This window comes from Phascolarctos cinereus, unplaced genomic scaffold (genome assembly GCF_003287225.1).
Source record: "Phascolarctos cinereus isolate Bilbo 61053 unplaced genomic scaffold, phaCin_HiC Scaffold_1;HRSCAF=81, whole genome shotgun sequence".
Classification (NCBI taxonomy): domain Eukaryota; kingdom Metazoa; phylum Chordata; class Mammalia; order Diprotodontia; family Phascolarctidae; genus Phascolarctos; species Phascolarctos cinereus.
In genome coordinates, this window is record NW_027555514.1 from 85714593 (window position 1) to 86002950 (window position 288358).

A 288358-nucleotide genomic window follows, 5' to 3' on the forward strand; every position below is an offset into this window, starting at 1 on the left:
CCATGTAATTTATGTTATCCTAATAAACCAGATTCTACCTCGCTGCTATACAACCTACTTTGTGTTCTCCCCCTCCCCCTTTCTTTTCTTTTTTCTTACCCCCACCCCCACCCCCCGTCCCAGCCCTCAGGTGAAAGTGCGGCGGCGGCAGCAGCAGCAAGCTGCAGCAGCAGCAACAGAAGAAACATTTTGTTGCCTTTTTGAGGGTTAAATCAGAAGACAGGCTGTCTCGCCTCGGCCAATCAGATGTGGTCCCTGCCAGCTATAATATAGTGCTAAAGGCAGGCTTCTCTCACAAGCGTTTCTAGGCTTGCTACCATTAAAATCAGACTCTTTTTGTCTTTTGATTGCTGTCTCGCGACCCAACTCCGATGTGTTCCGTTATCAGCGACCGGCAGCCTGCCATTTCAGCACCTGTCTCGATAGGGATCGGTGGATAGTTGAAGGAATCAGCAAGGGAGCAAGGGCTTATTGAGAGAGAGAAAAGGAGAAAAGAGAAAAGGAAAGAGAAGAGAGGAAGGAAGGGAGGAGAGAGAGAAAAAGAGAGAGAGAGAGAGAGAGAGAGAGAGAGAGAGAGAGAGAGAGAGAGACCTAGGGAGACAGCCTAAGATATAGACACGCGCACAGGCGCGCGCACATATATACACATACACACACACATATACACACACACACACACACACACACACACACACACACACACACACACACACACCAAGGAAGCTTTGAAGTAACTGGATTCAATGGACGAGATGCTGCTACTGACGAGATTTCTGCTGGTGGTCCTCGTCTCTTCTCTCTTGATGTCCTCGGGGCTGGCGTGCGGACCTGGCAGGGGATTTGGGAAGAGGCGGCACCCCAAGAAGCTGACCCCCTTAGCCTACAAGCAGTTTATCCCTAACGTGGCGGAGAAGACCCTAGGGGCTAGTGGAAGATACGAAGGGAAGATCTCCAGAAACTCCGAGCGATTTAAAGAACTCACCCCCAATTACAATCCTGACATTATATTTAAGGATGAAGAGAACACCGGAGCGGACCGGCTGATGACTCAGGTAGAAATCCATCCATCCATGTGTGGCGTTTAATATGTTTCTTTGAAAGGCAAGGAAAACGTGAAAGGAAGCGCTCGCAGAACGAGCCTCTGTCTTTTTTTTTCTTCTCAATTTTAAAATAATACCCCTTTACCTCCTCACCCACCTACCCCCATCACCCTTCCTCTTTTTCAAAGAATCCATATTATAAGTACAGCTAGAGAAGTTTGGGGGTAGGGATGGGGGTGGGGAGAGTGGCAGTTGAGCTCGGGTTGTATGTCATTGATTTGATTTCTGTGTTATTGGTCTGCTACTTCCTATCCTGTCTCAGCCCTGTCATGCAACTTGCTACAGAGAGCTCAGCTTTTAGGGCATTCGGCTCCTTGAGTCTGCCCTTGTTCCTTGGGGGAGGAAAGGAAGGGAGAGTGAAGAGAAATCAGAGGGATGGGAGAAGGGGGAATCCAACCCCCCCATGTACGGTGACCACCACATCATGATTACTGTCTCTTTGAGTATTAGACCTTAAGACACTTTTTCTCTATCTCCCTTTTTTATTTCCTTTCTCATCCCCACTCTTCCCACATCCCAAATAAATTCTTAATTCTGCAGGCCAGGGAAGCTGTTCTGACAAAAGGCAGTGTGGCTTCAGCCACAGCTATTGCTCTCCCATTTCTGTATTATGTAGCTTGTATTGCAATACCGTCTTTTGCAATTGTGCCCATCCGAGTGTGAATATATTGATATTTCTTTAAGGATGCTCTCTTTCTCCCGTCGCCCGTGGTACTTTAGGGGAGGGACTTATAACTTATTAGCATTGCATCACTCTCTTTTAAATCAGATTGCTCAAGAATTACAACCGAATAAATATTGGGTGGGGGATGGGAAAGGGAATAGTGGAAAGATGGAATACAGAACTATCTTGGGCTTGTTATTTATTTTATTAAAAAAAAAAAAGGAAGAAACCTCAAAACAAACGTTGCCCTCGTACCTCCTTTACCACATTGAGATGTCTGAAAAGCAAATTCGACCGCCAGTCACGGAGTTTCTGAAACTCCATAGATCTAACAAGCTGGAAATGGTTTTCCTTGCAAATATAGGTCAATATCATTTTTATTGCCCTATTAAAATATTTAAGTCCCACCTTTGGTGCTAGTAACGCAATGAGGTTGGAGGGAGCAGCACTAATGGGGGTGGAAAGTTGGGGGGTCGGAGTTGGAAATGATCTCCCCCTCCCATCTCTATTCAATCCCCCAAGTCCTTGCTTTATTGAGGGGTAGGAAAAAGAGTGCCCTGAAAGATGACTCTATTTTACGGGTGTCCTTGTCAGGCTCTCTTCCTCATCTGCTCTCGACCACCTTAAATCTTACCTAGAGCGTTGACGCGGGCTCTTGTAGGCAGATAAAAGCGTGAGCTTCAATTATGTACAGGCCATAGTGTACAGGTTGAGTGCAGCGTGGTGTACTGAGTTTGCCAGCTTGCTTGGGCAGGAGCTTCCACTCCCCCCCGCCCCATCCCCAACCTCTGTCCCTAGGCTGCCTCTGGCTGCTCATAAACCCGCTGGGGGCGGGGGACTGGGGTGGGGTGAGATGGCTAAGAATCGGAGGTAGGATGGGGTGGGGGTGGGGGTGGGGTGGGGGTGGGGGGCCTTGGGTGGGCTGTAGGTTCCTGGCTCTGAACACTATTAACAGTTGCTCTTGTTTGTGGAAGACCGACTGACAGACAGCCCAAGAGCCCGTTTCACCCATCCCTGGCCCCCACCGCCCGCCAGACCTCAGTTCCCCCTGCTTACAGTCCTCAGTCATCGCAGCCTTTTTGAAAAGCTGCAAGGCAGCGGAGCTGTGCGCCAAGTCAGACGCATTTTCAGCTCCACTTACTCCTCCTTTATCGATCGCCACGGCTAGGGTTTCAGCTTGTATCCTTTCTAACACGACAGAGGCTAGGGGGCTGCTACTGCCGCTGCCGCCGCCGCCGCCGCCGCCGCCGCCGCCGTCGTCACCGGTCCAGATTCTCCTAAACCCCAAGGAAAGAAATCCTTCCCCTCCCTTAAAAGATCACGCCCGCGAATTAGCTACATAACTAGGACGATGGTGATGATAATAATAATAATACTATAATGATAATAGTTAAATAAAGCTGCTGGGGGAGGGGGCTGACTAGGCAAGGGGCTGAGGAGGAGCAGGCAGCGGCGGCGGCGGTGGCGGCCGCAGGAGGAGGAGGAGAAGGTAGGAGGGGTGTGGTGATGATGTTTTAAAGGGCTGGGTGGCTAGCTGGAGAGGAAGCTCCGAAGGAGCGCTGGTAATAGCATTCTTTCTCTTTCACTCCTCTCCGTCTTTCCATTCTGTCCTTCCTCTTCTATCCTCCTGTGTTTCCCCTTCATCAGCCTCTCCTGGATCTTGGTCTTCTCTCCCTTCCACCCCCACCTCACTAACTCTGCTCCCCTAACCATTCCCTCGTCTACCTCTGCCTCTCCTTCCCCGCCCCCCTAACTGCTTGCCCTTCCCAGGGAATTCAGCGCCGTTCCTGCTACAGGGCTGACCACTCCCGCTGCCATTGGCTGGCAGCATTTGAACTTCTGACCTTCTGTCAACTTCCCTCAGACGAACGAAACGAAAACAAATAAGTCCCCCCCCTTCCCTTACACACACACGCACACCCTAGCGTTAGCTATTCCTGTTCCTGACACAAAAGATGGGGGAAGGGGGCAACAGCCAGAAGGATGGCTGGAGTGAGGGGAACCCAAGTCCCCGTAACACTGTTCCCATGCAAGTACCCTAAAAGAAAATGCATGGTAGTGGGAAGAAGTTAAGAGCTGAGGAATTAGTCCAGTCACTTGGTTTCTCTCTCCCACCCTAGTACCATTCCTAACATTCTGTTCTTCGGGTTCCCCAGGTGAAAAGCGTGATGGGGGGGGAGAGAGGGAAGGAAGTCGTTGTTGTTGGGGTGCAGTTGGGAGAAATAATATCCTGTTGATCTGAAGGATAGGGAGATGTAGGTGGGGGGATGGGAGCACCGAAGTGATGAGTTTCTCTGCAGAGACTTGTCTTTCGAACTGAGGTTCAGCAGGCGATCTCCCTGACTTAGACCCAACACCCCATTTGTGTGTGTGTGTGTGTGTGTGTGTGTGTGTGTGTGTGCGCGCGCGCTGCTTCACAGTCCCTCAACCATGGCGAGATCTTCCCCAGTGGAACTTTCAGAGCCGTTCCTGAACGCATTAGCTACTTACTGGTTAATATTAACTCTAGGGAAGGGGGAAGCGCAGACGGACATACATGTACAGGCTCAGGCAGGTCAGCTCCCCAGTCTTAGGGTGACGATGGTCTAAAAGGGGGACAGCGGGGAGCTAATAAGGAAGCCGGATCTGGATGCAGGGTGAAGCAGGGAAAGTGGCCTGAAATTGACGCATTTAGGAAATGTCCTGTCTGCTTTGCAGCCAGGTTTGGGAAAGAGAATGTTGAAATATGGGGGCGAGAGGAGCGGGGCTTTAATGGGAGGGGGTGTTTTTCTTGGTTGAGAAGGACAGGAGATGTATGTAGGTTATGATTTGGGGGGCTGTGGATCTTTTGCAGTTTAGGGTCCCCCATGGTTATGGGAAACCCACCAAGTTGTTTACAGTGACAGGTACCTGCTAAGTATTTCCTCCGAGCATTCATTTGTGTAGAGAGAGGTTAGGCGCTTGGCAGAGAGCTGGGACGTGTTGAACAACTTAGCCTCAGCTGACACAAAAGCCCGAGCTGAGGCGGCCCTGCTGGGCTTCACGGTGAGTGAACAGAATTGGGCTTGATTCGTGGCACACGACCCAATGAATTAATAAATTGTCTGAGCTTCATGGCTTTTGACTCCGACAATCCAGCTCAGCCAGTATAGAGTAAGAGTCCTTCAGCCAGCAGCAGCAGCAGCAGGAAAAGGAGGAGAAGGAGGAGGAGAGGAGGAGGAGGAGGAGGAGGAGGAGGAGGAGGAGGAGGAGGAGGAGGAGGAGGAGGTGATGGTGGTATTTTTCCCTTTTGCCAGAAAGAATTCAGAGGATGGGGGGGGGTCTTGCTATTCCCCCGCGTCCCACCACCACTGCCTCCATCCACACTCCCCACTTCCCCACCCCGAGCTTTCGCTCTTCGCGTGCCTCCTTGCCCAGAGTCCTCATTTCCGAACTGCCCAGCTTAAGTTAGAGATCTTGATCCTGGAGTGGGAACATTTCCTCCCCACTTCCCTAGATTGCCCCCGGGGCTGTTTAAAGGTTCACAGTCCGGAGCGAACTGAGACGGTTGAAATGCATCGGGAAGGACCTCGGGTCAGGAAGAGAAGCCGTGCGTGGGTATGCGTGTTTGTATATGTGCGCACGTGCACCCGTGACTGCGGGGCGGGCTTCCTCTCCCAGCTATAAATCCACCCTTTTTTCACTGCGGGTCTTCCACGTAAAATGCGTGTCATCCTCTTGGTGACTTCACTCACATTCTCCTTCTATTTAAACACACACACACACACACACACACACACACACACACACACACACACACACACACACACACACACCCCTAACAGCCTCAGAATCCCGCGAGGGCTAGCCTGTTTTTCCCCCTGCTGCTTCTTGTTTTTGTTTTATGTTGAACTCCCACAACTATATTGCCGTTTTTTATTGCTGCCAAATCCACAGAACTTTTCCTGTTAAACAATCATGTCAAGTTCCCTTGAAAACTGTGGAGTAGAAATAATATAAGCTTCCCATCTCCTTCCACCTTCACCACTTCACCTCCACCCCCACCCCCTCCTAGCCCCCACCAAAGACTTTGTAACATGCTGTTTTTTAAAAAAAAGGGTCTTTGTGGTGGGCGATTTTACATATTGGTAACCTCTTTGGGGAGAGTTGTCTGGGAGAAGGTCAAGCATCCTTTCTAGTCCTGGTAAAAGTCAACAGCAAACAGCCCTGGCAGCCACTGAGGGCCAGTCCAGGGCCCTTGGCCTCCAGTTCTCCCACTGTCTCTGTTTCTGTCCCTGGTTTCTGACTCTGGCTAGAAAAGACACAGCCTATCTTCTACCTCCTAGAAACACAAAATTCACCATCATCACCTCTTCTCAAACCTCCCAATCATTATCCTCCAACATCAACTTCTCTTTCAATTTTTCCCATTCATTCAGCTTAAACTTTCCCACAGCATTCTTTTAGATGTATTTCTGGCCTGACTGAAGGAAGAGTGAAGTTAGGAAAGTTACCTGGGAACCCCAGTCCCCATACCTCAAAAACATATTTAAATTTTCTTCTAGAATTCTCTGTGAACTGGGTCAAAACCAATATAACATTGCAGTAATCACAAGGAAAGCATCTTGGCATAAGCTCTGTGTGTATGTGTGTGGGGATAGATAGACGGATGGATGGATGGATGGATGGATAGATGGATGGATGCATAGCTGGTGGACAGATGGAGGAAAAAGAAGCAGAAAGAATGCTTGTCTTTCTATCCTCTAGACTTTCTTTTGGAAACATTTTCCCCTTCTCACTCCCCATCCTCCTTCCTACTCCCCCCCAACACACACACACATGCAGCTTCATCCCTCTTCATGCACAGAAGCCACCCCCTCCCTTCAGCTCTTCAGTTTGCTCTTCAAACTTGCTGGACACCATTCTAAACTGGGGCCAAGAGAACAAGAGGGGAGGGAAGGGAAAAGGTTAAAGAAAACAAGAAACACTATCAGACCACAGAAAACCCAGGCAGAAAAGAACTCCATAGAGTAAAAAGAATGTGGCTCTCCAGATAAAGAATGTTTGTCATCCCTGCCCTGGCCCATATGGAAAATTATAACTCACCTGGTTGCTTTTCCCCCCTCCTTTTTTTCTCCCCTCCCCCTGCTAAACTTTGCTATCAACTTGCAAGCTTTATTCTCCTCTCTTACCTTTGATTTAATCTTCACCTCAGAAAATCTAGAGGTGGGCAGGGAAGGTCCCAGAGATAAATGATGACTTTTCGTTCTTTAAGACATGTACAGTGTATTTTTGTCATATCTCTGAAATCCAAGGCCTCTCTCCGGTCTCACAGTAGACTTCTAATTCTGAGGGCTTTAGGGAGTGGTTTGCTTGGAAAGGAGGGTTGGTTTGGGGGAATGGATGGGGGTGGCATAGGGAGTAGGACTTTAGTTTGAGAGGGGTCCCCCCCCAGTCAGATAAAAGTCCATCCTGCAAGTATGTGGGAAGCTGTTGTGACCATAGAAGAGGAACATGAAAAGTTTCAGAGACACATAGGGCAGGAGAGCACTAGAAAGAAAGTGGACGGAGTATAAAGTATGCTTTCTGAGGTCTCTGGGAATGTGAGGTGTTGGGGTCTTCTCAAAGAGACTCCCTTTTTTTTTACTGTAACTTCTTACTGTAATTTTTTTTTATTGTAACTTCAAACTGTTGGAAGACACTTGTGTAGTTTGAAAGGAAAGATCTTAATTTGGAGTCAATGAACCTAGTTCACCTTGGCCAAGGCTCTTAGCCTCTCTGGGCCTCAGTTTCCTCATCTGTGTAACCTGAGGAGGCTGGACTAGGTGATCTTTAAGTCCCCTTCCAACTCAAAATCCTGTCACTCTGGAGTTGCTGTTTTGGTGCTTCAAAAAGCCATCCTTCCCAAGAGGAACTTGTTCTGTACAAATTTGCATCCCCAGATGGCCAACACTACAAGTGTGCATTCTGTATTGAGTCAGGTAGCCCTAAGTCCAAGGTCTCAGTTCTCCATTGCAGCCCCATCCCTCTGTCTTTTCCCACCCTACCCCAACACACACACACACACACACACACACACACACACACACAACTAAACTGAACTGACACAGAATAAGGCCTCTCTAAGATGACCTAGACTTTCCAAATCAAGGAAATTTTGCTACCTTGGAGGGCTGGACCCCTAGTGACAGAAAGTTAAAGAGTTGCTTCCTCAGTATCAGGGGCCACAAGCAAGAGAGACTCTTGGAAGGGGGATGGGATAGGGAGAGGGAGGGTGCAAGAAGCAGAAATAATTCTCGGTCCTGTTAACAACCTCTCCATCTGTCTTCTCCCTCCTCTATGACACCTCTCCCAATTCTATCCCCAGAGGTGTAAGGACAAACTGAATGCCCTGGCTATCTCTGTCATGAACCAGTGGCCCGGGGTGAAACTTCGGGTCACTGAGGGCTGGGATGAGGATGGCCACCACTCTGAAGAGTCGCTACACTATGAGGGCCGGGCAGTGGACATCACTACTTCAGACCGGGACCGAAGCAAATATGGCATGCTGGCCCGCCTGGCTGTGGAGGCAGGCTTCGACTGGGTCTATTACGAATCTAAAGCCCATATCCACTGCTCTGTGAAAGCAGGTAAGGGAGTAAGCAAGCCAGTCACTCACCCCACCCCCACCCCTACCCTGGCTTCCCATCTCTCAACAATGTGCCCTCCCCCAATAGGCCCTCCCTAGCACCATCCGATCTGCAACTGAGACTTCCTGAGCTATATTCCTGTCCTCCCCTAGGACCCTGGATGCTTTCTATGGTTGTGGGTACTGGGATGAGTGTGTGTGTGTGTGTGTGTGTGTGTGTGTGTGTGTGTGTGAGACAGAGAGACACAGAGAAATAGAGAAGACAGAGAGATGAAAGACAAACAGGCAGAGAATAGGTAAGAAATGTATCTGGTAAAGGGCTTGATGTCATTGACTAACACCTCTACTTTAAACCTCTGGCTTTCAACTTTCAGTCCCACCATTCTAGGAACTGTCTCCAACACAATGATTCTATAGTGTGTAGATACCCAAGCATTTCCAAACACAAAACTAATGGGTCCTTGGCATGGTAAGGAAGTTCCCCTCTCTCCCTCCTTCCCTTCTTCCTTCCTTCCCTTTTATCTACCCATCCTCTTCACTCCCGATTTCAAGCTTGCGTTAAGCCAGCTCTAGAAGAGGACAGGGAGAGGAATGGGGAGAAGATGGGGGCATTGAAGCAGAATGGGTCTACCCCCTAGTGAAGGTAAATAACTACCACTACAAGGATACTTTTAATATCTTAAGCAAAGGTATTAAAATAGCAACCAGGCTCAGCGTAGCCACTTGAAGAAGGCCCAGACTAGATTGGTTTTTTTCTTCCTTCTCTAAGGGGCTTAACAACCAACCTTCCACACTCAAGTCCATATACTCCAGCCTATGGAGAAGGTGAGGTCTCAGAGTTTGCTTTTAAATGAACTCTCACTCAGGTTTGTGGATTTAGAAACTATTGTAAATATGTAAGTAAATGGCAGAGCTTTCATATGCACCCAGCAAACATTAGCGCTTCCAAACATCTGGATGGCCACACTCGGAAGCCCTGATTATTATTATTAGCTCTGCTAAGATTACTTACTGCTATGGGTGAGGGCCAAGAACTTTGATTTCGTCTTGTGGTCTGCAGCTGGTATATCCCCAAACAGAGTGTTGGATTTTTTTTTTACATGTGTGGTTTTTTTTTTCCTCTGGGCTTGCAACGCCACATGCTGTTACAGAGGAGGAATAGCTATGGGGAAAAGGGGGGAAAAAAAGAAGAAGAAGAAGAAGAAGAAGGCTGGAGGGTAGGAGAGGAAAGCACCCAACCTCAACCCATCACTTGGGATCTCTTTTTAAAGGTTTCTCCACCTCTGAGCATAAGTTGACACATTTAGCAAAACAGTTAACACGAATTTCAGAAGAGTTGTTTCTCACCACTTCCCTGGCTTTGCCTGCTTGGTTTCTAAACTGTATTTTAATGGCATCTTTTAGTTAAGAAACATTTTTAAAGTGTCAAGACACACTTGGGGGAAAAGAAAATAATGACTTTTTTTTTTTTGCAACAACAGAAAGAGGGTATGGGAGGGGAGACCTGAAAATGGAGGGTGGTTGTGGTATGTGTATTTATAGCGGAGGGAAAAGGTTCTGCACAGGAAAGAAAATTAGAAATATTCACTTCCTTGGATCCAGAGATAAGAAAGTTTCTCACTTCCAAAACTCTGTTGCAATTGGGAAGGGTGGGCCAGGGTGGTATCTGAGTATGTTCACCCTGCAGGGGAACTAGTGAGCCTCTCTCTAGGCTATCCTGTCTAGACACTGAAATGACCTCTGAGGCCCTCTCTTTCTGTTTTTCATAATGGTTTTCCACTCTTTCCCTTGCTCCCTATCCAAAGCATCTCCCCCAGGAATTTCTCTTCAAGCCTACTCCCAAATGTAAAGGCATAATCTATCCTGTGGATTTTTCCTAGGGAGAGGAAGAATTCCGAGGGCCTAGAAAGCTCCTCATTGAAATTCCAAACACACTTAGGGTTTGGGGGTAATATCTAGTGCGTGTCAGGCAGGGTCGTGTGACTCTACTGTGGGGTTTTCTAGAGACCAGGTCCCATTCCGGGAACTAAAGCTGGTTTCCAGTGGTCAGAGGCTCACTTCATGACGGAGAAACTGATGAGAAGATTAAAACCTCTGTAATTCCAGCAGGAAGATTCTTTATCTCAATCTCTATTTGCAAAAAGCATGATCCTGGAGATTGGAATGCAAAGAAGAGCACAGCCCCTCTCCTCCGCCCCCTCCCCTTCCAGGCCCCCCTCTAGTCCTCCAAAAGCCTGAATTATTGTCATCTGGAGAGAGAGAGAGAGAGAGAGAGAGAGAGAGAGAGAGAGAGAGAGAGAGAGAGAGAGAGAGAGAGAGAGAGGCTGGGGTGGTAAAAGGGGGCATTGAAAATGGGCCTCGTCTATCTGGTGCTTAGAGCAGGGTCCTCCATTTAAAATTCAAATACACATCTTGAGTGCCCTGCAAAAGTGGCTTTGCTGTGCAAATAGTGCTTGTGAGGGCCTGGGTTTTTGGAGAGTATGTGTGTGAATTGGCACACGGGGGGCTCTGCACCTGAGCAAATAACAGGGTGGGTAGTGAGAGAGTGACAAAAAAAGAAGACGAAGAAGAAGAAGAAGATAGAAGAAGAGGGGGAGAAAATGGAAGTGTCCTCTCTTCCAAGAGTGCCTCGTACTTATTCAAGGAATAGAAATGACAATGCGTGGGTTCTTTATTAGATTTTAATTAGAGAACCCAAACAAACGCCGGAGTTTCACTCCCAGACCAATTCCCTGGTGTGTTTGTAGAGTTGCTGCAACTATTCCAGTTATTTTTCACCAGAGACCCCATGCAACAGAAAAACGCAGCAGGGCTTCAGGGGGTTTAGCTCCAGCTCTGCACTCTGTGTCTATCTCGCCCACCCCGACCCCCTCCCCATCAGGAAGCCCAGGATATCCACCACTGGGCCAGCCCTTCTCAGAGCCAACCTTGCTCTGGGGATCCATCCCAGTAGGAGTGGGTGCGAAATCAACATCCCCTGCCGCCTCTTTCAGTGTTCAGAGCACTCCGAGAGTGAGGAATTAGTGGCTGGAGAGTCAGCATCCTTAATTTGGAGGGAGAGGGAGCGAGGGGAAAAGGGACTTCTAATGTAAAATTAAATGGGAACCCCGACCTCCCCTCAAAAAGTAGGCGACAGCTATCTAATTCAGTGATAAAAGGGAGCAGTGGGGAGGAGCAGGCAGGAGTCCTTCGGGTGAAGATGTGACAAACTCCCCAGTCTGGAGCAATTGAATACCCTTGACACCTCCCTTGGTCTCCCCAGAGGATGATAAGGAATTTGTTCTCGGTATTCTTGCGGTGGGTGGGGGAGAAAGAGGGGCGCCCTGTGTTTTGGCCCTGGAATCTCTGACTAGTGGCCTGGCATCACCAGGATTTGCCCGTCCTCCCCCCCCCCGACCCTATTCATCTCCCCCTCGCCCGCCCCACCTCTCAAGCGCTGCCTTTCTCTCGGTACTAACCCCCTCCTTCCTCCTCTCTTTCTTCTCCCCTCTCCCACCTGCAGAGAACTCAGTGGCCGCCAAGTCGGGGGGCTGCTTCCCGGGCTCGGCCACGGTGCACCTGGAGCAGGGCGGCACGAAGCTGGTGAAGGACCTGAGCCCCGGGGATCGGGTGCTGGCGGCCGACGACCAGGGCCGCCTACTCTACAGCGACTTCTTGGCCTTCTTGGACCGGGAGGACGGCGCCAAGAAGGTGTTCTACGTGATCGAGACTAGGGAGCCCCGAGAGCGCCTGCTGCTCACCGCCGCCCACCTGGTCTTCGTGGCTCCGCACAACGACTCGGGTCCGGAGCCGCTGCCCCCGGGGGAGCCGTCGGACTGGGCATGGCAAAGGCCGCCGCCTGGGGTAGCGGCCGGACGCCAGTCGCTCTTCGCCAGCCGGGTCCGACCTGGACAGCGGGTCTACGTGGTGGAGGAGCGGGGCGGTGACCGGAGGCTGCTGCCCGCCGCTGTGCACAGCGTGTCCCTGCGCGAAGAGGCCACGGGAGTTTACGCGCCCCTCACCGCGCAGGGCACCATCCTCATCAACCGCGTGCTGGCTTCTTGCTACGCCGTCATCGAGGAGCACAGCTGGGCGCACTGGGCGTTCGCCCCCTTCCGACTGGCCCACGCCCTACTGGCAGTGCTCTCCCCCACGGGCAGGGACTGTGGCGGGGGCGGCGGCGGCCCCGGCGGGGGCGGCGGCGGCCCTCTCCTCCTGCCCGCAGCCTCGCCAGATGTGCCCGACGCTCCAGATGCCGGGGCCACGACGGCAGGCATCCACTGGTACTCGCAGCTGCTCTACCAAATAGGCACCTGGCTGTTGGACAGTGACGCACTGCACCCCCTGGGGATGGCAGTCAAGTCCAGCTGAAACAGAGGGGGAATCCTGGGCGGAAGGGGGGCGGGGAGGGCAAGGGTGGGGGTAACAACAACAAAGAAATTATGAGAGCACGGAATGAGACTTTTAATTATAATAATAATTAATAATAATAATAATGATAATAAAGTAGGACAGTCCAAAGTAGACTTTAAGGAAACACAGACCCCGGGAAGTTTTGTTGTTGTGTTTAGTTTTTATATATATTATATATATTTTAATTTTGTTGTGTTTTTTTTGTTATTGTTTTATTTTTGTTATTTTTTCCTCCTCTCCTGGCTATTTATTTGTTTGGTATCTGAATAGATGTTTTAAATAATATGAACCGGACCTTCAAGAGCCTTAAATAGTTTTTTTTCTTTGATAACTTATTATTATCATGTGAATTGTACTCACAGGGGGGAAAGATTATTTTGTGAGGCCAAGCAAAACTGCTCAGAGTCTATTTTTCTACATGTCCCGCGTGTCCTGACTTTCAGAAAGCAAAATTCTGTACTTTCCACTCCTCCTTTGCATCGTTCCTGCTTTCCAGCAAGTGTAAAGTAAGACATGCTTCGTGGGGGTCCACAAATTATATTTTTGTACGCAGAATTGTAAATTAGATTTTTTGAGAGATCAATACTTAACAGAATTACATTTTGTTTTTTTTTGAAATAGTGTAAAATATGAGAATATATTATTTTAATTTAACTAGTTTCCACTGTAACAGCCATTTCCTGTATTGTCTTTTTTGGTTTAATATTTGCATTGTCAGCACCATTATGGCCACATTTTGGAAGTCAAGACTGTTACACACACTTTTTTTTTTTTGCAAACTGCAAGAACTTTGTTATTTTTAACTTCAAAGAATTTATTAGAAAATAATATTTTTTAAAAAAGCGCACATGGTAATGAGCCCACAAAGATGGAGCCTGTAGTTTGTACAGAGAAAAAAAGGATGTTTTGCATTAATAAATTGAGAAATAACTACTGTAAATTTACTAAAATGTATTTTTAAAATATTTTGTAATAGTTTTAATAGTTTTATAGAAATAAAATGTGCCATGCACAATCTGGTTAGTATATAATAACTAAGAGTTATTGTTGCAGCCCATTTTTTTTTCTTTTTGGCTTCTTTGTTTGGGAAACCCAATGCTAAAAGGAGTTCCCGATATTATATTTAGATGTGTTGCTTATACTGTGAATTCAGAAAAACTTAAGTAGGTAACCAAATACATCAAATCAACTTGTTTAGTCTCCTCTCTGGAGAAACCTCAATCTGTTTGTATTTATTTTGTGAAGTTGTTTCTACACTCCCTTGGTTGGGTGTGGTATGGTGGTGGAGGGGGCTTTTCTCCTTGATCAAAAAAACCTAATTTGTCAGAGAGGAGCCAGCCCCAAAGGAACTTTCAGTGAACTTTCTCCCTTAATTTTCTTTTCTGTACCATGTAGTCAGGCTCAATTGGCTCCCTTTTTGGTGCCTAGAAGTAGGCCCCAGCTTGTCCTTTGGATGCCAGGAAATGTCTCATTGCACTTTCTCTGTCTCTGAGTTTTAGTGACCAGGCCCCATCATTGCCTTTCTAGATCTTCAAGGCTGCATAGCTCTAGGCCTGCATGGAGAATGGCATACTACTATCTGATTCTCCTAGCCAGTGTCCTTTAGAAATCTCCCAGGATTTCTGAAGCAGAGGGAGAACAAGTGAGCACATTCACTTATCTGCCTGGTGTTTCTTGAAGGATTAATTCTGAAAGGGGGGGCATTTTCCCACCTATTCCAATGGTTGTGGCAGATCTGGGAGGGATATTTTCCAGCTCTGTGTGGGAGTCAATGACGGCACAAAGACAGCAAGGTCTCTTCCTTTCCGTCAGTCCTTTGTGTATGCAACCTGACCTGATTTCTGGGTGGCATGGTCCCTGGGGTTCTGCTGCAGACTGTTGCAAGCAGTTGACAATGTCTCCAAAACCTCCCCAAACTTCTATGCCTGGAGCACTGAGATAGCCCTTTGCATTGTCCCAGGTGTTTGAGGTTCTTCAGAGTAGGAGGCAGCAGGCATCATATTGACCTGCACGCCTGTGGTCAGCAGCTGTGCTTTCCGGTTTGCACAGTCAGACTGTGAATCTACTTGAGCCTTGGCTACGGTGACATTAGTGGGTTAGAATAAACTTTGTCTGGTGTATGTGTCCATACCCTTGCCTTAGTCCCCAAGCTCTTGCTTACGCCATAGAGTTAGAAACTTGAGTCTACTTTATGAATGAATCCTGTCCCTTATCTTTTTCTTCAGATGTTTAGGGTATCTTCAAGAGTTACCCCAGTTGCTCAACTTTCCATTGCCCTTCACTGTACACCAAGTTCAGAGATGAGGACGGTAGAGTAGAAAGATGCTGGATTCTGAGTTGGAGGCCCTGTATTCAAACCCCAGCTCTTTCAATTAATAGTGATGTGACCTTAGATGTTGCCTCACCTATAAAATAAGGGGGTTGGATTAGATGACCTTCAAGTTTCCTTCCAACTCTAAATCTATCATCCCATGATATGATTTTGTTAACCAAAGGATACCGTTTTTGATCCTATGACCAGCCCTAGGCACTTGGCCTGTGAGGTGATCTCTGGGGTGTAGTAATAACAGGCCCGTGCTATGAAGTAGTGTTAGAGGATTGGGCCTGTGTCTTCCCCTACTCATTTTCATGCTGGGCCATATTGAAAGGATGTACAATCAATGGTTGTACAGTATCCTCTATATTGAATATTAAGAAATCACAGGCTTAGGATTAAGTTGATCAATGGCAACAGAGGCATTGGACCCATCTATGGTCAGGATAGGTTGGGTCGGGGGCTCTATCTGTAGGAGGGGGATCCTCCCCAGTAATATTTCTTTAAAGAACTATTTCCATCTTGGTGATTATCATGTTTTAAAGACAGAGTTTACAAATGCAGATGGGGCTTCAAGAGTTTAATTAATGTGACTTACAGTGACCCAGGACCTGGAGTTAAGAAAAAAACAAAACAGTGTGTATAGACCCAGCCAAGATGCAAAACTGGCAGAAATAGGGTTCTTTAAGCTCCATCACTCAGTGTGATGGACCTTCAGCTTGAGACAAAGAAGTACCCACAATTTCTGAGCACAGAATTCAAATGTGCCATGTGGGAAGCAAACTCTTTTAGCCAGGTCTCTTGGTGGAGTGTGCAAGTGGCTTGCTTCCTTTAAACATCCTTTCTCTTTTCACTCCATCTTTTAATGATACCTCTTATGTGAAGAATCCCTTTTCTTCACGGGCATTGAAAGAGCTTAGCAGGAAGGAGTCACATGGAAGAGAAGCCATGTGGGGAAAGGGGCCACCAGTTGGCTTCAACTTGGCACCATCCTCAAGGCAACAAGGTTCTCCATGTTCATGGTTGACAATGGCAATAGCTTGTATAAAATGTATGCATAGTGGTTGTTGCCGACCTAGCAAATGATTAAATACATATCTATTCCTGTTGAAAATATGTATAAGAATGTACTTGAAGCTATTACCCTTGTTCTCTGTTGTTTGAATAATTAAAGAAATTATAGAGACTTTCTGAAATGTCTGTTATGCGACAGAATCCCCCCATCCCATATTGTCAGTTATAGTTGTCATTTTCTTTCATAAAATTCCAATGGAAATAAGAAAAGGGAAAAAAAAGTTTCCAGTGGAGAATTCAGTTTCCAAGTCTCTTCAATGGGTGGATAACCACTCAACTGAGGTGCAAAGTTGCAGGTGACTCATTGCATTACAAACAACTCTGAGACCTAAAACTTTTGTGTGTGTGCGAAGGGGGTGGAGGAAGACACAGGGGAATGGGGAGCATCCCTCTCCCGGGTGAATCCCTTTACACACTTTACAATGCCCATGTGTGAAATACTGGGCTGCTGTGTCAAGAAAGCCAGTTAGTTGTGAATTTTGACACGGAAGACACAAAGAACCTATTCATACATCAGCAGAGAGTTACTGGAGCTAACTCTTCCTTCAGCTGGGTGTGGGGAAGTCTCAGCAGGTCCGGATTCACGGCTCATGCTGGAGAAAGTGCCTTTGGTTTATCCTTCCATGTAATAAAATGTTAGCCTCCACTTAGGCTAAGATGCCTACAGAGGTAACCCAAAGAGACCCGCCATATTTTGCTTCTTCAGTAATAAACACATTTGGGCACCTTCTCCCCAAAAAGAGTACCTCAAGGTATTCTTCTAGTCCTAGGCCCAGCTGGGTCTTCCCCAATGGTTAATGTCAAGCTGAAGATGATCCCAACTCTTGGAGCAATGTGGACCAGGGTGAAGTGGTTTGAAATACTCCCCCATGATGTACTTTCCAATGACAGTCAAAAGGAAATGCTAACCCCCCACTTGAACCCTGTCATTGCTCTAAGCTCAAGTCTTATGACAACTTTTGTTGTTGTTCAGTTGTGTCCGACTTTTTGTGACCCCATTTGAGGTTTTCTTGGCAAAAATACTGGAATGGTTTGCCATTTCTTCCTCTAGTTTATTTTACAGATGATGAACTGAGATATAAACAGGATTTAGTGACTTGCCCAAGGTCACACAGCTAGTAAGTGTCTGAGGCCAGATTTGAACTTAGGAAGGTGAGTCTTCCTAACTCCAGGTCCAGCACTCTATCCACTGTACCACCTAGCTGCCCAACTTTGACAACTTTGTAGTCATTTCCACCTGGTGATTTGCTTAACTAGGCAAATCTGAATGTAAATCTAGTTTCAGCAAAGCAAAACAAAACAAAACACACAGAAATGGAAAGGAACTGGAAGTGACTGAGTCTATTAGAATTGAAACCACATGGGTCTTTAGGATCTGGAACAACTCAGAGCAAGAACCAAGGTTTATTCTAGAGATAATTACTCCATCCTGAGAAACCAAGAAATCTGGATTAGGAAATAGCTTTCTTCTCTCTTCCTACAATTTAGGAGGGAAAAAAAATCCAAACACTGTGGTTTTCATCTTATTATGTAAACAAAGCTCAGATCTCCTGAAAAAGCAACTCATCTACTTTCAGTCTATCATCTTTAGGAAGAGGGTACCTGTTACTGGCTAGGGGAAAAAAATGTTGGTTCACATCAAATGTCTTAGATTAAATACGAACTCTATAAGACATGCCATATTTGGAGCAAATGTTATGCCAGAGAACACGTTAAGATTCCCCAGTGCAGTAGAGACCAAATGCCTTTGAAGAGTTTTGTTTCCTAGCCAAGGGCTCAGTGTGGTGGTCAATGGGTTTCCTGTGGCTGGGAAAGCTGTTACTTGGATGAGAAAACATGGAGCTTTGCCATTGGCCATCACCCAACTGCTTCTGCAAGAGAAGGGGATAACCCAGCTGAGGAATTGCCTTTTCTAGAGGTCACAGTATCAACTACAAGGCCTGTAATATGCTTTGGGGGAATTATTTCACCATAAGTGAGGCCTATAGTCATGGGGAAGGACTTGGTCATCTCTGGAAATGACTTTAAGCCCTAGGGTTGCATGTATATATGTGTGTATATGCATATGTGTATATATGTATATGTATGTGTGTATCTATGTGTGTATATGAGTATGTATGTATGTATGCCACAAAGGTTTTAAATATCACATTCCTAGCCAGAACCTTCATATCTCAACTGCCAACAGTTCCTTCCCCAGCTTCCCCATGCTGGATATTGCCTTTTTTTCACTCAGGGTTGCCTAACCTGTTTGCTTTTGCCGCTCTATTCTGCTCAACAGCTGCCTTCATCCAGATCTGAGAAGTGATCGTTGTGTCACTTGGAGCCCCTTTCCCCAGAGGGGATGGGATATTTATTATTATTCATTCATTCACTTAACATTTACTGAGGCAATGCACAGTACTAGGTACAGTGGAGGGAAGGGGACACAAAAGTAGATAGTTCGTATTTACTTGGCAGGCACCAGATGTTTGCATCCTCATGATGGGGTTTCTGGTTACCCCATCCTGCCCCAGGCATTGTCTCCCAAATGTGGAGCTGGACGCAAGAGCACTTTCTAAGCCATGATTGGAGCAGGGAAACTGAGACATTTCCTCAAACTGGAACCTGTGGGAAGGCTAGGGTATGGACTGGGTGCAGAACAACACACATTTCTTACTGCCTGCTAAGTGCCATGTACAGAAGGACCTGGCCTCGACTCTCTCATTCCTCCAAAGTACCAGAGACTCATGGTAGTGGTGGCTGACATCTCCCCCCGCCCCTACTCTACGCTGCTGCTGCTGCTGCTGCTGCTGCTGCTGTCAGAATCCAGACGGTCCAAGCAGCAGCTGGCCACAGGAGGGGAGGAAGTGCCTGCCTTTGGTTGGATGAGGATTTCCCAAACATGAGGTTCATTCCTCTCTCTCTAATCTGGATACTTCTCCAGCAAAGCAGGTGGTAGGGGTGGATGGCAGGCTGCCATAACAGGCTCCCCTGCTACCATTTCCTTTCCAAAAAGAAAGAGTTACATGCAGCCAAGAATCACTCTCAAGTTAGGCAATGTTGAAAATGAGAAGTAAGTCATCCCAAGGCCATCTGGGGACTCCCTTTCCCTGAGTGGAGTCCAAGCGCCCTCTAGTGGCTATCTAGGTCATCTGGTGTAGCTGCCGGTTCTCCAAAGGCACTCATCCAAAGGACAGACCTGGCCAGTGGGATGCCAGGAATGGTCAATTAGAATTTTTAGCCTTCACTAGAAAATGCAGGCTAGGGCAGGTCCCTTGCATCTATATACAGGTGAAACGTTATTTAACTGACATGCAAGCCTCAGCAACAAATCCAGCTCACCGAGCACTGGCTGAATGCGTGGTCTGCTGTGTGCTAGACATAGGAGTGGAAGGAAGAGAGGCTCCTTCACCTGCTTGGCACAGCAGAAGTGAGGGAGAGCAGGTTAAAAGAATACCTTCTATGTCTGTAGCACTGCAAGTCGGCAAAAGTGTTTCCTCATAACAACCCACTGAGATAGATGGTGCCAAGTCTATCGTCCCCATTTTACAGATGAGGAAACTGAGGCCCAGAGAGGGCGAGCGACTCCTGCAAAATCACACTACTAGTAAGTGGCAACGCTGAGAGTCCTACCCAAACCTTCAGGTTTCAAAAACAGAGTATGTTCCACCACACAATACCGCCAACTGATCATTTATATATGAGATCATTTTTTATGTCCTAAAGGAACAGCTCTACTCTAGTGCTTAACTGATCATTCCTTCTGGTTAAGATACTAAAAGTTAGAGTTAAAAGCCTCTGTTATCTAAGAGGGAGAATTACTCTCCAGAGCCATTAATACTTAAGCATTAGCTCATTAAGTTAGCCCTAAAGATTCTGGAGGGCAGCTAGGTGGCACAGTGGATAGAGCACCAAGCCTCGAGTCAGGAAGACTCATTTCTGAGTTCAAATCTGGCCTCAAACACTTACTAGCTGTGTGACCCTGGGCAAGTCACTTCACTCTATTTGTCTCAGTTTCCTCATCTGTAAAATGAGCTGGAGAAGGAAATGCCAAACCACTCCAGTATCTTTGCCAGGAAACAAAAACAAAACCAAACAAACAAACAAACAAAAACCAAATGGGTTCACAGAGAGTCAGACAAGACAGAACAACCACAAAAGATTCTGACCCTGAGTTAGTCAGCATGGAATCAGCAGCACAGTGCTTGGCACATGCTATACACTTAATAAAGGCTTGCTGATGGATTGATAGAACGAGACCCAGAATCAGGAGGTTTTGATGGGGGAAAGGGTAGAGGGAAAAGTCTGGAATATGATGGGGGAGGATTTGGGCGATAATAGGGACTGACTAGTCTTGTGCCATCCCTAGCACACTTACAGGGCAGGTAGCATCAGCCAACGAGAGAAAACAGAACAGGAATGACTTTTACAATGGGGCTGCTGAATTGAGATGGGCTTATTCAAAGCTGAAACCCATCCAATAACACTTTTGCTTAACCTTTCTTGTGTCGTGGGCCCGGTGGAAGCCTGGTGAAGCCTAAGAATCTCATCTCAGAACACTGTTTTTTAAATGCAAACAATTAAATGGAGAAAAATTCCAAAGGAAACCAAAGGTTAGGGAAAATAAAAATGTACGGGCTTTTTTCCATATCCGAGTTCACAGACCCCTGAAATCTCTCCATGGCCCCTTAGAGAACTGTGGATAGGAGAGGAAGGGGCTGAAGAGAAAATTATTTAATAGGGGCCAGAAGATTATGGACTCTAGGGTTATTCTTAGATAGGTAATGAATACACCAATCTTAGTATAAATTGAATTCCCAACTAGATGGGCCACCAAGGGATTCATTAGCTCAATAGCATGTAAATCTGTCAATGAATGACTTCTATATAATAAAAATAGAATGCTTAATAATAAGCCTAAATATAAGTCACACAATTATTCCTCTAAAGAGGATTACAATGGATTATAATGGATACTTGTCCTCAACCCTTCCTGGATATGGATACATGAATTTCTCAAGTGCTAGAAGAGGGAAAGAAGAGCTCTGGACTTGGGAGTTAGGAAGACTTGGGTTCATATCCAGCCTCTGGACACTTATTAGCTTTAGGCTCCAGGCATATCACTAAAGCTTCTTCTGCCTCAGTCGTCTCCTCTGTAAAATAATGCCGCACTGCCTTCACAGGCTGGTGGTGGGGATCAGATGAGATATGCAATGCTAAAAGCTATATAAATGTTAGCTGTGGTTGTTGCTGTTATTATTAAGAGGAGGAGAGCCAGGCTAAGTGGTTGGTTTTGTTCATCATGGGGTGAGAGGGTGGGGAACGGGGGTAAAAAAAGATGGGGAAAAGAAAGATGAGGTTTTACTTAACATTATATTTTATATTATATTATTATTGTATATTATCTATTATATGGACTGCCTTGTAGAAGGGGAGAGGAGGGATCAGCACTGCCTGTGCTCTGGAGACTCACTAACAAGAAAGGTCAAGGTCAAGGTCAAACTATGCCTCTTCCTCCTTGAAGTTGGGTTAGGTCACCTGATAGTCACTCTGGGCCCCCGGCTCCACCAGAGTCATTCTGGAAGGAGGGGAGTCATCCTCTGAGCCACAGACCTCCCACCCCACCCCCTTGCAGGGAGCTCATTCTACATCTCGTGAGGTCTAGTAGGAAGAGTCCCTCTTCTAGCCCAGGAGATCACCCCTGCCCCGGCCGGCTCAGTGGGGAAGGTGCAGGACTCTCCAGCCCACCTCTGCTCCATCCCAAGCTGCCAACTAGGACCTTAGCCAGGAAAAGGGAACTGAGGACAAAGCCCTGAAAGTCTCAGTTATTAAGTAAGACATTACCAAGGAAAATGGGGCACTCGAAATGGGGAGAACTTGTGACTCCCTTCATTGACGGGGCAATAACATTCATTGTTATGTCCACTGTCTGACCCCAAGGACATCTTTTTTTTTTGCTTTTTTTTTAAAAAATTTTTGGTAAATGAGGACAACTTTTAACAGTAACAATGATTAACTTTTAAGACATGTGCCCTACCCCTAAAGGGCCAACTCTAATGAATAGGAGTGTGGATTTATTGTTAATATTAAGAACATATTAACAATAACCCATGTTTATATGGCACCTTAATCAAAGTAGACTCCTTATAACAATCCCGGGATGTCAATGAAGGGTTGTTGTTATTGTTGTTGTTGTTGTTGAACTCATTTTACAGACGAAGAAACAGTGGTCCCAAGAGGTTAGTGAAATGACAACACTATTAGGAATTGCTGGGAACCCTGGAACATATTCACCCTGACTTGAAGAATTTTTTTGCTTATGAATAGTTAACGTCTTTAATAATAGTTGACCAGCATTTATTAAGCACCTACTGCATGCCAGGTGCTGGGAATGCAAAGCAAGACAAGAAACAGTCCCTGCTGTAACTAATGGGAAAAACAACACGTAAACATGTCAGATCAAAGAGTACATATTGGGAAATGAGGTTTAAGAAGACAGGAAAAGTAGAAAGGGGCCAGGTTATGAAAAGTTTTGAATGCCAAAGAGAGGATTTTATATTTAATGCTGGAAACATTAGGGAGCCACTTGAATTAATTGAATGGGGACAGGGTGACCTAGACAAGAAGATGACTTTGACAATCTCACTAAAGGATGGACTGGAATGGGGAGAGACTTGAGGCAGGGAAACTCACCAGCAGGTTATTGCAATGATCCAGGTTTGAAGTGATGAGCCCCTGCACCAAAGTGCTGCCTGTGTCAGAGCAGAAAAGGGGGGCTTAGAGAAGAGATAATGAGAAGATAGAAATGACAGAATTTGGCAACTGCTAGGATACGGAGGGTGAAAGAGGATGAGGAGCTGAGGATGACACTTGGGTGGCAAACCTAGATGACTTCCAGTATTATGGTACCATCAACGATAATGGGATGGTTAGGAAGGGGGGAAGTTTTAGGGAGAAAGAAAATGAGTTCAGTTTTGGACATGTTGGGTTTAAGATGTCTACAAGACATCCAATTTGAGATGTCCAGAAGGCAGTTGGAAATGTGAGATTGGAGATCAGGAGAGAGGTTAGGGCTGGATAAATAGATCTGAGAATCGTCTGCATAGAGATGCTAATTGAATCCATGGGAACCAAGAGAAACAGTATAGAGGGAAAAGAGAAGAGGGCCCAGGACAGACATTTGGGGAGACATCTCCCAAGTTGTGACCTGGAAGAAGATCCAGCAAGGAAGACTGAGGAGGGACCAGACAGGGGAGAACCATGAGAGAGAGAGAGAAAGCAGAAGAGAGAATCAAAGAGAAGAGTATGATACAGTGTCAAAGGCTGCAGAGAGGTCGAGAATTTTGAAAGGCCATTGGTTTTGGCAAGGAAGACATCGTTGCTGGTAACTTTGGAAAAAGGAGGTTCTGGAGCAACTGCTCAAATTTTTATAGGACTATAGATGTATGGAATACATATGGATGTGTAGATTTGTATAGAATGATAGATGAGAGAACCGAAATTGAGAGATGTTAAACAGACAGATGCAGCAACAGTAAAGGGAGGCCCCAGGGCTCAGTCTCTATTCTTACCAACTCTCTGGTCTTTTTTCCATAATACTATACTACCTTTAAAAAGAAATAAACTGAAAAATAAATTAAAATAAACTTAAGCTTAAAAAAACACACAAAATTCTTTTAAGCAGTTTGAACAATCCCCTTCATGAACTAAACCCTATGTTAGCTTTGCTAACCCTTTCTTCAGAAAAAGCAGGCTTTAGCCTTTCCCAGATTAAAGTCTTACATCTCCAAAAGGGACAATGCCAATACAAGCTGTATGAAGCATGTTCCTGTATCCTAAGCACCAGTGAAGATACAAACTTTGGCTGAAACTGGGTCCCTGCTGGCTTGCTTGTTTTCTTCTGAGGAGCTAAAACTGAAAGTAGTCTTTTGTATACATTTATTTTGTATTTATGTATATGTATATATGTATCATTGTTCAGTTGTATCCAACTCTTCATGGCCCAGTTGGGGTGTTCTTGGCATTGGAGTGGTTTGCCATTTCCTTCTCTAGCTCATTTTACAGATGAGGAAACTGAGGCACACAGGGTGAAGTGACTTGCCCAGGGTTGCAAAGCTAGTAAGTATCTGAGGCCAGATTTGAACTCAGGAAGATGAGTCTTCCTGATTCCAGGCTCAGTACTCTATCCACCATGCCACCTAGCTGTCCTCAATATATGTATATACATATGTATGTATGTATGTACACACACACATATAAGTGCATTAGAAAGCTACAAAATAAAGTACTATGTGAAGTCTAAGGGGGAGGGGGAGTTAAGGAGGGAGAGCAAGGAAGGCAATAATGATAATATTGATGATGAAAAGTAACCGTGTAGCTGGAATTAATTTATCACAGACAGAGAGGTTATGAGACCGTCTCCAGGTCACACAGCAATTTGGAAGAAGGAGTTCCAAATCCCAGTCTTCCCCTGCCCCACTACTTTCCTCCTCCCAGTTCTAATTTAAGAGTAATCAGCCCAACCTCCTAGACAGTAAAATCTGAGGGACTGATTCCCCGATTGCTTCAATAAACTCTGCCAATCAGCCCAAGACCTGCCCCCAGACACCAGCAGAAGCAGCTTGGGCCCCAGTGGCCCTCATCCCACTGCCCCCCTCCTCCCTTCTTTGAAGTACCAGAAGCCTATTTATAGGCAGGCTTTCTGGTGTAAGTCCTTAAAGACCCAGAGTACTCATCCTCCCTCCCCTCTGCACCACCCCAACCCAACAAAAAAAAAAAAAGTCTTTTTAGGTCAGAGAAGCGAATTTAAAAATACTTTCATTCTGTGAGTGTGCTGGGACCCAGGCCACCAGTTTTCTTTATCTTCTTCAATGGTGTGAATGCCACTGACAAACAGATCTCCCAAATTGTGGGTGACAGTGGACATCCTTTATGAGACAGCAGAGGTTTGAATTCGGATCTCCTGACCCAAGACCCCAGACATCTCTCGTTGACCCATCCTGAACCTCATGGCTATTGTTATACTTAGAAGAATAAAGGGATCTTAGGAATTACCTAAACCAAACCCCTCATTTTACAAAGGAGGAAACTGAGGCTAAGAAAGGTTAAAAGGACCTGTCCAAGGTCACCAAGCAGCACACCTGTGCTCTCTCACATCTATGATTTAGAAATGGATGGTAGAGGCCTCTTGGGCAGGGATCCCTTTTGGTATGTCCTGGACTCCCTTGGCAGGTGAAGGTGAAGTCTATGGACCCCTTCTTAGCATATTGTTTTTAAATAATTGAAGGGGAAGCTAAATTTCTGTCAGATGTTAGTGAAAATAAAGATATCCTTTTTCCCCCATTCAAATTTATACACCCCTCCACCCACCTATCCATCTATCTATCCATCCATCTAGCTATCTATTTATCTGTCTATCTGTTTGTCTGTCTGCCTATTCAGTTATCTATTTGTCTGTCTGTCTGTGTCTATCCACAGACACCTCTGCTCCCCGCCCCCAATCCCATGGACCTCAGGTTAAGAACCCCTTATCTGGCACAATCCTCCATTTTACGGTCAAGGAAGAGGAGACCCAGAGAAATAGAGGGAGACTGTTGCCTTGTCTCCTTTTCCCCAATCGTTCTCACCCTGGCCTCTCCCATTCTCATAGCTTAACAAGTGCCATATTTACTTGCCAAACTGCAGCTGATAGTTCTCATCACATCTGTTTTGCAGAGGAATTTCACAACTGATCCTGCCTACCTTTCCTGATTGGCCTTCCCCTCTTGGGCCGTGGCCCAACTCTCCAGAGCAGGACAGCTTCCACAAAGCAAGCTGGACAAATTCCTAGGATGCCAGGGCCCTAGGCAGATTTTCCAGGGGAGGCAAGTCACTGCTGCTCCCTCTTCCCCACTCCCTAAAAAATACAAAAAAAGTGCAAATTAACCTCTCCTCACAGGCTAGGGGTTAAGGAGGAGGCCACAGTGGGGAAAGGTCCTATTTGGATTTAAAGATCAGTTTAAGAACATGAGTCTAAAATTTAAGGATATTAATGGCTACAATTCCCTCTTCAAACATTTAATAAATGTGTAATCTTTACCTTCTCCCAACCTCAGTTTCTTCATTTGTAAAATAAGGGTAATAATAAGACCTACCTCACAGAGTTGTTGTGATTATCAAATAAGATAATACATGCAAAGTGCTTTGCAAAACTTAAAGCAATCAACATTTAAGAAGCACCTACTATGTGCCCAGCAATGTGCTAAATTCAGGGAATACAAAAAGAGGCAAAAGGCAGTTCCTGCCCTCCAGGAACTGACAATCTAATGGAAGCACCAATACGGTAGCCATTATTTATTATTATTTAGTTAGGATGCCAGTCTTCCCAGGAGAATGAGTGCCCTACCCCCAATCTGTCATTTCACTGTATTCAAACAGTGAAGATTCTTCTCATTGTGGTCAGAGCCTTTTAATCCCCAGGAGAGGAAATACAGGGATTTTCCTTCTCGCTAAGAAATAAATGCCCCAATACCATGGCATCCTGGCATTTCAGTGCTGGAAAACATCTTAGAAATCATCCAATTAAACTCCTTCATTTCACAGATGAGGAAATTGAGGCCCAAGACCTTTTATGAAAGCAATTTTGGCAGAGGAAGAGGTAGAGTTGGGGAAGGGACTGACCTAGCATGAAAATAGGGGAGGGGATACTGCAATCAATGAACCAAGAAGACTTTATTAAACACCTCTCATGTGCCAGGAACTGCGCTGAGTTCTGGGAATCCAGAGACAAGTGTGAGATCCTCCCTGATCCTCAAGCAGTTTGCTGGGAGAGAAAGGAATTAGACACACTCATAGATTAGTAAATGAAGGATAAATGTAAATAGATAGAAGACAAACAGGATAGATAGACAGATAAGCAGGATAGATAAGATAGATAGACAGACAGACAGAAGGTGGATAGACAGACAGATAGATGGATAGACAGCTAGATAGACAGATAGACAGACAGATAGATGGATAGACAGATAGAGAGATATAGACAGATGAATAGATAGATAGACAGATGGATAGACAGACAGACAGAGACAGATAGACAGCTAAATACACAGATAGATTCCTCCTGTGTGTCCTCATGTGTCACCTCATGAAGGTGTTGGACCAGATGACCTTTCTGAAGGTCTTTCCAGGTCTTAGTATATGATCCTATCTCCTGCTGCATCAGGGTCATCTCTAGTTGTCCTGATCTGTATCTTGCCGCTGGACCCAGATGCCTCCAGAGGAGAAAGCGAGGCTGGTGATCTTGCACCTGCAAATCATGACATCTCCTTCACAATGTCATGGTCCTCTTTGAGAACGAAGGACAAACAACAACAGTATCATCCATCAACTGACACCAAGGTAATTTCTGACAGCCCATGCAACACTCTCTCTGCCTGGTTCCAGAGAAGAGGGAGGCATATTTCATTATCTATTCTATAAGACTCAGACTGGTCATTACAACTGCTCAGAATTTGGCTTCTTTTTACTTTTAAAAACACTTTATTTTATAACACAGCATAGGTGTCTTAGCAATAACCGAACGATTTAAAATTGTTAATGGTATCTACTTTAAATCCTGTGTACTTACCATTTTTAAAAAATAAAGTTTTCCCATTAATTCCCAATAACAGTAATATATCAATAGTAGTACTAGCTGCTCAAGGCAGTGCACTGAAATTAATTTTTTTTAAATAGTAAGCTGATACAGTAGAAACTAAGTGGTACAATGGATAGAGAACTAGACTTGGAGTCAGGAAGACCTGATTTCAAATCTGGCCTCAGACACTTACTAGCTGTGTGACCCTGGGCAAGTCACTTAACTTCTGTCTGCCTGTTTTCTCAACCACAAAATGGGGATAATCATAGCAGCTACCTCCCAGGGACTGTTATGAGAATCAAATGAGATCACATTTGTAAAAAGCTCTTAATACAGTGCTTGACACACAGGAAGTATTGTATAAATGTTAGCTGTTAGCAATTATTATTAATTGAGAGTAATACCACCAAAGTCATAAGTTACAGTGAAATAAATGTGGCATGCTATAGCATAAATAACCTTTGTTGAGTTGGGTTTTTTTTCCCCTCTTAAAAAGGAATCTGTTCCTCCCACTACCTCCTACCCTCATTTAGCAAATTAAAAAGGGAAATTGAGCCTCAATCCAGTACAAGATCCAGCAAAACAAATTCCCATATTAGCCGTGGCCAAAAAGTACATCTCTTTCTGCATTTTAGGTTCAGCAGCTGCCAGGAGGTGAGTGGCCCTTCACCATTCTTTTGGAGTCCACATGATTTATCATTGTGTTGAGCACAGTTCTAAAGTCTTTCAAAGTTGATTTTCTCTTAATGTTACTACCACTGGATAAATTTTTTTTCTCCTAGTTCTTCTATTGCACCACGAATTGTTCTATAGAGGGCTTTGCAGTTTCCTCTGAAAGTGTCCACTTCATCATATCTTACAGTACAATTATATTCCCTTACGTTCACGTACCATGATTTGTTTAGCCATTCTCCAATAGGAGGACTTTCGCTTTCCTCTTAGTTTTTAATTTTTGGCTACCACAAAAAGAACTGCTATAAATATTTTTTGCATATGTAGGTCATTTTCCTCTTTATTGATTGTTTGGTGGGGGGGTGATGTTAGAGTAGTTTAGGCCTAGTGGTAATGTAGCTGGGTCAAAAGGCATGGCTCCAAATTGTTTTCCAAAATGGCTGAACCAACTCAGAACTCCATCAACATGTTTTCCCATAGATTCACCAACATTTGTCATTTTCTTCTTTTGTCATGTTTTCCAGTCTGATAAATGTGAAATGGAACCTCAAGTTGCTCTAATTTGCATTTCTCTCATTACTAGTGATATAGAGCATTTTTTTATATGGTTCTTGATAGCTTAGATTTCTTCCCTTGAAAACTGCCTGTTCCTATCCTTTGACCATTCATCTTTAGGGGAGTGCTTCTTGGTTTCATAAATTTGAATTCATTCCTCATATGTCTTAGATATAAAAACTTTATTAGAGAAATTTGGTATAAAAAATTTCCCTATTTGCCTGCAAAAAAAGTTGTTTTCCTTCTAATTTTTACACGAGACTAATCTATGCATATTAGTTTTGTATAACTAAAATTGCTCATTTTATCATGTGTGCTTCTGTCTAGGTCTTGTTTCATAAATTCTTTCCCTGTCCATATATTTTCCTTGCTCCTATAATTTGTTTATGATAGCAGCTTCTATATCTAGGTCATTTATCCAATGGGACTTATCTTGTTGGCTTCCTTTTAGTGTCTTTTCCTTTTTTCCAAACATCAGTCAAGTTGGGAAGACAGGAGAAACTACACTCCTCCCTTCCTTCTTATTATCAGGAGAAAAATGACTCATGTAAGTTGGTGTCAGGTGTTTCTGCTTCTAGGTTTTTCTTCCCAGTATCTGCTTTTACAGGCAATGGAGGAAACAGTAAGATTCACATATCTCAGAGACAATCACACATGGATCCATTGGAGCCTTGGCTATCCATTTAGAAATTATTTGATCAAAAATTTTAAAAAAATAAATAAATCATTTAATCCTAAATTAAAATACAGGAGACAGTATGGCCCAGCCAACCCCATAGCGTGCCCAAATCACAGGAAGTAGGAGAATTGTAGTTCAGAGGACTGTAGTTAGAACAGTGTAGTTAGAAACAACTATTCCCTCTGTGATCTGAATGTGCCTCCCCTCCTCCCAGTCCCCTTCCCCCCCTTTTTTTTAATACAGGAGTAGGATTAAACATTACCTTCCAAAAGCATCAACACCTAAGCAGGCATATCACAGCTAATATCTGTTGGCTACTGTCCAATGATGGTTATTAGATTCAGTCATTCGTTGTTAACTTATGATAGAATTGTCTTCATTAGTCGATGCTAGCACATCAGATTTGTATTTGTAAAGAACCGGGACAGTGATATATTTGTTTATTATTTTGTCCCTAAGGCTATTTAGTCATGATTATTTTTAAACAACTTTTGATGTGCTACAGGTCCCAACTGGGGAAAGTTAAACAAAGCAACTATTAGATTGAGAATACATGCAACAGTAGCAACAAAGTTCGTTCATTTCTCTCTGGGATCTCACATAGTACTTTGTTTTATAACTTGTATGCACTCAAGTAATATTAGTGTTTTAAGATTATTTGTAATAGTATCTTTTTATTTATGATTTTTTTAATGATAGAAAAGAATTGGAAACAAGATAAATGCTCATCCCTTGGGCAATGGCTAAAGAGTTTTGAAATACCAATGTAATGAAATATAACCTTGCTATAATAAATTATGAACACATTTAATACAAAGGAATATGAGGAGCCTTACATGAACTTTATCAAAATGACATAATAAGAACCATAAAACATTAATATATATATATATATATATATATATATATATATGCATATATATGTAAGGATGGAGAAGGATCAATTAATTGAATGAATGACCTAATCTCACTTAAATCAATTAGCAAAACACTCCAGTCCTTTTTAAAAAATATATAATTTTTGTTGATTTTTTTTTCTGTTTCTTACAACTCTGTGATGGTATCTCATCCTAAGACTGTAAGATCCATGAGAGTAAGGACTGTGTCTTGCCCAAACTTTGAATCTCTCAGTACCTACCACAGTACTCTTATATAGTAAGTATTTAGTATGTTTATTCAGTGAATAAAAGATTTAATGTCTAAATAACTGAATTCATTGAACTCTGGTAAATGTTAGCTAATTGACTGAAGTTAGCTGATTGATGGACATTAAGCACATTAAACTAGCAGGGACTAAAATATGGTATCATTCATGAAACATTCTGCTTGAATAAAAGCGACAGTTTGCCCAGGGATATTACACTAAGCTATTTGCACCCAGTAATATACTACCATGGATTTATCAGGTTAATTTGCTATTCCCTATCCCAGAGGGAAACTGGACAGAAACATGATAGGGAAGAAAGAAAGATTCAATTCCTAAGGCAAGGACAGAGAAGGGCAGGTATGGGTGGGGTCTCTCAAAGCCCTTCCTAATCTGCCCCAGCCCCCACCCCTTTCCACTATTCTTTTACTTTACACCGCCCCTACTCGCCTTCATGCCGTTTCTCAAACATGTCTCAAAATGTCTCCTGACATTTTCACTGGTCGTCCCCCAGACCTGCAATGTTCTCCCTCCCCATCTCAGCCTTCTAGCTTCCTTCAAATCCCAGCCAAATTCCACCTTCTGCAGGAAGCCTTTCCTGATGCCTTTTTATTCGAGCTCCTTCCCTCTGTTAATAATTGTTGCTGATGGTGATTATTGTCCTTCATTTTCACAGGACCAATGACATCGAGGAGTGATGTGTTGACTCCTTTGTGAATCAGATTTCAGTGAGGCAGAGTTGCACAGTCATCAGCCTCTCCCTCTCTTCCAGAGTCATTGAAATCCAGTGGCAAAGGTGCTCTGTTGTTTATCTCCAATTATATATGGCTTGTTTGTACATTGGTGCCTGCATGTGTCCCCCATTAGACTATGCGCTCCTTGAGGGCAGGGACTGTCTTTTGCCTTTCTTTGTATCCCCAGCCCTTAACACAGTGCCTGGTACATAGGAGGCACTTGAAGACAAATTTACATTAAATTTTTTATTTGAGTCGGCCTCACCCTCACCCTCCACCTAGGATGAAGATGACAGTTGGAAGAAATCCCCTTCTTGACTCTTTTTATCCCTCAAGTGTACCCCCAGCCCCACCTCTAGCTCTTTTGTGTCCACAGGGGGGCAGTCAAGCAAAGGAGCAAACAATGTTAGAGTTGGAAGGCATCCTTCCTAGTACAAACAGCTCATTTCAAAGGGAACAAGCATTTATTAAGAGCCTACTATGTGCTCTGGTAAGTGTTTTATAAATATCGATAAGAGCTGACATTTACATCACACCTACTTTGTGCCTGACGTTTTGGTAAGTTTTATAAATCTCAATAGGGCTAACATTTATATAATGCCTACTATGTGTCTGACATTATGCTAAGTGCTTTGTTGATATTAACAATAGCTAACATTTAGCTAGTACCTCCTATGCTCTGGGTACTGTGCTAAGCGCTATATAAAGATTAATCATAGCTCACATTTGTGTAGTGCCTACGATGTGCCAGGCACTGTGCTAAACATTTTATAAATATTACTAGTAAGAACTAACATTTACATAGCACCTCCTATGCTCCAGGCACTGTACTGAGTTGTTTCCAACGATGACCTCATTTCATCCTCACAACAACCCTAGGAAGTAGGTGCTGCTATTATCCATATTTTACAGATGAGGAAGGGCAGCTGGGTGGCACAGTGGACAGAGTACTGGATCTGAAGGTCAGGAAGATTCATCTTCCTGAGTTCAAATCCTGCCTCAGATACTTACTAGCAGTGTGACCCTGGGCAAGTCACTTAACCCTGTTTACCTCAGTTTCCTCATCTGTAAAATGAGCTGTGGAAGGAAATGGCAAACCACTCCAGTATCTCTGCCAAGAAAACCCCAAATGGGGTCATGAAAGAGTTAGATACTACTGAAATAACTCAACAACAACAGATGAGGAAACTGAGGCAGGGAGAGATCAAGTGATTTGCCCAGAGTCACACAACTAGGAAGTATGGGAGGCAGGATCTGATCCTCACAACAACCCTGGGAGGTAAAAAAGAAAAGGAAATGGAGTTGAGTGATTTGATCAAGGTCACACCAGAAGGAAGCAGCTGAGGCAGGTTTTATCGACCAGTCCAGTGTTCTTTCTACCACTCTGTCTTCTCAGGTCCCTCATCTTAAATCTCAGATGAGAAAATGATCCTGCCTCTTCTTCCTTCCCAGGCTGGTCTGACCTCAGGGCTTCTCTGCTCCAGTGGGTTTAATATTTAATTTCTCTCCCACCCCCATCCCATCCCCACCCTCCCATATTGTCTCCCTTCACTTTTGACAGGCAACCCCCTTGCACTGTCTTCCATGAAAAGCCCACATCTTGTTGCTACCCCTGGATGGGATGGGAGAAGAGATTTAGGTCCTTAGCTAAATATCTGGGCCCCTCAAATCAATTTTGCTTCTTCTCAGTGTCACCTTCATTCCAATGGAGAAGAAAGCTAAGATGGGCCAGGTAACCCCCTCTTGTCTGTTCTGCCCAAAGTGTTCCCTCTCTGTTAGCCTGGCATCAAACTTGGCTCCGAATTGGGGCTGGGTGTATCTGTGAAATGGTGACAGTGCAGTTTGTCTCCTTCCCATCCCCACTGGGCTTGAAGCCAAGACAGGGAAACACTTGGCTCGGCATCTGGGGCCATCCTCCCGGATTGCAGTTCAAGGGAGGGGTAAAGTTTCACCCCAAGTCCAGAAATCACTCATTTCCAGCCTTCAGAAGTCTTCCCTCCACTTGGTCACTGGTCACTGCTTCAATTTCCTTCTTTGGTCCAAAGCACCATCTGCTGGAAAGTTTTAAAATCATAATTTCACTGAGCCCTCTTCAAGAAAGGAAATCATCATGTCTAGAATCATAAAATCCTAGGGCTTCAGAGCTAAAGGACCTTTCTGAAACATTTTTCCAACTAAAATTTCCACAGAATTAAGGCCCAAAAGGGTGACTCACCCAAGGTCTCACAGACAGTAAGCAGCAGGGTGAGAATTCAAACCCAGATCTTCTGACTCATCTTCCAAAACTCTGTTCCCTATTATGTGCTGCTTGAGTCAGCAGACTCTCGGGGAAAACAGCCAAAACAGCAAATCCTTCTAGGTAGCTCAGTCTATGGCCAGGGCAGAAGAATGGGGCATATCATTATGGTAATCTAAGGTGCTAACCTGAAGCACCAAAGACACTAGTATAGAGTCAGAGTAATTTGGGTTCATTTCAAGAAAACTATTCGAGGATCACACCTAGCAGAAAATAATGGCCAGATGGACAAGGGATTGGTGGGGGCATGGGTGGGGAGGAGGAGGAGAGGGCCCAGCAGCCCTGTTGAATAGAAGCTGAATGCACACAAGCAGGGTAATGATGGCGAGAGGTAGAATAAATGATGTCCAAGGTCCCTTCAGATTTAAATAAAGCCCATGGAAGTGAGGTCTAACAACATCAAAAAAAACAGGAGGAAAACGTCACACATTAGGTGTCGCAAATGGAGAAAATATTCTCGGAAGACAAAACAGAAGGTAAAGATGAAAAGTAAACTCTTAAGGTTTCCATGACCTATTATCATTAATTGCCTTTAGAATTCATATATCATGTCAAAGTCTACAAAGCACTTTGAGCCTCAAAACAAGCCTGTAATCTGGGAAAACTTGTATGGTCTGATGCTGAGTGAAGTGAGCAGAACCAGGAGAATGTTATACATAATAACAGCCATGTTGTGCGATGACTGATATTGATAAACTTAACCCTTCCCAGAAATACAAGGATCTAAGACATCTCCAAAGGCCTCGTGATGGAAAATGCTATCCATATCCAAAGAAAGAACTACGGAGTTTGAATGCAGATGGAAGCATACTATTTGCTATTTTTTTTCTTCTGTCGTGTTTTGTTTCCTCTTTCTGGTGGTTCCTCCTATTGGTTTTAATTCTTACTTACAACATCACTAATGTGAAAATATATTTAATAGGAATGTATATGTATAGCCTATATCAAATTGTGTGCTGTCTTGGAGAGGGTGGTAGGGAGGAAGGGGGAGAAAAATTTTAAACTCAAAAACATATGGAAGTGATTGTTGATGAATCAAAATGAATTAATAAAAAATTTAAAATTTAAAAAAAGCCTGTGAGGTAGATGCTATTATGAGCCCTATTTTACAGATGAGGAAACTGAGGCTAAGAGAGATTAAGGGACTTGCCCAGTCTCACAGCTAGGAAGTATGTGAGGCAGGATTCAAACTCAGGTCTTCCTAAACCTAGGCCCTAGAACTCTCTCCATTGTGGAATAGCTGCCTGGGAAGTTGTCTGAGGCATAGAGGTTACTTGATTTGTCAGAAGTGAGACGTGAACTGACATCTTCCTGGTTCTAGGTATCCATAGAAGATCACTGCTCTAGAATCCACCTAGTCCAATCTCCTTAATTTATGGATAAGCAATCTTTAGGTCATACTGTGTTACTCTGTGGATTTTGATTTTTGCTCCATTGATGGCACATCCAAAGGGAGTTATTAAAGAAATCTGGAGGAGGGGGGTTGCTGTGGTAAAAGGGGTGTTTTTGTCAGAGTCAGGAATCACAACCTGTCTGTGCCTCAGTTTCCTCACCTGTAAAATGAAAAGGTTGAATTTGATGGCCTCTAAGACCCCTTCCAGCTCTAAATCTGTGATCCTAGGACCTACCTGCTAGTGTTCAATCTTGACCAGGGATGTTAGGAAGTTCAAGTCAGATGACTGAAGCAAAAATCCTTGCAAAGGACAAAAGGCTCTACAAGTGGAAGGGATGTTATTTCCTTTAATAATGGCTGGTGCCATGGGGAATGACCAAGCCCTTCCACGACCTGGTCCCTGGGGGCCACCTCAGCAACAGTACGCCGAGTTGAGAGGGCACCACAGAGTAGACCCAGCTTGGCTTCTCTGGTGTCTTACAGTAAACACAGGACTTGTAGGACTAGACTATACTGCGTGAGCTGCTGCATGGCCATTGTTTGAGAAGTCCTCTAAGTAGCCAGACTACTTTGACCTTTGCCAAACTAATATTAGGCAACTGGTAGCTCAATGGATATAACCCTGGACCTAAAGTCAGGAAGATCTGAGTTCAAATCCAGCCTCAGACACTTCATAGTTGTGCGACCATGAGCAAGTCATTTAACCTCTGTCTCAGTTTCTTCATCTGTAAAATGGGGGTGTTAATAGCACCTACTTCCCAGGATTGTTGTGAAGATTAAACGAGATAATAATTGTAAAGTGCTTAGGATGTTGCCTGTTACATAGTAAGTGCTATCTGTTAGCTATGATGAGGATGAGGATAATGATGATGATGATGTTGTCTGGGTAGTGTCACCCGGGTTACATGCCTCAGCCCCAGTGAAAATACTTTCCTGGTCCGTCTCAGAGGTTGTAGGTAAAATCTGTGTGGTCTTAAATGACCCGAGCTTTGCGTTAGCTCCAGGAGTCAACTTGATCCCCTTTTGAGGGTAGGCTCTCCCTTGAAGGATCAATGCCTTTGGAGAGCCTAGAGAAAATGGATAGACCCAGAAGGACCAATGACTTAGACGTAAGTCTAACTTGGCATAATGGGAAATTGGCAAGGGATTCAAGACACCACGTCACAGCCTGGCTTTGCCACAGAGTTGTGAGCCACTCAGAGTGGCTGAGTACATGACAGAGCTCTGTCAGACTACTAAGGGTTGCTTCCTACGTTTATTCAGAAGCCTGACTGAAGCAGCAGGTCAGAAGCCAGCATGTGCTGGGTACATGCCACCATCACTCTGACCATCATATAGACATAGATGGAGACAGCCCAGAAGTATCAACCCAAGAGTTGGGAATGGAATTGCCTCCCAAACCACCAGACCTGCTTCCATCCCGGCCACTTCAACCATTGTTAAGAAGGAAAACACTGTGCAAAATGGTGCTAACAATACCATAGGCAGCAAGTGCTGACCACCTGACATCAACAGGCTGATGGGCACAAGAACCCTGGGAGTGGCAGCACTCCAGACCACCCGTCCTGCCTCCATGATCCCAGGAACCAGCTCCTGCAGAGAAGGGGTCAGCCATCGCCACCAAATGCCAACCAACTGTAACCTGTAAAACAGGCAAGCCGGTCTCTTTGAAGTAAGGTACCCCAGAGGAGAGACAGAAGACAGCCTGTGCCAGGTAAGGCACATCACCACCGGCACCACCTGGACCACTCCCCTCAGACCTCGCGGAGATGACCCAGGACTGTGGGCCAAGAGCCTTGGCAATAGCCATGCCATCATCCTGGGAAGCAGCCCCTGTGGAGATGCAGCCTGGAGATTGGTCCTTAGAGTGCCGCAGCCACAGCCACAGTTATTGAAGACCCAGAAAAGGAAGTTCTTGTCGCCATGACGTAGAAACTGACGTTAGAGGAAAAACAGAAATGAAGAGGCATTCACGACCTTCTGCTTTGCTGCTGCACCCTAAGGACCACGGGACCTCTGCACCTGACTCTCATCTGAAGCTTCCCTGTGGGTTGTTTCCCCATTAAAATAGGGGCTCCTGGAGATCAGGAACTGTCATGATGTTCTATTTGTATCCTCAGTCCTTAGCACATACTGATAAATACTTTATTCACTCCTTCATATGTACATTTTCTTCCTTACCATTCAAAGCCACCTTCAGATTTCAAGCAGAAGTCCCTTGATTGGAGGATTTTAGAGCAAGAAAGAACCTTTGAGATGATTTATTTCAGCCCCTTCCCTCATTTAACAGATGAGGAAACTGAGACCCTGGGGAGTTAAATTGCTTGCCCATGGTCACATGGATTGTGAGTGGGACTAGCACCTATGCCCTCTGACTCACTGAATGCATTGCTCTCTCCACGTCCCCATGCTGTCACTCTGGATTGATTTGGAGGAGGAAAGAGTCAAGTCTACAACATTTACAAGGAAGATAAGTAAATCAGGGAGACAACAGAATATCCGCCCTGTGAATGAGTAAGCTGGGGGTCCTTGGAAGCTGCATCTGGTAACTCCTTAGACAGACCAGGTTAATTCAGATTTTGGTGGTATTTTGTAAACATGAAAGATACCTGATGTGTCTAGCTGGGAGCCCAGAAACGTCAAGATTCCAAAGTCTTCACTAGCTCCCTTTGGCCTTATCACAAGCCTTGGGATGATACCCCTGTGGCCTCAGCCATGATTCTAGCCAGGACTTGGCAACCAACTAGAGTGTGCTCCCCCAACACCTACCCTACCCCGAGCCTGAAGGATGCCTCTGTCCCCAGGATTTTGAACTCAAGCCCATGCTCCCTGCTCCCAGTCTTCTGGATTTAATGCACTGGTGGGTCTATAATAAAGACCATTCCTGCCATCCTCCATCCTATCTCTTGATAAGAGCCGCCAACACCAGCCTGGCCCTGGCACTCTACCTAGGTCTACCATGAGTCAACCTATTATATGAGACTTGTGGGACGTAAATTACAACTGCCTTTATCTACAGAGAGTCAGCATGGCAGAGTGGACAGAGAGCTGGCCACAGGATCTCGAATCCTCTGGCAGACAGGCTCAATGATCCTTAAGCACCCCAGGTGACTTTCTAAGATTACAAATTTCAGAACAGAGACTTACAGGGCAGCTAGATGGCACAGTGGATAGAGCACACCAGCCTTGGATTCAGGAGGACCCGGGTTCAAATCCGGCCTCAGACACATAACATTTATTAGCTGGGTGACCCCAGGCAAGTCACTTAACCCCATTGCCTCGCCAAAAAAACAAAACAAAACAGATACTTACCAGCGCTAATAGAAGTTTCTTCCTTTGAGTTCCGGCTATTCTAATCTATCCACTTCAGCTTGTTTATGTCTAAGCTATGTTGTCGCCTCCACCTGACTGTGAGCTCAAGGGCAGGGATTGTCTTTTACCCTTCCTTGAATCTCTAGGACTTAAGCACAGTGCCTGGCACAAAGTAGGTGCTTGATTAATGTTTGTTGACTAACGATACAATTAAGTCACGTGTCTGGCTCCACTACCACCCCATGTTTGTAGTCGCAAACATTTTCAGTTGAAAAAAAAAAAGGCAGCATCTATACTTACATAGACTATCACAAGTCAATTAATAAAAGCCATCACCAATCACACGTCCACAATTTACAGACAAATCCCATCTCCTTACCTCCTGTAAGGCCATGGTGAGGACCAAATAAGAGGGACAAATGTCTTTGGAGAAGGCAGTGAAACATAGCAGAAATTGCACTGCCTTTAAATGCAGTAAACTCTCAGTGCAGATAGATGCATTTTTTTTTTACTTTACGTTTCATTCTTTTCATTATTTTGTTTTTCGCAACGTGGCTAATATGGAAATTGATATAATATATATAATTGATACACTGCTTGTCTTCTCAATGGGTGAGGGATGGGTGGGATGGAGGGACAGAATTTGGAATTCAATTTTTTTTAATGAATATTCAAAATAAATAAATAATTTAGAAATTTTAGATCCAAGAATTGGGTTCAAATCCCTAGCTCCATTATTTATTAGCCAGGTGGCCTTGCATATAAATGGAATGGGCTAGTATTAACCAAGCAAGCATCTAAGAAAATCACAAAGGTGATATAACCTAGGAGGGCCAGTTCAGGGAGGGGCAAAATTCTGTAGAACTTAGTCAGCAAACATTTATTAAGTGCCTACTATGTGCCTAGCACTGACATAAGCACTAGATTTAGTTTCCAAAAATCTGTTGGGAGGAAAGATTTCTACTCCATTCCCTGGGCAATTGATTTCTCAGTCATGGTCTCCATGTCCTTACCTCCCCAAATGGGAACCACACTTTCACCATCTAAAGGACCATGGGGGCTCTTAGGAAAGGGGGTGGGGGGAAGGGGGTGGAATCTAACTGGGCTGCTACAGTAGGGGGACCATCTATCTGCCCTTATCCCCCTAGCAAGGCACTGAGGCAGGTGCCAGGCAAAGATTTCAAGAGAGGCATTGACACTACTTGGCTGCCAAGATCATCAGGGCCCCCTGCAGTCCCATTTGCAAATCCTCCACTCTCTAGGACAAAGGGGCCAAACAGCTAAATACCACCAGGTCTCAATAATTGGATGGCACCCATGCCAATACCCATTTCCATCTCCCAAGTTGGAAAAGGTTCCCGAGAGGAGGATGAGAGAGGCAAAAGGTGAGAGTCGGTGCTGGTCAGCTTGGGGAGTCATGGAGGCTGGAGGCTCATGAACTCAGCCTTTGCCAAGAAAGAAGAGGCAGATGGAGCTTGGCTACAACAGTCAGGACTTTCTTCGGAGGCCCTTCATCAGCTGCATTCACCCTGTGAGGAGGTACTTCACCTCTGTGGAGTGGAGGCAATTACTTCTCACCAATTAGGCTCAATCAGGGCACTATAAACAGCTGGTGGCATGTAGCCGTTATCCTCATTTACAACACTGATGGCCTTTTAGCCTTTAAGAGTCTGGAAGCCGACTCCAAGTTCTTCCCCTCCCCCTTGTCAATCGGGAGAATCATAAAAATGTATGAGGACCTGGAGAAAGACAGAGTGGGGAGGCTCTGGTGGGGACAGAAGAGGGGGCCAGGAAGGGGACTGGCATCTTGAAATGAGGACAAGAGAGATCTACCACCAGCTGTTCAAAGCTCCATGATTGAGGGTCTAATTGATTGCGGGTGATTATGTCCCCACTGGGGGAAGGTGAAGTGGGCCCTCTGTCTGGGTGCCCCTGATTATGGCCTGTGGAGCCAAAGACCAAGATGGGTGACATGTTCAATTGGATCTTAATTTTTTAATGGCTGATAGATGTATTTTTTTTTTCAGGATTTGAGAGCTGAGAAACATCTGGGGTGGAGTGGGAATGGGAGGGGGGAGAGGGAGAAAAGGAAAGAGGGAAGGAAAAAGGGAGAAAGGGTGCTGAAGGGTCCATTTGTCCCCAAGGCTTCAGTGTGACCCAGCAAAGAATAGAACTGGGAGTCGGTCCGTTGGAGGAAGATGCTCTTTGGCCCCAGTGGGACTGTATGTGGCGCTTTTGGCTTCAGGGAATGGTGACCCAGGGGAAGGATACCTTTCTTTCAAAACCCAATGCCAACCTAACCTCCTCCATGAAGCCTCCTCTATCCCCACCCCCCAGCCCTGAATGATCATCTCTCTGAACCTGCTCAACACTTAAATCTACAGCACTCATGTGCTATACTTACTGTAGACTGCCCTGTGAGGCTAGTAGATCCCGTAACTGGTGGCCTATATAGGTATATGTGTGTATATACGGTTATATAAGTGCATGACACCACCACGTATACATACATATATATGCATGTATATACACATATACATAGATATGCACACACATAGACAGTAATAGCTACACATACAGAACTTAATTCCATGAGAACAAATCCCATTCAGTGGAACAAAGGAAAAGTTTGGCAGAATTGCAAAGTTTTTCAGCCTCCCCTATTCTATATCATCTCCCCAGGCAGAGACACCCCCAATTTCACGATAACTTTATTATATATTTAAAAAGAATAGTACATTGGACATAATAGATTTGCAGTTTCATGTGCAATCATCTTTTTTTATTATATTGTATTATGGAAATGCTTGTTTTATTCCATAAAATAAAACAAAATAAATAAAAAAAAAACAACAGCTCCTGTTTAGATAGCCCTTTGCTGTTTCCAAAGCTCTTTCCTCTCAATGATTCTCTGTGATAGGTAGTGAAAGTGTTATTCTATACTTTTTTTTTAATCTCCCTTTTACCCCCATTTTACCCCCATTTTACAGATGAGGAAACCAGGGTTTTCAGTCTTGCCCATGGTTGCACAGAGTTGGAGAGAGATTCCAACCATGATCTATTGACCTCAATTCCTGGTGCACTTCCTCAGTATGTCTCTGAATAATCCCCGCTCCCTATAAGCTTTAAATTTTTCCCACAATAGCCCCAGGAAAAAGGGAGATCACCCCTCCTTCAAAGGTAGAGAAAAGAACTGAAGTCTAGAGAAGAAAACAAAGTGAAGACATGTGTACATGGTCACAGTTGTTCAGTGGCATCCGTGGACACAGAAGGATCTCTTATTTGGCAGTCCCAGGATCTCTCTATTAGAAGGTCAGCTCCAGGTGAAACAGATGACCTCTTAAACTGGGATTTAAGCCCAATGAAATACAGGATTGGAGACTTTGGGGATACCCTGTATTAAATCAGAGCCACAGAGCATGAGAACTAGAAAGAGTTTTGGTCCAACCCTTCATCTCAGAGAGGAGGAAAATTACAGATTGGCTCTATTCAGGTTTGTTTCTGTCAGGGTCTCTGAAGCCTTTGACTAATCACTTACCAATTACTTATTAATTGCCTGCTACATCGGGCACTCATGCCATAAGCACTGGAGATACAAAAACACATCACCACCACTCCCCTCCACCCCCCCAAAAAAAAGAAAGAAAAGGAAAAAGAAACATTCTCTGTCCTTAAAAGAAGCTTACCTTCTAATGGGAGAGACAATACATGCATCTGCAAGTTTATATGTAACATAAATACGATTTGAGGGCTTGGATGGAGAAGGGGGAAGGCATGAGCAGCTCCTGGGCTCCGGTAGAAGAGATTTCTTTTCTAGCTCTTTCCTGAAGCCCTGGGACCTGGTCTCCATAGCCTGCCCCATGAAACGACTGTGGTCATTTGTTACAGCCTGGCAGAGTTTCCCACTGAGTTTATCTCCAAGCACATGGCTTGTCTGTCCATCGTTGTTTGCATGTTGTCTTCTCTATCAGAACATAAGCTGCTTGAGGGCAGGGACTGTTACTGCCTTTCTTTGAATTCCCAGTACACAGTTACTAGCACATAGTAGGCACTTCATAAATATTTGTTAGCTTGTTATTGATCTGTCTCTGAAATCTTCGTGAACATGATGGGAGGTGAGGAGTCCAGAATGGGGAACTAGAACCATCCTATCTGGTCCTGCCTGATCCCTGGTTCCAGAATCCGTCCTTGGGATTCTCTGTGCTCCTGACAAATGCCACAGCTACCTGTTCCCTGAGTTTATCCTGCGATCTCCCTTCTCATCTCTGCCTGTTCAAATCCTCTTCTTCTTCCCAGGCCTGGTTAGCTCAGGGGCCCCCTTATCCATAAAACCTTTCCTTTTCTAGAGGGGCTTAACATGATCAATCCCTCATCAAATTTGTTGAGAATTCTCTCTCCTTCAATATACTTATATTCTTTCTTCTTTGGGGCTTATCTGTGTTTCTCCCTCCAGGCCCACGCTCTTTTTTCTCTTTATATCTGTAATAGATCTCTCTATACCTAGCACATGCTTTGCATAGAGTAAAATAGATTTAGAGCAGTCACATTGGTTCAAATCCCTCTTTTAGAGATAGGAAACTGGGGCCCCGGTGGCTAACTGATTTGACCAGGCTCACACAAGAAACGTCAGAGCAAAGATCTGAAACTCAAGTCTTCTGACTCTGTATTTTCTGCTGCATGCAGTAGGTGATTAATAAATGTTGGTTGAATTTTCTGTGATGAGCTCCAACACCCTTGGTCTCTAAGCTGTAGCTAGAGCTCCTCTCTCTTCCCTGGACCTGTGACTCTCATAGATTCTGTACCTGTCCATCCTAGGACAGATGATGGCAGCTTCAGAACATAGTTAATCTGGTTTGGTTTGGTTTTGGAAAATAGACTTAATTATGATCTAAATCTGTTCATTCACTGAAGAAAAACAACTTGTTTGATTCATGGTTTAATAAAGAATACTTATATTTGGTTTGGGATCCGGCAAACAAATATGGTTTGGTCCAGTTTGGAAGGTTCTCGGTTCTCTTGAAATCCGTGTTCCTAATCCAGGCAACTGTCCAATCAAACATTATGGAACCTGTGGATATGCTAGCTCATGCTAGGTGCTCCAGGGCACAGAGACGTATACCACACGATGCCTTTCTTTGAAGAGGAGGGAAGGGCCAGTGATCTAAGTGGCCAGCTCTCATCTGCTCTACCACCGACAGGGGATCGTAGCTTAGGAAGTCCAGGACCTTAGAGATCCAAGGAGCCTAAATCCTTTATTTCCAATAGGAAGAAACTGAAGGCTGACTTTCCCAACATCTCACCTATAAGCCAGCAGCGGTGGCAAGATTCAAACCTGGTTCTTCTGACTCCAAATGCAGCGTTTATTCTGCCACACCTTCAGGTGATTCCAAAGAGAATATACAAAGTGAATGTCTGAAACCAATAGTAATTGTAATAACAGAGCTACACAAAGAAGCAATGAACATATACCAGCAAGTGTTATGTGGCCCCCTTTTGGGATAGGCCAGTTTAGATGAAAACTATATTTTTAATCATATTTATGTTTTGAGTATGCCTGGGTAGATTGACTCTCTGACATTTTATGCATTTTTTGTTATTTGGAATAGAATTTTACCTTATATTTCTTCCCAAATTTTTGTTATTACCATGTAAAAATGCTATTGGTTTTTGTGAATTTATGCTGCACATGGGGTCTCAGGGCCTCACATCTGACTCTCTCCACCACTTCTATAGCTGGGGGACAGCTTTATGATGCAGAGGATATTTCAGGGACCTTCACTGACTAATGTGGAAGATATTTCTAGGCAGCCTCAAAGCACACTATGTGGGTGGCTGCCAGGGCTGCTTAAATCTGGGGTCAATCTTAATCCTCTCGGAGACTACTTGAATAAGAGATAGACTCTTTCCTGTAAATACAGTGAATTCTGCTCCACTGTTCAGGTCTGTTAATATTTTATGAGGGTCACGGAAAACAGACATGGGACAAGGAGAAAACTCTGTCCCTCTCTTTTTTTTCTGTGTTTTTTTCACAAAATTTAATTTTTTCTTTCATTTAACAAAAATTCTATCTCCTCTTCCTCCCTCCACCCCTGCCCCAGCAGGAAAAATAAATTCCTTAGTCAAGCAAAAGAAATATCTGTATTGATTGTGCATGTCCATTGGCTCTCTGGAGAGAGGAGGCATCTTTCATCATCAGACCTGTTTCATCAGGGTCCCCAAGTCTTTCTGTTGCTTGACATTACCACATTGTGGTCATTGTATACATTGTTCTCCTGGTTCTGCTCCCTTCCTTCTGCATCAGTTCATGCAAGCCTTTCCAGTTTTCTCTGGAACCACACCCTTTGTCTTTTCTTACAGAACAATGACATTCTATCCCATTCACATAACACAGCTTGTTTAGCCATTCCCCAGCTGATGAACGCTTGCATCTCAGTTTTCAATTCTTTCCTGCCAGAAAAAGAGCTGCTACAAATATTCTTATACACTTTGGATCCATTTCTGATCCCTCTAGAGTGCAGGCCTAGGAGTGGTTATCACTGGGTCGAAGGAATTCATCATGTAGTAACCCTCTGGATGCAGTTCCAAATTGCTTTCCAGAATGGGAGAACCAATTCACAGTTCCAACAACAGGGTGTTAATGCATCTGTTTTCCCACAGCCCCAACAGCATTTATTATTTTCCTTCTTTGTCAACTGTGCTAATCTGATGGGTGTGAAATGGAACCTTACTGTTGTTTTAATTTGCAATTCTTTAATTATTCATAATCTGGAGCATTTCTTTCATATGGCTATTGCTAGCTTAGTTTCTTACTTAGAAAAGCGTCTTCAAATCCTTTGACCATTTATCTATTGGGGAATGACTCTTATTCTTAGAAATTTCAATCAGTTTCTCATGTATCTTGGAAATGAGACAGAGTTGGAAAGAGATCTTTTCTCCACCAGGCTCAATGTCTTGTAGGACCTCACCTGGACCTCAAGTATTTTACAAAGAGAAAAAATGTGTGTCCAGGCTGAATTCATACAAACCACTGCCAAGCCAAGACCAGCCCCATGTTCATCGCTGACCCTGGAGGCCCCTGTTGAGTCACTGACTAAGGAAGGGCCCCTGAGGGGCTCCTCTCAGGTCTGGTTACACACTGACCAGACACTGATGTGCTGGTCCTTGGAGCCACTGGCCAGCAGCTACTCATTGGGCTGCCCAGGATCAGAACAAGCCACACGGTGAACAGCTGCTCTCTCTCCCTCTCTTCCCTACTCCCCAAAATACCCAAATTAGAAAGCCCACCACGTTGTTCTGCAGAACTATGCCAACAAAGCCGTTGCTTTGGGCATGGCTCTAAAGGCCTTTAATAGACATATATTCACCCAATATTCACCACACTTTGTGATACTCTGTTAAACTGTAAGCTCCTTCTGGGTAGGGACTATTAGGCCATTAAAAAAAATCTCTAGAGTCTAGCTAATAATAGCTAACCTTTATATAACACTTTACCAATATCTTATTTTATACTCAAAGCTCTGGGAGGCAGGTGGTTTTATAATCCTCATTTTATAGGACAGGAAATTGAGGTAGGCAAAATTTAAATGACTTGCCTAGGGTCATACAGCTGGTAAGCATCCGAGGATGAATTTGAACTTACTTTGCATGTTGTCCTGAATGTAAGTACTTAACAGTTGGTTGAATTTAATTAGCTGATGCTTCTCCCCTTTCCCTCTGCCCCCCTGCTATTCCAAGGGCAGCCCATTCATGGAATCAGCCAAAGCCACAAAAACCACGGAGGAGCCATGCTTGAATCTCTTATCTCCCTTTGGCGTTTTAATGGGGTTTTAGGGCAGATGGTGTATCACGAAAAGAGCAGTAGATCTGGAGTCAGAGGTGGTTGCTGTCCAGTCATTGTACTCATGTTTGGACTCTTCATGATCCCATGTGGGGTTTTCTTGGCAAAGATACTGAAGTGTTTTGCCATTTCCTTCTTCAGCTCATTTTTACACATGAGGAAAACTGAGGTAAACAAGGGTAAGTGACTAGCCCAGGGTCACACAACTAGTAATTGTCTGAGGCTGGATTTGCACTCAGGTCTTCCTGACTCCAGGTCCAGCACTCTATCCACTGCTGCCCTACCTGGCACATACACAGTAGGTGCTTAATAAATACTTGCTCTCTTCTCTTCCTTCTGCGTTCCCTTCTAGCTCTAAATTCTATATCCTATGAAGCCACACTAATCTTAAATCTTACTAGTTCTTTGATCTAACCCATTAAACAGAGCTGAACAGTGTTGCAATATATAAATCTTGATACTGGCCACTTTAATAAAAAAAAAATGAAACCACAGTATTTTCTGTGTCTCAACTCCGGTCCCAAGCACAATGGGAAACGTTTAAAAAAATAAACCAAAATACAATGTAGGTAATGTTAATTTGTGGTTGTCTCAGACAGTATGCAGCCACAGGGATCTGTTTCTATTTGAGTTTGACACAATTGTCCTAGGGTAGCAAACTCTGTCTTCAACTGCCCCAACTTTCATTGCTGATATGTCAAACAAACTCTAGTTGTATTCTTATGGGAAAACAAATCTAATTAGAAGTGAGGTAGCTTGGAAGAAGGCAGAGTGAAAGAGGCTGGCTGATGTCCAACAGGGTGAAAGTAAAAATCACGGAAGGACTAGAAAGTGAAGAAGCATTTCCAATGAATAAATGGTCAACCTAATTAATTTATGAAACAGGATTCAAGGAGACTTTTCAGTAATTCAAATTGTAGCATGATAAAAGAGAAAGCACATTCCTCACACCTCAGAATAAGCCAGTAGCTGCTTGTTTGAGATCTACCCTATAATTGCTACAAGGCTTTTAAATCTCTGAGGCTCATTTCTATGACACATGGACAGTACGGTTGTTTCCAAAGGCTCTAGGAAGTTTCTGAAGGAATTTTTTCTTTCCTCTGTCTCTGTCACTCTCCCTTTCTAGAAATACTGCACACTCAAAAAAAAAAGTACTGTACATTACTTAAGTGTGTGAAACTGGCAGACTCTTCAGCATGGACAAAGTTCAGAGGAATTTCTGAAATGTTCATTTTCTCATTTCTGTCAAAATACAGCAGCTACGTCATGAAATTGGCCAGAAAATGGCAGGATTTTTATCTTTTACACAGTCTACTGTCTTACTTTTAATAAGTACATTTGAGGACTGCTTTGGAAGGGAAATGTTTCTACAACAAACATAACAGATGAGTTATGCCCACAAGCTGCAATGCTCAAGGATAAAGGCTTAAAAACAAAATCCCAATCCAGATTAATTGTAATAACCTTAGTCTCAGTGAAAAGAGAAGGGAACATATTTCCCTTTCTCTTGGTAGAGGAAGTGGAGGACTTCTCTACAGGCATGAACGCCTCTACCGTCTGATGTAGTCACTTTGTTGGTTTTCCTTAATTTTTTTTTAATTACAAGATTCAATGGAGAGAGGAAGAATATTGGAAAACACTCTTACGTAAAATAAAGACAAAAATAAAAATTAGTAGTTGAGGGAAAAAGGGCTATAACAGACTCAGAGTTCAGAAAGATCTTAGCAGCCAATTAGACCAACTAATACACAAAAAGTGTCACATACCTGATAGATAGTCATTCAGTCCCTGCTGGAAGACCAATGAAGAGGAACCCACTACTCTTTAAAGCAGCCCATTTTACTTACGAATAGCTCTAATCGTTAAAAAGTTTCTCCTGTCAGGCCTAAATTTTTCTCTTTGCAATTTCTACCCATTCTTCCTGGTTCTGATCCCTGGGGATGAAAAGAAAAAGCCTAATCCCATCTAATCCCTTACCAGCTTGACAATCCTGACAATACTTGAAGCCAGCTGGATGCCCCATCCTCTCTGGCTTTCCATCTCAAGACCAAGCCTCCACTGTGCTTTTTAAACCAGCTTTCATTGGGCACAGACTCAAAGTCTTTCTTCCATCTTGGCTGCCTCTCTCTAGATACTTCCCAGTTTATTAATATCCTTCCTAAACTAGAGCTCACGCGATGAAATACTCCAGATTTAGTGTGACCAGGGCATTTCCCTTTTCCTGAAAGTTATGCCTCAGTTAATGTAGTGTTGGTCATTCTGCCTGTCATAATGAGTTTCTGTTGTTGTTGTTAAGTCGTTTTCAGAAACGTCCAACTCCTGGTGACCCCATTTGGTGTGTTCTTGGCATAGATACTGGAACGGTTTGCCATTTCCTTCTCCAACTCATTTTACAGATGAGCAAACTGAAGCAAACAGGATGAGGTGACTTGACCAAAGTCACACAGCTAATAAGTGTCTGAGGCCAGATTTCAACTCACAAAGATTAGTCTTCCTGACTCCAGGTCCAGCACTTTAAGTCAATGCACCACCTAACTGTCCCATACTTCTGCTATATCACCTGCTTATAATGAGTCTCTGAGTTCATTATAAAGCTCCCACATCTTTTCCTGGAAGAAAACTCAATCTAACCACGCTTCTTATAAAGCTGATTTTTTGAATACATGTGTAAGACTTTTACCCCTATTAAAATTTCACCATGTTAGATTTTGCCCAGTGCTCTAATCCAAGGGCTGGAGAACCCTTTGGCCTGAGGTCCAAATTTCGCCGTTGCCCATTTTTGTATAGCTCATGAGCCAAGAGGGGTTTTTCTCCATTCTTAGCTACAGCCAGAGTTTGCCTCTCCCATTCCTATCAAGATCTTTTGGGATTCTGTTATCTCAAGTTAGCTATCCCTCCCAGCTTTGTACCATCTGCAAATATGATAAGATATGTGAAGAGAGTAAGAAAATGAATCTAAACCTTTATCTTGCATTTTAAAAAGAAAAAAACCTGAAGAGTCACTCTAGTAACTTCAAGAATCTAGGATAAATCCAGGAAGTTGCCCACTAGCAAAAATGACATGTAGCCTCTGTTTACATACAACTGAACAAATACATAAGCACATTATTCTATGTGTTCTGAGTGCATTCTTGGTGGCAATGTAAAATGAAACAACACAAATGTAAAATTTTCAAAGTGGAAAATGAACATTTTATTTACATGCCCATCAAGTTACAACATATTTCAATACATACAAACATTTTCCATTATGAAATCACAAATGATACATAATTGTACATTATCAATTCTGCCACTGTGTTACTTTTTACATGTATTACTTGACAGAGTTGGTACAACGGCTAATGCAGGGTGGAGAACATAGTTTAACAAGGAAGCATTATTTTTCTCAAAGGAAGACATAATTTATTTCTGTAGGCTTTATTTGGGAGAAAGTACAAAATGGAGGAACCCAGAGAAAAGTCAGGGTCATGACAAACTTGTCTCTTTATTTGTAAACTTTCAATGCACGCCCTCCCCAAAACACAAGCTTCACAGTCCATAACAGAAGGGTACCTCTGACGTAAATGTTCCCATCTACCCAAATACAGCATGTACACTGTACAGACATTACAGGTTAGGAAGGATCACAGTCAGTGAAAGTAATAGAGTGAGGTCAAATAAGCCATCACATCCAGTGGCAACAATATGGCGCACTAATCCTATCCTGAACTCAACAAGAACCAGAGCTCCTACAAAAGGAGAGGAAATAAAAACAAAGAAAATGGGTGAGTAATTATATCTTCATCGTTATACCTCAGACAACAAGGTCCTTGCTAAAGGACCAATGCACAACCCTATAGAGAAAAGGTAAAACTGCAAAATAAGAGAATTAAAATGTTACTCCCTCTACTCGGTGACCTAGAGAAATCAATTAAGAGCAGAAACCTGTCAAAGCAATAGGTTTAGATGAAAACACATAGTGCACATTAAAATTAAAAGCATAATTTTTGTTCAAATAAAGGGTAGAAAATACAGGGATGGTAGAGAAAAATTATTTGTAACTGAAAAAAAAAGGAAGAATGCAGGGTGAATGTGAAATAGGCAGATGAGGTAGATATAAGGTGGGAAGAAAGATAGAAGGGAGGCCCAATGATAGGGAAAAGAGCCAAAATCCAAAAGGGAGTTTCGGAATGGAACGAGAGGTAGCAGAGTGAAATGACTGGCCAGTTTCAGCAAAGAAAGTGGGAAGATGCCAGGTGGAAAAAGAAGCAGCATGAGGGAGAAGACAACTTGCCCAGCTAACCCAACGGATGTTAGTGATGTAGCAAGAATGATTACAGAAAAGCCCAGAATGGAAAAACGTAAAAAGAAGTGGGAATAAGTCAGAATTCTTGCGTTTTCTTTGTTGCACCTGCAAATGAAGTAGGGGAGTTACAACTCTAGAAGTAAAAATCCTCAAAGGGGGAAAAAAATTAAAAATTCTGGATCCCCACCTGTGAAAAGCAAAGCTGAATTATTAATGTTAAAGTTGCTATTTTATTTCATCTAAAAAAACAAAACAAATAAACCCCCTAAACATCAATTATCCCTATCCCCAAACTGAATTATATGTATATACATATATATACTTAAGAAATTATTAGAGTGAACTATCTTCCTGAACAAATTATGTAAGGAAAGTGAAATCAGATCACAGGAATATATCCTAGAATTAAAAAAAAAATCAAAACTAGTTTTTAAAAAAGTCTTATTAAATGACTATATAAACAGGTCTGCTTATAGAACATATTCAATATGAAAACATGATGAAAACATCATCCCCTCATGGGGTGCTGAATTTAAGCGCGCCTATCACATTTTCCAAATGTCACTTTATACTCTTACACAACTTGGCAAAATGAATATCATCAAACCAAACCAAAATGATTCAGTTGCCCCTTTCCATTTAATTTGGTTAGATGTGAAAGGAAAGCTCTGGAGGGCAGCTAGTGTCCCTCCTCCTATGCTCAAAAGCATAAAATACTCCCCACCCAAAACAAGAAATGGAGAGTAGGTACCTTAACATTTTCTCTACAAAAAAGCAGAGTGAAACAAATGATCCTTCCCAACCATATTATACCCTAAGAAGGTGGTATACATGAGGATCCAATATGAATCGGTGTTTTTGTTTTGTTTTCACACAATACCATGGGCTTATGTGGCTAATATGTGGTAATTATTTTTAAGATTAAAAATTAAATAGGTCACAAAATACCTTACAGAAAATCCTTAGGATTTAATACTAAATTAAGGTTAGATACCTTTGGCGAATCCATATTAAAGAATGTTCAAGATAACATTTCATTCACATTAAAAAAAAAAGGTGGGGTGGGGGAAGAGTTGAGAGATCACATTGGACAGTTTTCCACAAAAATCAACTTGTACTAGTTGCAATTTGATTAGTGTCCTGTCCCTATATAGTATCTCTGGTCCCATTTCCCCTTCCTTATGCCATTCTCCCACCCCCAGAGGTTCTTTTGCATTATCTCACTCGGAGGGTTCTTTTTGGGTTGTTGTTGGTTTTTTTTTTAAGCACCAAAAACACCCTCAGGTATTTTATTGCAAGAAAAAAAAAAAGAAAAAATTGTGCTTTGATGAATAAAAGCAAGAATTTAGTCTCAAAGTATTTGAAGCTAGAACTGAAACCTCTAAACAGAAAAAGCACAGAAAAGAAACACTAGGCTACTGGAGAAGATAATACAAAAACTACTGTGGAGGAGCTATCAAGGATCAAAAATTAAGCCACTTACTTGTCACTTTTAATACACAAAGCTCTGTTGGACTTATTTCTTATTAACATGTAGTGGAACTTCGTGGAGTGGGGGATGGGGATGGGGATGGGTAAGGGTGAAGTATGAGGTCAGAAAACTAGCCACAAATAAACTAATGAGGTTTCTAATATACTCAAAAGCATAGAAAAGAAAGTGCTTCAGGCAGAAAAAAAAATGCAGCTTTGTTTCCCCCCAGTGCCATCAAATGACAAATGCCAAAGCATTAGTGAACATGGTGAGCTTACCTTCCAATTCAACAAAACAAACAAACAAACAAATGAAGGACAACAACAAAAAACAAAACAAAACACACCAAAGTGATATGGAAAACAAACTCAGAAACCCAACCCTTGTAAGACAGCCCTTCGGAGAAACAGAACAGCCCTGGGCTGGAAAGTCTGTGTATAATCCAACCTGGGCCCAAAGTATAAGGACTTCATTACATAATTCTGTTAGAGACACGGAAGTGGGGGGGTCCAGTCAATCAGCTGGAACCCTCTGGCCCTCTACATGGTAAAGTCTAATTGTGGGACAGAGTGCTCTCATTCCATTTCTGTTTGTTACCTTACAATACTAGTCCATATAGAGTTGTCATCCTTGGGTGCTAATTAGGACCCTGTCTTCTAGTATGACTTTTAAAAGCCCTTTTATTCTAAATACCTCATTTAAGATTCCATAGTTTTGCAAAATTTCTTTCTCCTGATCCCTATCCCCTCACTATGAACCTTACCCAATGCCTTAAATACTAACCCTTTCTGTTCTCATGATGAAGACGGAATGTCTTAAAAAAATTTTTTTTTGTAGCCCCATGACCAACTAGGATAACCTATTGTGTCTCAACTCAGAATTGTGAGAAAAGCAGAATGAAATGACTTTCCATCTGAGCGTCACAAAAAAAATGAAAAACAACATAACACAAACAACCCTCCCCCAGCTCTCATGCCCATAAGTGGTTTAACCCAATAAAAGCCAGTTACCTATGAATTTCATAAATGGCTTGTGCCCCAAGGGGAAAACCCTTCAAAGTTTCTTTGAGAAAAAAAGAGTGCTCCCTCCCCTCCCCAACCCCCAAAGGAAGACAAACCTAAGAATTTCCCAAAGCACATGGCCAAACCAATGCTACTGGACAGGTTTGCTTATTAGAGGTAAGGAACAGCACAGGACCAAAAAACAAAGCAATGCCAAAAGAAAAGAGGAGTGGGGGACTGGCTCCACATAATCACCTCGTGTATTGACCAAATGAGATATACTGGTATTAATTCCTAGTTAGTTTTAAGCTCTGGATTTTGTGAACAAATAATACACAGGTCAGGATAAAAGTATTGACTTACTACCGTCTTTATAAAAATCGAAGATACACACAAAAAACACATCCACATTTATGGAACGGCATCCATTCAACTTTTGATATGACAACACAAAAAACTAACAAATAGCTAATAGGGTGCTGAATAATATCCATCTTGAATAACATTTTAATTTTAAAAGGTCCATATTTACAGAGTACAATTAGATGCAACAGCTTGCATTCTGCATCTCCCTTTAAATGCATGATAAAGAAAGAACAAAGATAATGGTTGCCACAGATCTTCCAAGAGGGTTAAGCTTTAAGGGAGCTGATGTAAACTGCTATAGATGGGCTCCAAGAATGAAAACTGACATCTCTTACTAATTCGGCTTCCCTTCTCCTTTCCTTGGTGGGGAGAAATCATAACCAGGAATTAAACCTCGATTCTGTTGTTCAAGTTACTTTACGCCAGGAGAACTTATCTGCACTTGGGTAGTGATACTGACAAGTATTTCAATGAACACCCAGATTTAGTCTATCAATCATGTCGTTTTGGGGGAACAAAATATTTAAGAAATAACTTATTTATGGTTATGTGCATGATCACCAGCACATACAAGATAGCCCCCACCTAAAATACCCAAATAATGCAAAAAGTGAACTTGAAACCAACTACAAAATCTGTCGGTGTGTTTCCTATTAAGTTTTCTTTTCAATGATGACTAGAAAAAAACTGGCTTATAAGCTACTTACTAACTTGAGGAGACAATGTCCAGATTTTTTTATTTCAAAGCTAAATTGGAAAGAAAAAAAATTTTTTTTCAACTTTCAGGAAACATTAAAACTGATCAAATTGTCCCCCCAAGGGGATCACCAAGTTTCTCAAAGTTCAGCCTCTAGTTTCCATTAAAATAAAGCTCACTAAGATATAAGCTAACCCATTGCTTAGGGTGAGTGGACTGGAAGCTCTCAGGTTACTCCTACCTAAAATGATGCCTGCGATCAACATGCTCCTTTTAATGTAGCTCTCTGGGATGAGACTAATGGGCTAGGGCTCTCTTTAGTATGAGCATGAGCATCCATTCAGAGGAAGATTGTGCCTGAGATGAAAGCTGACAGCCTTCCTCAGGTAGAATAAAGCCATGTATATGGTCTTTCACACAGAAAGGTATAGTGAAAGCAGCAAGCTTAATGACCCCTGCCAGTGCTAGGATTGGGAGTGGAGGTGGTCGACCAAACCAAATGGGACCCATATTGGTTGTGGAGGCAGAGAGCTATATACTAAATTCCCTTTTGATGGAGATATGTTCCTATCTGGGTTAGTGAGTCCCCATGCCGAGATACAAATTTTTGGACATGCAGTCATTAAAAAAAGAAAACTTAAGACCACTTTCCAGTCTCAAACACGACATGACGTTCTTTCAGAATCAACCTTATTGAAAGATTCATCAAGGTCTGAAATACCATAATTTCAGGATTTAGCCTTAAAAAAAATTTTTTTGGGGGGTAACTTAATTTGAAAGGTAATACAAAATCTACACTGTGAGAAAACAGATGACAAAGGCTGTCTGAACTTTGGATACAAGGCATAAAGGACCACTCATGTTTGAGGGACTCTACAGTGTGACCCTTTTGCCAGATAGCTAGTGAACACATCAAAGTACACTGAGTTTCTTTCCACTTCTCTCATGTGACAGGCCTATCAACGTGATCAGGGAGCTTTCAGTACAAAAACTAATTCAGAAGTCCAAGGATGCCCCAACGCTCTCTACTCTAATAGTTGAGGGTCCCACTGTAATATCTATCCCAAATGATAAGTATCCTTCACAAAATATGGGAGCAAAGATGGAACTAAGGCACTTTCTTAAGGTCTGCCCAGAATTAACCTTAACAGAGCTTGCTCCTTTGGAAAGGGTAAAGCTCTCATCAAAAGGAAACAGGCCAAAATTTACTTAGTAAAAGCAATCTGAGCGGGGGGACCCACAGTTTGGGTTATGTTGGTTCTGCCTACAACAATATTAGTATCTCTTTTGTGGAATTACACTTTACATCAAAGTTGTCATTGCTGTTAAATTTACCAAATGGCAGGGCACACCAAGGCCTTCCCAAAAAGATATGCTGATGATCAGAATGGCGATCGCCAGTATATTCCCCCAACGTGTTCAATCTTAGGAAAGAAGTGGCACATACTAGTAGTGCATCAGTTTACAGGCCTGCAAATGAAGTTTTAAAATGATTCTTTTTAAGCCAATGGGAAAATCAAAGTTATGCCTATATAACTCTGGAAATGAGAAATGGGGGAAAGTGGAGGTGAAGGGAGGTACAGAGGGAAGGTTTCAGCTCGGAACCAAGAGAATGTGAGGCCAGGATTTGACTTATGAGAATGAGAACCTGTCTCTTCCATTGGTACAACTCCCGACCCAATACCCCTTATCTCTGAGCTCTTTAGGCTACATAAATACCAGATGGATCCCCAAATTTTTTGATCTATGTTTGGCATACACCTTCTGAGGTCTTTCTAAGGAATTATGAATTATTTTCTAGCCTACACTGAAGATAAGAGCAACCATTATCAAATATTCTTTGCTAGTAAAAAAAAATCTTTTAAGATGGGGGACATGTTAATGTTCTTTCCTCAATCCAAGTCACTGTGATCGCACAGTCAGATTTTGAAGAACAAAGTCTACATGCATCATAAGCACTTGAAAAAAACAAAACAAAAACAAAACAAAAAAAACCAAAACTATAGTTCCTTGTGGCTACAACAGGATAGGGAGCAAGTGGATGCCAAACTCCTATTGCTTCTGGGTCCTCTAAATTCGGCCTTCTTGGTATCCATCATGCGTTTGGCAGCTCCAGACCACAGTGAAGCAAGGTCGCAGGCTCCTGATGTGACTCTGCTCCCATCGCCTCTCCTTGGGAAAATTCCACAGTAGTTTCTATAGCATAAGGGTCGGTTATTCTTAGTGGAAATCATTCAACAATCAGTGCCACATTTATGTGGGACAAATCTATCATATGCCTGTGGAAGGTTAAAGAAATGGTCAATTGTCAGTCAACTCTGAGTACCACCAGTAAAGTCACGGAGGCCAAAGAAAGCAATATTTTAATGGTGGGCCCTGTGTTAAGAAAACTCGAGATACAAAACCAAAACAAAACAAAACAAAAATCCAAATGTACAAAAAAAACCCCAACCCAAACAGATCCAAGAAGTGCATTTTCATATTACAAAACAGATTCCATACATTCATACAAAAGGTTTCACTGACTGGTTTTGGTTTTTGTTGGTTTTTGTTTGTTCTTGTTTCAAAATAATGGGCGCCCCGACCCCCAACCCCACCCTGTGCATTTAAGAAATGATGATTCAATGAACAACTCACCATCCTCTGCCTCCCCCCGAAAAAATGAAAAAGCAAAAATTCAAATTGATACACAGCTTGACAAGAACATGTCTATTGTGCAAAGCCTGGCAATGGATACAGAGCAGATCACACAAGGGTACGAGGTCTTCCCTCCCACCCGTAAACCATGGTAACTTCAGAGGCTCCACTTAAGAATACGATGGGCTACCTGTGGAACTTCTGCTGAAATGCTAAAGCGTGGGCTGGCTCCTTAAACTTCGCGATGGCTTTCCGCTGCTGGGGAAGCATCTGTAAACTCTACATAAGGAAGAAAAGGGGGGGGGAAGGGGAAGAGGGAGAGAGGAGAGAGAGAGACGGGGGGAGAGAGAGGAAGATGGGGGGAGAGAGAGAGGAAGACGGGGGGAGAGAGAGAGAGGGATATAGGAAGAGGGAGAGAGAGAGGGAGAGAGGAAAGGGAGAAAGAGAGGGAGAGAGGGAGAGAGAGAGAGAGAGAGATTGTGATGACATCACCATTCTCACTGACAACAACATGACACATTTAAGAACAATACCTGATGGTTTCATTTTTAAGATTGGCAAACCACTTCAAATGCATTCTTATGTATGATTCGAGCCTTGCAACACGCCTGCAGGGCAGGTTCTATTTTTTATTTTCACTGTATAACTGGGGAAACTGAGAGGTTAAGTGATTTACTTAGGATACAGCTAGTAAGTGTCTTGGGTAGGATCTAATCCCCAGATCCAAGTGTAGCTTTCTCTCCACTGTGCCATGCTCTCACCAATGTATTGGTAACATCTAACCAGGGAAGGCATGTGTGTGTATGTGTGGGTAGAGGAGAAACACTCTAAATTTGGTTTTGAGATAACACAGACTACTTTTATTGGCTCACTGTGTGGTTTGTTTTTTTCATGGTGTTCTTTTTGTTTTTTTTTATCTGTGATCTCACTGGTTTAGGGAACTCTGAGGTACTGAAACTCCCACTACTAACTCAGTATCTGCACCTTTTCTGCAACTTGTAGTCTGAGAGGGCTGCCAACCTACAGCATGGAGAGGTTGAAGGCCTTGCCCTGGGGCTGCCCAAGGTCACACAGCTAAGTGTAATTGTCTGAGGCCGGATTTGAACTCTGGTCCTCCTAACTCTAGGGCCAGTGTTCTATCCACTGCGCCATCTAGCTGCCCCCAGTGTATGTATGACTCAGGCAGAATATGATGTTAGGCCTTCTTGACTCCAAATTAAACATTATATCCACCATGCCATGTTGCCTTTATTGGCAGCATCTAACTCAGGATGCATATGTGTATAGGGGAAAAACTATAATGCTGGTTTTGAGTCAACGAGCCGACCTTAGAGGTTCATTGTTTTTTGAGCTTTGTATGTAGTTAGTTCTTTTGATGGAAGTTCTTTTGATCAACGTATGTTTTCATTTTGTTTAATAAACCCAAAGGCAGTATATGCTATACTAGGTAGAGAGAGTTAGTGTTAGGTGGGGCTCAGAAGTTCTGCCTCCTACAGTTAGGGGCTATGTGATTCTGGTCCAAATAACTAATCAACTCTCTTCTATAGAAGGTGTCAACCTGCTGTGGCGGAGGGAGTTCCATATATCAAAGACGTAATAGGCCTAGGGTCTACCTTTATTCTTAATGACAGACTATCTCATGATAGTGCCGCAGATTTTCATGTGTACTGGAAAGCAAAATAATTCTATTTCCACTCTTGTTCTATTAGTCTTTGTTTAAAATCTTGGGATATAATTCTATATTATCTGCATTAACAGTTAAGTGGAAATGCACCAATTAACTGTTCAACAAGTTAACTTCCTCGTAATAAAAACAGATGACTATAGCAAGACCTGCTTAACATCAGCAACCTCTAACAATTAACTTTTCAACACATACTACTCTAAATAAAAGCAAGGCACATTTGAAGACTCCTTAAACTAGAAAGGTCCAAGGTGTAGTTCTAGTACTCTTTTACTTTGAAATATACTTGGATTAAGAAATTTGCTGGACAATTAGTTATACTGAAAATTGTTACCAGACTAATTGTCTCAACTAAGGTAAAAACATATTCATTGCCTTAAAAAATTAAATTATTTGGTCAAGGTTCACAAACACATTTTCGTAAATAACGATTTCATACTCTAGAGCAGACAGGAAATATTTTTTTTCACTTAATAGTATTTTTTTCCTAATTACATGTAAAGATAGTTTACAACATTAATTTTTTTGTTTACAACATTAATTTTTTCTAAGATTTTGAGTTCCTCTGGCCTCAAACACTTGACACTTACTAGCTGTGTGACCCTGGCCAACTCACTTAACCCCACCGCCTAGCTTAAAAAAAAAAAAGATTTTGATTTCCAAATTTTTTTCCCTCCCTCCCTCCCTTCAGAAACACTTCTTAATAAATAATGGTGTGATTTTCAGTGCACAACTTGATTTTATGAACTGGTTCAGGGAATGTCTTAATTGTGTATATTCTGCAAGTAGCATATTTGATAATATTTCAATATTTAAAAGAATGATAACTGATATTTATATTGTGTTCTAAAGTTTGTGGAATATTTAACTCATTTCCTTAGAACTCCACGAGGCAGGTACTAGGGATATCATGATTCCCATTTTACAGAAGAAACTGAGGTTCAGAGAAGTCATGATCACGGCTAGTACCTGTCAGAGAGGCAGATTTTGAAATCAGGCCATCCTGATTCCAAGTTTAACATGAACGATGATGAAATCCTTTCAAGAATCTAGAATGACTCAAATGCTTCCACTAGTAGTTCAGGTCAGGGAAACATAGGAGACATGAAAATTAATCTTCTTCCCTTCCCCCCATTTCTAAAAATTGTTCTTCCTTTGGAAATCCAAGATCTTGTCTGCATATGTGCCAATCGGGGCTAAAAAAGCACTTGGAGCCAGTGAAAAAGTATAAGGAAAAATTGTTTTGACTTCAGAAAAGCAAAACCTCCTCCAAACGGAAACTAGGTTCTACTTCCTCGTACTTGACAAACTGGTAAAAATTACCAAGAAACTCAAGAGTGGGGGGGGGGGAAGTAAGGGAGAAAAGAGGAAAAACTTTTCTGGGATGCCTGAGGATGGGCAAATGTCTTTCTTTTCAGTTTGTCACAGAGGCAAGAGCACCAAGATGTGGACATCAGGTAGTGTTATTGCTATCCAGGACTGCTCATATGCAGCTTTATTTTGAATATTAACATTCTGACACTGTCTTGAAAAGAAGGCTTCTAAAGGCCGTTCTGAGGTGGCCTCAGGGCCAGGAAAACCTGGGTTCAAGTCCTGCTGCTGACATATATAGAGGATAATAAGCCCCTTAACATCTTAAAGCTGTGGGCAACTCTAACTCTACCAGTGGCAGGGCTGATGCGGAAATGGCTAGGGAGACTCCTCCTCACTTGCTAGTTTTCTACATCAATGTAACCCTAAATTCAGTCCCTTTCCTAGAAACATTCTATTGTGAAAGGATCCTTTTCCCTTTACTCTGTTGTCCCAAAGGTCTGTCAGGATCACAGATGTAAGGGGAATGGAGCCTCCAAAATCATCCAGTACCACTTCCTAGATTTACAAATGAGGAAGCAGAAAACTGCAGAGAGAGCAAGAAGCACCACTGAGATCCACAGCCCAGCCCTTCATCTCCAGATCCAGCATTCCTCCTACCACGCTTTAAAAAACCAAAAAACCTTCACACTCCTGTGGCCAAAGGGTTTTCACAGGAATAAATCCGTATTATAATTTATAATAGCATTCGGCTGAAAAAAACAAGTGATCCTTCGCCTGTTTCATGTTACAATCTTCCCTTTGGTTCTTTCTCTTGCCTCCCAGGGTCTGACTGCTCATTCTAGGCAGAGGATTCCCAATCTAGATTTGTACCTTCAACCTCTCCTGAGAGCTAAATCTGGGAGCAGAGAATTTAGAGCTCAAAGACAGCATAGGGGCAGCTAGGTAGTGCAGTGGATAGAGCGCTGGCCCTGGACTCAGGAGGACCTGAGTTCAAATCTGACCTCAGATACGTAACACCTGCTAGCGACGTGACCCTGGGAAAGTCGCTTAATCCCACTGCCTAACCGGAAAAATAAAAAGACAGCGTAGTCCATCCCCTTCAGACAAGGAACCAAGGACCACATAAATGAAATGATTTAGAGTCACAAAGGTATTAGGCATTTGTTAAATACTTCCCAATTACATTTTGGGAGGAAGGAGACAATTGGGGTTAAGTGACTTGCCCAGGGTCACACAGCTAGTAAGTATCTGAGACAAGATTTGAACTTGGGTCCTCCTGACTCCAGGGCAGTGCTTTATCCAATGTGCCATCTAGCTGCCCTACCCAATTATATTTTAATCTGGTTGGCCCCCATTTGACACCTCTGAGCAAGGCAATTCTCTAAGACTGCAAATCGCAGGAAAGCTGAGGACCTTCATTGTTAAAGGGAGGGTTTCCTCATCTGGGAATTCATTATTGTAATAAAATCACAGGTCCAATCCCTGTCTCCCTTTTTAAGGTTTACAAAGTACTTAATAACCCCTATGAAGCAGGGACTATTATTATCCCCATTTTACAAATAGAGAACTTGAGGCTGAGAGAGGGTGACCTGCTCAAGGTCACAAAGTAAAAGGGTCTAAGGTAGAAACTGAACTCAAGTCTTCCTGACTCCAAGTCCAGCACTCTATACCCTGTGTGCCACCTAGAGGCCCCCCCCAACAGAATTCAAAACCTTTGACTTCGAAGTCTTCCCCCAAAACCTACCGGTTGACCATCTTGTCACTCTACTTCTACATCAAAAGACATCATCGTCCTTCAGGTCCTCATAACCTCTTGCTCTATTATGAAAGCTCCCTAAGCAGGTCCTTGTCTCAGTCTCATACCGAACCCTGTATCTTTCCTCCCTTTGCCACCCACACTCAGGGACCCCACCTGCTCTCCTTTCATTCTCGTCTAAACTTCATTCTTCAGCTGAAACTATTCTTGCCAGTTACCAATGATCTCTTGCCAAGCCTCATGGCCTTTTCGCTTGACTTTTCTGCAGCCTTGGACTCCAAAGCTCATCTCCTCCAGGATACTCTTTCCTCTCAAGGTTTTCATGACCCTTCTCTCTCTGGATTCTCCTCAGTCTTCTTTACTAGTCTTTCATTACTGTCACACCCACTAATCACAGATGTTTCCCAGGATCTGCCTCAAGTCTTCTCTTTTTTCTTTTTATACTCAGAAGGTGATCTTCTTAACTCCCAATTATCACCTCTTTGCAGGTGATTCGCCAATCCAGATACCCAGTCTCTCCTGAGTCAGTCACAAGCCACAGATTTTTGACCCATGCACATCAAACGGACTTGGTCCAAAATAAGCTCTAGTCCCCCACCCTCTTCCAAAATTCTCTATTACTCCTGAGGGCACCACCATCTTCTCAAGCTACCAATGTCAGTGTCATCCTCTACTCCCATCACTCCACAGATCCAATCCACTGCCACAGCTTCTTCTACCTTCACTACATCCCTCATATAGATCTCTCCATTCCCATGGTCACACCACCAGTTCAGGTCCTCAAAGGGATGTCCTGGAGCTGGCTTGTATTGGCTTTTCAGAGTCAACTGCTAAATTTTTAGTGCAAGACGGAAATTGTCAAATGCTATAAATTTGTTGATTGTCTAGACTTAAGAAAATGATAGGGAAAAGGCTAATAATGTAGACAAAACTTAAGAATGTCATGTGGTTGGTTTATTTTGGGGGCGGGGTAAAGAAACAGTTAATTGTTAAACATTTGCCAGCACACCCCTGGGCCTTCAATTCCTTATTGTCTGGACTATTACAATAGCCTTTTAACTGGTTTCCCTGCCACAAGTCCCTCTCCACTCCAATCCATCCTCATTCAGTTGAAAAAGTGATTAAAAACAAAAAAAGTTGAGGTCTAATCATGGTACACCCCACCCCCCCAATATCCTGCCCCACCTCCTGGCCTCAAGTTCCCTATTGCCTCCAGAATCAAATATGAAGTCTTCTATTTGGCATTTAAAGCTTGTTGTCATCTGGCCCCTCCTACCTTTCTAGTCTAATTCTTAAACTTGATTCCCCTCCATTCCTGGCATAGCTACAATCCTGCCACACTGGCCTTCTAGCTGTTTCTCTCTTGAGATGGTCCATCTCCTGTCTCTGCTTTTGCAACAGCTTTTCTCCATGCCTGGAATTTCTCTCCCCTCTGCCTCTTAGTTTTCCTGGCTTCTGGCCTTAACTCAAATCTCCCCTTCTGTAGGAAGCCTTTCTCGAGCTTCCTTCTCTCAGATAACCTTCCATTTGGTCTGCAAAGATATTGTATGACCCTAGGTGCTTGCATGTCTCCTCCCATTAGAATATGAGCTCCTTTCTTTGCATGACCGGGCACATAGCAGATGCTTAATAAATGCTCATTTACTCTCTCTTCTCTCACATCTGTCTTTCATGCAGCTGCCAAAATAATCCTCCCAATGCACAGGTCTAATCATTTTATTCTACTGCTTCAAGACACCACCTAAATAAGATTCAAACTGTTCAGACTTGTGGAAGATACTCCCCAAATCAGGCTCTAGGTCCCCTTGGAGTGAATTGCCAGCTTTACTGTAGACTAGCCACCCCCCCCCCATGGCACCCTATTTTCCAGGTAGGCTAGAACATCCATATTTGTGGGGGTGGATGCTGATTGCATCCTGTCATTTCCTGCCTCTGTCCACATCCCCCAAACTAGAATTCAGACCCTCTTCATCTCAGCCTGTCAGATGTTCCCTCTTTCACAAAGCCTTCTCTGATCTGGACTGAGACTGTTTTCTCCTTCCTCAAGTTTTCTTAGATTTTGTCCAACTTCTGCTTTGGCCTCATCCATCACATTCTACCTGGTCCTGCACCATTCTGTCCCTAGCTTCTCCCATCCCTCAAGGTCAAGGAATGTTTACTTTCCCATCCTTGTATTCTCAGGGCTCAATATACCTTGGGAGGAGGTGGCTTGGTGGAGCCATAGAGCACAGAGTGCTGGGCCTGGAGTGAGCTTGAAGAGCTGGCACCAGGCACTTACTAGCTATGTGACTCTGGACAAGTCAACTTAACCACTGCCTGCCTCAGTTTCTCCATCTGTGAAGTGGAGTAGTATCACTTATCTCACAAGGCTGTTGTGAGGATTAAATGAGACATCTTCCAAATGCTTAGCATAGTGCCTGACACATAACAGGTACTTAATGAATGCTACAAGTTTTCAAGGGAGTATTCTGTTCCATAGAGATCTTGAGATACTTGTGTTATCTCTGAACAATAAAAAGTCAAATGACACAGATAAAATTCATTGATACATTTAATCAGTTTTTATTCTTTTATGCTCCACTACCTAAATCACAAATTTATTTTAAGGATGCAGTAGTTCAATAGCTGCCAAAAGATAACACTCAAAGGTATGAAAATGATGTTACAAAGTGTTCTTAGTGTGAGGTAGGAGAAAGAGCATGGATGAGGGGTCTAGAGGGCCTGGGTTCAAATCCTCTCTCTGCTCCTTATGACCTATGTGATCCTGGGCCAATCACTTCATCTTAGGAAGCCCCGGTAAAATAGGGGGCTTGGACTTCTGACGACCCTTTCGTTTCCAAATGATGATTATATCGTCATATGCTTTATAGCTGATTTCAATCTCTTGCAAATTACAGAATGCTAGGAAAAGAATAATCTACCATGGCTAAGAATTCTACTCTAAGTTTCAGAAATGGGTGGGTGGCTCCCCAGAATGTGAGGAACCCTGGCCTGGAAGCTGGGGGAACTGATCTCCAGTCAGGGCACAGCCACTTCCCAGTCCTGCACTCTGACCCAATCCTTCAGCCTCACCTATCATCACGTTCTTCAGCCACAAAAAAAGATGGGAAAGTGCCACGTACACGATACGGATGTGATTCTTTGGGGGTTTACAAACTACTGCACAAAACTGAATTGTTTTTGACAGAGCTATCCTGATCCTCAAACAAATCATTCTTGTACAACAACCAACAGCTGATGTGTGTGTAATGTCAAGTTTTGTTTTTTTTAACTGCTTTTTAATTTTTTTTTACATGACAAAATTCTCAGTTTACATTTCTGCTTATAGCATGGAGGGCAGAGATTTAGTCATAAGACATTCAAGAGGCCATTTAGTCCAACCCTCCTTATTTTACGGATGAGGAGACTAGAGCGTGGAGGGGTGGCGTCACACAATTAGTCAATGGGGAGGGGAGATTCAAACTGAGATGCTTGGGCTCTTTGAAATCCAGGGGTCTCTCCACTGAGCCTCCATGCTTTCTGACCAGTGAGTAATGACATGGATTCTGATGAATGGTCTGTGCAGGCTGAAGAGGGAAGACCTGACAGAGAAGTGATCTTTCAAGGGAAGTTGGTTAAAAGTAGTGGTTTTAGGGGAAACATTTACTGATTAGGAAATTGGGCCTCTCTAATATGACCTAAAAACAAAATACCCAACTCTACAGTGGAAAAATCACAATTATCTCTAATTCACAATAAATAATAGCCATCAAAACCACAAGCTGAGTTTTACTGTTGATATCAATAGTATTGTTCCTATAGAATCAATGCAAGAGATCAATCAAGCTTCTCAGAGTTATATGCTGAAGTGCTTTTGGAATTCTGTATGACCCAAAAGGAGGGCATCTGTAGCAGGCACTTAATGTTCATTGACTATTGGCTCCTCCATGTTCCAGCTCTCAAAGAACTTTTTATAAACCAGTTTTGGATCCCAATGGATTGCCTACTTTTTGCAGTAAGACTTGGCTTTGACTTGGGGCACTGTTTGGCATGACTGAAATACACCCCCATCCAGCAGAATGTGAATTCCCTTGCGGGCAAGTATTGTTTCATTTTTTTCATTGTCACCCTAGCACCCCCTTGCAGATGGAAGGTGCTTAATCAAATGTCCACTGAATTGAACAATGCAGACTCCTCCCATTGATGGTATTCAAAATTCAGTGATGGTATTCAAAAGACCAGAAATGAAGAATGTAAGCCAATTCCAAAGTACAAGGGTAAAAAATGTCTCAGTCATATGACGAAAACTTTATGGCTTCTCAATGCAGAGAATGAAATATAAACATTTAAAGTGTAAAATGTGTAAGTTCTGGTGTGTTACAAAAAAGTATTACTTTAATCATACAATACATGCATATATGTGCAAATATGTTTGCTTCTGTACTCTGGATTTGACCTCCATGCTCTGAATAATCTTCCAGTATATGACCTACATTTTTAATATTAGATTACACTGCTATTCATAAAAGCTATTAATTCAAATTTCACTGACTAGTTTCATCGGCCAGAAGGCTTTGCTCCATTCCACAGACACAGGCTATATCTATATCCTCTTTCTTGTAAACATGAAGAATTACTCAAAGAAAGCCCAAGTAAAAAGGTGGAAGGGTTTGTACAAATCCTTGTCCAAAACAGGAAAAACTCAAAGGGCATGCCTGAGAGACAGAGGGCCAGTCATGTTTATGTTTAAACCTTTCCTCCCACAGAGCTACTTTGGACTAAATAATTTGTGTAAAGAGGGCAGGCACTCAACTCCAATGAAGTGTAGGGTCACTAGCCTTTTTTTCCCCAGGTCATAAGACTCATATGAGAGGAGAATCTTGCCTTATGTCATAAGATGGGCTCCTGAAAAGTTGGTCATGAAACAAATTTTTTGTAAATAGGTTTATTTTAAACACATGTGGACAGCCTGCTAATAAAAGCAATCTTATTGTGTATCTCCTTTTAAAGCAATTAACCATTACTTATTTTGTAATTTTTGAAAATTAGGACTTTCATATATGAAGTGTGTTTCATATATATAATTGAGGTACAACTGAATCACAAAGGAGATGAGGAAATTTAGTGAGGTCTAAAAAAAATCTATCAAAACATGAATATTACATATATTTAATCAAGAAAGCATTCAGGGGGCGGGGAGGAGTTACAGCAGAAATCTCCAATCTTTTTGGTGGAGACAGGGCTATCTTTTTTGTAAAGGCTCCAATGGAGCTGTGGATGTGTGGACATAGAGTGGAGGTGGGACAGTCAAATGCCTTCTGACTACACTCCCCAGGTTCACCCTTATAAGCCTCAAGGAGGGGTTTCGGGAGGGAAACAGGGAACCAGTTAATAGATCTACTGTGTGAAGCTGACTGATCCCAATCAACAGGGTGAGGAATTTCAACTATAACTATATTTGCACAAAAGGCACCATATTCACCTAACTGTGAAGTCAGGAGTCAAGGGAGGTACAAAAAACTAGGTGCAGTGCTTTGATTTTTTTTTAAAAGATCCATTGGATTGAAACTTCGTTTAAAAAAAAATCTCAAAAATCTCCCTGTATTCAATATAGTATTTTCTTTCTTTCCTTTTTTTTTTCCTTTTTGGCAAATCATAACTTTGCTGCCTTCGATTCTGTGATGAAAGAAAAAAATGACTGATAGAAATATTAACTTCATAACAAACTTTATTACCACATGCCCTTGTTTAAATTTTACTGATGTAACATTTCATTTTAAAGCCTCAGCAAACAACTTGCTGAAACAAGGATACACAATGTTTGGTCCTTTGGAAACTGTTATAAAGAAGTTCATTGTACAAAAATAAGCACATCAGGTTTAATAACCATAGAAACCCTATCAATAACCATAAGTAGAAGAGATGTAAAAATACTAAACCATTTCCCCCCAAAATTGACCTTGTATAAAATTGACTTTTTCTGCTTGTATAAGTCATTACATAGAAATAAATTTTTTAAAGGCTTCTAAATAAACATCACTGATAATTTGCAAATTGGTCATCACTCAAAAGTTAAATGGTTTCTAATTTTTCCATATTTATACCAGTATAAAAAAAAGCAATACAGGTAAGTAATGAAGGCAGAAAAGGGAACAAAGGGCTTTTTTTTTTAGTTCCACCATTCACTTACTTTAAAATTAAAATTGAGAGACCACCACCAAGCTTTCTCTCATTCCTAAGGAATGAAAACTTGGGAGGGGGAGAGGGAGGGGGAGAAGGATATATCAGAGGTTATCCAGACTAATTTACCACTAAATTATCAGGCAAAGTAAAATCAACTGTGGTACCTCCAACAGAACAATGTATTCTCTCTCTCTGAGAAAACCTCTGCTATGGCACTCAGGATTCAGAAGCCATATCCTCTTCTGAGGCAGCTGTCAAGCTTCCAGACCATTCCTTCCCACAAAGGACCATAACTCATTTCAGTAGCATTTGGACTGTTTGAACCTGAGGATGCTATTCTTTCTGGCCACCACAGGAGGGCAGTGGAGAATGGGTAATTCTGTCATTTCTCAGTCAGTGTTAATGAATAAGGATCAAATTCAAATCAATTTTATCTACTATGTGGGTCTCCCATTGCCACCCTCATTTTCAAGTTGTTTTTCTCTCACAGTTCATCTCTCTTTTTCAACTGTGTTTTAATTTTCTCTTTTTCTTCTGGCAGGATTTTTCCAATGCCTCTGTTGCTCCAGGATTCAGCAGTGGCTCACAACTGTAGCTAAGGCTTTTAGGTAAACACCAAGTTCAAAAGCAGCAACAGTGTCTGTTAATTTATCTTAAGGCAACAATCTGCAAAATTATCAATGAAGAGGCCAACAAGAAAAAAGTAATGTCCTGTGATCTCCCACTGAATGCTGCAGACTCACAGAACTCAAAGGGTCCTTGGGGATGGTAGTTAGCCCCTGGGTCCATTCTCTAATAAATTAAGCTCCTTGATGACAAGCATTAGGTAGTTTTCCACTCTTTGTATCCCCCGGTGCCTTCCAAATAAGAGACACGCAAGGCACCTAATAAATGTCTGCTACCTATATGAAGAAACTGAAGCCCAGAAAGAAGTGACTTGGCTCAAGGTCAGGTAGTGGCAGGGTTGGGTTCAGAGCCCAGTCTCATGCCCTTTCCAATATACATTATTTTTTTAATACATGGGTAATATAAAACCTGAGTTTAAACTACTGTGCTTCTTTTTCCAGCAAAAAAACCCCAAAAACCAAAAAACAAAAGCAACAAACAAATGAAACAAAACAATTAAGACTCCTAATCATGAATTCATTTCTCCCAGCTTAAGCTTGATGGATTATTTCACTTTCTGGGGCTCACCAAGCACCTACTATAAAATGAAGGCTTGTGACATTCAATAATAATTATTAGACGAAAAGGAGATAACTTAATTATCCATTATGTAAAGACGTTTAACTTCAATTAATTTTTGGAGGGGAGAGGACTGGGTCAAGAGAAAAAAATTCTTTAAAGTTTTTTAAATGGGAGAGGGAAGAGAGAGACTCTCAAGTTTCATGTAACCAATATCATTCATTGATGCCAGTAGCTTTTTTCAGATCCTTTTTAAATGTTATGGCCTAAGGAGCTCTTAACTGTTCTTGAGCCTCCTCCAGATCTCTTCGTCTCCTGGTCTTTTTTCCCCCTTCGCTAAAAACTATTCTTGATTGTAAAGTGTTAATGATTTTTGGTAGAAACAGTGGCAAGTGAATTTGACAAGAATGCCAATGTGAAAAGAAAAACTGATTAAAGCCATTTGCTCCTAACTGGACAGCCATGTGACACTGCATGATTGTTGAGGCAAATTTTAAAGTTGATTTTAATGATAACAAATATTTTAAATAGTCCACCTTGAATAACTGAGTGGATATGGTCAACACCACCTTATAGTGAAACTGAAGTTAGGAATTAAAATACTAACAAGTTCAGGGTAAAAAAAGCAATCAGCCCTGCTTATGAGTATTCCAGAGGGAAAAAGATACAAATGGCTTTGAATTTTGTCATGATTTACATTTCATTTTTCAGAGACACCACCTGTCCAGATGATTTCTGACAGTTTATTATATTAACATAAGCAGTAAAATACTTAAAAGCGAATGCCACTTTAGTCAGTAGCCTTTTGAATTTATATTCAATGATCCCAATTATAATCTGCACAATCATTCACTTACATGCTAAACTTCACCACTATTAGCCATGAAAATCCTCCCAATCTATAATTCTGTGTAATTTCAGGATAATTTACATGCTATTAAGAGTCTAAGCTTATTCCTATACTTAGGGCAAGTTAGTCCCATTTCCTTTAGAAATCCAATCTGCATTTTTTTGCTTGTTGTTTTTTAAATGGCCACAATAAAATTTTACAAAAAGACTAGTGATTTTGATGTCTTGAATACTACTGCTTCTGCTAACACTAACATCTCACTCCTTCAAGAAAATGTCCCTCTTACAGAAGCAAAACTATCTACACTGTTTAAGATTGTGTTTTAAAAATAAGTGAGCTACAATCTAAGGTATATCTAGTTTATAGTTATATAGTTTATAGAAAACTGGAGTAAATAAACCTCCTTCAAAATACAAGTGATCCTACATAGTGTCCATTTATCAGAATCTGAACAGAGTTGCTCTGCTGGCATTTATTGGGACCAATGTGCCAGATTGATATCATCTTCGACAACAACCTGAGGGTAAAGAAATCTCTCTCCCCTACCACATTTTAGTCACCTCTGGCAACATTTAAGAGTGGTATAACCTACAGGAAAGAAAATGAGAAGCCTCGAGGAAATAGAAAGAACAAAGTTAAAACAGATCCCACATGTTTATCCCATCACTTTGGTGTTGGTTACAAAGAAAAGGGATTTTACATACCTGGTACCAGAAACCACACTAAAAGGTTTCAACTTTTTTTTTTCAATTAGTAGAGAAAATTACAATTGCAATTATATACAATCAACACCTGCTTATTCAAAATGTTTGGGAAGTAGAAAATTCTGGTAAAAAGAATTAGTATTGCTCCCATTGAGGGATTATTATTTTTTTAAAAAATCAACATACAGTAAAAATAAACTTTAAAACTACATAAAACAATTCAACCTTTTCATTTTTTTTCAAGGATCAAAGGGTACTTTGGCATCTTACCATCATTATGCACATCAATTATTACTGTACAATAGTGTGTGTGTGTGTGTGTGTGTGTGTATTAATGTGGGGGGGATGAGTCTGCTTAAATGACTTTCTGATTGTTTAAATTTTGGATAAGTTGTAGTCTATTTTCTGACTCAATACTCTCCCCTTATCCATGTATTGGCACTAATTTGAAAGTAGCACTGTGGAAGACTTAAAAACATATTTTATTGTAACAATCACTAATTTAGAGCATTTCTCAAACTTTCCCCATCTGTATCTACTACTACTATGGACACTTTCCACACCCCACTAAACCCATCAAAATAAAAATAAATTAAAAGCCTAGGAACATCATACTCTGTGCTACTCACCACCCTGGACAAAGAAGGAACAACCATAAGCAGTTGTGGTTGCCTGAGGAAGATGGGAACATGCACCATTTTGGGAAGGATAGCATTTTGGCAGAAATAGTTGGAACCAAGAATAGTAGTCTCTAAGACTGGGAGTAGAAGGGTCCTAACAGGTAGGAAGTCAGGCACAGGACATTGAAAGGAGCTGGTGTTCACAACCTCCTAGCAACTTCTGTTTGAGGGGATGATCCCCATTTTAAGAAACAATGATCAAGAGAAAATAAAAAATTTCTATCATTCACATGGCATTTGCCAAGGCAAAATTACACAAGTAGGCTGACTTCGCAAATTAGTCACTACTTGGCTCTCTGTGAGAAATTATTTCCCCTAGGAAAAAACAAAATAAATAAAACACATCACTGTTAAATAGCCACAAAGCTTTTTGCTTGTAATCATAGGTGCAGATTTTACAGACATTCTTAAAAAAAAATTACAAACCTAGAGGAAAAGGGGAAGAAGCTAATAATTACAAATAGGTATGTAAACAAATACATATTATTTTACTAGTAGAAAAAAAAGAGCTTGCCCATTTTAAATATATTTTTTTCTTACTAAAAAATGTTTTGGGGAAAAAACCAGAACCCTAGATTGCACCTTAGTTTTAAAGATACTGAAATAGGACAGTGTGGAACTAGCTCATTTAACATTTGTTCAACATAGTCATAAATTCTGCTCTTAGAAACTGAACTTTTTTTTGTTATCTTAATGGTCTATCATCTTGACCAATTAAAACTTAGAACACCCTTCACTAAAAAAAAAAAGTATACATTTAGAAAAATGCTAACAAGTAGCTTATGTTTTCTTATCCTCTGTGTCCTTTGTTGTAATCATATAAAAGAAGCAGGTCATTTAATCATGTTTTTATTTGTAACAACCCTTTACAACAAAGAGTGTTACAAAAACCTTAGCCATTCAGAATTTTCCAGCTGTTTTGGACAGAAAACTTATTTTTAAGTCAAGGGCACAAACAAATCAAATCACTGTCCAACCAGGATTTCTGAACTTCCACGTTCACTCTTGGGACAGCACCATGTTTAGCCAATAAATTCAGAGCTGTGCTTCATTATGTTTTCAAATCTTTCTTGGTACTAATAAAGAAATCCCAAAGACAATGTTATAGTGTACTAAGAAAACTTCGAGCAAATTATTTAAGAAGTATCCACAAAGGACTTTGTAAGTAAATTATACAAAGCAAATAATCTGTCCTCCTGTTACAACATTTCCTCTTATTTGGCATATTCACATGAAAAATATATATTGGTTTAGCTCACTGAGAGGATAAAACACAAAGGTTTTTTTTTCTTCCAGGAAAAAAAAAAAGAAAATCTGAATTTTTGAGAGTAAATGTGGAAACTGAACAGTTATCCAATCAGCTGCACTCTGTCAGTCCTCTGCCTTTGGCTGCTCTGCTCTCCCCTTCCTGAGCCATCTTCAGCTCTTTAGCTAATAACTGATCCTCACAACAACGTTAGGGTTCTTTGTCTCAACTACAGCAGGGCATTCTCCCAATGTTTTAGGCTCCAGCCTCCTGTCACAACCAATTAGGGAAAAAAGAAGAAGAAGCTATATTTAGCCACTGAAAATCTTAACAATGTTGATGAATGTGATTACTTAGACAAATACCTCTATATTGCTTAGACTCAATGTACACGATGTAGTGAACTCTGAACTAAATTACAGCCATCTCCTTAATATTTGTGACTCCACCTGAATTTTTATACATAAATGAGTTGTCTTTATTAACTAATAGAATACAGCATTTAAAACAAAGGATAATATGATGCTTTTCTTTTTTCCTCCTGAAGCTCAACTGGAAAGGGAAAGTAGGCCAGAATGACACTGAATTTTGGGGTAGTTAGAGGACAAGTTCCTAAGAATGGGTGGAGAGTAAAAGGATTTCATAAGACAGAGACATGGAGAAGGTCATTAAGGTCATTAAGGCACATCTCTGATTCCACCATCCTAGCTTTTAGGAAAAATAGTATTCTATTTGGCACTGGGGATCCTTAAAGAGGTCAAACCACTAAGAACTAATACCTTCTCAGAACAGGCCATTAAATACTGTTTATCAATTGGGGAAGCTCAAGAGATGGCTCCTGAGACTGATAGTTCCTCTTCAGGTTTCCTTAAGTCAGAAAATAACTTGTGTAAGAAGCCCATGAAAAGAAGGCTCCATTCAAAACTAGAACTGAGGGAGGGGAAAGGAAAAGATATGATTAGGAGACCTTAAAGGGAAATGGTCAAAGGCTTCAGAGGAGTCTGTATATAGCTATGTGGGGTGGCAGCCGCTGTGAGTTAAAAAGCAACCACGGAAGACATAAATAAGCACTTAAACTTGACTACATTTATATTATTAAAAATTACTAACTGTGTGTGTGATAGAAATCCATTAGACAAACTGTAGCTATTTTAAGATTAACAGCACTTTCTTATTAAATGGATTTAATATAGAACAATTCTATATTATATATAATTTCAGCAAGCCTATCACCAAAAATATTTTCTACTATAATTGAACAAATGAAAATATTGTAAAAAAGGCATGATAGAATTATAAGCCCTTTTGGTTTACAAGGTCAATTATATAGAAGCAATAATAAAATTCCTAAATATACTCTGAAAGTGCTCTAAACACAAACATTTAATACATCAAATGAATACATCAACACATGACCTAATGAAAGCCACTTGCTTTTGCTAGTAAACATTTTTTTAAAAAACCCAAATATTAAGTATAAATCTAACACCAGAGAAACTATAATTAATGGAAAAGAAAAATCTTCTGAGCACAAAAGCTTACTTTAAAAAAAGGGAGAACTGGGGTATAAGACCCCAAAAGCCAGGCTAAGTTACATTACTCTGTATTTCTTCAAACCTGGACCCAGTTCTGCAGGCTTTTCAAATAATGAAAAATTTCCCAGTAAAGAACAAAAGCAGAGAGGGAAGGGATTAAATTATACATTGTCTTTTTTAAAACTAAATTTTAAAAACTAGATACCCAAGAACATGTATATGTACAAATTCATCTATTTTTTATAATATAAACCTTTTCAACTTTTGGAAATATTTCTGAATTAGGAATTATCTTAACAGCCTGGTGCACAGTCAACTTTTGATTATGTAAGAATAATCCAGTCACAGATTATTCAGGACCTTCTTTACCCCTCTGGATGCTTGCTCTCAGATGGCTTCACTGCTCATCAATACATGGGCACAGGAAATAAAGTGCTGAAATTCAAGTCAGAAATTACATCCCTTATTCGAAACTCTGATAAAAGCTTTTTTTTGGTGAAAGGGGAGACTAAAGGGAGGTTCGGGGATTATTGTCAATTGCCATTATTTATGCTCTCGCCTAGTCCCCATTAGCTCAGACAATCAAGAGTTGGCTGTACTTTGCATGTAAAAATAGCCTAAAAACTTACTTCACTAGGTTCTGTCTTTTGGATTCCAAATACAGGTGCTAGGAAAATACACACAAAATTGATTAATTCCAAGGTTAGTTAATTTGGAATTTAGAGTTTAACTTCCTATTTTCTTCCAGAAGATTTTCTTTCTATATTAATTCCATAGTAGTTACTCAATATTAATTAGAACACATATTGACTTTCAATATTATTAATCTTATGTTTATAGTAAGGCATATAGTTACCAAAATTCTATTATAGTTACATTTTTTCCTCTAAATAATGTTAAAAACCTCATATAAAAATCAGGTAAAAGCTTTAAGATTACTGGAAACGATTTTACCAGCCACATAAAACCTATCTCTTCTTGAATATCAGTTTTCATAAAACACACACTACTCATTAAGGCAATCCTATTTCTAGAGTCCACCAACATTCTGATTTTCTAATCAAACTTTTTTTTTTAAAGTAGAGTTTCATTTAATTCAGCTTCTTTCACAGCATTCAAACAACATGCATTCGAGTTGTAACTGGCACAGACTTAGAAGGCAGAAATCTGTGCTAGACTTCCAAGGGCCCTCAGACGGCACTGCTCTGACCTGCTAGGCTGAGGACCCAGCAAGGGCTCTATGGAGATCAGCACCTCCTCCATTTGCAGCATCTGCCTAATATGAAGGCAAGACTTGTTTGGGTTTGGTTTGAAAGACCATTTGATGCTCTGGTTTTGTTTCAATTCAACTGCTTTGGGGAAAATAAAAAGATAACAGCTTTGCTTACTGTTTCACTGGGGTTTTGGTGAGAGGGTAAGAGAAATAAATCTTTGTTTTTGTTAGTGGCTCCGTTAAGACTGAACAGAGGTCAGTTCATGGTGCCATAAGCTGGAATAACTCTTTCTGGGTTTGGTTTCAGTAACATTCTCTGATTCCCCAGGGGGAAGGATAAACAGAAAAAGAGGTAGAATGAATCTTCTGGTAAGCCATCTCTGAGGACTCATTTTTCTCTTACTAGGCTGAAAAAAGCCATTTACCATCAAAATAGATTTTTGGCTTTTTTTTGTCATTTAATTATGTAGTTAAAACCAGAAGGCAAAAAGCCAAAGGTACACCCTCTGTGAGGTTGACTTTCAACAACAGAGAATCTGTAGGTGTCAAAGAATCAGACTGATGATGAGTATGATTTAGTGAACCTTCAATGGTCAATTCTTTTTCACGTAGTTTTTTCAAACCAGGCTTTTTTTCCACCTCATAAAAAGGAGGAAAAGAAAACTATGATGGGAGCAACTGTTCTTTTATTTATCTTAATTCTTTAGAATTACAAAGGTACATAAGTACATTATTTCATTTGATCAACAACTGTAATGCTGTTTTATTAACCAGCTTGTACTCTTAGGGAAAAAAAGTATACTTTCCTCTCGATTTCCTATGCATTGTTTTGAATGAGCAGAACTCCCTCCCTCTTTTTGGGAGATTAAAAAAATATATAAAACCTACTAATTGTATAATTCATGACCTATCCTAGGCATACTCAAAGAGAATTTTTCGTTTTATATTACCTTTGAAAAATAGTCCATAGACCTCCAAAAATACTTGGGGCAAAGAACCCCAAAAAAGCATAAATATGGAAAGTTCCTAGTTCTATTTTAACATTTCTTTTGGACTATATAAAGTAAGATTGGAAAATATTATTTATCTAACTTAAATTTTTGGTTAGTTGATGAGAGATGGGTAAAAAAAATATTTATTTTGGAAAGGAGAGATAGTAAGATTTAAATGACTGATACAACAAAAAAGTCAATATGGAGTGATGTGTTCAAATATACAAAAATTAGAATCTATTTTCATAAAGTCAAGTTTAGACCAGAAAATTCAGTTATTAGCTTATTAAGTGTATTCATTGTGAGAAAGTCTTTAAATACTTCTCTAGTACGCAGTAATACACAGTACATATCTAAAATATAATGGGATGGAATTTCAAATGCACGTTGATCAACAGATTTCCATAAGACATGATGTGATAGAGTGATGGATCTTGGAATCAGAAGACTGTGGGTCCTTGTTCTAATTCTGTCACTAACTATAAATGTAACCTTGGATAAATCACAACCATACTCTCCTTTAATTTCATTGTCTGTCAAGTGATATTACTGAATTCTCTAAAAGTTCATCACTTATAAAAGCAGACTAAGAAAACAAAGAAATCAGATAATAATCCCATAAAAATAACCCCTGAATTCAGTGGGACTTGGTGCAGAATCAGGGTCAATAAAAACTCACCACTCTGGAAACCCCGTGAATAAAAGTACATCACATCATTCAAACCATCCCTCTGAACGTAAACATACTTTCCCATGAATATAAGGAATATAAACTCTAACCTTGGCTCCTAACATAGATTTTTGGTAAAATCTTAGGTAAAAGAGATTCCCTAAACAACTAAATTCAATCCAATGAGCTACCATAATCCCTCTGACTTAAAACAGGAAGATTTTCTTTTCTTTTCTTTTCTTTTTTGCCATACTCTATGGTTAGGAGGCATGTAAAAATATTGGTTTGCATTTTAAGATCTTTTAATATTTCTCTAGATCACACACCTGTCACTTCAGTTCTCCACAGGGCAGTGGTTCATGTCAGTTAATACGTCATAGGAGATCTTGATCTATCTTCAGGATCTCCAGACACATTAAAACTCTGATCTGCTTCAAGGCCTGGTAACATGAGGCAGAATGTGGAGTGCCATCTGCTATCACAGTATCAGCCTTAAAGAGACAGGTAGAACTGACAGAGTTCCCCCTATAATTAGGGAATGTAGCTTATTTAACAAAGGAATTGCTTCCCAACATGTGAAATATTCATTTTTTTTAAGCACAGGTCCTGAAAAGGGGATCCTGAGCTTGAACCAAAACCAGGTGTAAAGGGGATGGAACCACACAAGAACAGCAGGCACTCTGAAGAATGATATTTAGACTAGCCTGATGACATTTTACCAAATGAACCTGCCATCAAGCAGCTTGACTTTTACATGTCCTGAAATCCCAAAGGTGAATGGAGCTCACCAATGATTTACCAGCAGAGGCAATTCTCTGATCCTTTAAAATATCTATAGGGCTCACAGACTACTGCTTCAAGGGCACACTTTATATGAGAACCATGCTAATCAGTATTCAGTCTGAGAACCAAGGTATTCACTTCCTACTTAACTGGGCAGAACAGAAACTGTTAAGCAAAAAGGCACTAAAATGAGGAAAATATGCTACATGGAGTTGATCATTACACGGACAGACCTCTCCTCTAAACAGCAGAGGGAAAGAAAGGGGAAGGAACAAAGAAAGACATGAGGGAAAGGGAAGGATGTCCTTTATGTTTAACAATAGCAAAAAATGAAGTGCCACTAGCTATCACGAACATTAATGGGCTACGGTGAAGCAGACCAGTAGCTCTGAACAAAAATGAAAGGTAGGCAGCAGAAAGGTAGCAAACTGAAAGTCTACCCGAAAAATGGACTGTGAAAGTACAGTGATGCTTCTACTAACAAAATCCCTCAGAACTAAGCTCCTTTATACAAAGTCAGCTGCTGAAAAAAACAAAACAAGTCAAACACAACCACTGATTGTCATTTGCAGCAATATGACAAAAATACCCCAGAGGGTATAGCTTCTATCTGGTCAGCCCTGCTGAACCCAGGCTGATTCTGGGCAAAGCTCTCCCTATTCTGACCAGACTGGAGGTGCATGCCCACTCACCGGCCTGATCCTAACACCAATCAGCAAGGCAGCTTTCACTACCAGCTTCATTCCTGACTTTAGCAGGGTTGCCCTATCCTAGGTGCTCTGAGGGCTGACTGCCCCTAGGGGCTCACTGTATCATTGCAGACTTACTAAGACGTGATCAGCTTAGCCAACAAGTTCTGAGCTCAAGTTATAAACCAGCCTCACCTTCCCTGTTAGCAGGGATTATATTACGGTGCCACCATGCCCAGCCCAGAAGTGCTAAGAGTAGAAGAGTATCTCCTATACACCAGGGTCTTTATAACTAACCTTCTCGTGGTGTCATTTCAATTCTTGTCACCCCATACCCTTATGCTTGATTCACCTTCTCTACCCTTTCAAAATAGTAATCTACTCTTCAAGGAGTTTACTAATACCTGGTCAATTATTTGATTTACTGACTAGATGACTGTATGGCAGCTCCTTGAGGGCAGGGATTGTTTTGCTTTTGTCCTTGTAGTTCCAGAATCTAGTACAGGGACAAGCACATAATAAATGCTTAATAAATTAATCAAGCACTTGTATTTTAAACATTGTGAAAATGCACTTAATCTCATTTACTTCCTGTTTTGATCATTTTAATTTTAGATATAGGCAAGCAATAGAGAGATGTTTCAGGCAAAGATCCAGGTTCTTCTCTCCTCCCCCCATCTCAATGGGCCTATTTAGCCAGCCCTAAAGGTAAACTTAATTTAATCTTTTAAAACGTGATTTGGGAGTGGTATACCAGATCATTCTATGTCCATTTCTCACTTCCTGGACTCTTCCAAAACTCTGAAAATATTTCTACATCTATTTGCTCCTTTCATGGTTGGAAACTTTGGCCTGCCCTGACTACCTTCTTGCTGACTCTGCCTTCTAGGCTGCTCTCCTCACTCCCTATCCTCTGCCTCAATGACCTCCACATAAATATTTTCTATTTCATAGCACATCTGACATTTTTAGTTAATATCTTATCATCTTAACTCCTATAAAGTCATAGAATATATACCTAATGACACTTATATTATGAAATTTCTGATGAAAAAGATTATTAAAATTTAACCTTTATATTAGCGGTGGCACTACTGTCTAAATTCGACCAAAGTGGCAATGTAGTATTGCAGAGAACTTTGGTTTGGAAGTAGTAAGACCTGGGGTTTAACGTACACCTCAGACGTTAAGTGTGTGATCTTCAGCAAACTGTGACACGTCTGTGAGCCTGTTCCCTGATCTGCTGTTGCTGTTCAGTCATTTCAGTGGGGTCTGACTCTTCATGACTCCACTTGGGATTTTCTTGGCAAAGAAACTTCTCCAGCTCATTACATAGATGAGGAAGCAGAGGCAAACAGGGTTAAATGACTTACTCAGGGTCACACAGCTAACAAGTGTCTGAGGTCAGACTTGGCCTCGGGTCTTTCTGACTCCAGGCTCAGCATCCCCCACCAGCTCTAATCGGTAAATGGGGATAATAAACAACAACAAAAAGCAGTGAGAATCAATAAAACAGTCTGTATTAAGTGCTGACCACAGGACAAGAACTGTTCCAAGTGCCAAGAATAGAAAGAAAGGAAAGACAAACTTTGACCTCAGGGAGTTTACATTCTAATGAAGGTGACAGAGCAGGCAGAAGGATACCTCAGAGAAGAAGGCAATAGGTGGGGGTGGGGGTGGGATCAGAAAAGGCCTCCAGAAGAGGGAAAGATCACAGTTGAATCCTGAAGGGAGTGAGAGAAACTAAGAGGTAGAGGTAAGGAGGGAGATCATTCCAGGTATGAAAGAAAGCTACTGAAAAGGCAAGGAGACAGGAAATGTAGTGTCACATAAGAGAAGCTGCAAGTTGGTGAGTGTAACTGGATTACAAAGAACGGTGACATGAAAGGGGCAGTGAATGCGTAAAACATTAAGACGGCTGGGAAGACAGGAAGGGACCAGGTTATGAAGCGCTTTAAATGCCAAATGGAGTACTTAAAATTTGATCCTGACAGACCAAAATAGGCAGACACTAGAATTTACTGAACAACTGGGGAGAGGGTGCCATAGTTTGTGCTTTAGACAAAGTCTTTCTAGACGAGGTGGAGGATGGATTGCTATGGGGATGAGAATTGAGGAAGGGAGCCATGAGTCTAGGGGAATGGTGAGTGATATCAGAGTGAGCAGAGAAAGGGCTCCGTAGGAGAGATGCTGTAACTCAGAAACAACAAGGCTGGGCAAAGGAGTTAGGAGTCAAGGACAACCAGATCTTGTGAGCCTACAGCCATAAATAGTAACAAGGAATAGTAACAAGAAAAGGCAAACTGCAAAATCTTAAAAGTGCTACGTAGATGTAAGATCGTTATTATTAAAATTAAACTAATGTTACTTCCAGTACTGTTGAGGGAAGTAAAAGATTATCTCAACAACAATATTGGTTGTTTATGTGTGCTTTAATGGAATAGTTCTCAGTTTTTCCAGGCAAAACAATGTAACCTACAAATTAAAGTTACTTTGCTCTATTATTAAGATTTTCTATTACAAACTACTTAAAAAGGAACAATAGTACTCTCTAATTATGGTTAGCTATTAACATGCAATTGCCTGAAGCGAACACTAGGCAGTGCCATAAGCTTAAGGAAACAAACAAAATATTTAATAGGCACACATTTTCCTTCTCAAACAACAAAGTCTGGAGAGTCTCTTACCAAAAATCTGATGTTCTATAGCCTCAAATAATCTATCTATATTATAGTGAATTCATGTCATATAAACCACTCAATGCAGTATCCTGGATAAGTAAAATTCTTTATCTGCCATAATAATACTTAATGCTAAAAGTTTGCAACAACTTTTTTTCACTGAGAAAGCCAACATTCTGGTGCAATGGAGGTTCTTTTTTTAAAAATCTATAAAAATGCTACTTAAGACATTCTCCTGGGTTGACTGGCAAGAAATGAGATCACTGTGCTTTCTTCTTAAGGGTAAGAATAACTAGCTTCAGAATAAGAGCTAAATCCATCATTCCTCAGGGACTGTTTTGTTTGTTTTTATGATCAGTCTTTCAGGTTAGTCAGAAAATAAATTTTAATGTAACAAATGTAAGCTGGTAACTACATTAATGGTAGGAAGGAAGGAAGGAAGGAAGGAAGGAAGGAAGGAAGGAAGGAAGGAAGGAAGGAAGGAAGGAAGGAAGGAAGGAAGGAAGGAAGGAAGGAAATGGTAGTAAATGGGGGTGTTAAATTACTAAATATTAGCAATCTTCCTCTTATTATATGTTCTGCATAGCCTGGTTATATATTTTTAGAATAGAGTGTTTTCTTATTCTTTTCGGTTCAGAGAATTAGTGGATTATGATAGAGACGGAAAAGCAATTAAAAGGGGAGTGGTGATGTCAGAAGGCAATTAGGTTACAAATATACATTCTTCTATTTATACAAAGGTTTTGTCTTGGCACAAGTCAAGAGAAATACTAATTTTTACTGAGAGAAATATTAACTTCCCTTTAAGAGTTTTCAAGATCAGAGACCTCCTAAAGTAATCTTCACAATGTCACTTTGGGGGTTTAAAAAAAATCTATTTTAACAGAGTCTAGAAGACAGCAGAAGCACCTGTCTTTGGAATACCAGTTGCTCACTATAATCTGTGTATTATAATAATAAATATTTCTTTCAATGACACTGAATCCTTGAGTGAGAAACTAAATCCTTGCCTTTGCCGAGGATTGGAACCCTTCCTTGCTTCTGCCTCTGAAAGATTCCATACTTTTCTCCAAAGCTGAGGTCTGGGACCACGTCATATAGGAGGGCCTTCCTGATTCTTCCAGTAGCTAGTGTCACCTTCCCCAAATGGCTTTTTATTTTATAAACATTTATATGTGAGCATGTTGTTTCCCCACAGACTGTAACCTCCTTGTGACTAAGAGCAGTTTCATTTTTGTCTTCGTACCCTAGCACATGAAACAGTATCAGAAATAGTAGGTGAATTACAAGCTTGTTGGCTAACTGACTGAAATTAGCCCACTTGAACTAGGGATTTATAGACACTGAATAGAAAAGGATGAGCCATCACAACCAGGGATCATTGGTACTTTGTCACAATTCAGAACTATAAGACTAAGCTCCAGACCTGGCTCTGTCATTAAACTTCAAATCCTACTATATTATTATTTGTGTGTGCGTGCACATTTATGCATGTGTAGTGTGTACATGTGTGTAAGCTTGCATGTGCGTGTGCATGTAGATGTAGATATGTATGGCAATGCAAATAAAAGTTCTCAGTGCTCAGTCCTGTTCTTGTAAACTAGCATCAGCTATCTGACTCTGCTAGAGACAAAATAACTCTTATATGCACTCTTTGGACCATGATATCTAAGCATCGTTTTTAAGTCTAGCTCCTGCCAGTCTGTTCTATTAAATGAAGTTTCCAAAGACATTTTAGTTAAAACAATAATGTAAGAACAAGTTCACTCTATATGACAGGAAAATGCAACCACATTACTCATGCTGCTTAAACTGGTTCCACACTCACAGATAAATGTGAAAGTGGAATGGGGTGTGTGTTGGTGGACATTAATAGAAAAGGGCAGATCCAAAAAAAAATCAATCCATCTATCTATCTATCTATCTATCTATCTATCTATCTATCTGGCTTCATTCAAGGAAGAATCCAATGGTCTACCTATTTTTGTATTCTCATTCACATAATGGCTCCAGCAACAGTACCATGCAGGGGAATTCTGATGGCTAACTTCAAGTTTTCACAATAACAGTGCTGGAGAAGTTTTTATAGTTAGCTCAACACAATATTCTAAGGGTTAGAATAAAAAGAGTCTAAACGTGCTGGGAAAATTGTCGTAAATGTCAAAATCTTATACATCTATAAACCTAAAAGGAGTCCTCTTGCCAAGGTACAGGGTTAGACAGTGAAATATTATTTTAAAAAAGTGTTAACAGTCAAAAAAAATTTTTTTGATTCCTCCACTGCCACTAAGTATGTAATTAATTACAAACATGCTGAAGAGCTTAATATGAAATTTTAGAATGGTCTTCTGTACAAAACAACTGATTTGAAGTGATAAAAAAAATCTTATGCCTAAACTGTATACCTGCATTTATATGTAATAAATGTTCCTACTGAAATCTAGTGTTGTACAGTAACCCAGAAGTCTATCTTTCCTTTCTAGTGTGTTATTTTAAACTGAAGTAACCAACCCATAAAGAACACAGCACCTGATATTACAGAATTAATTTAGCTTAGGGGTATGAAAGACTTTTAGCATATAGATGATAAACCAAGGGTGACCTACCTGAATGGGTCCTACTGACATCAGCAGGTTTTTCAGTTGGACATCAGTAGTTGATGAAGAAAGCCCTTCAACTGACACAATACAGGGCTGAGGTTTGCACTCCACCACGCGCAGGTTCTGTTTATTTGGCATCAAGCGTCCCCGGCCCATCTGGCCTGCTACTCCTCTGCCTCTCCCATGCATAATGACCTGCCAACAACAAAAAGTAAGAGTGTTGTGATTTACTAAGTTTGAGCTTTGGTTATTTTCATAGATAGAAAGATATGAAAAGTAAGCAATTAACTCAGAATTAATCGAAATACTGTGCAGCTGACAAAGGCAAATGAGCTATTTCCTCTTTGGCAGCTTCCTGTCTACTGTCGGCTATTTTTCCAGAATGTTTTACCAGCTAATCATTAGTGTGCAGCATTTTGGAACAGGAAGGAGTATAAGACATCATCTCTAGTCAAACTTACTTGTTTTGTAGAGGAAGAAATCAAGGCCCAGAGTCACAAAGGTAAGGTTAAAACCTCTGGGTCTCCCAACTACTAGGGCTCTTTCCATTGTAACATATTGTTGCCTGAGACACATCAACATTGATGACTAGTTTTACATTTGAGAGGCACCCTGGTTGACGTAAAAAGCAATGGTTTTAGGATCAGAAGTCTTACCTAAAATTCCTAAGTAAGCAAGTCATGAAACCTCTGTAAGTTTCAGTGCTCTCATCTGAAAATTGAGGATAATGATGATGGTGATGATGACGACTCTTATACTGTCACACAGGGCTACTGCCCAGGAAACATAATCTAATACGTAAGCATTATATATAAATGTGAGCTAATATAAACTGCTGAAATGATATGCATTATGAGTTGTTCACATGGAAAAATCAGGTTATTTGGTACTTAAAGCCTATAAAAGTATATATGAACCATAAAGACACACTAAATTGAGTCAAGATCTGTCTAACTCATTTTGTAAATATTTTAATTGCCATATTGAAAACTGGATTGGGAAGGAATCTTCAGAATCTTAAACTGACAGGAAAGCAGATGGTATTTCTAAGCTTTTGGAAGAGAGTTTAGTGGACAAAGTCCCCCCTAAACCCCTATGATTAGGCATTCTTAACTAAGGATGACTTTTTAGATATAGTTCAGTTGCCCTATTCCACTAGAAAAAGCATCATGAAATTTCAGAAACGAGCACTAACACTTATTTAATAATAGCCTCCTAAGAAAAACAGAGAAGAATAAAAAAGAAAGGCAGTGGGAAAAATTTTAAATTGAACTCTGTGGCCTATGTGGATTCCAACAAGAAATAATAATTATAAAAAAACACAACATTCCTTAAAATTATAATGAAATTATTTCTTTTGAATTATGCTTAAGAGGTAATATGGAGATTTCAAAAGAAGCCAGAACTGTAGGTAAACAAAGGTGGCAAACAAGACTTAATGAAAATCAAATAATCACATTTTAATATGGTAGGAAATTGGTTTCATTCAACAGTACATGAATAAGACATGAAATTGACTATAAGAGTAACTGTGGAAAAACATGAAAGATTTAAAATCCTCATTGCAATATTAATCAATAACAGAATCATAACTTTCAAAAATCTGGGAAAAAATGGGTACAACTATTCAAGAAATAGCTGATTGCTAAAAACAAAGTTCTAAAGTCAATTTGAGCTTTATGATATTTATCCCTTCCTTAAACAAATCTGGCCTCAGACACCTACTAGCTGCGTGACCCTGTGCAAGTCACTTTACCTGTCTGCCTCAGCTTCTTCAACTGTAAAATGGAGATAATAATATTAACTATTACATATCCCCCACAGTTGCTGTGAAGATGAGATGAAATATTTGTAAAGTGCTTTGTAAGCTATATAAATGTTAAAATTATTGTTAATAACAACAATAACAACCGTAAAAAACATAGCCATCAAGATAAAAGAAATTCGGAAAGTTCTCATCCTAAAGTAGGGCCCTTCTGAGGTTTACGGGTAATAGGTGATCTCTTTAATCTAACTTATTCTGATAACATAGATCCCATACCTCTTTGTCTTAAGTGCCTAGCCAAAGGAGTTGGCTCAATAAATTGTTGTTACTGGTGTTGCTTTAAAGAAAAAAAAAAGGCCAAGAGATGCTTCTACTAATAAAATTATTCAATTCATTCTCATCTTTCCAAATCTATTTCTGGTCTACTCTCCCTTGGTCATTAGGTTCATGACGCTTCTAATTACATTTCACAGTAAAGTTAGTATCAGAGTTGACAAGCAATAATGACCCAAAAGGGAAGTCTTTGTAAAACTGCCTGAGCCTTCTCCCAAAGTACTTGAAATGTACCAAAAAGACTAACTTCCAAATATTCTAAAAAGTTTCTATAAGTCATAGGCACAAGTGAGAGGAAATAAACTGCCAGAAATGTTTAACTTAAAAATGCAACAATTAAATGTCCTTAACTAACTCTAATATAGGTTTAGATGTACAATTTCTCTATAATTATAATTGATATTTTAGATCACTTTAAGTTTTGTTATATGCATACATAATGTGTGTGCACACATATATGTATATACATCTATACATGTATAATCTAAACAACACTGTGATGTAGGTACTATGGGCATTATAATCCCCATTTTACAGATGAGGAAAGGGAAGCTTGGAGAGGTTAAGTAATTTGTCCATGGTCAGGCAGCTAGTAAAGTGTCAGAGGCAGCATTCAAACCCAGGTTTTCCTTGATTCAAATGCTAGTATTTTATCTACTGTGTCACACTGTATATTTTTTTTTCCAATGATGGGACTTATTTTTTTAAAATCAGATCCAGAAGCTATTTCAATACAGCAATTCCAAATCCAAAAGTAGAAAAAAAAATTAGACTACAAAAAACTTCATCTATGACTAAGTATTCCTTGAAGTCACTCAATCTTTTTGTACTCTAGCTTCCCATGGAACTTTAGAATTATAGAGCTTTGGGAGTTTTGAAGGGATTCTAAAGCAATGATCTTTTAGGATAATTTTTAAGCTGATGTCCAGGGAGAGAAAATCAGCATCTGCTGATGCTTAGTGTAGCCACGCAGTGTTCTAACCACTACTACACAATAACACACTTAACTTAAGCAAAAGGGTTTTGATGCTACAGAAAGAGGAGAACACACTTTAATGCCACAGATTGTTTAGGAATAGCTCATAATCCTTAGTAGAAGAAACCACCAACTGCAGTTAGATCAATTAACCAAAGCATAAATCTCAGCTATGGAGACTCTCAGGTGAAGAAGGACAGGCTGAGTATAAAGAGTTCCTAATGGGGTGTTGAAGTGCTTCATATTAAACAGAAAATTGATTTTTACTCACCATGAACATCTTTAAGAAACAGGTTATCCAGTCGTCTTGAGGAGGGATGAGGGGATGGGGGGGGAGAAAATTTAAAACTCAAAAGCTTATGGAAGTGAATGTTGAGAACTAAAAATAAATTAATTAATTTAAAAAAAAGAAAGAAAGAAACAAGTTGTCCAGAAAGCTTAGATTTTAAATTAAAAGTCTGTGGGGTTGTCTCATCAAGAAAATGTTGAAGAAAACTTATCTGTAGTCATTTTTAGGATCAAGGAATCATACAAATTTAGATTCGGAAAAGACCAAAGAGACCATCAAGCCACATCCCTGGAGGAAACTGATGCTGAGAGAGGGTGTGTGACTTTCTCGGGGTCAAAGAGCAAGTTTCTAAAGAAGGACATGAATTTATGCTCTGATTCCACTGCACAGCCCATCGAGTGAAACGCACTATGGTATGGATAGTGGAGATAACACTGATTTTAAAGAAGCATAAGAAACTTAAGGTTTAAAATATCCTTCTAACACTTAATAACTGTGTGATCATGGCCTATGACAAACTCAGAAGCCTTAGGCTGCACAACTATAAAATGGGGATAATAAAACACCTACAGCAGCTATCAAGCAATTAACAAGCATTTATTAAACACCTACAATATACTTGGCACTATGCTAGGTACTGAGGATACAAGTAAAGTAAGAAGCTTAGGTTCTCCTGGGGGGAGAGAATAACTGTTCATGAATTAATACATTTAGGGCATGGTAACAACTAGGGGGATGAGGAAGTGCCTTGATGTGCGCAGCAGTACTTGAGCTTAGCCTCCACACAAGGCAGGGGTTTGAAGAAGCAGAGGTAAGGAAGAAAGTCATTCTCAGCATGGGAGGCAGCCTTTCCAAAGACATGGAGGAAGTAAATAAAAGGCAGCGTGTGTTATGGGAAAGAACACCTAGGCCTGGCAGAGTACAATGTCGTGTACGTGAGGAAGAAGAATTGTGTAATCAATCAGCTTGGAATGGAGCCTGAATGTGAAGGGCTTTAAACCCCAAAGAGAAATCTGTATTTTATCCTAAGTAAAATGGATAATCATCAGCTTCTCAAAAAAGAGAATGATATGGTTGGAGGTATACATTAGAAATGCCAATTAGGCAGCTATGTGGAAGATGAGCTAGGGACAAGGGAGACCCTGTACTGTGCTCAGACTTGGGTGAGTGGGGCCCTGGCCCTGGACCAGGCTAGGCCTGTGGCTCAGCTTCCTTCCTGCTTTGGAGGACACAGCAGCTTCTCAGAGTCCTGCAGTCATTGAGACCTAACTAACCTGAGAAAAAGACATTGCTACCAGAATTGGCTATGTCCTTGATCTCAGCCTGGAACCTGACACCCCTAATAGAGTGGCTCAAAGAAGAAGCCCCTAGAGATCCTGGACACTCTGAGGCTTCTGGTTTAGACAGGGAATGGCCTCAGTGGCTGCTTCCTTCAATCTCACTGACTTCCATTACCTTTCCAGCGTCCTGTAAGGGAGAGGAGCTCTCTTTAGCTGTTGCCTGAACCTCTCACAGACCTGCCTACCTGTAGACACCAACCCTGGGATTTCAATACTGTAGTTGATGAGGCAGACCTGAGCACAAGCAACATCCAATCCCATCCTCCTGAAGAGACTTCACCCCTTCACCCCTACTAAGCAGTTTAAAGCTTCACCTACCCTACCTTGCCCTAGCCCATCCCACCTAGACACTACCAAGAATCTTTACTGCACTGATTGACTGGACAACAAACAAATATATTATTCATTATACTATTCTTAGTCATTATTCTAAATCTTCATTGACAAACCAGTATACCTCACATGGGCCCATGAACTCTGTAATCTACTTTTAATCAAACTGTTAATTTAGATAATTTCCCCAAAAGTATTCCCCCCACTCCTTAAGGTAAACTGTGGGGAGACCAACCTACTTTATAAAGTTGTGGGGATCAAATGAGCTAATGTATGTAAAGTACTCTGCAAACCTGAACACACTGTATCAAGCTCAGCTACTGGTATTTTACTATTTTCAGAAGTGAGACAAGAGAAATCATCAAGGTTAACTAATAGGTAATAGATATTCCTGAATTCTCGAAAGGCTAGTAAAAAAAATTCCAATGTTTATTAAATATATTCTTCACCTTTCTGAAAGGGCCAACTGATTCTAAAGAAAAAAATGTTACCTTCTTTGCTGAGTGAATTCCTTGGATGTTTTTAACTCCTGGAGGAACAGTTGAGTGTATGTGAGCTGCAACTGGAGACTGCTGTTGCTGGTGAAGTGTTGTTCCCTTTGTCAGTGTGACTTTCCGAACAGGATGCTGTCTTAGTTCTGGAGACTGAGGAAGTCGTTGGGGCTGACCCTCTGGGTGAAAAAAGCCAACATTCTCTCCCCCCTGCTGAAATCAACAAGGTATCATGCTGTTCAGTATCTATTCAATCAACTGTCAGCTTTTCAGAATACTACTTGAGAGTATAATTTTATTAATACCTGAGAATTAAAACAATTATCAAAACAAATCTGACGCTTTAACATGTGTATATAGAGGAAGGAACAGAAAATTTCCTGCCTAGTTTTAAATTATAATTAGCAATTCAACATTTAATGTAAAAACATTCATAATACTTTTATCTTTATATTAACTTCTCTACTAAGTTTTGGGGGTCTGATAAAAAAAACACCACCACTTTACATCACTCAAGATCTGCTGTAGTTTAAAGAAATAACTCGGTTTGTTCAACACAGGGACCATCTCACTCATCATTTCCTAAAGGTGCACTGTTTAACAGTTAAAACCTGGCAGTTTAGGTGACTCTGCATTTTTACCTCTTGCTCAAACCACAGATTACTATGCCATAAATACTCTCAACTCATTCCACTGCTTGCTTGCTTGCTTTTTTAAAAAAATTAAATTATAACTATCTAAACATAGGTGGCACAGTGAATAGATTAAGGAAGACCGGAATTCAAATCAGGCCTCAAACACCTGCCGGTTACTCTGGGCAAGTAAATCATTTAATTTTTGTCTGTCCTAGTTTCCTCATCTGCAAAATGAGGCTAACAGTAGCACTTACTCCCAGGACTGTTGTAAGGATAAAATGAAATAATATTTTTAAAGCACTTTGTAAACCTTAACACACTAAGTAAATGCTAGCTATTATCAGACCTACTGAATCAGCATGAAACATAAGCTTAAATCTTAGAAGTCTGTTGTGTTCTTTCTTTTCAGGTAGATATGATGAAAATGAGAGGCAACTAGGTGGCCCAGTGGACAGTGGAGTGAGACAACTTGAGTTCAAATCCTGCCTCAGACACTGACTAGCTGTGTGACCCTGGGCCAATCACTTAACCCTGTTTGCCTCAATCCACTGGAAAAGGAAATGGCAAATCACTCTACTATCTTTGCCAAGAAAATACCATGGAAAGCACCGGCACATAGTTCATGGGGTCACCAAGACTTCAGATATGACTGAACAAAATGTAAACACATGTTCTTGCACTTTATTTTATTGAACAATTCTCCTATGAGTAGAAGACTGACCTAGTAGCGATGATGGCTGACTACGCTGCAGTGTTATGAGAAGTGATTACCACCATCACCTCCATTCCTAAAGTCGCTGCATTTCTGGGATGTGCTTATTAATAAACTTAATTAACCTCACTCTACACCATCTTTCCCTCATTCCTGTTGTCTGATTGATAAGCACATATACCTCTCATGCACTAGCACTGTACAATAACTGCCTGGCAAGCAGCATGAAGGGCACAAAATGACTTTCAGACCCTTGCCCATAGCTCATCAACAATGCCAAGAGTTCCAAATCTGCAGAGCAACAAAAAGCTATGGAACAGAACTGAGAAGAGAGTCTGTGTAAAAGGTAAAGGCCAATGTAAACACTGTGCAGGCCTGACCGATGAGTAAGGTGTGATAGAATATGAATACCTGAACAGCAGGAATTGTCTTTTTTGTCTTGTGCTATGTCCCTAGTATCCAGGCTCAGAGTTTTTGATTGCTACAGAAATATGAACACCCAAAATGAGGACATTTAAAAACTTCCAGATGAAATGTCATAGAATCGCTTTCTCTCAGTTCTGACTAATAATATATGGGATTAAAAAAAAACCCACCAATAACTAAACAAAGGATGAATGAAAATAGAGAATCTTCAAGAAGATTACTGAACAACAGAAAGCATGCCTTCAAATGAGTGAAAAACTATAGCTTACACTTAAAATCAAATCAATTTATACCTGCTAGCACCCTGTACACACTTCAAAGATTAAAGATACAAGATTCTATGTACCTAAGTGCAATCTGATGATCACTACCTGGCACCCTCATCCCCAGTATCTTAGATAATATAAACACAGAAATGAAAACTCCTAATACTGACAAGCCCAAGCTTAACTTTCATGACCTCAACAATCATTTAAGTCTATTCTTAAGAGTTATGTAGACAGGAAGTATATGAAGAGAAAATCTTGAAAGTGAGTAATTTCAGGTGTTGCTAAACATTTCACAGTAGTAATTCTTGATACTAAATACACAAATGACACAATCTGTGGATTATCCATGGCTGGGTTTTCAACTGCAGGCCAGTTTCCCGTAAGTGCCCAGTTAGGACTGGTTTGCTTACCCAGGGTCATGAACCTATGCCGTAATTATTCTGGTAACATTCGATGTATGTAGTCCAAAGGAAGGGCGCAAAAGGAGCTTAGATATGATTACCATCTCTCCTTCCAAACCACAGACCTCTTAAGGACATAGTACAGCTCTAGAGACGAAAGCAGCAGGGCCTATCACCTGTAGGCGATATTTTCTGGGGAGAACCTGGATCACATTCATGCAGAAGCAGGCAACAGTAGGTCTATGCTACCTTGGCTAAAGAAAACGCTATCAGAGCCTGTATCAGATTTTGAACTGTCCTGGGAAGAGAGGGGGGAGAAAAAATTTAAAACTCAAAAGCTTATGGAAGTAGCTGCTGATAAATCAAAATAAAGTAATAAAAAAATGTGAAAAAAAAAGAAGAAAACTCTATCAGGTAAAGTCATTATTCTCTCTTTCTTCGACAGTGGCATTGGAAAATATTTTTGGGGAGAGCAACATCAACACTAAAGTGATTTTATACTGTTTTTGCTGTTGAGTTGTTTCAGTTGGGTTCGACTCTTCTTGACCCCATCTGAGATTTCCTTGGCAGAGATACTGGAGTGGTTTGCCATTTCCTTCTCCAGCTCATTTGACAGATGAGGAAACTGAGGCGAACAGGGTTAGTGACTTGCCCAGAGTGAACTCAGGTCTTTCTGACTCCAAGCCTGGCACTCTATCCACCACGGCCTCTAGCTGCCTGAACTGCACATTTATTTTTCCTTAATGAATTCTCCATCCTAGCCAAAGCGGCCTACTTGATGTTCCCTGTATATAACGTTCCGTCTGACACCTGCTTGCCCAAAGACAGGCCGCCTCCTACAGGCTTGAAAGGCTTTCCTTCCTCATTTCTGCCTTGTAGAAGCCCAGGCCGCTTCAAGACTCAGCTAAATCGAGAAGAAGCCTCTCCTGATTCCCTCAGTTGTTAGTGTTTCCCCACATAGTTTGTGTTTACTATATTTGTGCACTATTATTTATTCCCAGTAGGATACAAGCTCCTTGGTGCTCCTAGGTGTGTCTTTCTTTCTTTTGTTCCTGTCACATAGTAGGTAATTAATAAATGCTTGCTGAATTGAACTGAGTAAATTTAAGAAAAGTTAAACAATAAAAAAAACAGCAATATAGTCAGGCCACCTGAATTCCAGTGTTAAGTTGATACAAACTATATTCTAATTCATTTATCTATGAATTGTTCAACAAAAGTGGAATGAAAAAATTTTAATTGGCTGTTTAGGTACTGCTTCCCTACCTAAAAGGCCCAGGATCACTGGTGGTAATCAAGGTAACCAGATTGTGACCTCAGCCACACAACTAAAATAGACACAACATATATAAAGGTAAGTAGATATGAGATAATTTGAGGAGAAAGAGAACACTAAAAAGTTGGGAGACTAGAAGGGAAGGTGGCAGACACATGAACTGAGTCTTGAAGTAGCTTAGTTGAAGAAGGAAGGAATACATTCTGGTCACAGGGGAAAATTTGAGCAAAGGCAAGGAGGTGGGAGATTGGATGATGAAAATAAGTCTGAGGAAACAGGTAGCCCAGTTTGGGTGAAACATAGAGTACCCAAAGGGTTATTAACATGAAGTAAGTGTAGAAAGGCTAGTGCCAAATTGAGAAGAATCTTGAGCAGTAGAGTGACGTGGTCTTAAGTTTTAGGAAGATTATTCTTGTAGCTATAAGAAGATGGATTGGAGAGGGAAATGCTATGAGACTGGGAGACCAATCAGAAAGCTATTTCAAAATTGTTGTTTGTCCTTCATTTTTGAAGAGGACCAATGTCTTAACTTGCTCATGAACTGAATTTAAATGAGGCAGAGTTGTGCAAAATTGTCAGCATCACTATCTCTTCCTGAATCATCAAAGTCCAGTGGCAAGACAAAAGTCAGGACAACCGGTGATGGCCTGGGATGCAGCAGATGACCTTGCTGTCTTCAATGTCTGACCAAGCTGTAAGCATTCCACAGCACCTGCTTCAGCTGCCTTCAAATTGCTCTCCTCTGTCCATTCTGCCTGTAAAAGTCTTCACATGCTGGGTTAGATATCCCCCTAACTCACTGATAGATTTGAGACCTGTTACTCTCAAACTGGTATGGCCCATCTGCCTAGACAGTTTACCAGGGTGTGGTTCTGCACATACTACAGCTTCTTGGAGCCACAGGTGAGAGTTTTTACAATAGTTGAAGTGAAAGAGAAGGTCCTGAAGTAGAGTGGTGTCTGTAAGCAAAAAGAAGGGCAGAAGGCTCAGCTATATAGATACGTAAAGTGAGAGAAAAGGAAGAATTAAGAATAATGCTAAGGTTTTGAATCTGGGTGCCTGGAAAGATGATAATTGTCTCAACACAAACAGGAACATTTTCCTGACTTGCAGATTTGGGGGAAAATATAGGCAATATGATGTGTTTGAGAGGCTAAGATGCCAGTTCAGAGTTTTCCAAAAGGCAACAGAAATGTGGGACTATGTTTAAGAAAGAGAGAGAAATGCCAGATACATAGATCTGGAAGTGATCTATGTAAATAAGTGAACCCATTAGAGCTGATGAGGTCACTAGGTTAGAGAAGGGAGAAAGAAAAGAGATCAGGGCCCGGGAATCTACCTGGTTAGAAGGGTAGGTGACAGGTGATGACTGAGAAAGGGAAAATGAGGATAGCCTAGAGGGGTAAAGAGAAGAAATAGGCAAGGACCACATCACAAAAAACAATGGAAAAGGGGTATCCAGGAAAGGGAGCTGGTTAACCTTGTTAAAACCTACAGAGAGTTCAAGGATGAAAGATGAGAAATGAGAAAAGAGAAAAGTGTATTGGATTTACCAACTAAGAGAGCTTCAATAACCTTGTTTCAGTCAAGTCTTGATCAGAAGCCATATTAAAAGTGAATTAAGAAGTGTATGAGAGTTAGCTGAGAAGTGGAAGCAAGAAATATGCAGCTTTTTCTAAAAGTCTGACCATGAAAAGAAAGTTGTAACACCTTCTTGAAGAGGTAGCAAGTTAAGAACAGACTTGGGCAGGTCTACAGTCATAGGGAAATTAACCCCCAAGACTAAGTCAACCAGACTATCCTTTTTAAATAAATGAAGTTTTGTTGTTATATGATGCTTTTTCATTTATTATGAATGGTTATCAAGTTATTTTTGAAGATTAGTAGCAAAATGTCAGTTATGTTTTGCATACAACATTAAGTTGTTTAAAAGTAGACTCCTTCCAAATTTCAAATGAAAAATCTGACTTGGGGCCTGACTTTGCATTTCACTTATCACCAAGACATTATCAGTGTACATTAACAGCACAGGGTATGTTTTTCTAGCTGAACTGTTCAAAACTTGAAAATGTGAATGATGAAGTGTACTGTAATAGATATGGTTCAAATATGTCTGTGGGTCTTCTATATGGGTCAGTACAGAATACCCAACGAACATCAGAAGTGACCTCAAGATATTAAGCCTTTGTGTTTTACAATCTACATTCAAAATAAATTAAAGATTGGTTTTGAATTCTTAATATAGAGAAAGAATAAGTCTCTGTAATATGGAAAATGCTCCAAGTTCACAGTCCTTACAAGAGGTTATAAAAGAAAACTACATTTCACAAAATGCTATTTGCCTGTACATAATTAGAGTAGCAGTATTACTCTTTCCCTTGGAAGAGCAAGAGAGAAGTTTATCTTTCCTTCTGCTAAACCAGATTTTTCTTTCAGAAATGATGACCCTTTAATGAGCTGTGAAAATAACAATATATCTTATTGGGGGGAAGAAGGGGTACTAGTGTTTTTAAAAGAGGAAATGACTTTAGCAAGCTGATAGTATTCTTTTATCAGTTATATCATGAACAAATCTTACAAAAAGATGGTTTGTTTGCCATCAACATTAGCAGGACAAATTTATTTATAACAAATGCTTTAAATGTACAGATAAAAATACCTATTGATAGTGTCAGCACTTCTTACAATTTGACAGATCAAATCTTATTTTCATTCTTAAACCCCATGAAGGAGTGATATCACTGACTTGCATTCAGTAGTGAGCAAATTGATTAATCCTTCTCTATAGAAATCTCAACTCTTGATTACACCTATCAGACGTTAAGCAGCATTATTCTAGAGTGACAACACTTGACAAATTCCCCAACCATTTTTCTCAGCCTTTGTGGCCCTGCTAGCTTGTATTAACCCTGATGAAAAATTAATTTTCCTTATCTTCTGCTAAACCCCAAAATCCAAATCCGCCAAACTGGCAACTCTTTCTGTAAAGGTATTATGAAAACCTCTAAAAGATTAATTGCATGTCTTCAGGTGACATTAAATTAATTTCTGTACTCATGACAGACATTTGATACTCCGTACTGAGAGGACAGATAACATTGTCAGGATACACAGAAGGACAGTGGTGTAGTGTCCCAGGGCAGCCTCTTATGAATTCTCCTTTCGATAAGGCCATATTTCACTGTCATTGGCACTGTTACTGATCTTGAAGCCCACAGACCTCACTGAACAGGTTTCTATTAACTATGACAATGCTGGTCTATCTGTGTAATCTTTATAAAGCTAATTCAAAATTTTGACAGAAATAAATTAGATGTGTGCTGTATGAAGCACTTAAATTATAAAAACAAATTTATACCATTTTCTCTTTTTAAAATACTATTTTAAGGAGGGGGAAAAACAAAAGAAAGCCTTTTCCCATCTATCAACTGGGTTGATTAATCCTTTAAATGTGCTATTTCAACAGAGAATAAGATAAGACCGTCAAACGGCTGAAAATTGTAACTCAAAGCTTGGAATACTCTCTAGAACATATAATTTTTCAAATATCAAGTACTGAATAAAATGTCTATAACACTTCCTAAAAAATTATGATGGTCCTACTCAAGATTAATTTAGACAAGATATAAAAAAGTTAATAGACAACACTTCAAAAATTTCATATGAGAAGCTGAATATAGAGGCACTCCTGCTCTCAGAGTAAAGGCTAATGGGCTATCTTTTATGCAAGAATATCTATTACTGATCAATAGGCCATGTGATTCTGACTTATTTTGTAGTCAACAATCAATCAAAAGACATTTATTAGGCTCCCATTATGTGAGGCAGGCAGTATACCAGGTACTGAGAATTAACACAAAGAGAAACAGGTCCTACCCTCAAGAAGCTTAAGAGAAGAAAACACACACATATATAGCCACATACAGAACACATGAAAGAGAAACAAGGCAACCTTGGAGAAAAAGACCTGGAGGGGGAGAGCGTGAATAACAAAGTCTTCTTGTAAAAGGTAAAATTTGAGCTGAGTCTTGAAGACCAGGGATTCCCCTTCACCAATGAAGGTGATAAGGAAGTGAATTAAAGGCATGGGGGCAGTCAATACAAAAGTAGAAAGTTGAAAGATGGAGAGCTGGGTGTGAAGAACAGCAAAAAGGCCAAATCTGGCTGGAAAGTACAGGTATGGATAGAAGAAATGTGGAAAAGTAGGATGAAGCAAGGTTGTTAAGAGCCTGAAATACTGTTTTGGTTTTTTTTTACTTTCTTTGTATCTCCAGAGATCAGCAAAGCATCCGGCTATTGTTGGTGCTTAATAAATGCCTGTTGACTGACTTACTGTTGAATGACTACCAAATAGAAGAGTTATACTTGCTCCTAAAGGTACAAGAGATCCACTGGATTTTGAACAGGGGAGTGACATGGTCAGATCCATGCTTTAGGAAAATCACTTTGGTAGTTCTGTGTTGTTTAGAATGGAGTGAGACATAGATTGAAACAGGGAGATCAATTAGATGGTTATTGCAACAGTCTAGGTGAAATATGAGGCCTTGAACAAGGGTGGGTGCTGGGTTAGAAGGCAGAAGGGAATACAGTCAAGAAATGAGACATGTGAGGTGAGTGAAATGAGGAGCTGAGTACAACTCTGAATTTTTGAACCTGGGTAAACAGAATAATGATGATGCCCTTTGAGAAAAGAGGAAGGGGTGGTAGGGTAATATATAATGAGTTCTGCTTGTCACAGTGATAAGCTTACACTAATCATACATGCACAAGAAAGCATTTTTAAAGGTCTAACCAGGTCTGAAATACAACAAAACCTAGATGGTCTTTGTAAAGCATAAATCAGCGAGTTTCACCTACATGAAATCAAAACTACAGAACTTTCTCTTTCTACAACACAGCTTGCCAGTACAAGAAGGAGACTATGATTAAAAGGAAGACTCCTAGACAATACCTAGAGGACATCTCTGATATACTGAAAACGCAGAGAATAACTCTCAGCTAGACCTTGCTTATAAGGTGAGAAATATATAATCCATGGAAGTTCTCCTTAGTTATGGTTTTTAACAGTTAAGATGATCAGCAAGTGACAGAGTACAAATGCAGATCCAAGACTATGCTAAGTGATGCCCACTTCATATCACCAAACAACTGATGCATCAAAGAGAACGGACCACACTAGGCTCCACAGTTTCTATGTTTGGCAGATTATCTGGGAAGGCAAATACAGAATTCTTCAATGTGGGATACTAAAGAGAAAGTATGAATATTCTCCTTCTTTTCAACTTTTATCTACCTTCACCTTTATCCCTAAATAGGGAGGCTATATGCCTAATTTAAAAATCTGGAATCTTGGGGCAGCTAGGTGGCGCAGTTGATAGAACACCGACCCTGAGGTCAGGAGGACCTGAGTTCAAATCCGGCCTCAGACCAAACATTTGACGCATACTAGCTGTGTGACGCTGGGCAAGTCACTTAACCCCAACTGCCTAATTTAAAAAAAAAATCTGGAATCTTTTAAGTGCTCATTAATCAGTTAGAGAGCTTTGATAACATTTACATATAAAAATACCTCCTTCTCAAGAAGTACTTCCTTCTCTGAAATCTGTGTCTAATCCAAAAATCCATTATTCTGGACCTATTTAGTATTATCAATACCCCATTCCCCACCCCACCTGCCTTTTGACCATTTTGACACTCATTAGCACCTAGGTGCAACTAGGTGGCGCCATAGTGCACAGAGCGCTGTACCTGGAGTCAGGAAGACTCACCTTCCTGAATTCAAATCTGATACTAACTAGCTGTGTGTAGCAAGTCACTTAACCCTGTTTGTCTCAGTTTTCCTCATCACTAAAATGAGGTGGAGAAGGAAATGCAAAATCACTCCAGCATCTTTGCCAAGAAAACCCCCAATGAGGTCACAAACAGTCAGACAGGCCTGAAAAAAAAAAAAAACCGATTAACATCAACAGCAGCTCTAACGGGGAAGGGGGAAAAAGAAGAGGTCACATTATAATTAGTGTATTTTGTGACTCCCAGTTGTGGGAAAGTTTGGCAGAGCAGGAAGCTGAAATATCAGTTAAAATGAAATCTATTATTTTCTAATAAAATACAAACAAAACCCCTGCTCTTCTGCCCAGTTTTTCCTCTTGTTGCATTTTCATTATCATGACATTTCTCTGCCTTGTACTCTAGGTCTAAGCTCTAACTTTATTACATTCTCTTTCCAAGATCACATTACCATGCCAAATTCTGCCTTTTAATAATTCTCCCACTTAGCACCTGGTTTGTGAGAACCTTGAAGTCATACACTTTCCTAAAAGATTCTTGCTCCTGTGTTCTCTGTAAACCTGTAAACTGGATTTCCCAATTTAACTTCCTCTGCAAAACATATCTGCCTTGCTCTGACAGGTCGTACTGGCAGCTGAAAAGGTGGCTAGGCTTGTCTCTGACCTCTGTTATCCCAGGGGGCCTCACCTGGTTTGGCACCTAATACATTCATTAAATATTATTCTAATTATAGCTATCTTTGTTGTCTCATCCTGTGGAAGGTAAACTTCATGAAGGCATGGTGTATTTCCCAAATTTCATGTCTCTTCCAGCACAGGGTTTTGTACATAAATGTTTAATAAATATTTCTCTTATTTGAATTTGAACTATTTTATCTGTCCTTCATAAAGTTTGTCTAAGAATCTTAGTTTAGGGAAGTCCAGATTTAGGGGGTCCTAGGAATGAGTTCATTTCAAGGTTACTCCGAGATGGGCCCAGGAAAGCTCATCAATCCCAAGTTTCAACTTGGAGGAAATATAAAGCCTGGTTTTACCTCTAAATATACTTTAACTCCTAGCGTTACTTTTGATTGAAGAAAACTTTCCCCATTCATGCCCAGCCCTTTTCACAGACCTTACTCATCTGTACATGAATCCCCAGAGCTACCCTTGGGAGTTGTGGAAAAAAGGGACAGGGACAGCCAGCCTCCAGTTAGTGGTCAACTAAACAGCTTTCTCTAGATAATTACACAGCCTTATTATAACTTTGTTTGAGTGTCATTAAGCCACAATACTACACAATTCACTAGCAGAGACTTCTTATTCTGTGACTTTCATCATTCCAAAAACAAAAAAATCAACCAACACTAAGTCTCTATTGTGCTGACTCTTCCCTTTGGTTCTTAAAAAAAAAAGCTTATTTCCTAAAAGCCTAAATTCCACTCAATTATTACTGTAAACTTCTAAGGGAAGAGACACTATCTTCTTCTTGTCTACAGTATCTAGGATCTTCAAATAACCATCCCTGAGTTATTTTATTTTGAAGCACCTAAAAGCTTACTCAGGAAAATCTATAAAGTAACCCAACATAGGTCCCAACAACAGAATACTGTTTCTACCCAAGTATTTTCATCTGATCTATGGCAACTACTATGGCAAGAGTTTTTTCATAAACAAAGCTTTCAACTTCAATTCTGAATTATTCATGGCTGGTAGTAAATTATAAACAAACTTTTATGAAGAACAGATAAAATAACACAAATTCAAATAAGAGAAATATTTGTTAAACATTTGTTTGCAAAACCCTGAAGAGACACAAAATTTGGGAAATACACCATGCCTCCATGAAGTTTACCTTCTATAGGATGAGACAACAAAGATAACTATGTTGAATTTTTATTTAACTTGTTAAGTATTTCTCATTTAGATTTTAATCTGGTTTGGGCAACACTGGGAAGTTTTGGGGGCTTCCTGCTGCCTAGGCCCTGAAGTTTGACACTTGCGACAGTAAAAAGAGTCTCTGAGCTGATGGTCGGGGTTCAAATCCCTGCCTCTAACACACACTGGCTATGTGACCCTGAGCAAGTCACTTCTTGCTGCTCACTGGGAGTTCCCCACACTGACAAATCCAGTTTAAAACAAAATAAAACAAAACAAAACAAAACAACGTTAAGTCATATATATAGGTGTAAGGAGCAAAGGAAGGCCATTCCAGGCCCAGGGAACAGCACGTAAGATGTGAAAATGCCCCAGAGCTCTGTCCTCAGTCTTCCCTCTACCCTCTCTCACCTGGTGACTTGATCAGTGTTCCCACTGGTGTAAATGTCACTATACAGCTAACTTCCAAATCTATAATATGCAGGCCTGTTTTCTCTCCTGAGCCCCCACCTTGCATTAGGAACTAACGGCCTATTTGATATTTCCAAATGACAGTCTCAAAGGCATTCGAACTCAATACATCCAAAAGAGGTTGTTTTCCCCTAAACCCATGCTGCTTCCCACCTTTCTTATTATTGCTCGGTAACCACCACTGTTTCTATCATCCAAGTTTCCAACTTCAGTGTCATCTCTGAGTCCTCTTATTCCCTGTATCTGTCAGTTACCAAACCTTACAGTTTCTATCTCCCCAGAATGCTTTTAATCTCTCCCTTTCTTCCCACCCACATAGTCCCAATTCTTTTTCAGGGCCTCGTCACCTTCTATCTGGATTACTGCAAAAGTCACCCAACTGGCCCTGTCCAAATCCACCCTCCACATAGCTGCCAAAGTGATTATCCTATAGCACAATCCCGACCACATCACTGCATACTCAATAAACTTCAATGGTTTCCTGTCCCTCCCAGATCAAAATTCTCTCCTTGTCATTTAATGCCCTTCACCACTTGGACCCAACTAACCCTTCCAGCCTTATTACACATTACTCCCTTTCATGTACTCTCCACAATATGGCTTTCCAACTGGTCACCCTCCATGGCACTCCATTCCCATCTCCATGTGTTTGCACCAGCTATTCCCCATGCCTAGAAAATATTTCCTCCTTCAATTTCACCTTTTGGAAATCCTAGTTCCCTTCAGGACTCAACTCAAGCTCTATCATCTACATGAAGCCTCTTCTGATCCCTTTAGCTGCTAGTAGTACTCCTCCCTCTGACAAATCACCCTGTATCCTCTTCCCAGGTGGGGAACCTAAGGCCTCTGGCCTTCTGGGTCCTTGGGTGCATTCCTTTGCCCCGAGTCCAAGTTTTACAGAACAAATCCTTTTATTAAGGGGATTAGTTCTGTGAAGTTTGGATTCAGTCTAAGGGCCACACCTGAGAACCTAGAGGGCCACATGTGGCCTTGAGGCCACAGGTTCCCCACCCCTGCCTATAACTACATATGTGTATGTAATTTTCTGTGCCAGAATGTAAGGTCCTTGAAGGGTCTGTTCCCTTTGTCTCTGTATCTCCAGCATCTAAAACAGTGCCTAGCATCTAGCAGGTGCTTAACATATGCTTGTTATCAACTATACATGGAGGCAGTACATCCCAAGGCACGTTCCCAGGACCAAGAGTGACTACAACAAAGCTCTATTCTGGGGAGTACTAGGAGACAATGCTAGAAAGGTAGCACGGCACTAGATTATGAAGGGAACTGAGAAAGCCAAACAAAGATGTCTGAACTTTGATTAACAGGCAACAGGAAATCAACGGGGATTTTTGAGTAGGTGAGTGACATGATCAGACCTATGCACGAAGAATTATTATTCTGCTCTGAAGGATGCAAAACAGCAGGGGCAAGAGTATGAGGAGGCTGCTACAAGAGTTTGCAAGGATGGCAATGAGATCTTGTATTAGTCTGGTAGTAGCTAAGATTGACAGAATAGGGCAGATGCTAAAAATATTGTGAAGGTTGAATAAACAAGACTTATAATTGATTGGATATGTTAGGTGGGAGACAGGAAAGAATGAACAGGGGAAATTGGAAGAATAGCAGGTTTAGGTGAGGAGATATTTAATAGCTGTGGCTTGGGACATGTTGAGTTTGAAGTGCTAGTGGAACATACAAGCAGAAATATCCTGTAGGCAGCTGGAGAGGCAAGAGGCTCTGAAGAGAAAAGAAGGATAGAGATAAAAATTTGGGTACCATCTGTTAAATGTGACAACTGAAAACATAGGAATGAAGTAGGCTTTCAAGGAAAAGAGAATACAGACAAGGAAAGACTGTCTTGAGGCACACCCACCTTAAGAGGAAAGGACCTGGAAAGGATTATGAGGAGCCTGAGAAGCTTTTTACAGAGGTTGGAGAACCAGGAGAAAGATAACACTGGGAGGCGGAAAGGGGTTTAGAATGGAGGGGAGGAGGAAAGGGGAAGGAGAGAGCAGAGGTAGGAGGCAGACGTTAATAAATGTTATCAGAGAATTCTTTACTGAAAGAACTGGTCAATTTAACTGCTGAGTCCCTGTCAAAGCCAGGATTCAAAGATCATAGAGAACATGGGAGGTTCACAGAGGTCTGGCTAAAATATCCTGATTTTCAAACTATCTGCAAACTATAGGTCAGTGCATTTGTCTTCAATTCCTGCAAAAATTCTAGAATATATTATTAAAGAGATGTTACATACAAATTTAGAAAGAGAAGTGGTGACTCTAAAAGCCAATATGGCTTAATCAAGAACAAGTCATGCCAGACCAACCTTATTAATTTTTGGCAGGATTACTAGGATGATAGATCAGGGGAATGCTATAGACACAGTTTTCCAAGATTTCAGCAAATTATCTGAAAATTCCTCATGCTACTCTTATGTATATATGGGAGATGAACGACAGAAAAATAAAGTTTGCTGGATTTGGAACTAGTTGAATGATCTATTCTTGTGTAGCAGAATGCTAGCTCCTGTGCTATTCCACAGTTTTAGTAATAACTAGGACAAATGCAATAGATAGTATACTTATCTAACAAAAAACAAAGTTGAAAGGATGGCTCAGATGGTGGATGACAAAGCAAAGACCTTGACAGGTGAGAAAAATAAAGAGGATCTATTCGGATGAAATTTAATAGGTGTAAATAATGAATCAAAAATTCAACTTTACAAATTCAAGACTGAGAAGACGTAGTTATATAAAAAATATCTGGGATTTTTTTTTTAGTGGACTGAAAGGTCAACATGAGTCAAGTGTGAAATGGAAATTTAAAAACAAACAACAAAAAAAATTATAACCTTACATTGCCTTCAAAGGCATTCCATCCAGAACATGGTTAGTGACAGTCTTACTCTATTCTGCCCTGGTCCAACTATTATGTTCAGTTTTAAATACAACATTTTAGCATAACAGCATATAGCAGGGAACACTGGTAGCTACTTTCAAATACTGAAAGAAAAGGAGGATTATGTGTGTTCTTAGCTCCAGAAGGTAGAACTTGGAAACCACAGAGAAACAGATTTTGGCTAAATGGAAAGGAAAACTCCCATTAGAAGTTCAGAAATGAAATGGACTGGAGAAGAAGTTAGTGGGTTCTCCAAAATCTTCATTCAAAGTCTAGATCAACATTTCTTGGGTTAGTTATAAAAAGGATTCTACTAACTGGCCTCTGAGGGTTCTTTCAGTTCTTTGAAGTCTAGAGTCATCAGGACTGGAAAAAGGCCACTGAATTTTGTCATTCATAGGTCACTGGTGAACTGTAAGATTCAGAGTCATTTCAGTAGTATGGCAGAAATTTCAGTCAGATTGCAAATAGTTAAGCAGTACAGGAAAACTTTTTTCAAAAGTCTGATGGTGAGGGAGAAAAGTAGCTAGATAGGAAAAAGGGTTAAAGGAAACTTCTTCTGGATTGCCAATACCTACTCATGTTTATAGGCTGTTGGGAAAAGACAGTGACAAAGAAGAGTATAAAACTGAATGGAAGGGGAAAAAATAAATGAGAAAGGAGGATAGTTGTTAGGACAAGCTCCTGGAAGAAATGGGATCAAATAATAGGTGAAGGGATCAGCCTTAACGATAAATAGGAAATAATACTTCTGTTGTGAACAGAGAAAAATAGAAAAAATTGGTTGATGCTAAATTCTGAAGAGATAAACTGTTCATTCTACCTGGTCACATACCATCACAATAAATATCATTATACGATTTTCATTACAGACAACAACCCACTGAACAAAAATTTCATTAAAATCACAAAATGATAAAATTGTAGAGCTGTTTTTAAAGATGAGGAAACTGAGGTTCAGACATTAAGTAACATGTTCAACAGGCACACTACTAGTCATTGGAATATTTCTTGATGTAGTATTCTTTCCATTGATTTACTTCTGCAGGGAGTACTGACCCAAAGAAGGTAGAAGCACTCCTTATCTGATCACATCAAAGAATTTTCAGGAGTTTTTCTATAATTTGGTAATTGCTACTGAAAATGTGTGAAGAAGTGTGCCATCACTATGAAGTCTCTCAAAGAACTCCTTTGTGAGTTTATCTGAGAAGAACTCAAAGTAGATGGGCAAAAGGATTTACTGGCCTGAATAGTCAAGTATTTTGGGGACACAAATGTGAGCAGACCTTTAAAGGCTGGGTCAACTGTCAAAGGGTTGGCTTTGATTCACACTGAGGACAACCAAAGAGGTTGAGAGACGTTTTATACTAGCGGGAAATGGTCACCATAAGCCCCAGGCATCTGCTAGTAGAAGACTAATTAACAATAAGACCTCAACCCACAAACTGGAACACCTGGCTATGAAGTGAGGCTTCAATGACATGAGTATGAAGCTTGGTTACAAGATTCTACAGGCAATTATCTGTTGTTCTCTTTTAAATTGGATGCTGCTACATGGAGATGAATGAACAGCCATCTTGTCAAATAAGAGATACTACCACACCATTAATTATTGTTTTATATTGTTATAACATAGTTCACCATGAGAGACATTCTTCTCTATGATTTGTCCATATGTAATAATTAGCTTTCCTCTAGTTCAGGGGTGGGAAACTTGTAGCCTTGAGGCCATGTGTCGCCCTCTAGGTCTTCAAGTGCAGCCCTCTGACTGAATCCAAACTTCACAGAACAAATTCCCTTAATAAAAGGATTTGCTCTGTAAAACTTGGACTCAGTCAAAAGGCTGCACCGAAAAGGCTGAAGGTTCCCCACCCCTGCAGTTTCGTTGAACTGACAATGTAGCAGTCACCACTCCCGTTCCCATTCGCAATAATGTGCTTTTCAAATCAAAGTTCTCTCTGAGCTCACTGTCACCAGGAACAGGAGCTACGTCCGTCTACCAGTCAGCTTTCTTTTGAACAGCAGAAGCCAAAAAGCATGGAGGCTAAAAAGATCTCTGACCAGCAGTAGTTGCTGAAGCATAAGAATAAAGCAGAGTTGGAAAGACTCAGCTACTAGTATGAATTACAGTATACGGACAAAAAGGTAACCCTGAATGGCCAAATTATGTGTCAACAATGGACAATGAACGCTCAGTAGCTGCTAAAACTAATGAATCGTAATAAGGCTGTTCAGAGACAATCTGACTCCTAGGGCCACTAAAATATCAGTCTCAGCCAAGCTAGTTCTTGTTTCTATTATTACGATACCATATAAAGAGATGTCTTTATTTATGTGGAGAAAGAATTTACCAGAATCATCAAATTAACATGGATGACACAGATATAGAAAAGTCTATGACACCATAGCCATTTGAAAAGGTCTAAATATTACCTCTTACTACTCACATTCAATTCAAATCCATTTTTATTAAGTACCTACTATGAGAGAAGTGTTGGGGATGTAAAGACAAAAACAAAAACAGTCCCTGACCTTAAGGAACTTAAATATTTAAAAATGGAAATTACAAAGAAACAATGCATAGCTCTGCAATGTTAAGAAAGCTGTCTGATTTCTTGAGAACTAAAGTTCATCAACAATGAAATAAGAAATTTGGCCCAGATATTCTTTAAAGTTCCTTCAAGTTCTAAAACTAATAGGATTAGCACCTTTTTTTATGTTGGTACTAACAAATCTTAGAAACAAAAAATAATAAATCCAACTCTTCAAAAATCCTACTTCCTAGACAGAATAAAAAATGAACAGAAAACTAAATAATTAAATTCTACTAAAAACAATCAAAGAGAAAACTATGATACAACAAAAAAGGTCAATGGCCCATTTATTTTAGGCAATTTTTGATCCAGCAAATCTGTAGTACAACAAAGAATCTGAACAGTCCCACTGGAGTTGAATGCAAAAGGACTGAATGTGTATTAAGTAAATCTGGGGCTCACTTTTAAGTAGAAAAGGAAGGGGAAAATGAAGGAAGAGCTGTCAGTAGAGGTTATTACTTGATCACTTTCATTTAACCATCTACAAATGAACTAATTCTCAACCCTACAGTCACAGAAATGAACTGGGACCTCGGGCCTGCCGAGTTTTGACAGCTTTCAACATAAAGCACAGCATCAAAATAGGACAGCTTGCTCTCCTGCTGGGACATTCTGTACTTCTTTTTTTCTCTCTGATACTAATGGAATAAAGTAACATTTTATTTAGTTTCCTGCCAAATCATTAAAAAATTCATTACCTTGATCAGAGGAAAACAGCAAAATTCAATAACTGCTTTAATTTTTCAGGAAAAAAGGATAGACAGGCATTTCAGAGGGGCAAGAAAAGGAGAAAAAATTACTGTAAGTGAACAATTTATTCTGTCTTCACTCAGAAGATATAAGTTACGTTTAAAGCTTTCAGGGCACACCTGTTTTTAACACAGCAAAAGAAGATTAACATAAATTAAGCTAAAAGCTACTAAACTGATAGCTAAACATTTTATATTCTTTACCCATGCAGTGTGGGTGTTTAAAAGAAATCACTGATGTGAAGTCATATTTATGAAACCGCCAATTTTATTTAAGAATTATGCCCATTATAATTTGTATAGGAACACAAAAAGACGATCATAGGTTATTGAGGATAGTATAGAGAATCAAGGAACACCTACTCCAACACCTTTTTACAGCAAATAAGCCCACCAGAAATAGATGGAATGATGTACCCCCCAATCATGATTTCATCCTGATATGACAATTCCTTCCAACAACACATATGATCTCAATTATAATGTATAGTGTTATAACTTCAGCTGGATATGAATCCAGGTCTTCCTAAAACCAGCTTCAGCACCATGGCCCACTCTACCATGCAGCCTCTACTGGGTAAAATACATACCAGAAGCAGTTTTTGAACCTAGATCTGATGTCCAAATCCAGTCCTATTTGCTACAAGACTTCTATTTAATGTCTTAAGTTTGATGGAGAACATTTCTACTCACTGAGTTATTTTAAAAGGGGCCATATACTAAATTCTCATGTAAATATATTCAGCTTTAAAAAAAACTAATTTATATAAGGGACAAATTAGGGGTTATCAAAAATATTTTACAATGGAGTTTTTTTAAATTATAAATTCCTTCTATTTTTAAAATATAACTTGAGCTAACGAAAACCAAACTTTCCTTCTATAACTGTCCTATGTAAGAATCAATACTTGCTTGAGATTTTTTTTTCTCCAAGTAATATTTCTAAAAATTAACGGGCTCCACTAAATTCTTATATTAAAAATTACTGAACTAAGCCTGCACTGTCCTACTAATTGTTGCTCTCTTTCTTTCTTCTTGGGGGGTAAGGAGATGGGAGTAGGGGTGGGACAAAGAAGGGAAGAGAAGTGGTGGTGGTATGAGCTTCAGGATCAGAAAGGCTACATTGCCAGTGCCTGGAGTTAATAACTACAGAGTGCTTGAAGGTTTGAAAAGAACTTTACATATGTTATCTCATTTGACTGTCAACAGGACTGTGAGAAAAGTAGGTGTGTTATTATCATCATCTGACAGATGAGGAAGCTAAGGCTAAAAGAAGTTAAGTCACTTGCTCAGCGTCACCTATCTAGTAAACAGGAGTCAAGTCTTTCTAACTCCAAGTCCAGTTCTAGCCATGATACCAGGGGTTTCCAACCTGGAACATGTATTACCCCAGGGAGGTATGAGAAGCTCACCAAGGGGGGCCTGAGAACTATTTGGTAAGCAACTAGTAGGAGTGTTAGTGACAAAATCTGTGGGTTGGAGGGGGAAGGTGAATAGAGGGAAGAAAGGGAAGGAGAGTTACACAGCATCTGAAAAAAAAAATTTAAGTCCGTTTAAGAAATAATTCTAAATGCCCAAAGATCAAATAACATAAGACCAGACCATGACATTCCTTTCATACTAAGCTAGAAAAAGTCAATGACAACATCCCAGTGAAGATAAGCTAAATGATTTTCACAAGTAACCAGAAACTCCAAATTCACCTCCAGTCTACAAGGGATATAAAAATCTTTGGTGTCCCCTTGGAGAAAACATATCTTATTCTTATTAAACATGTTCACACAAGGCTTCAAGTTTAGGAAGTTTATCTCTCTGAATCAGGGCTCTCAGATCTATTCTCAATCAAATACAAAACAAGAAACAACCCGGAGGCTAAGTAGAATGCTACTATTTCTTTCAAAAATTATACAGAAAACAAAACTGTTAGTAGACAACAAATACAATTAAGAGTCTCACTAATTTGATTATATTCTATAATACATTTAACAACTTTATGATACTAAAAAGATATTAAGTATTAAATAAAGCTTACTTTATGAAAAATTAATCAATTCTATTTACATGCATATGCATGGCAAACTCTAAAATTTATTTCCTTTCATAATGAATAGGTGGTAAGGAAAGGTTTACTAAAAGCCCACGATACGGGAACTAAAAAAGGTTGGGAACCTCTGTACTAAAAGCCAGGTGACCTGACTTTGAGTTAAGATAATAGTTATCAAAGATTTAAAGCTTGAAGGGAACTAAGAGGTACAGCACCTTTATTTTTACAAGTAAGAGGCTGCTATAACCACAATAGACAACCAACAGTAATCGTCAGGCACCATCAACTACACAGACTGCTTTATCTTCATTTGGCCAACTATCCTTTAGAGAAAACTAGTATAAAAATGTAAATCAATATTTCTATTGATTTCTAAATATTACAGAGAAAATAATAGGAAGAGGAATTTTTTCCTCAATTCATTTTCTACTACCGTAATAAACACGGTCAACTCAACAAGCATTTATTAAACATGCCAGGCACTGTACTAAGCACTAGGCATAAATAAAGGCAAAAAAAGGTCCCTGCCCTGAAGCTGACAATCCAATAAAGAAGACAATATGCACATGCCACGTACAAAAATATACGGACAGGATAAACTTTAAAAAAATCTTAAAGGTGAGACGCTAATTATGGAAGACTAGGAATGAATTCCTGCAGAAGGAGGGATTTTAGCTAAGACTTGAAGACAGGAAGAAGAGATAAGAGGAAGAACATTCTAGGCATGAGGAAAATGAAACATCTTTTGCAAGGAACACAACAAGGAGGCATGGTGGGGCTGAGGAGGAATAAGGTGCAAGAATACTGGAAAAGTGGGGGGGGCAGGAGGCAGGGGAAGGGAATTATGAAGGGCTCTAAAAGGCAGAGAATCTTCTCATTGATCCTGGAGGTAAGAGGGAGACACTAGAGTTGATTGAATGGGGACTAGGTGGGGAGGCTGGTGACCTGTGCTTTAGGAAGAGCACTTTGATCATCTAGTGGAGGATGAGCAGGAGTTGGGACAAATCTGAGGCAAGAACAACCCAAAGGTTATTGCAGTAGTCCAGGGGTGAGGCAATGAGAACCTCCACCAGAGTGGTGGCAGTGTCAGAAGAGAGGAGGGGGTATATATGGCAGATGTGTAGAATCAACAGGACTTGGCAATTGATTTGATGGGGGAGGGAGGGCCGGCAAGGAGAGTAAGGAGAAAAGGATAGCACCTAGATTTCAAGCCCAGGTGATTATGGAAATAGGGATGAATGGGGATGTCCACAACACTAACAGGAAAGTTAGTGAGTGGGAAGGGTTTGGGGGAAAAGATAACGAGCTCAGTTTTGCACATATTGAGGTTAAGATGTCCAATAGGCAGTTAGAGATAATAAGACTAAAGATCAGGGTTGGATAAGTAGATCTATACAGGGAAGATAACTGAATCCACAGGAGTTGATGAGGTCACCAAGAGAAGTAGCAGAAAGGGAAAAGAAGAGAGGGCCCAAGGCCCAGGACAGAGGGATAGCCACGGTAACCTTGTAGATGTAACCTGAATGAATATACAGGAAAAGAGACTGGGGAGTAGTCCAGATAGGATGGAGAACCAAGAGAGCAATGTCACAAAAACCTAGAGAGAAGAGAGTATCAAGAAGAGGGTGACAGACTACCAATGGCTGCAGAGGTCAAGGAGGACAAGGATTGAAAGGCCATTAAATTTAACAAATTAAGAGATCATTATTAACTTCAAAATGGCAGTTTCAGCTGAATGATGAGGTTAGAAGACAGAATGAAGAGAATTAAGAGACAAAAAAAAGTGGAGGCTGATTGTAGAGAGCTTTTAGCCACAAAAGGGAGGATATAGGACAAGGGCTAGCAAAGATACGTAAATTGATTAAGGGTTAATTGAAGATGGGGTAACACATAGGCATGTCTGCAGACAGCAGAGAACCCTGCAGACAGGGAGAGAATAATGATTAGTGAGAGAGTGGGAATGATAGAAGAGGCAATCTGCTGAAGAAAAGATGGAATGGTATCATTTGTGCACGTGGAGGAGTTTGCCTTGGCAAGGAGAAGGCCCAACTCTTCATGTGAGAAAGGAGGGAAGGAGAAGATAGTGGCAGAAAGCATCTTCCAAGAGATGAGAAGAGAGGTACCTCTCAACAAATGGCCTCAAACTTTTCAATGAAACATGTGGCAAGATTCTCAGGTGAGAGGCTGAAGGAAAGGTGAATCATGGGAAGTTTGAGAAAAGATAAAAAAAGGTTTAGAAAAGACTGTGGCGAATGGGATGGTGAAATGGTTAGAGAGGTGAAAAATGACTGCCTTGCTGCAATGCAACATATGTAACATAAATTTGTAGTGGATCCAAACCAGGAGAGTTTCATGTTTTCTCCAGTTTTATTCAGTAGTACATGCAAAGCACAGTGGATAGCAGAAGTAACCCAAGGCTAGGGTTTAGGGGTTTGGGAGGGCAAGACTGGTGATGAGATAAAGGGACAAGGGACTCAAGAGAAAAGGACAGTATAGAATTGAACTGATTCACTAAAGTGATGAAAATGAGGAAGGATTAAGAGTGTAGCCAGTGCAGGCCTGGCAAAGAACTGAAGGGTAGAAGGACTGGAGGTCATAGTAAGCACGAAGAACGTAGTTAGGAGTTGGTCATAAAGCAGACAGGAAAATGGAATGATCAAAGATTATGATCAGATAAAAGAATTTCAGAGCTCATGAAGAAAGACACAGACTTTTAAAGGTGTCTAGGACACCTCAGGAGGTTACGTCCATTTAATTGTACCCAAAAGATGGCAGCCTATATTTTCAAAGGATAATATATAAACTCTACAAGATAGTTTTAAACTCATTTCTGAATAGTCGGCGAAAGTATAATACCAATAAGGATACTTGGTTTAAAAAGTACATATTTTTTTCTATCTCCTAAACTCATCTCCTAACACCAAACTAACTCATCTATGAAATATCATTACAACATCTTTGTATCAAAGAATTTTGTTAAAGAATAATTTGCATGTTAATAACAGAGTAGGTAATAATTAAAAGGAAGAACTGAAGATGATGAAACCCTTTTTGAGAAGAGAGAACAATATGGAGGCAGTAGGGAGGGGGAGAGAGAGGAAAAAAATGAGGGAGAAAAGGAGAAGAGGGAGAGACAGAAAGACAGAACAAGACAGACAAAAAGAAAGGAGTTTCTTCACTAAACCTTCCCTACACCAATGAAATCACAGGTGAATTAACATCACTATAGATAATATAACAAAAGACTCAAAAATAACACGCCTCAAGAATCATTATCTGTACCACCCCCTGAAAAGCTCAATAAAATTCAAAGCTATAAATGCTGACTATGAGCAGTTAAGAAAGGACAGAAAATAAGAATTGTTTTGATTTATAATTGACTCATTAAGTATAACTACATCTACAGCAATCTAATTAAGTTGTAAGATTTTCCCCATGTGGATGCCAGAACAAGAATTCAAAGAAAATTCTGGTTCACTAAGTGAAGAGTACACTTGAAATTTTTTAAATAGTGATCATTCACCAGAGTATAATTTCTTGGCAGGTATTGCATACTGCGAAAGTTCCAAGTTTTTCCTAGACACTGAATACTGGAAGAAGTAGATTGTTACATGCAAGGAACAATTCAATTATAGTTATTAAGGACAAGTTTGGGCTTTGTATATAGTGAGGAAAATAAAATTGCTTCTTTTCTTCACAGGCAAGGTTCATAAATACAAGATAAGAAATGACTAACTTTGTACTAAGGGACATATGGGTCACAGTGAGCTACAAAATGAATGTGAAAAAAATAAAGGAATGTTATTATTAAATGAGTAACCCAGATATGTGAAATGCCCAAATATTTTGGATCAGAACCATGATGCAATCCTTCCAACAGCTTAGTAGCAGTCAGGTACTAAGAGACTAGGTACTAGAGAGCTAGGTCCAATTCTAGACTCTGCAATCTGAATGCTACAGAACTGTCACATATATGTGCACCAACAGTCTTATAACATAAAAGATAACCCTTGGATACAGATTTGCAGTCCATGGTCAGGGGAGAAAAGGCTCAGAAATGATCACATTTTCATTAATCACAATTATATAGTGTGACTCTTTAAAATAAACCCCAAACTATCATAAGATAAACTAAGGTCACGAAAGCAATGTCACTAATGGCAGTTCAGAGGGACACAAAATTATTCTTTATAAAAAATTACTTTTTCCTATTTTAGCTTAGTCAATGTTTTATTTATGTTGGAAGGAATAAAAAAATTAACATTGTCAAGGAAAAATAAGATAAAATCCAAAGATTTACTGAAAACCTATCTTCAAAAAGATGGTTCTTTTTGGTTTTATTTTAGAAACAAAATTGTACAAGTTACTTTTAGAATCCTTCATTGTGAAAATGATCTCCAATTCTAAAGTAAATGATATGGCAAAATTCAAAGAGACACTAATAATTTTTAATAAATGAAAGGTGAAGACTACTTCTTAACACCTCCACGGTGTCTGGGATAGTGCTCTGTTTAAATAACAAACCTTATGTTCAATGAGAGCTTTTGTGGCAAAAGATGTAGATATAACTTTGCTCTACTTCTTAAAATTGTGACTCAAAATAAATCAGTAATGACAATTATGGACTATTACATGAGCAAAAAGTTATGGTGATAAAAGACAACTTTTCTCTGGAAAACCAAAAACTGTAATATTCTCTGAATTTCTTATTATAAATAAATCAACCTAAACTTAGTCATATGATTTCATCTACTGTTCTCCTGTCAAAATACAACAAAGCCTTCCTCCTCCTAGATCAGAGAACTAGTATCTGATATGGCTGATCCCATTCTTCCTGAAAAATCTCTTTTCTCTTATGATAGTATGATATTGCATCAGACTTGTTCTCTTCCTACCTGTTCCTTCTCATTTTTCTTCAGTAGTTCATTTTCTTTCTTCTGCACACTAAATGTTGACATTACCTAAAATTCTACTTTTCATCCTCTCCTTTATTTCCACATTTACTTGATGATCTGAGTGATGCCCAGACCTTCTATAAAGATAACTACCAAATCTCTACTTCTAGTTCTAACCTCTTTGCTCAGCTAGTTTCACACTGACAGCTGTCTGAGGAACATCTCCATCTAGATGTCCTACTGGCACTTCAAACTCCACAAATCAATTCAAATTAAATCATCATTTGTCCTTCCCCCAAACTAGGTCTTTTTCCTAAATTCCTTAATTCTGTAAAAAATATCACTCATGCTCAAATATTTGAGTCATCTTTAATGAATACTTCTTCTTTCATCTTCACTATGTCACCATATTCTAGAAATCATACCCTAAACATCTCCTACTTTCACCGTTTCCTTCCCATTTTTACTATACTGATTTATGGCCTCCTGGAGACCTCTCTGAAGCTTTCTCTCCCCTTTAATCAATCTTCCATTATTTCTGGGGCCAAACTAATTATCTAAAAGCATACCTCTGACTACACCATTGTTCTCTTCAAAAATTTTCAATGTTTCCTTACTATTCAGTGTTGTCTAAATTCCTCAATATAACATTCAAAATTCTTCATAATATGACTACAAATTACATTTCTAGTCTTGCCTCCACGACTTCTCTAACATATATTCTAAGCTACATTCAAATTGGACTACTAGTTCTTCCATGAACAAATAATACACATCTCCAACTCTCCTCCTCTGTTAATTATTTTCTATTTATCCTACATATAGTTTACTTTTTATGTATTTGTTTGCATGTAGTCTTCCTCATTAGGTTATAAGCTCTTTGAGGGCACTGATTTGTCTTTTGCCTCTTTCTGTATCTGCACTGCTTAGAAGAGTGCCTGGTATACAATAGGTGCTTAATACATGTTTATTAATCGATTGCTCCTATGAACTTCTTGTTCCTCTGCTCTGATGTCCTCCCTTTTTATTTCTCTTAAGAAATTTCACCCATCCTTCCAAGACAGCTGAAATGATGCCTCCCTTCAGGAAAAATAACCTGAAGCCATCTCTGCCAAATTTAATCACTTTCCCCCCCTCTGAAACACAACACTATTCAAGCATTTGCTTGTATCTACTTTGCTTGTATCTGCCTTGTTTTACAATTGTTTGTGGAGTAGTTGCTTCGCTAGTGAATTGTTAAGTTCTTTGAGGTTAGGGACTATTTATCTTTTTTGACATAGTACCTTACAAAGCATTTTGCACAAAGTAGGTGCTCAGTAAGTATTTGTTAAATTAAACTATCATGCTACTACTAGATCTGTAGCCCAAATAGATCAAAGGAAAAGGACCTATGTGCACAAAAATATTTATAGCAGTTTTTTTTGAGGTGGCAAAGAACTAGAAATTGAGGGGATGCTCATTAATTGGGAAATAGCTGAACAAGTTGTGGCATATTATTGTGATGGAGTACTACTGTGCTATAAAAAATGACCAGGGGTGGTTTCGGACATGGCAAGACCTACATGAACTGATGCAAAGTGAAGTGAGAAGAACCATGAAATCATTGCAGGACAGGAACAGCAATGTTGTAATGAAGATGAACTGTGAAAGATGCGGCTACTCTGATCAATACAATGATCCAAGACAATTCAAAGGACTCATGATGAAAAATGTTATCTACCTCCAGAGAGAGAACTGATGAACTCTGCATGCAAACTGAAGTATAATTTTCTCCCGGGGGGGGGGTGGATTTGAGGGGAGAAGAGAGCATCGATATGGCTTATATGGAAGTGTTTTGCATAATTTCACATGTATAATTAATACCATATTGCTTGCCATCTCAGTGGGTGATATAGGGGTAAAAAGAATTTGGAACTCAAAATTTACAAAGAAAAAAAGTTTAAAATAAATAATAAAATTTTTGAAATTATTAAACTATCAGTGTTTTGAACCACAATAAAAGTGGGAAAAGAACACTGAATTCAGCTACAAAAATTTTGGTAGGATTCCATTACAATATTTATCATTTTGTTACTATGTGTGCATATATATATATATATATATAACTTTAAAAACACACACATACATTTTCAGTCTATCACGCCTAAAGATGAAACAGAATTACTATCTAGAGTATTTGTAATAAAAAAAATACTTTGACTCTTATAAAGAGAAAGAAGGCTATGTCAACCTAACTTCTGAGGTTTTTAAAAATTTCTTATTAATCATAATGTTTTGCGGGCATTTAATTTCTGGTTAGTTCAAATTTTTACAATTTAAAAAGTAAGAAAAGCTGAAAGTAATTATTATTTAATAGCTTGATTAAAAAAAACCTTGCAGTAGTGTGACTTGCTCTCTATTTTTACATTAATGACACATAATAAAGGATTTTTATCACAGAACCTGACTTATGGAAAAAAGTCCCAGAGAAAGAAATTGTTTCAGAAAACTGACTTAAACCACATTGAAAAATGCTATTACTTTGGATCTTCTAGACAAAGACAATTTCTATACACATAGGTACTTGTTATAACAGGGTTCTTTATAGCTAAAAGGACCTTATTTTGTGGTACTATAAATAAAGCCTCTCTAAACTACTTAACAGGAAAATAGTGAAACTAATCACTAAATACAGTTCAAAAGTCACAAGGACGGATACATAGTAATTTTGAAAAAGAGTATAACCCTTCCCACCTACGTCATGATGAAGTCACCTATAAATTAAAATCAATTTAGGCCATAGATTCCACAGTCTTACGATTTACTTTTTGTTTGTTTTTAGGGGTGTAGCGGAGAAGGAAGTTCAGGACAATTAGATGACCCTAAATATATAATCCCTTTTCAGTGTGAAAGAATGGTTCAAGAATTTTTGGCCTCAGTGGATCTGAAGATATGACAAATTAATTTTTCTCTCTGGTACATTCTAGGCAAACTGACATTCATTAAAACACAAAAGCAAAATGAAAACAACCAAATATGAATTGGGATTAATAGCAAATTCTTTAACCAACTAAAAGTAGGTAAGCTAATTCACATGACTATAACAGAGGCAAATAGTTTCACTCAATTGTTTTATTTTCTTCAATAAAGTTTTCTGTGTATTTTAGGATGGCACTAAATAAAAGCCCAAATCAAAGAGAAACACTCACAAAATTTGTAAACTTACCCCTCCTGACAACTTAATCACCCTGACTTTGGAGCTGACATGTGGCCCATCTCCACTACCACTGTTTGCCCGCTGCATGACAGTCCTTTTCACTCCAGGTTTCATTTCCTGGGGCTGGCCTTGTACTGATGCCACTCTAGTAGTCTGTGTTGGGGTTGGCAATTCGTCCGTGTCTGGAGGCTTTGCTTGAAGTACTTTGTGAGATGGCTGGGGCTGAGTTTGAGGTACTGTTCTATTCTGTCTCAACTGTTTCATTGGTTTCATTGGTTGTCCTTGGTATTGCAAATTAGCACCAGCTTGTACAAAATTTGAAGTTTTGGGCTGAACATTTGTAATAGTGATGTCTTGCTTTTTTACAAGAAGTCTATTTTTTACATTTTGTCTAACTTGTGCACCAGGATAAGGTAGCAGTGGACTCCCATTAGTGGGTGAGAGTGACATTTGTTCCTCCTGCTGTACTGGGGGCTGTGGGGTATAAGGCTGCTGTTGCTGCTGTGCAAGTCTTTCAAGTAATTCCCTCTTTCTAGCACCAGCCTGCTGCTGCCGTCGTAGTTCCTTTTGTTTCAAGATTTCTTCTCTTAAACGTTTCTGTTCTTCTATCTTTAAACGATACAACCTAGTTTCTTCATCTTCATCAGGAAACTAAATAGGAAACACACATTTTTTGTTAATATAGTGAAATGCATGTGGGCCAATCCAAACAACCAACCAGAACTACTAAGAAAACATATCTTCCCCAAACCATTCATTATTCGTATAAAACCATTTAAAATCTGCTTTAAGATTTTTTTCCTAGGATTTATTTCCCATTTAGATATAACTTCCTTGCCTCTGGAAGGGGGAGGAAGCCCAGCTAAAGCTAATTTGGGAATCTTATCAGAATATTAAAAATGAAATCATGTAAATTTCTACTCATTTAGAAGTTTCTGAAACCAATTAAAGTACTCATTTAAGTTATCAAAATATGTTTCAAATGGAAATGGCAACAATACCAAGGCAACCCGCTGTCACACACAGGTTTTATCTTGCTCTTTTCTGACAAACTAACAAAAGGTAGGGTAGTAAATGACCTGAAAGGCCCTGATTAGAACTATTGATTTTTCTTACAGAATTTTCAGGCTGATCTCAAACTCATTTGTCACACAATAATTGGTTATAATGAACAGCACAAGTCAATCTCTCTGACCTTGAACTCATGCACTCTCTTCAGAATCAAAATGTTGCCAAATGCAGTGCTGGAATATTAATGGTATATATGGAATCCTTTAATATTCTAGTCTAAGGCCTTTCTGAAATCACTATACCGTGTGACAAATAACCTTTGTAGAGGTTTTGCAAATGAAACAAAACAGGAAATATTTAAAGAAATTTATTCTGATGATATATTTTCTTAAAAAAAACAACACAAGTTTCCCCACCTAGTGTATACATCAAAAAAATACCACTTTATCCATCCATTACCTATTTGGCAACCACACATATCTGAAACAGTCAAGAACTAGGAAGTAAGGTAAAATGGCCTTTGTGCAAGCAAAATTAATATCCAGACAATAAACCTCATGCATTTCATTCATTCTCACCAAAGGTCTATTTACTCTTACTTAAAACACAATTCTAACAAGACTACTTTGCCAGTTTCCAAGTCCATAGTGGATGAGAAATTGCACATCAGAAGGAGGGAGTAAGATAAATCTACAAAAATGAGAGATGACAGAAGCACAACAGAAAAACTATGGCCTAGGGCTGTCTGGGTATATGGTGACAAGATCTGCATCCCTCAATGGCTCCTAAAAAAGCTATTTTATTACGACGACAATAAAATATAGTAAGTTACATGAATAATGATGATACTGAGTCATCAAGAAAAAGTTTAAAACATGGACAAATCAGTGTGTTGAGCACAGAGGTCTAGGATAACATTTTAAAAAGACTTCCATCAGACGTGCTTGTGCTCCAGGGGTTAATTCTTCAGCTATCCAGAACTCATTCCCTGAGGGTGTAAGATAGTTCTGATTACACTGCAATGAGAATTGTCAATCTCCCCTCAATTATCTGTTTGTCAATCAGTCACAACAATATATTAGCTTCATTCTGCTCTCCATCACTACCAATCATTTGTGCAAGTTTTGGGAAGTGAAGCCAATGGCAAAATTAACCTGAACAAAAAAACAGGAATATTAATTTTTAAACGTCAAGTTCAAATGACGCCGCCTGGGAGCTGTTACTGTCCTCCATCACTGCAAATAATATTACAACATTTTATTAAGCTATTAAGATATTTACTGCCCAAACGAACATCTGCGTTCATAGTTAAGTAATTTCTTGTAATTTACCAGGTAAATTCTATTTAGCCCTGAAATTCTGCCTTTAACACTTACTGTTCAACACTTTCATAAAAACTTCCTTAGCAAACAAACTAAATTACTGTGGAATTGGTAGAATTATATGTAAATATTTGTTATCAAGATAAACCACACCAAAAGAGCAGTTGGGAAAAAAAGTCTAAAGGCTACTCAGGTCCTCTCTCTCATCATGAGCTATTAAAGAAGTGGTAATAATTTTTATTTATCCTTATATTTTTTCTTCACAGTTATATCTCTTAAAGTAGAAGTTTCCCAAACCAGTCTACTTTTTTAATCTTATAGGGAAATTATGGATATATAAGTACAAATTTTTTCTAAATCAAACTATTCCAAATATACTAAGGTAGCTTATAATGTAAAGTAATCTTTTGATAAAACCTTTTATAAAAGTTAAGAATTATTTCTACAAAGCAAATAATAACCAATATCCTGATTATTATATACTTGTTTAGCTTTACAACAAGCAAAATAATGCCCATCTTCTCCCATTAAGATGTTATGAATATTAAACTTGACAGCTGAAGGGTAAAGAGACTAACATTAAGCACAAATAAAATGTGTATAGAACAATTTAACTCTGAAAATTATGTTTTTGGATCTCTGATAAGTACCATAAAATTGCTATAATAGGTCCTTAGAGAATTTTTTTAACCAAAAAAGATGATTCTCATTCATGTGAGCCAAATTAAAGTCACTAGCAAAATACAAAAATATTAACTGGATATCATAAGATCAACAAAGCTCAAAAAGCATTACAGATTGCCAAAGCTCTAGGCTAAGGGGAAAAAAAAGAATTTTAGTAGCTTCCTAGAGTCTCGAATTCCAAAGATATTGAACATTGTTCATACATTATTCTTGGTGCTAGCCTTGAAATGATGTCACCAGACATCTCTGAAAAGAAACAGAAATTTAACTGTGTCAGCAGGACAAATTTCAAATGACTTTTAGAAGCTACTGGTCTCATTCAAAGTGCCCTGGCACTTAACTTGGCAAATGCATATAAATGTTACTAAATTAAAAGTTAAAAATACATCAACTACTTTCCTCATCTAAAGACTGGTCCAACATAACTACACCTATGTCTGCCCCTCCAAATTAAGTAAATCCTATAACCCCCCAAATCACCCTATCTCCTCCCTGTAAATAAATAAATCAGCAAGCAAGATTAAATTCATAGGGTATATCAAATTCCAAATTTGGAATCTTGAGGTCATTCATTTTATACCGTATTTATTCCTTTTGTACATTACTTAGCTACATAAATATCATCAATAACTTTTTCTTTAACCAAGTAACTAACTGGTGGCTAAAACTATGTTAGGTGTGACAATACACAAAAATAAGACATAAAAACCAAATACAGGACAAATATGGGAATCAAATGGAATAGTTACATATAGATGAAAGGTGTGTTATTTGATATGGTCTACAGTGATTGAAAAGAATTACAAACTTGGAGAAAGTGAAGCTAGAGAATATTATCACCAATTCATTTCCAATTATAATAGTCAGGAAAGAAATGTAAATGAGGGGAGTTTGGACTAGATGGTTTCTAAGGCTCCTTCCAGCTCTCCCATCTATGATCCTTTAACTTTATGAAAAAAGAATTTCATGGGGTAGTTAAACAAAGGAGGGAATTTACAAATTGCATACACAAAGGATTTCCATGCACAGGGTACATAATGAAAGGAGATCTGCCTGCAGAAGTAAGCCTTTGCAGGGGAGCAGAAGGGAAAAGCCTAGAGGTTGAGGCCTTAGCCATGTGACAGGAAGCCAGAGTAGTCTGAGAGTGAATGGCACAATCGAAACTACCTAGGTATTCATTCTGCTTTGACAGAACCACTCCTAGGGAAGTCAGTTTGAAAACTGAATAAAAAGAATACAGGAAAGCAGTAAAGACAGAAATTAGTTCTAGTGATTAGTAAGCTTGTCATAGCTCAATGGGTAGAAGGCCAAGAGATAAATAACAGGAAAGGAAGAGACTAACGCATGAACCATAGTCCAGGAAAAAGTGGCAGGGTCTTTTTGTGGAAAGCAAGACAGAGAAGAACTGAATATAGATAAATATGAGGTTTGGGGTTTGAGAGAGAAAAATGTATAAAAACAAAAGTCTTACCTCTGGTTCTGTTTTCACTTCTACTTTAGCTTGAACCACTGGGCTGACTGGTTTAACTTTCATTTCAGTCTTTCCCTGTGGGGCCCTGACACCTACAACAGATCTTGAAGGGGGTGGGGTACTTGTAATTGGTTTCACTTGTGCTGCAGGTGTAGCAGAGCAACGGTTGTTACTCATTTCTATAACATGGGATGGTGCTATTGGTAATTCACGCAAATTGCTATTTCTTGGAGCAGTTGGCTGCATTTGCTGAATTGGCCGCTTGACAACATTCTGTGAAGCTGCATTCTGTCATAAGAAAAAAGATAATTTCTAATCAGAAATAGATACTGGTGAAAAAGAACAAAAAATGTACATAAACAAGAAAACAATACTACAATCAGAGTAGATTCTCCTAACCCCCAACCCCACTGTTCACACTATAATTTACCCCAAATTCTGAAATATCTGACCTAATGAAGCACATAAATATTTTGTAATTCTATGCAAGCAAGGGATTTCCAGCTATGTTTTTAAAACTTATGCAGTACCAGCTGACAGCTGCAGCAAGAAAGACAATGGTAACCAGAGTGACAGACCAGCCAGTATAGATGTTCTCTATGATGGTCTCATACTTCTATCTAAATTGGAAAAGCTAATTTGTCAGCTTTAAACATGTGATTTAAACTTCATTTAGTATGAAAAAAAAAGTTCACTATCATAAGAAGTAAACCTCATTGATGGATAAGTATTTTAACAAAATGGCCACTGATACCGGCAAAAAACAAACAAAAAGCATTCAGTACACATGGCAATTTTCCAAGAAGGTATGTTTCTTAGAAGAGGAAAAATACTCCAAAGATGGGTGTCAAATACACAGCCCACAGCATGAGCCAAAAACACTGAGTATGGCCTGAACCACATTAAAATATAACTGAGATATATTTAACAAAATAAACATAAGATTATATTAAAATGTGGTTTTCTACATCATGATACAGCCTGCAGAGATGTTTATGAACAGTTTAGCCGTCCCCTCATTTCTATTTGAGTTTGATATCACTGCTTTGAAGGACATACTTCAAAATGGAAAACACATACACACACACACATGAATAACAAAGGTGAGTAGAGGATATCTGAGGATAGAAGGAAGGCTCAGGATAGGGATTATATCTTAGGAGGAAGCACTGTACTGTACAAAGAGCTCTGAGTCTGGAGTTAGATGATCTAGATTTGAATCCCACCTCTGTGACTGCTACCTGTGAGACCCCTGCAAAAATCACAACCTCCCTGGGCCTTAGTTTCCCCTTCTGTAAAATGAAGTCAATTTAATCTCTAGATCTCTCTGATCCTAATAATGACAACGGTTATACAAATAAAGGGTGTTTCTAGAAGATTCCTGAGGGAGATGGGAAACTCTGTGAAATAGCATTTTTTAACCAATGGGAATAGGAATAGTAAAGTTTATACAGGTATTTTCAGTGCCTATAACATAGCAGATGTTTAAGGGCTGCTGAGCTCTTAGATTATTCAGGTTGCGTATTTTATATACAGAACTCAGAAAATCTACCACTGTTTAAAAAAAGTTATGGAGCTTAACAATGTCTTCTCATTACAGCCCCACAAGATTCACTGAAGGGATAAAGGGGCAGCTTTTAAAGAACAGGCATAAATGATAAAACTATAGCTCAAGGTGGTCCAATACTTTAAAAAAAAAAAGGCAACAACAAATCTCTGTCAGATCTAAGACTAGAACCCAGGCACCTCTGAGGAAGCTCAGTATTCTTCCATTAACCACCCTGCTTCTTGTTCCTGACACAGGAAATCCAATAGCCTTCTCTCCTTTTGCACACTATCAGTTCTTCCAGAAGTAAGAATTGTTAATATTGACCTTTTATTTACGAAGAAATGTTTGTATTGTTTTGTATGCAGAGAAAAAGTGTTCAAAACTGTAAACCTTAAACAAATATGGAGACTCTCTAAAAAGTATACAAAAGCTTTCTAATAATATATTTTTTTGTACCTATCTCTCCATATACAGCCATTCTTTAAAAAATCTGAAGCTGAAACAAAATAACCATAAAAGTATTATTTTTTCTTCAGAAAAAGTATGTGTATATGTACATGTATGGTGTGTTATATCTACATACACATATGCGAAATGAACATATACATATATATAAGTGCACATGCACGTGCACACACACAACTGAAGCCGTCAGTTTCCTGAACGTCATCAAAGGGTAGATAGGGTGGGAAATCTAGTTAGGAGAAACGTAACAGAAGTTTGTATATCAATGACTATCTTAAATTATAGCAGAAAAGCTATTATTTTAAATTATATGACCTAAAAAAGAATTCAAAATATTGATTTATACTTACATGTCTTGGACCCTGTCGCTGAGGGCACTGCATTCTATTGTTATTTTGCTGGGGCTGAGAAGTCTGCATGTGAGGCCTAAATGGTGGCTGAGACATGGGCATCAGAGGTGGTGGTGGGACAGAAAGGTGATGGTGATGCTGATGCTGAGGCTGATGCTGCTGAGGTTGGTGCTGAGGCTGGTGTGGTGGTTGGTGCTGAGGTTGGTGCTGGGGTTGATGTTGGGGCTGGTGTGGAGGCTGATGCTGGGGTGGAGGCTGATGTGGAGGTTGGTGAGGAGGTTGGTGTTGGGGCTGAAGCGGGGGCTGGTGTTGGGGCTGATGCTGATGATGTTGTGGCTGATGCTGGGGCTGTTGTTGTTGATGTTGGGGCTGCTGCTGCTGTTGAGGCTGAGGCTGGGGTTGATGTGGTGGTGGTAATGGAGGATGCAAGGGTCCCTTCATAATTCAATGAAAAAAAGAAGGAAAACAATTTAAGATACATATTTGTACTTACTATACTCTAACATCAATTTCTTAGAAAAAGCCAATCTATTGGGACAAATTTTGGATGATCTTAATGAAGCTTCATTTTTAAGATTTGCTATGATGATTGTAATAGACTATCATTATGCCAGACTACTACCTTAAAATTTAATAATAATTATCCCTACATTAGTATTACTAAAGTTGGTTCTTCTTCAAATAAGATAAATTTCATTCTTCAGTATCTATGCCTGTTGAATCTATAAAACGTGCTGAGAGGTTGAACTCCTAGAAACCAAACATATCATCTCTCTCTGATATTTTCAGAGTGTGCTTAAAGAAAAAAAAGAAGATTCTTCTGTAAGAGAGGCCCTATAAATACAGAACATTGTAACAAATTCAAGATTCATTTTTATCAGCAGAGGGCACTCAAGACTTTCAAATAATAACAGTAAATGAATAGCATCACCAACATTTCTTGTCCAGAATATATACAAATCTTTCCAGTATACCCTTTCGGAATGTAATTTTAAATAATAACTTCACAATCCTCCCAGAATTAACTTAAGAAATCATTACAGTGGTGAACTGAATACAAAAATTTTTAATTTAATCTGCAGTAAAATAAAATCTTAACATTAACTTGTTCATTTCCAAAGGAAGTCATTGCTTTTGATTTTCAAATACTCCTTGCAATAGTTAAATTATAGGGACACAGATTTTACTTTTATAAGCACAGCAAATAATGTACTAATAAGATTTAGTTTTCTTATTATTAGGCTAATCATTTTCCCAATGTCCACAACAAGCCCCATATGGCTCTAAATGTCATATTTGCCTATATTTGTTTTAAATGAAGTTAGTTTTACTCATCTTCCATACCTGCATATTAGGCTGTGTGTGTGTTGGAAGAAATGGCTGTCCTGGGCCAGGTAAGAATGGTTGTCTGGGAGGAATGAAAGGCCGTGTATTTGCGGAGCCCGGTTGGTTGAAGTGAAGAATCCCCACTGGACCTGGAGGCTGAATGTTTGGTCTTACAGGCCTTTCTCTGGGAAATACTGGTTGCTGTCCCTGTTGATTAAAAGCTGGTCCAGGCTGAGTAAAAGGCAAGGGATTCTGGGTAGGAACAGGATGACTACTATTAAGAATCGTGGGAGGTGGTGGCGGTGGAGGGGGACTTCGTTGCTCAAACAAAGGATGGCTCGGGAACCTTGGTTCTCCTGAAACTAAATGATATTACAAGCATATTATCTTCTTGATAGGAATATGAACTTCTTAGTACTATCTTAAGACGAAACAGAATTATGTTTAACTATTGACCCTATAGGACTGAAGGTTCAATTCAGACTCAAAAGGTATAAATTTTCCCCTTTCCTACCAAATAATGTCACTAAGTATTTTCTTCTTTCAAAATAATCAGTATAAACTAATTAAATTCAAATAGACAGCTTAACATATTACTGTAATTACTCTTCTGTTACTTTTTCTTTAAAGGTTCTATATTGCCTTATGTAATTCATTTTTTCTTGATCATACATTTGAATGTTTATACTCCTTGAATGGAAATGAAAATTTTATTTTAAAAATATAAACAAAATGAAAAATTACTGGATATTTTCTATCAACTCATCTCTTTCTTGTTTAACACCCTATAAATTTCAGATCCCAAATAAAACTCTCTTCAACTGATGCTACTGGAGTAAGGCTGAACAACCTGTAATTAAAAAAAATTTCCAGATGCTGATGTTTGGTTGAACTGAATTCAAACAAAATATATCTACAGGTAATGAATTTAATACTATGAACATAACTAGTAGACTTATTATATTAATAATCTTACTCAAAAATCACATAATTTCTTATTGATGTACCTCCTAAGAAGAAATGGTCTCTGTCCTGGGGAGGTGGTGGGGCTCTCCATTGGTCCTGGAGAGGAAGCCGTGGGGGCTGATTGAAATTGGTAGGAACAGGCCCAGGAGTATGCTGTGGAAATTCTGGAGGAACCTAAAAAACAAAGAAAAAAAATAAAATTAAGTTATGAAAAAGCATGAAAATTTACCAACACTTCTAAGATACTTACACAGAATATAAAGCTTTTGTCTAAAAATATTAATTGACTTACCAATTATTTTTGATAATCTGTATAAGTAAGCAATTAAAATGGGCAATGATGCCACAATATTAAATAGTACATCTAGAAGAAAATTCAATGTTTTAATATCATTGTTGCACCACAGGAATACTACTTTTCTCAAGCTTATTGAAATCCATGCAATTATTGACCTTCTTTCCTATTAATCCAAAAGGCTGGATGTCTACTTTAGAAAATGCTCCTGACATTTATCTTCTTAAACCACGTTATTCTTTGCCATCTATTTAGTCAACCCTAAGCTATAGAAATGAAACAGCTTTAGTCAAAGGAAAAAAAATCAATTTGTAAAATAATAAAATTAAAAATATTTAATAAAACCATATGGATATTTTTGAAAATGTATATAATTTAAAAAAAAACAAAATACCATAAATATTTAGTGAATACAAAATGGTTTGACTGACAACAATAGTAGCTAACATATGCACAGCACATTTTATGGTTTACAAAGAATTTTACACATGTACATTATCTCAGTTGGTCCTGACAACAACCGTATAAGGTAGGTATTATTATTACCTCATTTTAAGGATGAGAAAACTGAGGCTCAGGGTGTTTAAGTGACCTGTCCCATTAGTTACATACTTAGTAAATTAAGGAAAAAGTCTTTTTAAATAACTAAACTATTAAGGACACTATTTAGAGATTCAGACTTGTATTAAGTAATTAGAATTGGAAGATTTTAGAGATCTTCTAGTCCCAACTGCTTCATTTTACAAAAGCAGAGACTGAGGGACATACCATGTAAACAAATAAGTAAAAATATGAAAATTTCAGAAAAGAGTGAACACAAGTGAGGTGAATTTTGAATTAAGCTGGGAAAACTAAGATGTAAGGGGTAAGATGGGAGCGCATTTCAGGCATTAGGACCATCCTACTCGTGCCAAGAAATGGATGGAATGACACACTTGAGGAAAAGTATGTAAGCCAGGTTGGCTGGAAGGCAGAGTATGTGAAAGGGGGTAAAATGGACTATAAATCAGGACAGGCAAGCTGGAAAAAGAAGGGTTATAAATGACAAGCCGAGGACTTTCCATTTTATTCCAGAAGAAACAGGAAATCACTGAAGATTCCTGAACAGGCCAGTGATAGGGTCAGTCTTGAGCTTTTAGACTAAAAAAGTCAAAATCTAGGAATGGGCAGACAAATAAGGGAGATACTACAATAAGAGGTAATGATGGCCTGAAATAAGACAATGGTTTTTGTAACTTAAGGGAAGAAAATGGGGGGAAAATAAGCGACAGAGGTAAAATTGGCATGACTTTACAAGCGATTGGTTATGGGTAGGCATTTGGAAGAGAGAGGAGTTGGGATTTATAGCAATTATGAACCTAGAAATTATGTAACTGGAAAGACGGCAGTGCTCTCAACAAAAACAGGAAAGTTTAGAGGAAGACTATGACTAGGGAGAAATGAAGAATTTCACTTTGGACATGTTTAGTTTGCTTTGCCTACTGAATATTCAATTGGAGATGTTCAACAGCAGTAAGTCATGCAGAACTGGAGCTCAAAGAGATAAGGGCCAGACATACACATCTGGAAGCCATCTGCATAGATAACTGGACCCAAAAATTATCAAGAAGGAGTTAGGACTGAGCCTTGAGGGTCTCATAATTTAGAGAGTAGGGAGTGGATTATGATCCAATAAAGGAGACAGTTATTTTATCTTTCATTCATCACACAGGCAGAAGACCTAGAAAAGAGCACTGTCATGAAAACCTAGTAAAGATACAGTATCCAACAGAAATAGTCAAAAGTTTCAAATAATGAAAGAACAAAAGAAATTACAGTGAAGAAAAGGTCACTGTATTCAGCAGTTAAAAGATAACTGGTAACCACAAAGATGACATGTTGAGTGGTGAGGTCAGAAGTCAGAGCAGGAGGGGTTGGAGCAGTGAATGAGAAAAGAGGAAACAGAAGTAAGGAGTGTAGATGGCCGATGAAAGGAAAGAAACAGGACAAGAGCTTTGAGAGAATAGTAGAGTGAAGTCAAAGTTTCTCAAGGACAGACCAGAGACCCAGGTGTCTTCACAAAGTAACTAGGTAGGAGTCAGTAGATAGGAAGAGGATTAATATCATAGGGGGAAGGAATAATACCCAACTCTTTAGAGTCAGACAACCTCAGTTGGTATTCCACTTCTGATGCTTAACATTTTTGTGACTTTGGGCAAGTCATTTAATCTCCCTGAGTGCCTCAGTTTCCAATTCTTTTAAACAAAGGAGCTACGTGATATCTGGAGTTTCTTCTGTATAGTTCTATGATCCCATGAAATGGATGGGGATATGACCAAGAGTACAAACAGAGGAAAGATGCTGGCATCAGCAATGAGAAAGACCTTCTCATAAGAGACCAGGGGCAAAGGAGGAGAAAATAGGGGAACATAAACCAAAGTTTTGAAGAACTGTGTTCCACAAAGAGGAAAAGGCACTTATGACAGTTTGTTTTGATTTTCTCAAATTAGGAGGAGAAATACTCTCTAGAAAGAAGAGGGGTGGTACAGGAAGCTTGAAGTGAAAATGTTTGTAAGAGAAAAAGCAGCAAACATGGTAACATAATTAAAGAAGAATAAAAATACTGGATTAGATAACTTCTAGTTGGACCCACTCTTTCCCCACAAGGCCAAGTCTAGGCGTTTGCCTGAGGCATCATGCCACTAATCCTCTCAACTGGCCTTTCATCATTGTGACTACTTTGATTGTGGCTACACTCAATCTTCCAATTCTGTTACCTCTGACCCAGAACAACTTTCATTGTCTGTTACCTCCCTATCTCACTTCCCACCCTCGATCCCATCTAGACCCCATTCTACCTCCCAGTCACTCCTATTAAGATCTTCCCTAGACCCCTTTATCAGGTCCCTCCTCCAGTCACCCCAACCTACTTCCTCCCTCTGGTACACTCTCCTATCTGGATTTTCATGACACTGCTCATTCCAGCTCTTCTACTTGTCTGACTACTTCTTAATTTCCTTTACTGGATTATCATCCATGCATGCTTTAAAAGTAGGTGGATTCCACCCCCATCCCAGAAGGCTCAGGTGTGGGTCTGACTCTGTCTCTCTCTCACATCTCAACTCATAAGCTCAATGATTCTTGTGCATATGACTTCCACATCTATACATACAGCCCTAATATCTCCTGAGGTTCACCCTGACATCACCAGTTATCAGACATCTCCAAATGGATATCCTGAGGGAATCTCAAACTAATCTTGTCCAAATGGAACTTAGGGTCTTTCCAACAAAACCCATCAATCCTTCAACCTTCAAATTTCCCTACGTTGGAGGATATGGCATTATGAAAAGAATGCTGGACTTGTAGCCTGAGAACCTTGGTTCGAATCCCAGCTCTGCAACCTACTGTGCAACAACCTCTACAACAACCACATGGGACTTGGACAAGACACTCAACCTCTCTGCATCTCAGGTTCCTCATTTATAATAAAAAGAGACTGGATATCATGATTTCATAAAGTCACTGCGCTAAGTGCTAGGAATACAAAGAAAAAAGAATATAGCCTTTGCTTTCAATAAGCTTACACTCTGATAAAGGAGACATGTGTAGCCTTGAAGGAGAAGGCACTAGCAGTTTGGGGACCAGGAAAGCCTCCCTGGAATGTGGTGTTTTAGTTCAAGTTTAAAAGAAAGCAGAGATTGAAAGAGGCAGAAGTGATAAAAGAGTGTGTTCCAGGCACGGAGATAGGAAGTGGAATATCATGTTATTATATGTAAGGAATAGCAAGTAGGCCAGTAATTCTGGATCATAAAGTATACCATAAAGTACACGAAGGGCTGTAATATACAAGAAAAGTGGAAAATTAGAAGGGGGTAGGTTGTGAAAGATTTAAATGTCAAACAGAAAAGTCTGTATTTGATCTTTGGGGTAAAAGAGAAGAGAACCTACTAAAGATTACTGGGGAAGTGACAAAAAGGGTGCTTTAGAAATATCATTTCCAGCACCGTGTAGACGACAGAGCTTCCTGGCTCCCTTCAAGTCCATGCTGAAATTCTACCTTCTACAGGAAGCCTGTCCCAGTCCTTGAGAACATCTTTCCTCTGTTGATAGTGCCTGACAAAGAGCAAAGGCTTTATAAATGTTAGCTATTATCATTATTATTTCCAATTTTTATGTACATATCCTGTTTGTACATAGTGGCTTGTATGTTGCAAACTTCTTGAAAGAAGACTATCTTTTACTTTTTGATGCAGCCCCAGAGTTTAGGACAGTGCTTGCCATATGTAGGTGCTTACTAAATGTTTACTGTCAGACAGAGAAGGGAAGAGCCAAGGCAGAAAGACGAATTATGAGGATACTACAAAGAGATGAAGTAGCCTAAACTAGGGTAGTGGCTGTATGGATAGAGAGAAGGGAACAGATAAGAGAGATGTTGTGGAGATATAAGCAAGAAGATTGGGTAACATGTAGGCTAGATTACAGCAACAGTCTCTTAATGAGTCTTGCTTGCCTCAAGCTTTTCTTGCCAAGTACTATAAGTACTGATCTAACTAGGGGACTAGCACTACTTAATCAACTACAATGGTTTCCAATTAAAATAAAATATAAAGTCCCCTGTTAAGTTTTTAAAGTCATATACAAAAAACCTGGCACCAACTTATCTTTTTCACTTCACTGGAATTCATTACTTCTCCCTCATTCTACAATCCAGGCAAAGTGGCCCTCAATTTGATCCTTACACAGGGCACTCTATCTCCTGTCTCTACCTTCCCACTATGCATCCACCATGCCTGAAACGCACTCCCTTCTTCCCTCCACCTCCAGCTCAGCCCTTCTTTTCTTTTAAAATGCAGCTCAGGGACCATCTTCTGCAGGAAGCCTTTACTGATCTCCCTCTCTCTTACTCTCTCTCTCTCTCTCTCACATACACACCCACGCGCACACACACACTCCCTCTCTCCCCCCACCCAGTGTCCTCCTTCCCAAACAGCCTTATATTTACTTTCTATGTGCTACTTATTAACTGCATATTTATACTGTATATTTTTCTTTACGAGGTTTTTTTAAACACCAGAAACTAACACTTCTAAGCATAACAGCAACAGAGACTACATAAAACTACAAATTGCAATGTTATTAGGCTTTCTTTAAAAAATTATATAATAATTTCTACATATTACTTTTAAAACTGCCTTGATTATCTGTGCTTCCTTATTTAGCTTTCTTTTGTTCTCTTCTTTGCATTTAAAAAATGTTAAAATGGCTCTCTTTTTCTTCCTGGGCATCACTACTGCTAACCTTTTTGCCCTACTCTTCTCCTTAACAATTAAAAATAGAAAGAGGGAAAAACCCAAACCTTGTAACAAACAGTCAAGGAAAATGAATTAATAGAGTGGCCATGTCCAAAAATGTACGGCTCTGCATGTTGTACACATCTCTCTGTGAACAGGTAGATGACAGGTCTCATGGTAGGTCTTTTGGAGATACAGTTGGTCATTACTGTCTCTCAGTGTATTTTTTTCTTTACAATGTTGTTGTCCTTGTATAAATTGCTCTTTTGGTTCTGCTCACATCATTCTATGTCAGTTCATACTACCCAGAATTCTCTGAAATCGTGCTGTAGCACAATATTTCATTAAATTTACATCACACAATTTGTTCAGCCATTCCCTGTCTTAAAGGCAAATTAAAGCACTACTTTAAATTGTGGTTCTTAACTTTTATCCATTGCCCTTAATCTACCCCTATAGGTTCAAGAAATTTGTTTTGCCTGTGAGTACTCCCTTCTAAATAGTATGCTGTCTCTTAACCACCATCTCTCTGCCTCCACTCCTGATGCCTGTCCCCAATCCCTGCTTGTTCTCCTGTTGAGCATGATATAGTTCAATACCAAACTCTGCACGTTAAACCCTCCTTTGCTTCAACAAATTGAAGTTCATCTGAGAGGGAGTTGGATGGTGCAGTAGCTAAGAGCACTGGGCTCTTAGCCCTTTCTTAGCCAAAGAAGACCTAAGTTCAAATATGACCTCAGACCCTTTATTAGATGCGTGACACTGGACAAATCACATGTTTGCCTCAATTTCCCCAAATGTAAAATGGGGATAATAACACCTATATCCCAGGGCTCTTGTGAGGATCAAATGAGACATTTGAAATTTTTAGCACAGTGTTTGCCACATAGTAGGAGCTCCACATGTTCTATTACTATCACCATCACCAACATCTGATGCCCATTCCACTCTATCCCATCCTCCATGGTTATATACTCTATTCTGTATATTCTTGTGAACCCTGATTATAAAAAAGAACAAGCTCCATCTCTTCCTTCCTTTTGTCTTTTCTTTCCCCTTTTCAGTCTTATGCCCCACCCAAGAGATCTGGTTTTTAAAATTCAATTCCCTTGATACCCTTTGAAGACACTAAACTTTTAAGGGAACACTTTTTTCTTTTCCTCTTGTTAGAATGTTACCACAACAGCTTCTTTTAGTTGCTCAAATAAGTTTACTTTATAAATTTCTCTAGAGTCCTGTGTTTGCATTTCTTTTTTTTTAATTTTAAATTAATTTATTTTTAGTTTTCAACATTCACTTCCATAAGCTTTTGAGTTTAAAATTTTCTCCACCTCTCTCTCCTACCTCCTCCCCAAGACAGCATGCAATCTGATATATGCTCTACATACACATTCTTATTAAACATATTTTCATATTAGTCATGTTGTAAAGAAGAATCAGAATGAATGGGAGGAACCATGAGAAAGAAGAAACAAAACAAACAAAAACAAAAAGGGGAGAGCAAATAGTATGCTTCCAATCTGCATTCAAACTCCATAGTTCTTTCTCTGGACGTGGATAGCATTTTCTATCATGAGTCTTTTGGAGTTGTCTTAGATCCTTGTATTGCTGAGAAGAGTTAAGTTTATCAAAGTCAGTCATCACACAATGTGGCTGTTGCCATGTACAGCATTCTCCTGGTTCCGCTCATTTCACTCAGCATCAGTTTGTAGAAGTCCTTCCAGGTTTTTTTGAAGTCTGCCTGCTCATCATTTCTTACAGCACAACAGTATTCCATTACGTTCATATACCACAGATTGTTCAGCCGTTCCCCCATTGATGGGCATCGCCTCAAATTCCAATTCTTTGCCACCACAAAAAGAGCTGCTATAAATATTTTTGTACATGTGTTTGTATTTCAAAGTTCCTTCCTTCTTCCTTCTCTGGTCTTTTCATCAGGAATACTTGAATGTCTTCTACTACATTAACAATTTTTTTATCCCCGTCTAGTATTATGCGCAGTTCTGGGTTACATTATTCTTGTTTGTAAGCTTAGATTTTTGCTTTTGGGAATGTTCTCAGGTATTGGTTTTTCAATGCTACTTGTTTGTCCTTCATTCTCAAAGAAGACCACGACATCAGGAAGGTGATGCCATGACTTGTAAGTGAATTGGATTTAAGTGAGGGTGGGCTATGCAAGAGCCATCTGGATCCAGTGGCAAGACATAAATCAGGACGACGGGAGATGGCCCTCACTTCTGTACTACAATGCTAATGAAGAATCCAATATCTCTTCTCCTTTTCAGAAGAAGCTTCTGGGTCTTGGAGATCTAGACTATTTCCTTGTCACTTTACTTGCTTCTTTCAGGGTGCTTACAATATTTTTTCTTTGAGCTTGATTTTGGCTATGCTAATCCCGGTACTCTTCAATATAGGATTCTTTCCAGAAGACTACTGGATTCTATCTTTTTTTGTCCTCTAGTTTAAAGTGATCTGAGCAGGTTTTGCTAATGATTTCTTAGCACATAGTGTGTGGCCTTAAAAAAAAAATCATGGTTTTTATAGAGTCCAAAAATTACGCATATTTTAGCTTGTTTTCCAAGTCGGTTTTTTTCCTTTTAAATAACAAATACCTTACATTTTCTTTTTTTTTCTTCCAATCTTTTGATTTTGTTCTGATACTACATCCACCTTTTGAGTCACTGAATTGTTTGGTGTATTCTGGTTTTCAGGGACTTCATTTCTTGAGTGAATTTTATTACTTTATTTTCTATCTATTAATTCTCCTTCCAATTCTTTCTTCAAGAGTTTTATTCATTTTTTATCTCTACTTTATTTCTCCTAGATATTTATGTAGTCCCGGTGGAAAATTCCACTTTTTCCTTAGAGACTCTTTATAATTATGAAGTTAATCTTTAGGGGATCTCTATAGATTTATAATCGTTTTTTATGATGATGTCTCCAGTTTTGGTTGCTAAATTGGGGCTTAAGAGATACTTGTCTGCTGATCATTTACTCAATTCTTCTCTTTCAACCTACATATAGAACCAGATATCAAGTCTTCCCCTAGTCAAAAAGTTCCAACAGTTCCCTATTGCCTCTAAAATAAAAGGTCTTATTTGGGCACTTGAAAGCCCTTCATGATCCGACCCAAGACATCTTCCCAAGTATATTTCATATTATTCCTTTTCATGCATTCTACAATGCAGCCAACGTCACTCCCTCCCTTTTCTCCACAGGACCTGCCTCTTCACATCCCTGTGTCTTTGTACTTTCCCTCTTCCTTCTACTTTTAGAACTTTAGCTGAATCTCAACTCATGGGTTACCTTTTCTAATCTCTTTTAATTGTTAACAGTAGTTTATGATCTCTGACTCTTTCAATATGATCTCCCTCCCCTCCTATGTGACAATGGAGGCTCCCTTAGGACAGAATTTTTTCATTTCTCCTCTGTATATCCAGCACCCTGAACAAACACAGGTGATTAATAAATGTGTGTTACATTGGCTTGTTCTGTGAATAATTTGGACAAATCAAATTTGGGAGGAATGCTGGGATAAATCTGTAACCTTAAATTTCGCAGGATGAAATGTGAAGTTCTATTAGATTCAAAAATTCAACTGTCAAAGAACAAGACAAAAAGTCCCAGAACAGCAATTCATACAGACAAAATCATGAGGGCTTCAGTTAACTTCCAACTTAATAATGAGTAATATAATATAGCTATTAAAAATGCCAACAGAACATCAGGCTCCATTATACTATCAACTATGATCTCAGGCCTATGAGAGAATGGAACAATGAGGCGAAGATGCTAGAAAGGTTCCGGAAAATCTAGAGACCGGAAGACAAAATGTTTGAGTTCCAGAAACAAGAATCAAAACTGATGGTGAGCCAACCACTTACTGAGGCAGGAAGAATTTTCTTGCTTCTATGGAAGAATGGTCTCAAGATATGGATGAAGACAAACAGGGACAAGAATCCAGAATAGACAATATAATTCTAAATGATCTAAAATGACATTGGGTGGGGGTGGGGGGTGGACCTCTTATCCAAAATGACAGCCTTAGGCATCAAACCAATAGTTGTTACACTACTCTATGGCAAAAGAGCAGCTCCTAACTTGTAATGACACTTCCTAAAATTCATTAAAATCCCCCCACTGAATCTAAAAAAATGAAGAAAAAACATCCCTAAGTCAGTTTAACAAATAGAGTACTATGCCTTACAGATTTCTTTATGGTAAAATCACTGATGGCAAGACAGTGCGACAGGTTTGATTTACTCATTTGCATATGCATTTGCACTCATTTTACACGAATGGGTGGCAACAGATACAACAATAAAATACAGAAAAGCCTTTTTCATAAAGAAATCTCATATTCTCAAGTTCTATTTATGCATGTGACAAATAAACCTGCATTTATCCATTTCCCTTATTTGGTAATATAGATAATAAAAATCTACATATAATGACAAAGATGTCAAGTGACCAACAGACTCATTCCGCCTTCTCTAGGTATATTCATACGGAGGCAAATAACGAAACTGCCTGGCTCAATGTAAACACTAAGATGAGGAGCAGGAAGATAAATTGGAAGAGATCAATTAATACTACAGCTTTCAGATGTATTTTTCAAGATTATTAATCCAATTTTACTAGGAATATAGTCAGTAACTAGACCCTAGGTGTCCTGACGCCCAGTGCTGTGCTGTTTTCACTATGCCACAATGCCAAATTAGTGACAGACATATGTTCTACATCTACATGAAGAAGGAGATAGATGCCTGAACAGTACATCTTTTCAAGCCCCAATAAAAATTTCCAACTCTATGAAGAAGCCAAAATGACAGGTAGAGGCAGACACGAAACAGCCAAACTTGGACCTTTTGCCAGATGGCTTCTTTGCCACTTTGCTCCCCTTGCATTAAGATACCAATAAGCACTGAAATGGCCACAAGACAGAGTACTAGGAAGATGGGGGGAAAAAATCAATAAAATGAAATGCTTTACTTCTGAATTAAAGAATGGCTTGTAATAGAATCTGGTGCATAAAAACTTTAGTCCTAAGAGACGTTCTAAAATTACGCCAGTATTTACAAATTAATAAAAAAAAAGTCATATGAGTAGATTAAAAAAAAACACCTTAATTTCTATAAAATGAGTAATACACTAGTGCGCTATACTCACAAGAATCCAGTTCTGTCCTCAGGATTTTTAACTAGGCTTCAGGGCAAATCCTTATTTATATGAAATATGCCACACAACCTTTAATGTCTGCAGAGAGCTAAAATTTTAAAGGTAATTTTTAAAGTTACCTAGCATAAAACTCAATTTATATAAGTTCAAAGGATACAGGTTTGAGTTGAGTCTACTGGAATGTGAATTTGAGATTCTGGGCTACTTAGAATTTTCAACCACAGTCTCTCAGTGTATAAAGATTTACTTAGCACTTTTTAAGAGATATATTGGAATGGGTAATCTAGAATAATACCTGCAGGCAAATAAAAGGTATCAATAAGATTTTTAAAAGATAATTAAGCCTAAAGAAAAACATGAGTGTTAGAGATTTTTAAAGGTTCCACTGAAAGAGAAAAATCTAATATACATTAAAATATGAAAGGAAGAATTCTGATAGCTTTTAAGATAGTCAACATTTATATACATGTGCATATATATGCACACATACATATACACACATACATACATGAATGTGCATATAAAAGTGCTGAATAACTCATGGATTATCAGTACATGGAAAGATGATTTGGGAAGAGATCAACAACATCAAAATTCCAAAGGATGAAATATTTACGGTCCAAAATGCATTTCAGTTCATTCAAAGAAGAGTGCTTAAAAATATCTATAGAATTTGTAAGCATTCAAATAATCTCTCAGCAAATTCCACAGTGCTTAGAAACCCAAGCAGAAATGCACTTTTGTAGCAGTCTGAGATTTTTATTCAAAGCTAATAGTGTTCTCCTCTCTGAAATTTCATTCTGCTACTTCAGGAACAACTAGCTTCAAGAAAAAGTTGAGGAGGATAAGTAGATTTTCCCCAGATTCAACCTTGAAGGTAAGTTTAAAAAAAAATGTAGCAGAATTTTTATTTACAAATGAGGAGAAGCCATTCAAGTCTTCACTGTTAAATTTTACTTTATCTATAACGAGAAAGTCTATCCTTGGGGGGACTTAAAATAAACTCTCTAATGGAAGTAACTGAAAGCAGCTGTAAGAGGGGTATCCTATAAAATGCTAAGTATGAGATCACATGTCCAATGCAGTGGAAGCTTTTGCACTAGTGCAATGCACAAAAATGAAGCCAGAGAATTCATAAATAATTATAATTTTCATTAAATACCTAAAGTAAAGCCCCATTCTTTGGATAACCCCAAAGCCATGTGACCTCTTGCAGAATTTAGATATCAAATAAAAGACAAATGCTATACATGTGTATGCATGGAGGGGAGGGAAGGAGGGAGACGGAAGAGGAGAGGGAGGGAGGCATGAGAGAGAGCGAGAGAGAGAGAGAGAGAGAGAGAGAGAGAGAGAGAGAGAGAGAGAGAGAGAGCGCAAGCACAGCACCTTTCGTCAGAGTGCACTTGGAAGGGAAAAAAACCTAGTTTAAACTATTCCAGTAGCCACAAATGGAAACAGAAAAGCAGAACTGGATACTGCCTAACTGTAGAAGGGTAAAAGATTATTATGATTTGGAATGCTAGAGAATTCAACTATATGAAATAATTTGTACTCCTATACCACCTATAAAAAGAAAAAGGCTGTTCACAAAATATAAAGCTTTTAATTAGCAGTTAACCTGGGACTCAGTTAGGTATCATACAAAAAGAATTACAGAATAATGCCTTCCTTCTGCAAATTTACAATCTGAAATGGTTCTAATGTGAACAGAGTAAATATATAGTCTATATATATATATATATGTTTTTTACAGAATAAAATGCTTTAATTACATGAATGAATTTAAATAGTATTTATAGTATAAGTATTAGTAACATAGTATAATAAGTATTTACTCTGTCTTGTTACTTTATCATCACATTGACTGACTATATCCACAAAGAAAAGTCAGAATGGAAATCAAAGACAATAACCATGGGAGTTTCAGGTCCAAACTAGATGGGTCAAAGTAAATAATTATTTGACTAACTTGGAAAGGCTTCCAAAATGATATATGATTTTTAGAAGCTTGTGACTATAAATAAATTGTACATTTTACAAGCTAGATGGTAAGGTATACAGATACAACACTCTGGAGAAGTCTTGGACAACAGTACGTTATCCTGAAAGGTTTCAAATACTCAAAAGAGGAAGTTATGTTTTATCCTAGAGGAGCTAAGAAGCCACCAAAGAATCTTGGGTAGGAGTTTGGGAACACTACTTTGGTAGTTACAGGGTTAGGAAGGGGATTGTAAACAAGGAAACCAATTAAGAAGCTGTCCTTCTGAGAAGTGATAAGGGCCTGAATTAGGGTGGTAGTCACATGAATAGAGAGAAGGAACTGAATTCTAGAGATGTTGTGGAGGAAGAATTAACAAGACATGGGAAATGACTAGATGAAAAGGAGGGCAGGGGAGAAAAAGTGAAAAGTCAAGAATGATTCTAAGACTGGTTGCCTGGAAGGATGGTGGTATCTTCAACAGAATCAGAGAAGTTTTGAAAAGGTGTTGGTTTAGGAGGGAAAATACAAGTTCCATTTTGGATATGTTATGTTTGAGATGCCCAATAGAGATCAAAGTTAAGATTCCCAACAGTGGAATTAGAATTCAGGAATGATATTAGAAATGCATTTATAAATCTATGATAACCGATCTCATGGAAGCTGACAAAATCTTCAAGAGAGGGTATGGAGAGAGAAGATTGCCTAGGTAATACAGCTAGTTAAGTAGCAAATGCAGGACCAGGAGCCAAGTTTTTTGATATTTGGTACAGAGCTTTTTGCCATAACATTATTTACAAGTTTACCATGGCAAACTTGTCTTTATGTTAAACAGTGTAAGATTAACAATCTAAAGACCAGTCAAAATGCAACCATTATTAACTTTTCTTATTTAATATGTGAGGCATAATTATATAATACCAATTACTTCTACCAAAACTATAATGCAGTTGTTTCCACAATTCATCACACAGACACAAATACCTCATTCAACATGACTTTTATACACTTAAGCAATCCTGCCTCTTGAAAGAACATAAGATAAGGCTACTTTAATCCTTTCAAAAAAATTACACTATTTTGCGTTTTCTTTTTATCCCTTTAAATATCCTTCGTTGTTAAGAAATTAACATTCTCTCTCATATAATTCTTACACAAATTGTACTTTTACTTTTCTACATCTCTTGTTAATTACATGATTTTATCTGTAATAATCTATTCATAAGGTGCTGATAACTTTGGTTACTCCCTGGACCAAAAAAGATGAAAACTTTGCATAAATTGCTTAGCACAAAGTTAATCTTATAATGCAAGGCATAAAGAGGATCTAACAGCTATTATATGACTTATCAGCTTTCCTGAAAGGGTCACTCTGTACACTTTCATAAGACTAATTAAATACCTTAACAATGTCATTGAAACTTCATGAATCTTTCAATAAATTACAGCCTTCCTCTACAACATGTTTTCATTTATTAATCTAACTTAAAATGCAAAGTGCTATATAAGAAACCTTTCTACAATTAAGTAGGGCCACTCAGTTAATTCTGATTATATGGTTTAAATGCAAAGAATAATGACCACTGTAACCTATGACACAATTAAAACTATCACTATCTGTCACAAGATGTTAATCCTCTTATTTCAACAGTGACCACAGTCTTAAAAACAAATCTCTCCCTAAAAGCCCATTTTGGAAGATATTTTATATAACTCATGGGATGGTTCTAGAAATTTAAAAATACATAGTATACACAGAAAGAAGCCAGTCATAGGCTTCACACTGTAACTAAAATTGCTTAGTGGATTGATGGTTCATAAATGAGCACAACACTCTTCTAAAGGTTCCACTAAGGATTGAAATATTACTAGATAACAGAAAAATACTTGTTAGTAAATACACAAAAAGGCATTTTTGTTTTTATTAAGTTTCATATATTTAAGCTTAACAATGATAAATTTCTTATACAATTAAGTTTCAAAATATCAGATCTGATTTTATTTCTAATTATTTCACTAAAGTACAGTTTACAATTAATTCAGTCTTCAGGTGCCTTAATTAGAAATACACACTTTGCCATATCATTCAAACACAATAAACAGAAATATAAAAACTATTAGGGTTTTTAAAGGATTCTACTTATTTTCAGGCTTACGGAAACTAAAGTTTTCAGAAAACAGCTAATAGGGTATTTATGCCTTTACTAAGTTGGTTATATTGGATTTTGGACATATCAGAAAGAGAATTTGATTTGACATAGCAGACAATGCCAAATTCAAAATAACTTCAATTCTAAATTATGGCCTAAATGAACAACATTTTTATTAGAAGAAGGGGAAAAAGGCAGAGAGGTAGCCAACAAAGCAGTTTGTGGAGACAGAAAACACCACAACATTGTTTTTATATCTTTTAAAAACAATCTTCTTTCAATGTTTGCAAAGATCATCCATCTGTGTAGCCACTTTGTGCAGAGGATTACAACTTATTAGCATCTCCTACTTAGGCCCCTTTCTTTCCTCTGACACTGCCACCACCCTGGTACACGCCATCATCACCTCAACCCTGGACTGCTGCAATAGCCTGTTGGTGGGTCAACCTGTCTCGAGTCTCTTCTCCCTTTAATTCCTCTTCAGCTGCTAAAACAATGTTCTTCAAGTTGCAGCATATGAATGTAATGGAATACTATTGTTCTATAAGAAATGATGAGCAGGGAGATTTCAGAAAAACCTGGAAAGACACCTGGAAAGACTTACATGAACTGACGCTGAGTAAAATGAGCAGAATCAGGAGAACACTACACAGTAACAGCAACATGTGTGGATGACCAACTTCGGTAGACTTAGTTCTTCTCAGCAATACAATGATCTAAGACAATTCCAAAAGACTCATGATGGAACGTGCCATCTACATCCAGAAAAAGAACTATGGAGTCTGAATGCAGATTAAAGCATACTATTTTCTCTCTTTGTTTTTTCTTTCTTGTGGTTTTTCCATTTTGTTCTGATTCTTCTTTCATAACATGACCAATGAGGAAATATGTTTGATATGATTTTACACATACAGCCTACATCAGATTTCATGCCATCTTGGGGATGGAGGAAGGGTAGGGAGGGAGAGAAAAATTTGGAACTCAAAATCTTATAAAAGTGAATGTTAGAAAAAAAATAAAAAAAATTTTTAAGAAAAATAACATTCTTAAAGTGAAGTTCTGATTATGCCGTACCTCATCTTTGCCTTCTAGCTTCACTGGCTTCCTTCAAGTCTCAGCTAAAATCCAATCTTCTACAGGATACCATTCCCAATCCCTTAACTCTAGTTCCTTTCCTCTGCTGATTATTTCCAATTTATCTCGAATACAGTTTTTTGGTACATAGCTGTTTGCATGTTGTTTCCCATTGGTCTGAGTTCCTTGAGAGCTAGTACTGTCATTTGCCTTTCTTTGTACCCTCAAGCCCTTAACACAGTGCCTACAGATAGTACCCATTACTGGGTTCCCAAAATCTATGATGTGATGGACAATGTCTAGTAATGTACCTCTTCCAACTTCACCTGGCTAGTTCTTAGGAAACAGACGCAAGTATATTGCCACAGCTATATTCAAGCTTGCTCTGATCCATAGAACTTAGCACTCACTGCCTTTGAGAATCCTAGGTCATTTCCATCCCACAATGAGACATTAAAATTAAGCTTTCGTCAACATCCTCCCCCAATAAAAATCCCAAATAATTATAAATTTTGGTGCTTCACCAATATGAGTTCTGAAGTTTCTTACTTCCTTCCACAATATGAAATTAAGCTTCAGCTCATATAAACAGCCCCACAACAGAGCTATTTATCTGCATATCCACTGGGGAAAGATCTATCATAATACACAAAAGTCCTAAATAAAATCCAGAGATCATACCAAAAATGAACTCCCACACATTCTCCTTCCTTATTAATTCCACTCAAAATATCAAATCACTAACCCACCTCCTATATACCCTTAAAGAATTTACCATAATTTTATACAGAATCTGACAACTTTTAAAGTATCTTTAGAAGCAACACCCCTAACACAAATCACTAAATTAACATCCTCTGAAGGAAAAGACATTCTGACTATGATTATTTATGGTTAAAAAATAAGAAACTATGTTTAACATCAGAATTTTTGCTAGCTTTTTATTTACATAATTTTTGCTTTAGTGGTATATGTGTATATATGTATGTCTTTTTGGTAATTTTATGCATGGTAGCATTAATAATTTCAATGTGTTTGGAAGTATATGTGCAACTGTTATGACAGATAAGCCAACTGGACAATAAGGAAATAAAATGGAAGATAATGATGACTAAAAATGCTTAGTCTACTACATGAATATCTAAACCAATATGTGAAGTTAACAAAGTCAGCTTCCCATTAAAACAGGTATGATTTTCTAGGCCAGGATTTTTCAAAGATGACCCAAAAAAAACCTCCAAACAAACCCAACAAGTAAATTACCCAGACAAACAAAAAATCAGGGACAGTCAGTATCAACAGTATTGAGAGAAGGCAAAAACACTAATACACTGTTGGTTACTGTGAATTTCTCCAACCATTAGGGGTAACAATTCTGGATTATGCCAGAAAAAATGACAAACTGCTCATACCCTTTTTATTCAGCAATCCCACTATGGGGACAATACCCCAAGGAAATCAAATAAAGAAATGAAGTTCCAACATGTAAAATATTATTCACAGAAATACCCTTGCTATATGGGGGAATGGTTATCATATACGAATATAATGGATTAATACTGTACATTAAGACACGAAGTATAAGATTTCAGAGAAACATGGGAAGGAATGTATAAACTGATGCAGAGAGAAACAGACAGAACCAAGAGACGGAGATGGGGACTGTTTCGACCTCAGGTCTGACTGGTATACAGAATTTCCAGATCAGGAAACTCCCTCTACTGATGCAGATCAGTATCTCCTTTTCAACTTACGATATTAGAGAATTAGAATTAGGTAGCACATCAACTGGTTAAGTGATATGCCCAAGTTCACAGAGCCAGGAAGTGTCAGAGATTGAACTTGAACTCAGGTCTTTCTAACCCTGAGGCCAGACCTCTGTCCATTATGATACTCTGCGTTCAGAGAACTGAGAATAAATACCATGACAATAATGCAAATTAAAAGAAAGATAAACAATAATTACTAGAAAAACCATTGCAATTCCCAAAGACCATACAGTGAAAAGTACCTCCGTTCTCACAGCAGAGAAGTGAGAGAATAGTGTATATATAATCAGACATAGTCACTACATTGGAGGGTTTTGCTTAATTGTTTTTCTTTGTTTCAAGAAACAGTTCAATCTGGGAGGTCGGAAGGCTAAAATGACTGTGATATGAAGACAAAAGGCATGACTAAAAGGTATTCAATAGAGTTATATCATTTCAAGACTACAAAATATTTGAAAATCTCTGCTATGGATTGTTTCAGCGTTTTTTACTCCGTGTTCTCTCCTTTATGGAACATACAATTAGGAAAGAAGTAGTCACACTTAGGCTAAAATCAAGAAATTGATATGTAACATACGCTTTAAAAATATTTTATTTTATCCGTTGGGGGAGAGGAAAGTCATTTTTTGTTTTTATAAAATGAAAACGCTTACCAGCACATTTAAGCAATATTGTGTATCTTCAATGATCTTTTAAATAATTATGAATAGGTAACATATGCTTGATTGACAGGAGTTGTGTATTCAATAACAGTAATTATCTTGGTTAAGAACAAGTCATGCAATTTCCCTTGTACAGTGCTGCCAGAAACTTGTTTTAAAAATCTATGAGAATTCTGATCAATACCCATATTTATACACTAATCAATAAATACTTTGATGATATTTAAGATACTCTGGGCAAAGAGTATTTGCAATAGGTTTCAGAAAATCTATTACTTGTTTTATAGAGTCCTAAATATTTTTACAATATTGTATGTTTATTTAAATGTGACATTGCTACTACTTGTTGTGTATGTTATAATGAGGATGCTTTTTTTGTAAGGACTGGAGTAAACTGACACTGAATACCTTTCAATTCTCCAATTTTACCATTCTGTGGTATTAAACTAAAAATTAAAATTATAATACAATACCTTGTTTTAAGTATATAATTTTAAAATAGAACTTAATAATAATTACTTTACAAACAACTGAGTAAGCTATAGAAACATATCTATTTCTTGGGCTTTGGATTACTAGGGAACTAAGTTTTTTTTCTGATCCTATGAATCATGTGCAAGGTATTCTGGTAAAACAGCAAGTCAAGTTAAAGGGTTACTGAATGTTAGAAACCATCTTATTTAATAGCTGTTACCATAGTGTTTAGCTGCTGCTCTTCCTCCTGCAGATGGGAATTCATTGATATGATTAAATTTGATGGTATGATAATATATGGTAATCGTGATTAATCAGAAACCCACTAGCAAATGCAGGATGTTGGGCATTATGTCACCTGCATTTTAAACTGCATTCCTTCCATGCCAGCCTGACAATATCTGACAGCTGGACAGATCCCATACTACATCTGCTTACTACTACTTATAGTTCTCATAGGAAAAAATGCCCATCATTCCTTCACTGTCTTTATTGCTATAATTACTAGGCTTTGCAGACAAGTAGTGAAAACACAAAGTGTTCCAAAAGAAAGCATTTTTTCCTCATTGTAGTACATCCTCAATTCACATCTGCAAAGACCATAATCTGAAAGAAATGTAATTTGATGCAGCAGTCTCACTCAAACATGATTTGCATGAAATGCCGTATAAAACACAATCCAAGGAATGTCAATCAACACCACCTGATACCACGTACCCTGCTAAATGAAAACAAAATAACATTAAAAACTACCTGTGATTTGCTACTGCTACACAGTAAATAGAAAGAAAATTTCATTTATTGGTACTATTACAATAGTAATGCCATAGCCGAACAGAATAATTTAAAAATCAAAGGCACAAAAGCATCATTCCTACATCTAATTTTTCAGTGTTTTAAGCAAACACACCACTATGAAACTGTTTAGTGGCCAAATTGTTCTCTTTAACTGGGCCACTGGCTTTCAAAGGGTAATCAATAGAAGGAAGAGACGCTAAAATATGGTAGCCAAGATGCTTCAAAACATCATCACTTAAAACGTATCAGATTTTAGTATCTGTAGCAATTTAAAGGGAACGAAAATTAGTCTAAAAAACCAAAACTTAAAATGCTACTTTGTAAACCTTTAATATGATGAAGATATCTCTGTGATAGTTTCAAGTAGCAAACTTTACATATGACCTTCAGTCAAAGGCCTAACAAATATCAGGAAAAAAGGGACTAGGAAACTAAGTTTTAACAAGAGAAAATAATCATTAATAAATTAGGTGGAAAAACCTGAATTGTAAATTCATTATTTTGTTAAAAACAAAGAAAGCTCCTTGGAACTGAAAGCAAAGCTCACACAGAAACGAACATAGATGTTAACTAATGTACAGGCAATTCAAAGTAATTAGGAAAATATAAAATGGGTCTGGGAAATGAGATTTCGAAGCCTAAGTGGGTCACATAGCACATTTTAACCCTCAGGGGTATATGCTAGCTGCCTAAGCCAATCAGCCATGCTAAGAATCTGTTATTTAAATAACTGGAGTATATCTACGCCTTCCCAAAAAAGATCCAGCTCTCTGATAGTATGTTTCAAAACATTAACTGATCTACAAAAAGATAAGATCACAAGGGGCAAGGAGGATGCTTCTACTCTCCTAGTACATTTATTTTGTGGAAAAATTCTAACTTGTACTATGTCCTTCTAGACACAATTATTTAAATATACATTTACTCAGAATAAAAATATGTGTATAAATAAGAAAAGATTTTAGTTTCTGAGTCCTTTAAATGTCATAGTCCCTGAACAGAATATGGGAAAGTCATAATAAAATTCCAGCAGAAGCACAAGGCTCTGATAAGGAAAATTCCCATATTTCTAAGCATTTTTTCTCAAATATAATTTTTCTTTCAAACCACTTAGCAAGTATTTCTAAAGCATATTTATTCAAACTTCTAAATTTCTAATTCAAATTTCTAAAAACTTTGGTTTTATGTCAACAGAACTAAAACAAAATCGTTTTAATATTCCGTATTATTTTGAATAAACTGGCGATTTAAACTTAAATGGTAGTTATTCCTAAATAAATAGTTACAAACACAAGTATACATGATAAAAGTAATGGAATAATAATTCTTCCTCCCCAAATTTGTCATAATTACTTAGTACAAAGATTCTCACATGGGGTCTGTGAACTTTATTTTCTTAGTATTTTGATAATTGTATTTCGACATAACTGGTTTCCTATACAATCCTATATGTTTTATTTTATATATGCATTCAAAAACATTATACCAAGGAGTCCAGAAGCTTCATGAGATAAAAATCTGAGATAAAAAAGGCTACCCCCTGATTTAAGGTTTACAAATAAAAGTATTTTTCTTTACAACCACCCTGATGAGAAAGTTGTGAATATGTATTATCTTCATTTACAGAAGAAAAAAAGTTAAGTGATTTGTTCATGATCCCATAGCAAGCAAATATCTTAGGCATGCTTTGAACCCAGGTATCTTGACTCCTAAGACCATAAGTACATACATTATGTAATAATGACTCCTAACCCTCAATTCCTTTTCTCCTTCAAATGAATAGAGTAACTGAATAGTAAAAACTTATACTTACCAGTAGAAGTTACTACTCATGAACGATGTGCATTGATAATTTTACAGAATTATCAAAACAATGTTCCATATTATAATAATCTTAGGATGTGTCCTTTTAAAAAAGCTACAATAATCACATAAAATGGTACTCTGTGACAAACTTCTCATCAACTATAGGAATATAGGTTCAAAACTTGGAATTTCTTATGCATTGAACTAATTTTTAAAAAATAATTACTAAAACAATTCTAAATATATACTTAATGTTTAAAAGATAATGCATGTTAGTAAGAGTAAATCTGCATTTATTTGCTGGTCCTTAAAATAATGAACATATGTTTGAAGACTTACAGGACAACAAGTGAAAATAAAATGTTTCCTCTTAATTGATTCAATTCACTATTTTTTAATTGTAGAACAAGGTAACAAGTCTTCTTGAGCTTTTGTGTGCACATGTGCCATGCTTTGAACAATAGCTAAGGTCATTAAAAGTAACTCAAAAATCATGTTTTTATGAGGCAAACTGATTTTAATTGGTCATAAAGACTTATTTAACATAGGTTAACATTTAACAATATAAAAAAACTCTCTGATTTATCAGTGTACCTAATTTTTATCTTTGTATAATAGAGGGTTTTTTCCCTTTGTTTCTGCTTGTTTTATGAAGTGAAACATACCCAAAATTGATAACTGTGTGATGTCAATTCTCTATAATTTCATCCCCAAGTGAGATTTAATTGTATATAACTAATTTTACTTTGTTTGAAGCTATACTTTGATTTAAATTATATTTAAGAAATGTTGTGAACTAGTATTTCATATCATCAATCAAGTTTAATTTAGTAGCAGTAGAGAGAAAATAAATGTAACCCAAAAAAGACAAACTGAAAGGCACATGAAAAAAGTGAGAGTCATAACCATAACAAAAGTATTTTTCCTTTACACAATACTCTAAATGTTACTTTGAAAATGCCTTCAAAACAATGAAACCGGTATCAGATATAATGACTTTAAGATGGGCTGTAAAGTACAGAAATGGCCTTTAAGACAGAAATCATGCCTGACTTTAGCTGAAGACACAGCTTTTCATGCTTAAGAAACCAAAGTTGGGACAGACAATACCTCCTAACTAGTATTAAATGTTTCCAAACAAAAACTAAAGTTTATTATCACTCAATTCTCTAAATCACTGGAGGGAAGCACATTCTATTCCAGAAACAATTAGCACTGTTTCTGAGAACGCTTTTTTGGAAAAGGACAATTCTCATATTCAGAATATAATAATCAAAGAAAAGCTAAATTTCTCATGAAATGTAAAATATTAACTGTATTGTACACTAAGCCTTATCTGAGTTTTTTCCCCTCCAAATTATCACATAAATTTATTGAAGTACATTTGGAAAAACCACAAATAAAAACCGAAAGCAGCTATTCTAGCTCTATATTTGCTGTTAACACATTTTTACAAGGCTATCAATTACAGTACTGACTTATGTCTATTCCTTGTTTACAATTTCTTATCCATTTTGAATTTTAGCTTATATCATGCTATTATTGCTATAATGAAAATGAAATAAACATAAAAACTAGCTCAATCACGGTTTAGACATAGACCTTGAGATTTTTTCATACAGAATACTGTAAAGTACTATAAAAGCACTCAAAACATTTCTACCTTTTTAATAAGCTAGCTTTCAAACCTATTCATCAAAAGAAAGATATTCTACAATTTAAAGCACAGAAATGCTTACTTCATAACCATAATTCACTGATTTATAAAGAGATTCAATAAATTATTTGGAGGAAAAACAAATGCTTTTTTCTTTGCTTATTTTGATTATTTGAAACATTCACAATTTTTTTTTTACTGACTGGATAATTAGTTTTAAGAATCAGCAGTATTTCACAAATATTACTATAGAAAACAATCCTCTAAATTACCAAAAGGGTGCTTACTTGAGTAATAATAGCTAGTTAAGAATAATAAATAAACCAATAATAACTGTATTGATATAACTCATATTTACATAGCACTTCATGATTTAAAAACCACAAGATAGTTGAATCCTCTTTTGAAATATATTTATGGACAGAAGTAGATCTACTTTCATTTTCTGAGGACTTCTAAAATTTAAGTATTTAAAAATAAGGTCATTCTTTATACTTTAGGATTTTTTCTGTTCAATATAACTATATATATTCATATTCTTACTTGTTTTATGAACTCATAATTACAACTATAATAAAAGCCTTATAAAACACTGCATAACAAACTCAAGGAAATATTTTTCCAACAAACCAATTAAGTCAGAAAAATGAAGAAAATTAAGGAATATTTCTGAAACACATTTTAAAAATTATTTTCTAAAGTGCAGTTAAATCAAGTGACTAGGCATCTATTTTTTTGTTTCAGAAAAACAATTTGTTAAATTTCACATGCACATGTGTATGTATATATATATACACACACAACTTTTAATAATGGAAGGATCTTTGCACTTAATACAAGGAGGCAATAATAAAATCAAAATCCATATTCTTTAAACTAAAATGCATTTGAACTTCCCACTGGTGACTCTGATCCAACAATTTTACAGTTAAACAAAATTAATTCTGCTCTCAAAAATCCATTGACCTTAAGCTTTTAACAAACATTTTCAACTGCACAGATTATTGTCAATATTTACAAATCCTTAAAATTATATTTAGCTGGAGCCACTTTTATTTGCTATATTAATATTTCTTTGCAAATGTATGCTTAACCATATCACAGCAGAAGGACCAGCTGCTACTCACTGGGAATCTCTGGGGTCCTACAGCAGGTCTGGGCTGGCTGGGTACTGGTAACAAGGGCACTAAAAGAAGAAAAACACCTTTCATTGTAAATTTGTTTTGGTTAACAATGGTACCTGTGTGAAAAAGAAATAATGCAATTTACCAAACAGGTAAGAATTTGCGGCTTAGGGCAAATTCTTGAGCCCAGCCCGCCCTCCACTTTTTTTTTCTTAAAGAAAGCCTGCTGACATGTCAAATAGTAAGAAATTTAGATTTGACTAGTCAAACATTTGCAGATTACATTTTTCTTCAGGAGACGAGTCATTCCTGTCTATTTTTCAAGTAAGTATAGCTAAAAGAAACTGAAAGAATCTTCAGTTCTGGTACTCCCATCCACTCAAAAATCTAAGTACAAGTAATTTTTTTTTAATCATAGAGGAAAAAGGAAATCAAACTACAATAGAAATGATTTTTATAAGAAGTATCATATACTTTACTCCATTTCAAATAGGCTAATTTCATAAATTGGTACTAAGTGGGTTATATACTATGGAGCTTTAAAAAAATTCTCTGGTGCTTAAATATTGTGGTTTTATGAAAACAAAACAAAATACAATAATTGCACATGGGAATTTTGCTAACAAGTTCTACTCTAAATTTCACACAGAAAGTGGTAGTTGTGTTTCAAGACACCAGAATATTAGGAGAAAATAAATCTGAAGAGTAAAATGACTGAGGGTATGAGAGAAAAAAAATTAATTTTTAAACTAATAAATGACACCCCCCCCAATCTCAGCTACTTACAGAATTCAGCACATTAAACTTCTTATTTAACAAGATTCCATAGTTCAAACTTAAAAGTGCTACTAGGCTAGTAAAGCCAAACTTTGAAAACTGGACTCAGAAAGGCTCCCTTCTTTAAAAAAAAAAAAAGATCTGCTAACAGAAAATGTTTAAAGGAGGATAGGGATAGAAGAGGGGTGGGAAAGGGAGGGAGGGCAGGAGGGTCATTTGTCCCAAGAGAATAATTTGCAGAGCTTTGAATTTTACTGTTAGCAGTTTAATCTGGAATATTTTTTTCTTTCTGTTTTAACTAACAAGTTTACTACATGCTCACTCTATCTGAGAGCAGCTTGGTGGCACAGTGGATAGAGCACCAAAACTGGAATCACATAGACTCATCTTCCTGAGTTCAAATCTCACCTCAGACACTTCCTAGCTGTGTGACTCTGGGCAACTCACTTTACCCTGTTTGCCTCAGTTTCCTCATCTGTAAAATGAGGTGGAGAAGGAAATGGCAAACCACTCCAGTATCCTTGTCAAGAAAACCCCAATGGGGTTACAAAGAGTCAGACCTGACTGAAAGCTACTGAATAAGAACAAATACCCTATCAGAGGCATTGGACTGTGTATCAGTAAACAAAATATCACCCTCAAGGAACATGAGATTTAGTTGAAGAAAGCAAGAGAAGTGAATAATGTATAAAGGAACACATCAGGAAGTACAAAATTATATGATACATCAATGTTGTTTAGTTTTAGACTTGGAATCCAAAATGTCAATTCATAGAATCAGAAATCTAAGGTAAAAGGATCCTTAGAGGAGAATCACCTCTCCAATATGCCTGTGTGGTCATCTAACTTTCGCTTAAAAAATTGTAAGTAGGGAGTATTAAATGAAACCCACTCCATTCCTGGATCTCACTCTGGCCACACAACTAGCCTGATCTCGTTTAGTTGACACATAAAAATCTTCACTATTGTCTTCTACACATTTCTAGCATGTAAATTGTCATTGCTAACAAGCTGCAGATGTCAGAGAAAAAGGCAGCAAAGCTCAGAGGCCCAATCAATGAACAGGCAATCTATAAATGAGTCAAGAACTAAGCCAGGCACAGGGCATCCAAAGAAAAAATTTAAATAATCCTTGCCACCCAAAAAATGTACATTCTCTTAGGGGAGACAACATATACATATATAATAAGTATATCTAGAATTAAAAAAAAATACAAGGTAGTTTAGGGAGGCACCAGCAATTGTAGGTAGGAGGAAATCAGGAAAATAGGTCAAGCTTCAGCTGGGTCATGAAGAAAATAAATGATTCTACAAGGTGAGGGAGGAGCGCATTCCAGGCATGAAGGAAATTCAGTGGAATGGCATGGAAACAGGAGATGGATTACATGTCAAGAACAGAAAGAATTCCAGTCTACCTTGATCACAGAGTGCTGGAAGGAAATCATGTGCAATGATTATGGAAAGGCAGGTTGGAGCCAGATTACGAAGAGCTTTAAAAGTCGGACTTTATAGGAGTTTATTGAATTGGGAAGTGGCATGATCATAACTAAGCTTAACAAATCACTTTAATAAATAACATGGAGGATGGACTCAAATGAAAAGTCACTGGAGACAGAGAAAAGTCATTAAGCAGACCATTGCAGGAGTGATGAAGGTCTAAACTAAAGTGGTGGCTGTTTAAGTAATGAAAGAGAGATGTATGCAAGAAGTAGAAGCAACAAAATTCAGGCAACTAATTACACGTGTTAGGTGAGGGAGAGCTAGAAGTCAAAGATAATGCTAAGGTGGTAAATTTTGGTGATTAAAAGGACAGTTGGGGCAGCTAGGTGGCACAGTGGATAGAGCTCTGGCCTTGGAGTCAGGAGTACATGAGTTCAAATACACTCTCAGACACATGTCACTTACTAGCTATGTGACCCTGGGCAAGTCACTTAACCCCGATAGCCTCACCAAAAAGCAAAAAAAAAAAAAAAAAAGAAAAGAAAAGAAAAGAAAAGAAAAAGAAAAGAAAAGAAAAGGACAGTGGCTCCCTCAACAGAATCAGGTAACCTAGGAAAAGGGTAAGTTTTCAAGTTTGAGAGAGGATGAAAAAGAGTTCTGAATTGTACATGTTAAACTCAAGTTGTCTATGTAACTTCTGGTTTGAAATGTCCAATAGGAAAATACAGTTTAAGAAGGGAGTCAAGATGGTGAAGTGATAGGAGGGAGTAAAGCAGGGTGCCCTCTGTACCAGATGGAATCTTAGTAGGAAAATCCAGAAAAACTCAGTGAGTCCTTTGTCCAGCCCAGCTCGGCAAAGGGAGAATCAAGGAGGTCTGAAGACACTGGGTACAGGGCCAGCAAGAAACATATTGGGCAGGTAGCACTCCAGCATCAGGGAGAAGCTGTATACCAGGACAAAAGGAAGTTCCAGACCCATACTAGAGGGGCATTGTGATGAGAACAGATGTGAACTGACAGTTTTGTCACCTACTATCCAATTCTGGATACAGAGCAGAGTGAGAAAGGGATCTGTTCAGGGGAATGGTGATCCTGGGTAGGGAGGCAAGAGCTTTATACAGAGAAAGTTCAGAATTCATCAACAGCAGTGATGTGGCTCAGACTTCCAATGGCAGATTGGGGTCTCATTTCCAGCATCTAAGCCAGCCTGCAAAGAAATAACCAAGGCAGGAATACCAGACCAAAGGAGAATCTATAATTTCGCTATTTTGAACTAAAAAAGATCTCCAGTTTGCTGGTAAGAGGCAGAGTCCAGCAGCATTCTACTCCTTCAAGGAACCTGCAGAGATCTGGGGGGTGGGGTTGGGGTGCAGGATCAGCTGTCAGACTTTGCACTGGATCAGACCACTTTGGGAGTAGTTTTTCCCTGAAATCCATGAATAACACAATACTCAATACCCCAAAAAAGTAGTAACAAAAGGACCAACTCCAACATTCCCTCCAGAAGTGCCACAAAGCCTATTCCCAAACATCAAGCCCCAAACCAGGAAATAGGCTGAAAGAATAGCCAAACAAAAAATTAACTCCATTATAGCAAGAGTTAAAAAAAGAGGTTTAAAATTTTTTATAAACAGAATGAGAGCACTTGCCAAAAATATCAGAAAAGAAATGAGAACATGGAAGAAAAAGCTTGATACAAGAGGCACAAAACCTTACCTAAGCAACAAATACCCCAAAAATTCAAAATAACCAAACAGAAAACAATAACTTCATAAGGTAATAAGAAATATTAAAACAGTCAAAAGGCTGAAAAAAAAAAAGAAAAATATGTAAGGTATTTCATAGTAAGAGCAACTGACCTGGAAAACAGATGAAAGTGAAAAATTTAAGGATGACCGGACTATCTGAATATCATAACCAAAAAAAAGAAGCTAGACATCATATCTCAAGAAATCTTAAAAGAAAATTTCCCAAATCTCTTAGAAACAGAGGGCAAAGTGGAAATAAAAAGAATCCACTGACCACCCCAAATGAAAACTCCAGGAACATCATAGCCCCAAACCAGAGCTTCCCAGTCAAAGAAAAAAAATACTCCAAGCAGCCAGAAAGAAAGAATTCATGTACCGAGGAGCCACAGTCAGGATCACACATAAATGAACAATGCTAAAACAAGAAAAAAACAAGTTACATTCAAATATGGGGAGATAATATACGTCTCCTCTAAAACTTATTATCATCATCTCAAGTCATGGAGACAGTCCAATTAGACAAGGAAGTGGTTCTGTTATGGTTTGATGATCTTGAGAAAAGAATGGAAAGAGGGTGAAAGAGGAATACACTGTGTGTAGAGGGTGAGGGTGGAGTTAAAAGTTATCTCACACAATCAGTATACACATAGAGAAGAAGGTAGAGGGAGGAGTGGTTGACACTTTAACTTCTCGGGGCAGCTAGGTGGCACAGGATAGAGTCAGGAAGACCTAAGTTCAAATCCACCCTCAGACATTTGACACTTACCTAGCTGTGTGACCCTGGGCAAGTCACTTAACCCCACTGCCTAGCAAAAACAAAACACGACACTTGAACTTCTCTCTCACCTGAACTGGTTAATAAAGAATGCACACGCGCGCGCGCACACACACACCACACACACACACACACACACACACACACACACACACACAAAAGCGCGCTGGCATTTATGGAAATACATTTTATTCAATAGGGACATAGGAGGGGAAGGAAAAATGGGGTAGGAGGAATTAGAGGGAAGGTAGGTTAAGGGAAGGATTAGTTCTAAACAAAACAAACTCTAAGGATACACAAAATATTTACAGCTCTTTTTGAGGTGGTAAACGATGGGAATCTGAGAGGATGTGCAGAAGTCATGGAATGGATGAAAAAGTTGTGGTATAAAAATGTGATAGAATATTATTGTACCAAACTCTTATCAGCATAAGGACCAACCTGGATTCCAGGGGATTAATGAGGAAATATGCTACTCACCTCCTGACAGAGAAGTGAAGACTCAGAATACAGAATGACACAAAGAATTTTTGGACAGAAATTTATTTTGATAGACTCTACATTTTTGTAATTAGCTTTGTTTTTCCTGTGTTCTAAATTTGGGGTTGGGAGGGGGAGGTGCAGATAGTTTTTGATGAAAACAAAATATTTTTTAAAAAGAAATGTGCAGTAGGCACTTCGTAACATGAGAATGGAGCTCAGGAGACAGACAGGGAAACATAGACTAGCAGGCTACTACATATAGATGATAATTAAATTATATCCACGAAAACTGATGAGGCTGTCAAGTAAAAGAAATGAAGACAGAATAAGGTCCAGGACAGACTGGGAAACACCTACAATGTGAAGGCATCATCTGGATGATAAACCAGCAAAGGAAACAGAGGAGTGGCTACATGGGCATAGGACTGGTCAATCAAGAAAGGGCAGTGTCACAAAAACCCAGAAAAGAGTTTCCAAGAGAGGAAGAAGATCAACAATGGCAAATTCTACAGAGAGGAATCAAAGAGGATGAAGCCTGATAAGAATCCATCAGATTTGGCAATTAAAAGATCATTCCGAAGTTCAAAAAGCAGTTTCAGTTGAGTGATGAATTTGGAAGCAAAATCTCAAAGGGGTGAGAAAAGAGGAAGTAGAGAGACATCTAGTATAGATATTTTTCTTTCCTTTTCAAAAGAGAAAAAGAGTGAAATCAGGCCATACATATTCCACAATGAAAGTATCTCGGGAATTAGATCAGCATTCCTACCTGAGCCTTAAGTTAATTAACATGCTTAGGAGCTATAAAAAGAGAATAGTGCTATCATATGTAATCAAACTGGCCTATATATGGTAATGAGTAGAGAAGGAGCAAGAACAGTACAGAAAGTGGACAACCAAGCAAAAGTCAGGTGAAAAATATAATTAAATGTTGAGGATTCTGGGTTTTTTCCTCTCGTGTTTCAACAGTGGTGTGAGTGTGGGCTATTCACAGGTACCTTTGTAAATCTGAAATAACCTCAACACTATTACCCAGACACAATAAACACCATGAAAAAGAAGCAGCATAAAAATGAAGCTGTATTTCTGTATTCATATTAGAGGACTACACCATCGAAAGTCAATCCTAACTTTCCTTCCCAATCCTTATTGGGAAAGAAAAGGGAGGGAACAACTAATTATTAAAACCTACTATGTGCCAGGCACTGTGCTAAGTACTTTACAAATATTATCTAATATAATGCTCACAACAACCCTGAGAGGAAAGTGCAAAGGACAAGTGGTACCTATCAATGACATATACATAGCCAACATGCATCTTTCCACCATCATTTATAAGTTTAATTCCTCTAAGGTCAAAATATTCTAGAATTGGCAATCACTTAATATTACTAAGAGAATACAGGTGATCACAACATCATTTTACAGCAGAAACAGTATGGAATCACTGAAAATACAGCATCATTTCCCAAGTGGCAATCCAGCTCAAGCTTCATCTCCTCCTCAATTCTAGGCAGAGATCAATGACTATCTGCAATATTTGTCCAAGATAAGCCTAAGGATATAAACTCAAGTTAATATGGCACTTTCAGGTTTACACAGTGCTACCGTCACAAAAATTTTGTGAAGTACAAAATACAAATTTTATCCTTATTTTGCAGATGAAAAAAATTGAGGTTTCTCAAGTGATTCGCTCATGGCCATATGGCTAATTAAGTGTAGAAACTAGGGTTAATAAAAGAAACCACATTTTTTTCCATCCATCACTCACACTATAAAAACAATTTTACAATACTCTGGATTTTACCTCCACTTCAGAAGTCTGTAAGATGCAGCTCAGGCCCCATTTTTTTCTTTTCTTTCTTTTTTTTTTAAAATTAATTCATTTTGAATTATCAACAATCACTTCTATAAGCTCTTGAGTTTTAAATTTTTCACCCCCTTCTTCCTCACCTCCCTCCCCAAGACAGTGCGCAATCTGATATAGGCTATACATATACATCAGGCCCCACTTTCTGCAGGAAGCCTTTCCTGATCCCTCCAAATGCTAGTACCCTTGCTCCTCAACTACTCTGTAGTCAAGTCAGTAAGCATTTACTAAGTACTTTACTAGTGCCACGGACTGTGCTATGCTCTTAAGATACAAAGAAAAGTAAAACAAACAAAAAACAAATCAGTCCGTGCTCTCAAGGAACTCACAGACTAATGGAGGAGACAACATGCAAACAATTATGTACCAACAAGACAGATATACAAGTTGAATCAAAGATAATGACAGAGGGAATGCACTAGCATTAAGGTGGGTGGGGAAAGCCTTCTTGTAAAAAATAGGATTTTTATTTGGAACTTGAAGGATGCCAGAAAACATACTAGGAAGGAAAGAATTCCAGGTACAGAGAAAGGCCAATCAACATGCATGAAGTAGGGAGGGGAGAGAGCTGTGTTCAAAGGATAGAAAGGAGACCAGTACCACTGGATCACAAAGTATACAGAGGATAATAAAGGGTAAGAAGACTGGAAAGGTAGAAGATGCTAGGTTATGACAGGCTTTAAAAGCCAAACAGACAATTTCATATTTGATCCTACAGTGAGTAGAGAGTTATTGGAGTTCATTTGTATCTAACTACTTTGTAAAAATTTGTATTTATTAACTTTATATTTATGTTACATGTACATGCTTTTAATATGTAATCCTCTCTCCCATTTGAAGGTAACCTTAACATAAACTGGGATTGTCAGACTCTTTGTAGTAGTATCTTCAGCATCTAGCCCAGTGCCAGGCACATAGTAGGCAGTCTTTTGTATCATGTGTTCTTTAACACTGGGTGGTATCTCTGGAAAGAACATAGTTCCCTATTTGATATCCTGGATTATGACAAAATTCCCCAGAGCACTTGAATTGTCTCTAAAGTCAAGGCTGTCATGGAATTTTGCTTAATTCTAATGCGCAAAAAAGAAACAACTTTTATAAGAACTCTTAAGGTTACATTTTGCTCAGTCAAAAATTTTCTTAAAATCAACAAATAATAAAGAGAGGGATACTATGCATAATTAGCTACATAGATGACCATAAACAGATGGTCCACCACAGAAAGTCAACTGTGAAATCTTGCAGTCCCGACCCTTCTTTTTTAAATCAAGACTGCACACAAACTATTCTCATCATGATTTGATGGACAAGAATGTAGGTATATGGGCCAATATTTGTCAATGATTCTTCAGTGGCTTTTATTTCTCTGCCTTCCTTGATACACTCTGAAAATAGAACTTTTTAATCCAATAAACAAGTCAACAAGCATTTATTAAGCACTTACTAGGTACCAGGAACCATGCTAGTGCTACAGATATCCGAAAAAAGGCAAAAACAGTCCTTGCTCATGGAAGTTCACAATCTAATGGAGGAGACAACATGAAAACAAGTATGTACAAACATACTTCTCTAAATTGAAGATAACAGAAGGAATGCATTAACATGAAGGGGAACTAAGAAAGGCTTCTTGCAGAAGATGACATTTAAGCTGCATTCTTTTAGAATTATATCTCCTCTAGCATTCATTTCTTCCATATATTGGGCAGGTTCAGCCTTTATCTCTGCCTTGCCCTTGACTTCTGAAATAAAGTATAGAGAAGGTAAGATAATATTTTGCAAATGATTCAAGGCCATTATTATGAACATTAACTATTGTGATATTTTATAGATGATGAAAGTCTGAGACACTAGCACAAAGGTTGACTCGGTAAGATTACATCATATAAGGCAATGGTCAAAAACTACTTCCAGACAACACCCCCTTTTCAAGGTGAGCTCCAATCTTGTTAAACAATATAAAGTCTAGCAATAAAATATATATCCTAGTGCTGAAATGACCACATACGTGGCATATTAATGTCTTCTGAGGGTTAATAAAGGGGTTACTAGGATCTCCATCTGCCCATAATTAGAAATATCCTATGATTAACATGCCTGTAGCATAGTACAAAGTCTAGAATGACTGAGATCCCAAATATCATCCTAACATACAGAACTAGAATAGTTAATATGAGTTTAGTATGACAGAATTATAGCATTTGATACTACTGAACAAACTTTCCACCTAAATATTTTTTCCTGATTTGGTCTTTTTTCCCCACCATCTGGCCACTCCTCCTCAATCTCCTATCCAGTAGCATCATCCATGTCTCAACCCCTAACTACGGATTTCAAAATGCTTTATCTTGGGGGACCTCTTGTCCTATATTTGTGATTTCAGCAGCTCTGACAGGTTCAGCTATCATCTTCATAGAGATGATCTTCAGATTTATAAATCTAACACGAGCATAATTCTTGACCTTCAGTGCTACATCACTACCTATTAGATATTTCCAGTTAGATTCCTCATAGGTATCTCAAAATTTTTGTTGTTCAGTTTTTCAGTCATGTGCAACTCTTTGTGACCCCATGGACCATAATATATCAGTCCTTTCTATCCTCCACTATCTCAATCTGTCCAAACTCATGTTCATTGCTTCCATGACATCACCATCCTATCCTCTGCCATCCCCTTCTCCTTTTGCCTTCAACCTTTCCTAACATCAGTCTTTTCCAGTGAGTCCTGTCTTTTTTACCCCATGTATTTAATCTTCAGTGTGCTCCAGGCACGTTCTCTTAAGAAGTCTTTAAAGAGGGTCAGCTTGGTGGCCCAGTGGATAGATCTCCAGCCTTGGAGTCAGGAGGACCTGAGTGCAAATCCAACCTTAAGACGCTTGCCACTTACTAGCTGTGTGACCCTGGGCAAGTCACTTAACCCCATTGCCTCCCCCCCAAAAAAAAAGTCTTTAAAGCATAAATAACTAGAAAAATAACCTACTTTTCCTCTCAAGTGAGCATGCTCACAAAACCCTACCTGTTCAAAACACATAATTCTTTTAAGGCACAACCACATATAACACATTCAACTCACAATCATTTATTAAGTATTTATAACATCTATGGCCCTGTGCTAGGTAGATAGGAATGGAAGTGAGAAAACAGAAAGAGGAGTCATACAGTCAAAAATCTAAATTTGTTTTGATCCATATCTACAACTTCACTGATGCAGGGCACTTCTGGAGACAAAATTCCCTCTACCATGCAGACAGGCAACTGTTCTGAAAATTATGGTCTTACAAAACTGCCTCATCCACTGAGAGGCTAAGTGATTTGCCAGGGTCACAGAGTCATTATGTGTTGGGGTGGGATCTGAAACCAGAGGGTCTTCATAACTGTTAAGTCATTTCTCTAAGTACTGCCCCATGTTACATTCCCTATAAACTGTTAAAAACCTAAGTTTTTAACATTACCTGTTACCAGGTTGAAATTTGTTATTTATTCAATTTCTGAAACCAGAAATGTAAAATAAAGTTATGTGGGGAAGAACAAAAGGGGTTACGGAGCCCCCAACAGTCTGTAGTGCGCTGCAGCTTGTCCACCTATCCTTTGTAACTGAAAGAAAAACATGCTCACACAGATGGGGAGAGACTGGGCAGAAGATGGCCATGGCCCTGGGAAGAGCTGGCTAATTAGGGCTAGCTAATGACCACTGTTGTCAATAAATTGTGGAAGAACAGGAGCAAGACTAGGATCAGATGACAATTAAAATCACAGAATGTAAATTTGGCAGCCCTGCAGGGGTACTGAAACCAGGCTGAGCCTGAAAATTTGCTTTGATTTGTTCATGAGGGCAGAAACACTATAAAGACTATAAACTATAACTATGAAGCACATTCAGTCTGTCTACATCCAAAGTCTAATCCCTAATCAGAAAAGATCTTGACCTCATAACATGGAAAAGAGATTAACAAGGAAGACTTTGAGGAGTAAAGTGAGTTGAAGATGCCCAGTTTTCTTGTACAGACTCCCAGCTGATGTTTTGCTACTGGCCACCCATACTGCCACTCTATTTGAGCAGAATGGGCTGGGTGGCAGCCAGCTGATAAAATATATTAAGCCCTTACCATGTAGCAGGTAATGTGTGTAGCACTGGGGAAACAAAGAAAGATAAAAGATAATCACGACTCACAGACTAATGCAAACAGCAACATACAGATAAGATATAAACGAATTAAACTGGAGATAGTCAACAGAGACACATGGACATGTTTGTAGGGCAGCAGAAAATTAACCAGTAGAGAGGGAGAGACAGAAAATAAGTGAAAAGAGTAGGACTGGAATTGATTTTTTAACACATTAGCCTTGGCAAGGCATAAAGCCAAGGCGGGGTGAAGGAACAGAGAGTGGCAGAAGGCATCGAGTAAGAGTGGGGAAGAGGGAGCTCATGGCAAATGACTTCAATTGTTCCCTGTAAAATATGAGGCAACATTCTCAGTTGAGAGAGTGGAGGGAGGGGAGAAGCAATAAGAGGTTTAAGGAGGGATGAAAATATTTGGAAAGCTGGGGAGAGTGGGAGAGTAAGTTAATTAGGGAGGTACAGTAAGATTGCCCAGTTGTGAGGGCCCAGTTGAGGTTATATCACATAAATCTATAGTGGACTCAGAGCAGTTATATGATTTTTTCCATCTTCATTTAGCAGTATGTGTGTAGACACAAACACAATGAGTGGCAGAAGTGATCCAAGGCTGAGGCTTGACTGGGTGTGATCAGTGATATAATTAAGGGGGCATGGAATTAAGAAAGGAGGAGAGTGTGGAGTTGAACTGGTTCATCAAAGAGTAATGATGGGGAGAAGAGGAGAGAGGTGCTAGTAGAAAGGAGATGGCCTGAAGAATAATTTGAGGGGTCAAGGCATTGGAGATCATATTGTGAATGAAAAGTAGGATTATGTAAGTGAAGGCAGAGGGAGAGGTGAAAAGCCAATAAATTATGATTGGATGATTGGATTTCTTTCAGAATTTTTGAGCACAGAGCAATACATTCTTGAACACAGAGGAGGATGGCAAGATCAAGGGTATGACCATCTTTGTGCGTGGTTGAGGTAGGGTAGAGGAGAAGCTCATAGGAGAAGAGTAGGTGGTGCTACTCCTCTACCCTCAAAGGACAGGCACAGCAGGAGATGGGAGGCCTGAAGTCGAAGAGAGTGTTGCTCTTCTTTGCACCAGAGGCTCTCCATAACCCTGCTGGGAGATTAGGCTGACAGCAAGAGACATCAGATGCCTTGAGCTGGTACTGATGCAACTGACTGATCTGAGGCAGATAGAAGATGCCTGTCCTGGCCCCGGCAGCCTTTCCTTAGAGGATATGATGCATCTAGAAGATGGAGGGCTCAGAGGACTATCACACCCATGGTCATCTTACCTCTACAAAAGTAAGCATTGGGGATATACTAGTCTTTTCCAGTAAGTACAGGAGTGAAGCAAGGATGGCTACTCTTCTCTCTAATATTTGATAGAGTTCTGGAAATTCTAGCAATAGTAATATGACAAGAGAAAGAAATTAAAGGCATGAAGCTAGGTAAAGAAGATATAAAGCTATCCCTATTTCCTGATAATATGATTTACTTAGGAAATGCTAGACAATCAGCAAAAATACTGATTGAGGCTATTAATAGTGTCAACAAAGTTGCTGGTTACAAAATAAACCTTCAAAAATCAATAGCATTTCTATATATAAGAATAAAAAAACCACACGAAGCAATAATAGAAAAGGAAATCCCATTTCAAATACTTCCAAAATACATAAAATATCAGGGGATCAACCTCCAAAAGCACACAAAAGACTTGTATAGATTTAATTACAAAGTGCCCCTTAAAGAAATAAAAGATAACTTAGCTGGAACAATACTGAATGCTCATGGCTAGGCCTTGCCAATGTAACAAAAATGCCAATATTATCTAAATTAATATATACCACTAATATTATACACCAAATGATCAAGGGGAATCCTTTATAGAACTTGATGAAATAATTAAAAAATTCATTAAAAAAAAAGATCTAGATAGAATATCAAAGGAAATGATGAAAAAAAGTATACGGACAAGGGGAGAACAGCACTTCCAGACCACAAGCAATATTACAGAGCAAGAGTCATCAAAACTGTCTGGTACTAACTAGTTAAAGAATACAGAGACAGATTAATGAAACAGACTAAACAAGGGAGATTCAGAAACAAAAGAACTCAATAACCTAGTGTCTGATAAAGTGGAAAATATAAATTACCTAGGAAAAAACTTCTCATTTGACTAAAACTGGTGGAGAAACTGGAAAGCAGTCTGGCCGAAATTAGGCTTAGAGCAACACTTTATACAATAGTCCACAATACATTCCAAATGGATACTCAACCTTAATTTTTAAAAGAATACTATGAAAAAATTAAAAGAGAAACAGCACACCTCTCACAGCTATGTATCTCTTATAAGATGTATTCCTTACTAAACATAAGACAGAAGCAATTGCCAAAGATAAAATAAATAACTTTGATTACTTGAAGCTGAAAAGCTTCTGCACCGACAAAATTACTACACTTGGAATAAGAAGAGAAGTGGTCTAATGGGGTGAAACCCTTACCAAATTTCTCTGATAAGGGTTTGGCAACCAAGACATATAAATGAGTAAAAAAATACACACACACACACACATATATGTGACTAATAGCCAATCCCCAATAGATAAATAGTCAAAGGATATGAACAAACAAGTCCTCAAAAGAATTGCAAAATTTTCAGAACCATATGAAACAATGCTCCAAGTCACTAGTAACAAGAAAAATGTAAATGAAAAGAGCTCAGGTTTTACCTCACACCCTGAAAGCTGGGAAAAATGACCAAAAAATGACAACAGTCATTTGAAGGGAGTAGACAGGCACATTAATAAATTGTTTATGGAACTGTGACATGTACAACCACTTTACAAAGCATTTTAGAATTATGCAAATGCACTAAAATGTCCATATCCTTTGAACGAGAAACCCCAAAGTCATCAATAAGAATGTCCCCGTATACTCCAAAATATAAATAACACCACTTTTTGTGACAGTAAAGAACTGGAAAAAAAGTTGATTCCCATTAACTGGGGAATGGCTAAAAATTGTGGTATATGAGAATGTAATGAACCTGTGCTATAAGAAATGACAAATATGATGAATACAGAGAAATACAGAAAGATCTATATGAACTAATGCAGAGTGAACTAATGCAAGCAGAGACGAGAGAACAACGTATATAGTAATTACAACAATGGAAAGAAAGAACAAAGATACTCTCATATAGCAAAATCTTAAAGATCAAGAAAGATTCAAATGAAGAGATAAGAAACAACACCTCTAACCCACCCCTTCGTGGAGGTTCAAAGTTCATAGGTGTTACACACTGCATATGTTTTCAGACTTTTTTTTACTGTACTGATCAGTTGTGCTGATTTTATTTTCTTCTCTAAAAATACTATTTGCTATATGGGATGACTCCCTGGGAAGGGGAGAGGGAGTATAAGTGAGGTAACCATTATGCTGTAACAAACAGAAGATATCAATAAAAACTTATTTTAAACTTTTTTAGAATACAATACAACATAGGCAACGTTAATTTGTGGTTTCTAAGTCAATGTGCTGTTGACAGGATCTGTTTCTTCTTGAGTTTGACACCACTGGTCTAGGATTTCACAAGCAAAGAGCTAGGACCTTAAAAATAAAAAGATATCGGGAAAGTCTTTGCAAAGAAGTCACTAAATGGAGCTGCTACTTAACTAGTTCTGAATTCCACTTTAGCAAATACTATTAATTCACCAGTATAGATGAGATGCCCAAGATCCAGACACTCACAAGACTTATGATAGAAGTTAATGCAGGAGGCTACCTGATGTCCCCCGGTGCTTATAAGAAGAGCTCACGAGCAGAAAGAACATGGAAAAAGGGATGAAAAATATGCAAGGACTAGAGATCACTAGCACTGCGCTGGTTAATTAAGGCCATTGCCAGCATCCATCAATCAATCGATAGCCACTTACTAAGCACCAATTATGTGCCAGGCATCAGTCTTGACCCCCAACGCATGGCATAAAATCCAAAGGGGACGACACGTGAAACTTGATGGAAGACTAAGCATGTGGGGATTCCCATCATAGAAAGCATAAAGATCTGCTGACTGGTACTAACTTGGGATTTGGCTTTATAGTCTCAAGTCATTGAGTAATAGCAGAAACAACTATTGAGGAGGGATGGAGGCAACAGAATGTTTGCTATACTGTCATGGAATTCTTTACTCTATGGCTTCCAATCAAGGATTCCACTTTATCACCATCAGTCTAAGACTGGCTCATGGAGCATGAGATACAATGAATATTCCACATGCTAGATCACTCTCAAGCAGTTAGCATTATACAACACAGAACGTTATTAAGGACTCGAATAAAACTTTCAGAAGGCCATTACCTACAACATTAGGAAGGGACACTGCAGGTGGCAATTTATGCACTCAACTAGCAATCATTAAAATGGCTCAGTCTTTAATTAGGATACATGGGTCTGAAAATCAATATATAAAAAAGAGAAAAAATGTCTATCACAAGTGTTAAAAAAAATAACATATTCAAAAAATTGTTTGATTCCCACACCCATGACTTCTGGAGTCCTTAGCCTAGCCACCCTCTGCTAATAGATCTCAAGCTACCCATGTGACATAAATGGAAGAATGGGTCAGAGGCTACATAAAGCTTATTCTTTGCCATTATTCATAGGTGTAAAAAAAAAAGATCTATGGGATCTCAAGATGAAAGCGAGAAAGGAATTTACACTCTATAGTGTACATAATAGGGAAAGATAGTTGGGATGAACTGTATATATAACTATTTTAGTGTGTACAGTGTTCTAGAAGACAGGGGCCAAGGAGGAGGGAGGCTATCCAATCAGATAATCAATAAACATTTATTAAGCACCTACTACGTGCTAGACACTGTGCTAAACTCTGGAGACATAAAATGTGGTACCTTCCTCACTCAGCTTACAACTAATGGAGGAAAACAACTTTCAAACAAATGTATACAAAGCAAACTATACAAAGGATAAATAGGAAATAATTAAGAGAAGGAAGACACCAGAATTAAGAGAGCCTCAGAAAGGCTTCCTGTAAAAAGTGGGATCTTAGATGGGACTTAAAGGAAGACAGCGATGTCAGTAGATGGAGATGACAAGGACAGCAGGAAGGACAGCCAGGAAAAAAAAACCTGAAGCCAAGAAATAGTGTGCCTTGTTTGTGGCCCAACGAGGAAACTGGTATCACTAGACTGAAGAGTATGTGGTAGGGAGTGTTTCTGCAGATATCTGTGATGTAAATATAATGACAAGGAGGAAATGAGAGAATATGAAGGATATGTGTCAACATTCTACTGTTATACTGTTACGTTTATGTTGTGTATGTGTGCTACCTACAATCAGTGCTGCTGCATTTATAATGAAATGTATTAAAATGTCTGCAATCACGTATAATACTAGATGTGTGACAAATATAGGATAAAATACAATGGATAAATAAACTAAGTGAATTTGCAATGCACTTATACTTATGACATATTTCATCTCTGTGTTTATAATATTCAACGATTAATTTGGTCAATGGGAGAATCCCATCTAGTCATTTGTCATGTTCCTCATGTCAACAAATAATTGAAGTAAAGTTATTTAACAGGATCAAATGTGTAATGCAATAACCTCCAAAAAGATTATAAGAATTTAACTCCACAAAGGTAGCACATACTGTCTGTGTGACCATATACCAAGTTATTTAACTTTCTAGAGCCCCATCCAACAAAAATGATAATTTGCAGATCTGTAGTAGAATGACCAAATTTAACTTAAGCCCAATCAATCTTATCTTGCTCTCAAGTACACATAAAGTCCATTTGTCTGTCTGAAGGCCAGCCTGGAAAGATCACGAGGAAAAGATAATGCCAGCAGGATTCTGCAACTGTTAGCATTAAACTGCTTTTCAAAAACAACAACAGAATATAGGTATTTTGTTATTGACCCACAATCATCGTTCACTGCTTTAACCTGTATTATACAGTGATGAGAAGGGCTAGAAAATGTTTACAAGCTGATAAAACAATTAGCTGACTCATAAAAGCCTTCTGAAATACCAGTCAAAAGCATGCATTATTTCTTGAATCACAGTGAGCTCTAGAAATCATTTTCTCTGTCGGACCAATGTAAAAGCCTGTGTCTAACCAACTGTGAGTTTACTTGCCATGCCTCTGACCATTTAGCTACTTGCCTTTTTTAAAACAAGAAAACATATAACATTAACAGATGCAGACATAAGTAGAATTAATATGACAAATTAGATTTAATGCAGTTCCACAGCTACAAAAGCAATTGAAAGTAGCATCATATTCAACAGTCCTTCTTTGAGCCATCCAATTCATCTGAAACAAAGGCCAGACTCTGATGGATATAAATTTTAATTCTTTCCAAGGGGTTAAAGCAAAAATCTGCTATTTAAAACTGGTTTCATTTTTGGTCACTATCTTTCCTCTCACATTCTATTACTGGTCAGAAACTTGTCAGAATCACTTAACTTGTTCCCTGCGTGTCTATGCCAGTGCCAGTGTGGATGATTTACATGCCCTAAGAGCCATCACAGCTACCGTATCAACAAGAGCTATCAAAAATTTCTATGAAGAATAGGAAAACCCTGTTTCTAACTGAAAACATTCTGCATAGCAAGAAACTAGTAACTCCGTAATTCAGAGTAAATGTTAATTAACTGGTTCCATCTCACAAGATGTTCTTCTGCCACAGGTTGTAACTAAGCCTCCAAAACAAATGGATGTAAATTCTGATGAAGATAATATTTTTCATTCTTGTCACTGCACCTCCAGTGCCTTAAACATAGTAGATATTCGATAAATGCTTACTAAATTTCATGTGAAAGTCAAAAATATAAATTTTCTCCCATTTAGCTTCACATAGCCACAAAATTTATTTCCCTTAGTTTTGGTATCCATACTTACCCACATACAATTATTAGAAAATGAGTTCTGTTTCTAAAGATCAGAATCAACGTGGTCTATGTGGCAAACTACGTGGCCAATAACAGCTTAAAATTCATTGTCAAAGGCAGAGAATAATACTTCTAATGTAAAATTAATCAAACGTAATAATTATGCATTTTTTTCAGCAATTCTCCGAAAACATACTTTAAAATTGATAGTAAAGCCAGGTAACCACTAATAAAAGCTACATTTTAAAAAAATGAATCATTTTAAACTAGATAAATCTAACCAAAAAATAAAAAAGAAAGAAGTTAAGGAGGAGAATAGAATTTTATAAAAGCTGGATACGGTTGACCTCTGGAGAAAACTGAATGGGGATAGAAAAGAACATACCTTTTTCTCAGTGGTACATGGCACCCACAAAAAAACTGACGGGCATAAAAAATCTCACAATCCAATGCAGAAAGACAGAAATATTAAATGCATCCTTTTCAGATCATGATGCAATAAAATTTACACGTAACAAAGGGCCATGAAAAGACACACTAAAAATTAATAGGAAACTAAATAAGCTAATCCTAAAGAATGAGTGGGTCAAACAACAAATCACAGAAACAATTACTTCATCCAAGAGAATGACAATGATGAGACAAAATACCAAAACTTATGGGATGCAGTGAAAACTGTTCTTAGGGGAAGCTTTATTTCTCTAAATACTACATGAATAAAATAGAGAAAGAAGAGATCAATGAATTGAGCATGCAACTAAAAATGCTGGAAAGAGAACTGAAAATCTCCAATTAAATACCAAATTAGAAATTCTGAAAACCAAAGGAGAGATTAATAAAATTGAAATTAAGAAAACTATTGGACTAATAAATAAAACTAAGAGCTGGTTTTATTAAAAAACCAATAAAACAGAAAAACCTTTGGTTAATTTGATTTTAAAAAAAAGGAAAAGAAAACCAAATTACCAGCATCAAAAATGAAAAGGGTGAATTCACCAATGAAGGGGAAATCAAAATAATAATTAGGAGTTATTCTGCCCAACAGTATGTCAATAAATTTGACTTAGTGAAATGGATGAATACTTACAAAAATATAAATTGCCCAGAATAATGGAAGAGGAAGTAAAATACTTAAATAACCCCATTTCAGAAGAAGAAATTGAACAAGCCATCAATGAGCTCCCTAAGAAAAAAATCTCCAGGGCCAGATGGATTTACAAGTGAATTTTATCAAACATTTAAAGAACAATTAATTCCAACACTACATAAATTATTTAGGAAAATAGGCGAAGAAGTGGTCCTATCAAATTCTTTTTATGATTACAAATATGGTGTGATACCTAAACTGGGAAGAGCCAAATCAGAGAAAGGAAATTATAGACCAATTTCTCTCATGAATATAAATGCAAAACTTTTAAATACAATATTAGCAAAGAGAATACAGCAACTTATCTCAAGGATAATATACTATGACCAGGTAGCATTTTTACCAGGAATGCAGAGCTATCAGCTTAATTGTCCATATCAACAACAAAACTAACAGAAATCACATGATTAAGCATTTGACAAAATACAATACCCATTTCTATTAAAAACAGAGAGCACAGGCATAAGTGGAGTCTTCCTTAAAATGATAAGTAGCATCTATCTAAAACCATCAGCAAGCATTATATGTGATAGGGATAAGCTAGAAGCACTTCTAATAAGATGGGGGTAAACAAGGATGTCCATTATTACCACTGTTATTCGTACTAGAAATATCTGCTTCAGCAATAAGATAAGAAAACGAATCCTTTTAATTTGAAAATTAAAAGTAACCCATGCTAAAAAGGTCTACATGAGGTTAGAGAAGAGAAAATTTACTGTAACCTTAGAGGGTTTTTGGTCACAATTTTAACTTAATGAAATGAAAAATAGTGAAATGTCCATTAGACACAATTATCTATTGACTTTATTGCTCTCCCCTTAATAAAAGATGATTCCAAGAGGACTTACCTTGCACAGGGGTTACTACTGTTCCTTTGAAATGTGGATTTATATGTATGTTCTTCGGTTGTTGAGGGGTGACTGGTGGGGGGGGTCATCATTATCCTGGGTGTTTCCATTTGGGGGGGCATATGCATTCCTTGAGGAGGAGAAGGATGGTGTGGATGCTGTAAGGGAAGCAGAGGCTGGAGCTGTTGCTGCTGGAATAGACTTCTAATAGGCTGCTGTTGAGGAGGTGGCGGTGGAGGTGGTGGAGGTGGAGGTTGTGGTTGTGGCTGTGGTTGTTGTTGAGGTGGTGGAATTAACCTCGGTGAGTGAGTCTGAAAACCAAAGTAAGAAATAAATCCAAACAAGTAAAAAATCATTTTAGAAAAAACTAAGGAATTCTGATTAAATGTAAAGTGTTATCAATTAGAAAATGTGCCTACTGTATATTGGACAATTTCTGAAATCTAAATCAATTAAAGCCATTTACAGTAAAAAAAAAAGTGGGATTATTGGTTTAAAGTGAAGTAAACATTCAGTATAGGGATTTAAGAGAAAGGTAACCCTCTTAGTATTCTGCTGAGCAAAGATGAGACCAAAACTAGTGAAATGACAAACTGACTAAATATCCCAGGCAATCCAGGACTGTTGCCACTGGCATTTACCAAAACAATCCTGTATTACCATCTTTGAATTCCAAAACAGAACCACATCACCCACAGTGTACCCTCAGAGTTTAAAACACTGTAGACTAAGTAGTCTCAAAGGTCTCAAGTTTACACAGTCTTGCTCAAATCCAGAGTGGGTGGTATAACAGGTTTTTATCAAATATCTACCCAATTTGCTACATTTCCCCATAACGTCCCCCTAATACTACAGAAATTTTATTAAAGACATTGCATTTTGTTTTTAAAATGTGTTTACATTCTCTCATTCTATTTTTTTTTTGGTTGGGCAATGGGGGTTAAGTGACTTGCCCAGGGTCACAAAGCTAGTAAGTGTTATGTGTCTGAGGTCACATTTGAACTCAGGTCCTCCTGAATCCAGGGCCTGTGCTCTATCCACTGCGCCACCTAGCTGCCCCAACATTCTCTCATTCTAACAAAAAATGAGGTGCACTGAACAAGTATTATAGACAAGGAAACTGAAGTACAAAGAAATTAAAGTGAGTTTCCCAAGGTCACATTGGCCTGTAAATCATATTACCAGTATTGTCCAAACTCCTCAATCTCAGCCTAGGGTTTTCTCTACCAAGTTATACTACTACTGGTTTGTTTTTTTTTTTAAATATATACTAAAGAAAAACAGGGAAACACTGTGGGGGGGGGAACCGTTTGGTAATTGGGAATGGCAACAAACTAAAAAAAGAGATGGTCTGGTGATGTTCACATTAGAAGTGATTAACAACAATACAATCTTACACACATCAAATGAATTCCTCATGTTAAAAAATATCTTCTTTTGTTTTTTAGATTTTCAAATCGCATCATTGCTAAAAATTTAGAAAAGGGAAGTACACTGAACATACTAGAGGTCAAAAATTCTATTTAATTTCAGTTTAACTTAAGCCCTTGAAAATTCAGTGACTGAAAAATCAAAAAGGAGCACCATAGCCTAAAAAAAAAAGTAAACGTTAAAAATGCTTATTAGCTTCTGTTCTTGTTTCACAAAACACAAGAAGGAAGTGACATTAAAGTACATTTATAAATACTAGATCTATATGAAAAATTAGTTTTAATGCTTACACCAACACTGGTTAGTTTAACTAATCATCATCATCTTCCTCTCCTCAATAAACTTCAAAGGCTCTGCATTACCTCTGTCTGGTATTCAAAGTCTTTTACAATTCCCTTTCTTATCTTTTGAAGCTTGTTACATTTTTCTCCACTGCCCTCATTTTATAATACAGCTACACTGGTCTCCTTGCTGCTCCTCATCCCTGACACCCCATTTCCTGACACCACGAGCTTGCACAGTGTGTTCCCTATGCATAGAACGGTTTCCCTCTAGACTTCTACTTTTTAGTTTGCCCAGCTACTCAGCTCAAATCTCACCTTCTCCCACCACATCTCCCACCCCAACTGCTAGAGCTTTACCACTGTGATTACTTTCTATCTACTCTGAATTTACAATGCATGTATATAATTATTTGTATCCCCTATTGGTATGTGAACTCCTAGAGGACAAGATCAGTGTTTTTGTCTTTCTTTGTACCTTGCCCCACACCCAGAAGTGCAGGTCGGCTGACTGATAGTAATAGCCAGGACCCAGTTTACAGATAATGAAACAAAGGCCAAAAGAAGTTAAGTGACTTATTCAAATTTAAACAGCTGGAGTGTAAAAATCAAACTAGACTCTAAATTTCTGGACTGAATTATTCCACATGATAGGAAAAAAAGCACACCAGAGGTAGACATGTACATATGTTTGCATGACATTAACAGGCTACAGGATTATTACGTATTTTTTCCTAAAACTATACTATGTAATGGTGAGAATTTGAACTAATACTAACAAAATATATAATACTTTAATATAGTCTCAATTGTCCATGCAATAGGCAAAACACTATTTTATACCTGAAGAACTAACTACAGAGGTCTGCTTTAGGCCACGAGGCCTGTTAAGAGTAGAGTCAGAAGTAGTACCCAACTCTTCTTTCCCTTCTCTATCATATCACATTGCCTCAGCATATCACACCTTTAAAGTAAATCTAATAGCAACTTTGTCTTATCTAAACTTCAGTTCTCCTGCAGTGCCCAGAACAGTATTTTGCAATAAAGTGAGCACTTAATATTTTCAGACTCTGCAGTTTAACAATTAAATCATGCTTTAACTTTTAATTTCAATCAATTCTATATAATCTCTGGGTCACACATTTATAGAAAGCAGGCTTACAAACTGATGAGTTGGGGGGTCTGACTCACTCCCCAAAACCAAAAGTGAAAGAATATTAAGATGACATTAAACATAATTAGCACAACAATGTACATAATACTTAAAAAATTAAAAACAAATCACATTTGATGATACTTTTTACAAAAGACATAAAGATGACCAAATGTAACCAAGGATAATTGTCACGTCACAAAATTTCCTTCAGTTGGTCTCATTTAATAAAATTCCTTTTCCCCAAATATAGCTGTCTGGTACTCTTGACAGTAAGGTTGCTTTTCATTTAAATTCTAACTATCCTTTAGAAATAATTATTAAAATGTTGCCTCCAAGTTCCCTAAATATCAGTGTTTCAAAACTATGACATTATTTTGAAATAAGTACAACAATTTTTGTGAGGTCATATTGCAGGGAATCATAGGTAAAAAGTGTATAAAAAATAAAAATATGCAAATAACAATCCTTAATCATTTTACATAATAAAAAATGGCTACCACAATAAAGAAACCAAGAATTTTCAGAAGCCAACTACACAACACAGTATTAAAAATTTACATATCAATAAAACCTTTTTAATGAGAAAATTTGCTATTTAAAGGAACAATGAAGTGGATGTTTTCTAAAACAATCTTTGTGTAATCTAAGGAATAATAAACAAATAAGTTTGGAGTATATATACCAGATTGTTTTAAAACAGATTTTTCTTGTGCCAAAAGAGGGTAAAGTCAAAGAAATTAAAACATTTCCCACTTTGCATGGTATTTTAGGACTTCAGGCCTTAACTGGTTATGCATTCATGAAGCTGATATCTATCAGCTCCATCTTCTTAAATTTATTAATCTCACAAACAAAAAGATATCAACTAAATCAGATGTACACAAAACAAAATATTTTTCTTTAAGGTATCGACTCTATCAAAATGAAAGAACCCAAAAGTTACCACTACAGGTGGCTGTGTAGGTAGAAGACCAGGTCTATGATCTTTTATTCTTCCTCTTTCACTGTTATCTCTTCTCTGCTCTCCCATTCCACGGCACATTAGAGAACCTCCTCTCCTTCCTCCTCGCCTGGAACCATATCGTCCCTGTTTATGTTGCCGTTCCCTTTCTTCAAATTCAAGCAACGCAGCTTTGGCTTCAGCTGAAAGTTCTATATGAAAAGATGCACACATGTGAGCTATCCTCTAAAATATTAAACTGGAACTAAGAGAAGATGAGAGAGGAATGGGTAGGTGATCATCATATAATGAGACTCTGCTATATTCTGAATAACTATTAAGCTGGTATTGAAAACTGCCATTGAAGCTAGTAGTGCTAGGACTCCTCCAGGAAATAAGATAAAACTTGTTTATTCTTTGTTTACCTTTCAGTGTTAATTCTTTTGTGACGGCAAACTAGGCCATCTTTTGCCTCAATTCGTACCTATATAGGCATTGCCTCAGACAACTGAGACCCAGGAAAGATCTTAGCTTTAAAAGGCCAAGGTCTCTCACTGAATCAGAGGCCATTGCCAGTCATCCTGACCTATGTTTTGCCACTAGACTCTGATGACTCTGGAGGAGTGAGTGAAGCTGAAGACTGCACAGCTCTGCCTCATTGAAAACCAATTCACTTGCAAGTCAAGACACCACCCTGCTGACGTCATTGGTCTCTTCGAGAATGAAGGATGAACAAAAACTTTTCAGTGACAAAATAAAATTTGCTACATAAGAGATAATATGCTTTGGTGAAAATATTACATAACTCTTTGTACATGTGGTATCGTTAAAAGGATCCTGATTTAGGAACCAAAAGGCCTGAGTTTAAGTCTCCACTGTGCCACTTAGAAAGCAATGTGACCTGGGTAAGTAAGCCACTAAAGTTCTAAGAACCTCTTCTGTAAAATGTAGATAAAACTTACACTACAACAAGGTCATAGGTTATGATAAACTGTTTTATAAACCACAAAGTGTTATATAAATGTGAGTTTACTATCAACACCATCAACCTAAGTGAAATTCAACTGTTTCAACTTTGAAATACTCAACACCAACAGACTCCATAATGAAGCATATCTCTCTTTCATCTTAATAAGATGTGAGACTATAGGTACAAAATGAGGTACAGATTTTCAGATATGATCGTTACAACAAAAGTCAGGTTTATTTTGATTACACTTTGGTCCCAAGAGAGAAGTACAAGGTAGAGGCAGTTAAGAGCAGAGGATTAGGGGGAGGTTGTGACAGTGATTTAAAAAACAACAACAACAACATATCAATGAAAACAGCATGAATGAAACATCTGCAATTCTACGGAAGAAAGTAAAAGGAAGTTTAGAAAAAAACAAAAAGGAAAGTAAGAGCAATGATAGGAACACCATGTGTAATCTGAATTTTTAAAAATAAAATATATATAAGGTTCACAATTTCAGATACAATTCTAGTTCTCTAACCTTCGAAATGTTGGAAGTACGGTTAATGATTTTTCTAGTTCATCATCTTAAAAAGTGGGGGCAGCTAGGTGACGCAGAGGATAGAGCACCGGCCCTGAAGTCAGGAGTACCTGAGTTCAAATCCGGCCTCAGACCAAACACTTGACACTTACTAGCTGTGTGACCCAGGGCAAGTCACTTAACCCCAACTGCCTAAAAAAAAATTTTTTTTAATTTAAAAAACACAAATATAATTTTAAAAAGTGCTTTTTAAGAGAAGTTCAATTGTTAAATCATCTTTTTTTTCAGAGTATAAACAAGAGATGAGCTTCAGTTTGCTTTCAAGAATGGTATTAATCAGAATCTTTTCTGGTGCTAAACTGAATAAATTGCTCTCCCAGTTTTTAAAAAATAAAAAACAATAGGGGAGTTAATTTATAGAATTAGATAAATAACAAAATTCTTTTGAAGGTGGAAAAGGACCTAGGATCTCAAGGGAAATTATGAAGAAAAAAAAGTACAAATAAAGGGGGAAACTATTATTTTCAGAATTCATACTATATTATAAAGTAGTAATCATCAAAACGATTTAGAAGGGATTTAAAAAAAAAAAAAGAAAAAGAAAAAGAGACCAGGGGAAGACACAGCATAATCAAAATCCAGGAAGTAACACATAGAGACCAGTATCTAAAAAGCTAAGACAACAAACTTCTGCAGGAAGAATTCCAATTTCCCTTTACAAAAAGAACTGCTAGGCAAGTAGTAAGGTGTAGAAAGCATCTAACACCATATGCCACAATAAGCAGAAAGCACTTAAGTGACCAAAATTTAAAAGGTCCCCTTATTTTGAAGAAAAAATATTAAAAGAACAGAAAGAGGTACCTTTCAGAGCCAAGATTAGAGGGAGAATTCATAACCAAACAATACATATAGGAGATCACAAAAAAAAGTACATTTGAATCACATAAAATTAAAGGAAACTTTCGTACAAACAAAAAAACGATGCGACTACAAGAAAAAACTATCAAGACAGTGAGGGGGGAAGGGGAATTTCCTTAAAAGTGTTTTTGTGGGTCCTCATTACTCAAACTGCAGAAAATACATCTAGATACTATTCTTAAGAATATTTCATCTATTTTTAAACAGCACAGAATTTTATTAAAATCTTAACTACAGAATTGCTTCATACACACAGTTTATGCAGTGAATCAGCAATTATTTTTCTAGTAGCTCTAAGTGTCAAGATTAATTTCACTATCGCTAGTAATAAAATGGTTTCAAATGACATCTTTAATCAGCAAGTAAGAATGCCTTCCTCCTCCAATTGAGACAAGCTGTCACAAAGGTCACCAAAATGTGACAGGATGGAAATTACATTTGTAACTTCAACTGAAATGTTAATTTCACTTTAAAATGTTTTCTGAACTATGTCCAGATTTTAAAGCAAAGGGATGTGGAAAGTTACAGTGCTATTCATTTTTTAAAATATTCCAATGCATGTAAATTATGCTTACATGCAAATAATTTCATTGAAAATTGTTTACTAAATATATATAATTTGTTTAGCAAAAGAAAAAAACTGTAAATGATTTAAATGACATTGCTAGAAGGTCTTTTGCAAGCTAGCAAAAGCAAGCACTTATACAGCACTTGACATCTGTTAACTCATTTACACCTCACAACAATCTTGGAAGGAAGGTAGGCAATAAATGTTACCCAAAGTTTCTGGAATGTTTCTTCTCTCTCTAGGTACATCTGAGAGCCTAATGACCGTTCCTTCTTTCCGTTCAGTTTTGAAACGCTGTCGTCCAGATTCTTCATCATCTTCCTCCTCTTCGTCAGATTCCTCTTTAATTTCCTTTTGGAGTTCCAGAGTTTCAATAGCTCCCTACATTACAAATAGAACATTTTAAAAAAACGCAAAGAATTAATACCACTTCACATTATAGATTTTGTGATTCTCAAAAGGTAATAAAAAGTTCATGTTTATTTATGAAGGGCGCAAGCTGGAAAATGCCCCATTTTAGCACCACATATTAAACATGGAATATAGTATAGGAAAGCAGTCTCTAAAACTTTAAAAGTGAGCTTTTTGAAAGAAATATAGTCACCAAATAATATACTTGTTACCAATTTCCTGTTAACATAAGAGTTATACCTGGCTACACTTTCTCTGAAAAGTAGATTCCAGAATCCAAAATATGCTCCTGGAATTGTCTTGTGTCATCCCTACCAAAGTCCTAAACCCCAGTTTGAGGAACAATGAGAATAAAATTTAATCCCAACAATTAATTTTAATGCTATAACTGTAACATACTGTTAACCTATATCCCTCCCCTGAATAACGGCACTCCCATAATTTCCCTGTTAAGTGTTCATCATAAAATTCTATAACTTCTATCACCACCCTATCTCTATCTTCTCTGATTACCAGGGTCCTACAAATTACTAAGCTAAGACTTCATCTATGTGCCTGTGCATGTACAAACCCAACAATGATGCAACATCAAAGCAAGCATGTAACTGCACCAAGGGTGTCAAAAGCTAGGCCAGAGAAGTTCAAGTCCAGAGGGGTTCTGCCAAGTTGCAAAGGCTTTAGACGTGGATATGGGTTCAAATATTACCTCTCAGCTTACTATCTATGTGACCTTGCGCGAGACATTTAATTTCCATGGATCTCAAATTCCTCATCTATAAAATGAAGAGGTTGGATTATAGGGTTTTCAAGCTGTAGTTCTCTGATCCTATGGGCTTGGTAATCAATCAATCAAGAAGCATTTATTAAATAGCTGCTGTGCTAGACACTGTGCTAGATACTGGGGACACAAAGAAAGAAATGGCCCCCAAGTAACTAGTCTATTTGAGGATACACTATACACATGTAAGCATATACAAAACATGCACAAAATAAATAAAAGATAACTGGGGGGAAGAACTAGCAGCTGGTGAAGGGAAAGGAAGTCAGGAAAGGTCTCATGAAGAAGGAGATCTTTGAGTTGAGTCTTAAAGGATGCCAAAGCCTCTAAAAGAATAAAGTGAGGAAGGAACATGTTCCAGGTAGGGATGAAAACTGCAAATGCATAAAGACAGTAAATGGAATATAGTGTGAGGAAGAGCATGGAAGTAAGCCTGGCTAGAATGCAAAGGGTACACTCTAGTGGCTAGAGCACTGGGCCTAGAATCAGGAAGAGTTGAGTTCAAATCCTGCTTCAGACACTGACTAGCTCTGTGACTCTGGGAATCACTTAATCCTGTTTGCCTCAGTTTCCTCATCTATAAAACGAGCTGGAGAAGGAAACGGAAAACCACTCTGGTATCTTTGCCAAGAAAACCCCAAATGGGATCACAAAGAGTCGGACACAACTGAAATGACTGAACAAAAACAAAACCTCGTTTGAGCCTTACCAACAACCAAGTGAGGTAGGATAAGTATGATTATCTCCATTTTACAGATAAGGAAACTGAGCTTCAGATAGATTAAGTGACTTGCCCAGGGCCACACTGTCAGGTGAGATCTGAATAGAGGTCTGCCTGACTCAAAGCTAACTACTCTGTGCCAGGTTCTATACTAGGCATGAGTATACACACAAGGATACACAAGCATATGCAAAATAGTTACAAGGTAATTTAGTGGGGGTGGGATATTAGGAAAGGCCTCTGGTAGAAGGCAATGCTTAAGCTAAGTCTCAAAAGAATTCTAAGAGACAGCAGCGAGATGGGAGAACATTCCAGGAAGTGGGCCCACCCAGTGCAAAGGCATAGGGATGTTAATGTTATATACAAGGAATCTAAGAAGCCAATATGATTAGACCATAAAGTCTATTAAGTAGAATAAGGCTGGAAAGGTAGGAAGGGTGAAGGGCTTCAAAAGACAGAGCAGTTTAGGGACAGAGGGTCACTCAGTTTTATCAAGTGGACGAATAGCACAGACAGAGTGGCAACTGTGTGTAAGGTTAGATTAGAGAACAGTCTAGAGTAGGGAGGAACCTGAGGCAGGGAGACCAATGAGAAGGGGACTGCAACAGTCCAGCTAACAGGTGATAAGAGTTCGAATTAAAGGAAGGTAGTAGCTGTGTAAATGAAAAGGAGACAGATGCAAAGGATGCTGCAGAGATAAAAATAGCAAATCATCGATAAAGAGAATAAACAGGACATAGTTGAGGAAAGACTACCAGGTAAATATGCCAGAAAAGAATTCATTTAATCACCATTCCCTGGGCTTCATCGTCCACACAGTTCCAAATCCACTAATTGTACTCGATTCCACTTGTGGTATAATGGAAACAGCTCACTGAATTTGGACTCAAAAGGACCTCACTTTACTACATATTATTGGTATGACTGTGGATAAGTCACTTAACCTTTCAGGATAGTAAAAGGAAGGAACTAAATTAGATGATTTCGAAATTTATTATCCATAACTCTCCAATTTGTTAGCAAGAATATCTCAAGAGGCTTTTGTTTTTATCTTTGTATCCCCACTGCCTAGGACATAGGAGATACTTAATAAAGACTTACTGAAATACATGTATAATTTGGATTGATACATGCTGTCTCTTAATGATCACTGCTTCCTATTCAAACTATTCTCAAATCAACTATTTAATATGCATTTTATACTGTATTGTGTCATGAAAAGGCCAGACTAGCTAAGTTCAGGAAGGTTCATTAACAGAAGCCAAATCCCTGGAAAATGAGTCTGTTTTCAGTTACAGAAACTCATGAAGGTTATCCTCTATAGCACAGGATTTGTGACCAGGGCTGGGTCAAAGATTCAAGGCAGACTGAGGAAGGGACCCATACCTAGCTAGAGGTAGTGTTCAAGGGTGACAAGCAGTCTCCAGGGTCAGAAAAGGAGTCTAATTAGAGAGGACCTACGAGTACTTCTTTCACCTTGATGACCTTAAACAGAGGGGAAGAGGAATAGATTTGTAAAAGGAGTAAGAGAGAGAAAGGATAGAGAAAATTATCTTATACCGGAGGTGGGAAAGCACTGTCTACATAAACCAGGAAGACGGATGGGAGCAACAGCTGACACTTAAAACTTTTCTCTCATTTGAAATGATTAAAGGAGGGAAGAATACATGCACACATTGGGTATTGGGTATAGAAACAGATGTCAGTAGACAGGACAACAGGACGGAAAAGGAAGAAGAGGGGGGGATAAATCACAAGGACAGATTAAGGGAAAGATTAACCCTAAGCAAAACAATCTCTAAGGATATGGGGGAAAAAAGCAGCTCTTTTTGTGATGGCAAAGAACTGGAACTGAGGAACTGCTGAATGAATTATAGGAGATATGATGGAATATTATTGTATGGTAAGAAATTATGGAGGGGATGGTTTTAGAGTGACGCAGAGTGAAGTGAGCAGAACCTATGAAAGACTTAAGAATCCTAATCACTGTAATGGCCAACCACAATTACAGAGGACTCCCAATAAAATACCTTACCCACCTCCTAACAAAGAGATAAAGGACTCAGAGTGCAAACTGAAATTTTTTTAATGGACATGGCCAAAATAGGAATTTTTGCTGCTTGACTAATACATACACACACACACACACACACACACACACACACACACACACACACACACACACATACACACACACACACACACACACACCCCTATGGAATCTTTTTTCTTTCATGGTAGGGATATATAGGGACAGGAAGGATAAAGAGGAAGGGAGAAGGAAGATTTTTGCTGACTGAAAACAAATTTAATTAAAACAGCAACAGTTTCTTGAATCACTACTCCCATAAAAAATTTTCTTCCAAGACAAATCTCAAAAACCAAAATTATTTGGGTTTCAGAGTTCTTCTGATTATATAGATTCAATTAATTACCAAATTACAAAAGATTTTAAAGTACATTCAATTTAAAGTTTGAGATTAGACTGAAATCATATTTTCTTCTACGAACAATTACCCAGAAATATTTCTCAAATGAATGCTTCCTGTTCAAATTTTATTCATTTAAATTTAGTCCTTTTTCAAGTATTTTGTTCAATTAACATTAACATTTATGACAAACACACATCTAAAATCCCCTTTTGCATCACAATAAATTTACTGCATGAACATCACACAATGCACCTCAGTACTGCAATATGGCAAAGCAATTTTCACCACTGGTTGAAATATTCACAAGAATAGCATTCCTATCATTTTGTTTCACTAGTTAAGAAGTTACAAATATAAGGTATATATGCATTTTAAGAAATAAAACATTTAGAAGCTAATCAAACCATTTTTTCTATAGCTGTCTTTTATGTAAAGACTGCCAAATGATTCCATTGACAATTTAAAATTCTTCCTCTTAGAAAAAACTCATTTTTCATAAAATGTAGACATAAAAGGGATAGCTCAGATATACCACTAACAGAAATCAGTTCTTTTTAAATTGTATTTTTTCCTCTCGCATGCTTTTTCCTGTATGTAAGGTCAACTTTCCAAACACAACCTAAAGTATCTACAAACACTATCTATTGTAGCTAGATAAATATATAAGATAGGTAAATGCACACTGTATATTAAATACAAATTTAGCCACATAATACTTCATATACTTATACATTTAGGAAAATACACTGTCCATTCATCTCAAAGAATCAGTTTCCCTGCTACCCTGATATAATGAAATCCCTCATCCCCCAATCAAAAAGCACACCAAAAAACTCTGCAATAAGAACCTGTACACAATCCAAAGAAGTTAATCTTAAGAATGAAAACTTTTGAAAAGCTCTCATCCTTATGTCAAATTGCTAATTTAAAATAATAGCAAGTAGGTAAGGTAGCTGTGAACAGAATAGTATATGTACAATCAGAAAACCTGGACTTGATTCTCAACTACAAAGTTTTATTAATTTCAATTAGGCTCTCACCAATGCACAAGCAATCCTTTCACTTATTTCTCAAGATCCTTACTGATCTTTTCTTCCTCCCCTACAAGTGGAAAAGGTAGTCTTCCTTCTTGCCAAAGGAGGTACCCACATAGTGCAGTGAATAGAGTGCTAGAACTAGAATGAGTAAAACCTGACTTCAAAGCTTTCCTCAGACACCAGCAGTGACCCTGGCCTAGTCACTTAACCTGTGCTCCCTCAGTAATAACAGCCCCTACCTCTCAGGGCTGTTGTGAGGATAAAATAAGATTGTAAAGCACTTTTCAAATCTTAAAGTGCTTAAAGTGCCAGTTATGTGGCAGCAAGTAAAGTGTTGGGTCTGGAGTCAGGAAGACCAGAGTTCAAACCTGGTCTCAGATAATTACTAGCTAGGTGACCTTGGCAAGTCACTTAACCTATCTGCTTCATCTGTACAATGGAGGTAATAATACCACTTACCTCCCAAGGTTACTATGAGGATAAAATGGTTATTATTTGTAAAGTGTTTTGCAAATCTTAAACTACTATATATCCTAGCTACTATTATTATTATTCTTATCATCCTTCTCTCAAGTCTTCTCTTCAGTCTATGCACATGAAGAGTTTGAACCTATACTAATAAACCTGTCCTCGATGCTGCCATTCTCCTCAAGATATCCCCTATTCACCATGAAAACATTAGTCAAAGTAGTCATTACTCGATACAGCCATTGGTTAATTGCCCATTCCCAGCATTCTGCACAACCCATTGGTGACCACTTGAGATCAAAGTGAAGCAACACACCTGGCAAAACGTTCCCCCTCCCCCCATGCCCAGGAAGCATAATGCCATGACCTCACCAGTAGGCAGATATGACAGGGCTGCAGAGTCAGAGGCTTTCCGTGGGTGTAATATGTCCCCATACATGTGAAGCCCATTTACATGTGTTACCATGGTAGTAGGTGACAGATTCCGGACTAGAACCCAGGATTCCTCTGACTGAGTCAGAGGTCGCCAGCTTTTTTAAGAACCAAGCTTCTTTAAGCCTTAGTCACACCAACACTAAATGAAGCAAAGTAAGAGTGAATGTTAATGCCTAGACTTAAAAGTAGCCGAACTATGATTCTAGCACGAGGCATTTAGACATTTCAACTGGTCTTCAGATGAAGCCATATAAAAAAATTATTAAAAGCCCTACACTAAGACAAAGAAGAATTTGGTTCCAACAAGGAAAAGGAGATGCCCTGGGAAGATTAAGACACGGTGAACTGGAGCTACATTTTGAAAAGGAAAATAAGCTTTAAAAGCAGAATACAGTTTTAAAGTTTCTAACGGAATATAACCTCCTTGGAGTATGGGAACACTTCCACTTTTGCATCTGTAGCCCCAGAACCCAGCCAAGTATCTAGCAAGCACATAGTAGGAACTTAATAAATGCTCACTGCTTGGTTTTTAGGAAAACTCACTGAAGGTGTTCCAACAACTAAGGTATCTTAAATATCACTTAGTTTAAATTAATTTCTAAATACGGTATTTGAAGCTTTTTAGGTGATGACCATAAAAAGGTTGAGAAGTGCTGCTTTAACCATGAAAGTCAAGTCCATAAGGAAAAAGAACTCACTCAAATCCAACAAAACACTTAGATTCCATTTTTCAATTTCCAATCTGCAAAACGGAATTTCATTTATCATTTACTTCTTCCAGAACAGAAATTAGGAGATGAAAAACTAAAGTTGAAGGCATATGAAAGGTATTGCTGTGGAAAAAAAGTATCATCCAGGAATAAGTTATACTACTTTACCTAAGGGGTGTATCTGAAAGGTTTTTTTAAGTTTCTTTAAAGAAATTTTTAAAAATAAACATAGTAGTATAAAAAAATACACGTCCTGTTTAAAGGTTATAATTCCACCACCTCTGTACATATAGCTATAGGAATATAGCCTGGACCTGTGATTTCACTGGTACAGGGAATTGCCAGGTGAAGTAACCTGCTCAACCAATGCAAATAAGCACCTTCTCTGCAACTTTACAATGTCCAGAATTGTCTAAAGCCCTGAAAAGTTAAGTAACTTGTCCAGGGTCACCAAAAAAAAGTGTGAGAAGCTGGTCTAGAACCCAGGACTCCTGGCTTTGAGGCCAGCTGTCTATTACCACACCTCTCTTTCTCCCTCTCCTTCTGTCTCTCCCTCTCCCTCAGCTTGGTGATTGATTCTTAATGCAAACAAGTTACATTGCTAGTGTCTGAAATTCTAAGTTAAATTCCATGCTTCAGAAAAGTAATACGAAGAGCATCAATGACTACTAAATCTATTAAAGAAACTGTGGTCACTAGTTCAGGTAGAACACAAAAGATGAATTATCAGTGTTACATGACAGACATTCAAGTATACAGACAAAAGAACTGTAGACACCAAAAATGCAAGTGAGTGCAGAGCATTAAGACTACCAGTAACATATACAAAGTTTCCTTAAAAGATGAGGGTCAGCCTAATACCAAAGTCCAACAGCAAGCCACCACCCTAAACTATGACCAGCAATAAGCACAGAAAAACCATAAAAAGCATTTTATGTTTCTTTTCTATTTCCAAAAGTACTTAGAGTAACTGTGAACATTCATTAATTCACTTAAAATAGATTAAGCATCTACTATATGCAAAGCACTGTTCTAAATATTACAGTAAAGTACCAAGAGTCAGTGATAGCTATAGAAAAGTAGAAAGAAGCTCCTTTGTATTTTCATCACCTAGCAAAGTGCCCTGCACACTGTAGGCACTTAATGGTTGCTAAATTGTAATGGAATTTGTAGTGTAGTTGGATGATCCAAAACACCTACCCAATTGTGTGTCAGCACAAACTAACAGAGGAAAAGTGCTTGAGGGAGAGAGAACACAAGGAGAGAGGTAGGGATGCTGCTAGGGACGGTCAAAAAAGAGAAAGATAATTAAGAAAACTTGGTAGGTAGGGATGGGAAGTTGTCAGGGATTGAGGGAACGCTTCCAGAAAGTGAAAGCATTTGAGCTAAGTTTGTTAAAAGGATAAAGACTAAAGTAAAGGTATGTACGCAACTTTACTTGGGGGCAGTTCCCCCCACCCTTTCTACTGAGGAAAGAAATGTTCATTATTTGCTACTCAGAAAAAAGAGGGTGAAAAAAAATTACACAGTAATCCATCAACATTCTTCTGTGCTTGTCCTTTTCTAAGTCATGTACAAATATAAATGTTCTCTTTCTCTTAAGTTGATCATAATCTTCTTACAATTCTGTCCTTTACCTTTCACCGAAAGGTTTATCAAAACCACACGGCATCCTAATAAAGCATCTAGCTATGGTGCGCTGCTTGTGAATACAATGCCGTAAAGGCTATATAGCATCCTGTTGTATTATAATACAGTCTTTCCACAGTGTTATATACTCTAATACACCACCACTCAGACTGCCAATACTAGCAGCCAATGGCTGGCATGCCTTTACTGTAACACACTGCTGTTTCATGCCCAGCCTCTCAGCATATGTATGGAACAGAAACACCATGCCTTCAAGGGCACTAGTGATGGCTGGTTAGCCCTAAAGAGCAAATTCTTAATTTTTGTTGCCAGTTCATTTTTTCCAGGTGATGAAACACACCTGGAAACACATCTTCTTTTGATACAACGATGGAGAACTATGGGTAAGGACTGCTGCATATGCTTTCATACTTCCTTGCCTACTCTAGTTTTGCTTATCTGTTTTTCTTTGTTAAAGAAAGGGTTCAATTTGGAGGATTGGGTTAATCAAGTAAAGTAAATATGGAGAAATGAAATGTGGTGTGAAAAACAGAAGGCATCCAACTTAAATTAAAGCAAATTGTATACTAGAGGCATCATGGCACAATGGATACGGCTGACCCTATAGTTAGAAAGACCTGGGTTGAAGTGCTCTCTCTGACATACTATCTATATGGTCATGGTGAGTCACTCAACCCCTTCAGGGCCTCCAAACAATTCTCTCAAACTACAAATTGCAGAGAGGCAGCTCATCACAGGTTGGGGGAGAATGAGAGGAACAAAGAGACAATACATATATCTACCCCCTACATGTATGATGTCAGAGATTAAAAGGTGATAGCTGTCCAAATTCTTTGCAAAATGAGTCACCTAAACTGTGGAGCAATGTCATTTAATGCACCTGGCTGTATTAAATCACCTAGGACTCTGGCTTTGGGTAAACGACTCTACCTGAAAAGACAGAAAGGACCTGGTGATAAATGAACAGGCTGAATATACGATCAACAGATATTTTTGGATGGCTTTGGTTAAAAAAGACTCATGGCCTTAGAAAACTAGGTATGATAGATAAGTTACCATGATCCTATAATCATATGAGGCTACAAAATAATTCTGTGGCTTTTTCTTTCTCACAATAAAAAAGTTCCAGGGATACTGAAGAGGTTAGTATCCATGTAGCCAATGTTTCACACCATCTACAATCTACGGGATCACTATTAACAGAATAATGATCCTGAATAATCAATGAAAGATTAAATTATGCTTTAAGAAGGCACTGAAGTTATACGGCAAGTTGTTAAAGTTATTTTAGGTTTTTCAAAAGCTGAGTAAAATACTCAGGCACTAAAATTTAACTCTTAGTTTTCAAAATGTCAGCCATCAGAATTAATTTCTGGAAGGCTCCACAGATGACTAAGACTCTTTTTTTAACTGTTATTTGCATTTTTTTTCCTACTAATCCTAAACAGAAGTTTTTATTTTTACTTTCACATTGTCTGAACAACGAGCAACTCTTTGACCTTCTTAAAAGATGAATAAAATACCTCTTCAGATTCAGGAGCGGCTTGGGAATCAGCCATCTCCTCTAATTCATCTTCAGCCACATAGTCTTGCTCTTGCATTCCTTGCGGCCCACCATAAGACTGCATGTATTCTTCATCCTAATAGCCATTAAAGAGAAAAGTTTTTCTCACGCATCTTTTTTTTTTAAACACGTTATCATCACGAATCATGCTGTCATTCCAGTAAACTTTTCGGGGGATAATGTACTTGGAGCCAAGCTCAAGCAGTGTAACTGCAATGCCGACGTAGCAAAAGAGAGGAATATCATGCTGCCTAAATACTGAGTTTCGAATTAATATTATAGCTTTTACATCCAGACTACCCTGTTTAACAATTCATGTTTTTTCTTCCATGTCCAATGCTAAGGGAAAGAGTCAGTTCTTTCTATTTAAACAAAAGCATCTGTGTGCTATCAGAGAGAAATGAAAAAAAAATTAAGACAACTAGAGGTCAACTTTCAATTGCCTGTATAAATATAATCCAAGTCTACAAATTCAATTCTGTTCAACAAGCATTCATTAAAAGCCTACTATGTGCAAAGTTTTATGCCCATTTTAGCCATTAGTTTCAACTCACATTCTCCCTTTTTTTTTTATCAGAACTGATAATTATACAAACAAAATGGGCATATTTTACTTGTACTCTTTTCTATCTGCCCTTTCACATTCCCTGGGGTGGTGAATCTCTTTGGTATCCCTAGCCACTCTTCAATGAACAGCAAAATGACATAAACGTAGATAACAGGAGAGAAAAGGTAAAAAATCTAAATAAGATGTTAACTAAGCAATCAGTCCTTGAATAACTGAGAACTAGTTCTATCTAATACTGGTCATAGTCCTGTTATTCAACATTGAAAATAAATGTACTTGATGTAACAGAATTCTTCCTTCTATCTCCAGGACTGCTTCACAGTTTTTCATTTTCCTTTTCACTTTCCAAAAAATACTAACGTCATCCAATTAATCACAATGGATACCACTAGATGTTACTCATGACTAGTGCTATCGCAGGACTGCAACTAAATCCAGACTATGAACTATGTAAAATTAAATTTTTAACCAAAGACATAAAGGAATATAGTTCAATTAACTGGGTGCTCCACAAATACAACACAATAAAATAAAAATCCAATACTCTCTACATCTAAAATGTCACATACAGTTCATTTGTTTTCCTGAAATATCATGCTAATATCAATTGAGGTCCTAAATAAATTTCATGTGCAAAAGATCAGAAAACCTAACCACCATGCCCATTTACTAATAAATGTAATTACTACACCTATTCCACAAAAAACCAAAAGATAAATTATAAGTCACAAATTGATTCTGATTAATAGTAGACCCAAACTTTTGCAAATTTTGATGATCTTGTGCCTCCATCTTGTCCTAAATGCTTGGTGTCAAGCTTCTCCTGATTTTATGGCCCCCAGAACTTGGCAAATGTCTAAAATAAACAACACTTCAGTAGCAGAACCAACACTGTTTTTGTCATGCAAACCATACCTAATGATGGCATCATTTAATAGAAAAAAAACTATTATTAATTTTCTTTATTACTATAAGACAGTACTTCACACACACACCCTTCCCCAACCAGGTTATTTCCATTGCTAAGCAGTGCACATATTTCACTCCTAAGTCTGGTATACTATCATGAACTTCCATACCAAAAAAAAAAAACAGAAAGTCCATTTTTAAAAAAATTACAATGTACATAAAATTAAAATCAAAATGTTAGGGTACTCTGAGGTTAATCTGAAAGAATCAGCTAAATCAGCTAAATTGCCTGACACTTCAAATTTTATTATTTTACATAGGATCTTATGACAATTTTATTGCCAAGACTTCAGATCTTATGCTAAAATAATTCACCTTATATAAATTCCTTTTACAGCAAACTCTGTTGGGATGCAGGTGAGAAAGTTATACTAAATTTGAGAATTCTGTCTTTCCCTGAAGAGAATTACAGAATTTTAGAGCTGGAAATGGACCGTAGATATTATCTACATAGGTTTTTAACCTAGGCATGTGGAACGAGTTTGGGAGAAGGGAAGAAAGTCAGTGAATTTGGTTGGGAAAAAACTTGATTTTTATTTTTACTAACCTCTAATTGACACTTAGCATTTCCTTCAATTTTGAATGTAGACGAGAAACGCTATTCTGAGAAGGGGTCTACAGGCTTGCCCAGACCCAAAAAAAAAAGGTTATGGTTAAGAATCATTGGTCTAGCATAACTCCCTCATTTTACAGACGAAGAAACTCAGTCAAATCGTCACTAAATAAAAATAATTTAGCACATTAAACAGATCTCAGAGTTAAAATCACAGCTCTCTTCCTTCTTCCAATTAAGAAAACAATTAAAAAGGATGCACTCCACAAGGTACTTTGGATACTCCTACCACAGTTTCTAAACTCCAATCCAGGAGCTATGACTACAGGTACAGAAAAAAAATCAAGGCTAGCTTCCTTTAGGTACTCAGGAAAGGGAAAAGGTGTCTTGATGACAGTGGCAGAGCTAGATGGTCAATGACAGAAGAGGAGTAAGCCATATGGAAAGCTGACTAGTCAGGAGGAGTTCTGAAGCAGAGATTGGGGCGGGGGGAGGGGGAACAGAGAGAAGGTAAAGGAATCAATCATCATAAAACCAAAAAGAGATCCAGATGCCCAGAAAATGATATTGCAGATGATCCCACCACCCTGAAGAGCAATCCTACTTCCTTTCCCTCTACCCATCATCCCTCATTCATCAGCAACAACCTCTTACTCCCTCAAACAACCAATCTGACTATCCCCACTATCACTACTCTATCATCTTTTCCCTTTCTCCCTTCCCCTCCTCAATGCATACCCAGCTAACATTTTGGGGTTTCATCATTAAAACAACCATTGTGTAAAGACAGGTAAACCTTAATACATGCAGGTGTTCACATTAAGAGTCAAAAATTAAATAATTATTCAAAATATATAGGCTATACCACCTTGACACAATAAAATTACCCATAATTTCTTTTAAAACTCAGGTTAGGCCTAAACAATTCTAATTCAATACTATCGGAAGACATAGGAATGGACTAAATGACCACTTCTGCAGTACCTGAAATAAGTAAAATTCTATTACAAATATGATCATTGTTTTTCACATTAAACTTCATATAACTGTTTATTTAGACATTTCTCCCTTGAAACCTCACTAAGACATATGATATGAACAGAAAAAACCACCAGTATTTCTTTTCCCAAAATTAAAATCAACACAATCTCTGCCACCTTGATTACAGATAACAAATTATGTGTGTGACATTCTCTAAACTAACCTCCGATCACTTTATTCTGTTTTAGACAGTTCTCAGTTACAAAAAAGATGAATGAGCAGGACATCAATCACTTTGGAATATTAGCACCTTAAAGATGTCTTTAGCAGGTCAATAATCTTTTCACCTTCGAAGGACTTTATCAGATCTTGTCTAAAGCCTGGATAAAAGCTTTTGCATTAAGTACTTCTAACAATTGGCAGTGTATCTCCACCACACAAAGCTGTTTTCTTCCTTATGGACACAATCCTCAAGGTCATGATTCTCAGCAGCTTTCCAGAATGACAAAGAAGCATTACCTACCGGCAAACAAGCTGTCAACACAAACTTTGTCATAGCCTAGATAAAGAAACTGGCAGACAGTGATAATAGGTCTAATTTCCCTCTCTCCCAAGGGAAGTAAATAGATTTCAAATCAGTCTAAAAACCTATGCAAGGAAAGAAATGTTATCTTTGGAGGTACAAAAGAAAAAGACTCACTGGAAATTCATCTAGAGGTTCATTGATTTCAATGTCTAGCACTTCATCATTGTCAATTTCTTCCTCCCCCTGTTCTTCAACATATTCTATTTGGTCTTCTGTCAACTCAGCATCATGGCCTTCATACTGCTCTTCTTCAGTATAGTCTTGAGGATACAATTCAGATCCATCAGATTTGTGATAAATCATTTCATCCTCTCCTTGTTCATATTCCGATTCATGTTCTACAGATTGATCATTAGTATTGTCGGAGAGTTCAAATGATGTAACCATGCCAGATGTAGTGTTAAGACTAATTGTGACACCCTGAGAACTAGAGTGGACAAACATACACAAAATGAACCTTAGACACTAACACAAAAATCTTATCAATTATTTGTTACAAAGATTTAAACCATAGCTAGTGAGAATTTAATACAATGAATATGCAAATGATTAATATTTCCTTAAGCAATGACCTAAAATAACGTTTTACACATTTTATAATTCATTTCAATAAACCCATCTCTCTCTCTCTCTCTCTCTCTCTCTCTCTCTCTCTCTCTCCCTTCCCCTCCCCCCCTCTCTGTTTATCATTGATCAAGATAATCAAATCAACCAGAAGGCAAAAATCCTTAGTGGTAGCTGGAAAAACTAAATGCAATTTCAACTTTTCAGAATAAAAACTCAGGAAAACTGTTGGAACTATATCTGTTTTCAAGTGTTTTTGAAATTTAAAACTATATACACATATATTCTATTAACAGAAATAAACATTTTTATTTTAAATGCTTCTGACTATAATTTTTTAAACGTAGGATTTACATAGTAACTAATTCTCTATTATAATGTATCTATTATTACAAACTTTCAAGTGTTTTAGAACTTACCTATAATAAAAGGAATTTCTGAGCATGTCCAAAGTTAAAAATAGTAAGATAATCTTCAGCCCAGAAAATCAGTTCATTTCATTCAACATTGTGATGAGAAAATTATTACAAGCACAAAATAATCATTTTATGCAAAGAATCATGAAAGATAAACATCAAGTAATTAAGGCAGGGAAAAAAAGCAAATTTCAAATTCAAAAAATCCTATAAATAAGTCAATACTTTAAAAATATGAATAACTTTAACTCACATGATGACCTGACATACCACTTAAACAATGAAAATTCTGACAACAGAAAAATTCAGAGAAAAAGTAACTTGGCTTGAAAAAACACAACATGTTAATACTCAAGCAATCAGTTAAGTATGGTTTAAAATACACTCATGATGACAAAAATTAACAAAAACACAGAGGACTATAACAAATTCCAGATTTACTCTTCTATATTAGGAACTGAACATCAAATTCCTTCCCAAAGATTTTCCTTTAAAAATTTAATAACAAGGCAGTAAATAATCAATTACTCATTTCACTAAAGCATACTAATAATTCAATTTCTCATAGATACTTAGAAAGTATTTCAACAAATTAAAAAAGGAGATTCCAAGATAACAAGGACCATAATAAAACAAATTACGAATCCAAAGGAACATTTCCAAAATGTTCATTCTTGAAATAAAACTAAGATAATGAACAAAGGCGTTAAAAGAGAATCACCATAGTTCATTAGCCACAATTTACATTAAACGGTTATAACAATAGTATTTTACATATATTTTTTAAAATTTCATAAATTTATTGATCCTCATTCAATATCCCAAAAAAGCAACTCAACATGACAATTTCATTAGTTTTTTAAAATAATACTTTAGATGTAATATATAGACATGAATATACATAGACTATACATATACGTTAGAGAATATATAAATAAAAAAATGATCATCTAGACACAATCATCTGAACAAATCCTTCAAATATAGTTTTAAGTATATAAATACATGTCATGCAGTTTTAAGTATATAATGTATGTATACATACAAACACATATAATCTTTTCTTCATTCAAGCTAAACGAAAATGTAGAAAACTAAGTTTAGTAAGGTACCTGAAATTTAGTTCATCTTCATTATCGCTCTGCAAAAGATCATCATTCAGTTCTTCATCTGACAAGTCTGACTGATTCTGGACGGAAAATTTTTTATTAATATTTGTCCTTTCTATAAAGAAATATTACAAGAATGACCAATTTATAATAATTACATTGTTCTTAATTTTTTGCAATTAAAACATGGCATCTAGGTATATAAATCGCAGGACCACTGATTTAGAATTGAAGTCATCAGGTCTAATCCCTTCATTTTAAGCATGAGGAAATGAGACCCTTATTTTCAGTCAAGTAACTTTCCCAAGAACACTAAGTGGCAGTGCTTGAATAACATAAACCCAGGACCTCTGATATCAGATCTAGCGCACTTTTCACAGCATGAAAATACCTCTATATAGTATGCCAGCTAGACAAATGCCTAGACAAATTTCTAAGTTTCAGAGAAAGCTAAAAATTGAGACATTAAGTTGGAATTCAAACCTATTCAAAAATTATTATCCCATGTACAAGAAACTGCCTACTCACTTGGGATACAAAAACAAATGAAACAGTCCTTGTTCTTATTATGCTTTAATTTTTACTTAAGAGACTAAGCACATACACAAATACATGTGGCACAACCTAACTTGAAGGAGGGGAGGAGAGAGTTTGGAAAGTGGTGGAGAAAAACAAGGAGATTAAGAAAGCTTACAGGAAGTTGTACTTGATAGGTGAGCCTAAAAGGGAGATAAGGATTCTAAAACACGGTGAGGTGATCAGGAAAGTATATTTCAGGACTGTGTGAGGCAATAATATAAATGGGGCTGAAAAAGCCAGTTGAAGCCAGATTTGGAGTGTCTTAAATAACAGGCAGTAACCCAATGTTTTTGAAAAGGGAAATGCCCTTAAGATTATTTTGTAACATTGTGGAAGACAGATTATAGATGGGAAAAACTTGAAACAGAGAAATCAAATAACAAGTTATTTAAATAGTCCAGCCAAGAATGATAAGGATCTGAACTAGGATAGTAACTGTATGACTGGAGAGGGTTCCAAAGATTACACAAGTAGAAGACAAGACTAAGCAAATGGTTGTTATGAGGTAAGAACTCAATTGTTTTGGAACATCTCTAACATTCAGGAGTTTTACCCTCCTTATCTGTTGCCTTCTTCCATTTGTATTAGAACGATTTCCCATCAAAATGTTCAGAATATATTACAAAAGAGATTGTCTGTGAATATTCAGAAAAGAAGGCAATGTTCACTCAAAGCCAGCATGGGTTCATCAGGAGCAAATTATGCAAGATGATACTAATTTCATTTTTTGACAAGGTTACTACATCGATAAGGTATAGTCCTTAGAAACTGAAGAAGAGGGTGAGGAAAAAAGACAAAGATAATAAGGAACTGAAGATATGAACATGAGTAACTGGAAAAATGATGATCCCCTCAAAAGAAATAGGTTAAGTTTCAGGGAGATAAGAATATTTGTTTTGGGATCCCGAACATTTGAGTTTAGGATGCCAACAGAACATACAGTAAACAGTTCAAGATATAGGAAGAAGCAGGATTCACAAGAAGGATCAGGGTCCATTTGAGAGTCAAATGTGCAAAGCTGGATATTTTATAACTCCTTGTTCACCCAGTTCCAAATCTATATGCTATCACACATGAGGATAAAGATATTCATTTTGCCTGAAAGTATGGTACAGTGAAAGACATTGTCAAATGCTTTGCTGGGGTTTTTCAATATCAAAGGAATATCCCTTATCATTCTAGTAACCTTTTCAAAAAATGAAGTTAGTTAATACTCCAAATTTAGTTTTACAAATAGTTTTTCATGAAGGCATGTTTTATATACATTATTACAGTATGACTTGAGGGGGTTTGTTTTGTTTAGGGGAAAGGGGGTCCAGATCTGTGATTTCATCAGGGTAGGGAGCTCCCAGTGACTGAACTCCCTTTAACAACCCTTTAACAAATTAGGTAATTGTTCTGTAACTCAGAGTACTGAGCTCTCTATGACACAAAGGAGGAGATCAATGACCTGCCCAGAATCACACAGCTATCATGGAGCAAAGATACCTTTCTGACTCCAAGGTCAACCCTCTATTCTTACAGCACACTGATTCTCATTATTTAAAAGAAGCTAAACTTCAAGGACTCATTTTCAAAAAGAACACTTGTTTCTTACCTTTTTGCCAGACAGCAAATCTTCTCCAAGCAAATCATCTTCAAGTTCACTGGGAAAAAATGGCAAGTCAATAATCTATTTCTAGAAATAACAAAACACTATAGTTTCTATTATATAAACCAGCATCATGTAATAAGACAACCACTGGCTCTATGGGTTATACAAAGGTTCTGGTTTTATAATGCTAATTTAGATATATTTTCTTCCCTTGCCTTTCACCTCTCCTCCAATAATAAGTATAGGCACAGGTAGGGGCACATGTATGTATATATACACACACAAATGTATATGTACATGTATATGTATATGTATATACACACACCCCTACATATGTGTGTATAAAGTCTGTTAGATATATATGTATACTAATACACATAATAAATGGCGATTGACTGACTTGTTGATATACATATAAAATGTATAGTCCCACATTTTAGGGAGGGGATAGGTAGCATTATAGTATAATACAAAAATTAACAAGCTAGGAATCAGTTTTCCTCCTAGTCCTGGCTCTGTGCAATAGAATAAATTTAGGCAAGTTATTCTTGGTCACAGGTTCCACATACATAAAATGAGGGCAGTGACTAGATCACCTATCTCTAAGATTCTAACATGGAAAGGTAAGAGCTGCTCATTTTTGCCTACATCTTCACTAACTGAAAACTGTAAACAAAAACAAACAAAACAACAACAAAAAACATTCTGTGAACTTTTCAAAAAATGAAATATTTAAGATAGAGTATTTAAACAGTATTAATCAAGATTATCCTCTCAGAAATACATATATACACACATATGTGCATATATATTTTATATACGTGTGTGTGTGTGTGTGTGTGTGTGTGTGTGTGTGGAGAGAGAGAAAATATGAGATGATTTTTTTTTTTTTGGAGTAAGGAGAGACACTGTCACCTGGGGAGATCCTTATGTGTGTAAAGCACTGGGCCCGGAGTCAGGAAGACAAGTTCAAATCTATCCTGAGACTGGGCAAGTCATTTAATGTCTGTTTGCCTCAGTCTCCTCAAATGTAAAATGGGCATAATAACAGTGACTACTTCTAGGCTTATTGTGAAGATCAAATAAGATAATATTTGTAAATTACTTGGCATAGTATGCCTGGTACACAAAAGGAAATTAAATGTTTTTTTATTCTTTTCCACTCACAACAAAAAGCACAAATTAACTCAAATAGATCAGAGGAATATGCAGGGAAAAAGTAAGGTATAATAAGACTGGAGAGGTAGGAGGTGGCCAGGTTGTAAAGGTCAGACGGATGCTATAGGAAGAGTAATTTGACTGATAGTCCAGTGCAGGATGGACTAGAGCTGGGAGAGACTAGAAGAAGGGAAACCAACTAGGCTATTGCAACAGTTTGGAGAGGAAGAGATGAGGACTTGCACCAAGATGGTGGCAGTATCAGAAGAGAAAGAAGGGAGCAAGATAATGTTAAGAAGACAAAACATTGTGTATGTTAAGAAAGTAAAATTGACAGAAATTGGCACTAGATTGGATATGGGTCGTGAAAGTGAAGAGTCACAGAAAATACTTAGGTTATGAGTCTGGGTGACTAGGAGGACAGGGAGGTTTTAAGAGGAAATATAATTAGTTCAGTTTGGGGCATGTCTATGGGACACTCAGTTTGAGATGCCTAATATGAAGTTGGTGTTACAAGTTAGGAGGTTAAATCTGGATACGTAGATCTGAGAATCATCAGTACAGAGATGATAACTGAATCCACAGAAGCTGATAAAAATCATCAAGAAAAACAGTATAGTGGGAGAAGAGAAGAGGGACCAGGATGGAATACTTGGGGATACCTACTTTTAGCAGGCATGACCTGGACAAAGATCCAGCAAAGTAGGCTGAGAAGGAGCATTCAGATAAGTAGGAAAACCAGGATACAGTAGTATCACAAAAACCTAGTAAGAAGAAGGTAGAAAGGGGGTAACTCACAGTCGCAAAAGCTGTAGAGGTTTAAAAAAGATGAGGATTCAAAAGGCTATTAGATTTTTGGTAACCAAGAAATTATTGGTAACTTTGGGTAAAGCAGTTTCAGTTGCATGAGGTTGCAAGCCACACTGAAGAGAGTTAAAAAGAGAACAAGAGGAAAGGAAGTGGAGGCATTGGTTATAAACAGTCTCCACAAAGAGTTTAGTCTCAAAAAGGAGAAGAGATGGAACAATAGCTAGCAAGAATGAATCAAGTTAGAGCTTTCTGAGGATAAAGGAGACATGGACATGTTTGTATGCAGTAGGGTGGCAGCCAGTAGACAAGGAAAGATTAAAGATGATTGAGAGGGTGAGGATGATGAAGGGGGTAATCTGCTTGAGATGGAATGGAATGTGATCCCTTGTGCATATAGACAGGGTTAGCCATAGTAAGGATGAGGGCCACTTCTTCATGACAGCATGGGAGGGAGGAGACAGTGGCAGAAAACATCTGGGTGATGTGAGATCAGGAGAAGAAAAGAGGGAGAGCTCAGAAAATGGCCTCAATTTTTTCAGTAAAATATGTGGTAAGATTCTCAGCTGAGAAGAAGGAAAAAAGATGGGAAATGTGAAGAGGGATAAAAAGGGCTGAGAGAGCAGCTGCGGTGAGTGGGATAATTAGTTAATTAGGGAAGTGTAAAAAAACTGCCTTGCCATAGTGAGAACCCAGGTGAAATTAAGTAGTATTTTGTAGTGGACACAATCACACAGTTTCATGATTTTCTCCAGCTTCATTCAACAAAACATGTGTAGGAGGCAAAGGCAGTGGTTAGTGGAAGTGACCAAAGCCTCACACTTGGAAGAGCAAAATCATTGATACAATAAGAGGACAAAGGACTCAAGAGGAAGGCATAGAGTCAAAATAATTCATTAAGGGTAAATATGGGGAAGTGAAGAAAGTGTAGTTACTGCAGAAGTGATAGCTTGAGAAGGAGTCATCGAATAATTGTAGGTCCCAATGAGAACAAAAAATAGGGTTTGGGCTTGCAAGGAAGAAAGAAAAGTAAAATGACAATAGACTATGAACAGATAAGAGAATTTCCAGAGTTCACAGATAGAAATGGTACATTTGTGGATGATGGCAAGATCAAGAGTATGACCAACCATCTTTGTGGGTGGCTAAAGTAGGTTGCAGAAGTAGTTCATGTGAGATAAGTAAGCTGAGGAACTGTGAGATGAGGGCATTTGAGAGAATAACAAATATGTATATCAAAGTCTCCTAGTATAAAGACAGAAGTCGGAAAAAGAGAATGTGAGCCAGGCACTGAACTCAAAAGGAAGTGTCCTTGAGGACACTGTCCTAGCAGACAACTATCAGGATTCTGATTGGGTGGTAGATAAAGATTAAATGAACCAACATACTTGAGGCCTTTCTTAGTGCTCTGAAGGATTTGTTTTGTTTGTTTAAATACCCCAGGGAGCATTAATGCAGAACTTGGGCTATTCATCCATTAACCCCCACCATGAATCTATGAATGGCACACCTCCTTTTGTAATCATACAAATCTTCAACGATGCCTTTTTTGAACAGATTGAGGATGGCTTTGAATGCCAGGTTAAAGAGTGTAGCCTTTACTTGGTAGGTGATAAGGAATCACTGAAAGGTTTGAATAATAGTGATAAACTCCTATCTATGCATAAGGAAGAAAAGTTTCTAGATGCCACTGAAGTAGAAGAAATAGGAAAACCTACTAAGACCACTTTTTGTTGTAGCAAAGAACTAAAAACAAAGTAGATGCCTACTGACTGGAGCTAAATAATATGTAGAACATAAATAAAATACAATACTACTTCACAATAAGAAACAATAGATATGAAGATTACAGGAAGGTCTGAGAAGACATAAAAGGAAACAAAGTAACATAAAAACAGACAGGAAAACAGTATAACAATTTTTTTAAAAAATCAAAACTGAGGAGCATTAATATAATGACCTAGAATGGCACCAATGGAGAAGCTTAAGAATTTACTTTCCTCCATCCTCTGCAGAAACAGAACACAGCATGTACTGTTGGCTTTAGTTGAGCAACTGGTTGATTTTACTAAATTGATTTCTTTATCTTTCTTTTTTTATTTACTATAGGGGCTCTAGACAGAGGGAAAACAAGGGATATATTGCGAAATGAAGGAAATGTAATAACAATAAGCATCAATAAAAGCTTAGGAATAAAGAGGAAATGACACTGTCCAAATGAGTGGCTATGGCAATAATAACATGAATAAAAAAGGTGGATCTTGATCAATACTCCAGATGTAGAATTGATAGAATTTGGTGGGTGGTTGGATATGAGGTGGAGAATAAAAGGTAGGGCCAAGATTTTAACAACAGGAGTATGGTGAGTAAAAAGAGCAGGTATGGGTGAGTTAAAACAGTGAAGAAAGTACAGCAACCAATTTCTAGAAAAAGAGAGTAAACCTAGTTTTAAATACATAAAACATGAAATGTGAGTGAGGAATCCAAGTCAAAATGTGCTATAGGCAGTTGCAGGATGCAGGTCTTAACCCCAGAAAAAAAAGATCCAATAAGGATGTCATTTACATAAATCTGAGAGTTTAAATTATAGAAATTAACAAGAACAAAAAAAAGGGAGGGGGAAGACAAAGAAATAGGAAAGGAGGAAAAGAAAAAAAAAGACTATCCCAGGAAGAGGTAATGGTTAATAGTGCCAAACAGCATCTTTCTAAAAATTTGTCATGTTGTTTGACTTTTGAGAATATGGACAAACCTAGGGGTTTAAAAAAAAAAGGTGAACAAAAAGGCTTTTTTAGGATTGAGTTAATTCATAAAAGAGAAGGAACGTCTTCTGACAAGATGGTAGAGCAAGTGGCAAAGACTCCGCCCAGTTCTCCTGCACCACCTCAAAATGACAAATAGCCCCAAACCAAAGAATGATGATGACAACAATAAAAAAGGGGGGGGGGAGAATATGCCAAGTAAATTTGACAAAAGACTGATAAATGATAAGAAATTTCCAATGAAATGAATGAACATAATTTTAAAAAACAGAGATAAAAGCCCAACAAAGAGAAATCAAGGCTGGAATAATATTCCCTCAAGAACAGGTAATATATCACAAGAACTTCCAAAGTAGTTCTATTGCTAAGAAGAGGAATAAGATCAGTGAAGAAAGAAGTAATGAAGATAAATCTGAGAACTGAGAAACTAGAAAAGATAGTGGAAAAATGAAATAGTGGTCCCTGAGGAGCAGAGTTACCTAGGCAGAAGGAAAATATGCAGAGATAGAATAACAAACAGGACAAAAGAAAATCATCAGAAGGCATTCATCAGAACTCTAGAAAACAAAGGAAGAGATCTAGATGACAGAATTCAATAAAACAATCTTTGAGCTCCTATAAAAAAAAACTGGGGGAAAAAAATCAATATCCCATATTCCAGGAATATTAACCAAAAAAAAAAACCGAAACAAAAAACCTGCCCTAAGTATTGGAAACTGAAAATAGTAAAAATTATTAAGGTTCGTAGGATGCCAACAGAGAAGAACCCTAATCATCAAGATACTAGTCACCAACATCCAGTTTCTCTACGAGGGGGATGCTTAAAACAACCAGTAGGAAAGTATTTGCGTACAAAAAAGCACCAATTCAAACCACAGTAAGACAACTCAATGAGGGCTAAAAATGAAAAGAAGCTATAATGCAATATACTCCAAAATAAATAAAAAATAGCCACTATTCCAAGGTCACCTATCCCAGAAAACTGAATACAATCCATCAGAGAAAATTTTGGTTCTTCAATGAAGTCATTTCTTTCCTGATAAGAAATCCAGATCCAGGGAAAGCCTTTAACATAAAATACACCCAGCAGATGAAACTTTAACAAAGAAATTTAACTGAAGTAAAGAACAAAAGATTATTCAATATTAATATGCTGTACGAAAGATATAAGCCTCCTGCAGCTTTTAAGTCCTAGTAAGGATAATTTTTAAAAGGTTAGCAATTCTTTTTTTCTTTGGTAAGGCAATCGGGGTTAAGTGACTTACCCAGGGTCACACAGCTAGTATGTATCAAGTGTCTGAGGTCATATTTGAACTCAGGTTCTCCTGACGCCAAAGCCAGTGCTCTATCCACTATGCCACCTAGCTGCCCCAAAAAAGCTAGCCAATTCTAAGGAAGAATTCAATGAAAAGGGAACAAAGCATGAACAGATCATTTAAGAGACAAAGTATTTCTTAGAACCAGGTGTTAAAAACATAAGTTAAACATGGAAGGGAGACAGATGATGATTCCTAAACATAATGCTATCAGGGCTCCAGATATAAAATGTAAGATACATAAAAAATTGAATCAGGAAAAGTAGAATCCTACACCTAACTATTTTTGGTGTGAGTAAAGATGAAGGAGGATTTTTACAAAATAAAAAAGGCTTTCTATTTGGTTTGGACAAAAAGGGGGAAGCTATCTGTGAGTTCAGGAAATGAGTCTGGAGTGTTAGAATCATACTTTATACTGGTTGGAGGGGAGGAGGGTAACATCAGAAAGGAAAATCAAATTTAATGTTGACGAATTGAATTCATCAACAAAAAGGAAGTGAATTACAGCTTTGATTAGGAAACAAAATATAAAATTTTACTTAGAGGTTAGAATAGAATTTGCTATATTTTGGATGAATTAAAAAAAGGGCTGCCCTCATGATTTCAGATAACAATCTTTTGTTTGCTAATTCCTTAAGAAAGAGAAGGGACACCACATAATGATTTAAGGCACTGCAGATAATGAAAAAAAGCAGAAGGGTGACATAGTGGATACAGTGCCAATCTTTAGAGTAAGCAAACCTAAATTTAAATACTGCCTCTAAAACATATCAGCTGTGAGACTATGGACAAATCATTGCCCAGAGCAACTCTCTAAGTTACAGGTGAACTGCCAACATATAATTTGTGTAGGGAGTTTCAGAACCAGAACGTTTCTGATATCAATGTTGTGACAGATCTATAGACCTCTATACAACCTTACACCCTCCTCAAAAAAAAAAAAAAGAATTAAAAATAAAATAGCTATTCATCAAAAGGCACAGCAACCAAATTCTTAAAAGGAAATTTTTTTTTAAAAGATGGCTAAGTGATACACAGTAACAAAATCTTACAGGAATCAGAAGAAAATGAGAAAAGAAAACACAGGTAGAGAGATTAACCTTAGTAAAGTATGGTCTTAGCAGGTAGACTCCCAAGTGTTTTATATTGTTAGTTATTTTAAATGGAATTTCTCTTTCTAGCTCTTTTCTGTCAGGTTTTGTTAGTAATATATTAAAATACTGATGATTTGTATGGGTTTATTTCTGCTGAGATTGTTAAATTGCTTCAATTAGTTTTTTAGTTGATTCTCTAGGGTTATCTAAATAAACCATATCAGCTGCAAAAAGTGATAGTTTTGTTTCCTTTTTATCTTTTAAGAATTTCTTCAAAATCTGTTTTTTATTTTATTGTAATAGCTAGCATTTCCCATACAATACTGAATAGTAATGGTTATAAGATATCATTGCTTCATCCCTGATCTTACTGGAAAGGCTTCTAACTTTTCCCCATAATAGATAATGCTTGCTCTTAGTTTTAGTTAGATACTGTTTTTTATTTTAAAGAAAGCTCCATTTATTCCTATGCCTTCTAATGTTTTTAAAAGGAATAGGTGTTTTATTTTATAAAAAGCTTTTGTCTGCATCTATTGAAATGATCTCATGATTTTTGTTGCTTCTGTTGTTAACATGGTCAACTAAGTTTTCCTACGTTCCTGGTACAAATCCATCCTGGTCATAATGTATGATCTGTATGACAAATTGCTGTAATCTTCTTGCTAGTATTTTACTTCAAATTTCTGCATCAGTAACTATTAGGGAAATTGGTCTACATATTTCTTTTTCTGTTTTGACTCTCCTTGGATAAGGTATCAAGACCACATTTGTTATAGAAGAATTTCATAGATCTTATTTACCTATTCTTTTTTCAAGTGGCTTACACAGTATTGTAATTAAAAGGTCTTTAAGTGTTGGGTGGAATTGGCTTGTAAATTCACCTGGTCCTGGGTTTTTTTTTTTCCTTAGGGAGTTCATTTATGGTTTGTTCCATTTCTTTTCCTAAGAAATGGTTATTTAAAGGCCAGCTAGGTGGCGCAGTGGATAGAGCACGGGTCCTGAATTCAGAAGGACCTGAGTTCAAATCCAACTTCAGGCACATGACACTTACTAGCTGTGTGACCCTGGGCAAGTCACTTAACCCCACTGCCTAGCCAAAAAACAAACAAACAAACAAACAAGAAATGGTTATTTAAGTATTCTGCTTCCCATTCTGTTAATCTGGGCAATTTATATTTTTGTAAATATGCATCCACTTAATTTAGATTGTCAGTTTTATTGGCATATAGTTGGGAATTAGTTTTGCTGGGCTATGCATGTTTATAGTGAGGACTTTATTTTTAGGTTTTTTTTGTTGTTCAATGCAGGGGAATGGAACGCAGCAGGACAGGTAGATTATAAAGAAAAATATTTTAATATCTAATAGGTGGTTAGTGGTATGAGACTGAAGCTTAAGAGAGAGATATAAAGCCACATCTGCATGGAGATGATAATCAAATCAGTGGAAGTTAAAGAGATCACTGAGAGAATGTGCATATAAAGTGAAGGTAGCCCAGGACAGGGCCAAAATTAGTGGGGGCTGATGTGAACAATGAATGACAAACCAGAAAAGGAAACAGGGAAGAAGTAAACAAGCAGGAGGAGAACAATGCATTAAAACCCAGACAGAGCAGGGTCAAATGTTGCAGAGTACAAAAAGAATGAGGACAGAGAAAAAGCCATAGGATTTAGCAATTAAGAGACTATTTGGAACTTCGAAAGAGATGAATGAAGAGATGAGAAGTCAGACTGCAAAGGACTGAGAAATGACAGAAGAGGAAATGGAAAGCAAAGAGTAAAGACTCTGGAGTTTAGCTGAGAAAGAGATGAGAGACAGGATGATAGCTTAAGGGGGATAGTAGGAGCTATTGAGGGCTGTTTTAAGAATGGAGGACATGAACTGATACAAAGTGAAGTGAGCAGAAAAAGGAGAACAGTGTACACCATTAACAGCAATACCGTAAGGACAATCAACTTCAAAAGACTTAGTTCTCTGATCAAGACAATTCCAAAGGACCCACGAGAAAGCTATCCACCACCACTGAGAGAACTGATGAAGTCTTGAGTACAGATTGAAGCATATTTTTTAAACTTAAGTGGTTTTTTTGGGAACATGGCTAATATGGAAATGTTTTGCATGACTTTACATGCATAATCCATATCATACTGCTTGCCTTCTGAAGCGGTGGGGGGGGGCAAAAGGGAGAAAATTTGGCACTCAAAAAATTTTTTAAATTCATGTTAAATTTCATATGTAATTTGGAAATATTTACAAAATAAAAATATATTAAAAATAATGGAGACAGGCATGTTTACAGGGAATATGGAAGGAAATATCAGCAAAACTCAAGATAAGAAAGATAAAAGGAAACTATGAGGGCAATCTGCTAGAAGGTGAGGGTTATCAGGGTATATGTAGAAAGACAGGACTTGGTAAGAAGGGACTCTTCATGACACTGAATTAAAACAGAGGATAGGGATATGTCAAGGGGTTTAAAGATGTAGAAGGGGAAAAAAAGGACCTCAACATTGATGGCTTTTATTTTTTCAGTACCAGACAGTACAAGTTTACAAGGCAAAGACTTTAGCTGAGAGGATGGGGGGAAGGCATGGGTTATTTAAGGAGAGCAAAGACAATCTCAAATAGCTCTCTTGAGAAGTAAGATAGAGAATCAATTAAGGAGAAATACAAAATAGGATTGCCTTGCTGTAAGGATTGAGATGAACAAAACTCAAGATTAGGAGGTCTGAAAAGATGGAAAGTATGATGGGAACAAGGGATTCCTGATTAATGGCTAATGAATCACACTGCAGGGGAGCAAATGTGTGTCATACCTGGAGAATAACTAAACAAGCTGTGGTTCATGAATGCAATGGTACATTATTGTGAAACAAAGAACTGAGAAACACATGAGAATTTTTTAAAGAAAATAAACTGGACATGATGACAGTATAAATGGGAAAAAATAAGCTCTCAAACTAAAAATGTGGCATTATAAGTATGGCCTTGAATAGATTAAAATATATATATACATAAAAATATACATCCCTCTCTTCACTAGTCAAATGAGTCAATCAACAAGCATTTATTAAGCACTTATCATGTGACACACACTGTGCTAATAAGAACTGGAAACAAAAACAAAAGCAAAAACATGGTCCCTGTACTCAGAAAACTTACAGTCTAAAAGGGAGACAACATGCAAATAACTACATACCTACAAAATAAGCACAGTATAAACTAAGGGAAGGCACTAGAAATGCCAGGAACAAGCTCCTACAGAAGGTGAAATTTAAGTTGAGTCTGATGAAGGTGAAAGTAAGAAGAAGAATATTATTCCAGGCATGGGAGATAGCAGTGAAAAGGCCCTGAATCAGGAAACAGAGTGCCAATGTGTAAGAAACAAGTTGGTCAGTGATCATACCATATGTGAATGGAGTAAAGTTTAAGAAGGCAGAAAAAGAGGAAGGGGTTGGGCTATGCAGAGCTTTAAATGCCAGACAGGATTTTACATTTAATCCTAAAAGTAATTCATCAGAATCTGAGAAGTGCCATGGTCAGACCTGTACTTTAGGAAAATCTTTGTGTCAGCTAAGTGGAAGATAAATTGAAGTGGACAGACACTTGAGACACAGAAACCAACCAAAAAGCTATTGCAATAGTTCAGCCATGAAATGTTAAGGGCACACCAGAGTGCTAGTTCTGTATGCAGAAAGGTAGAAATGACAACAGTTGACTATAAATTGGATATGTAGGGTGAGTACAAGTGAAGAATAGAAGATGACTCACAGGTTGCAAGCCTAGGTGACTGCAAGAGTGGTGGTGCCCTCCAGAGTAATAGAAAAGTTGTGAAGTGGGGAGCTTTTATGAAGAAAGACAACGAGTTCAAATTTGGACATGTTGAGTTTAAGATGTCTACAGGACAGCCAGGCTAAAATGTTCAAAAGACAAAAGATAATGGGAAACCAGATGTCAGTAGAGAGGTTAGACCTGTAAAATGTGAAAACACACAAGGAAGTATTCAGCAAAAGATACTGTGAAAGAACAATTAGAAAAGACAGGAGAAGCAGTATACAGTAGTGTCATGGAAATCTTGAAAAGGAGATGAAGTATCAGTGAGAAAAGAGTAATCAACAGTGACAAAGAAGTCAACAAGGATGAGCGTTGAGAAAAAGGTGTTGAATTTGCCATTTTCCCACCTCAGACACAGTAGGCATTTAATAAATGACTATTAAATTGAAGAAAAACAATAACTAAAGCATAGTAATAACTAGAAGTATAACAGCTTCATATTTTATTAGGATGTCTTCTAGTTCATATGCAAAATTCCCTGACTGCATAAAGCAGTACTTCCCAACCTAGAATATATTCCAGAAAGGTAAAATGATCTCAATTCTCAATCCCTGAGCATTCCACCATCCATAGCAAGCAGGTGAAGAGGGACTTAGGGTCAGAAGAGCACACAGCAGGTTCAAATTCTCACCTTTCTCTCCAACTAGTAAAAACTAAGGCTGTAGATGCCTTAGAAGGTCATAAGCCTTGAGTTTCATTTGGGATAAAAATTTAAAACATTATGCAATAGGGGGAAGTTAGGTGATGCAGTGGATAGATCAACCGGCCCTGGAGTCAGAAGGACCTGGGTTCAAATCCAACCTCAGACACTTTGTAGCTATGTAGAGGCAAGTTACTTAACCTCGACTGCTGCCCCCTTAAAAAAACCATTATGAAATAAAATTGGTTAAGTGAAAGTATTTGAATAAGTTATATTTAACATTTATTTTAATGTCAACATGATGCTTTTGAGTAAACTAAGTAAGACAATATATATCTCTGTTACTCAACAATGTGACTTCATACTTAAAGCAGCTGTGATTTCTTCAGTGTAACATTACTTCAGAACAAAGATGCAAATTTAGGCTTGATGTAACATCCTAACAAAGAGAGCTAACCAAAACTAGAATAGGATTCTTTGGGAAATACAGTGTGACACAAATATGAAATGTCTCTACCACTAAAATACTGCAGTCATCCTGTGCCTTAGTAGAACTATCTTCATGAACTGCTATAGCTGAAAACATTCATCACCTGGTAGCCAATTTTTGGTGGCTAAGCCTCTCCTACCTAAGTCCTCTGCTAAGAAAATCCACCACCAGGCCCATATATGGAAGAATTTCAGGTTTAATAGGATCTGCTAGAGCTTATGCTCCACTGACAGCTTTCAAAAATCTAAGGTCACCTCCATGTCAAAATAAGACATCAATGTAAGACATCAGTATAGACAAGTGATTTTAGATATATTCAAAAATTACTGCATATATTTTTAATTTTCCCTAGATTTTCAAGTTCAAATACTGTATCCGCCCTTCCCAGAGGTGAGACAGAAGAAAGATAAACTAGAGTCCCCTTCCCTAATGACCTCACAATTGGGAGAAATTTTATACCTTTATTTTTGTCTCTTCCTGACATCTTCTCTTCTTTATGTATTTTGATCTTTCCTCCACAACAATATAGAAAGGAAGTCTAATACACAATATAAAATAGAAAGGTTTTGATGTTGTTGTTGTGGTTGTGATCAGACAGCTAACAGGTGGCCAGCTCTTGCCTAGGAACCATGAAAGCAACAGTGGGAAGTGAACAAGAGTAGCTTATATGGCCACTGAGGTACAAAGATTCTACACAGATGTTTAAGTGGTACCTCACAGTTCAATGGAAATTATACTATTTTTTCAGTGGAAAAAAAAAAAACGCTTTCAGTGCTACCCAAGGAGGAATCTAGTACCCTGGGGAAACAAACAGGAAGAGCTCTCCTATACCCCCTCGAAATCTGAGAATCTTTACTTAAAGCAGTCATTACAGTGAATTTCAGTCCCTGCTGGGCCTGAAAGTCAAAATATCCAAGTTCTAGTCCGTTTTCTGCCCATCAATAGTTATATGAGTACAACTCATAACTTCTCTAAGATCCAGTTACATCTGTGAAATAATGATACCCTACCTTACAGAGTTATTGTAAAAATGAAATAAAAATGTATGTCAAGTGCTTTGAGTTACTATTATTATTACTATTCGATGCTGACACCACTTAAGCCAATCCATGGGAGGTAGAGGGCCTGAATTTAATTCAATTCAACAAGCATTAATTAAGAGGCTACTATATTCAAGGCACTGAGCCAGGAAGGGGGTTACAAAGACAAAACAAAACAAAAAATTCAGTACCTGCCCTCAGAAAGTTCACATTTCATCGAGGGGATAATATGCTTAAGGTAGCACATGAGCTGAGGGTTGAATGAAGGCACTGATTTTAAGAGGTGAAGGAAAGGAGGAAGTACATTCCAGGCCATGAAGGCAAGCCTATGCTAAGACACTGAGACAAGACAAGGAACACCAAGCTCAAGGAAAAAGAAGCAGTTTAACATGAGTGATGTGAAACAAGTCTGACAAGGCAGGCTAGAGGCAAACTGTGAAGAGCTTTCAATGACAACGATAGAAATTTCTATCTTAACCTAGAGGCAATAGAGACCCACAGAAAACTGAGCAGTAAAGTGACATGGTGAACCAGTACTTTATAAAAATTATTTTAGCAACAGTCTGGAGGATTGGGAAGGGGAGAGAATTGATACAAGGAGTTCCATTTGTAGACTATTAAAATAGCCTAGACAAAAGGTGATGAGTCTTCAAATTAAGTGGAAGCTGTGAAAATGGAGAGGAAGGGATAAACACAAAATACAATGTAGAGGTAGAATTTACAAGTACTATCTGACTGGCTAGGCAGTGGTTATAGAGAATGAAGCTTCCAGATAGCCCTTATTGTATTCTTCTCCGGTCAGATCACACATGGAATATTATGCTCTCAGTCCCAAGTTTTAGGAATGAATGAATGAATTTAGTAAGCTTGAGATCATTCACGGGAAAGAACTAGGATGGTGCAAGGCCTTGAGTAAATGTCATGAGGACTGGCTGAAGAAACCACAGATCTTTTTGGCTTGAAGAAAAGACTAAGGAAGGACCAGAATGGCTTTCTTCAAAGATATATGAAAGGCTGCCACATGGAAAAGGGACCAAACTTGTGCTTCTTGGCAGGAAGAACCAGAAGCAAAGGCTAGAAGTTGCAAAGATGCAAATTTAGGCTTGATGTAACATCCTACTAAAAAAGAAGTGACCAAAATTAGAATGTGCTCCTTTCAGAAATAGTGGGTTCTCCCTTACTGAAGATCTTCAGATAAAGGCTGGATAACCATTTGCTGAGTTGACAATAAAGGAATTCCTATTCAGGAATGGACTGAATTAGAGAGCTACTGAAATCTTTTCCCAATGTCAGATAAAGGAAAGATTCCATTATTTGATTCAATCTTTGGCAGATTTCCAAAAGATAGGCACAAAAGTTGTACTCAGAAATCATAAGACAAAAAGAATCAATTCCACAAAAAATATAAATCAGTTGCACAAAAGGCATTCGATTATCAAAGAATACAAGTCTTTTCAAAATCTAATGCAAATTATATTAGCCGAATTGAGAAATTTGTATAGTTCTACTAATTTACATTACTATTATTAGCTATTACTCAATGGAGGCATAAAATTTAATAAAGAAAATTACATTAAATCTAAAAAGCAAATAATTTCTTGAAAAGAAATTAACTTATCAAGGAAGATTTAGCACGTTATTGTTAAGCTGCAGGTTTTAGACAGTTTGGGGCCCAGACCTATGATATGGGGACCTTCCAGTTCGGAATCCTCTTCCACCAATGCAGATTAACAACTCTTGTAATTTAGTCTTAAAGAGTTATCTACAGCACTAAGAAGTTAAGTCTTGTCTGTGATTACAGAATCAGTACATCACAGAAGTGGGAATTTAACCAGGTCTTCCTGACTCCAAAGTCAACCCTTTAACCACTATGATATGCTGCCTTCCATTTTTAAGTTACTACAAAAAATACTCATTGTTTTCCATAATGCATATATAAGAGCAGCTAGGTAGCACAGTGCAGAAAGCACAGGCCCCAGAGTCAGAAGAACCAAGTTCAAATCCCTCCTCAGACACCTGACACTTACTGTGTGACCATGACAAGTCACTTAACTTCAACTGCCTTGCCAAAAAAGAAATACACATATAAATATATGTATATATTTGTAATATGTATATATGTACATCTGCACACATTATATATCATATGTAACATATAACTGTGTATGTACACACACACACACACACACACACACACACACACACACACACATATCCCATAACTCATAACTTAAAGATTGGCTAAGAACAGTTGCTTAGGCAATAATACCAAAGATGACCAACTCCCAATTACAAAACCAAATAACCCAGTCAGCACAGCTTAAATATTAAAATATTAAAAACTTCACTAATGTTTCCCCAAGATACATATTAATATTATATTAAGTAATTTTCTATCATATTGTAAACTGTTTATTTTGTAAATAATAATGTATTAAGTAATTTTCCTTAAGCACAGATCTAACAACCATGTTAGATCCCCTACTCTATCAATTCCAGTGGCTTCCTAAATATAAACTCCATTTTTAAGCTTTTAAAACCCTACACAATCCAGTCCCAGACTCTATTCCCAGATTCACTGTGCATTACCTCCCCCTCCCATGTTCTGTGACCAGCCAGACTGGTCTTCCCTCTGTTCTTCTCACTCCATCTCTGGCCTCCATGCCTTTGTTGTGGTCATTCCCTATTAATGGAATTCACTCTATCCTTACCTCAGCCTCACAGATTCCCTTTCTTCCTTTAAAATGCAGATTAAGCACCATCTTCTTCATGAAGCATTTCCAGACCCCCCCCAATCCACTAGTGCCCTCCCTCTTAAAATACCTTGTATTTAACTACTCTGCATATAATTATTCATTGTATATTTGTACAGTGTGTGTGTATATTTGTTGAAAGCCCCAGTATGTGCACATATTGTCACTTCTACCCACTAAAATAGTTTACATGAACATACAGAACTATAGAAAACACATTAACATGTACATAACCAACACTTCATGTGTACGTGAACTTCTATTAAGCATTAGAGAACAAACTGCCAGTCCAGGGGCCCTAAGATTAATCAATACAGCATTTTAATATGAAAATTTTTTAAGTACCTGTCCCAGTCATCATCCCCAGTTCTTCTTCTCCAAGACCGTTCTGCACCAGGCTTATCAAACTGATCAAAGTCATCATCTGCAAAGAAGACTTCATTAAAAATAGTTCTTACTAGAATAAAACAGATATATAATGAAAAAAAAATCTCTAATACAAATATTTAAGAATTCCATAAATCTATATAAAAGTTTGTTATGAATTCTTTACTTTTCAGTTGAAAATGCAAAAAATATAAGGTTTTTTAAAACTAATGGGTAATAATTAAGGCACCCAGTCCTATGAGAGGAAAACAATTATTAAGTACCATTGGGTAAAAGAAAATATCAACAAATGTAGGCACTGACTAGAGAAAAGGATGGCTTTTTAAGGAAAAACTTAGAAGAGAAAAAGGAAAAACAAAGCACAATGAAAAGAACACCACGCTTAAAGGTCATAAGAACCAGGTTTAAGCCCTAGCTTAACTAGTTATCAGTTAGGTAACCTCTGAGCCTGTGAGCCTCCCCTCTGAGCCTCAATTTACACATGTATAAAATATACTTATAAAGTAAGTATATAAATATAATAATATAATAATATAATATAATAATAAATATAAAATAGTACTTATACCACCTAAGAGTAAGGACAAAATGAGAATATACAGACAGCATTTTCTAATCTGTAAAACACTATATAAAACCTAAACTATTTCTTCTTTTCTAAATAATGAATAAAACATGTACTATTTACAGACCTTTGTAATATTTATAATTTATAATCAAATTTTTAAAATACATTATTAAAAATTAATCCCCGTGTATTCACTAAAAGCAAACATAATAGGAAATTTAAAATCTATACTGCTTGGAAAATAAAACAAAGTGCAGATTTTATGTAGGAAGACTAGGAGCAGACACCCTTCCCTGAGGGGGGCCTCAGGTTAGTCTATCTAACATAGGAGTCTGAACAAGGAATAGGAAAAAATACCTTGGGCTTGTCAATAATGTAGAGTGAACTTGGGACAAGACACAATCAAGTTCTATACTTTCTTGTATTTCGTAACACCAAAAAGCTTAAGGAAGGAAGGAAACAAGCATTTATCAAGTGCCTAATATGTGCAGGTTGCTTTACAAATATTATCTCATTTGATGCTCACAACTCTGGGAAGTTGGTGCTACTACCCCCATTTTTCACAGCTGAAGAAAGCGTGTCAGACAAGTTAAATGATTTTCCCAATGTCATACAGCTAGTAAGTGTCTGAGACCAGATCTGAACTTGAATCTTCCTGAGTCCAGGTCCAGCATTCAATCCACTGCACTAGCTGGATTAAATAAATAAATCCACTGATGAAAGGTGCTCAAGAACAGCAACGTTTAGTTGGACTCAATAGCATGAGAGAAACCAGAAGTAGAAAAAAACAGCCACAGAATAACAATGATAATAATAATAATATCTATAAGATAGCTCTTAAGTGAATCTTATTTTCATCATGCACACTATTACCAAAATTTTGCTTACTAAAATTTCAATCTTTCCCTGCTATCTACTTGTTTTTTCTCTGCTGATTACAAACACACCCAAGAAGCAGCACAATAAAGGGTGGAATCCAGGGCCTCTGACTCAAAATTGGGGACTTGTCCCCCTACCCCACACTGATTCATTTCACTTCTATTCTAGAAGCAACCTTTTCATCTTCAACTCCTGACTTGTAGTTATGTCTCACTGGCCACAAAAGATAAATGTAGTCTAGAATTCTATTTCCACCCTCCAAATTGAGAACAAACACACACACACACACACACACACACACACACACACGCACACACACGCACACGCGCGCACGCGCCCAGGTTATTTGTAAGTGAATATATCAAGCTTACAAGAAATTCCAAACTGGCATTCACTCATTCAATCACAGCAATAAGATGACTCCTTGTTTGTTTTTTTTCTACTTGAAAAAAAAATTATATAGCCTGAAAAAATACAAAACTAGGTTTCTTATTCTACAATGCCATGAGGTCTTTGTTGTTCGGGTGTCACATAGTTATTGAAACTAGATAAACTGAATTTTAAAAGATAGCCAGATTTCTCTCCTTTCAGTCATTTTCACAAAGAAAGCTTTGTCTCTCAACCTTAAAAAAGCTATTCCAACATTTTCAAATTGTGTTTGAAGGCAGCACGGAAACAAGAGGTAACGTTAGATTCTTCTAAATTCAAACTGGTGACCATCCAATCTACTGGAGCTTTAATTCTTGATAGCTATACTTTGACAGTACATTGAAAAGCTCAAAAAGAACAGCAAGGAAGGTCTTTCAAAAGGCTTGGAAAATCCTCCTAGTACGACACGCTTTTAGAATTTCTTTTAAAGGGTACAGAATCATACTAAGAAGATGAATATGCTTGGATCACTTACGCAAAGGAACAGTATAAAAGAATTCCTAAATCTGGTCCTACATGAGTCTTCTCATACAACACAGGTGTTTGTTTGGTTGGCCTTGTTTTCACTGTTTCACCAAAACAAAACTACATCTCTAACTAAGGCATTCAAACCCTTTCAGTGACCAAAATTCAAAAATCCAGTCCTATAGTATCTTTTTCCACAATAAGCATCATCTAAAGTATCTTAAAGATTCATGTCTAAATATCTACATACACACTAGCTCAGAAGCAAACAACTTATGACACTCTTCTACTCCCAATCATATGAATACTTCCTTCTATTTCTATCCCTGTTCATTTTTCTCCAATCCATTCTTTTTCCTCTGCCTTTCAGATCTGTGTGTCATAGATTTTTCCAGGAGTGCGCAAGGACACTGCTTAACCACACTAGCAATCAAGATTAAAGAGACTGCTGACCTCTGAGCTAAATGGAGGTTCTAGGGATGAAAGAGCTGGCTTTTAGGGGAGGGAAAACAGAAAAGAAAACCACCAAGAAATACAATCAATATAAGTGCCAAGACAAAGGTCATCGAGGATGTAGCAAAAGATCCAAACAGCAGCTGCATGTGACTAAATTACTTAAAGATGAACTGCTGTTTTCACTTTTAAGAAAAAGCAAAAAGGTGACTGGGGGAGGGTAGAGGTAGGGTTTAGATTCTGATAGATCCAAAATGTTGCAAAAATAGTTCAAAAATACAAAAGCATTTAAAATAATGGCTGACGATCATTTCACTCTGACAAGGCAGCAAGTTAGAGAAAACAGAGAAACAGCCAAATTATAGGCTTTTCATGTTACATCATCAGGTGTATCATATATTTTATATATGTACATACATATACACACATATAAAGAGAGAGAATATGATCTGCCAAACACCTCACTGAATTCATGACATAAAGCACGCGCTTTATATGGGCTATTAACGTACTATAGAGGTACATGATCTGTGAATTCCAGTCAAGATTTCAAAGAGGATTTTCTAGTACTGTAAGAGGTTGAACTAGATTTTATCAAATAGGGTATAAATATATAAAACTCATAACACCAAATAGCATACCAACTTCAAAAAAATCTTCAAGAAAAGTTTAGATAAATTGATAGGCGAGAGGAGGAGGGGGCAAAACTGTGATTCCATAGGTTTGGAGAATTTCCGGTGCAACTTTAAGATAAATAAATTAATGGAAATCGAAACTATTTGGTAAATGCCAAACAAGAGGGCTCTGCTTCTAGCCTAGCCCTACCACAGCCATCACTGAAGGGAATGTGAAGAAGGGGCCAGCCATCACTGCCACCACCACCACCATCACTGCTAACCAGGAAAGTCCATGAGCTCTATGGGTTATAGTGCCCCTGAGACCACCAGTCCTTCTAGTCCTGGTCCTGAAGCCATCAACCATCATCTTGGTGAATAACCTTTGTGAAGAAAATGCAACATGGAAACTGCCTGTGCAGGTGCTAGAACACCATCCCCCTTTCCCCCAATTACCAAAACTACAGAAGAACTTGAAAATAAAGTTCTTATCACCAAAGTCCTTTTGTAGGCACCATCAAATGATTCAGCATCAGAAAGCGGTATGATTTTATCACTGGAATGACACAGATGGAGATGCATCCCTCTTTCGTTGCTGCAAACTGAGATCATGGGGACCTCTCCGTCTGACTTGCAACTGAAACCTTCTCTTAAGTGTTATCTCCTCCATTAGAATGTGAATTTCTTGGAAACATATTGTCTTGCTTTTTAAATTTGTATCCCAGTACTCAGCAGTGTTTTGCATGTACTAAATGAATAATTTTTTAAAAATTTATTCCCATATAAAATGTTTCTTAGTAATACTGTATTAACACAAAATACTGTACCAGAATAATCACCAATCTATGGCGTTTATATTCTGGCTCAACTCAACAAATATCTCAGTTAATGGTGTCATTTCATCTCTTTCATCAGCATGGTATAGTGGAAAGAAAACTGAATTTGGCGTCACAGGATATGCATTCAAATCCCAGTTCTACTCAACTAGTTATGTGTGACCCTGGACTGGTCACTTAATCTCTCTCAACTTTAATTTTCTCATTTATAAAATAATATTGAATTAGATTGTCTCTAACATAACAAAGATCAATGGATTTTGATGCTACCAAACCATGAAGAGATTAAGTCTCCATATCGGAAATATTGCTATACCACTATACCTCAAATCCCTTAACTACCTAAAAATCCAGAAGTCAGAAGTAAAATTGAATGTCGTCTAATACAAACTCTTCATTCTACAGACAAGAAACCCAAACGTCTCTTCATGCATCATAGATGAAAATAGGGTGAGGATGTTATTAAATGTATCAGTTACTTACCACCTAAAGTGAATTTTCTGAGCCAAGAAAAAAAATTGCAGAAAGGATACCTTTATCATGTTACTTAAAAACAGACTTTAATTCTCCTAACACTACTCCAGGACCACCTCCAAACAAATCAGTGATTGCCTGGACAAAACCTACCTTAAATATATATTTTCTGGAATGTTACCTTGTTAATTTGATGAATTCTTTATATAAATCATTAATAATAACACTTTTCTTAAAGACTCTTGGTGCTCATTTAAAAAATTTCTTAGAGATTAGTTAATTCATTCAACAATTAAGTGCCTACTATATGGTACTGAAGACACTGGTCCAAAAAATGGAACAATCCCTGCCCTTAAGAAGTTTAAAATCTAATTTGGGGGTGGGGGGAAGTAGGGGAAGAAAATAGGAGGGTTTTGACACATGTTAAAAAAATACATTTACAAAGTAATTTGGGTGATGGAACTAACAACCAGAGGAATGAGGAAAGGCCACAGGTAAGAAGAGGCACTTGAACTGAACTCCTTCTCTGAAGGAAGCTGGAGATTCCAAGAACCAGAGGTGAGGAGGGAAAAGAATCCAAGGATAAAATGCAGTCTGTGAAAACACAGAGACAGGACATAAAATATGAATGGAAGAGAGCAAGTAGTTCAGCTGAAACATAGAGCCTGTGAACTGGAGTAATGTGTAGTAAGTGTAGAAAGTATGTGACTGGAGGCAAATTGATAAAAGATTCCAAACAGAGGAGTTTGTACTTGGCCTAGAATTAAGAGAGAGTCACTGGAGCTTTTTAAGCAAGGGCATCTGTTATGGTTAACGGACTGGAGAAGGAAGAGATTTGAAGCAGGCAGAGTTTGTAGGTTCCTACAAGAGTTCAGGTAAAAAGTTATGAGAAACTTAATTAGGGAAGTGGTTATAAACAGAGAAAAGTAAACTCATTTTTGAGGTTTAAGGGAAGCAAGTAAGGATTACAGAAAGAATTATCTGTGTACATATTGTAACACACCCGGGTATAATGTAAGCTCCATGAGGGCAGGAACAATTTCCTTTTTGTCCATGTCCCCTGCACTCACTATAGTGCTTTGCACAAAGGGGGCAAAGTTTGCTAGATTGAATTGAAAGTTCAGCTACCATAAGTATTTCTATTTCTCCAAATATAAGTACCACTCAATTACCCCAGATCCTAGATTTTGGCTAATTTGTGGATACTCACACTACAATTAGTAACTTCCCCTAAATTGTTTTGCTAATAAGAGAGTATTACTGGTTCCTAAATCTAAAGCTTAGAGGCAAACAAATTTCAAAGTGTGTCACACCCAAAATCTTCAAGCAGAGTATTAAACTGGATTATAACTGAGATTCCTTCAAACACTATTATGTGATTCAACTATAAATTGCAACTGAGCAGGGAATCACTCTTGAAAAAACCCAAGCAGAACCAAGATAAAGAAAGCATGCTGCAAACAACAGTGACACATATCACCACCCAAATTCCTCCCCATTCTCTAGGAGCAAAACACACCTATCCATAGGCTACAAGCCTGAGCCACAAGTCAGTTTATACAGATGCCAACTGTCACACATGATTTAAAAAGTGAAAAAGTGAACCCCTGTTTATGCCTCACTATTGGTAAAATAAAGACACGCCCTCCACCCCTGCTCTGTCCGTGAACGAAGTTTTGATTAACAAAGGTATGTGACCAATTCTCCAGAACATAGGGACAATGTACAACTTGAAAAATGACAAAGATTTATAAATCTTCACTATATACAGAAGAGGAAAAAAAACTGGAAAAGGAAATCAAAGTATTATAGTTTACAGTGAAAAGGAAAAAGCCTTGAACTTTAGATTTCAGACTCTAGTTCTGCCCTGGAATCTATAATTGGCCATAACTCCTATGTACCAGTTTCAAAACCCTTTAAGAAAAGACGTGGTATAATGCTATCAAACAGCATAATGTATCTTAAAACACTCTGAAAATGCTAATTTAGACACAGAGATTAGGAGTGCAGTCAAATCTAAGGCAAAGTTACCAACTTTGTTACTTCAGTCGATCTGACTGATATGAGCATTGCCTTCTCACACCTGTATGACTTTTTTCCATGATCCGGAAACCATTCCCAAGGCTTTCTCCTTGATCTTTTCACCTTAAGTGAATACCAATGAAGAATATGAGCTATCCATTGATTATTACTTCAAGACAGGACCACTTCCTTTCTCTGGTCATAAAGCCCTCCAATGACATATTTATGCCACTTCTCTTGTTCTATTTTTGTAATATGTGGCAACCTATTTAATCTATGTGCCTTTTCCCTGCACTAACAGTAAGCCATAACTTTTATTCGGTATTCCATGAATCACAACCATACAGCTTCACTGAAAAGAAAAAAAAACAGTGATCTTTTTTTTCCTTGTTTCAGGAGAAAATTTCAGGTCAATAAAAACACCTTATCCAAAAGGCAACTCCACCTGTTCTCCTTCCCCTGCTCAATTCTGGGCCTAGCTCAGCTCACTGTCTATCTGGAGCGTCATTCCAATAAGTATTCTTTGTTCACTTGGTTTTTCCTGTGAAAATAGTTAGGCAAAGCTCCTGACTAATGAAAGATCTCATTTAGGAAATTCTGCAAGGTTCCAAGGCTTGACATAATCAGCATAATATCATCCATAATCAGGGGTGTTTGGAGGAACTAACAATCAATAGCGAATCCCACTTTAATTTGGATTCTGCACTGGACACCCTCCATGATTATAGAAAAACACTCCTGACAAATAAATATGCCTCTCTGTTTAATGCTTTACTTAAGGGTTAAAATTCTCTTTGATGTTCTATTTTTAAAGAATCTTGCAAGATTTTTATATATATATATAAAGGAAACAACTTGCTGGATAAAAGCCTTTTAAGGAAGCATTAACAAATAAACATTTCCCCCAAAAAAGTCAACCAACAATAAGTACAGTGGAATCTTGTATGCTTTATATCCTCCAATTAATTGTATAACTATAATAATGTGGTTTTTTTGGTAGAATATTAACCATTCCCTTTTCAAACTTTTATCAGTACACTTCAGAAGTTTGTCAAAGACTTTACAGAGCTAGGATAGTGGGCATATGGGTCAAAGAGTTATTTATATTTTCTCAGATACTTTTCTTTGGCAATGGTAAATCCCCATATTGTTTCCAAGCATTCATTATCCTCTCCTTTTTCTTATATTTCAAAACTGAGCCCTCAATACCCTTCAAACTGCATTGTCTTCTCAGAGTACCCTTGGTCTAATGTAGCTGCTCTTCTCTATCTTGGTCTTCCTTAGTACTATTTCTACTTCCTGCAGCAGCACATCCAGGATTGTGAAGCCAAGAGTCAGATAATGGCTCTGCTACCTCTGATGGATAAAAAAGTCTGTAATAGAGATTTTTATAGTTCTCTTCAATTTTTTTGGTCTGTTCAATATCATCCCAGCAAATTTAGCATAAGAATGCAGATACTATTTGATTTGTTTTTATTTATATGTGATCAATGTAAGAAAAACAAAAGTGTTTTTTTCCCCTTTTTAGACCAAAAAAAAAAAAGGGATCAAAGAAGGGATAGGATCTTCGATTGGGATGTATAAGATAAATGACAGAGAGGTGAAACTACTCATTTCTTATTTAACTTCTACTTTTTCTGCCAAAGAGTATGATCTTTTCCCTGGAAACTACAAAACCAAAATGATAAACAGACAGTAAATACAAAAAATAAATAAAGAACTAAGTAAGAGAGCACTTAACTGCCTGGATGAATTCAAGTCAACTGGCCCAGATGAACTACATCCTCAGGTACTGACAGATGTTACCGCTAAGCACTGTCAATAACACTTAAAAGACCATGGAAAGTAAGAGAGGGATCACAAGTCTAGAGAAAGGCAAATATACCAATTTTCCAAAAACAACAAAGTATAAGCCACTGAGTATGGCTGGGAAAAGTGCCTGAGTATGAGATGCAGGTGACATGGTTAGAGAGCAGTTCTGAAAAATATTTCCTTGTTTTAGTGTGCTAAAAATTTAATAAGTCAGCAGGGTGATAACAGCAGCGAAAGAAGTAAATGAATTAAGGGAATCATAGCTTTTAGGAATAAGGAGCTGATTACTGTACTCTGCCTTCATCAGACCTCATCCGGGATATTGTGCTCAATTCTGCGTACATTTGGATACTCTCCAGAAGAAGGCAACCAGAATGGTGGCTTATCTTGAGTTCATGTTATATAATGACTGGTTGGAAAACCAGCAAAACTTCAGGAGGCACATGATAGCTGTCTTCAAGTGTTTGCAGGACTTTCATATGCATAGGGATTAGACTTGTTCCATTTGGCAGAAACAGAAGCAACAAGCACCAGTTGCAAATATTTTAGTGTTAATGTCAGAAAAATTTTCTAACAATTAGAGGTGTCCAAGAGTGGAACAGACTGCCTTGAGTGTCAGTGGATTCCCCCTTCTTGAAGGTCTTCAAGCAGAGGTTATATAATCATTTGTCAGAAAGAGAGTAGGGATTCTGTTTCCATATGGGTTGGTCTACATGGCCACTGAGGTTCCTTCCAACTCTTACAGTCAGTGCTAATTAGTCAGAAACAGGAATGTTAGGACAACAAATAAAATTCTACCAAGTAGAATTACGCACAACCATAGGATTCACATTCAAACAATCTCAATGAACAATGTTCAAAAATACACATATTTTTAAAGAAGCACATCAATTCATTGTCAAAGAAGTAGGATCTACATCACCAAGCATTGAAAGATGTGAGAGTACAGTGGTCAAAGGGGGTCTATGAAGGTTCTGATAAAAGACATTTAACTTGGATATATTTATGACTTCCCTTCCTAGGAAATAAAGTAATTCTAGATATTATTTTACTTTATTTTCATAATATGCCTTGAGATAGAGAGGTGAAGGTACTATTACACATAGGAAAACAGAAACTAAACAACATACTCCAGGAACATGCAGGCTGTGGCAGAAGCCAAACTCCTTGGATATTAGCAGATAAGCTAGTATGGTAGAAACAGCACTAGATCTGGGGTCTGAATATTCATATTTGAATCCCAGATACGTGACAATGAGTCAGTCACTTAACTTTCCTGATGCTCAGATTCTCCATCTTATTATAAAGTGGAGATTATAATACTTGCACTATTTACCTTACAGGGTCACTTCAAGAAGCAAATAAGAATGAAAGCAAACAAGAATGAAAGAAAAAACATGTGTTAAAGCTTATATATATAGTTTTTTGTAAACTATACTCATGTAAATATAAGCTTTTATTATGTGCATCCATATTTTAAGCTTCACTCAATGTTAACACTCAAAATATTACCCCTATTGTTACATCTTTTAAGGGATCTTATGTAATTTTGACATATACACGAAAGGCACCTTGTTAGCAAATTGTCCCACAGGTCATATTTTCTCTATCGAATCAAATGCTTTTTCATCATCAACAAGCAATAATTATAGGGATTTTTGTATATTTCCTACATCTTTCAGTCAGTCATATGATGGTAAAGAAGGATGGGATGGGCTCTACAAAGCTAGAAGGAATATCTACACTGATGACATCATAGATCCATGAGTAGTTTTATTATATCTATGTAAGGAGTCAATTAAATTTAACATTTATTAAAGCCTAAGGTGAATGGCACTGTGCTAAATGGAAGGGAAGGAAGAAAAAAACAAAAAGCTCTGGCCTCAAGCTTACCTTTATCTTCTACTAGGGGTTACAACAGATAAATAAAAAGAAAATTTGAGAAAGCAAAATGAGCACTAATGACTTGGGGAAGGCAGCCTAGGAAAGGTTTTACTGAGGAATTAGTGGCACCTGAGCCACTGAAAAAGATAAGGATTCTGGGAGGCAAAAGTGAGAAGACAGCTAAGTGACAACAGATACAAGTATAGAACTTGGATATAGGAAGATCTGAGATCAGAAAACTGCAAAAGAAAATGCTAAGAGGGATTAGAAAAAGAATATTGGGAAGCCAGAATGGAAATCAAGGAAAGTTTCAACCAATCTACAAACATTTATTAAATGTCTGATAATGTTCCAGGTACTGTACTAATAAGCACTGGAGATATAAATACAAAGAATGAAACAATTTCTATTCTCAAGCAACTTATATTTTAAGTCTTTAATAGCTGGGTAGAAAATCAGTAAGTGAAGATGAGAAAGGGAAGAATTCCTGGTACAGACAGTAGTTACATGAAAAAAGGGCATGTTTAAAAGTGAAGAAAATAACAGAATTTAGATAGAATATAGAGTGTATGGTAGAGGAGTATACTAGTTTCAAATTGTAGGAGATCTTGTATGTCGGAGGAGTTTGAACTTTACATGATAGAAAAATAAAGAACCACTATTACAGACGGTTGAGCAGAGGAATAACTTGATTACATCTGCACATTAAAAAGATTATTCTGTCAATAGTATGAGGGTAGATTAGAGATCACTTACTACCTGTATGAACTGGAGCAAATCACTTAATCTCTCTGTACTCGGTTTCCACATCTTGAAATAAACAGATTAGACTAAATGACCAGCAGTGAATCTAAGAGCCTATGATCACACCTAAAGTGGCAGTGGCAAGAGCTGCCAAAGAGTTATTTCAAAATCAGTGTTTGGAAAGCCTTCAAAAATAAGCTACTTTTTGAAAAACTCCCCTTTTGACAAAAACTACTGGGAAAATTTGAAATGGTTTGTCAGAAATTAGGTTTGGATCAACACCTCACACCACATATTACAATAAGCTCAAAATGGATAAGCAACTTAAATATAAAAGACTGACATTATTTTAAAAATTAAATCAGATAATGAACTTCTTCTCACAGCTTTGGCAAAGAGGAAAGTTCTTAACCAAATAGGAAACAGAGGCAATTTACAAAAGATAAAACAGACCATTTTGACTGCATGAAATTGAAAAGATTTTTTTGTTGATCAGTTGTTTTCAGTTGCGTCCTACTCTTTATGACTCCATTTGGGGTTTTCTTGGCAGAGATACTGGAGTGGTTTGCCATTTCCTTCTCCAGCTCATTCTATAGGAGGAAACTGAGGCAAACAGGGGTAAGTAACTTGCTCAGGGTCACACAGCTAGGAAGTATCTGTGGCCAAATTTGAACTTGGGAAGATAAGTCTCCCTGACTCCAGGCCCTGTGCTCTCTCCACTGCGCCACCTCCCTATAAGAGTGAAGCTGCAGTTAGTGCAAAAAAGATTTTACACTAACAAAATCAGTGCAACCAGAAAAAGAGAAGCTGTCAAGTGGAACTAAAATCTTTGCATTAAATATATCTGATAAGAGTTTGAAAACCAAGCTATAGAATTCAAATATATAAAACCAAAAGCCATTCACCAATGGATAAGTGGCAAAGGGTATGACCAACAGTTTACAAAATAAGAATTACAAACTTCACAAATATGAAATTGCTAGCTCAAATCACTAATAAGAAACATGTAAATCTAAGCAACCCTCAGATTTTCCCTTTCCAAATAAAATGAAGATAACAAAAGTTGAGAACAGTCAACATTGAAGAAAATGTAGAAAGACAGACACTAAAACAATGCTGGAGGAGCTGTGGGTTGGTCTTAACCATTCTAGAATTCCAAATGAAACCTAAGAAAGTGACTAAAATAACCATACTCTTTATCCTTGGGATCTCACTGTTGGGCATCTACCCCCAGGAACTCAAAGACAGAAATAAAGGCCCCACATATACCAACATATGAACACTTTTTGTGGTGACAAGGAGCTGAAACAGAGTAGATGCCCATCAAGTGGGAAATAGCTAAACAAATCAGGATAAATGAATATGGGGAATACTACTGCACAATATGTAAGAAACAAGGAATATGAAAAATTCAGAAGCACAGATTTATATGACATGATGCAAAGAAGAGCCAAGAAAATAATATACGAAATTGTACAAACAAAAAAGAAGCCCCCCTTTCCTCCACAAATCTGATAATTGTGCAAATTATATCAACTAAGCTTGACCCACAGGGAAAAGAAAATACATCTCCTTCATGTCCTCCAATTGTTTTTCCAAACCTTTCTTTTTAAATCTTTCTTAGAAAGGACAGCTCACTGGATAGGAAAGAAGGGGAAGGATGAATTCAGAAAAGAACACAAAATAAAAATAAAGACATCAATATAAGCAAGATAATTTTATTTTTAAAGAAGCTACCGCATTAGCCCACAACAGTGGGAAAAGAGAAAAGCAGACAAATGTATGAGTCAATTATCTCATCTGTAAAAATGAAGGGACGGTCCCCCAGTTATAAGTGATACTCTGTCAAATGATCTTTAGTTAAAATTCTTTAACCTTATCTAATACAGCTCATAATATATGGGGGAAAAAAACTCAGTTACTCATTTTTAAGAACAGTTCATACTTTTCTAAGTCAAACTACCTATTCTCCCAAGTGATCTGTCTGTTGCATTTTTTAAGACTCAACTTTATCAAGCCTAAGTATTCTTTAATACTTAATAATAGGTAGAAACAGTTCTTAGCTTATATCTATGTTTAGTATATCATAATACTTAAGAATTTAAGAATAAACTCAAAAGTGGATAAAATATCAAAATTCAGTCATAGGTTTCAAGAATGCACAACTATGGACATTACTAAATGCCATTCATTCTTTTTTAACCCAGTTACTCAAAAAATAATTAAGGAAGCTTCATTGTCAGTGTGCTCATGAAGCGCTCCCTAGAGGCTAGTTACTTTTTTTATTCAATTTAACAAACATTAAACACTAAGCAAGGTACAAACTACACATTCAATAGTAGAAAAATATACTCTTTTGTACACTGAAATCCAGTTGTTCATTTCAAAATTATGAGATTTTGGAGAGCTGCATAATCATTCTATGAAACTCAAGATTTTTTTTTCTTAACTCTACTACATCAAAGACACATGAATTCATTTCAGTCAGCATTCCCTCCATAAACCCAGAGAACCAACCTTTCCTATCTTAGATCACATCTTTAGGAATTACAACGGTCAAAAAATTCATTACCCAGAAGCCAACCTGATGAAGAACTTCTCTGACTTTATTTTATAATATCCTGGGAGAGCTTTTGGATTATTTGTCCCTAATGTGATCTTCCCAATCAACTATGAGCTTAGAAAGCAAGGAATAAGTTTGTTAACACTGTGCCTAAAGCAACAGCAAACACTTTTGCTTTATACTTGTACTGTAATAGCATAGCTTTAGAAAATGGTCACCTCCCTTGAGGAGGCAACAGAGTAGGGCTTTAGTGGAATACTGGGTAAGAAAGACTGGGGCTTTGGATAATGAAAGGGAAAAAAAAACTTAGGAAAGATCTGAGTGGTAATTTGATTTGAGTTGTGATTTTAATTATCCATAAAGACTTACATGAACTCATGCAAAGTGAAGTGTGTGGAACAGGGAGAACATTTTACACAGTAACAGCAATATTGTAAGGATAATCAACTGTGAAAGACTTAGCTATGCTGATCAATACAATGACCCAAGACAATTCCAAAGGATCCATGAAGTATGCTATAACCACCTCCAGAGAGAAAACTGCTGAACTTCAAATGCAGATTGACGCATGCTTGTTTAATTTTTTTCTTGCTTTTTTTGTCTGTGTTGTCTTTTGCAACATGGCTAACATGGAAATATGTTTTGCATGACTTCACATATATAGCCAATATCAAATTGCTTGCTTTCTCAAGGAGTGGGGATGGATGGGAGAGAAAAAATCTGGAACTCATAATTTTTTAAAATGATTGTTAAAATTTTTTACACGTGATTGGAAAATATTTAATGAAATATATAAATATATTTCTACAAAAGAATTGTCATAAGAGAATGCTGAAATTCATACTGAATGAGGATACTCCTAAGAAATACCCCTATGAAGAAAAGTGCATGGGCTTTGTGAAACCTATTTTGACTACTATGGCCTTTTTTAGTTTCCTTTTACCATAGGATCATAGGTCAAGAACTGGAACAGACACTGGAGGCCAGCTCCTCTAAGTCCTCATTTTAGAGATAAGAAAATTTAGAGGAAGGTTATACAGGTCACACAGGTAAGAAACAGAAAAGGTAACATTTGAATACAGTTCTTCTGTCTCCATATCAGCATGCTTTCCCTTAAACCACACTGCCTACTTCAAGTTCTCAAAAAAGTCCTGGATGCTTGAATTCACTAAGTTACTTCTTGTTAAAGGTAGTAAACTTTTACTGAAATGTAGGACTTTTCCCTGATGTACCACTATTTCAACAGAAGCATATGCCAACAATCTAGAACTCAGTAGTGCAAGATAACTCTATAGAGACAAAACTACATTTTTTAAAAAGTCCTTTAAAAAAGTCCACAAAAAAGAAAGGAAAAAAACAAAAACAAATGCCCAAACATCTGTAAAACTAATGTACTTTTTAAAAAAAAAGGCAGTTTTGGGTGTAGGAGAAGTCACTTATTTTCAAGACCTACTACAGGTCTTCAACTCAAATCTTGATTCAGGCGATTTTATATTTAAAATAAAAAAGGAAAAATCAGCATGTCAAGAAACCAAAAATGCTACCATTTTTCTATATTCACCTTTTTTTATTATTCCATGTTGCAATATAAACTTTATAGTGGATTAAACTGAGCCAAGAATTTCTACAAGACTACTTACTGCAATGTAAATTAACATGAGTACTGCTAATTAATACAGGAGTTCCTAAGCAATCTTTTTTCAATCCGTCCTCCAAAAACTTCGTCCCATTTCTCAAATTTTTCGAAAAAAAATTTTTTTCAAAGTATTAACTTTCCACGTGGAATGGAGGGGGTGAACTTCAGCCAAACTGTTGAAATGTTAATTTTACCTAAAGGTAAAACTTATATTTTATGAGAAAACATCTTGCTATGTTAATAAAAAAGGTAAAATGACAAAATCTCAATCAAAATACCCCCCTCCCACCCCACCCCCCATTAAGAAGGCACAGGTAACTGAATATAAAGGGAAAATCAGTTTCTATTCAAGAATATGACATAGTAAAAATACAAAAAGGAATTGCATTTTGAAGAATTCTCACTTTTCCGAAAGCTTTAATACAACAGCTTCAACATTCCTCCAGAACTACCCAAGTTGCTGACTGTGGAGTTGGGGGTTGTCCTTTTTCAGTAAACTTCATCCTATGTGTGCAAGGTTTCCCAGTGCTGTCAATTAAAACGACGCTTGACACAGTCCTCAATCTGCCAAGCGACTAGTAATTGCGCTCCTCAAAATGACATTTCAGGCCTAAAGAAACCGGGGTCGGGGGAGGGGGCGTTAGGGGCTCTCCACTAGGCAACAGACCTAGCAACTCATCCCCCCAAATCGTAATGACACTTAGAAGTCAGATGCACAAGTTCAGTGCCAAATCAGGAACCGGGGGGAGGGGGCCTGAGGGGCGGGATAAGGAGGAGCCGCTTCTCCTCCCTCCGAGCGACAATAGGGGATGGAGACGGCTCCGGGGGCCCGGAGAGGCTGGAGTGAGGGAAGGCGCCGAAGGGCCCGCTCGGACCCCCGAACTCCTCGGCTCTCTCAATCCTCTGCCTTCTGGCGTCCCAGCAGCCACTCCCCGGCCTTCCCCTGGCCCCGAGCGGGGCGACCTCACTCACCTCCGGCTCCGGTTCCCGCTCCTCCGCCCGCACCCAGGGAAGCCGCCATGGTGACTCCCGAGCTCGGCTCTCGGCCTCGCCCCCACCAAACCAGCTGGCGGGGAGAACAGGCCTGATCCCAGGCCGAGGGGAGGGTGATAGGTGGGGAAGGGACGACCCGAGGACCGGGGCAGGGTGGGAGGGGGAGGAGAGAGGAGAGGCCGGGGCGGTTCGTTGTCCACACCGGCCCCTTCTCCTCCGCAGGAAGAAAACAACAAACTATCCCAACATGGCCGCCGACTGCGCTCCGTCCGCCGCCGCGGTGCACTCCGGGATGGTGGCGGACCGCAGGGACTAGTCCCCGGGTTGGCTCCCGTGAGCACGTGCTTCCGAGAGTGAGATGGGAACCACAGCCGATTCAATGCGCATGCGCAAGGGGCAAAGAAAGCTGCGCGCTCTGGTCGGGCCTGCTGGCACAAACTGGATGACAGGATGGGTTTGGCGGCAAAGGGAAAGCGGAGGGACTCCGTCTTAGAACCGAGGCTGTTCGAACACCCGAGAAACTGGAGGCCCCACCACAAGCCGAAAAACAAGGACGACAGACAGTCCTAGCCCCACCCCCACCCTCAATGTAGTAAGCCGCTTTGCGGCTTTCGGGTCTGTGCTTTACGGCAGGCACGTCGCTAATGGTGATGGAGAGTTGGGGTGAGGAGGGGAGATCAGCTTCCTCCCTTGTCCTTAGATGCTACTTTGGGGGAGGGGGAGCAGAGGGGTCTGCTGTGTCTTCGTCTGCTCTTCCCAGGGTATCGGGTGGTGCACTGGAAGCTCAGGTTGAGCTTTAAAAAGATGTGCTTCCGAGCAGCTAGGTGGAGCAGTGGATAGAGCTCCGGGCCTTGGAGTAAGGAGGACGAGGACCCGAGTTCAAATTTTGGTCTCAGACACTTGACACTAGCTATGTGACCCTGGGCACGTCACTTAACCCCAGTTACCTCACCAAAAAAAGAAAAAAAAAGATGTGCCTGCTGCCTTCTGGTAGCTTACAGTCTAAATCTTTTGATGACCTTGCAGTCTCGTGTAGAAACACCTGCTCTAGTGGTTTTGCCGAACAGTCCTGGAACCTCCTAAGTTATGAAGTTAGAACTGGGAATCTGCTGGGGATTATGAAGTGTCAGAACAGCTTATCAGTACAGTATTCATTTTTAAAGATGAGACGAATGCAGGAGCAAGAGCCCGACTAATTAGCAGTAATAATAATAGCTAATGTTTGCATAGCGCTGAATATATGCCAGGCACTATGCAAAGTGTTTTACAATTATTGTCTTATTTGATCCTCACAACACCCTGGGTAGTAGGTGCTTTTATTATCCCCATTTTACCGATGAAGAAACTGAGGCAAACAGGTAAAATGACTTGCCCAGGATCACACAGCTAGTCAATGGCTATGGCTGAATTTGAACCCAGGTCTTCCTGTTTCCAGACTCAGCATAACTTCTTTAATCGGTAAACATTTATTAAGTGAATACTTAATATAATAAGTGAATAAGGCCCTCTGCTAAGTTAATGAAAAATATTTAGCATTTGTAATATAGACTTTTCTGAGTTTCCCTGCAACAAAACTTAGTGATCTTCCTTAATTTAGCTACCTGTATTGAATGGGATCTGCCAGAGTCTGCACTTTACTGGAATATTTATGAAAACCAAGGATCACCTCCACAGCACAGTAAGACCTCAGAATCGGACTTTAGTGGAACTTGAGCAACAAAATCAACGTTAGGGAACCGATTTGGGTTCAATTGGAATGTTAAGAGGTATCTTTATGAAAAGGAATTAGATTAGAAAAGTCGCTGAACTGTATATACCCTTTGATCTAAGAAGACAAGAACAGAAAAATGTCCTACATACATAAAAGTACTTACCTCATTACTTTTTGTGGTAGCAAAGAACTGAAAATAAAACTACTGTAGTGCCCAACCATTCTCAAATGGTTAAACCAATTTTATTAAATAAATGGAATGGAATAATGTTACACAAAAAAAAAAGCTTTATACGAATTTATAAGTATTGAAGAATTCAGGGAAACTTGAGAAGACTTGTACGACCTGAAGCAGAGTAAAGGGAGTAAAAGCAGGAGGATAAGTTGAAGAAAAATAGAATTGAAAGACATCAAAACTCCATAATCAACTCTTGAGGAGAAAAGGGGGCAAGCATTTATTAAGTTCCTGCAATACGTCAGACACTGCTAAGCGCTTTTGATCCTCTCACAATAACCCTGGGAGGTAGGTGCCATTATTTTCCCCACTTCACAGATGAGGAAACAGACAAAGGTGAAGTGACTTGCCCTGGGAGACACAGCTAGTTAAGTGTCCAAGGCAAGATTTGAACGTGGGTCTTCCTGACTCCAGGCCCAGCACTCTTACCTTGTTGCCTTTGCTCTGAATTCCCCTGAGACTGTTTCCTAACCTCCGCAATTTTCTGCCTCACTACTACATAGGTCTCCCTCTCCCATCTCTCCTTTTCCACATCCTCCCACATCCTGCTCCGAGAACTATAATCAGATTAACACTTTCATTATCCTGCTGTTCTTCACCAGAACTATGACTTCCTAGGTAAAAGCAACTCAGTGACACCTCTCCTATATGTGTTGTCTTCTGTTAGGATGTAAGCTGTTTACAGGCAGGGAATGCCTCACCTTTTTATTTGTGTGCACAACAATTGACATATAGTTGACATTTGATAAATGTTCCTTTGAAAATTCAGTAAGCCCAAATACATTCACTAATCAAGACATCAATGAACTAACTGTTGGTGAGCATATCTCCCCCTTGGTGGAGAGTTCATATACTATAGGTTCAAAATGAGGCATACCTACTTAGACATGGACATGAGTGATGTGTTGATTTGTTTTGCTTTTTTTATACTTACTTGAAAGAGTGACATCAGGAAATAATATTGTTAAAACTTTTAAATATTGATTTAAAAACATAAGCTAAATAGTTTTAAAGGGTAGAGGATAATATATATGAAGGTCTGGAGTTAAGAATGGAAGAATCAGCTGAATCCAGTGGTCACAACTGGCATAAACAGTGGGAGAAGGATTAAGAATATATGAAGATCTAATATGTACCACCACTTGTCAAGTAGCTTCTTATTAAGCACCTTCTATGTGTCATGCATTGTAGTAGGCAAACCTCTGTGTGTGCATTTCTATGTGAGTTTATTTCTCTTTGCTTATTTCTGAGTTTACAAAATTGGGTTTTGTGTTCCCCATAATTTTTAAAGGGAATGTATTAAAATATTTTATATTTCTCTCAAAAAATTCAACTAAGTTGTTTTTTTATTTACTCTTATAGCCATTGATTTTTTTCTGTAAGGTTAACAGGCCTCAGGAAAACAATCACCACTGCATAGAGTTTCTTAAAATAGGAATAACATGATTGCAACTCTAATACTATATACCCTAGGGAGCAACATATAGAATATATTATAGAAAGGTGGTGGACACTCTGGAGGATTGAAATAGGCCACCAAAGAGCAGATGGCAACAATCTAGTCTGGAAATTACCAGACTTATAAATTCACCAACAAACTAATCTCTCAACAAGCTTCCTTAGAGTCTTTGCCTGTGTTCCTATTTGAATTTTTCGTCAAATATGTTTGCTTCAGGCAGAACCTTGTGGACTCTTTACTGAGATGAAATAATAGAAGGTTAATATAGCTAGGATGGCAAAAGGTGGCATTAGTACGTAAGGTTGCAGCTATTGTGAAATTATGCTGGTTGGTGCCAAGAGTCAGGATTGAAATATTAAGCAAACCAAAGCATTTTACTAAGGGGACAAAACAGACTGCTCACAACCAGGTCAGTCTTGTTTACATCAGACAAAGCAAGAAACACAGTATTCCCAAGGGACAACTAAAGGCAAAGTCCAGAGTACTGGTCAGCTGGTTTTGTTCATGATGGTGATGAGCAGCCAAGTGATGAGGCCTGAAGTTCAGGCAGAGAGCTCTAATCCTAGGAACTTTACTTCCTATCTTCCACTTTTCTATTTGTAACCTATGAAAACAGGATAGAAATAAAGTTTGGGTAACCTTCCACCATCACCTCTCACCCCTACCCACACAGTCACACACCAGAGAAAAGTCAAAAGATTGAAATGCTCTACAGGTTGGCCTGTAGAGTGGGGGTAGTGAGTAGATATGCTGTGGAGACATGAGGAGTAACAGGAATACCTTCTCCAACTGTAACATCATAGGGAGCAGGAGGCCAGGAATGGCCCTGGGGGTAGGAGTGGGCTTTGCAGTTGAAACTATAAGATACTAAGGTTTTGCATCATATATCTGAAACTGATGTTGGCTTGTTCTGTTCCACTTTCTTTATAAATTTTTTCTTTGTAATATTCTAAACTACATGCTTTCAAAAAGAAAGTATGAACACAATCTAAATGTGTATTCTTTGTCCAATGTCCACCATCACTTATATAAACCCTAGGATAATTGAATCAACATAGAAGACAAAGAATTTGTAGTTAAAGATAGCTTACGGGGCGGGCCAAATAAGGGATTTGAAAGAGGTACATACGAAATCAAAAAAGGTACTTATGCCAAAGGTAACAAGACTTAATAATGTAAGAAAATACCACCACCAGGTATTTGCAGCTTATAGGCTAATATCTATTGTAAAAGATGAAAAATAGAGAAATACTATAAAGAACGACTTAATTTAATGGGCTCTGGAGAGAATAAAGAAAAATATTTTGGAAAGTACATTTCAGGATGAAGAAATGAAAAGGGTTAGAGAATTATATGCCCTACCTTGAAGGCTGCTGTCTTCAAGAAGAGATTTGGAGAGATTGAAATTGAATTGTTTCAAGGAAAACTAACAGCAGATGTGCAGTGCTTTATTTATGTATAGATTTGTATATACATATAAGTATGTGTGTGTTTATATATGTATATAAATAGGACTAGATGGTGGCAAAAAATTATGAAATATTGACTGAACTCAAAAGAGTGTTATAGAATGGATTAGAAAATAAAATCTGACAGTTGATTGCGTAAAAGAAAAACCAAACAATGATTCAACATAAATTGAAATGAGGGGCTAATTTGTTGTGCTTCTACTGAATTCAAAAATAGAAATGACAATCATAATTTCAGGATAAAGCAACAGCAAAAGAAGCTGCTATCAAGAGAGACAAACAGGGAAGGTACATTCTGCCAAAAGTTGACGTAAATAATAAAACTATCAATATTAAATACAGATATACTCAATTAGCACAGCATTCTCATTTTTAAAGTTCTTTCTTTTAAAAAGCAAATTAAATTGCAAAAAGACCTAGGCAGTAAGACAAGTATGGTTTCATTCAACATCCCTATGTCTGATCTAACAACAAAAGGTTAAAAAGTATTATGCCTCTGAACAAAATGTTGATGTAGCATTAACCTCACCATAACCCCAAACATGGGCTTGGTCTTCCGATGAAGGGCAACCCTGCAACATTATTTACTCATAGGGAGACATGATTCCTGATTACTGGAGAAAATTCTGGGAGAAAAGAGGAGATAGGGGAGAAGAGCAAAGGCATAGGTTTGAATGGGAGGCCTTTAGGGCCACCGGGACATTCTCTCTATGCTTGTTTCCCATAAGTCTCTCTAACAGTCAGGAGTCTCATCTCCCTACACACAAACAGCTTCACGGGGCCATTCTTCAGGTAATCACTAAGCCTACTGGATTGCATTAGAAAGACAATGTCACATAGACCTTTCAAGATTATTGAATAGTAGTCAAGGAATATACCTTTTAAAAAATACCTTTATAAAAATTTATCACAATCTGGGGTATGAAGAACTTTTATTTTAAAAGGTAGAATGGAAGAAATCCTAAATATATCCTTTAGAGACTACATTATAAAAATAGTATTTAATAAAGGGAATATGAAGTATGGACACATACCTAGTGACTAAATAATAATAAGTGGGTCAAAGAACAAAAATGGGAACAATGTTAAAATTATAATATCTATAATAAGTAAACATTTATTTAGTACATGCTATGTGCTATACAATGATAGGTGCTGGAGATACAAATGAATGGTCTCTGCCTTTAAGGAGTTTATATTATTCATATTTATATTTATATTATTATTATTTCTTACCTAGCCTTAATCAGTGAATGGGCATTATCTCAGTCAAACTGAGACCTGGGAAAGACCTTAACTTAAAAAGGCCAAGGTCTCCCACTGCATCTGGGACCATCTCCAGTCGTCCTGATCTATATCTTGCCACTGGACCCAGAAGGCTCTGGAGGGGAAAGTGAGGCTGGTGACTTTGCACAGCCCTCCCTCACTTAAATCCAATTCACTTACAAGTCATGGCACAGATGTCACGGTCCCTTTCAAGAACAAAGGACAAGCAACAGTTATCTCAGGGGAGATAACATGTATATCTATAAAGCTATATAGAATATAATCAAAATAGATAAAAGATAGTTTTGAGAGGGAGGGCACCATCCTCTGGGGGAATTGAAAAGACTGCAGAAAGGGGTGCTTTAGCTGACTCTTGAATGAAATAGGTAATTAATTGTAAGTTGGAGATTTAAAAAAAAAAAACCAAAAAACTAGTGAATTCCAGCCATGGGGGACATCCAGTGCACATTTGTGGAGATGGAAGATGGGATATCATTTAAGGAACAGCAAGGTCAGCTTGATGAACTTAGAGGACAAAAAGGAGAGTAATAAGACTGAAAAGATAGGATGGAGACAAGTTGTAAACAGCTTTAAATGCCAGGGAAGTTTATATTTTATCCTAGAGATAATAAGGAGCCACCGAAGCATATTAAGCAAGGGAATAGCGTGATCAGACCTAAAATTAGGAAAATCACTTTGGAAGCTATGTGAAGGATAAACTGGAAGGGAGTGAGATTTGAGGCACAGAGACCAATTAAGGAGGCTATTGCAGTAGACCACAGGACTTTGCAAGGTGAGAAGATAGCTGAGGTATGGTGGGGAAGTCCTGAGAGTCAGAAGCAAAGCTGAGAGAGAAATGAAGGATGGCTGGTCTGGACCCACCCTTAAGGAAGAAGAAAGACACATCAGAAAAAGAGAAGTACAGATCAATGTCACTAATGAAAATTGATGCAAAAATATTAAGTGAACTATTTGCACAGAAGCTACAGCAATATATCCAAAGTATTCACTGTGACAAGGATGAATTTATATCAGTTCAACAGATGGAAAGCCAGAAATATAATTGATCATAGTAGTAATACTAATATTATTTCAAAGAGTTCATCAAAAGTATAGGTAGTCATTAGACTGATAAAGTTGACAAAAAAAGAAAATAAGAGACTGGGAAAACAGGTACATTAATTCACTGTTGGTAGAACTGTGAACTGGTCCAGTCATTCTGGAAAGCAATTTGGAACTATTCTCAAAAAAAGCTATTAGACTGTGCATACCCTTTGACTTAGCAATATTGTTACTAGTTCTATACCCCCTCCCAAAAGATTTTTTAAAAAGAAAAGAAAAGGAGGTGTGTATACAAAAATATAGCAGCTCTTTTTGTGGTAGCAAAGAATTAGAAATGGGAAGAGGATCTCCAAATTAGAAAATGGCAGAACAGAAGAAAAATGATGAGAAGAGATAATAGGAATGACTATCAAGAACTAGAAATCTACTGAGTGGATTTAACTAGGTAGTGGATTTATTTGGTCTAATTTAGACTGGGACTATTAATTTTTCTAGTTTTGTATTTCAACATAAAAATGTAAATGAATCAAATATTTACTATTAAAAAAAATTAGAAACAGAAGTGGTACCCATCAATTGCGAAATGACTTGAACAAGCTATGATGAATGAATGAAATAGAATAATATTATTCTTTAAGAAGTGATGAAGGAAATTGTTTCAGAAAAACCTGGAAAGACATGTATGAACTGATGCAAAGTGGAGTGAGTCGAACCAGGGGAACAATATACCAACCACAATTCCAGTGGACTCATGATGAACTGTGCTACTCACCTCCAGATAGAGAGCCAATGAACTCAGAGTGTAGATTGGGGCATTTTTTTTAAATGGCCAGTGCAAGAATTTGTTTTGCTTGACTATACTAGTTTGTAATGGGTTTTGATTTTCTTACTTTCTCAATGGGAAGGGGGGAGAAGGAGAGGGTTGTGTGCGTGTGTGTGTGGGTGTGTGAGGGAGAGAGAGAGAGAGAGTGTGTGTGTGTGTGTGTGTGTGTGTGTGAGAGAGAGAGAGAGAGAGAGAGAGAGAGAGAGAGAATACAAATCTGAAAATAAAAGAAAATTTTAAAAAATATATAGGTAGTATTCTGTGGATTAAAATTTGACAGGGGAAGTCATGCCAAGAGAATTGGAAGTTCTCAAAAATGAAATTCTGAACCCGTAATTCTGATGAAGAAAAGGAAGTATAAACAGTTTAGTGATTTTCCTCATATAATTCCAACTTTTTTTCTTAAAAACTTTGACCAATTCACACATCTACCACCATCCACTGGCCTGCCTTTCCATTACCCCTCTAATATTAACTGTTTCTATACTCCTTTACTTTTGTAGAATTTGCAGTGTGTATCTGTCATTAAGGACGTCTATGCTGATCTTTATTTATGTTGGATATTTCAGATGTAAATATAATTTACTCCCCAACTAGGTGTATGACACAGTTAATAAATCAGATCTCTCAAGAAAGATGGATATAAAGTATCAAGTGTTATTAGCCTATAAATCTGATTTGTATAATGTCATAGGTAGGTGGACAGGATTATAGACTCTTGGAGGATATGTACACATTGGTTGGTGTGACTGGGAATGTCACTCCAACTTTTCTTTCAGCAGTTTTAATTCATATCTTACCCTGTTGAGCAGGCATATCTGTTCTAGAGTTTGTCTTTTGCCAACCCTAACACGATTGTCTCCTATTTAGGGGCAGGGAGAAGTGAGTTCATACTTGTAGGGGAAACCTGTGTAGGGTCTGGCATCAGAAGACCTGAATTTGAATCCTGGCTCTGTGACTTGCTCCCTGTGTGACCTTAAGGAATTTACTTAACTTCTTCTGGCCCTGGTTTCTTCATCTATAAAATGAAGGGGTTTAATTAGGTGATATCTTAAGCAATAAATCTTTTGACAATGAGCAGAGGTTGTCCATGAGGAAGATAGCTCATAATGACTTAGCTTAAAAGCCCACAGATGTTCCCACCTAATAACAACAAATTCGATATAAGCCCCTTTATTATTCCTAGAGATTCCTTCTCTTGACCTGTCTCATTTCTCATCTTGCTGACTCATCTTTGACCCGCAGTTTTCATTTCTGGTTGTCCCTCAGGATCCTGGTGTTGCCCAGTTATCTGACCTGTTGCTACATTATACAGATATGTCTTTTTTCCTCCATTAATTTCACTCTTAGTTGATTCGTTGCCAGCCTCTTCACTAAAGACAAGTCCCTAGTTCCTTCCCTTTCCCCAACCAGCTGGGGTTGGGAAAACATATGTAAAGTATTTTGCAAATTATAATTAAATAATTATAGTCCTTTATAATTTGCAAAATACTTTACATATGTTGTCCCATATTATAAAACACACTTGGGTCAGACAGCTAGTAATTTTGCAGTATGGGTGCTGAGAATTTGGGCCCCAGGTGTTTGGCATGTGACAGATCACGAAAGATAGGAAAGAAATGAGAAGGCACCATAGACATCAGTCTACTTTGGAATTGAGCCTGGGCTCCACTCTGCTGACCAGGACAGAGGAAGACTCAGAAAGACTTTTCATCTTCTCTTTTTACATCTACTTGCTATATCTCTGTGCCTTAATACATAATCAATAAAGGTTCCAAATGGAACCCTTACAAAATACATTTATTTTTTAGTAATCACATTCAGAAGATACCATATGATTCACAGCTCTAACTTCTCCAGCAATTTTTCCTATTTTCTATTTTCCCTTTTTCTTGTCTTCTAGATTTGCCCAACTCTGAAAGATATTAAAGTCTCTTGGTATTATTGTGTTCCTATCTATATCTTCTTGCAATTCAGTTTATTTTTCTTTTACGAGTTTAGGTGCTATAGTGTTTTGAGCATATAAGCTTCATATTAGTATTGATTTGTCATCTATGGTTTCCTTCAGCATAATGTGAATTCTTGGTTTATATTGTGAGGCAGGAGCTTGAGCCAGGATGACCTTGGAGCCAGGATTGCAGGTGGGGGATGGTGCATGCAGCCAGCCCACCATGGAAGCCCTGAGAAGCCAGAGTGTCTGAGACTCAAGCCCAGCGGAGTTTTGCACTTGAAACAGGTACTGTGCTCTATAGGAACCAAAATAAGCTATGCATCTAATCCCTTTAGTCTTTCCCCAGAGACTGAGGTGGTGCAAAAGAGGGGGAGGAGATAGAATTCTGTTTCCCACCAGTTGGGGGAGTAAGTTTATATATTTATGATCATACCTTTGGAAATAAATATTTCTATGAAAAATTAATCTCATGGTTAGTGAATAAATGGAACTAGAGTGCAGGGGACCTCCTGCTATTAAGGGAACACTGTTAGTGGGGGCTCGAGCCATTTGCCTAGAACTCCTAGAGAGTCCCAGAGAACCCTGGGAGGAGGGGTGAAATGTCAGAACCTAGGCCTTCCGGTGGGAGGGGCCAGAGTGGTCAGTGTTATGTTTATAACTTCCTTATTTCACAGTGCCTTGAATATGATGCAAACTCATTCCTAATATAGTACTTAGTCATCTAGGGGATGCAGTAGACAGAGTGCTGCATCTTGGAGTCAGGAAGACCTGAATTTCGAATCCTGCCTCAGACATTTCTTAGCCTTAACCTCTGTCTGCCTCAATTTCCTCAACTGTAAAATGGGGATAATAATAGCACCTACCTCCTGGGGTTGTTGTGAGGATCAAAATGAGATCATATAAGCACCTGGCACACAGTAGGTGTCTAATAAATGCCTTTTCCTTCCTCCCTACTTTAAGATTTGCAAAATACTTTATGTTTTTTGTCTCATTTGAGTCTCACAACTCTTTAAAATAGATGCTTTTATTGTCCTCTATTTACAAATGGGAAAACTAAGGTTCAGAGAAGATAAGTGATTTGTCCAATGTCACACAATAAGTTTATGAGACAGGATTTGAACTCAGGATTTCCTGACTCCAAGTCCAATGCTAGAGCCACCACATCATACTTCCTCATTGCATAAGTAGGTGCTTAATGCTTTTTGAACTGAATTATGTTAGAATGTCTGTGTCTGCACAGTCAGCAATAAAGGCAGCCCCATAACAAAGATGCTAAGAGGCACCAAAGTCTAAGAGTAGCAGCATGATGGGTGACAAGTCTGTCTTACCCTGTGCCCATTTTGTTAATGATCAACCCTGGATTATTTCCATCCTCTCCCTCTGCCATTCCTCCTACCACAATGAAATGCTTCTGGGTGAAACCATCCTGACTAGGTCAACGTTCTAATATCAGTGCTGCACAGGAGTCGTTTTACTCACCTCTTACAACTTTCCATTACACTCCCCGTAACACAACTCCATCCCAGTCCCCCTCAACAATGACTCACTGTCAATGTGAAGACTCAAGTGATCTAGTGTGAGCTCCGGCCTCTCACTACTTCCTCACCTCAAGGCCTCTCTATATTTTCTGCCATTTCTTCCTCTTCTCTCCATTTTCAGAGGGTGAGTTGGCCTTCCTCCATACCAAAGCTAACCCTTCTCCTGCATCTTAATCTCATCCATAACTATCTCCAAAACTGTCTTTCATCAATCAGCAATATGATACCATTCAAATAACATTGCAGTTGGAGTTAGAGGACATAGATTCAAATCCTAGCTCTTCTAATTATTATCTGTATGAATTTGCATGTTATTTGACCTTTTTGGACCTCACTTTCCTCATCTACTTATAGCTGATCTACACTCCCACCCCACCCCCTGATCTGTCCCAGGATCACAGCATGCTTTCTGCTCAAAATTATATCTCAGGAGCTCCATTGACATTTCTTTTGCCAGACCAACCAGAGTTCATACTAATTCAAAGCCAAAAACACTTAAGAAAGTGGCATAGAAAAATTGTGTAGTAAGGAAAATCCCATTCTCCATATGCACAGGGCTACACTCTCCCTTAGGTTCCCACACAATCAACAGAAAAGGGAACACATGTAGAGACTGTCCATGACCAGGAAACACATGTGGAGAGTATGTACATATAGGGAAGCCACATGGAGAGGACCTCTCAAAAGGCGAACACATGAGGCCCAGGAATACATGTAACCTAGACAATTCATCATCTAGGGTTGCATTCCCAAAGGAACTATTCTGAAGTTACTCCTCACTTATCCATAGAGCCACCTATGTCATGGACTTTTGGCATCAAGCCACGTCTCTGCAAAGCTGCTCTCTGCTGTCTCTGCTGCCACTTTCTGGTAATATAGTGAATTGCAGCTGCTATATACAGCCTTTTCTCCATAGGTGGAGTGTTTCAGGTCTTTTAGCTGGTAGCCCCATGGGCCACCTCAGCTCTTATAATTCAGACCTACAATCAGCCAGAAAAGTCTTAAAGCATTACATTTGTATTTTTAAGTGACTTTCTTCTGCCTCAGTTGCTACTGTCTGTATTGTCTGTTCTTTGAACTAGGTGAAAAAAGTTGACCATCATGTTCCTAGCCCATGAAGATCACACTCAAGCTTCATTTTCCAAAACTGAAAGTGGGTAGGTGGGGTTGCTAACCTTCTTTCTGTTTTCCTGTCTTCCTCCCTACATGCAAAATGAGGGGGAATTGAATTTGATGACTTCTAAGTTACCTGTAGCTCTGAATATGTATATGTGTGTATCTCTCTCTCTCTCTCTCTCTCTCTCTCTCTCTCTCTCTCTCTCTCTCTCTCTCTCTTTCTTTCTCTCTCTCTCTCTCTCTCACTCTGTCTCTCTCTCTCCAAGATCCTTTGCTTCAGGCCAGAATCATACTCAGCCCTCTCCATGCTAAAATACAAAACAAAACAAGACCCACTCTTCAACTTGCTACTATCATCCTTTATTGTCAAAATTGTAGAGAGAGTACTCTGTCCTCACAGCCTCCATATCCTTTTCACTCACTCCTCATTCCCTTTATAAGGTGGCTTCTGTGCCCACTGCTATACTAAAACTGCTCTCTCCAAGGTAAACAATGACCAACTTTTTACCAGATTCAATGAACTCAAAAAAGATTTTGTCCTCATATTCCTTGACCTTTCTGCAGCACTTAACATTAATAAATTCTGCCCTCTCTTTGATACTTTTTTTTAGTTCTTGGCATCCATGATACTTCTCTCTATTGATTTTCTTTCTTTGAAACAATTATTATTTATTTATTTTTAACAATCTTTTCTTTTTAAATTTTTAGTCCTAAATTCTCTCCCTCCCTCCCACCCCTACCCTATCCACTGAAAAAGCAAGCAAAATTATACCAATTATACATGTGAAATCATTCATATTTCCATGTTAGCCATATCACAAAAATATAAAGAAAGCAAGAAAATTCTATTTAAATCTGCTCTCAGAATTCATTACTTCTCTCTGGAGGTGGATAGCATTTTTTTCATCATGAGTCTTTTCGGATTGTCTTAGATCATTGTATTGATCAGAGTAGCCTAGTCTTTCACAGATGATCATCATTACAACATTGCTTTTACTGTGCACAATGATCTATTCTCACTTCATTTTGCATCTGTTCATATATGTCTTCCTATGTTTTTTTCTTCTGAAATCATTCACTTTATCATTGATCTCTATTGGTTTTCTGCCTATCTCTGTCTTGTCCTTGTGTTTCAGGGAGAGTGGGGACCTCTGTAGCATTAGTCTGTGTCTGTCTATAGTTGACTGGAAACTAGTCAGGTTATGGAGGCAGTGGCTGCTGAAGAGGACTGGTTCAGGACTAGGTAATTTAGACTAATGTCTGAGAGCATAGATCTAAGCCCATCTCTACTATTGCTCCCCAGACCTTTCCTTCATTCATGGCCAAGGGATTGCTACATAAGGTATAGACATATGTACCTATCTAAGTGCTTGAGTCTTCATATCTCTGGTGATTAGCTATGTGGAATGAGTTTGCTGTCCAGGTTCCCTTTATCTTTCAGACATAATACATTTAATTAAGCCCTATTTCACTTTCCTAATTGTGTAGGTATCAATCTTCCTCTGTCCCTCCTCAAATATCACTCATTCATCAGTACCACACATCTGATCTTAATCATTATTTATTCTGTCACAATATTGTCAATAGTTATTAGCATGGTCCTTTACCATATTGCTTATAATAATTAGGGTCAGTGCTCCAGTTATGTCTTCTTTTAAATGGATACTATTGCTTCTCTCCATTGAATCTGAAACAGGTTGTATCTATTTCCTAAATTCTTCTGTTAACATGCTTGTTGTATATTCTTGTATTCTTAAATATTGTACCATAAATATTCTTAAATACTGTGTATTCCTAAAACAAAATGACTGGGGCAGCTAGGTAGCAAAGCAGATAGAATCCGGTCTTGGAGTCAGGAGGACCTGAGTTCAAATTCTACCTCTTGACACTTAGTAGCTGTGTGACCCTGGGCAAGTCATTTAACCCCAATTGCCTCACCAAAACAACAACAAAAATGACCAAAGTTGTTATAAATACCACTGAGGGGCTTTCTACTTGTCATGCTTGAGTCTTATGTAGCCCTACCCAGGTATTTATGGCCTTAGTCATTTTAGCCTCTTGGCTGCAGTAGCTTCTACCACGCAGGAAAGGAAATGTACTTTCAGATTTTAATTGATTATGAATATGAATGTAATTCACAATCATCACACTTCCTATAGCTTGGTGACCTCTGGAGGAGTTGGGATTGACCCCAAAGTTTGGCAGAACAAGATCTTTGGGTTGTATAATAGATAAAGTTTACTCTTAATAGCATCAGTCTCCTCTTTCTCTATACTTTTATCCTCTCCATAGCACTTCAATTTCCTAACACCAAGACTTCCCACTCTGTACCCCCATCAAAGAGCTATTTTAGGAAATTATCAGCTAATCATATTACATTAATAATGGTCGATGGCACTACATGTGTTACTTCTCCAAGGAATATTGGATTTTGACCTTATAAATAGATTGTTTAAAAAGTTAATTTATAAATAGGTTTTTTGGATTCCAGGATTCATTTTTCCATGGCAATAATAAATGTAAGTCATGATTAGATTGTCAGGCCAGTCCCCAAAAGTTGTCGTTTTTTTTTTTAACTCGTCATGAAAGTTCTACAATAAAACTCATTTTGAATAGCTAAATTTTCCAAATTTCTGAAAGTTTGCCCTTTAAAGCACTATGTCTTAAAGATTTAAGAATTTTGGATGAGAATTATTCTAAAATGCCTTATGTAATTCTTTGTCTTTTTCAGTGGAGTATATTGAATATAATTTCAAACTTTTTTGGATTATAGCTAAAAGTCAATGCAATAATGTTTACAGATCCTGTTGAGTTGTGTAGGACCAGTTGCTCCTATACTTAATAGCCCCAGACTACAATGCTTTTTAAGTTTTTGTGTCTTTTTAATAAATTCTCTGTGTCCTTATTCTCAGTCATCATTTCTTGCTTTCATCAGTATACCTTCCTCTGGTTGCATCTCTCTCCCCTCTAATTTGCTTCTTCAAATTTTGTGTGAGCTTGGAAACCCCTCCTAAATATTAAAATTATGTCAAAGTTTTAATTTCTCTTAGTGAGGACCTGAGGAACTCTCATATGAATGAAGTGCATCTTCCTTCTATTTTGTGTACAGAGGTCTTTTTGTTGCTTTAATATTTAATAGTTCTGTTTAGCATTTCACATTTATCATCTTATCTGACCATCCCAGCTGATTTGTACATAGACAAGGTTGCCTGATATTGGAGTTCCTGAGTTCCAAGTGAGTTATTATCATGGGCCATCGTTTGCGTTTATATGGGAAAATGCATTCCATGTTCCAACTGTAGGTGCCACCTTCTTTATGGTCAACTCCTGTGGCTACCATATGAGAAAGCAGAGGCTTCATTTGGGGATATGGTAGATTTACTTTCCTAAGAGAAGGCACCTCTCCAGATCCATCCCTCCACTGCTACACCATGTGGGTGGAGGCCCTGGACTTGAGATTGTTATTAAGTACGTACTTTTAGGTTAAGGACTATCTTGTTGATTTTGAAATTTCAGGAATCAGGGAGCTTGATGTAAGGAGTATTTTAGGAAGTCTGAGCCTTTCCTGGTCACCCAAAATCCTACCTTTTAGAGCTGGAAAGGGACTTAATGATCATCTAATCTAACCCCAGATGAGGAAGCAGAAAGGTAAAATAACTTACCTTAATTTACAGAGATAGTAAGTAGTAGAGCTAGGCTCAGAACTCAGCTCCCCCACCCCTAATCTACTGCTGCTCCCACTGCACCCCACTGCCTATGAGGCAACCCCACAGATATAGTGACAATAGTGAAAAAAACCGGAAGAGAAAAAGACTTGGAAAGAAAAACAGAGGCTTTTATTTTGATAGGCTGAGTCTGAGTTCTTGTAGGGACATATGTCTTGAAGGGAAGGAGAAGTTCAAAACTAGAGGTCAAAGGATGTAGCTCTAAGTAGAGCTCTAAGTCATGTAAAGGAGAGAATACAGAGGAGAAAGAAGAGAGAACAGAGAAGTTAATAACTTACTCAATAGAGCTGTGTGCTGTACTCAGGTTCCCTTACAGCTTGAACAATATAGTTCTTACAGTACTCAATTCCTTTGATCTCTGTGGGTGCCCTAAGATACAGGGGTGGGCTGGGGGGGAAGACACAACTTTCCTTTTTTTTTTGGTGAGGCAATCAGGGTTAAGTCACTTGCCCAGGGTCACACAGCTAGTATGTATCATGTGTCTGAGGTCACATTTGAACTCAGGTCCTCCTGACTCAAAGGCTGGAGCTCTATCCACTGCATCACCTAGCTGCCCCACAACTTTCCTTTCTCAAAGCTTTTTCCTTAGAATGTAAGGCTAGATGAAGATTTCAACCCAAGTCTTAAGATGGAACAGAAATCTGAACTGTGGCAAGCAAATTTTAGACTCAGAAGCATTATATGAACTCTTCTATGACTCTTTGGAGGACTTCCAACCCCTTATCTAAAAAGAAGTGAACTTCACTTTTTTCTTTTCCATCTTACTTTGTACTTTGGAGCTGACAGAGTCACTTTCAGTCATAACTAGTTACATTATCTCCTTGTGTATCCTTAGGCTATTTTTAGTTTTTAAAAAAGACCTCACTTCTTATAAAGATACTACATTGTGCTTTTATCATGCATACTAATAAGAATAAAAAATGATGGATACAAATTATTTTTAGAACTTGAGCTTTTATTTTAATTATATATTTTATAATGGCAACTAAAGTGTGCACAGTGGTGTCACATATCTTAACCATCTACTGAATAAATGCTTGTGGGATCAAATTGGAATTTAGACTACTCCACAGCATTGTGTAAATCCATGTTCGCTTGAATTTCAACTGAATTTAAAGACTCAACTAGTGGAGTTCAACAAATCTTTATTAAGCGTCTACTTTGTGCTAGGCACCATAATACACTAAGCCCTAACGCAATCCAGACTAGGTCACTCCTATCCTCAGAAAGTTCTAGTGGCTCCCCATTGCCTCCAGAATAAAATATAATCTCTTCCATTTGGCATTGAAAGCTCCCACAAGTCTTTCCAAGCTGAATGCACGTTACTGCCTCTCACATCCTCTATGCTCCAGCCAAACTGGCTTACTTGCTATTCCCCATGCACTGCGTTCCATTTCCCAGCACTGTTTCCACAGGCTATCTACCCATGCCCTGGAATGCGCTCCTTCCTCGCTGCCACCGGCTTCCTTTGACAGTCACCTCCTATATTAACCTTTTCTTGATCTTCCCAGTTATAGTTACTAGTGTTCCTCCCCCACTTGATTTATTTTGTGTTTACTTATATGGAAACACATGATTTCCTCCAATAGAATATAAACTCCTTGAAGGCTTTGACTGCATCATTTTTATCTCTATCCCCTAGTGCCTAGCATTGTAGATGCTTAATTATCGAATGAATGGAAAAATGAATGAAACTGATTATGAGAAGATGCTCATCATCTTTCTGTTTCAAACAGAAAGCCAGAGCTGCTAATCATGGCAAATTATGTTATCAAATTATCAGCATAATCTTAGATTATATGTATGTGAAACATAAATTTGCCAATGACACTATATCATACTACCATGATGAATTGTGAAATAAAAATTCATACTCTTTGAATTAATGATACTTCATTGTTTAGTGTATAAAATTTTGTGGTATTTATACTGGTTAAGATGTTTCTAATCACGTCTCAGAAACATGTTTGTAAACTGTTCATCTATGAGACAGAGCTTGCCAGGAACACAGATGGTGTGCCTGTTGGCTCTTCCAGGCTTGTGGACCCCTTTCTTTTTTTGTTTCATAGAAGGAAAACGGGGGGGAGGGGAGTCCTAGGGAAAATGAGGGGAGTTTAGGAAGAAAACTCACCGATGAGAAATTTCCTATGAAATACTCAGTCTGCCTGTGGGATAGCTCTCTTATGGTGTTCAGTATTGTCGATATCTATCACAAAGCTCCAGGTAATGTTATGAATAACATTAAACATTTTAGTAAAAATAGCATCAGCTTTGGGAATTGTCTAAACGTAAAATGATGCACCTGAAAGTTGAAAGTTTCAAAGAACTTTATGAACTATAACTAATCCTTTTATCCAATTAACTCTGTAAATTGCCCAAAGCACTTAGCATCTATCTTCAGGTATTTTCTCTAAGTAACTTGTTTGCTTCTGAATATAACGAGGAGTGATCAGAGGAAATCTTACTCCCACTCCAGATCTGCTAATGTGGGGTACCTGCCATGGAACTGGGCGTGTGTGTTCTGGCTCCATGGGGAGAAATATATATTCTAGCTCAGTGCTGAAGACTTAGTACTTTGAGAAGATTGTTAGGCCCTGTGGAGGTAGACTTTGAAATGACATGCAATTTCTTATTGGTTCCCATGGTCCCTGACACTATGGGCTGTGCCTACTGGCCAACTGAGCTAGGAAGAGTTACCCATTCACTAGGATTAAAAAGTGAACCTAAAATTTCCAGCCTTCTCTCTCCCTCTTTCAGATATGAGATTTGCACTCTGTTAGCTTTTCCTTGAACTTGTTAGGGGGACGGAAAGGGTCAGGCTATCTGCAGGACTGAACCTTATCCACTTGGATTCAGAGCTAAGTCCCCTTGCCCCAGCCCAAGTCATGGGCGACACAAAAGGAATTTAGACCCTAGTTCTAGCCTGTGATAGCCATGTTAGGAACTAGCAGGATGGTGCAGTGGATAGAGCATTTCATATCTTCACTAGCTGTGTTGTTGTTCAGTCATACCTAACTCTTTGTGACTCTGTGGACCAGAGCATGCCAATACCATCCAGGGGTTTCTTGGCAAAGATATCAGAGTAGTTTGCCATTTCCTTCTCCAATGGATTAAGGCAAACAGAGGTTAAGTTGACTTGCCCAGGGTCACATAGCTAGTAAGTGTCTAAGGCTGGATTTGAACTCAGGTCTTTCTGACTCCAGGCCTAGTGCTCTATCCACTGAGCCATCTAGCTGCCTCCTGGTACGTAATAGGCACTATATAAATGCTAGCTATTATTATTTTGAAATGACAAAAGAAAGTGTTGGAAGGCTGAGTATAAACAGAAGGGTAATGGTCCTTGTGGAGAAGTTTAGAAGTGAGCTAGAGATTAAGACTCTATCAGCATTTATTCATCACTGTCAAAGGGAGAAAAGATAGTAGGTCTCATACAGGCCTGCACAACTTGCAGCCTGCCAAAGGATTTCAGGCAGCCTGCGAAAAATGTGGAGGAAAACATCTACATTTTTCAGCCCGACCAAAATATTTTGGTGTGTCCGTGGGCCACACCAGTTGCAGGCCTGGTCTAGAAGAAATGAGTGGTATAGGAATAGCATACTCTGCTATGGTAATAGGGACAGAGCTTGTGATTTCATGGATAAAAGGAGCTCCCAGATGATGAAATGCCCCTTTGCCACAGCAGGTCAACACTTTCTCTGAGACTGAGAGTTTTCGTTGATCAGAGCACTGAGATGTGAAATGACATGCCTGCCATAGAGGGTCATACAGTCAGTGTATATCAGAGGCAGGACTTGAACCCATGTCTTCCTGGCTTCCAGGGCCAACTTTCCATCCACTAGGCCATGCTGTCTCTCACTTTCCTCAGAGTGGTGGCATTCTGTGACTCACAGCTACATAGCATCACTGGAAAAGTACCCTTGTTAAAAAGAGGTTCCTTTGTTTCAGGGAGAAGCTTGGAGTAAAAAAAACACATTTTGCCATTTCCTAAAAGTCATTCAGATTCCCTGTCTCCTGTTTAATTTGGGGCCTAGGTCAGAGTCCTTCAGACTTAGTGACATCCATCATTCAGATTCTTCTCAGAAGTGAATTGGACTTGGGTTGTTGGTAATATTCCAGCAAATCCCACTTTCCCCCAAGGTCCTCTTGTGAAGCTTTCCCTAGACTTTTGGTACTGCCCTGTAGTTTAGACTCTCCCCAGAAAGGAAGCAAACTTTCAGGCTTCTAGACAGTGAAATCCCTTCTTATCAATCATCAATAATTGGGGAGGGGGCACAGTGGTTGTGGTAAGTCCTAATTCCTCTCTCCTCTTGGTTGTAGTTATCATCCTAGTGTGGCTAGTATTCTCTGGCCTCACTCTCCCTAGGAAATCTCCTCTGTCCTAACTAGGAAACAGGCATTCAGGAAGAACATTATTAATAAACTCCCCTTGGGTCACATACAAGAGCACATTTGGCTCCCTTATGCTACATGACTGCCCCTGCTGCCACCATCTCTTAAGCAGGGAAAGTCCATTCTCAGGTATCTGGTCTCTGACCTTTGCCAAGAAAGAGGAAAAAAAGGAAAGGCAAGTGCCAACCAGTAACTAGCTATTCCCTCCTCCTCGGGTTGGTGCATTTATGTGGCATGAAGAAATGTCCCCCTCCCCCACCAACAGCTGTTGCTATCTCTCCAGAAGATAAGGGGTCCAGAAAAGGTGGGGGAACATGTATTGAGCAAGTTTATCATCTCACATTAATAAGCCAGAAAAAAAGATAGCCTCTTCATAAAAGGCGATCCGCCTGAAGGTCAGAGCCAACTAACCAATTTTGTTGGGCCAGCCCCAGTCATTGAGACTTGATCTGACATTGTATCTTGTCCTCTTCACCAAGTGTGAATTGGTATAGCCACTGCTTCTTTATGAAGATGCTTTCAGAAATCCCAAAGTATTTCTGTAAAATGGAGAACTCTTGACCTACTCACTGCAATTGGATGATCATAGAAATGATGACAAAATAATAACAGAAATTACAAATCAGTCTGTGCATGTGTACAAGCCTGTTGCCTTCACTACTATTTTTTAAAGGTGCTTGTTGTCATGGGAGGCAGAACTGACCTTAAAGCATCAGTGACAAAGGGTCATTCTCCAGCTTATGCTCGAACTCACTAATAGTCAAGCAACAAGCATTCATTAAGTGGCTTTCTATGTGCCAGGTGAGGCTCAAGGTACTAAGACCCAAGGCAGCTCCATCTACTTTTGCATAGCTCTGATAGAAGATTTGTACTTCTGGTTTTTTTTTATTCTTACCTAAGAGCTGACATTGAGTCAGGAAGGCCTAAGTTCAAGACCTGCCTCTGATCCAGACTGGCCGTGTGATCCAGGGTACCTTCCTTAAATTCTCAGTGTTCCAAGCAACCTTAATAGCGCATTGGTAGAGAGAGTTTCCTCACCTAAGAGTTTCCAGTACTGATTTAATCACAGGCCTGATCCTTATTGTAGTCTGTATAATGTTTTTATTTCCTTAACCACCTTTTACATCATTTTCTATATTTATTTGTATTCTTCCTGTCATTTCCACAATACATTCATATTAAATTGAATTACCACCTTACTTCTCTTGGCCTCTGATCTCATTAATGTGGACCTTCCCTTCAAAGATGGAGATTCAGGAGGCAGAGCCAAGATGGCCAAGTAAAAGCAGTGACCTGCTTGAGCTCTCCCTCAAACTCCTCCAAATACCTGTGAAAAATGGCTCTAAACAAATTCTAGAGCAGCAGAACCCACAATAAGACAGAGTGAAACAAATTTCCAGCTCATGACAACCTGGACAGTTGATGGGAAAGATCTATTGCACCAGGCTGGAAGAGGACCACAGTTCAGCGTGGCACACAGGCAAAGACCAGGCCACAGAGAACCTGGAGCAGGCCTCAGAGGACTGAATCACAGGTAGCTGTGGCGATTTCCAAACTTCTCAACCCACAAATGCCAAAGACAACTTAGAAGGCTAGTAGGAAAGGTCTGTCTGATTGTGGTGAAAGAGAAGCCTGGTCCCGGACCCAGTCCCAGAACAGCCCCGGGGCAGCAGCTGTTTCCAGAGCTCTGGACCCACAGAGAAGAGGAATCAAGTGGCTGATCAGAGGGGGATTGCAGAGATGCCTTTGCTGGTGCTGGCAGGATTCTCTTGCTTTGCTCGTGCTTGGATCTGGGTCATAGTTCTGGGTGGTGGTCCTGGGGTGAGAAGGAACATTGGCATGGTGGAGCTTCTGGTGGCAGTGAAGAGAAAATCCTCCTCACAGTTCCAAGGCAGAAAAGAGTGCTTGTGGTCACTCATAGACCTGAGTCCAGGCCAGGAAAGGAGTAAATACTTGCCCTTGATCGTTCCACCTTGGAAGAACTGAAAATTTACAGGTCCCTAGAAATATCTCTGAAACTAGCTGCGCAAAACCCCCAAAGCTTGGGACAGTACATTTTCCATACTGGAAGCAGACCCCTACCTTAACAAAGAGTTTGAAACTCAAGTAATTGGCTGCTGAAATGAGCAAACAGCACAAAAAAGTCAGACCACACAATCTTACTTTGGTGACAAAGAAGATCAAGACATACAACCAGAAGAAGTCAAAGCTCCTACATCCAAAGCCTCCAAGACAAATATGAATCAATCCCAGGCTATGGAAGAGCTCAGAAAGGATTTTGAGAAGCAAGTAAGAGAAGCAGAGGAAAAACTGGGAAGAAAAATGAGAGTGATACAAGAAAATCATGAAAAACAAGTCAACAACTTGCTAAAGGAGACCCCAAAAAATACTGAAGAAAATAACACCTTAAAAACTAAACTAACCCAAATGGTAAAAGAGGTCCAAAAAGCCAATGAGGAGAAGAATACCTTAAAAAGCAAAATTGGCCAAATGGAAAAGGAAGTCCAAAAGCTCACCGAAGAAAATACTTCCTTAAAAATTAGAATGAAGCAAATGGAAGCTAATGACTTTATGAGAAGTCAAGAAATTGTAAAACAAAACCAAAGATGAAGATTTAGACCTATCCACACAAACCTAGACTGTTGAGTTTACTTTGGAGCTATCTTTCAGTATGGATTGAACGGCCAGTCAAATTTACTTCCCCTTCAGAATTTCTTGGATGTAGGGAATGCTATCTGTGTAAACGCCTCTTCTGATTCAGATCGTCAACTGGCCTATAATTGATAGTCTCTGAGAAATGCTTGAGGCCGCTGAGAGGTGACTTGTGTGTGGTCACATAGATCATTGAGCGTAAGGGATTTAGGAGTAATACGATAATGAAAACAACAACAACAACAAAAAGCCAGCTTTTTATAGGCTGTTACTTGAAGTAAGATAGAACTGTCTTTTTTTTTTTTTTAAGGAATAAGCAGCATCCCATTGAAAGCTGGAAATTTAATTGAATTAGAGGGAAACAAGGTTTGTATTTAAGTTGGTGGACCCTTTTGGTGAGCTAAATAATAATAGTTAACATTTAGCATCTACTATCTACCCGGTACTGTGCTAAGTACTTTTTTTTTTCACAAATACTTTCTCATGTGATCTTCACAGCAACACTAGGAGGGAGGTGCTGCTCTTATCCCTTATAGATGAGGAAACTGAGGCAAACAGAGGTTCCATGACTTTCCCAGTGTCACATGACTAGTAAATGTCTGAGGCTACATTTGAACTCAGTACTTCCTAACTCCAGATCCAGCTCTCTATCTGCTGAGCCACCTCAGTGTACCAGCTGAACTTTTGAGAGGACAAGGATGAGAGTCATCCAGGATGGGCAGGCAAGGATGGGTTCAGACATGGATCATGGGAAAGAAGAGCTTCCTTGAGATCATGGAACCACTGCAAGGATGGAGGATTTGAGAGTAAAGGAAACTCAGCTGCTTACAGTGGTGTTGGTTAATCCCATTAAAAATTCTGACTGATAATTGTATTTCAACATGGAAATCTAGTTTATAAATTTATCTAAGGGACAAAACTAATGAAATCTTTCCCAAGAGCAATAAATGTTTATCAAATGCCTTCTATATTGAGTGATAAACAAGACACCTCCCCTCTCTGCACCAACTTCCTTATCTATAAAATAAGAGAGCTGGATGAAATGAGCTCTGGCTAGCTGTCTTAACACCTTAGGAATTAACCACAAGAAGGCAGCTAGGTAGCTGAACTGTGGGAATGGCCAAGAATCAGCTACTACTGCCAGGAGCCCTCATGAGGATACCAGCATCTTTTTTAAGGCTGCTGGTAGTCAGCATATAAAAGCTGGGAGATGGAGGGCTTCGTGGCAGGAGTTATAAGCTGGCCCATGGGCTGCAGTTACAGAATGATTATAGTGGAAGAGAGGTGAGACCTCTTATACACCTGAGCATTGCAGCTCTATAGTTTGTGTGTCTGTGTTCTCCTGCATTGGAGATATGTGCATGGGAAAGTCTTCGGTATGAGGAAAGGCTAGGAACGGTGCTATGTGCTTTACAGATATTCTTCACACAACAACCCTGGGAGGTAGGTGCTATTATAATCGCCTTTTTACAGTTGAAGAAAATGAGGTAGAGAGGTGAAGTGACTTGCCCCAAGTCACACAGCTGGAAAGTGTCTGAGGCCAAACTGAACTCAGATCTTCCTGACTCCAGGCCCAGTGCTCTATCCACTGAGCCACTCTTCCCCTAGGTTTCATGCCGCCTGATGTCTTACACCCCACAGAAGAGTCTCTGAGAATAGTAGTAATGAATATGTCACAAGGTTAACAGCAGCTAAAGCCTCAAGAAACTCTTCAGAGCCTTTTTCTCTTCTGCCAGGCATGCTTGTATCCAAGTTCATGAGATCCTGGCCCTTGGGTTATGTGACCCTGACTGTGATGCAGTGCTCTTAGATCAGGAATCAGGCACAGCTAATCCAACTGGAACAATTAATGCATGATCCAAAGCATTATGCTAAAAGGGCAAAAGAGCCTAGATTCAGGGGGTCCAGTAGATGCTGCTGCTGAGCAGCAGGGCAGGAAGAAAGGCCAGAGAGAAGCATGAAGGAAAATGAATGGACAAACAGAATCCTGATGGGGACTTAGAGAGAATGTCAGAATAATGAGGATGTTTTAGGTTCTGAAATTCATTTAAATGTAAATAGTTTCTGAGAAAGGCTAGTTGGTTGTATTGATAGCCAGTGTTAAGTTTTAAATTAAACATCTAATTAAGAAAGAGAAAGAAAAGTACTGGCAGTTTGGTCATGAACTGATTGGGGATTTATTGTTACCTTATCTACCAGGAAAGGTTTATGAAAGGCACATCTGGGGGAAGGAGGGTCCAGGAGAAACTTAAGACATGAAATCTCATCTAGTCTGTAGCTATAGAGGCCAGGGATAAAGAGATGGAAAACATGTGCCTGTCTCAATGGTGTTTATGGAGTTAATGCCAACTGGATACCCTACACACACACACACACACACACACACACACACACACAGAGCACGTGGCTTACGACCAGCAGAGGGAAGGAGGGAAGGTTGTTAGCTGCCTCATAGTAGGCGTATACTTGACAACAGCAGAGAGGCTGAAGGGACACATTCTACAACTCAGTTTATCAATTGATTAGCTAGCATTTCTTGATCACCCACAATGTGAATAACATATGAATAGCATGAAGTAGCAACACCACTCTGGGTACTGTGATGGATAAGAAATTTAAAATGTCTATGTGAATAACACTACTGTAGGTACTATGAGGGATAAGAAGTTTAAAATATCTGCCTTAAAATACAGGGAAATAATATTAAAACAAATGAAGCAATAACAACCAATGCAAAACAATGTATGAGTAAGGGCTAAATTGTCTGGTAGAGATTATAAAACCTGCAGGAGGTCAGGAAGAGTGCTCAGTAAGATGTAGAAAAGTCATGGTGGGCTTTCTAGAGGAGGCAAAGGTGGAAGAGAGAGAAGGAATTCCAGAAGAGGGGAGCATGATGAAAAGGAATAGAGGAGTCTTCTCATAGAATATATCAGAGAGTAGAAAATAGCCACTTTAATGTCTAAGCATTCAGACTGAAGCCATGTAACTGAATAGATAAGAGGTCTAGCTTTGATCTAGTTTTATTGATTAGATTCCTTGTTTGAGCTGATAAACTACTTACGAGATTTTTGGTGGTGGTGGTGGTGGAGAGGTCTAATGTTAAAACTGTAGATGATTAGAAAGGTAATTGTTGAGAAAACTCAAGCTAAGTTTTGAAGAAGCCTTGATAAAAATTGCTTTTCATTTGGCTTTATGACCATGAACAACGTGGAGATTCTTACATCAAGTGTTTTGGTGAGCAGGGGCATAGCAGAGACCTGGGAATCCTGTGTGTTAATACTCAGCGTCCCCATATTTCAGTTCCTCTCCTATATTCCTCTCTTGGTGGCTTTCTTGTATTATTAAAGTCATATACTTGGGTAATAACACCACTTCATTTTGTAGTTTTCAATGCCCTTTGGGATGTATGAAGTAACAACTAAGGTGAGTTTATATTTTTACAGCCACTGATGCCTATATAGATATTTATTAGTGCTTATATGGTGTGGAAATGACAGCCCCCAAGTCAGATGGTAGACAACCATTTCCTGGGGGGCATTGTTGAGGAGATTCCTACATCAATCCAGGAGTTGCTTCCAAGGACAGAGAACTAAATGTTAAGAGAAGTTAAGGAAGGGAGATACCTGGAGCTCAGCAACAAAGTGAAATTAGAATAGTGGGACTCATTTAATAATTTGATTTCATCTTGTGTCCGTGTGTCTTGTGTGCATGTGTCTTACAAACTAAATAAAGTAATCCCCACCCTCCCCACCCGCCCAGTAGAGACAGAGATACTGGGTAAGGAATCAAAGTGAGATATCTGGAGATCAAAGGCAAAGTGAAATAAGGAGGCTAGAACTCACCTGGTATCTAGTGTACTTTCTCCCCAAATTACCTGTTACTCCCTTCCTCTGAACCACTCCCCCAGCATGGACTCACACTAATGGATGGAATTTCCAGAAGGCGACTGCTACCTCGGGTTCCCAGGGTAACCCTTTAGAATTGTATCCCTAAAACTATGTATTATAAGCCATCCCTCCCCCCATGCATTGGTATACTTTCCATGAACAATCAGCCAGTAGACTCAGCTCTTAGTAAAGGCATTTACATGGCATAGAAAAAAGAATAGCTAGAAAACATTTCCCTCCTAAAACTGGAATTCACTGTCCCCCAAATACACCATGTCCATAGGAAGAGTGGAGAAAAGTATTTGCAAGATAGACATGCAGGACACATATGCGGCAAAGGCAGCTCATAACTCCTTGGGTTGCAGGGCCTGGAACTCCTTTCTTTGTTGAATTCACATGCAACTCTCTTTGGGTCCGGCGTCTCATCTGTGTTCCTAGAGTCTGCCCTTCTCTATAGTCTGACTCTTTCCTGCAGCGAGGAGGTGCACTCCTGGAAGTGGTTTCCTTTATTGGATGACTACTTTTCTTAATCTCAATCTGTCTGGAGTATACGTCTCTGCTGCCTGCTAGATGAAATGTCTCCTACTAGGTGGGGGGATAGAAAAGAAATTCTCTTCTTCCTCCCTTCAGAGGTCCCCCCAGGCAGCTCCTAGCTTTCAATCTCTCTTACTCTAGGGCTGATGAAATTCATCCAGGGCTCAATCATTTAAAGTCCCCAGAAGCGTGGCTAATTTATTTTCTTCGCCAATCGTATTGTTCCCTTCTTGACCCAGAGAAGTGCTTAATAAATGCTTGTTGATTGATTTATTGTAAATAGTAGTTTTGCCACATTAGTTAAGCATAAGGTTTAGCTAACAGGGCTACTAAAAATGAATCTCGTTTCAAGCAAATATGGAGAGAAAGGAGAATTTTGCAGTGATCTGAAAAGAATGGAGCTATATTTGTGTTTCTGCCAATACTATGTAATACCTATGTAAGTACAGGGACCTGGAAGGATTTCCTGCAGAAGGTGGGATTTGGCCTGAGTCTTGTAGGAAACAAAAGAAGCCAGTGGGCAGAAGTAAGGAAGAGCATTCCAGGAACAGGATACCAAGTATAAAGACATTGAATCCAGGTATGGAGTATCAGGTACGAGAAGCAGCACATAGGCTGTCACTGGACTGTAGAGAAATGGAAGGGGTAGAGTGTAAGAAGCTTTGAAAAGTAGGAAGAGACCCTGCTGTGAAGGGCTTTAACTGGCAAACAGGATTTTATATTTGATCCTGTAGGTAGTAGGTAACTACTGAAGTTTGTTGATTAGGGTGGTGACATGTTCACGCCTGTGCTTTTAGGAAGATCACTTTACCTGCTGAGTATAATGTAGACTGGAGTGGAGAGAGGTTTGAGACCGGAAAGTCAATCAGTAAGCAATTTAAATAGTCTAGGTGTGAAGTGATAAAGCCTGTTCCAGTGTGGCGACTGTGTTTAGTGGAGAGAAGGGAAAGTAAATGAGAGATATCGTGAAGATAGAAAAGACAAGACTTGGCGATAAAAATTATATGTGGAGTGAATGTGAGAGAAAAGAATAGGATGACACTGAGGTTGTGCACCTGAGTTACTGAGAGGATGGTGGTGTCCCCCATAGTAATGGGAAATTTGGAAGAGGGGAGGGTTGGGGGCGTAGATAATGAGTTATGTTTTAGACACATTAATTTTAAGATGCTTACACAATATCCAATTCAAGAAGTCCAAAAGGCAGTTGGTGATAAGAGAATGAAGTTCAGGAAAGAGGTTGGGGCTGTATATATAGATCTGGGAATCGTCAGTATAGATGTAATAATTAAACCCATGGGAGCTGTTGAGATCTCCAACCATCATAATGTAGAGGGAGAAGGAAAGAAAGCCCAGGGCAGAGCCTTGGGAAACACACATAGTTAGATACCCATGAATAAAGAACCAGACAAGGAGACTGAAGCATAGTTAGACAAAGACAAATAGTGTCACAAAAATCTAGAGAGGCGCAAGTACCCAGGAGAAGAGGGTGATTGACTGGTGAACGTGGCAGAGAAGCCAAGAAGGATAAGCATTGACAAAAGGGCATTAGTTTTAGCAATTGAGAGATCATTGGTCACTTGGAAAGGGCAGTTTCAACTGAATGATGAAGTTGAAAGCCAAATTACAGAGGATTTAGAAAAGAGTGAGAGGAAAGGAATTGGAGGCAAAGGATATAGATGTCTTTCCCAGGGAGTTTAGAGGAGAAGAGGAGGAGAAATCTATGATAGCTAGCTTGTCAGTTGCTGGAGTCAATGATGAGTTAGGAGCTTATTACATGGAAAAGTAGCATGTATTTATGTCTCTGGAATAAACAGTTCTGCTTAATTACATTCACCTTATTTATTCACCCAATGTGCGCCCCCAGGTATCAGCACTTGGCCCTGTGCTGTTTAACACTTTTATCAATGACTTGGATACAGGCCTAGATGGTACACTTATCAAATTTTCAGATAACACAAAGCTTGGAGGAAAAGCTAACATGTTGGAAAACAGAGTCAGATCCAAACATATCTCAATAGGCTACAAAGTTGTACCAAATCTAGTAAGATTAAATTTAATATAGGTAAATGTAATCTCTCAAGAGGTAGTTGTGGATCTGCAATGGTGGAGGGAATTTACCCACCAGCATTTATTTCTAGCAGTGAAATCACAGGCCTGTTGCAAACATGCCAGACCTTAGGGGTACAAAGACGAAAATGAAAACAGTCCCTGGCCTCTAGAAGATGACGCTCTATATATTATCTATGTGACCATAGGTAGGGAAGTGATGTAACTCTCAGTGCCCTAGGCAGTTCTCTAGAGATTGTATGTTCCTAACATGTTGCCCATCTGCTTCATTGGAGGGAATTCCTGCACTGAAAGTTCACTACAGTGATAAAATCACAAGTCTGAACCTGGTCTCCTACCCCCTACACAAAAGGAGTTAGGTTCAAAAAAGTCAATTTTACAAATACAAGTTGGGGGAGGTATGACTAGATGGGACAGTAGTTTGCCTGGAAAAGATCTAGACATCTTAGTGGGCAACAATCTCAATGTGAGTCAACACTATGATATGGCAGCAGAGAAAGCAAAAGCAGTCTTTGGCTAAATTAAGAGAGGCACAGAAACTAGGAAGAAAGCAGTAAGAGCTGTTAGTGAAGTGATATGCTGATTCAACCATTCTCTAGAGCAATTTGGAATTATGCCCAAAGGGCTATAAAACCCTTTGACCGAGCAATACCACTCCTAGGTCTGTATCCCAGAGAGATAAAAAACAAAAGGGAAAGGACCTATATGTACAAAAATATTTATAACAGCTCTTTTTAAGGTGGCAAAGAATTGGAAATTGAGGGGATATCCATCCATTAGGGAATGGCTGAACAAGTTCTTGTGTATAATTGTGCTGGAATACTACTATTCTATAAAAAATGACAAGCAGGATGCTCTCAGAAAAAAACCTGGAAACACTTACATGAACTGATGCAGAGTAAAATGAGCAGAACCAGAAGAACCATTGTATAAAGTAGTAGCAATATTGTATGATGATCAACTGTGAATGAATTAGCTATTCTGAGCAATACAATGATCCAAGAGAATTCTGAAGGATTTATGATGAAAAATGCTATCCATCTCCAGAGAAAGAACTGATGGAGTCTGAATGCAGGTTGAAGCATACTTTTTCTTTACTTTCTTTATTTTTCTTGGATTTTTTTTGTCTGTTTTCTTTCACCACATGGCTAACATGGAAATATGTTTTACGTGATTGAGTTCTCAGTGGGTGGAGGGGAAGGACAGAGAGCAAAGGAGAGAATTTGGAATTCAAAAAATTTTAAAAATGGATGTTTAAAATTATTTTTACATGTAATTGGAGGGAAAATAAAATAATAAGTTTGTTTGTTTATTTGTTTTTAAAGAAGGCAGTGATAGTCCTATTGTACCCTGCTCTAACATGCCACTTTGAAGTATCATGTTCCATTCTGGGCATCCCATTTTAGGAAAAATTATCTGGAGAGTGTCTAGAGGAGGGCAAATGGATGGTGAAGGGATTCATGTTTATGCAATATATGGGTTAGTTAAAAAGAAATGGGGATGTTTAGCCTAGAGAAGAGAAGATTTAGGGGGTACATGAAAACCTTCAAGTTTGTGAAGGAACTGTCGTAAGATAGAAGAATTAGACTTATTCCACTTGGTACCAGGAACAGAACCCAAAGCAATGGGGAGAAGTTGCAAATTTAGGTTTGATGTCAGGAAAACTCTTAGGACTATCCCAAAACAGAATGGGTTGCTTGGGAAGTAGTGAGTCCCCCCTTCACCAAAGGTCTTTAAGCAAAGGCTTTATGATCACTTGTCAGGTAGGCTACAGAGGGGGCTTTCTTTCCTTCTATATTATTGTGGTTAGAGATCTCATCAGCTCCCATGGGTTCAGTTATTATATCTATACTGATGATTCTCAGATATCTCTTTCCTGAACTCCAATCACATATAAGATATAGAGAGAGTATATGTAAAGTAATATCAGAAGGAAGGTGAGATATTGTGAAAAAGGGGAAAAGAGGTGGCTGGAAAGGCTTTCTGTAGAAATTGCAAAGTGAACTGAGTCTTGAAAGAAGCAAGGGGGAAAAAAATAAGAGGTGTGGGTGAGAAGGGAAAGCATTCAGGCATGGCAGACAGTGCAAAGGTATTGAGTTGAGGAGGGGAATTCATGTCAGAGAAATTGCAAATAAGAAGGGATTCTGAGAAGATAGCAAAATAAAGCAGAAGATTACCTGGCTCTCCCAAATTCCCCCACAAATAATTTAAAGTAATGCCTTAAAATGAACTTTACAGTGGCAGAAATAGTTAAAAGTGGTGCAGTTGTCGAGCTTATGACAACTTGGGAGGATGTTAGGAAAGACCTGAGATCCCCAGGGTGGCAGTCTGGCCTGATTGAAGTGCAAATGCCTCCAGTGCTGAATCAACAAACTGAATCAACAAACAACTAGCCCTTGGGGGCAGCTGTGTTGGCAGCCTCAGCTTCAGGTGCTTTAGCCCCGTGGACAGTGCTGGGGTCAGGCAGCTGATCAGAGGAAGACTACAGGGCTCTTCACTGGCTGGCACTGGATGTGCAGCCCAGGTGCACAGATGCTGGGCCTATGGCTGTGGGCAAGGAGGAGCAAGCACATGCCGATAGTGCAGTTCCATAGGGGCTCTGCTGGCTATGGTCACTCACAGGAGAGCGGAATCCCTGGTTTTGGTTCCAGGGCAGAGGGGGAAGCTGAAGGTTGCAGCCACTGAAGGGACAGGAGGGAGTAAGAGTGTTTGTGGTGCCAGGGGCCCTGGTCATAGCTCAGGGGCACAGAGGAGTACCTGAGGTCAGCCCCCTGGATAGAGCTCAGAAAATAACAGTAGGAAAAACCTGAAGCCTGAGACATTAACCCTCACACCTCAGGAATAGAGCTCACCTCTAATAACATAAATGTAACAGCCAAGAAATAGCTGCTAAAAAATGAGTAAGCAAAAGAGAAAGAACCTGGTCACAATTAGCTTCTATGATGAAAGAGAAGATCAGGGTTCAAATTCAGAAGTCAGTGAAGTCAAAACAGCTAATTCTAAAGCTTCAAAATGTATATAGAAAATGGTCACAAGCTCAAAAAGAATTATTGGAAGAGCTAAAAAAGGACTTTAAGATCAAATAAGAGAGGTTGAGGGAAAATTGGGGATGGCGAGAGTAATGCAAGAAAATCAAGAAAATTAGGAAAAGAAAGTCAACTGGGGCAGCAAGGTGGCACAGTATAGAGCACCGGCCCTGGAGTCAAGACGACCTGAGTTCAAATCCGGCCTCAGACACATGACATTCACTAGCTGTGTGACCCTGGGTGAGTCACTTAACACCATTGCCTAGCCAAAAAAAGAAAAAAGTCAACCAAGGAAAAAGAGATCCAAAAACTTACAGAAGGAATTGACACCTTAAAAATTAGAATTGAGCAAGGGGAAGCTAATGAACTCATAAGACACCAAGAAATAATAAAGTAAAATCAAAAGAATGAAAAAATAGAAGAGACTATAAAATATCTCATTGCAAAAACAACTGACTTGGAAAACAGATTGAGGTGAGACAACATAAAAATTGTTGGACTACCTGAATGTTATGATTTTTTTAAAAAAGAATCTAAAGTGTAGATGCTATACTTCAAAAAATTATTAAGGAAAATTGCTGAAGTTTTAGAACTAGGGGGTAAAATAGAAATTGAAAAAATCTACTGATCATTGCCTAAAAAGTGATCCGAAGATGAAAATTCACAGGGACATTATAGGTAATTTTTGAAGCTTTCAGGTCAGGGAACAAATACTATATACAACTAGAAAGAAATAATTTAAATATTGTGGAGCTACAGTCAGAATAACACAAGCTTCTACATTAAAAGACTGAAGGGCGTGGATATTCTGAAGAGCAAAGGAGCTGGGTTTGCAACCAAGAATAACTTGCCCAGCAAACCTGAATCCTGCAACGAAAAACAAAACAAACAAACAAACAAACAAAACAAACGGATATTTATTTAATTAAAGGACTTTCATGTTTCTTAAAGAAAACATCAAAATGGAATGGAAAATTTTACCTCCAAGAATTAGGAGAAACATAAGAAAATATACATGAAAGACCAATTATAAGGGATTTAATAAAATCAAACTGTTTACTTCTTATATGGGAAAAAGTTATCTGTAACTCTTAAGGATGTTATCATTACTAGGGGGGTTTGAAAGAGTATACATAGTTAGAAGGCTTGGGGTTGAGTTAATTATGATGAGATGATCCTAAAAAATAAAATTGGGTAGGGAGAGGTAAAATAGATTCATTATCTCATACAAATGAGGCATGAATGGAAGAACTGTTACAGTGGAGGGTAGGAGAGGGTAGAGGGCTGGTAGTGCTAGAACTTTATCCTCATCAGAACTGGGTTAAAGAGGAAATAATATACATCTAGAAGGGTAAAGAAGTCTTTTTAACATACAGAGAAATAGGAGATACGGGGGGTGCAATAAGGGAAGGACTCTTAGAAGGTCTGCAGATTAAGAAATAGGTATGCAAGGGGAGAGGATAAGGGAGAGACTCTTAGAAGGATTAGGGAGGCAGTGGTCAGAATGAAATTAGATGTCTGAGAAGGGATCAGGTAAAAAGAGAAGAAATGAAGGATAAGCAGTGAGGAAAAATAGTATGAAGGGAAATGTACAACTAGTAATTATAACTTTGAATGTGAATGGGATAAATTCACCCATAAAACAGAATAAGGTAGTAGAATAGATCAAAAACCAGAATCTGACAATATGTTGTTTACAAGAAACACATTTAAAAATAAGGGACACACATAGAGTAAAAACAAAGAGCTACCATGAAATGTATTATGCTTCAGCTAAAATAGATTTAATTGAGAGAGATAAACAGGGAAAGTATATTATGTTAAAAGGTACCGTAGATAATGAAGTAATATCAATACTAAACCAATATGCACCGAATACTATAGCATCAAAAATTTTAAAGGACGAGCTAAATTAATTACAGGTAGAAATAGATAGCAAAACTATAATAGTGGGGGGTCTTAAACCTCCCTCTCTCAGAACTAGATAAATCTAAACAAAAAATAAAAAAGAAGTCAAGAAGATAAATAGAATCTTAGATAAGCTAGATGTGATAGCTATCCGGAGAGAACTGAATGGGAATTGAAAGGAATATACCTTTTTCTCAGCAGTATATGTTACCTTTACAAAAACTAACCAAATATTAGGGCATAAAAACTTTATAGTTCAATGCAGAAAAGCAGAAGTACTAAATGCATCCTTTTCAGATCATGATGCAATAAAAATATATTTAATAATGTATCATGAAAAAATATTAAAAATTAATTGGAGACTAAATAACCTAATCTTAAAGAAAGAGTGGGTTAAAGAACAAGGTATAGAAACAATACTTTTATTAAAGAGAATGATAAAAATGTGACAACAAACTCCTTTTATGAAACAAATATGTTGCTGATACCTAAACCAGGAAGAGCAAAAACAGAAAAATAAAATTATAGATCAATTTCACTAATGAATATGAATGCAAAAATCCTAAATAAAATACTAACTAGGAGACTACAACAATATATCACACAGATTATACATTGTGACCAAGTGGGATTTATGCCAGGAAGGCAGGGATGGTTTACTATAAGGAAAACTATTAACATAATTGATTACATCAATAACAAAATTAACAAAAATCATGTGATTGTATTAATAGATTCAGAAAAGGTTTTTGACAAAATATACAGTACTCATTCCTACTTGAAAACATAGGTATAAATGGATTTTTCCTCTAAATGATAAGCATCCACCTAAAACCACCAGCAAACATTATTTGTAATGGTGATAAGCTAGAAGACCTAAATAAGATCAGGAGTGAGACAAGGATGCCCATTATTACCAATATTATTCAACATTATATTAGAAATGCTAGCAATAGCAATAGACAAGAAAAAGAAATGGAATTAATCAGAATGGGCAACGAAGTAATAAAACTATCTCTTTTGCAGATGATATGATGATATACTGAGAAAATCCCAGAGATTCAATTAAAAAGCTAGTGGAAAGAATTAACAATTTTAGCAAAGTTGTAGGATACAAAATAAACCTACATAAATCATCAGCATTTCTATATATCACCATCAAAACCCTATCTTAAGAGATAGCAAGAGATACCCTATTTAAAATAATAGCATAAAATACCTAGGAGTATATCTGCCTATACAAACCCAGGAACCACTTAGCATAATTATAGAACACTTTTTTTGGGGGGGGTAGGCAATGGGGTTAAGTGACTTGCCCAGGGTCACACAGCTATTAAGTGTTATATGTCTAAGGCCGGATATGAACTCAGGTCCTCCTGACTCCAGGGCTGGTGCTCTATCCACTGCACCACCTCATTGCCCACTAGAACACTTTTTATATAAATAAAGTCAGATTTAAATAGTTGCAGAAATATTAATTTTTCATGAGTGGACAGAGGCCAATAAAATAAAAATGACAATTCTACTTAAGCTAATCTACTTATTCAATGCCATTGCAATTAACTTATCAAAAAATTATTTTGAGCTAAGAAAAAATAATAACAAAATTCATTTGGAAGAACAAAAGGTCAAGAATATCAAAGGAAAAAAAATGTAAAAGAAGAAGGTCTAGCAGTACCAGATTTTTAACTATATTATAAGACAGTAATTATCAAAAGTATCTGGTACTGAGTGAGAAAAAAGTGGATCAATGGAACAGAGTAGACATACAATACACAGTAGTAAATGATTACAGCAATCTTGTGTTTGACAAATATTAAGATTTAAGCTTTTGGGATAAGAATTCAGTATTTGGTAGAAATTGTGGGGAAAACTGTAATGCAGTCTGTCAAAAACTAGGTATAGACCAATATCTTACATCATTTACCAAGATAAAGTCAGAATGGACAAATGACCTAGGCATAAAGGGAGAGATAAATTAATTAGAAGAACATGGAATATATTCCCTGTAAGACTTAGGGATAGAAGAAGAATTTATGAATATAAGAATTTTATTAATAAAGAGATATCATTGTGAGATATAAAATGGATAATTTTGATTGTATTAAATTAAATTAAATATTTTATTCTATTAAATTAAAAAGGTTTTGTACAAATAAAACCAACATAGCCAAAATTAGAAAAAAAGCAAGCAATTGGGGGAAATTTTTATGGACAGTTTCTTGGATAAAGGTCTTATCTCAAATATATAGAGAACTTTGTCAAATTTATAAGAATATGAGATACTCCCCGATTGATAAATGGTCAAAGAATATGAACTTGGATGAATAAATCAATGCTATATATAATAATGTCAAAAATGCTCTATATCATTATTGACTCTCTAGAAAAAAATGCAAATTAAAACACCTTTAAGCTACCATCTCACACCTTTAACATTGGCTAAAATGATAGAAGGAGATAATAATAAGTGTTGGAGGGGATATAGAAAAATTGGGACACTAATACACTGTTGGTGGAATGGTGAACTAACCCGACAATTTTGGAGAGCAATCATATTCTCTTATTATTATTTTTATTTCTTCCCCTATTACAATGAAATAAAGAAACCAAGTGTTATCCAGACAAGTGATTTATTCAGCAGGGCATGCAATTGCAAAACAAATCTGGCCCCAGGCTCTTGGTAGCACAAGATGCCCCAAATCCTGGTTTCTCCCCAGATAATATACAATTTAGAATGAGTGAAAAACAGAATACAGGGATTAAGACATCTGATTTCTTATTTGTGCAGGGGATAGGGAGACACTCAGATGAGGGCCAGAGGTATAATCTTATGATTGGATAAGTAGGGGGAAGTAAACTTGTACAATCTTCAAAATCAGTTGACTTACATAGAATTGAAACTTAACTTCACCAAATGGTGGATTTTTAAAAATGGGGTTATTTATGTTATTTTTAATGTAACACCCCACCCCATCCTTCTATTTGCAAAGAAAGTAGAAAAAAAAATCTAATCAACACTAGTATTTTGTAATTGAAAAGCTGTTTCTAATTTGTCCCTTCTCTCTTCTATAAACTTAGACCTGACCTCTAATTATTGAGCTTTCTCTATAACATCCATGTCACCTCTGAACTATGCATGTAATATGAGGGAAGAGGAAGCAGGTTAAACATCTCTGGCCATATCCCTTCTGTGGGAGATGGCGTAGGTGTAGGGGACAAGGATGATAAGTGGGATATGGCAAAAGCAGCTTCTCTTTGCCTTTTTCTGGGGCCTAGGGGGTGGTATCTTTGTTACCTGGAATAATCTGCTGTCTTTTGAAGCATCATTCCTTCTCATTAAATAATTGGCTATAGGTTTGATTCTTCTCAAATTCTTTTTCTTTAGGACCACAGTTGTACCATTTTTTTTTTACCCTGTCAGCCTACATTTAGAGTGCAAAGAATATTGTTAGACTTGAAAGCTGTAGTAGGTAATTCCCAGTCTAAGATTTTGCCATTTACATATTTATGTTTGCAACAGTGGAGTAAATACTTTGTGAATAAATCTTATTATCTTTGAAGCTCTCCTTACAGGATGATAGAAACAGATGGTTATTAGGCAGTTTCAGGTATGCTCCTACCTTTAACAGTGATGTGGACACACATTTTCAAAGTTCCATGCTGTAAACAGAGTATTCAACCCTTCGGGCCCAGTACCCTACTTAAATATGAAAATGTACAGGGGAAAAATGAAGTCTTCATAATGAAGGTTGAAGAGAGATAGTTGCTGGAATCTTAATAAACATTTTAAATAAAAATCTAATAGGCAGTGAGAGGAAAAGGGAAGGGGGAGATGTGGAGAGGCATTCCAGAGACTAAGCCTAAGTTGCCATGGTGCAGTTCCTGGGAGGGAGCAATATAAACATAACCAATAATGCCTTTGGCATCATTACACACATTTTTGTGGAACAGGAGGAGCGGGGATAACTCCTTTCCTCTCCCACTCCCCCATCATTCCCAGGGCCCGGGTTCAGGCACACTGTGCAGGAGGTCCTGTTGCCCTAGGCATGCAGCCCCAAAAGTGGATGTTGCCTTGAGGGGGTAGAGAAGGAAAAGGAGAAGGAATGTTATAGAAGCACCCCCCCCCCCAACATTGATCATAGCATGGGACATGTTTGTAAATGGGAGAATTGAACTCCCACCCCTTAGTGCAATGCTTTGCCACCTTTATAAGAAGCAATCTCTTCACCTTATGTCTTCTCTATCTATCTTCCTTTGTTGGAAATCATCCATTCCTCAGGAAAGGTGAATATTGTTATTTCAGTTTGTGGTTTTTTATGTAGTATCCAGATCACAGTTCTTTCTAGGGGCCTTAGGATTTTCCTATCCAGCCACCCTCATGCCCCAAGAGGCTTGATTGGGTATGGTTAGCAGTGGACATAGATGGGCTACTTTCTTTTTTTTTAAAATTTTTTTATTTTTTCCATATGCTTCTGAGTTGAAAATTTTTCTCCCTTTTCCTCCCCCCCCCACCCTCCCCAAGACGGTGCACAATCTGATATAGGCTTTACATTTACATACCCATTAAACATATTTTCACATTAGTGAAGTTGTAAGTAAAAATTAAAACCAATAGGAGGAACCATCAGAAAGATGAAACAAAACTCAACGGAAGGTAAAAATAAGTGATAGCGATTCAACTTCCATAGTTCTTTCTTTGGATGTGAACAGCATTATCCATCCCGAGGCCTCTGGAGATGTCTTAGATCCTCGTAACGCTGAGAAGGGTTCAGTTTAACATTCTTAGTCATTGCATAACGTGGCTGCTTGTGTACAAAGTCCTCTTGGTTCTGCTCACTTCATTCAGCATCAGACCATATAAGTCTTTCCAGGTTTTTCTGAAGTCAGCCTGTTCATCATTTCTTATAGCATAATAGTATTCCATTACATTCATATACCACAACTTGCTCAGCCATTCCCCAATTGAAGGGCATCCTCTCAATTTCCAATTCTTTGCCACCACAAAAAGAGCTGCTATGTATATTTTTGTACATGTGGGTCCTTTTCCCATTTGTTTGATCTCTTTGGGATATAGCCCTAGAAGAGCTATTGCTGGATCAAAGGGTATGCACATTTTTGTAGCCCTTTGGGCATAGTTCCAAATTGTTCTCCAAAATGGTTGGATCATTTGACAACTCCACCAACAATGTATTAGCGTTGAAGTTATTGATTGTTTCTATGATTTGTTGTTTGACCCAATCATTTTTAGGATTAGATTATTTAGTTTCCAATTATTTTTTAGTCTATCTTTCCATGGCCATTTATTACATATAATTTTTATTGCATCATGATCTGAAAAGGATGCATTTAATATTTCTGCCTTTCTGCATTGGATTGTGAGGTTTTTATGCCCTAGTACATGGTCAATTTTTGTGTATGTGCCATGTACTGGCGAGAAAAAAGTATATTCCTTTCTATCCCCATTCAGTTTTCTCCAGAGGTCTATCATACCTAACTTTTCTAATGTTCTATTCACTTCCTTAACTTCTTTCTTGTTTATTTTGTGGTTAGACTTATCTAGTGCCCAGAGGGGGAGGTTCAGGTCCCCCACTAGTATAGTTTTGCTGTCTATTTCTTCCTGTAACACTTCTCCTGTAAGAATTTGGATGCTATACCATTTGGTGCATATATGTTTAGTAATGATATTACTTCATTGTCTATGGTGCCTTTTAGCAGGATGTAGTTTCCTTCCTTATCTCTTTTGATTAGATCTATTTTTGCTTTTGCTTTGTCTGAGATCAGGATTGCTACCCCTGCTTTTTTTACTTCAGCTGACGCATAATATATTCTGCTCCAGCCTTTTACCTTTACCCTGTATGTGTCACTCTTTTTCAAATGTGTTTCCTGTAAACAACATATTGTAGGATTATGGTTTTTAATCCATTCTGCAATCTGTTTCCGTTTTATGGGAGAGTTCATCCCATTCACATTCACAGTTATGATTACTATCTGTGTCTTTTTCTCCATCCTTTTTCCCCCTATTTATGCTTTTCTTTCTCCTTTTTCCTTTCTCCCCTTCACTAGTGTTTTGCTTTTGACCACCGCCTCCTTCAGTTCCCTTCCCCCTTTTATTATCCCTTTCCCTTTTCTTCCCCTTTAGTCTTACTGCTGCTTCTCTCCCTTCTTCCCCCCCCTTTTCTTTCCCCCTCCCTTTTCTTTCCCTTTTCCCTCCTACTGCCTATAGGGCAAGTTAGATTTCTATACCTAACTGATTATATTATGCCCTTCTTGAGCCTAATCTGATGAGAGTAAGGTTCAAACAATGCTCCTCCCCCCTTCTTTCCCTCTGCTGTAATAGGATTTTGTGTCTTTTCCTGTAATGTAATTTACCCTTGTCTGCCTCCTCCTTTCTCAGTACCTTTTCTAAGATCAGATTGATCCACTTATTTGGATCCATTTAACCCACTTGATTAGATTTTTTTATCATTACATCAAAGTCAACTAATATCCACCCTCTTTATGTATACTCCTTTAACAAGGTGTAATAACAATACAGTTCTCAAGGGTTGCAAGTCTCATATTCCCTTGTAGGGGTTTAAACAGCCCCCCCCCATTAACAACATATTGTATCCTTCTGTCCCATTTACCTTTTTAAGTCCTTCTTGAGTCCTGTACTTGAAGATCAAATTTTTTGTTGAGCTCTGGTCTTTTTATCAGGAAAGTTTGGAAGTCTCCTATTTCGTTGAATATCCACCTCCTCCCTTGAAAAATGATGCTCATTTTTGCTGGGTAATTGATCCTTGGCTGCATTCCAAGCTCCTTTGCCTTATGGAATATCATGTTCCATGCCCTGCGGTCTTTTAATGTAGAAGCTGCAAGGTCCTGTGTAATCCTGACTGTGGTTCCATGATATTTAAATTCTTTCTTTCTGGCTGCTTGCAGCACCTTCTCTTTCATCTGGTAATTTTGGAATTTTGCTATTATATTTCTTGGTGTTGTCAATTTGGGATCTCTTTCAGGTGGTGATCAGTGGATTCTTTCTATGGTTATTTTCCCTTCTGGTTCTAGGACTTCTGGGCAGTTTTCCTTTATGATTTCCTGAAAGATACTGTCCAGGCTCTTTTTTCATCATGATTTTCAGGTAGTCCAATAATTTTTAAATTGTCTCTCCTGAGTCGATTTTCCAGGTCGGTTGTTTTACTGATGAGGTATTTTACATTTTCATTGATTTTTTCATTTTTTTGTTTCTGTTTGACTGATTCTTGCTCTCTCATAGAGACATTAGTTTCCATTTGTCCAATTCTAGTTTTTAACAGATTGTTTTCTTCTGTTAGTTTTTGTACTTCCTTCTTCAACTGGCCAATTGTATTTTTTAGGGACTTGTTTCCTTCAGCATACTCTTCTGTTAGATTCTGTACTTCCTTCTTCAACTGGCCAATTGTATTTTTTAGGGACTTGTTTTCTTCAGTGTACTCTTCTGTTAGTTTTTGTCCTTCCTTCTTCAATTGGCCAATTGTGTTTTTTAGGGACTTGTTTTCTTCAGTGTATTTTTTTTCCAACTGGCCAATTGTATTTTTGAAGGACTCTTTTACCTCTCTCATTTGACTATTAAAATCCTTCTTGAGCTCTTCTAAGAAGGCTTTTTGGGCTTCAGACCAGTTCATATTGTTGTTGTAGATGTGGGTTTGTTGACAATGTTGTGCTCTTCAGAATTTCTGTCTTGATCTTCACTCTTCTCATCTATGGTACGTTTCTTTTTACTCATGGTGTTTCTTTATTCCCTGGCCTTTAAAGAGATTGAGCTCTCCTGCTGGGGAACAGAGGGTACTGACCCAAGCTTCTTGTGTTGGGAGCCTAGGTCTTGGTCACTGGCTTTGCGTTCTGGGGCCTCTTATGCTGGGAATTGGAGGCTGTAGGTTTCTGGCAGCTTACCTTGTGTTGGGCTGGAATCAGCAAGGCTGGAACTTTCAGGCAATTCTAGGTTGCCTGCTTTTCCTTTCCTTTAGCTTTCTTCCGCTCCTTTTAGATGGCTGCTGCAGGATGTTTATCTGCCTGGGGCCCCCTGCAGTGTTGTCTCCCTCGTTTCTGCTAATGCACCCGGAGATTCCTTTGCAGTGGATTGCCGAGACTCCTGGTGGTTTTCTGAGCTGGTTTCCACCGGTTCCCCCGCCCTCACTGAGGCACTCAGAGGTCCAGGTGTTGGTGTTTGCCTGCTCTACCACCTGGGCTTCAGGATTTCTTCACAATTGGAGGCTTCAGGGCTCCTAAAGCTCGCCTGGTGTTGGGTTGGAATCAGCAAGGCCGGGGCTTTAGGAAGCCTTTAGGTTGTTTTCTTCACCTCCTTTCAGATGAATGCTGCAGGGTACTTATCTGCCTGGGGCCCCTAGTACTTCTGCCTCCCTTATTTTTGCTGAGGCACTGGGAGACCCGTTTGCTGGGCTACTGCACTGCTGCTCCTCGTCTTTCTTCTAGTTCAGGTGTTACAGGTTTTTTTTTTTTTCTGGGGTGATATTTTCTGGGTTTTCAGAGGTTGATAGGGGAGAGTGAGAGCGATTACCTTTTCACTCCGCCATCTTGGCTCCCGGAAACAATGGGCTACTTTCCAGGGTTATAACATGCACCACAAAACATGCCATGAAGCATGCAGCACAAAAAGATGTCTTCATATCAACATTTAAAAAATTAATTAAGTTGAAGAGCAGGAGTGGAGAGACCTCAGACCATCAGACAAAAGGCTTCTTGGTGAGGGGGTGGAGACCATTTGACATTGACCTATGATTTCTGTCCCTTGGGCAGGAAATCATGATTGTTGCTGGAGAGGCTGCTGCTAGGAGAGGGAACAAGGCAGGTGGCCTGAGACAGCCCTCACCAGGGGTGCCATTGCCAAGAAGAAAGGGGGTGGTTCCTATTTTTGCTAATTACTCTACCTAACTAGGTGCTAAGCTCAGGTATTTTTACCTAATAAAGGAACACAAAAGCTTTCAGCCGGCCTGTAAATTTTAGCAGCCTGGCAAAAAGTCCAAGTTGCTCCACCCTAGTTATGTTCTTTGTTCTTTCTTCTAAGACTCTATAGCTGGCAACTAGCGGGCTATACAGGAGCCTGGCTGGCTCAGAAACTATCAGAGAAGGATAGGCATTGCTAATTGTTCTCTTGACACAAGAAAAGTACAGACCTGAAGGGCTTCTAGCTGAAAATGGGAAATTAGAATATTTCTCTTTTTCTTACTCATTTCCAAAGACCTATGATTTCATAGGTGAATGTATTGCCTTTTACTGAAATAAATAGCAACCCCCTCTACTCCTTAATCAGCAGTGATCATAGCCAAAAAAAAGAAATCGATCATAGCCAAAAAAAGAAGTGAGCCTCCTGGCTCACTTTCAGGTGACAAGCCATTGTGAATGTACACAAGTTGGTAGTACTTGCCAGAGCTCATGCTTCATTGTTATAGTCTTTGAGAAATCAGGGTCACCTCTATATTATCATGGACAGTAGAGAAGAACTGTAGTGGAGAAATACTTCTCTTAATAAGCAAAATGTGATTTTGCTCTCTTCTGTGGAAGGGGGAGTATTGAACAGGGAAGTTCCCTGATTATCCTCATGAGCTTACAGGAAGGGGAGCACTTGTTTGGGGCTTTGAAGGCATCTTCCTATGGAGAGTGTTGGCACCTCATGGAGGCTGGATCTCAGGAACTGGGGATAAGTTGGTCAACTGATATTGTTAGATCATAGCCACCTCTTTGTGTAAAAGGAAGCTGGCGAGGTCTTCTTCCTTTTCCTCCCTTCTGAGCACAGGTCAGAACTTAAGAATGGACTTTGGTCCCTGGTGGACCATCTGCACCTTGGTATAAATGTTAATCTTGGGACTGAACAACTGTTTTCCTCTTAGCCCCAGAGAAAGGCAGCCTTTTAAAGGCAGCCAAGAGTTAGTAGCAGCCAAGGAAATAGTGGTCTATAGAGAGTTCCTGGACTCTGAGGCCCTGGAGAAGCAGTGGCAGAAACATATAAGCTCTCTACCATGTAGCAGCCAAGGAGATGGGATGGGGCCTGAGTGTCAGGGATTCCTAAACCCTACCTTCTAGAGAGAAGAGGAGGCAGAGAAGTATAATCCTGAAATCCAGCTTTCTGGTGAGAGAACCAGAATTCCCGAACAACTCCTCACCTAGTTCCCAAAGCTGGAAGAATCACAATGGAGTCCAAGCTCTGATATGTGGGAACAAAAAGACCTATACTCTGCCTTTGCTATGATTGTGAGATGGCTGAATTTTGAATGTGTGAGGGGAAGGGGTTTGCCTCTCTCTAGCAATACTTAGGTTATAGCTCTAGTCCAGAAGAAGCCCAAGTCTTCAGGGTAGTATCGTAAGGCTGGATGCCTGTATGGGTCGTTGGGTGGAGAGGGGATTTACCAGAATATCAGGGGTTGCTGTCTAGAAACATCAAGTTCTTTTCCTTGATGAGAGTCCAATTTACAGGGACTGTGGTCCTAGAAGATCGCAGGGTCCTAAGGAAAGGTGCAATCAATGGAAAGGTGGGAGAATTGTATTGATTATTTGCTATTAGCTGCTATATATGAATCCTTGAAATAGCTTGGTCAAACTAGCTGTGTGACCTTAAACAAGTCACCTATCCCCTCCAAGACATGGTTTCTTCATCTGCATAAGGAGAAAATAGGACTAGAAAATCTTTTGGGTTTCTTTCTACTCCAATATTCGAATTCTGGGACACTTTATCAGAGTTTTCACTTTGAGTTACTTTTCTAGTTATTAAGTTACTGAGGTTTTTTTTAAAGCTTATTATTTATTTATTCATACCATTCTTTTCTTTTTAAATTTTGAGTTTCAAATCCTCTCCTTCTCTCTCACCCCCTTCCCCACTCACTGATAAGGCAAGCAATATGATATCAATTATATATGTGAAATCATGCAAAACATATTTCCAATTAGCCATATTTTTAAAAAAAGCAAGAAAAATATTGTTACTTGTTTGTTAGTGTCTGAGCTAGAGCTAGAATTGAGGTCTCCCAGCTTCCAGTCCAGGGCTTTCTGCTATCATGTTTTCACTGCCTCACATTATCTTTTGATGTGGTGAAAACATCTCAGTCAAGGTTAAACCGTGATATTAAATATGCAAGAACAGAAGATGGAGAGATTAGAGCAAATAACCATCAGACACGTGATAATGATTTTCATATGTTTATTAGTCAACAGATTGTTTAGTAGATTTTGTGAAAGCAATTGCAAATGTCTTCAGGTATAATCAATCAATCCACATTTATTAAGTGCCTGCTATGTGTCAGGCATTGTGCTAAGTGCTAGAGATATAAAAAGAGACAAAAGACAGTGACTTTTCCCAAGAAGTTCACAGTCCACTAAGAGAAACTAACAAATGTGTACAAAACAAGCTATCTATAAGATAAACAGGAAATAATTAAGAAAGAGAGGGCACTAGAATTAAGAAGGATTAGAGAAGTCCTCCTTTAGAAGATGGGATTTTAGTTAGGTCTTAAAAGAAACCAAGAAAGCCAATAATTGGAGATGAGGAGGAAGAGAATTCCAGGCATGGGATATGGCCAGAGAAAATGCCCAAGAGGTAAGAGATGGAGTGTCTTGTTTGTGGAACAGCCAGGAGGGCAGTATCACTAGATTTAAGAGTAGGAGTCAGGGAGTAAGGTATAAGACAACTAGAAAGGTTGGAGGGAACTAAATTATGAAGGTCATTGAATGTCAAACAGACAATTTTATATTTGATCCTGGAGGCAATGGGAGACCTCTGGAGTTTATTGAATGGGAGTGGGAGGTGGGAGTGACATGGTTGGACTTATACTTTAGGAAAGTCACTCTAGCAGCTGAATGGAGAATGGACTGGAATGGGGAGAGACTTGAGACCCACCAGCAGGCTGTTGTAATAATCAAGGCATGAGGTGATGAGGTCTGTACCAGTGATGTGGCACTGTCAACATGTTTGAGGGATGTTGGAAAGGTGAAATTTACAGGCCTTGGCAACAGATTGGACATGGCAGGTGACATGCTGAAGAGTTGAGAATGATCCCCAGTACTGGGAAGATGGTATTTCCCTCGACAGTAATAGAGAAGGTAGGAGGGGAAAGGGAGCAGGGTTTAGGGGGAAAGAATTCTGTTTTGAATATATTTAGTTTCTTGTACCTTAGTCCGTGACTCCTACTCTTAAATCCAGTGACATTGCCCTCCTGGCTGTTCCACAAACAAGATACTCCATCTCTTAGCTCTGTCTAACTGGACATCCAGTTGGAGATGTCTGAAAGGCAGTTGCACGTGCACAATTGGAGGTCAGCATCGAGGATGGAGCGGGAAAGGTTGCTTTGAGAATCATTAGCATAAAGGTGATAATTAAATCCGTGGGAGCTGATGAGATCACCAAGTAAAGTAGTAGAGAGGGAGAAGAGGGCCTAGGATACATACCTGAGGGGCACCTATGGTTAGAGAGTATGATCTTGAGAAGGAGCTAGCAAAGGAGACAGAGAAGGAGTGGTCATATAGGTAGAAGGAAAGCCAGGATAGAGTAATATCCTAAAATCCTCAATAGGAGAGAATATCATGGGGAAGACTGTGTTAAGGCTTCAGAGAAGTCAAAGACAATGAGGATTGAAAAAAGGTCACTGAATTTGGCAACCAAGAGATATATTGTGTATACCAATGGTGACATATGCAAGAAGTGGTACAGTGTAGAGTCAGATATGGTCTTTTTTTTTGTAACAAGGGAGGGCTCAATGGGGAAGGGAAAAATATAAAAAAGTGACTATGGTGTAAAAACAGAAAGCTTCATTAAAACTTAAAAGAAAAGAAGTGGCGTAAAAGATAACATGAAGGACAAGGATAAGTGGACAAAGAGGTGTACTCATCATGCAATGAGAATGAACAACAACAGACAGCCCAACTCATGCTCTGGTATCCACAAAATCTTTTTAAAAATAGATTTTTATTGATATCTTTGTTTTTATATCTTCTATATTTCCCCCATATCTTTCTCCTTCCCCCTTCCCAGAAAGCCATCCTTTATAACAAAGATTTTTTTTAAAGAGGAAGAAAGAAATGCTACAAAAGCAATCAACACAAAGAAAAAAAGACCCTGATGTTATATGCAGTATTCCACACCAATAGACCCTCCCCACCCCTTACCTCTACAGAAAAATGGGGGTAGGGGAGGTATCTTCCAGTAGCTCTCCTTTGAGATGAGAAAGATTGATCTTTATAATTTCTCAATATTCAGTTTTGATTGTTTTATGGTTGTTCTTTCCATTTATTGTAGTCATTGTGTGTAATGTTTTCTTGGCTCTACTTGGCTCATTACGTATCATAGCAATCTTTCCATACTTCTCTATATTCATTTCTTTTTTACCCTTTAATAATTAATTTATTTTTAGTTTTCAACATTTACTTCCATAAGATTTTGAGTTTTAAATTTTCTTCTCTTCCCTCCCCTTCTACCTCCCCAAAACAGCATGCAATCTGATATAGGTTCTACTTTTACATTCGTATTAAGGATATTTTCACATTAGTCATGATGTAAAGAAAAATTAGAACTAATGGGAGGAACCAGGAGAAAGAAGAAACAAAATAAAACAACAAAAAAAAAATGGAGAAGAGATAGTATCCTTCCATATGCATTCAGACTCCATAGTTCTTTCTCTAGATATGGATAGCATTTTCCATCATGAGTCTTTTGGAGTTGTCTTGGATCTTTGCATCGCTGAGAAGAGCTAAGTCTATCAAAGTCAGTCATCACACGATGTGGCTGTTGCCGTGTACAGCATTCTCCTGGTTCCGCTCATTTCACTCAGCATCAGTCCATACAAGTCTTTCCAGGTCTTTCTGAAGTCCACCTGCTCATCATTTCTTATAGCACAATAGTATTCCATTGCATTCATATGCCACAACTTATTCAGCCATGCCCCAATGGATGGACATCCCCTCGATTTCCAATTCTTGCCATGTATTCGTCATTTCCCACAGCATAGTTAATATTCCTTTATATTGGCACACCATAATTTGTGTAGCTATTCATCAGTCAGTGGGTACCTACATTATTTCTAATTCTTTGCTGCCGCTGAAAGTGCTTTTGTTATGTATGGAGCCCCACAAAATCTTAAAGAATCTGATAAGGATATTCTCAAGAGCCTCAGGTCATCTTTGCAATAGGTAGAGGAAACTATTGACAAGAATTTCACAGGCCGAGAAGGCATGGCTGGATTCTGATCCGCACTGATGGACAATGTGTCTGAATCATTAAGATTTACCGAAGTATTGCTAGTAAGCTAGCCATAAGGATCAACCAAAATTCCAAAGTACTAATGATGAAACATGCTACCCATCTCTTGCTAGAGAAATGGGAGACTCGGAGCATAGAATGACCCAGTTGAGGTAGGGATGGGGAAGAAAATGGCCGATGCAGAAATTTATTCTGCTTGATTACATATTTTTGTAACAAGTTTTGTTTTTCTTTTGTTCTCAGTTGAGGGTGGGTGGCAAGGGTAAGAAGGCAGATTTTAGCTGATAGAAAAAATAAAATATAATTTAAAAATATTAGCTAGCAATGGACTATTAACTAAGAAATACCCACACCCATATCCAACCCTCTATGCATTAGTTTATGAGTTTAATTCATATCCAGCTTACAAAATAAAAGTAACCCTCTGAACACAAAGGCAGTTTAGGAAAACTTACATGGAAATGCATTGTGCAAAGTTCTATCTTAATTAGAGCTTCACTGGCTAGTGAAAAAGCATATATGAGCAGAGGTGAGGAGCAGGCCCAGCCCCTAGGGATTTCTGGGAACAGAAATGTTTGTTGTCACTCTGTCGATCATGCCTCTCACAAGAAAATCATCTCCCTGGGACTTTGCAAAGAGCCAAACTGGGGTTTGCACAATTCACCCCAAGGGTCTCCTATAGTACTGATTGCTTCCACAGACCTGTAATCAGATTTGAACTTGCTCTTACAATCTCATCTGAATCCTCTAATGTGCAGTCATTTTTAACACATGACTACTATGACTGATCATTGCTGATAAGTTAACTGTAAGTGTATAATATCTACTGATGAGAGTGTGGTTATTCAACTGGAGTCAGGAAGACTGGGATCAGTCCCACCTTTGTCACAACTGGCAGTGTAACCCTGAATAAGTCCCTCAGCTTCTCAGTGTCCCAGGCAACTTTCCAAGACTTTGGGTTACAAACAAGTTACTGATCTACATTGGTAGGGGAATTCTTCGTGCCTATGAAATCTCAGGTCCCAAATCTAGGACCTCTCCATCCTCCAATAAAAAAAAAGTATCCACAGCTATGCAAAGGATATATTCTTCTTATTAAATTTATTGTTTGTATTGTATATTGCTTTATGAGGTAATTAAATCTTATTGAGTGCAACTTAACCTGAGGAGTTTCTCATTTTCTGTGATCACCCCCAAACATACTATGAGCCCCTACACCAGGACATTAAGGAGAGAGCAGTCTTTTCCCCTTTCCCTCATCCTCCCAAGACTATAGTAACACTATTTCAGTAAATACCTGAGAAAGAACAATGAGCATGTATATTGTGAACAATTCCCTTAACCATCACCCCATCTCCCCACCCCATAAAGAGATTAAACAATATAGTTTAATGAATCTGGTTGGTTAGTTGAAATTGAGCCTTAGTCCTCATTATCTAAAAATTACTATTTGGGGAACAGAGCAAAATCAGGAAGTGATGTGGGTCCAGTTTCCAGGGACCCATACGGTAGCTTTATCTCACCTTATCCCTTTGCAGAGACTTTGCTCTCTCAGCAGAAAGCATAATTTTACATTGCTACTCCCAGTTCCTTACCTGATTGGTTAGAAGTGTGCAATAGGGCAAAGAGCTTGGGGCTGGGAATTAGGAGACCTGGATTTTGTCTAGGCCTGGCTTTGCAACTAATTATGTTATCCTAATCAAATTAAGATTCTGAAGGCCTTCAATTTCCTCATCTGTCAAATGGGGATAATAATACTTTTTCTTCATACTTCTTAAGATTGTTGTATCAAATGAAATTAGATCTCTTCTTTAAAAGTACTTTTACAAAATCATTCTATCATTCTTAAAATGATTGCCACAACTCTAATAAAGTTCTCTTTTGTAATAAAGAAATGTAGTCATGGGGCACCTAGGTGACACAGTGGATAGAGCACTTGCCCTGGAGTCAGGAGGACCTGTGTTCAAATTTGATCTTGGATGCATACTGGCTATGTGACCCTGGGCATGTCACTTAAGCATGATTACCTCCAAAAAGAAAAAAAAAAGAAATTTAGTGATGTAAAATGAACTAATACATTGGCTATGTATGACAAAGTCTCATTCTATTCCTATTTTTTTTTAAGGCAATTGGGGTTAAGTGACTTGCCTAGGGTCACACAGCTAGTAAGTGTTAAGGGTTTGGTCTGAGGCCGGATTTGAACTCAGGTCTTCCTGACTTCAGGGCCAGTGCTCTATCCACTGCACCACCTAGCTGCCCCTCTATTCCTATTTTTCATTACCTCTCCTTCATCAGTCCCCTGAGGTTAAGATTGATTTTTGATGACTTTCAACATTGTTTTCTTTTATATTATTATGGGCATTGATTTGAGTGTCCTCCTAATTCTGTTTACTTGGCTCTGCATCAGTTCATACAAGTCTTCCAAAGTTTATCTGACTTCTTTATATTAGTCATTTCTCTTTGTCCAATAATATAATATTTTGTTAAACCATTTCCCAGCTGATAGATACCTAGTTTACTCTCAATTCTTTGCAACCATAAAAAGTGCTGCTATACTCTTTTCCCCCCCAATAAATTGGACCTTCCCCTCTGTCCTTGTCTTCCTGAAGCTAGGGGCAGAAAGGAGGGAGCAGTATATCCCCAGTAGTGATATCACTGAATCAAAGATTATACAGAGTTTTGTGATTTTTTTCTAGTATGGTTTCAAATTGTTTTGTACAGTGGTGGTACCAATTACCAATATGGGGTTGCTAATAAAAGTCAGAATTCTATACAAATACAGTAAAGTGTTGTTATTAATCATATAGAAGAGGGAGGGCATGCTACTCAGAAGAGAGAGAGCAATCCATGGAAAGTGCTGTCAACTTGATGTCTTTACTGATAAAGGGAAAAAATGTATTTCCATCAGTCTTTGAGTTGTCTCTTGATTGTTTAAATAAGGGGAAACAAAGTTCTTTGACCTTTGAATTTTTCAATTACAACGCCAAGTTTCCGAGACAATTAAGACATAAGTCATGTTTGGTTAACATCTTATTCTCAAACGCATGATTGATGCCCTAGCAGAAAACATGGTAGTAATGTCACAAAGGAATAAATCTATCTCCAAAGAACTAGGGGGTAGTGGATGACATAATGGAAAGAGCACTGGAATTAAAGTTAAAGGACCTGAGTTCAAATGCCAGCTCTACTATTTAAGCGCCTGTGTGGTCCTAGGCAAATCATTTCATATCTCTGGACTGTGCACAGTTCCTTCATTTATAAAATGAAAGATTTGGACCAAATGGCTTATAAGATCCCTTCCAGCTCTAAGTATCCTTTGATGAATTCATACACCTCACTTTTAAAAATATAGAATTCAGTATAAGAGTTTGCATAAAGGGAATGAGACAACATCCCACTAGAAGAGGAAAGAATATTATCTTTCACTTTAGGTATCCTGGAGTATGTCATGACAGTAAGTTCCCAAACCCTTTTTCTTAAAATTCTATGTAATTCCCATCCTGGTCATTGTTCTGTTTATAATTTTGATAATGACACCTGCTGGTAATAGGAAGCACTACACTTTTATACTTGAACTACTAAGAGGAGGGTGGGTCATTTTCTGAGCCCTAAAAGAAGAGGAGGTAGAGAAGAGTGTAATTGAGATTAAATTTGTTGGTTCTCATTTCTAGGTGATATGATATGCCGTTTTTAGATATAAACCACAAAAGGACAGTCTATATTAATCTGATGAACAAATAAGTGGCATCAAACATGATAAATCCATAATTTGGAACATCATTCCTAAACATTGCTATACTCTTTACCATAAAGAGAGAGAAAAAAATCCCTTTCCCACACATCTCTTGTTTCCATTACTTCTTAACAGAGAGGTAAGTAGCATATACTCCCTAGGACTTAAAATCAAATACAGCAGACTTTCTCTGAGTCTCCATTTATTCATAGATTCATAGATGTTAGATCTCGAAGGAACCTTAGAGATGATCTAGTCCAATGGTTCTCAAACCTTTTTACACTCTTAAAAATTATTGAAGACCCTCCCAACGAGGTTATGATGTGGATTATATCTATTGATATTTACCATATTAGAAATTAAAATATTTTTGTATTATTACGAAAATAGTTTTGACCTCACAGATGCCCTGAAAAGGTCTCAGAGAGACCCAGAAGTGCCCAGACCACACTTGGAGAACTGTGGATCTAGTTCAGTACCCTTGTTTTAAAGATAGGCCTGGAGAGGTGAATGAGTCAACAAAGTCACATAACTAGTTGGTGGGAAGCTGGGAGCCAAATAGTCTCTTGACTTCTAATAATAGTAAGTGGGCAATGAGGGTGAGGAAGAACAGGCCAACTCACTCTGCAGGTATACCACACCTGAGCAAAATAAAACTACTCAAGATCCGAAGTTCCCAAATTCCCTGAGGCTAGGAGTTAGGAGACCTGAGTTCTGTCTAGGCCTGGCTTTGCAACTAATTAATTATATGATCCTAATCAAATTAAGATTCTGAGATATTTCTATTTGCATTAAAAATGATTCTTCACTTAAAAAATGATTCACTATGTGGCTTCTTAAAGAGCAGCTCCTTTAGTTCACTTAAAACGTGACTCAATTTACAACTCTTTCAGGATCATCTCTATATATAAAGCCGAGGATATAAAAGCCATTTTGAAATCTCAGATAAAAGGAATGGCAATGTATAACTGCAAAATATCACAATCCTCTATCTTCCTTTTATGCTTCCAGAAAATTTTTACATGGGTTAACCTCCTTAAGAAAAGGAAGGATAGAAGAAACCCTCACCCTGCGATTCACTTGCTATCAGAAACATGACTCATCGACATTCATACTTTATAATTTGTGCAAGATACACATTTTTCTTTCGCCCTCCAGTCAGAATGAATGGTTTTTCAATACATATCCTGCTGTGAGAGTATTAGGGCTGATCTCCGGGAGCAGAACAAACCCCTTTAAACCGTTTTAACAATTCAATATGCATGGCACAGCTAAAGTCTGTGAACTAGCTAATGTTCTTCAAGGATCAGCAAATTAGAAGATTGTGCCTGTATTGACAGGTAAGGCCTTAGCCTCATGGTTTGTTTATGTCACAGAGAAGGACTACCTCTTTGGAGAGGTGTTAAAAATGTGGACACACCCACTCACAAATTAGCCTTGGAAACAAAAAGAATAGACATAAGCAAAATATATCACTCTCCCAGCTTCATTATATAGTTTTACCCATTTTTGACCACAAAGAGTTCCAAAATGAGGGCATGAGCCATCAGCTAACTTAGATTGAGGACAGATACCAGCCAACACATAATGTAATTTGTTGCTAGTGATGGGCATCGGTTGGTGCATACTTGTGAAGTGTATAGAAGCAAACATAGAAACCAACTTCCCTGCTAGAATCTTGATGGGTGACTATTCCTATGACTGTTGCTAGTTTGTATCTAAATGAGAATTGAGATTCTAAAGATGTATAGCTCACAGGGTCAAATGCAGAAATTTTGTGTTAATGGGACTCCACACATAGTTATGGGACAGAAAAAAAATGTTAAAATTCTGTTTAGGGGAAGACTGTCATCTAGGACCTGGGCATTTTTAAGTGGAACAAAATCCCCAAATGTCCAACATGATTACCAGTTTGATAGCACCCTGGCTAATCATGAACAAATGAACCCCAAATTTGGAATTGGCAAAACACACAAAGAAAATGTCTATAATGCAGAACAGCGAGTCTCCGTCATCTTTGCCTAGTTGATGCAGTGAAAGGAACAATTTATCCTTTCTTGAAAGGGAATCATAGAAAGTGATCAGAGCATTTCAGCTCTCGATCTATGAGTCTACAATGAGTAGAATTCAAGAAAGCTGATGCAATCTTAGGGTAAGAGTCTGGGAATAAATTGGTAGTGATCCTGCTCTGCTCTGCTCTGATCAGACCACAACTGGAGTGTAGTGTTCAGTTCTAGGGTCCATATTTTCAGAGGAGACGTTAAGAATGTCCAGAGAAGGACAACCAGGTTGACAAAAGGCTACAAGTTAATGTCATATGCAAATTGGTTAAAGGAAATGGACATGTTTAACTGAGAGAAGGGAAGACTTAGAATCAACATGATCATTTTCTCCAAGCATAAATGAAAGACTACTGTGTGAAAGATGGAGTCGACTTATTCTGCTTGCCTTCAGGCTGCAAAATTCAGCAATGGGTAGAAGTTGCAAGTGCAAGTTTAGGTTGGATGCCAACTATTCCTAACTATTAGACCTATCCAAAATAGAATGGACCACCTTGAGAGGTAATGAATTCTTCTTTAAACAAACACTTGGTGATCATTTGTTAAGTATGTTTAAGAGAGGATTCTTGTCCAAACATGGTTTGGGCTAAATGGCCCTTTCGACTTTGAGAGTCTGTGATTTTGTGAAACTGCAAATTTATTCGTTTCTGGAAACTTCATATACCACATCCACTTTCACAGATCACTAAAGAATTGTTCCCAGAAGAACAGACATTTCTTTCATTTGTTCCTGCATAACATATTTTTACACACAGTTAATAGCTAAAATATTTGTTCTATGAAGGAGGTTGAATTTAGTCCTAGAACAGTGGCTTCTACAGGGTAGGCACTCAATAAACATTTGTTAAATTCAATTAAATTACATTAAAAAAAAGGCTTGATTAAAACGGTCTGATCAGGAGAAATGGACTTTTATAAATGGTAACTTTCTTTCAATGGGATACATTGTGTGAAAATGTATTGTTAAAATTGTAATTTGTTGGGATCTTCAAACTTTAATAATGTCCAATTCTGATATAAAATATATCAAAGGGAGCAAAGATTGATTAAAATATGCAAATTGGTGCAAAGACTTTCTGAAAAATTAAGTGCTTTTCATATCTAGGGACACCTGACAGTAACACGAAAACAAACTTCAGACATCTGAGCCCCAGCCCCCTAGGGAATAGAGTAATCACCAAATGATTAGGTGAGCTTGATAGTGGGAAGGGAATCTAACTAGAACAGTTAGATTCACAGAAACATTTCCAAGTGGATCTAGGCAGATAAAACATTGAAGTAACAGAGATGTAAGCCCCAGATTTAAGTGTATGTATTGGGGATAAAGGTGGGAATCTAGTCATATGGGCAAGCCTCCAAGCAAAGAGAAGCTTGTATTCCTAAAGTTGGTTTCTTTATGAAAAGAAAAGAAAAAAGCTTCTTTTTTTTTTTATCACCTTCATTTCTAAATAAGGCATTAGTCGAAATAAAGACTCAAGTAGAAAGGAGGAAGAAAAGTAATTCAATTAAACCAACCAAAGCATCAACTTAGTCTTACATTATATGAAATATTATGTTTTCTCAATTCTTTTCTGGAGCCAAATTTGGTTCTGGTTATTTTACTTTATTTTATTTATTGCATTTTATTTTATTTTTATTTAATGAACACTAGGGGTGGAATTCATACTATTGAGAAGCAATCCTGGTTCCTTTGGCGTGGTGGTTGATCATTGCATTGGTCAGAGCTCTTAAGTCTTTCAAATTTACTTTTCTTTATATTGTTGTTATTTTATAAAATATTCTTCTGAGCCTTCTTATTTCACTCAGCATCAGTTCATACAAGTCTTCCTAGGTTTCTCTGAAATCTCCCTCTCATAATTTTTATGGTACAATAATATTTCATTACATTCATATACCACCATACATTCAGGATATCCCCTCTGTTTCCAGTTCTTTGCTTCAATAAAAAGAGCTGCTATAAATATTTTTGTATGTATGGATCCTTTCCCTCTTTGTTTGAACTCTTTGAAGTGTAAGCCTACTAATGGTATCACTCAGTCAAAAACTATATATAGTTTAGTAACTTGGGAAGACATGGTTTTAAAATGCTTTCCAGAATGGCTAGACTAATTCACATGCCCACCAACAGCTTACCAGTGTACCTGTCTTTCCACAGCTCTCCCAACAAATATCATAAAAATTGTACTTTTTTGTTATCTTTGTTAATCTGTTAGGCATAAAGTAGAATTTCAGAATTGTTTTAATTTGCATTTTTCTAATTATTAGTCATTTGGAGGATTTTTTTCTTATAATGGTTGACAGTTTGGATTGTTTTGAGAACTGCTTGTTTATATCTTTTGACTATTTACTAGAGAATGGATGTCATTCTTATATATGGAAGTAGAAAACCTTCAAATGGTGACAACATAAAAGAAATTATTTCCTGACTCCATTGGTATACTAAGACTTTGTGGTCACCCTGTATTTTAACCAGTTATTTGTGTATTTTATGTAGCAGACCTTTATTACAGAAATTTGCTACAAAGATTTTTCCCAGTTATCTCTTTCCCTTCTAATTTTAACTGTGTTGATTTTGTTTGTGCACACACTTTTAAAGTTTTATATGATCACAATTGTTCATATTATCTTCTATGATCCACTCTATTCTTTATCTCGTTATGAATTCCTCTGTTATATATAGCTGCAAAAGATTTTCTTCTTTGCTTCTCTAATTTTATTTTATTATAATATAACCTTTTACATCTAGGTCATGTATCTATTTGGAGGTAATTACAGTATATAGATCAAATCTTGGTCTAAACCCTATTTCTGCCAGACTGCTTTCCAAATGATGAGTTTTTACCCCAATAGTTACAGTCTTCCATTTATTGAACATGATGTTACTACTACTATATGCCTTAACGTGTTCTACTGATTGGCTTTTCTGTTTTTAAGCAAGTATCAAATCTTTTTTTTATGATTAATGTCTTATAATATACCTTGAGTTTAGTTTTGTGTTATTGTTCTTAACTTTTACAATGTTCGTATTTTTTCTTGGTTCTGTTTACTTCATTCTGCATCAGTTTATGTAAGTCTCCTCATGCTTCTCTAAATTCTTTATATTTAATTATTTTTTACAAGATAATAATATTCCATTATATCTGTGTATATATAACTTGCTTATAGTTCTTCACAACTACAAAAATTGTTTCTATCAAACTTTTGGTATACAGGGGGCCTTTCTGTTTTTTACTTCCTTGAGGTCATTATACATATTTCTCTGGTTATGCTAACTTCGGCGTAACAGTGAGGTCTCTAAGTCAAAGGGTATGGACATATTAGTCATTGTTTTTTAAATATAATTACAAATGGCTTCCAAAAATGGTTGGACTAATTCATAGCTCCACCAACAGCATTTTGGTATTTCTGACTTTGTGTGGTCCCTCCAATATTATTTCCATCCTCAAAAGTTAAATTCTAACCTATTTTTGTCACTTAGAAGACCTTTCCCCTTAGAAACAACATTAGTAGCTTAGATATTCACTGGCCTATTCATCTCTTAATTGCCTATGATATGCAAGATAGTTCACAGGATGGCAGTGTGGAATAGTGGATATAAAGCTGGCCTCAGAGTCAGGAAGACATGGGTTCAAGTCCTACTAATGATCTATGCTGACTTGTGTGATCCTGCGTAAATCACTTAATTTCTTAGTGCCCCTGGAGACTATAAATTTCAGAAAGTACCTATCTGCATTAGCAATGGAATCACAGATTTGGTCCAAAAAACAAAAGTCTAAGATGCAAAGAGTTATGACTGGTGCTGGGAACACCAAGACCAAAATGGCATCTGCTCTCAAGAAGATTAAATTCTACATTCTATTATACTAAAGTGGGAACCCCATCTCCCTCATCCCCCAGTACTGGAAGTCAGAGAAGATTCTCTCCCAATAGGAGTGGGCCCAAGAGACTTTCACAGCAGGAGCTATTCTTAGAAGAGATGTTTGTGAGTTGGAGTTGTCTGTGCTATAATGGAGACAATGAATATTTGAAAGTTAAATTGGCCAAAACAGCCCACAGTTCCACTTTAGCCACTCTTTCAAAGGAATAATGGGGAATGTTTCAGGAAGGGAAGAAGTGGAACAGAAATTCCATCTACTTAACCATTGAATACCCCCATTTCAAGTATGAAAACAGCCAACACTTGGTTGGAGATACAAGTAGAAACCCTTATTTTCTCCTCTCTATGGAGGGTATAATGGGGATAGAAAACCATCTCTTTTAGGTTGCCATCATTTGAAGCTGTCCTACCATTTCTAACAGTGGGGTTGTGCAGAAGCTGCAGTGAATGTGGATTACTTCACAGGCTTCATCTCTTGTGGTGCTGGGTGTTGCTGGATGTCACAGGATAGTGGGGCCATGAATTGGCTTCCTTCCCCATCTTAACAGAGTCCTAACTGATCAATACAGATCAGTTGACAGCTAACTTTGACTGGTCTCTCTGCATTCCTACTTTATTCCTAAAGCAAATAGCCACCAACTTAGTGCTTAATTGTATACTTGCTTGAAAATATTTCTTTGGATCAATTGTGTTAATTTTGATTCTCTAAGTAGATTATAACTTTCCTGAGAGTCAGGAATGCACTTTATAAGTGCACTGAAGGAAAATTAATGCTAATAATGTAGTCTGTGATTAAGACTCAAGTCTGCTAGAAACAATTTTATTTACCACATATCCAAGTGGTTTCTAGCTTGGAGAAGGCGATGTCCAAACTGGCATAATCCTCCGTGCCTTTCTACATGACTCTGCTCCAAGAAGATTTCAGGTGACAAAAATAGGAATAAGGAAGAGATAATAATATGGTATAAATGTAGTTTGGGTTTAATATTCCAGAATAGTCATCACTCAGTACTTTCCTAGACCACTTCCCTTTAAAAGTTCCTTTCTGTGATCAAAGAGAACAGGCACTATCCTTAGGTGGATCCTGGCACTAATCTCTCCAAGTGGTGGGAAGCAATCATACCATAAAAACTAGAAACAAGTTGAATTATTCCTCTTACTTCATTTTAAAGCACTACCAACTTTCCTAAAGGGAAAAGTCTGGAAATCTGGAAAGAGTTTTAGGCTGGAGAAATAGTATTTCTTAACATTTCTAGAGGAACTAAAAAGGAGATTTAAAAAATATGCTTTTACAA

At 38.4% G+C, this 288358-nt stretch overlaps 2 protein-coding genes across 2 annotated transcripts; one reads left to right on the forward strand and one right to left on the reverse strand.

The window, feature by feature from the left end:
• Positions 1 to 313: 313 nt before the first annotated feature.
• Positions 314 to 12706, forward strand: SHH (sonic hedgehog signaling molecule). Its single transcript, XM_021009639.2, has 3 exons — positions 314 to 1052; positions 8090 to 8351; positions 11853 to 12706. Exons 1-3 carry the CDS (start codon positions 744 to 746, stop codon positions 12698 to 12700), a joined length of 1419 nt encoding a protein of 472 aa, XP_020865298.1. The 5' UTR covers positions 314 to 743; the 3' UTR covers positions 12701 to 12706.
• Positions 12707 to 49512: 36806 nt separating this feature from the next.
• On the reverse strand, positions 49513 to 228644 carry RBM33 (RNA binding motif protein 33). Its single transcript, XM_021009622.2, is given in 19 exon segments — positions 49513 to 56450; positions 56999 to 57087; positions 83559 to 83747; positions 89080 to 89289; positions 117298 to 117939; positions 121777 to 122064; positions 124141 to 124575; positions 125485 to 125828; positions 126474 to 126606; positions 150674 to 150732; positions 170789 to 170870; positions 170872 to 171099; positions 174600 to 174808; positions 177785 to 177956; positions 191553 to 191865; positions 193531 to 193607; positions 195704 to 195752; positions 211938 to 212016; positions 228331 to 228644. Coding segments are annotated over 19 exon segments (3696 nt in total). The 5' UTR covers positions 228380 to 228644; the 3' UTR covers positions 49513 to 56401.
• Positions 228645 to 288358: the final 59714 nt, after the last annotated feature.

What these genes read in the sequence shown, in the direction of transcription:
- SHH (XM_021009639.2), top strand. Translation starts at nt 744, where the DNA reads ATGGACGAGATGCTGCTACTGACGAGATTTCTGCTGGTGGTCCTCGTC. An exon ending in CGGACCGGCTGATGACTCAG is followed by an intron (nt 1,053 to 8,089) that starts GTAGAAATCCAT and finishes TTCTATCCCCAG; the next exon opens with AGGTGTAAGGACAAACTGAA. An exon ending in CCACTGCTCTGTGAAAGCAG is followed by an intron (nt 8,352 to 11,852) that starts GTAAGGGAGTAA and finishes TCCCACCTGCAG; the next exon opens with AGAACTCAGTGGCCGCCAAG.